At 45.8% G+C, this 288,358-nt stretch overlaps 1 long non-coding RNA gene across 1 annotated transcript; it reads right to left on the bottom strand.

The window, feature by feature from the left end:
• Positions 1 to 163,624: 163,624 nt before the first annotated feature.
• LOC138527816 (uncharacterized) lies at positions 163,625 to 260,430 on the bottom strand. The gene is made up of 5 exons (XR_011284052.1): positions 260,365 to 260,430; positions 248,215 to 248,315; positions 203,363 to 203,526; positions 202,990 to 203,057; positions 163,625 to 163,993 (listed from the first exon to the last, which is right to left on the bottom strand). It is a non-coding gene; the product is annotated as an uncharacterized lncRNA (long non-coding RNA).
• Positions 260,431 to 288,358: the final 27,928 nt, after the last annotated feature.

Below are 288,358 nucleotides of genomic sequence, written 5' to 3'. Positions count from 1 at the left end.
CCCTCAACCGGGTGATCTTGAGCAAAAGACTTTTGACCTATTGACTTTGGCCATAAGCCTTTTTTTCCTGATTCTATCACTGTAGTTCCTCTTGCTCAATTGCCCTGAGTACTTACCTGTTGGTTTGGTTCAATTTCTGCCTAACTTTGTCTTTCCCTCCCTTTTAAATTTCTGGAGTGCCATTTTGCTCCCACTTCATTTTGTGAGCTTAACTTGTCTGGAACGTATTGGGAGTAGTGTGGCCTTTACTTTAGTCAGATGTTATATAACTGATGTGTAAATAAATGTATATTCTTTTACTCAGAAACCTTGAGTCAGTGTTTGTTTGAATCATAGTAATTGCTGTCCTTTGTGTAATTATTTGATACTGCTCACTTGCTCTTGGGATAAGTCTGGCTGCTCAGTCATCGCTACCACTTTTACTGTGTAGTACAGGCTTGTACCAAAGGTGAATTTGAACTGTCACTTGTTGTCTTAATTGTGTGTGGTGTTCCCAAAGGGTACTGCATATAATTCTGCCAAACAAGGTGGAGTAGCTCTGATCTTTCCGGATTGGGTCCCTGCTTGTGTCATTCCTATGCAGGCCTACTCCTCCTTTGAATGCCTCGTCTGCAGGCTCTCTATCTCTCCTGGCCTCTCTGTAACTGTGGCCCCCATTTACAGACCACCTAGCCAGGTCCCCCTCTTCCTCTGAGAGTGGGCTGACCTCTCCTCGTCTCTCCTTGCTTCAACCTCAACTTCTCCTCCTTGGAGACCTCAACATCCACCTGCATGCTTCTAATCCCTCCTCGGGGCTCTTCCACAATCTCTGCGATACTCTCTCTCTTTTTATTCTACCCTCTGGCCCGATATACTCTACCGGGCACACATTCGATGTTCTAACAATATGGTAAAATTCTTCAAAATCTGTCAGGAGCTGGCCAATCCTTCTGCAATCTCCACCTTTCCTGTTCTATACCAGACTCTCTACAGAGCTCTTGCTTCTCACTTCACCACTAAAACTCAGGACATCCTGTCTCCTCTCTCCTCTTCCTCTCCCTCTAACTCTGTTGCCCACCCTCTCTGGCCGCCTCACCCTCTCCTACTCTTTTCTCCTATTTCTCTCCGACTACACCTTACTATATTTCTAAACAGGTCCAATCTATGAACGTTTCGTCCAAGCAGGGGCTTCGCTGCTCCTCCAGAACCATCAAGGACCAAATTGACACTGTGTCTCCAGTCTTGGCTGATTTCTGAAATCACTCTTTTGCCCATGGAATGTTCCCCACCCCCTAACGCACTCCTTTGTGCATCCCCTCCTGAAAAAGCCTTCTGACGATCCTTCCTGTCTGGCAAACTACTGCCCGATCTCTATCATTCCTTTCCTGATCAAACTCTTGGAAAAGCTGGCCATCTCCCAGCTTGCTCTCCATGACCATCAGTCTGGCTTCAGAGCAGCCAGAGGCACGGAAACTGCTCTCCTGAACATCTGTGAAGACCTGGTCTCTAACCTTGTTGCAATACCTTATGGTAACTACTGTAATTGACCGTGACATTTGGACATATCACTATTTTTTCTCTGTGTAAACGCCCATTGCATCAGGGACATTCTATCAGATAAAACTCTTTCAAAAATGGTGGTCTGCAATGAGTTTATGAATGGAAATATGGAGTGGTCTTCATCCAGATGGCAGTCGTCCAAATTCAAAGCAAGAAGCAGTCATGCTTTTCGGATGGGAGAACAACTCAGGGGCAATGCTTCAAAACCCAGCCCTGTGCTTAGAGGCTGGACTCCTGTGCACAGCACACACTCTTCTGAGATCGATAATGTTACAACCACATTTACAATGTCACTATTTAATGGGAATGAAATTCCTCTTATTCCAAAGTGTCGGACCGGGGTAAGCAAACACAGCAATAGACTTTAATTCCTACAAAACATATCGTAGTTAATTCGTCATATAAAAACAGCAAATCACACTAGCTCTAGGACGTCATGTAAACAGTGAGACATAGTAAGCATCTGAAAGTGCCAGTGATCTTCGTCTAGTTGTGTATCCCTGGGGTGGGAGTGTGCCATCTGATGATTGCACCTACACCACTATGGTCATGCGCATCATAGGTATGTTGAGTATAGTACCTGTTCCTGATCTTCATAGTAATTCCAGGAACCCTGGTGTAGTGCATTATATTAGAGGCTGAGCTGCGGCACGAGGCGTCATATGAGAACTCAATGTCACTTAATCGCAAAACTAAAACATATCTCCCACCATTTCTGAATCACAATCCTGCATCCCTGTTATCATTCACAAATTAAAATAAACTATCTGCGAATGAAAACAGATGCTAGTAATTAACAGAATATGACCATCGCGCTTGCTAACAATTTTTACACAAAGCACATATAAATATATTAACAAAAAAGCGAACTGATTTAAAAAATTAAATACCCTCACTTAAGCACAATGTAAAAATAGTTATAAATCCACCTGCATTTAGAGAATGAAGTAATGGATTTAGTAAATACTGTGCAAAACAGTGTCTTGTATTTCCATTTCAAGATGGTGGGCATTGTTTGTCATATTGTTTTTCCTTGCATATTTGGCATGGCAGCATGGCAACACAGAAAGTCCATCTGCTGCAAGTGATATGGCTAATTGCATTGGGAAGTAGGACACTTTGCATCCCAGCAGAGATTACAAATGTTGATGACAAGTGCTCTATGAACCACGATATAATGCATTTCCTTGGAATGGATGGCATTAGCAAGACATTTGAGCATCATGTACTTGGCATGAAATAACAGCACCTAAATAAGTGCAGTTATATCTTAAACTTGGTGATCACACCAGCATTATATGGGATTACGTGGCATTGGATGGATTGCTGAGGTATTTGATGGCAGCACCTACATATGTCAGGCTGTACCTTAAATATTGTGACTATACCAAGACCTTGAGGCCTTACCTGACAGATGATATTACTGAAGCATCTGAGCCTGCCTGTCGAATATGGTGGCAGGGCACGTGTATTTGTGGTTGTTCCTTACATATGATGAATGTATCTGACATAACATAGTTGGTGTAGGGTGGCAAGACACTCCATAAGGAGACACACCATAAAGTTGCCTGAACTCTAGGGGTTTGACCTGTCAAATAGGCAATTCTCACCCTTCAAGATTCTGTAAATAGTTCAGTGGTTAAGGGACATTATTGTATGAGAGTGTGCTCATGTTTTTGTGTGTGCACTAAACTAAGATTCCAACAATGATCATGGGGTGGGCGTCAATTGCCATCCTGAGCGAACAGAAAGAACCCAGTGTATTACTCCATTGGTGACTTCCTCCCTGTGACTTGATGACAGCAGATAAGTCAGCTATGTCACCATTCTATAGCTGTTTTCATGCAGAAGAGACTCAATGATATTAGGCAGACATATTAAAGGAAAGCAGAGCATTGTAAAAGGGCAGGTTGTTGTTTAGAGCCATGCCTGACATGTTTCTTGGGTAATAAATGAACCCTTTTACACAATTATTTCTCTATCTCACACCCACCCACCACTTTCTAAACATCTGGCAAAAGAAAAGTTGACCCCCACAATGTTTGTAAACCTGGTGTGTTTTAACCCCCTTTTTTTCAACCAGAGTAATATTGTATAGCCCGCCATGAAAGTGAAAAACCTAGTGTTAGGAAACATTGCTGTATTTCTGTTATGGTAAAATGTTCCTTTAGCTTTCAACTAGGCTCAGTCCTCTCTAGTTTGATACATTGTACAATATCCACGGTACAGTGGCTCGTAAAAGAGTGAATTCCTAACAAGTTCACTACATTTCTGTAGGGTACAACAGTTACTCCACAACAATGATATCTGTTACACTAAAAACACAAGCTAGTTCTTAACAAGCATTGGCAATGCCAATAGTTTTGGGATTTGATGCTGTTCTTTGCAGTTTGCATTTTGTCAGGGTGCAAGGAGGAGAGTGTAAAGTTTAAAATAATAATTTATTTAATGGGTTACAGTTTAGTTAATAAACTTTACAGATACAAAGTAATAATTAGACAAACATTAATTCTTAAGTCAAAGTTATCTGACATAAAATAATAACAACACCATAAAATAACAGTAAATGTCTACTTTTAGAAAAATAAGGTTAAGAATTAAAAATAACAATCCAGCCTTAACCTAAAACATGTCCAAAGTATAGCACCTTAGCTAACAAAGAATAGAAATTTTACATAAATTAAAAAAACACGATTCAAAATATCAAAACAAAACAAACATTATGGTACACATATGGCCACGGACCTCAATGATCCTTGGTATAGGCAGAGACTAAGGTTATAATGTGGACAACATATTCAAATCTTGATGCCTAGTTTTTCCTCGATCCTAAGCCAGATGTTGTATTGGGCAATCAAGGCTCGAATGTTCTTCGAATTTAAGCAGTGATGCCAAAATAATGGCTCAGAGATTGCTGCCAGATCATGAGTGTACTTTTCAATGTGGTGATGAATTACGTCAATCATACTTCCACATTGTGTCAAGACATGTTGTGCTGATTCCAAAACATTGTCAATTTTACACAATCGGCAGGTACGTTGTTCCGACAGAGTGCGCCCTCTCCTGCCCGTGACCAATAAGGTCGGGAGCTGGTCCAATCTTAATAGAAGTACAAAGCGTCACAGTCTTTTGGTGGACATAGGTTGAGGTAGTCTTGCGGTTTCATGAATGAATAAAGCCTAAATTGCACACATTCGTAGCTTTTCAAAGAACTAAGGTGGGCAAAGTTCTCCAGCCAGTACCACATTTCAATATGCTTGTCAAGAGCCATCTGGACCTGCTTAGAGTACCCCCCTTCTCGCCATGACCATCCTACGTCTGCAAGATATTTTAAAGTTTTGACAGCGGGTGAGAGGGGATTTTGCTTCTTGCATATTTCCTTGTTAACTTTAATCAGTAGAGGATTTGTTGTACCACTACGCATTTTCATGAATAACCCAGACCTCTTTTTCATGACAATAGCTTTCAATGATGGAATTCCCAATTCCAAACGTATAATGGCCATTGGAATTCCTGGTGCTAGTCCCAGTACCCGCCGCCAGAATTTCCCCTCTATGACCTGTAGCCAGCTGAGATCTAGATCAAAAAGAGCCTCTAGCCCAAAGGTCATCATGGGTATGAACACTTGCAGATAGAGTTGGCATGTGCCCCATAACGTAAAGCCTCCTTGTTTGTTTGTGAAGCTAGCAATTAACGCTGTGACCTGCGCTGCATGCGTGCTTTGGGAGTGTTTGCATGACACGTATTCCCCGCTAGGCTCAAAATCAATACCCAAATAGGGAAATTGCGGTGCATAAGGGATTATGATATTGCCCACCATCAGGTTAACGCGTGATACTCTTTTATTGGTAAATCGCAGGACCTTAGTTTTGTCAAGATTAATGGTAAGGCCGTTGCATTTAGCATAATCCCATAATGCTGTAGCCGATCTACGCAGGCCACTGATCGTATGATCAAAAATGACCAAGTCATCTGCGTATGCCAGTACCGAGCAAACCACCTCCCCGATTTTAGGAGGGCAATTTGAAGCGCCAGTTATAGCCACAGGTATATCATGGACATAGAGATTGTATATTAAAGGGGCAGTCGCACATCCTGGTTTCACCCCCCTGTTCTGCTGCACTTTATCAGTCAGGTGTCCCTCTTGATCTAATTTCAACCTGACTGAGGTGTTATGGTGCAGCAGTCTAAGGTAATACAGAATGCCAGCGGGGCTGCCTAGGCCAGTAAGTTTAGACCAAAGACGTTCTCTAGGGATTGTATCGAAAGCTGCTTTAAAATCAATGTATAAAGCATATAGCAGTGGTTCACCTTTACTGCGTGCCCTAGATCTCAGCAAATTCATGACCATAATATTGTGACTCGTCGAATAGCCCTTCCTGAATCCGCATTGGAAATTGGACAGAATATCGGCCCCATCAACCCATGATTGAAGCTCCTCAAGCAATAATGAGGCAAGCAGTTTACCTGTTGTATCCAACATCGAGAGGCGCCGATAATTATTGGGATCTAACCGGTTACCCTATTTGAACACAGGTATCAATACTGCTGTCTGCCATGAGCTTGGTATTGACCCCTTTGCCATTATCTTCTCAAACAGTATAGCCAACACGCTCGCCCAGAACTCGGGCTGATTTGTAATGACTATGTTGGCTAGACCGTTAGGTCCCGGTGCTCTGGAGGATTTAAGAGTCTTTATCTTATTAATTATGGCCAAGTATGAAATATCAAAGGGCATATTGGGTGCCAAGGTTATCTGAGGGCAAGACCCTTCTCTCTGTAACATAGTATTATGGCCTTGTAGGAATTTTACCCACTCCTCAGCTTTAATAGGATTAACCAAGTGGCCCTTTGCTGGCTTTCTGGCTTCCCCAAGGAGTGCTGCAACACAATGGGTATTGCTTTTTGGACCTATTAAAGGTCAGACTTGCATTCCTACCGTGGGTTTTGAATACATGTTATCACACTATCACGGTCTGCTGGAGAAGTGATTCTGCTGAACATATTATATATGTGTGCTCAATACATCATATACTCATAGCAGCACTTTTTAGCGGCCCATCCCTAACATGGGGTATAACACTGCTTGTGACGGACAGTAGAAAATAAATAATTTATTCCCATTCCTACAGATGCAAATTTTAAAATTCTGTCCCAAGTGTTTTAATAGCAACTGAAAAAAGTGGGCATTTTACATTAGACAATGCCCAGTTCTAGATTTTTCTAGAGCTATCTGTGCACAACATTGTAGACTACTTTATTGACCAACGTGGTGCCTGCTACTAGAAAAATGTAACACCTTGTACTGATGTAACACAACACACATAAGGCTCCTTAACTCTAAGGTCCTTTTAACACATAGGGTTCACAAACAAAATCTATAAAAGACCTACTACATCACTCAGGTCTAGATAAATATATTCAGTCTATGCCAGGTTGCTTTTTACATAGATCATAAAAAGGCATGAGACCAGCTCATGCTGTATCAGGGTCGACTGGTTTCATAACCATAGTTTGTTCAGGTCATCTTCATCAGGACGTAATTCACATCAGAGGGGTGTTGGCTCCCTTGTGGGAAATACCTTTCTCCCATGGGTGTGTATTCTACTCTGCCATACTTAGATTCAGGCGCAGACTCTTGATGCATGTAAATGTATACAGAAAATAGAGCTCCAGCCCATGTATGTGTTCACTGCACACTGCTCTTCTCAGATAAATGGAGCTGTAATCGCCGAAATGTCGGCTGTCACCGCGGCTTCACTTTCGCGTGTTACCTTCCCTAGGTCCTGGCATCTCTGGGGACCTGTCTGCACAGCAGTTCCTGAACGCTCTGCCGCTCTGTTTTCCCCAAGGAGTGACCAGATGCTACGCACATTTTTGGAGCAGATGGTCTGGACTAATTTCTGGTGAGCCAAGGTCTTTTCGGCAAATCTTATATTTTTGATGATAGCTCTATATTTGTTTTTAATTTTCCTTGCAGACACACCTAATTCTTCAGAAGGGCCTAGCTTTTTCTTACTAGTATGCAGTTCCCTTCTCAGGTCCCTCTTGGCATCTCTAATCTTCTTGTTAAACGGGGGGAGCCCACCCACAGGTCTGATCATACTCATAGTTGGAACCGAGGCATGTGTACGAGAAAAGACCTTTATCCAGTTTTCTATTGATTCAATGGACATGAAGTTGAAATCAGGTAAATTGGGCTATTTGTCTCGAGTGCTAATGAAGCCTGGTTTTTGTTCTTGGCCGACCACTTAATGTTTGTACCTGCTTTATTCACATATACTGTGCCCATGTTGCTCTTATCGGGTACTCTCTGTTGGATGTTTAATACGCATCGTAGTGCAGAATGGTCACTCCATTTGTTTGATGCAACAATCATATTGTCAACATCGAGGAGCATTTTGGGGCACATGAATATGTAATTGAGTGTACTACTATACGACCCATTGGACCAAGTGTGTTTCCCATGGTAGTCACTGATAGTATAACCATTCAACATTTCCATGTCCCATTCATCAAACAATTGGTGCCAACGAGGCCCCTCAGTGTCAGTTTTAGTGTGGATCAATAGACGTTTCTCTCTTAGCTTAGGATTTTGTAGGTGTTTCCCTCCCTCGGCAGGCATGCGACAATTAAAGTCGCCCACAACAATTACCGCTCGATTTCCAGGTAGGACCGACCAAGAGGCTAACAATTCATGAAGGGCTGCTTGGATTGGTTCACTTATCAGGGCATGAGGAGGATTGTATAAATGTATTAATAAGAATTTCCCCATGTTATCCTTAGGTCCATATTCAACCTCAACTGCCAGCATATTGTTGTGTATATTACATGGTATCCGCCTCGAGGACAGAGAGCTAGCCACTCCTATCAGAAGCCCTCCAAATGGTCTACCTTTTTCACCCCTTTTAGCAAAGGATTGATAGTTCGTATAGCCATCAAATAGTAAGATGTCCATTGCCCATGTCTCTTGAAGGCATATTAGACTATGTTTCACAACAAACTTTACGGATCCCTCCGGAGCCAGCTGTTAGGAAAGATTTCATAATTGTAGGTAATTTTCCTTCCATGTGGCAACCCCCAAACTTTTTGCTGTTGTTTTACACCCTGATCTAGACTTTGCCAGAGAAGCGCAGACTTCCGCCGCACTCCTCTGGGATTTCGCTCAATTCTTCTGGGGAAACTGACATGCCCTTAAGACAGTCAGTACTGGGAGACTTCGTTTCCCTTAGTCCTTTCCTCATGTTGCAGCTTTTGAGCAACATGAAACAAGAGTGTACCGTAACTTACATTACCGCGCTCTTGGGTCTCTACTCATTCCAAAGGGCCTAGAAAGTCTCGCTGGACTTATTATGAAATGTGCAAGTGTGTCACGGACGGGACTGGTGGCAGCTATCGTTTCTTTGTGTTTTGAACCCCTTTTTGCCATGTTAACCGCCCTTCCCGCGTTTGGCCCAAATGGGTGGCCTCGCCTCCAAATTGGCCTTGCCACGAGGTTCTTTGTCCTGTCCACTGACCGTCTTGCCCCTTCACCTTCACCCAGGTCGAGCCGACCCGGGGGAAGTCCATATTTGGTCATGCACTTTCCCGCGAAACACAACGCTTTCGCAGGCTTCTGCATGCCTTGTGTGTGCCTCCGAGATGTGGGCTGGGATGTCTGTTCCCAATACACATCCTGGGTGCCAGAGAGTCTAGAGCGTCCTGAATGCCTGGGACCACTGTGGTCCGTGATAGGTCCACGTATGGTGTAAGTGTTTGTGAGCGGATCTCCCATTGGGCCCTCTCCGTTTTGGCGCAAAGGGAACTTTGGATAAGAGGAGGCTGAAAACACCACTACCATGTCGATCTCCTCAGTTCTCACGAACAAAGGATCAGGAGCCAAGTATCCTGCAACTAAGAAGCTGAGTCGAGGAATCGCTGGTGACCCGCTGAAGGTTTGGCACCCTGACTGCTGTAGTCCTGCAAGACCACTCAGCCTCTGATCGTATGAGAAGGTCTGCAAAGGTGCTTCGACCCTTTAGAATAGTGGGAACAACTATTCTCGGCATCTTCACCAAATCCTATACGTAAGCCTTCGGAAGCGTCCCTGGGCCATCCAGTGGACTGACCAGCCTACACAGGAACCTTGCTCTGTCACCGCCGTCTGGCTTACTGCTAATCCCGTGTCCTCGGCACTCTCACACGATTCGTACACTTGGCGTTCCCAGGTCTGCAGTGAGATGTGTGCTTTGGGACCGGTATACACGCGGTTGCCGAGTTGCCCTGCTGTGGTAACAAACCTGTGTGTGTTCGCTGCATCTGGGACACCCTCTACCCTGACTCCTGCTGTCGCGGAATCTACACGGCATCGAGACGTCCCTCTGATCACATCTGAACCTGCCAGTACCGAAACTGAACCGGAGAAGACAGGGTCTGCCTGCATCGGGGACCGGTGAGTAGTCAATACCCTAACAGGTCCCCCTCCCGCAGGAGCAAAACGAAAGGTGATGGCTGGAAGGTTTTGAATAAATCATAACCACGGGCAAAGCTCTGGGCAACCCTCCAGACCATCGTTTTTCAGTCTGCCAAGCCATTACAGAAGGGGAAAAACCATATGCAAATCAGGCATGGTCCTACCCCAAAAGGGGCAGTCCAGCCCAAACTGCTAGGTCACATCCCTTCTGCACGAGACCACAAGCATCCCCAGACATGTTTCAGCCTTGTTGGGCGTCATCAGTGAGGAGTAGCTTGGGTCTCTAGGCCCGGCAGACTCGGGACCCACGTCTGGGCATACCCGTCCCACTCGGGGTGACTTTAGCAAAACGAAAGGTGATGGCTGGAAGGTTTTGAATAAATCATAACCACGGGCAAAGCTCTGGGCAACCCTCCAGACCATCGTTTTTCAGTCTGCCAAGCCATTACAGAAGGGGAAAAACCATATGCAAATCAGGCATGGTCCTACCCCAAAAGGGGCAGTCCAGCCCAAACTGCTAGGTCACATCCCTTCTGCACGAGACCACAAGCATCCCCAGACATGTTTCAGCCTTGTTGGGCGTCATCAGTGAGGAGTAGCTTGGGTCTCTAGGCCCGGCAGACTCGGGACCCACGTCTGGGCATACCCGTCCCACTCGGGGTGACTTTAGCAAAACGAAAGGTGATGGCTGGAAGGTTTTGAATAAATCATAACCACGGGCAAAGCTCTGGGCAACCCTCCAGACCATCGTTTTTCAGTCTGCCAAGCCATTACAGAAGGGGAAAAACCATATGCAAATCAGGCATGGTCCTACCCCAAAAGGGGCAGTCCAGCCCAAACTGCTAGGTCACATCCCTTCTGCACGAGACCACAAGCATCCCCAGACATGTTTCAGCCTTGTTGGGCGTCATCAGTGAGGAGTAGCTTGGGTCTCTAGGCCCGGCAGACTCGGGACCCACGTCTGGGCATACCCGTCCCACTCGGGGTGACTTTAGCAAAACGAAAGGTGATGGCTGGAAGGTTTTGAATAAATCATAACCACGGGCAAAGCTCTGGGCAACCCTCCAGACCATCGTTTTTCAGTCTGCCAAGCCATTACAGAAGGGGAAAAACCATATGCAAATCAGGCATGGTCCTACCCCAAAAGGGGCAGTCCAGCCCAAACTGCTAGGTCACATCCCTTCTGCACGAGACCACAAGCATCCCCAGACATGTTTCAGCCTTGTTGGGCGTCATCAGTGAGGAGTAGCTTGGGTCTCTAGGCCCGGCAGACTCGGGACCCACGTCTGGGCATACCCGTCCCACTCGGGGTGACTTTAGCAAAACGAAAGGTGATGGCTGGAAGGTTTTGAATAAATCATAACCACGGGCAAAGCTCTGGGCAACCCTCCAGACCATCGTTTTTCAGTCTGCCAAGCCATTACAGAAGGGGAAAAACCATATGCAAATCAGGCATGGTCCTACCCCAAAAGGGGCAGTCCAGCCCAAACTGCTAGGTCACATCCCTTCTGCACGAGACCACAAGCATCCCCAGACATGTTTCAGCCTTGTTGGGCGTCATCAGTGAGGAGTAGCTTGGGTCTCTAGGCCCGGCAGACTCGGGACCCACGTCTGGGCATACCCGTCCCACTCGGGGTGACTTTAGCAAAACGAAAGGTGATGGCTGGAAGGTTTTGAATAAATCATAACCACGGGCAAAGCTCTGGGCAACCCTCCAGACCATCGTTTTTCAGTCTGCCAAGCCATTACAGAAGGGGAAAAACCATATGCAAATCAGGCATGGTCCTACCCCAAAAGGGGCAGTCCAGCCCAAACTGCTAGGTCACATCCCTTCTGCACGAGACCACAAGCATCCCCAGACATGTTTCAGCCTTGTTGGGCGTCATCAGTGAGGAGTAGCTTGGGTCTCTAGGCCCGGCAGACTCGGGACCCACGTCTGGGCATACCCGTCCCACTCGGGGTGACTTTAGCAAAACGAAAGGTGATGGCTGGAAGGTTTTGAATAAATCATAACCACGGGCAAAGCTCTGGGCAACCCTCCAGACCATCGTTTTTCAGTCTGCCAAGCCATTACAGAAGGGGAAAAACCATATGCAAATCAGGCATGGTCCTACCCCAAAAGGGGCAGTCCAGCCCAAACTGCTAGGTCACATCCCTTCTGCACGAGACCACAAGCATCCCCAGACATGTTTCAGCCTTGTTGGGCGTCATCAGTGAGGAGTAGCTTGGGTCTCTAGGCCCGGCAGACTCGGGACCCACGTCTGGGCATACCCGTCCCACTCGGGGTGACTTTAGCAAAACGAAAGGTGATGGCTGGAAGGTTTTGAATAAATCATAACCACGGGCAAAGCTCTGGGCAACCCTCCAGACCATCGTTTTTCAGTCTGCCAAGCCATTACAGAAGGGGAAAAACCATATGCAAATCAGGCATGGTCCTACCCCAAAAGGGGCAGTCCAGCCCAAACTGCTAGGTCACATCCCTTCTGCACGAGCCTGTGGCTTTCCATCGCTGTTGTAAACAGCAAACCCTTTCCTGCACTCACGCCCTGCTTCTGCCCGCAAGTAGAGGCCTTGCCTGAGTCACGGGGATTTGTTCAGCATCTTTTCGTCCACCTTTCTGAAGTGCCTGATTCCACTGAAGAGACTCTCCTTTGCCTGTTGGCACCCGCGTGTGCAGGTACTTTTGAGCACAAGGCTCCACTCTTCATAGGACTCGGACTTCCTTCTAGTTAAGTGGCCTCTGATGTCAAACTGGGTCTAACGATTACTTGCACTGACTGTTTTCCTCCCCATCTATGTGGTCTGCATATTTCGTGCTTCTAACTCTTTAGACCCCTCGGTCTTGTATATATATTGTATTGATTGTGATGTGTTGGTTTACTGGAGTTTTACCGTGATTCTTTACTATGGTCGATGTTACAAAGGCCTTGTAAAAAATGTGTCTATATTTTTAATATAACACCTGTCTGGAGTAATTTGTAAGCGTTCTTGCTTTGTGTGCTCATTGCGGGCTTTCAGTCACCCTCACCCCTCTTGAGACCTAGTCTTGACCGCCGCCATCGCTACCCTGATTGGTCTGGCTTGTCCAGAGGTTACCCTGTTCCAAGAAACTAGGCTGGCCTTCTGAACCTCTATCCCTCCAGGACAGAGTTCAGAAATCCATCTTAACACCAGCAAATGTGCAAATCCTCTACAGTTCCAAGACAGCAATGTCAGATTTCAATGTTTAGGTAGCACCTCAGGGAGAGATTCCGCTAACCATTTTAGGACCAGCTGGACATCTGTGACTTCTACTTTCTTTCCTTCAGGGATCAGGGGGCACCCCACCGAAATGACCGAGCCACCTATTTCCTCATATTCAGCGATGGGTTCAACTTCCTCCAAGTCTGCATCAACCTCAACATCCACAGCCCACAACCCTTCCCAATATTTCCTAATCATCTGTGCGGTGGATAGAAATGTACAATGTAGGGCTGAAACACAGGGGCCTTTTAGTGGTTCCACAAACTGGAAGTCATCAGACTTTAGGACACGTAGTTCCGGGACAGAATGCAGACGGATTAAGAACTCTTATCGTGGTAGCCATCTGTGTTTGCCATTTTTATACAGATTCTTAATCAAGCAGATCCTATTTGCTGTAAGATCACCCCCGGTCTTGGCTGATCTAGTAGGAGGATTGCCGGCAGTGGCTGGGGCTAACTGAGACTGAGGTAATAAGTCAGGACCCCTGGTCTGTATTTCCTCCACCTCTCGGGTATCATTCTCAAGTCGTTCCCATTCGTCTGCCTGTTCTTCTAATTTATCCATGGTCGGCATTCTTCCTTCCTCTGCACTCAGGTCCACCCTCTCTGGTTGTTCCAGCTTGGCCGGTAGATCTTGGTTCTTATCTTGATCAGTGATAAGCCAACTGGAGAGGCAGCCAACACCCGAGCTGATCTTTTTCTTAGCTCTGGCTGCCCTTTTTTCAGCTTTCTTTGAGCGGCCACCAATATTCGGCGTCTCTACCCCTGTAGTACCTTGTGTCATATTTTTCTTCCACTTTAACGGTTTATTGGCCAATTTGCATTGCTTACGGGAATAGAAGACCACCTCACTCTGATCCACAATTACCGGGGTTTCTTTATCAGATGTGATATTTACCTCCTCAGCCATAACAATGGCTTCAGATAGATTGATTTCCACCTCTGCTTCTTTGTTTCCTTCATCTATTCGGGTAGTGGTTAATAAGTTTTTGTTCGTAAGAATCCGTCCCGTCATTTGGAGCAATATTTTGAGGGCAAATTGAAGAGAAGCCATGGAGGATTGAATTTCTGCCAATTCCTTAGCCCCAGGGAACAGGGTAGAGAGATCTCCTTCCTCTAAGTCAGGCGCATCCTCCATTGAAACAATGACCATGTTTGGAGAAGCTGACAGTCGGTTCATAGGTACCGAATGGCCCATAGCATTGGCTGATGATGACATAGGATTATTATCTTGTGGCAAGCATTTGTCTTCAGGCAGCCTGGGGATCTGCGGGGGGTCATCCCTCGCTGGATACTCAGACACAGATCTAATAATGAATTGTTGTCTATATCGTCAAAGTTAGTAGAACTCATTGGGTCACCATCTCCATCTCCCGGTACAACAGGATCCTCGATGATTCCAGAATTAATGTCTGGTATAGGAAGGGGGGGGAGCCAGTTATAACCCCCTGTCCCAAGGGAATAGACGTTTTGGGCTTTTTCTTGTTGTTTACTTTAGGACTTCCCATCTCTTCACTCCGCATGGCTTCTGCTTCCAATTGTTTCTTTGTCTTGCGTAAGTTGTATTTATTTTGTGCCAATTTTTTCCCCAGTGCCATTTTAGATGGATAAATATCTCTGTATTAGAGTTGAAATAAGTACACCAGATATCCTAGGCGTTCCTATTAATGGAGAATGACTCGCTCCTATACACTCCAATCTAAGCATTAGGGAGCGTTCTTGCGCTAGATGCTATAACTCTGGCCCAAAGAGTTTTAAAGGAGGATGCAATAATGGGCACGGTGTGCAAGAGAATGAGAAGAAAGGAGAATAGAGCAAGGGAGGAAATGATTGAGAGAGGGTGCCATCGATGATGAGCAAGAAGGAATACTGAATGAGAACGTTTGTGAGGGTAAGAAATAAAGCAAGTGTTTGAGAGCAAGGAGAGGGGTTTGAGACTGAAGGAGGGTGGGTGGGGATTGAGAGATTGGGGTTAGGGTGAGTGTATATGGTAGAGAGTGGAGGTAGGGTTGTGGGGATAGCGAGATTGGGGTAGGGTGGATGTTTGGGGAAATAAAGGGGGGTAGGGTGGGTAGGGGTTCGAAATGGTGGGGCTCAAGAGGGCAGGGGTAGGGTGGATGGGTGGGGGTAGAGAGAGTGCAGGTAGGGTCAGTGGGGTAAGAGAAAGTGGAGGTAGCATGGGTGGGATAGAGACAATAGGGGAGGTGGGTGGTGGTAGAGAGAATGGGGAAGGGTGGAGGTAGAGAGAATGGGCAAGGGTGGGTGGGTGGTGGTAGAGAGAATGAGGTACGGCTGGGCGGAGATAGAGAGAAATTGGTGGGATGCACACGCCGAAACTGTTGGCTTTGCCAATGCTTGTTTTAAAGAAGACATCCGTGAGGCACATGCATATTGCTTTTAAATGGAGTGGCTGAATGCAGACCTCGGTAAAACAGGTATTACACCAGTGGCGTGTTTACAGCTCCAATTAAATCATTAACTCTCAGAAGACAACTTTGAAAAAACACTGGCAGGCACTTCAAGCACACATTTTAATGATAGGACTTGATAAACTTAGATCGAAGAGATCCCAGGAGGATGTGCTATTGGCCGGCAGGGGCAGGAAGTGGGTAGGAATGGCCATAGGTATCAGCATGGCCAAGGGCAGTCAATGGGTGGGTAAATAACCAAACACCTTGCAAGCTTTGTGTCCCTCCTCATATGCCAGAATGCTCTGCTCACAAAAAAGCCTCCTGCTGAATACCTCTACAGCGATATTCACAACTAGAGATAGGTCATCAGAAGATTTCAGTGTTAGGGCCTCGGCAATAGGCTGCCTTGCACCTTCATCTTGGGAATCTTTATTTTTTTTCTATCCTCATTTCTTAACGCTTTTATGACTCATCATTTCTGCTAAATTTTCCCCTTCACTGTTTGGCTGTTTTTTCAAACCTGGACCCAGATGCGGTTTAGTCTACTCAGAACTGCGTGGTCAAACTAAATCAAATTTCTAAAAGGAGAAGGGGTTGGGGGAGGTCTGATGCCTCATTTCGGTCCAGATTGAACAGGCGTCTCGGGGCAGTTTTAGTTCTGGTCATCAGGGGTGGACTGGGAACTAAAAGAGACCCTTGGCAACACAAGAACAGGTGAGAAGCATACTAGGCAATTACAATCAGAGCAGTGCATGTGATACAGACATATAATGTAAACTCGAAGCCAGTATATACACTTCCGGGGTACAACAGAGGTGGGTATGGGGCAGAGGGGGAGCTATTCAGGTGCGGGGGGGGAGTGGCAGAGGGAGACGGCCGGAGATGCAGTGTCAGAAGGAGTGTCGTTGGGAGACATGTATGACCGAAACTTTGACCAAACGTCTCTGGGTCTTGAGTGGGCTGGCTTTAGTGTGGCCCAGGATTTTTCAGTGTCTGAGGCCCATGTGACCGCCCTGAGCCATTGTGCGTGGGTAGGTGTGGTAGGCCGAAGCCAGCAGAGTAATATAGAGCGTACTGCGAGTAGCATGCAAAGGCCAGCTAGTTTTTTGGAGTCTCAGTGGAGTTCAGGGAGTTCATGGAAGAGACATCTCATTGGAGATGATGTGATAGGGACTTCGAGAATATCTGACATGGTTGAGCATACTGCACTCCAGTATTGGGTGAGATGCGGGCAGGACCAGATCATGTGGATATAACCAGCGTTATCGCAGCCGCACCTAGGGCAGCCAGGGGAGAGGTCGTTTGAAATATGGTGCAGTCTGTTTGGGGTGTAGTGGTATCTATGAAGTACCTTGAATTGGATCAACTTGAAACGGGAATTTAAAGATACCCCATGAATGTGAGCACACATGTGGGCCCACCGCTCGTCCGTCATTTCCAGCCCGAGGTCGTCCTCCCAAGCTTGCCTTAATTTGGTGAGTGGAGGGGCAGACCTGGACTGCACTAGGGTATAGAGTCTGTAAACAATGCCCCTCATGGGAATGGGAGAGGTTAACTCCGTGACTATGAGCTCGTCTGGTGGTATTGCCGGGAAGCTGGATATTTATGTTTAAGGGTTTTCTGGAGGGAAGAGTATTGGAGCCAGACAGATGGTCTCTGCCTCAGGGACAATGGGAGGTCAGGCCACTCAATGAAGTTGCCCTGTTCAAAGACATCGCGGAGCAGTTCGAAACCAGCCTCTGCCCATCGGCGAACAATAAGGAGAGGTACATGTGGGACTCCCCGGAGGAAGTTCCAAAGTGGTAGCTTGCCATGAAACGGGTGGGCGATTCCTAGTAGTTTCCAAGTCTTTGATAGGCCCAATGACGTCCAGGTCACCGGATCTAGAGACTCCGATTCCTTTGCTGTGGGTGCGACGATCAGGGAGTGGATATCACGGCCGCTGACCGATAGCCTCTCGAGTCTGACGTGGGGCGGGGAGTCAGATGCGTTGAACCAGTATGATGTGTATTGGAGTTGCGCAACTAGCCAGTACTTGAGGAAATCGGGTGCGCCGAAGCCGCCAACCTCAATTGGGGTGGCCAAGGTTTTGAGTTTAAGACGGGCTGCACCTGAGTGCCAAAGAAAAGAGTTGAGGATACGAGTTAACGCCCGAAAGAACCCATCGCCCGGCCATTGAGGGATGTTGGTGAACCTCTAAAGCAGCTGGGGTAGGACCACCATCTTCAACATTCCTATCCTGCCCGCAAGTGAGATCGGGAGTTTGCCCCAGCCCAGAGTCTTTGTTGTAAGGCTTGTAAGGTATTTTTGGTAGTTCTCCTTGAAAACACATTCGCAGTGATGAGAAACCACTATGCCTAGGTAGGTGAAATTTGATTGGGCCCATGTGAATCCTAGGGTTTCGGGAGGGGGCATGTGCAGGCAGTGAGTGGGAATAGGGTGGATTTAGAGCAATTCACTTTGAGACTGGAAATACGCATGAAAAGGATAGTATCTTCCAGTATCGGAGCCAAGTTGGTATCAGGAGAACGAATGAAAAGAAGGGCATCGTCCGCATATAGGGACACTATGGGCCTCATTACACGGAAGGCGGTAAGGGTTAACGGTCACCGGTAATGGTACCGGTGACCGTTAACACTTACCGCCTTACTACGAGGTCCCTTTGCGGGTAGGTACTTTAACGCCTGCTGTTTAGCAGGCGTTAAAAACCAACCCGAAAAGGGACCAGGGTGCTAATTACGGTACCACAATTTGCGGCACCGTAATTAGCGCCTTCCCCATTTCCATAGAGCCCTATGGGGCAAAAATGGGAATGGGGAAGGGCAATGGGGGAAGGGGGAATTACCGCCCCACCAACCTTGGAATAGGGCGGTAATTCCCCTTTCCACCAAGGCGGTGCCGGTATTTTACCGGCATGGACCAAGGACCTAAAAGCACCTTGGTCCTCAGCCTACCGTGTAATGAGGCCCTATGTCTGACTGACCAGCAGTATGTAGGCCCCTGTGTGCGTGGGATTGGCGGAGCATGTCTGCAAATGGTTCCATAGCAATGGCGAAGACTAGGGGGGAGAAGGGACAGCCCTGCCTCATTCCCCTAGCTATTTGAAAAAGGTGGGAGCATCGGTCTTCAGTGCGGACCCTAGCTACTGGACTAGAGTACGGTAGCTTGACCCAGGAGAGGAAGCAGGGGCCGAATTTACATTTTTCAAGAACCCGCCAGAGATACTTCCACGAGACAGAGTCAAAAGCTTTTTGCATATCGAGTGTCACGGCTACTGCGTGGATGCTTGGGTTAATTCTGCTTATAATGTTAAAGAGGCGTCTCAGGTTCAGAGAGGTAGAGAGTCCCGGGATAAATCCTGCTTGATCTGGATGAATAATGTGTGGCATGTAGGGTACCAGGCGTAGGGCTAAGACGCATTGTGTGGGAGGCTTATCGGTTTAAGCAAGACGGTTATCGTGGCTTCGCGAAGCGAGGGGGGGATCTGGCCATCTAGCGAGGAAGGAGGAGAGGTTTGAAGTGTTTGTAGAATTCAACGGGGATGCGTCTGAACCAGGGGATTTGCCCAATGAGAGCGAGTCTATGGCGTTCGAAAGATCTTTGAGGATGAATGGGTTCTCGAGGGAGCCTATAGTTTCAGGGGAGAGGAACGAAAGGGGGAGATTATCCAGGAATGAATCAATCTCCGATGTCGAAACGCTGTCTGCGTTGGCATACAAGGATTCGTAGAAGGAATGATATTCGGAGTTGATTTCTTGTGGTGTCGTGGCCAGGGGGCCATCGGGTCTCTTCAATCCGGGGATAGGTGGGGTACCGAATTCTCGGCGGAGAAGCCTGGCCAGAAAGCGGCTTGGGCGTTCGCCCTCACCGTACTTCCTCGCAAGGCCCGGGTTGTACAGGAATATAAGTTCATGGTCCGCTAAAGAGCGGAATGTGTGGAGTTCTGCACCGATTGATGCTAGGAGTTCCGCAGTTTGGTGTAACGAGCATTGGGCCTCCAGTGTGGACAGCACGGCTTTGCTTTCAGCGATGTCTCTAGGGATTGTTTTAAGAATGCCGTTTTCCTTGGACAGAGCAATACCTCTAATGTATGCTTTGAAAGATTCCCAGAGGGTGGCCTGCGAGGACACTGTATTGGTGTTGATTTTGAAGAACTCCTCGATGGCAGTCTGAAGCTCAGAGCTGAAGACTGGGTCGAGGGAAGAGAGGGGTTTCATTCTCCAGTGTCTGTCCCAGTCGCGATCTGGGCTCCAGCTGAGGGTAATGGTCACTGGTGAATGGTCAGAGAGGGTTCTGGGAAGGATCATTAGGCGGCACACATTCCTTATAAGTATGTCAGATACTAGCCATCTATCGATTCGGGAGTATGAGTCATGTACCGAGGAATAGAAGGAGTAAAAACGGGAGTCGGGGTAGAGGAGTCGCCATGCATCAACCAGGGAAAGACGGGGAGAGATGACAATGTAGTGTAGGCTGCTTTGGAGAGTTGGCGAGGTCTAGAACCGGATCTATCTAGGTCTACGTCAAATATTGTGTTAAAATCACCTCCCCATATGATTGGTATTAGCGGGAAGCTGTCAAGGCGGGACGTGAGATGTAAGTAAAACTCTGGGTCGTCGATGTTGGGGCCATAGATATTTAACAGTGCCACCTCCTTATTCTGCAGGATACCAAGGAGTAGCACATATCTGCCCTGAGGGTCAATCTGTGTGGATATGGAATTGAATTTGAGGCTCCTGTGAATTAGGGTCATGACTCCACGGCTCTGGGTGGAGTAGTTGGTAAAGTACCTTTGAGGGCCCCATATTTTGGCGAACTTTTCGCAGTGTTCAGTGCAGGCGTGCGTTTCTTGCAGAAACAGGATTTTTGCCCCATGTAGTTCGGCCTCAAGCTGTAATTGTCTCATTTTCTTGTAGTTTCCCAGGCCCCGCACGTTCCAACTCATGAGTGTTAAGTTATCCTCAGTCAACAGATCAGAGATATTTGTTAGTAATTACAGGATAACAACATGGTGACCCCCAAGATCGGTGCATTGCTTGCTTAGTCCTGCACCAGCAATGGGACAGTATCGCCCCATGCTCCATCCTCCCCGTGAATACCAAGCCTTTTTTAACATACAACCCAACATTACCCACCCCCTCCCACCTCCCTCCCCCAAACAGAGGAATGATAATCCCGAACCCCAACAACCAAATCTAAACCAATGGCATCAACGCCGGGGGGGCCTGTGAACTGGCCTGGCGGTAATGCTCCGGAACGTAAGGCACATTAAGGATAAACATGGTGCCTAGTAGTGACCTCATGCGCAACCCGGGCAGGACCCTGTGTGGGTGGGGAAGGCACGGTCGAACAGAGGGAAGAAAATATTCTCAAGGTTGGGGGTAGAATCTCCCTAGTAATCAAGTAAGGCAGGTAACTGGATTCAACAACATATGGTGAAGGAACTTTATAGTTGTGAATGGGTGCCATAGAGGAGAGAAAGATCACATATCAATTTGTTACTTGCGCATTTCTCGGCCCAAAGGGTGCCCCAGGCTGTACGTAATCAGCCAGGGTGCATAGTAGTGACGAGTGGGTGAGTCAAGAAAAGGGGGGTCAGCCGGGAAAGTGTTCATCAATAAACCTAGAAGCCTCCTCAGGGATTGTGAAAAAGTACACTTGGTTGGAGTGTTCGATTCTTAGCTTGGCGGGGTACAACATTGAGTATTTGACCTCCAGGTCTCGTAATCTCCTCTTCAACGCTAGGAAAGTCTTACACTCCCGCTGAACCGCCATTGAAAAGTCCGGATATAAATGGATCCTGGCGGCCCCCAGCAGGAGTTCACCCTTTGCTCTTGCCACCCTGAGGAGGGCATCTCGATCGCGGAAATTTAGCACTCTGGCTATGATGGCTCTGGGAGGCGCGCCAGGCCTGGGTTTCGCAGTGAGGGCTCGGTGGGCTCTCTCGATCGCAAACTGAGGGGAGAGCTTTGAGGCATCAAGCAGTGTTAGTAAGGTGCGCTCGATGTAGTCCTCCATAGGTTCCCTTATGCCATCTTTGGGTATTCTTATAATGCGGAGGTTGTTGCGCCTCGAGCGCGACTCGAGGTCCTCATTCTTTTTCTCAAACTCAGTAACTCGGTTAGAGAGTGCGGAGACCTCTGCCCTGAGGGAGCCCAAATGATCCTCGGTGGTGCTCACTCGTGTCTGATCTCAACCACCCGGCCATCCGTCCTCTCCATGTGGGCTTTGATGGAGGATATGGTGCCGTTCATGTCGTCCAGTTTACTGTGGAGCGTGGTGAATCCCTCCCAAATGAATTCCATATTTTTTTGAGAATCAGAGGGGTCCAAGGTCGATGAGTTAGACGGTTCCTGTTCAGGAGCCTCCGAGACCACCCCCAACGGGGCCTTTGTGAACATATTTTTCGAACTCTGTTTTTTTCCCGCTCCCTTAGTCATGTAGCCAGTTGGATAGCAGGCCCAGGGGGCCGGGAGGGGAACAGATGAGCCAAAAACAGATCAGGAAAGAAGGGGGGGTCACTGGGGGAGAACAGGTGAGCTGATCAGGGTGTCCAGGGGGCCCACGGGCTCACAAAGTTGAAACGTAGTGCGGTTCAGTGGGTAAATGTGGGGTTGTTGAGTTGTGGTTGACTGCCTGCCAAAGGATCTGGGTGCAACCCAGAGGAGCCCGGGAGCCGGAGAACCGAGTGCTGCTTCAGTATTGAGGACAGCGGTATCTGTGTGCTCTGGTGTGCTAAGGAGGGTTGGGAGGTTCACCTCCTTCGCCAGGAAGTGGGATGGTGGAGTGCCTCAGCGCGGTGATTGTGGGCGAACAAGAATCCGGCAGGGAACCTGGGGCCAGGCTGCAGAAATGTGGTCCGGGCAGAGGCTTTGGGTCCCCGGGAACTTAGCTGCTGCAGGAGGGTCAACTGTCATGCAGCCAGGCAGGAGGGTCTGGCTCTGCCAATATCCAACCCAGGACCGTAGGGAGTCAGGGCCTCCTGTAGGTGTGTGTAAATTGGAGGTACGGCCAGTGTAGGATTGTAGAGCGGCCTCCACACGAAAGCTCCAAGGAGGTCAGTGTAGATCAGACATGGGGAGGCCCCAGTCTGGCGAACCAGTGATGGGCCTGGTGTGTCAGCGCCGCGGGGGCACGTGCGGTGTGGGGACTGCACTTCCACAGCTATGTCCACCAGAAGTGTTAGGGGGCGAGGGCCCCAGCCTCTGGGAGCGCGAGAGGGGAACAGAGTCACAGCGCCTGCCACCTTAAGTGTTAGAGAGGGGGGGTACAGGCGCTGGCAGGAATCTCAGGGTGGGAGGCAGTCCAGAGGGGATCAGGTGGCATCAGGGCCGGGCCGACTGTACAGGCAGGGGGGCCACAAGACTCACTGCAGTAGTCAGGAGGAAAGGACACCCCCGGAGCAGCTCTAGGATCAGGTAGGCACACAACAGTGTCTCCTGGGCTCCGGGTGGTGGCACGCCACCCAGGAGGGGCAGCGGAGCGGAGCGCTCTCTGCAGCAGGGAGTCCCTGGGCCCGGGCAGGTGTTTATGCTTCAGGCGCAGGGTGCCAGTGTATCACCTAGGAGGAGCGGCGGAGCGGGGCTCCAGATAGATCAAAGGTCCAGGCAGGCTTCCGGGCTCTCCAGGACCCTGAGCAACTGCGCTCAGCCCAGGGGAGGCAGCGGAGCGGGGCGCTCCGGGCTGCGATGGACCTCTGGGTCTCGGCAGGCGACCAGGTCCCACGGGAGACCAGACAACAGGGGCCACCCGGATGGGGCGGCAGAGCGGGCACACAGATATGGAGGACTTCCGGGTCGAGGGAGGCGGAAGACTCCTTCGCTCAGGCCGCCGCAGGCTACAGATGAGCGGGGGAGAGAGGACAGTGTTGCGTGGCCTCAGCGCCCCTCCCCCACTGCAGGCTCCAGATCCACGGCTCCAGGGGGCGAGCCGCGCCGGAGTGGGAGGACGGGACAGAACGGCCTCAGCTCCCGGTTCGCACTCAAAACGGCAGATCTACGCACCAGAGCTGACCCGGGACACAGGATTTAGACAGTGTCCGCCGGGGTCTAGGAAAGGTCTGCTCACTCAGTCGATGCAGGGTGTAAAAGTGCACCAAGGCAGATATTGTAGACAAAAGATGCCTTGTATAACGGAGCTCCAATTCATCTTGAACGAGCGCAACAGCGCCCCCCAGGTTTACTTTTAACAACAAATTCTATGTAGACAGATGCCTCCCCAGGGGATGCATAGTATCCTGCGCCCTATTCGAGCAATTCAGCTCCTTTTTTCAATGGGCTTTCCAAAAACAGAGACCAGGTACCAAAATAGTACACTACCTTGATGACTTCATGGTAAGGGGACCAGCAAATTCTGAACAACGCAACAGGGCTCTGGCAAAACAAGAAGGAATGGCCGCACAGTGGGGCATACCTCTAGCAAGGGAAAAAATGACCAAACCGGCCACCAACATAATTTTCCTAGGCATTGAAATTGACTCAGCACAGGGCTTATGCAAGATCCCGAAACAAAAATAGCAGAACTCCTGGAGAAAATACAAAGCCTAACAACAAAAGTCAAAGGCGCAGTAAAAGAAATTCAGCCATTTGCGGGAAGCCTCAACTTCTCAGCCAGAATTATCCCTCAGGGGAGAGTATTCTCCAGAAGTCTGGAACTAATAATCAAATCTTACACCAAACCCCACCTGCACATTCGACTAGGCAGAGAGGTGAAACAAGACCTGGAAATTTGGCGGAATTTCCCTAAAGATTTTAACGGGACATCACTTTGGCATACACCATTGAACACCTCAACAAAAAGGGTCCTTTTCACCGATGCAGCCGAGAGCAGGTGGTTTGGAGCCATACTAGACTCAGAATGGGTGGCACGACATTGGCCCATAACATGGCAAGCTGCAGGGTGGACAAAAAATATCACCCTCCTCGAAATATTTCCCATCTGGCTTACTTTACACATCTGGGACAGGCAGCTAGCGAACACGGAACTCTTGGTCTGCTGTGACAACATGGCCGTGGTAGGCTCCATAAACAGAAGATCCACTAAATGCCCTTTAGTGCTGAAAGTCCTACGAGCCATTACAACGGTCACACTACAAGAAAACATTGTGATCAAAGCAAAGCACTTCGCTGGAGCAGACAATAAAGTTGCAGATGCTTTATCTCGCTTTCAGTGGCCAAGATTCTTGGAGCTAGCGCTGCACGCCCGCGAACAGATGACGCCAATACCAGCAGAATGCTGGACAATAATGGGAATACAAAAATAACGGCATCAACGCCAGTGCCAGAGAGCTCAGGCCGGAATGCCCAACAAGATCCAGGCACCTCAAAAACGGGTGCTAACAAAACAACGGCATCAACGCCTGCGCCAGAGAGCCCAGTCCGAGATGACCAACAAGAACCAGGCACCTCAAAAACGGGTGACAACAAAATACCGACATCAAAGCCAGCGCCAGACAGCCCAGGCCTGGATGTCCAACATGATACAGGGACCTTTAAAATGGGTGCTAACAACTCGCTGCCCATCGAAAATACAAACCCTGGCTCAGGTTTCTTAATAGAGATGGCAGAGAAAGTCCTGGCAAGCACTACAGCATCTCAGTACAGTAAGTGTTTGCAAACAGTATTTAGAGCCACAGGGTTAAACCATGTCGAGTTAATAACGATTAAAGACATAGAAACATTCTTAAAAGGGGCGCATGAGCGGGGCATTAAGAGAGTCTGGGCAAAAAGACACCTAGTAGCAAACTCATATTTTTCAAAAATACGGGGTGACTCAGATCCCACTCAGAATGCCCTCATTTCCTATGCTATGAAAGGGTGGGTCAGAGTGCAAGGGCCCCAGGTAGACACCCACCGCCTTGATTTCAGCAAACTGGTAAAAATAGCAGACCAGTTAGAAGCCACAATGCTGGCACCCATATGAGATCATATTATTCAAAACAGCATTTTTTCTGCCCTACTCCGGGTGGGAGAGCTCATCGCCTCCAGCACCAAGGCCACAAACGGTTTAGGCGTTATGGAGGTCAGGGTCAAACAAGACAGCGTCAACATAGAAATCCAACAGTCAAAAAACTGGGGCCAAAAGAACCATTAACATTTGCTGTATTGATGAGGTAACAAACTGCCCAGTAGTTATTACCAACCTTTATTACGCATAAAGGCTCAAGGTAGGGGGGAGGTTTCTAATCCACAAGGACGCCTCGGCACTAAGCCGCTACCAATTCAAAGGGGTGCTGATGAAAGTAATCAGCAAAGCAGGGTGGGACCCCAAGGGCTTTGGCACCCACTCCTTTAGAATAGGTGCCGCCACCTTAGCATGGCAAGGAGGCCTAGCACCACAACAACTAAAAAACATAAGGGGATGGAAGTCTGATTGCTACAAAAGATACAACCGACCACAGCTAATATAGCCATCCTCCCCCATTTTTCTTTCTCCCCCCCTTCAGAAACAACAGGCGAAGGGAGAACCTCTCTCCAATCAGCATGGACAGTCGGCCACTCATTTATCTTCAGGATGGGCCGATGGGCATAGGAGACCAAAGAAAGGCCACCCTTCAGAAACACCATTGCTTCGGGGTGGGGATACAGAGGCCTACGATGGGCCGATATCCACGAAAAACTAGCTGAGCTGGTCGCATACAGAGACACGCCAGAATTTCTGGTCATACACCTAGGTGGCAATGATCTGGTTTCTATTGGAAGGAGAAATGTATTCGAAGACACTTGCTCCTCCCTAGCAGTCATTTCACACAATTGGAGGGAAACGGAAATGTACTTCTCGGCCATCCTAGCCAGAAGGAAATGGCAAGGGTACAACTGCTACAAATCTACAGACATTTCCAGAAGAAAACTCAACAGGGGGCTAGAGAAATTCTGTACAGCAAGAGGACTGGTCTTCAAAAGCACCCGGCCATTACACTGGGTGACCTGGACCTTTTTCTCAAAGACGGCACCCATTTATCTAACCAGGGCAAGGAACATTTCTTTCGAGAAATTACAGCAACTCTAGCCTCCAGGGGGGGGTCACTAGGAGATACTTTCGGGGGAACGCAGTCAGCTGCCAACCTGCCCACGGCCTTTTATTGCAAACACTTGACAAACACTGTGTGAGCCAAATTATTCTGGGTGAGGGTATGGGGTCTGCCAATAATTATGCATGCATATGGGTTTAGCAGTTATGGGCAATGCTGCAGGGCCGCCCAAAGCGAGGCAGAGTAACTGCTGTTACCATCAGCAGGCCAGGAGAGGGGCAGCCCAGCTTCACCCCCGTCTGCTCCTCTCCTCCCCCCAGCTAGAGAGGCACGCATTCTATGCAACACAAAGCTGAGGAAGGACGAGGTGTGAACAATCACCTCACCCTTTCCTCCAGGCACCAAGGTGCTAGGCACCTAAGGAAACCAACAGTCAGGCAGGGCTCAGTTTCAAAGACCTGCCCCCCCCTAGGGGGTCAGACAGTCAGCTATCCGGCCGGGGGCTGGAACACAGCAGCCCCCACTACTATACATATTAAAGACACAGTGCTTCCCTGGGTCTTATAAATGAGAGCAGCATGCTCTGAGAAAACACAATTAGTTTGTGGCCCTGAATGGGGACCCAAACAAACAGGAGGTGCACTGTTTACTCAGTGCCTTCCAACCTTTGCTTCTTTACCACAGAACCCTCCCACCCTACAAACAAGGGAGAAGAACAAAGGAAAAGAGGTACAAGGCACTGTATGGTGCCCACAACAAGTTGTGGGATATGAGAAGGCAGGCACGGTCCAGAGGGGGTAACCCCAGGACCTGGTGCCCAAAAGTATGTCACTATTATGATATATGATTATTGTTATCTCCATAACCATATCTGTACAATAAAAACCTACAGAATTGTATTGCCAACACTTGACAAACACTGTGTGAGCCAAATTATTCTGGGTGAGGGTATGGGGTCAGCCAATAATTATGCATGCATATGGGTTCAGCTTTCCTTTCACATTTCATTTGTGTACGCATTGGGGCTCCAAAGTGTGAGCACAAAGTACTGGAAATTGGCTGTGCTCAAACAGGCTCTCACAGCAGTAGCAGGCATTCCCAGAGCAGCAGCCTGTGCACTCACGAATTTCTGGCGGCCATTTCAAAACTAACACGCTCTTAAACCCCAAGTAACGGCAATAGATGGGGTTGCAATGTGCTCGTCTGCTCGCCTTTCCAAGGGCAGATGCTCCGCACACATGTGCATGAAACCGAACTGCTTCTGAGTGGCCAAGATCAATGGAGTCAGCTCCTCTGAGAATAAAACACAAACAGAAAGAGCGTGTTCGCATTAATTAAGGGTATTTCCAAAACACAAGTTAACTGGATTGGCCAATCCACTGAGATCAATCAGATCAAATGCCCACTCAAGTAATGATTACATCCTGGGCACGCAGCCCACAAACCCTACCTGTTACCACAACCACACTAGGAATTCATTACACGTCACAATCGTTTCTTACCTATAACATCTTTAAAGAGAACAAAAACGTAAAACTCTGGTGGGCGTTCGCCATGTGCTTCAGAAATGTGGCATTGAGTGAGAGAGTGTGTATGAAATCAAAGCACAGCCGGTGCTTTGGCTATTTCATCCCATGAGCTTGACCAGTTGCCATGCCAATGAGCGACTGTTCTCAGACTCCCCTTTCTCGCTTTCTCTATTAACCAATGTTTTGACATTAGCTGGCGCTAGTGCGCCACCAAATACACGAAAACCAAAAAGACCCAATGAGTTAATCTTTTGGACATTGGTCTCCATAGGGTATGTGCGCAGATTTCCAGTAACATCACATCTTTGAGCACTGCCATTGAGTTGCATAGATTCAATAATAGTGGTCATGCGGTAGGTGCATTACAGTACCTTTTGAAAGTCAGCTGTTTCAAACTTGGTAACAGTACATCATGAAACTGTAATGCCATCGAACAACATTGAGCCCCACTGATCCTCCCACACATTGTACAGGAACTAATTGATTGTGTTTATTTGGATAAGTCCTTCCTAAAAGAAACAGCCAGTGACTGTAAAAATAATACTATACTAACACCCTTGATTATTTATTAGGGGAACTGAAAATCAGCAGGTACATGGCGTTTGCGCTTAGGCTACAAAGCAGGTCTAAAGTCTTTTATACTTCTGGGCCAATGAAGGCTCTCCTGACATATGACTGATTATAGGATCCCTGGTTGCCGAGGACTCAGGACAAGAATACATGAATATGTGATGATTCGGAAAGAGAAATTAAAATTCTAGTGACATATTAATACACGCTAGAAATGTGGCAGGCTTCTTCACTGCCTTGTTATAGTTTTATTTTGAATTCATAAAAAGGCATGGGAGAAGCCATAAGAGCTAGGCTTGATACTCTCCACCAAGGCTCCCTTATTATTATACTGAAATATGAGCCTTCGCTGAATAAAAGTGGGTCTTCTGCCTGTGCCACAGCACTTTCAAATGGCGCAGTTTCAAACTACTGTATACACTTGATTTAATGTGATATACAGTGCACATCTTCATCACAGGGGAGTGTGGTGCAGCCTAAAAATGACACGTGATACTTTGATTAAGCAGTTTAAACACAGACTTTATTAAGGAGAATGAAGCGACAATTGAAAAGTGATGCGTGCCAAAGTGGTCAGTGATGCAGAAAGAGTTGTGCAGAGGTTTTGTGTATTTTATAGGCCAAATGAAAACATGATGGGAGGTGTGGGAGAGCTGCAAGTGTTGTGCGGTTGGCAAGGGGGGTAGATGAAGGTGGAGTTTGGGCAGTATGGGAGTGTCAGGTCTGAGGGGTGCGGGTCCAGAGGGAGACCAGGGAGATATGGAAGCAGAAAGTGCAGTAGAAGACCGATTTGTAACTGAAGGCTGTGAGGGTAGGGAGGAGAAGTGTGAGTATAAGGATGAAGGGAGCAGACTCGAGTTGCATGTGCATAATGCAGGATACAAGAAGTAGGCAAGTGAAGACAGTGGATGAAGGGAACAGCTCCAGAGGGAGAGGGTAGGTGAGCGTGCAGCAGGGGAAGGGGGCGATGACAAGACTTGCAGGGAAGGAAGTGTATTAGCTCTGAGTTGGCCCAGGTTGGGTTATATTCTACTTCATAAAGTTGCAGGCCTAAAACAGGGAAACCGTTAGTTCTTATTTCCTTAAGGAAATAACAGCTCAGCAGTTAATGGAGAGGCGCTGGGTTGAAGGATCCCTATGTGTAAAGGCAGGAGCCAGGTGATGTGCGAGCCCGAATATACACTTGTTGATGCCAGTGCAATCAAAACCGACATTTTGCTCCTTGGGTTTCTGAGTGTCTCACTTGCAACTCCATCTGTGCTCGTGTTGACTCTGGCATTCTGAACTCTTTGGTGAAAAATAGTCTGATTGTGAATGGAAATAATACAAAATGCTACTAGCAGTTGTACCTGTGCTTCGCACTGTAATTCCTATTAAAAATATAAATAGACAAAGGCATTTATATTTTATACCTTTCACATTGTCTACACCATGCAACCTACACACATGCCAAATTTCAGGTTTGTAGCATGTTAGGAAGTATGCTGGACATTTAGAACAGGCTCAAACACATATCCAAGCATTGCAGACCGCTTAAAGAAAACGCTTTAAAAAATAGAAAATGATATTTTATCATATTAGGCTTTGTGGCCTAAAATGATAAAACATGTATGTTATACCTTTTACATTGCATACACCATGGAACCTACCCACATTTCAAATTGAAGGTTTGTTTGTAGCATGTTGGGAAGTATACTGGAAATTTCAAACAGACACACACACACATATCCACGCATTTCCCTTTCATTCATAGATAGATAGATAGAGAGAGAGAGAGAGAGATAGATAGATAGATAGATACACTGGGGTGTGAGCAAGTATGGAAGAGGTTTGCAGGCAACTGAAAATTCAGGGCAGGAAGTTGCTGCGCGTCTGGGCACAGAGCTTTGAATGCATTTCATGACAAGAACTGGGACAGTTGAATAAGGAAAGGCAGAAAATAATCTTGTGAGCGGCGCATTTACAGCTCAACACCTCAGTACATTTAATTACCTTCCACTTTCTGGGTTAGTTGTCATGATCATTTATATGGCTGGATAATGAAATAAGTCAAACGGAGAAGATACTTTCAGAGAGGCCCAACAATTCCTGCTTAAGTGTGACATCTTTAATTAAGACATGCCGCTCACAAGCTCCAAGACAGCATCGTCCTAATTAGCTACATTCCCCATAATAAATACTTTCAGATTGCATCTGCCTGAATGACAATGGAATCTTTTCTAAAGCAGAATTTCATGCTGGAATCTGACAGTTCACCTCTCTGAATCCTGTCTGCACTTTACACTGCAAAGACATTTAACCTCAATGCAAATCACTTGAGAGAAGCTGTAGTAAAACATATTACATACACAATATATGCCAGCACCCTCGCATGGCACATTTGTGAAACAACTGTAGGGTTAAGGCAGTATAAAATTCACACGAGCTTAGACGTTATAATAACACAGCACATATAAATACAGATTTCATACTTGGACATCATTTCCTTTCCCAAATGCAGAATTTTAAAAGGGTGGCTATTAGACTGCCGTACAATTCCTGGGAATAGTAACTTCTCCTCAATCCATTCCGTGTTGAGGGATTTCTTTGTTCATGGAAAGAGGAAGCCAGTTGCTTGAAAGGCTGAAGAAGGGAGGGAGGTGCAACAGAAGATTACAGCAGAAAGAATGTGCCACAGTGGCTTCACTACCTGTAATAATGAAGATATGTTATATTTCCTCAGGCTTGATTAGAATGGTCCCTGGAAGGTGGGAGATGCTAGTAAGAAATGGTGCAGCCTTAAAAGTAGGCGGGCAGCTCAGGAGGTTTGATGCTGAAAGCTTGGTGGGTGCTATTCCACTGACTTTGTTCAATCCTCCTGTGAAGGGCACAACCAGCTTTAAAGTTGATGGGTGCTAGGTGCTCTGGGAGAGCTGTGTCCTTGGTTACAGCCACCCTTCAGGTGTGAGTTCTCTTTGAGGGTTATTGGGAACCTCCATTCCTCCATTCCCTCTCTTGAAGTATTCCCAAGGGGAGAGCGCCATATCTCCACCACCCCGTGAGGGTATGGTATTGAACAGGCGCAGGCTGCTTCATGATGCATGGTATAACAGTGACAAATATTTTTGGGTAGGACAACAATGATACAACTTTACCATCCCTCCATCCACAGTAGAACAGTTCCTAAATAGATGTGCAACAGAGAAGTGAAGCAGGCAGTCTCCTTTGTAACGGTTTATTGAGACGCCACCCTCAACACAGGGAGACCCTTCCCTCCCCACTCAAGTGGTTATTCAACAAACTGTTTAACAGATCCTTTTTTTAGCCCTATCTCAGACGGTATTCCCCAAATTGTTCGAACACTATTGTTCGAATGACGGAATTGACCTAATGTCAAGGGTCAGAATTGACCTTTGAACAATTGATCGTATATATATATATATATATATATATACGATCAATGAATATATATATATATATATATATATATATATATATATATATATTGGATTGGTTATATATATAATGCGTTTGGGCGGGGGGTTGTGGGGGTGTCCCCCCGCATATATGTAACAACTTCAAAATTCAGTCAATTGTTCAAAGGTGAATTGTAAATAATTCGTATAAACCATCTCAGACACATATCGTGCCCCTTGGATCCCTCTCCTCTGAGCTAACAATGAGCCAAGAACCAGGTCGCTGTATGGGAAATATATTGGTATTTATTTAAATGAAAAGTAATAGAAATTAGCACGAAAATATCAAAAACACCACGTTATCTGAGGGACAACACAATCAACTTTTCTCAGCATAAATAGGTCACAAAAGGGAGTTAAAAAGAACACAATAACAATTTTACACTTTCTGCCAATCTTTTGATTTAAAATAAACACAGGATGATGTATCACTTTGTTTTTCAGGCCCCCATCCCTTGCTTTGATCTAGGTTGGGAAGTCAGACAGAAAAATGTGAATGCTTTGGGGAATTTTAGATAGCAGTCTCCACTTACTGAAAGGCCTGTGTTGGGAAAGCTGGATAAAAAGGTTGGGCTGATTTAAGAACAAAACAACACCCCTCTTCCTTAAAGAAGTCAGGGTCAGCTGGACAAAAAAGATTATCCAATTAAATTATAGGCTATAGTTTTCAGCGCACACTGGAAAGTGTGCCTTGTTTATTTAGAATTTTAACAAAATTCACCCGTAGTGTTCTGCCCAATGGGGAATTAATTAAATTAATATTTTTGGTTACATAGGCTAAGGATCTACAAAGTTTTGCCACCCCACTCACTATAAAGGTAAAGGATTCCAGGTAAGAAGACTCCACCAGCTTATGGATTTCCAGGGCTTAGTCGTAGTTACATAGCAAGCCTATGTTTAAGATTCAGGAAAGCCAGCTGCATCTCAGAACACTCTGGAAAGATAGGGTCGGGTCTGGTCACTCCACTCTCAAAGATGGCCTCCCCCTCTCCACCACAGGACCCAGTCAGCTTTGAGGCCTTTCTAGAAAAAGACAGTCTCCTATGGCGTCTCTTTACAGGTGTCAGATGGTAAGTTTCAGCAGCCTTCCTGATGGTTTGTCTCTTCTTTCTGTCCTCCTGTCTTTCACCTGTTTCTGTCTCCCCGGTTTTTGTGTGTCCCCTGTCCTAGTGCAGTCCCCCTTACATAGCAGTAATGACATCACAAATTTTGCAATCTTGGGGAAGTACGCTGCAATAATCCCTGCCACTATGATTGGGCAGTTAGCCCTCTCTCCTCTCAAGCCCGCCTCAAGTCAGGGTTGGTTTAGGGGTCTGGAGCCTCATGGCAATTCCCATTTGTAATTGCCACTTTGTTCTCCTTTCAACTTTTTGGCAAAATCTAGTTATGTATCACAACTTCATAATTGTACTAGCAACTGCCATACTAAACATATTTCCTGATTTAGCTAATCATGGAGAATTAGATAAGCTGACCACCAAATTCGTATAATGTAGCATGGCAATGTGGCAAATTTTGACTGTTTCCATAAAAAGCACAACAGTTATGAAGATGCAAGTTATTAAGCATAACCCGAATTTCATTTTCCACCTACTCACTAACTCTCACATTCGGAACATGTTCAGATCAGCCAGAAACCTAGTCTAACTGGCCATTACAGTTCAGATGCCTTTCATATCCCCAAAGTCACCTGGAAATTATATAAAAATGGTACAAAATGAAATCAATCCACATTATGGTTGCTGAGAAAAAGGCCTAAATGATATTAGTCCTTTTAAATTAATTGGGAATGTTCATGTGGAACAAATGGCAGTTTCTGCCTTCCGGCCATTTGTTTTCACTGGGTCAGCCTGTGACCAGAGGTTTTTTTATGAGTCTCTCTGAAGTTGCTAGTTTGCTTTTTGAAGTTGCAGCACCCAGTCTTCACACCTTTTAGTCATGCTCCAGCCAAGGATTACTTCCCTTGAAGTCCCTGCTTTTCAGAGCCAGCAGGTTTGGAGAACACTGGGCTTTCGACACCCTCAGCAGGAAATTCCATTGCGGGTGGTCATTAAATGGGAGGTGTGACATCCAGGCTGGAAGTGGGAGATTTACTTTGTGAAGTTTTGACCGCAGCCAGAAACAGGGCCTGCTTTGGGCTTACTTTTTGCATGAAGACAAAGTAGCTCTTCAAATGTCAATGTAGTATTGTAAGTGAAACATAATATATATTGCTTTTGTCAACCCAAACATCATGTTTTGTTTTCCATACATCTGCAGGCCATTTTTGTTTTCATTGTTTAAAAATCCTGTTTTCCATGTCACAGGGATCTTTGATTCCTCCTTCTTTTGTACATTAAAATGCTGCTTGTCTAGTGGTAATGACAGGTAGGCCCATTCCTACATGGCTCTTTAACTTTACTTTAAAAACAAAAACGAATGCCAGGCCAGGTCGTTTTTGTTTCAGTGTTTAACATCTTACCCACTCGAGATGCTCAATTTATTGACCCCATGTGAAGGAAGTGCTCAGTCAGCCATTTCCGAGTTGTCACATGGCAAAGCCTTGTTCCAAAAGTGTGAATTGTGCACTTCAGCTATAAAGATGTTGTTAGCCCTCTTTGAGGCATTTGAAGTTGTGGACTCACTCTTTTGTTGTTCAAGGCAGTGAAGTGGGCAAGGAAGTCATTTCACCAAGACAGCAGGGGTAGCGGAAGTGGCATCACAGAATCCTTGACCTCTGATGACATCACAGGAAGTGATATCATTTGGCCCCGTGCCGACGTGATGTCATGGGAACCGATGGAATACAACCTTTCACCCCATGACAAAACAGGAAGTGGCATCACAGTGTTCCTAAGTACAGTACATAAATGGTTACAATATCACTATAATGTGATATACTTGATACAAGAATGTATCACCATATGTATCTTTAATATCATTGTCAATAGGGCCGTATTACCAAATTACTGTGAATTCAAGCAGACGTCCAAAGCCAAATGATAATGATGTATTATATAGCACTTACGCTTAAGCGTTTTATACAGAATAAATATACCTAAAATATCACCCAACCTGTGTTGGCACTCATTTATCAACCTCAGAAGGATGAAAGGCTGAGCTGAGGTGTTTTAAGAACAGACTAAATCAGTGACTCACCCCTTAAAGTGTGCCTGAAACAATCCTTTAATGAGTCTAGCAATTATTGTATAGAATTCCATAAAGACAAATTATTTGTTAATCCTATTCTTTCTTATTTAGGGTCACTGCTGAAAGTGTTACATTTGTGGATCCCCCCAGGTTTTTTTTAAGGGGCCACAGCAAGAAAGCCAGCCACTCCAGAAACAAAGTGCCATATGACACTGTCCGCAGCCTAGGAGTTTACATATTAAAAAAAAGAAAACACAACAAAAATAAATGTGTCATTTGTTTGAAGGGGTAGCAAGGGAGACCTCAGAGGTCTCAAATGTGACCCCCGGTGACCCCCAAATGACGGCGCTGGAAGTGGGTCTGGGTCTAATCTAGGATGGCGTCTTTACACAGGTGGCGGGCAGGGTGACGAGGAGGTGTGAGAGGCAGTAGAAGTTGGGACGGAGAGTTTAGTAGAAGTAGGGAAATCAGAATGAGGGTACCTATCACTCTTTTCGGTGTGACAGGAAGGAGCTGTATCAAAATTATCCCTTTCTTCTGAAGATGTTGAATCACAATGAAGCCACTCTTCAAATGTGAAACATCCCATGACAGAGGTAGTTTCTGTGACCACCCTGCAAACCACGGAGAGCCGGAGGTAGGAAGAAACAGTACTGTGACTGACGGATGATCCTGGCCCGTTTGCAGAACTCTGAGGCTGAGAACCAGCTGAATCTACCAAACCTGGTGATTACCTTTCTTTTTTACCCGTATATAGCATAGCAGAGTGCTTAGGCCAGCATTTACATTCTCCTGCATCACCCAAGGCACCTGTTGGAACCCGAAACGCTCGGCTATATGGCTGCTTTTTACATGTCATGCATCCTGTCTGAAATGACGATGTGCTTCTGTCAGCTTAGAGTTCAGAATAAAGGACACTGCCAAACTTTCTGTGCAACATTAGAAATCAACCACGAGTTAAGAGCATTCCCGAGCACCTGCAAATCCTTCCACTTGGGAGCTAGATTATGAAGACACAAATGGCGAAGACTCCGGGCAAATTGAAAGGTGGGTTCACATCTAACATCAAAGCTAGGTTCTTGTCTCAAGCGAAGAAATCAAGCGTGCAGACAATAGCTTAGGTTTATGTGCTACCACAAAAAGAGGAAATGATGCACACTCCAGCCAACAAAAGTGACCTGCATAACCTCCTACTTGAATTGATCGGAGAAATAAAAGGGAGTGATGCTGAGCTCTGTAAAACCTTTTCCGAAAAGGACAAACATGTACTGGCGATTGAAAACACTTGGGTAAGCGATTGCTTTATGCAATCAAGCACATGCACCAGATGGAATCTCACACTGATTGGAAGCACTCTGGTCCCGGGTTGATACAATCACCTTGAAGCCGGAGGTCTTGGAAACCAGATCCCGCTCTACCAACATATGACTCACCTGGGCAGGGAGAAGGTCTGGAGGGGTGTGTTTACCACTGGGGGTCTAAAAGGCTTGGGGTTGTTTCCCTCCCTCCTTACACCCGTCAAAGATGCCTGTTCATATGTAGTGCTTTGAGATAGGTTGGGCAAACAAACACTGATGATATGTAGCACGGCGGTCCAGTCCCAAGCGTGGACGGAGGCTGGAAGAAGGGGCCCATGCTGCAGCCTGCAAAAGAGGGAGAGAGGGAGGAGGTCAATGGCACATGCCCAGCGCCGGCCCTGATCGTGATGTCATTGCTGTGACTCAAGGTCAGTTTGCAGGCCCCAGAGCCCTGCACGATCTGCAAACCAGGATTCAGTGAATCAAAATGGATGCCATGTGGAAAAAGCACATTCTCAGGAGCCAATCACATAAGAGTGACATCACTAATAAACTGGACAGCCAATCAGCTACTGCTTGAATTTCAAAGCACTAGACCAACCCCCACAAATCATTAAATGGGCATTTTCAGTACCATTTTCAACTAAAACTTAATTAGTGCAGTACAGGCCGAGTCCTCTCCTGCTTCCCCTTGTGCCCGCCCTCGCTCCCTCCCACCGGCCCTGATAGGCTGCCTGATCTCTGTGTGTTCATCAACCTCAACCTGCACGCCACTTCGATCCGGGCCGTGCAGGTGAGTGGGTGAACCCCCTGAGCCTGTTTGGGCTGTGAATTTGGTATCCTTTACTCACTTAGAGCCCCAGCCCCTGCTTGCCCCCAGCGGAGGCCGCATCCTCTCCTGCTTCCCCCTGTGCCCGCCCTCACTCCCTCCCACTGGCCCTGATAGGCTGCCTGATCTCCGTGTGTTCATCCACCTCGACCTTCACGCCACTTCCATCCGGGCCGTGCAGGTGAGTGGGTGAGCCCCCTGAGCCTCTTTAGGCCGTGAATTTGGTATCCTTTACTCACTTAGAGCCCCTGCCCCCGCTTGCCCCCAGCGCAGGCCGCATCCTCTCCTGCTTCCCCTTGTGACCGCCCTCGCTCCCTCCCACCGGCCCTGATAGGCTGCCTGATCTCTGTGTGTTCATCCACCTCGACCTGCACGCCACTTCCATCCGGGCCGTGCAGGTGAGTGGGTGAGCCCCCTGAGCCTCTTTAGGCCGTGAATGTGTTATTCTTCACTCTTGATGTACTCCGCTCCCCTTCGCCTCGCCAACTTCCTTATTCACGGCTCCCTAGCCATCCCCTCCGGTGACTGGCTCCTGCTTCACTGAGCCTCGTAGGCCTACGGTTGTGTCTCTCTCCCTGCCCGCACTTTAGATCGTGCAAGGCAGGTATGAACAGGCCCCTGGGAGATCCTCTGGGCCTTTCACTTTAATTTCTGCCTCTGTGTGCCCCCCGCCCTGTGTACTCTGCGCCCCTTCCCCTCGCCATCTTCCTTATTCCCGCCTCCCTAACCCTCCCCCTCCAGTGAGTGCCTCCTCCCTTGTCCAAACTCCCCAGGGCAGCCCTCTGCCCATGCAGCCCAAGGACAAGGGCTGCTCCACCAGAGGCGGCCCCGGGAAGTGTCAGCCGGCGCCCCCCAGTGCCCAGCCGTCAACCATCAACTACAATGACCAGTAAGGTAGGAGTGGCCTGGTTTAGAGGAGAGCTACAACTCTACCCAGAATCCTAGCCACTTAGCAACCCAACATTACACAGGGTGACCAGGCCTTTCTCCTTCTATACAGGTCTCTTGAGTTTAGCATGGGTTCAGTGTCCTAATTGCATTGTGTGATATTTGGATTGCATTGATAGGCCTCTGTCCCACTATACATGTCTCTCAAATTTTTATAGGGGTTCTGGGTCCGTATTGCATGGTGATATACAGATTGCATTGATAGGCCTCTCTCCCACTATAGAGGTCTCTCAAAATGTATAAGGGTTTTGTCCCCATATTACTTTGTGACATACAGATTGCATTGATAGGCCTCTCTCCCTCTGTGCAGGTCTCTATACATGTGTATAGGAGTTCTGGGTCCATATTGCATTCTGTAATATTTGGATTGCATTGGGGGGCCTTTCTCCCAACATACAGGTCTCTCTAATTTTTATAGGGGTTCTGGGTCCATACTACATTGTGATATTTAGATTACATTGATAGAACTCTCTCCCACTATACAAGTCTCTCTAATTTTGTATAGGGGTTTAGGGTCCATATTGCAATGTGTGATGTTTAGATAGCATTGATGGGCCTCTCCCACTATACAGGTCTCACTAATCTATAGGGGTTCTGGGTCCATATTGCATTGCGTGATATTTAGATGGCATTGATAGACCTCTCTCCCACTTTATAGGTCTCTAATTTTATAGGGGTTGTGGGTCAATATTGCATTGTGATATTTAGATTGCATTGACAGGCCTCTCTCCCTCTATCCAGGTCTCTTTAATTTTATAGGGGTTCTGGGTCCATATGGCATTGTGTGATATTCAGATTACATTGATAGGCCTCTCTCCCACTATACAGGTCTCTCTAATTTTTATAGGAGCTATAGGTTCATATTGCATTGTGTGATGCTATGATTGTATTCATAGGCCTCTCTCCCACTATACAGGTCTCTGCACTTGTATAGGGGTTCCCGGTCCACATCGCATTGTGTGATGCTGTGATTGTATTGATAGGTCTCTCTCCCACTATACAGGTCCCTCGAATTCTATAGGGGTTCTGGGTCCATATTGCAGTGTGATATATAGGTTGCATTAAGGGGCCTCTCTCCCACTGTGCAAGTCTCTCAAGTTTAGTAAGGGTTCTGGTTTCGTATTGCATTGTATGATATTTAGATTGCTCTGATAGGCCTCTCTCCCACTATACAGTTCTCTCTAATTCTATAAGGGTCTGGGTTCATATTGCATTGTGTGATATTTAGATTGCTCTGATAGGTTTCTCTCCCACTATACAGGTCTGTCTAATTCTATAGGGTTTCTGGGTCCACACTGCCTTTTGTGATACTTAGATTGCATTGATAGGCCTCTCTCCCACTATACAAGTCTATCTAATTTCTTTATAGGGGTTCTGGGTCCATATTACATTGTGTGATGTTTGGATTGCATTGATAGACCTCTCTCCCACTATACAGGTCTCTCCAAGTTTATAGAGGTTCGGGGTCCACATTGCATTGTGTGATGTTGTGATTGCATTGACAGGCCTCTCTCCCACTATACAGGTCTCTCAAATTTGGTAGGGGTTCTGTTTCCGGGCTGCAGTGTGTAATATTTAATTTGCATTGATAGGCCTCTCTCCCACTACACAGGTCTTTCTAATATTTATAGGGGTGTTAGGTTTGTGTTGCATTGCATGATGTTTAGATTGCATTGATAGGCCTCTCTCCCACTATACAGGTCTCTCAAATTAGGTAGGGGTTCTATTTCCAGGCTGCATTGTGAGATATTCAGATTGCATTGATAGGCTCCTCTCCCACTGTGATGGTGTCTTAAATTAATAGGGGTTCTGTCCCCATATTGCATTTTGTGATATTTAGATCGCATTGATAGGCCCCTCTCACACTATACAGGTCTCTCAAGTTTAGTAGGGGTTCTATTTCCGGGCTGCATAGTACGATATTCAGATCTCATAAATAGACCTCTAGACAGGTCTCCCAAACCCTGCTAACCAACTCACTCCTGAAGTTAGACAGAACCCACCAGTGAATTACTGTGGAGCGACACCCTGATTAGGGACTCATGCCTCTTTAGGCTTAAGTTCTAGCTGCTCCCTCAAAATCACTCTCAACTAGTAGATACCCTTCTTAAATCCACACTGCCTGTCTACTGCAGTGAATCACGTATAGAGTGACTGACACCATATACAGCCACCGATAAAACCCAACTATATAACGCCCAACCACCTCCTCTACCCTCTCAAGATAGCGACTGAACGAGTCGGCTACATCAGCCAGAAAGACCACCCACAGACAGGACCCAACTGTTAGCGGACAGCCCTCCATTCCCTTATTACACCACAAGACAACCAGACCAAATCAGAACCAACCGGACATCAGCAAACAAATAAAGTCTAAACAACTGTCTATTTTATAATGACGTGCAAACGACCCATTCCAAGGGAAAGAAAAAGAGAGGAAAGAACAAACACACCTGAACAGCAACAAAGAACCACAACTACAGAACGCAACCCTGCAGTCAAGAACAAGATTCAAACCAACACTGAGAGAAGAGACAAATCCCACTACTTAACTCCTTACCTCGCTGACAAATGGTCACCAGAACAAACCAACCCAACACTAGAAGCAGCAACATCAAACTACCCAACACAAATGCGCAGAAGAAGGATGAACAACACAAGAAACAACAAACACACGACCGATGCAATAACATTACATCACCAAAGCAAGAAGAACTTCCAATCCACAACCACAACTCATGAAAGACGAAACCGATGAAAAAAAAACCCAAGACAGAACCTAGAAGAACGCTTTGGAGACAGTGACACCCCAAAACCTACACCTCAACAAGAGATCGACCAGGATGGAAACCCCAACACCGATCAAAAGACAACCTCAAAAAGAAAGTCCAAACCAAACAACACACCCAAACTCCACTGCAATCTTATAAACGTTAGATCCATGTCAAAACACTCAACAGAGATCTTCGACCTACTCGATGACAGCGCCATTGACATCCTGTTCATCACAGAAACATGGCTGGATGACAACTACAAAATCACACTCCAGGGCTGCCTTCCAAATGACTTCAAATGCCTTAAAATACACAGGAAAAACAAAAAAGTAGGAGGAATCGCAATAGCATTCAAAGGACACCTGAAAATAAAAAACTGACAAACCGCTCAACTTCCTCATAGAGGGCGCTAGAGGGCCAACCAAGATGGCGGCTCCTCTGTGAGCTCCCTACGAGCTCCTGAGTAAAACCTAATAAAATCGCGGCATCCTTGCTGGAATCCATTCCTGACCTGCAGGCATATCACTTACGCAGCAGTACATCAATTTCCCTGGCCAAAGGTTGGGAGGAAAAGCATTGCGGCAAATCGTCCAACCGGGCCAGGCTTCTGTATTCCATCCTGACCGAGTCCCGAGGCAGTGCACACCCGCTGGCCGCAAGACTAGAAGACACAGCATCCATAACAGCCGGCACAGGCGAACGAGTGCAAGCGAAGGAGGGAGGCGTAGGAGGGGTGGCAGCCACCGCGGCCCACGCAGTCATTTGTGGAGGCCAGGTGCTACAGCGAGAGGCTGCTCGCACACGGGCTCCCCGACAGCAATAGAGGTCCCGGGCAGGCGGCGAGTGAATCACCGCTGCCCAGAGGGGAGAGCAACAGCCCCCACGGCCTCACCGTGATTGGGGGAGAGAAGGCCATCCCTGCCCGAAAGTTGGGAGGGAAAGCCTCGCGGTACAACAAGCAGCCAGGCCACCGAAAACGAATGCGAAGCGGGCCTGGCCTCCAGACTCTATCCTGGCCGAGTCCCGCAGCACCGCACACCCGCTGGCCACGAAGCGAGATGGGCAGACCCAGCATACATACAACAGCCGGCACTGGTGATCGAGTGGAAGCGGAGGAAGGAGGCGGAGGTGCGGGGGCAGCTATCGTGGCCCATGCGGTCATTCGTGGGGGTCAGGTGCTGCAGCAAGAGGCTGCTCGCAGACGGGCTCCCCGACAGTAGCTGAGAGGCCGGGCAGCTGACGAGCGAATCACAGCGGCTCCGCGGGCAGAGCATCAGCTGCTGCGGCATCATCGTGACGGAGGGAGAGAGGGCACAAGAGCAGTCCAGACTACTGGGCGGAAGACGGCTTGGAGGAAGGTGAGCAATGCAGCGGGGGCAACCAGGGGAAGCGCATCTCAAGTAAAGACAGACCTGTAAAATAAAAGCAGCAGCCCCCCCGCACGAACAATCAGTATTTATAGGGGAGAGACACATCCGCTAATATAAGGAATGCGTACTATAGGTGCTATAGGTGTTGGGGACCGAGAGGACGGCTCCACCGGCCCGTTTCACGGTGGGCCCCTCACGAGGAATCGCAGTGGCACCAAACAAAGCCCCCTCATTGCCGGCGACAGCGGCCCAAGGCACCATAATCCCGTCTGAATCCAGCCAACACAACAGACCCCAAGCGTTACATACGCAGAGGGACAATTGTAAACACCAGAAGCAAAAAGGAAACCAATAGAGCAGAATAAACCATGCAAAGTCCCACAGGGGAATGTGGCACGCCCCGTCCGGGATCTCCAGGCCTTGACTCGTCCCTCTTCCCCCGGCCCGCTGAATGGGACATGGACAGTGAAAGATAAGAAAGGTGATATCGTGCTACACACACAAGGGGGCAAATTTAGAAACCACTGTTACAGGCATCACCAGGAGATTTCTACGCATCCCGTAGATTTGGGTAACTCACCTCATACGGAAGCCTCCTTGTGATCCACAAATGAAGTGAACCTCATAATAAGACGAGTGGAGCAGCCACAGCAGGTTCGCAATGGGTAAAACCGATACATCACAAAGAAAGCTCAATTTCGACACAGGCCCAGCGCCTAAGGTGCCTAGATCATAAAGTCGCCCAGAATCCCCATTTAATCAGGCAGGCACAGAGAAGGACCGGCTGCAACCAATAGACATCAGTGAGATATTAATGGACTTGAAGGTAGGAATAGGCAATTTGTTCCGTAAGATAGACACGTTGTCATCCAAGGTGGACCTTCTCCAACATTGTCTCGACAAACACAGTGACAGGCTTGACAACGTCGAACAAAGTGTTTCAGATCTCGAGGATGGTGTGACGGCACTGACCTCAAGAGTCGCTCTGCTAGAAGGGCAAATGAAAACAGTCTTAGCTAAAAATGAGGATCTGGAAGGACGCTCTAGGTGTAACAATATAAGAGTGGTCGGCATTAGGGAGCAACAACTGCAAACGAAAATGGAGGAACATATCAAGAAAATCAGCAAAGACCTCTTTGGAGCCACCGAACTCTCACAGCTATTTGTGGTGGAGAGAGCCCACAGGATTCCGGCTATTAGAGCAATTCCTGGGAGACCACCATGTCCAATCACAGCTAAGTTACTAAACTATAAAGACATGGACACAATCTTGAGAATCGCAAGAGAGAAAGGCAAGCTTCAATATGATGTAGATGAGATACAATTCTACCCAGACTTTTCGCCAACAGTACAAGCACAAAGAAGATCCTTCGCCCTAGTCAAGTGTAGATTAAGAAATAACCAGATTATTTACTCTATGCTCTTCCCTGCGAAACTGCGTATTCAATATGAAGGAAAGACAAAGTTCATCAGCTCTAAAGAAGAAGCCACCCGGTTCTTGGACAGAAAAGGTTGCAAAAAAGCAAGTAACGCTCCAGGGCCACCAAGAAGAGAACGAGCAGGGAGAATGCCACCATGAAGAAAGACCGCTTAGCCTGCCTGACACTTGGTCAAACTCAACCGCAGGGCAATATAAGTAAACCAGGAGTAGGGGCCATCTTTTGGGAGGACACCAGCGCCCCACGCGTAGCATGTTATTTACTTCCAAGTTGGGGGGGTTCCAAACGGAGGTTGTCCGTGAAAAGGAAAGTTTGTGTATTATTGTTGAATGGATGCGCCACTCGTCCCTCTCCCACAACTGCCTGGCCCCCATGATCCCGAAATTCACACCGAATCCCACCAGAACTGAACAAACCTCAAGTGCACATCCATCGTATTCCTCCCCGGGGTACCGACCACAAGAACTCACCCCGTCAGGGCCATAGTAGACCTCAAACGAATGAATCACCAGCCTGTTCAAGGTAGCATCATGGAATATTAGAGGTGGCAATCATACAAGTCAAACGAGGAAGATCCTTCAACTCCTCAGACACCACAGAGTGGAGGTGGTAATGATTCAGGAGACCCACCTCCTCCCTCACAACGAAAATCTCTGGGCGCAAAACTGGGGCGGCCATTGGTATTTCTCCTCCTATTCGTCATATGCAAGAGGAGTGGCGATCCTAATCCTCCCGTCGCTATGTTTCCGCCTGATAAAGACAGAAAAAGACACAGAAGGGAGAGTGCTCTCGGTGCACATTGTCATAGCGGACGAGGAGGTGGTGTTTGTGAACTCATACGCACCTAACACAGACAGTGCAAACAATTTTGATTGGGTGCTTTCCCAACCAGCAGTCTTGGATAACCCAACTACAATCTGGGGAGGAGATCTGAACACTCAACTAGACCCACAGAAGGATAAATCGCAGTCAGCAATGCTACATCCAGCCAAAGCCAGTTTACAAGTACTAGAGATCTGCAAAACATATGATCTAATAGATATATGGAGACATCAGAACTGGGAGAATCGTGACTACACCTTACACTCAAGTGTCCACAACACAAGCTCCTGCATAGACTATCTCCTCGTCTCCTCACAAAGCAGGTGGCAGTGGGGCCTCTGCCAAATTCTCCCGAAAACCATCTCAGACCACGCCACGGTGACCCTCGAATGCAACCCCCCAGATACCAGGCCAAGACCACCACAGTGGCGGCTCAAACCCAGAGCACTAGCGGACCAGGTATTTGCTATGGAGCTGCAAGAGGAAATCACCAGTTTCCTCGAAATCAATCAGGGTACAGTAGACTCAGCAGACACAATCTGGGAATCATTAAAATGTTTCATAAGAGGAGTATGTATGGCAAAAGAAAAGGGTATACTAAAACTGCTGCCCCGCAAGCTGGCCACCAGCGAGAACCGGCTGAAGTCCCTGGAAGGCCGACAACGCATTTCAGCTGGAAACAGTACCCAAGCAGAACTCAAGAAGGAACTCCTACACTTCAGATCACTAGCAGAATGTGAACTAAAGTTCCTAGGTCATCGACATAAGATCCGTCAATATGGCGAGGGTCAAAAACCCAGTGCCCTCCTGGCGCATCTGATCGCAGCAGACAGGAAACCTACAAGGGTCCAGAACATCAGATCACCACAAGGGAAAATAATGCATAGGGAGGAGCACGTAGCTGAGGTGTTCTGAGCTTTCTTCCAGGAGCTCTACAGCACCAGAACTCCCACTGACACTGAAATTATACACGATTATCTCAAAGACACCGAGCTGTACTGGGTGGAGAGGGACCTACGGGAACCCCTAAATGATCCCATCATGCTCGAGGAAATTCTGCAAGCAATAAAAAGTCTTCCCACCTCCCAAGCTCCTGGGCCTGATGGGCTAATAAGAGAATTTTATAAAAACCTATGCGGATATTGTAGCTCCCCTTCTATTAAAAGTTTATGAAGAAGCATCCGAGTCCTGCATCCTCCCTCAAACACTAAGAAAAGCCAATGTAATCCTGCTACACAAGAAAGACAAGCCTCCGAAGAATGTACGTCCTATAGACCAATTTCATTAATAAACCTCGATAATTAAATCTTATCGAAGATTCTGGCAAACAGGCTACTCCTGCTGATGCCCGCACTAGTACTCGCTGACCAGGTGGGCTTCGTACCAGGGCGCAATACAACATTTGGCATAAAGAGAATGGTTGGGATAATGGCTGCGCTTGACCCCGACCACCAGGCGATAGCAGTGCTATTGGACGCGGAGAAAGCCTTCGACTCCGTCGAATGGCCCTTTCTGTTTGCAGTATTAGGGCAACTCGGACTTGGGAACCAATTTATCAAGTTGGTCTCCCTTCTATACAACCAACCGCAATCGTCCATTGTCCTGGGAACAACAAAGTCAGCAAATATTGCACTGCAGCGTGGGACCAGGCAGGGATGTCCGCTGTCTGCCCTGATCTTTGCACTGATAATGGCGCCTCTGGCATCTGGCCTACGAGTGCGGCAAATTCGAAGAGGTCTCAATATAGGACCAAACAAACTAATAATATCCCTCTACGCTGATGACGTAGTGCTCTTCGTCAAAAACCCCAGAGAAAACCTAAATCCTATCATGCACGAAACAGTAAAATGTGGATTGGTTTCAGTACTAAATATCAACCATTCCAAGTCGATTATTTTCCCCCTCACTATCAACACTACACAGTTTGCAGACTACTACAACTTTAAATGGGAGCATGCCTCTGTTCATTACCTGGGGATTCTTATGTCACTGAATTACAACGATATCTTCAGAGACAACTACGAAAGTGCCCTGAGAGTGCTACAAGAAAGGGTGCATAGATGGAACTTGCTCCCTCTGACCCTATGGCGAAGGGTATCACTAGTGAAAATGGTAGTCCTCCCCAAGTTATTATACTTGCTCTCCAACATTCCAATCCTTCTGCCTCGTCGCTTCCTGGGGTCCATGAAGAGGCTGGTACTTGATTTGGTCTGGGCAGGTAAACCTGCAAGGGTGTCATACTCTTCCCTCACGCTACCAGTGGCTAAAGGGGGTCTTGCACTGCCTGACTTAGAGAGGTATTACTGGGCGGCTCAGGTGCAGTTCCTGAGCCACTGCTATTCGACCCAGTTCATTCGGTCATATGTCCAGGTCGAACGAGCCCTTGCCTTGCCGAACCTACTAAGAGCAGTGGTCATCAGTCAGCAAGCAGTGCCACACATAACTCTGAACATGGTACAGTTCACATATATAATTTGGAAGAAAATAGCCCAAAAATACAATGTACAGGTCAGATACTGCCCCTCCTGCCCATAAAATTCATACCTGGAATACCCCCCACTACAGAAAAAGTGTTCCTCCAATGGTCCGACAAAATTAAAATAAGCACAATGGGCGACCTATTCGTTCAAGAAATCTTCATGACCCCTCAACAGGCAAAAGAAAGAGGCAGCATCACTTCCCTCGACATATTTTTACATTTTAGATTATGCTACGCCATGCAAAACCTCATGCCCTCATTCCCACAACAGCCAGCTACGTGGCAATTGCTTCACGGGGTCATACAAGCGCAGGGGGAAGGAAAGCTGGTCTCAACCATATATAAATCCCTTCTAACTGATACATCGCCAACAAACCCAAGAACAAAGGAAAGATGAGACAAGGCCCTGCAGTCGCATATCCCAGAGGACGAATTGAACTTTAGATTACAGCAGACACAGAAGATGGCATTAAACTCACGCTTTAAACAAATACACTACTTTGTACATCAAACATACTACACACCAGTTAAGAAAAAGAGTACCGTCCAGAATCTAACTCGGCATGTTACCAATGTGGCACACTGAAAGCTGACTTCCTACACCTTGCCTGGAGCTGCCCAGTGGTGGCTCGGTTCTGGACAGAAGCAATCAACGAGATCGAAGCAATTATCGGCGAAGAACTGAGACCAGTTCCCACGGTGGCACTACTGGGAATGACGAAAAACATCTCACCATCAACAAGGAAACTGGCCAGCCTTTTACTGGTATTGTCATGCAGAAGAATAGCTATGTCCTGGGGATGGGGATCACCCCCACACTAGCGAACTGGCAGAAAGACATCCTATATTGTCAAGAGACGGAAGAGGAATTCATCAGGACGTTGCTGCTACATGCGGAACCGCCGGACATTTGGGGTCCCTATGTAGCATATCTGCTTGCTAACACAGATACAGCGACACCTTCAACGTCATCATCCCCAATAACTAACCAGGCCGTCTAGGAGGTAACCCCATAACAATGCGTGGAGGAGACATCGGACTGCACTAAATACACTGAAGAGAGGGAGGTGGGCGGGTGGGAGGGAGGTAGAGGGGAAAGTTTCTGGCGCAAGTTAATGAGCTTGTGGTTAGGGCCTTTTATGTTTTAATGTAATCTGGTAAATGCAAAAATAAAGTTTTTTAAAAAAAAATGCTCAACATCCTCAACTGGAAAACCGTAGTAATATATCTAACAGCAAGCCCAAAAACCAACATCACATTCATCCTGGTGTACAGACCACTGACATATGATGCAACCTTCGTCGACAACTTCATAGAAGCCATCACCAACAGTGCCATCAACCATGAACACCTAATCATCCTGGGGGACTTCAACATCTGGTTTGAAGACAGTGACGCCAACTCCCAAAACTTACTGATTGAACAACTCAATACCATGAAATTACGACAACTAGTCAAAGGGGCAACACACTCGGCAGGACAAACCCTTGACGCAATTGTTGCCAAAAAAAAACTTATCACCACGCCACCGCGATACAAATACTGTGGAGCGACCATCTCATCATCCCATTCGTGATCACTCTGCCTACTCAAGTCTACATCCAACCTCCCAAACTCACAACCACCACAAAAAGAAACTGGAAACATGTCAAAGAAAGCAACCTATTCGAACAACTGAAGTTAACCGAACCCTCAACTACAGAACTAGAGCTGGCTACCCTAGACAAGAAAGCGGAAGTACTACACAAATGGATGGCAGACACAATCGACAAGATCGCCCCAGAAAAATCATTCACCCCATAAACAAAAAGAGCAATGGCAAAATTGTTCAATCCACTATTAAGCACCATGAAAAAGGAAAAACTAAAAGATGGAACTGAAATGGAGGAAAGAATAAAACCCAGACAAAAAAAAATGTTCCAGAGACAAATCCGCACATACAAGAAGGAAATTCAAAAGGCGAGGAGAATGCATTATGATGACAGAATCAACAATGCCACCAACACAAAAAAAAATGTTTAACATAATTAAAGAGATGAGAAACCCACCAGGCTGTGACAACACCCCAAACCCCTCAGATAAACTATGCAATGACCTGGCAGATCACTTCAAGAAAAAAATCAATGACATCCGACAAACCATACAAAACATACCAACCGAACACAACACACTACCGAGCGATCCTATCACAGAACCTCAGCAGAAACTCAAAAACGGTCCTGGAATATCAGCAGAGGGATTCGCAATGCTGGTAAAACACAGCAAGAAAGCTGGACCATCCATGGATCCCTGTCCCCCGGACATCTACAAACCAATCCTTACACAAGGAACACCAGCAGAATTCTATAGAAACCTTTTGAACCAATCACTAGCAACAGGAAATGTACAGAGGATCTTCAAATCAGCATATATCAAACCATTCTGAAAAACACAAGTGGTGACATAGAAGACCTCTGCAACTACAGGCTGATCTCCAACATTCCCTACCCGGCAAAACTCCTGGAAACCTATGTGTATAAATGAACCCAAGAACATGTAGAAAAACACCACCTGCTAGGCCAAGCTCAAGTTGGTTTCAGACCTACAAGAGGAAAGGAAACAGCACTACTATCCATCTGGGACGACCTAAAAACTAACGCAGACTCAAACATAACCTCAGCTCTTATCCTACTCGACCTCTCTGCAGCCTTCAACACAGTTAGTCATGACACCCTAACCAAAAGACTAGCAGACATAGGCATAACAGACACAGGACTACTCTGGACTAAATCATTCCTAGCAGACAGAACAGAAACAGTTTGGATCACACCCTTCAAATCCACTCCAAGAGTTAACGACTGTGGAGTGCCACAAGGATCCTCACTTTCACCACTGTACTTCAACATCTACCAGACACTGGTTATCAGAATCTTCAAAAAATACAACATCACATGCTACAACTATGTCGATGATACTCAAATCATCTACAAAATCAAAGACACCCAAGCTGATCACGCAACCCTAATCCAATGGCCCTCATTCCGAGTTAGGACTACACCATGGAGTAAATAGCTCCATGGTTGGCAACCATGGAGCTATTTACTCCATGGAATACCGGCATGGTGAATGGAGTAATTACCGGTCCATTCCAAGGTTGGATGGACCGGTAATTCCCCATTCACCATAGCCCTTCCCCATCCCCATTTCTGCCCCCATAGGGCTCAATGGGAATGGGGAGGGAGGTAATTACGGCACCGTAAATTACGGTGCCGTAATTTACTCCAAGGTCACTTTGCGGGTCCCGTAATTTACTCCTGCTAAAAGCAGGAGGTAAAGAGGGACCCGCAAAGGGAACTCGGAATACAGAGATAAGGGATTACCTCCATTGGTGCCCTTACAGGCGCCGGTAATCCCTTACCTCCAACCTCGGAATGACCCCCAATGTCTAAAAGAAGTCTTCAAATGGATGACTGCCAACAACCTGAAAATCAACCCAGTAAAGACAGACATCATGATCATATCCAAAGACCAAGAAAACGAAACCGCCATCCCATGGCCAACTGAAATGAGAACCGCACCATCACCATCTAAGGTAGTAAAAAACTGGGAGTCCTGATGGACAACACCCTAACCTTAGAACCACAAATAAATGCAACTGTCAAGAAATGTTTTTTCCTCCTCCACACGGCAAGAAGAATCTTACCTTTCCTCTCATTCACACAGAAAGCACTCACTATCGTCGCCCTCATCATGTCAAACATCGACTATGCAAACAGCCTCTACCTCGGAATACCAGAATACCTCCTGAATAAACTACAACGGATCCAAAATACAGCAGCCAGACTACACCTCAAACTATCAAGAAGAGACCACATCACTCCTGCTCTAAAAAACACTACACTGGCTCCCAGTAAAACATTGTATCACCTTCAAAACAATGTGCATAACACACAGGGCAATCAACGGACAAGGACAGAATTCCTACAAAAGAAAATAACAATCTACAAGCCAACTAGACTCCTCAGGTCATGCAACGAAATCCGCTTGGAGCCAAAACCATACCTCAAGAAAAAACTTGGAGGCACCTCCTTCTATCACTTAGCTGCAAAAACCTGGAACAACATCCCAAAAGAAATAAGAAACACCAAAGATCACCTATGATTTAGGAAATTACTAAAAACCTGGCTCGTCAACACCACGAAATCAAACTGAAAAAAGAAACAGAAAGGAAAAGGGATGACTAAACTAGACTAGACACGGACAACTCCCAGAACCGACTGGGAAGCTCCCATGGCACCCGGACAAGTCTCACCGGGTAGAGTGCAACACCAGCGACACCCATGGAGACGGAATCAACAACCCTACCCTAATCCCACCCAACATCCACACTCGCCCCTTAGTTGCCACCAGGTACCACAGTGTTTTGGAATTGTCAGGATATTGGCTATCACCACAATAGCAGAGCTGTGGACGTTGGCAGGTGCACTGGCTGTATGAGTGAGAAGGGAAGATAGGTAGGGCTGTGAGGCAGGCTCGCGGAGGAGGGGGCTAGATGTGAAAGGGACCAGACCTTGAAGCCTGGATGGACCCAGATCAGGACAGAGGCATAAGGGTGCTACCGAAACCCATTTGGGGAGATTACAGAAACCCACTGCCTTAAGTCAGGATAGAGATGCCAACTAACCAACTACACTAACAATTGTCCCCTTTGCATACATCTTTCAAACTCCAAACCAAACACAACCATAAACCTACAGCACAACGAACCGCACAAACTTCACTACATGGCAACAACAAAACAAAAAACACACATAGACTCGCACAACAGTACACGCCGACTATCGACTGCAAAACACCCCAGGCCCAGCCAACGGACCCACCGGGCTGAGGCCGCCAACAGCACATCACTGCTCTCTTGCACTTTTCCAGCTCCTTCCCACTAAACCCCCTCTCCCTTCCTCTTTCAGAGCCGCCAAAGCGCCAGGGGACCACTTTGGTGGTGATAGTGCGCGGTACAAATGTCCTTTAACATTAACATTAACATTAACTTTTTAATAAAAAATACTGTAAAATGTGTAACATACATTTAAATCTGTAGTAAATATTTTTTAAAGCATCAATCTAGTCAAATTACCTTTTAATAACATTAACACATGGTGACCACCATGTTGAAGTAAACATGGCTGACAACTTCACCACACAGTAGAAAATCAGCCAAAGAGTGCAAAAAGGGGTGTGTTTTGCCCACAGATGGGTGGGCATAGGAGGATAATCATATTGATTTAACTTAGAGATGGCCATAAATGTGTGGGACACATAGGACCAAACAACAGATATCCATCCTCATTTGCCAACCTGCATTGAAAAGGATTACAAAAACCTGCATCCAAATCCCCTATTTCAAGCTCTCATGTTAAATCTCCTATTTTAATGACAATAGTTTCGGCTTTATAGGTAGTGCTTTCAGCACCGCTTAATAGTCAAAACTAAAAAAGAAAAATGAGCTTGAGGACCAAACATCACACACTATCTGTGCAGACCACTGGCAGTGTCAATCACTGTCTGTACTGCTTACAGTGTCTCCATATTGATTATTTGGTGATCTGGTAGGAACAGAAGAGTTGTGCTCCAAACGCATGGCAATACCTCTCTATTAAACATCTTCATTTTGTATCAAACCTGTACACCCAATCTAGTAAACAGAGGGACTGTCTCTTGCGGTCAACCTCCACAACAGATAGTTATCAAAGCCAATCCATTTTAAAGGTGACTTCAAGTGGGACCAGTGTTCCATTTCTAACTGCAGGTTCAGAGCTATGCAGAGAGCCGGTTTAATGAAATTTTAGAATGCGATCTTTGACCATGCGACCTTCTGGGCCGTTTAAAAAAGATTGCACCATTCAATCCCCCAAGGATTTAGTGGAATCCCCTAAGTGAGTCTCGTTTGGAGGGTTTAATGCTCATTGTATTGCCATGGCATGCCACGTGGTCAGGTAAATATTGAACCTTCTGCTTAGTGCTTAATTAGAAGAATTCCCACCTCTGCCCAGATCCCAGTGTGATAGCATATTACCTGTGGAGAAGTAGTAGAGGTTAAGATAGTCCAGTTGCTGCTGCTTTTTACATCTGCTTGACTGATGTGGCCAGTGTGTGGTAGCGACTACTAGCTTTTGAGGTTTAAACATGCAGTAGAGGTGCAGCAGGTGCAGCAGGCTCTCAGTCAGGAGGAGCGGTAGAAGTAAAGACTACCTTCAATGTGCCCTCTGCCCAGCCTGACCCCCCCACAGTTTCAAGGTATGGGCAGCGGCACTGTGGTCAATTGGTAACACAAGAGCAGTGGCTGACACCCCATCATGGTGGCTGTTCCAGGGATGTCAGTTAGGGGTCGCCAGGGGTCGCACTTGCTACCCCTGAGGTCTCCCTTGCTACCCCTAAAAAAAGAACACTTTTTTTTCTTTCTTTTAAAAAAAAAATGATTGAGGCTCCTGGGCTGTGGCCAGCAGCATGTGGCTCTTTGTTTCTGGAGTGGCTGATTTTCTGATAGCTCTAGCCATTAAGATAGCTCAGTTGGTTGAGCACTGGCTGCTGCAATGTGTGTGTGATCTGCAGGTTGCAAGTTTGATTCCTAGCAAGATCAATCAGCCTTTCATCTTTCATTGATAAACGAGTATCAACACAGGTTGGGTAATATTGTATGTATATTGGTTTTATATGAAACACATAGTGTTATAGTAACACATCATTATCGTTTGCCTTTGGACGACTGCTTGCATTCACAGTAATTTGGTAATATGGGCCTATACGCGCTGATATTAATGATACATAGGGTGATCCACTCTTGTATAATTGTATATCACTTGACAGTGATATCGTAAGCATATTTTCGTAGTGTACTTAGAAACAATGCTATGTGATGCCACTTCCTGTTTTGTCAAGGGGTGAAATGTTGTATTCCATTGCTTGTCATGCTGTCACTTTGGGGTGGGGTCAAATGACATCACTTCCTGTGATGTCATCAGAGGTCAAGGTTCGTGTGATGTCACTTCCACTACCCCTGGCATTTTGGTGAAATGATGTACCTATAGTGACACAAAACATTCATGTAGGTGCCAGGCTGCGCCGCCTGCCCAGTTAGCACTAATGGTAGCTTCAGTGGTGAAAGTGCCACAGGACCTCTGCCCCTCAATACATCTTTGTGTGACAAAATTTTAAGTCATTGGCTGTGACTCACTTCCGCACATCTGACTAAATATTGAGGGCACTATCTTCTTGGGGGTAGATGGTCGCGGATGGGCCGAATGGGTTTCGATTGGATCTATCTTCTCTGTGGCAGCAGCATGTCCATCAGGTTCCTCGTGGCTTGAAAGTGGCTCTTGTTAATTTCTCAGCAAGTGTGGGTGTTCAGCAGTGTTTCATCTTGGCTAGAATGGAGATATTCTTTGGGGGTGAGGTCCCTCTGTGTATCTCCTTTCAGCATCTCACGCTCAGAGGTAGGTGGCTGGGGCCATTCATGGCAGGCTTGGGCATGCACTCTTCACTTGGAACTTTGCTGAAAGTCCACCGTCTTCCTTGCAACCTTACCACCATGATTCCTCCCTGTGCTGTATCTTTTCCTACTGTTCTGGTTGCTACTGTACCTTGCTAGCTCCAAGAAGCCCCTCGGTTGAGCAGGAGTGCTCCAGCAATAAAATAAACATGTACATTTCTATGGAAATTAGCCGGACCAGTGACCTTTTCTTCGCAAACGTGTGCCATGGCTCCTCTTGGGGCCACATCCTCCAATTAAGCGCTACTTTATTGCTATTTGTGATGTAAAACGAAATAGAGACATTATTAACGCCTATACAGTAATTAGTGTTCGAAATTGTCTGCATTTAAACACAGACTCTTGTCTACAGTGCATTGCATCGAAAATGTGTAGCATTGTACAACTGAACAAGTAGCCGATGTTCGTAATGGAAAGACAATTACATTGAATGTTCTATTTTCTTCACCATAATTATACAATGCGATGCCTTCTGCTCCATTTTGAATAATATAAAAACATGCAAAGTGTAGCCAGTGCCAGAAGGTTAATTACCCGACTTAGATCTATTAGGCGCAGATGCAGAAGTTGGAGAACAGATGAGATGATAATTGGGAAGGAGTGCCGGGTACACGCGAAGAAAAACAAGCTCTAGAAGCAAGCACTGAAAGTAGACTGGAGGCAGCGGTCTATTTTTAGAGCCTCCTGGCATGGTTCAGTAACTTTAGCAGAAGTCTGTTGGCGTCTTGTGCGAGATCGCTTTTCACAGAGTTCTGCTGGGTTTACGAAACTGAAGTAAGACACTCTGTCTAGACGAGGACTCGCATCGTTCTCTACACACATTTCCAGAATTACTCTAAATTGCAACACTGGTTAAATGTTTGTCGTAGTGTTGTGACCCCTACCCCTCCAAAGCGTGCGTCAAAGGAATCACTATTAAGATTATATATGCCCAACCGGCACAATAGATGTCTGTGTCATTGTTGGGCCCTATATGCGTTATTCCATATGAGTGTCTGTATTGTGATCATATACTGTTCTATGCTTTGGTCAGTCAGATCTCAGAAACCATCAAGAGAGGTGAAGGACACTTGTTGGGGTGCATGGTCTTGCGCCCATGCCCTCCCAAATGATTTAGGCTGAGAAAAATATATTAGTGGATGGGAAAATGAACATGTGCGGCTGCAGGGGGTGAGACTAAGACGTAGGGATGGGAAATAAATTCATTTTATAGTAGTTATAGAAGCAGCAGTAAGCCCACCTGCAGGGCTTGGGTGATTGTGTATAGCAATAGTGTAATATGATGTGTAGCAACAGCAATGCAGATGTAGGCCCTAGGTGCGGGAGACACTGAAGCACCGCCATATTACAAGCAAGGCCTAGCACCTTGCATTCTCCAATTAATTTGTAGCAGCATTGCAATGAAAAGCCTGAATCAGTCTTACTTTCCCAAGCCCTAGCAGTTGAACCGAGAGCAGATGCCTTCATGCAGATGAGATAAACATGTAATTGTATTGAGCAGTAGGCCTGCAAAAACCAGATACAAAGGTGAATGGCCAAGCACGGGCAGGGCTGCACCCAACCGATGGTCAAACTCATGGGAGCTGGGGTAGAGGTTTTGAGCTTCCAAAATGCCTGGTCCAGATTTAGGGCACTGGCGCCCCCAGAATAATGGCCATGCCATTTGAACTACCAGACGACCATAAAATAGCTAAATCCATCAGATCTTGGTTGATTAGTGTGATCCTCTAGTGGCCCAGGAAAAGCACCAGTGAGGGGCAGCTGATAAGGGGGAGCAAAGAGTGAGACATCCCATGATTTGTGATACGAGGAACAAGAGGTGATACCAACAAATGTAGTACTGCAATGGGGAAGTATGGTGGAGGCACCCACATGTCTGGTATCAAGAGAAGCACACCATTATTCTAAAGGGCCAATTTGACATCAAAGCTATCCACTGAGCTCATGTTAATGACCAGGTGCACACCATGATGAGGGTAGCATTCCAGGTAGTCCAAAAATCCGGTAGCGGGAAACCAAGATGACAGGGTAGGGGGACCACGTGTTAGAGGGCAGAGGTAGCTTAGGATGTGGCCAATCAGTCAAGGGACTATATGGGACTGGTAGTATGTATATAGGTGGTAGCCAATGCGGGTGTCAGGTTAACACTGTATATTGTCTATGTCACGAGTGACGCTGCCCTCTCTTAAAACATTGTGTTTCCTTTGAACTAACAGAGAGCTACATGGCAGTTTAGTTCTACGTGACTGTCTGTCACCTTTTTCCTTTTTGTATACAAAATAAACCTTGTTTTCCTTGCAAGGAGGTGCACCAAGCCTTTTTCCTTAGATGAGTTTATTTTCTTGTCTGGTTGTCTGAAGGTCTTGCCTTACAAATTTGGTGAACCTGATGTGATCCTAGGCCCCCGTGGTGATAGGGTATTCCTGGCCGCACATCCGGAGGGACTGCACACTCCTTCAGTGACCAGCCACCTGTTCACAAGCTGTAGAGGTTTACAGGAGCTGTGTCGCCTGAATTTCTGTCTGCTCTTTGATGCAGGGCACCGCTTCCAGATTGTGCTGGCCGTTGATGGGACCCTGTGATGGAGAAACTTGGGAGAGCGCATAGATGTAAGTGCACCTGTTGCGGGAGAAAACCACACAGGTTGGGGAGTGAGAGTGTTGGAGAGTGAGGGAGCGCGTTGAGGGTGAAGTGAATGTGGAGTGGAAAGACCACGTGGCACTATATATTTAGAGTTGAATTTTATGAGATAAAAGGATAAAGGAGTAATGGGATCGTCTCCAATTGGGGGAGAAGACAGCGCTGTATGATTAAAGAAAAAAGAGGACTAATGATAGAGGACTTGTATATTGAGGGGGCCTGGGACACCTCTGCCTGAAATAAAGGGGGTGTGAAGATGAACAGTACCTTTTGGGGTTTTATTGGTGTTTTCATTGCAAAGATGTGGACCGAGGTGGGGTCCGATTTTGTTGTGTATATTGTAGTGGAGTGAGACTAAGATATGTATGGTTAGTGTGATGGTAGGTGGAGTGGAGTGGTGTGAGGTAGAAGTGAGGTGTGTGTGTCAGTCAAGAATGATGCAGGAGGAGAGTGGGGATTGGAAATGGGAAGGGGTACAGAAGGGGGCATTATGGCACCGCTGGACCAGAGCCTGGGTTAACAATTTACATCATAATTGAGTTGGGGCAGTCAAAATGGAGCCCTCGACCCCAATGGAGTATGTGTGTATAGCCCTCCCATTGTATAGGGAGAAAATAATGAAATACCATCAGGAGTGGGTGGCTGAGACGAGGAGGGGGATGTATAAACCACGGCCAGGACAGGAAACAAACAACAAGGAGGTTTTGGGTCACATGTATATGTTTCTTGTAGCAAAGTATAAGGGGAAGAATTTAAAGAACTGAAAGGAGGTATTAGAAGTATGGAGGATGGTGGTGTACAGAAGGAACTCCCCCCCCCCCCCTCAAACCGAATGCAGATAACTTGTTGGGTTGAACAATGACAATAATACAGTGAAAATCAGAAATGTATTGTCTTCCAGAAAAGCGCTTTGAAGGGCGATCTATTTTGTGGGGTCAGAATGTCTCACACAGTAGAGAATATGTCAAGTAGTACATGTTTATAATACATTATCGAACAATCTAGATTCAAAACTGAGTAGGTGTCAAGTTCTGATCAAAAACAGGTTGGTCAGGCATTTCATAATTCGGTCGGCCACTCTAAAATGGATGTGAAACATACAAAATGGTTGATTTGCACAAAGTCATGATGATGTCAGTGGATCATTTTTTTCATAGAAGTTAATGAAGAGTCCACTGGTGTAGAATGAGCTAGGTGTAACCTGTTTAAACTTGTTCTGAGTGACAGCTAAGGCAACCAACCAGGGATTGGAAAAGGGGTTGTCTTCAAGTACCAATGCCAATCAGGATGTTTTATGTTACTTACTAAATTACCTCACTTTTTAAGACTGAATATGAGGGACTGAAACCAGAAAGGAGTTGGTAGTTGCAGATTTTTCTTCTGTGTGCTGTATGCTGTATCCTGGTTTGCTGAAAAGAATAAACAGATGTATTTTGAAATCCAGCCTGAGTATCCTCATTTGTTTAAGCCTGACTTTCCTGATCTATGGGTGCCAAGGCCCAGAGAAAGGGTGTTGTGACCTTCTCTTCAGTGGAGGATTTAGAAACTACCCCCCAACCATGCAATGATGGCGAGCGGGCCACCCGCAATGTGTGATCCGTCCATAGCCACTGCCCCAAACATCCAGGGGTCTCCCACCCCTCCCGACCGTGGCCCAAGCAGCACAACCTCTGCAGCAGGGTGCTACCCCACACACGCAGAGTCAGGTTACACAAATCCTACCTATGTCCCAATGTCCAACACCGATGGTCCTCCCTCAGCGTTAGCTCAGCATGAAAATATCCCAAACCCCGTAGCATCTGCAGCCACTCAAGCTCCAGTGCGTAAAAAACCAGAATGGAGGTCACAGAAGGAGCTAGAGGAGGCATTAAAGAGGACCAAAGAAGAGTTAGTGGGATTGAAGTTAGATAGTGGCGATGGGCAGAGAGCACTTATTGGAACAGATGAGTGGAGAGTGGCGGTCATTTTGTTTAGAATTGGCAGTACAGCAATCAGGGTTGAGCATGTGGAAAAAGACAGTAATGGACAGTATTCTGAAGGACAGCATAAGGGAAAGCTGAAAAGCTGAAAGTTTGGATTATGGGTCATTTTTGATCCAACGCCAATATGGGTGCAGTTTCAGAAGAGAAAGAGTGGGATACAGAGGATGAGCTGGGTGAGGAGGAGACTGCGCCTATGTTATGCTTGAACTAAAATGGTGCGCAATGCATTCTGGGAGCGCTCGGAGCCATGATGGATATTTACTTAATGCCGCAGTGAAAAGCTGCACACATTTTGCTGAGTGTTAGATTCACGGTGCTGAGAAAAACATGCTTTCCAAACCTGGTATGCGGTCAAGGACATTTCGGCTGGGAAAGCTAACTTTGTTATGGTTTGCTACTGTTCTCCATGGAGCGTGTTTTTAGAGAAGGGAGGCACTGCGCTTCTTGGGGGGAGCTCTCGATTGACGCAGCTGGCAACCGATGGCTGTTCCTCAACTGCGCAAGTGCAATTTCCAGAAGGTTCGAGAATTGACTCCCCTTTGTGGAGTGTGTATATATGTGGAAGCCCGGAGGTGGTCAGGTGAGACTTCAGCCGGAGAAGGACGCTTACGTCCAGCCCTCCTGTGAGCTGTGGTGCTCTCGGCCTGGCTGTTCCCGGGGTCTTCCAGCCACTTCTGGGCGAGATGAGGAATTCTGTTATGCTCACGGTGATGTATTTCCTTTTGAATTCTTTACTTCTTCTGTGATTTATGTCCATATTTTTTTGTGAGTTATTTCTATGTACTTCTAAGCCTTGAATAAATAGCCGTATAAGAGCTGATTATCTTCTAAAAATGCCTGGCTGTGAGTTATTGCGTCTGTCTACGTTCAAAGTATTTGCTCTGTAATTGCATTGGTGATTTATGTTTGTTCCGTGCACTTTGGGGAGAGCAATACATGTTTGGCGTCATGAACAGGATACTTGTGATGAGTTGTGCCGAGTATTCAAGAATCTGTTGAAACGTAGATAGGATTTGGTTGTCTTGTAAGTGAAGTTTTTGAATAGTGAAGTTTTTTTTTTCCTTTTTGTCAGTGTGCGAGTGCCTGTGGGAGTGATTGCAGCATGGAGAGAAAAAAAAAATATATAGATTCAACAAGGTTTTGTTTTTTTTGCGATAATGAGTAGTTTCTTCAGGAAGAAGAGCGTTACTGCTGGCGGTGACTGTTCTGATGTTGTTATTCCAGGCTGGACTAAGAGTCCCTATGATAAATTGGCTCAGGCGTGGGCATGTGGTGCAGGTCTAAGTGAAACATGGGATCAAGGATTGGGAGATGCCAACACGGCTGATGTAATGGCTTGCTTGCAACAAGTTCCAGTAGAACGTGGTAAAGAATGTGCGGCATTAGGTAGACAAGGTTGGGTTCTTTTGCATGCTTATAGGAAAATACATCAAATGAAGGTGGAAATGAAAAATGAGGTCTTGCGATTAGAAAGAGAGCTAGCTGCAGAACGGCAGACTGCGTTAATGCAGCAGATTCAAATGAAACCGTTTAAAGATAAGACCGACATATATCAGGCGGTTGCCGAGAGGGCAGCAGTCAGAGCAGCAGTCAGAGTTGCCCGGTATAAGTATAGGAAAATATGGGAGGGGTCAACAAAAGAAAGGTGGCAACTGTAATCGCTACAGCTGGTGTAGACTGGGATCCGGATAAGTGGGATGGTGATATTTTTGATTCGACCAGTCTAGAAAGTAGTTCCGCAGATGAGTCTGACCCCAAAATGGAAGTGAAACAGAAAACCATGGCGGATAAGCCTGTTAGAAGACGGCGAGCCGGACCCCACCCGCAGAATCCTGCTGGCGGAATGGTGGATTTAACCACGCTGGAGGATTACACACAACAGGAGGTTGGGGAAATGATTACCCATTTGAAGCAAAAATCAAGGGAAGCTTTACTGACATGGATGGTGAGAGTACTATATGGAGTGCTGCAGGGTTGTTGGTAGATTCTACGGATTCACCGCGTTTTTTACCCCTGTCAATTGACACCAATGTACAGGAGGTCTTAAGAGCAGGACCACCCCCTGATGCAAATGGTCAAGATACGCAGGTGTCTTTGTTGCACCTGGTAGCCCAAGCATGTAACCGTAAATACCCTATTACCACAGATTGGCCCAGTGAAGAAACAAAGTGGTATACGTTAAGAGAAGCAATTCAAAAAGTCAGAGAGCATGCTATGAAAGAGGCTATTCACATAGATGCTCCTGATCACATGGGAGCCGTGCCGCTCTCAGTTTCAACTCAAAACATGGTGATTAGAACTGCGCCACCCACATACAAAGGTGTCATTATGACACTATTTTGTCTTGCGCACTTTCGTCTTAGGAGTAGGTCTGTATTATTAAAGTTAATTATTTATGGAATAACAAAACCCTTGAAATTCAAGGAAGAACTAGTTGCACAGACGTTAAGGTGACCAATAGATTGTAAAAAGAAACTTGAAATTCAAGGAAAAACTTTAGTTGCATGGATGTTAGGTGGTTATGGTAATTATCATACAATTTGGGAATTCAAAATTACCATTGGTTCATGGACATGTTATAAATGTTCATGCCTCCTTGAAATAGGTAGAAAGGGTACAATGAAATTCCTGGACTAAATTATGAAAGCCTGGTTATTAAGGCAGTATTTTATGTGGGGGTGACTTTAATGCTAGGTGTCCCGGGAAGTACTTGAATGGTGACTTGTATTATTACTCTGCAGATCCTCTGCCAGATTCCATTATGCTGCAGGCAAGGAGAAATTGCTCGGGTATTATTTGGTGTGATTTCTTTAGTAACTGGAATATGGTAATGTTGAATGTGGGACCTGTGGGGACATACTGGGGAAATTCACAGATTTTGATAACATCTCTGAATTGATACATTAATTCTGTATCAAAGTATTGCAATTTGAAAGTTTACTTTGCTGTCAATCCAAACACATTTATATAGTGATCAGGCTTTTTTTTATCCCTGTCCATGGAAACTTATATTCTCCATACAGACATTTTTTATGGGACCAATTTAAACACCCAGGGGGATATGATCGTCTAGTCAGAGAGAAATTTTAAAGCATTTTCTATCCATACTAATTCCATTATAACACAACACCATGTTTTTCCTTTGAGTGTCCAACAGAGGAGTCATACAAGAATACGTGAGACAAAACATCTATATGAACTCAGGAAGAAATGTCTCACAAAAGATCTGAAAATCCATTTGGACATGTTTCTTAAAGAGGACGAAAACATTGTCTAGAAAATCATAACAATTATTCCATTAGGAGGCAAAGGCCTAGTACAAATGAAGCAATATTAAAGAAAGATTCTGGTACATTTCGGAATCTTATGAATAATCTTAATAACCAAGAGAATACCAGGCAGATAATGCCTATTTAAGAAGGTGTATGGACAGAATGCAACAAAGATAATTTCTTGGCCCCAGACAGAATTTAAACAAAAAAGATCTTGAAGAAAGAATATGACAAGTCTGGTGTCATTTGATTTGTCTACATCGTAATTGGCAATATACTAAGAACTCTAAAAAAGTTTAGATCCACTAAACCTGATTGCCTGGCCAATATCACATTGGTTCATCAAGCAGAAAAGTGGGACAAGATGCTTGTCCCCTTTCCACCAAATAATCAAGAACGGAATGTTCCTGTCATCTTGGAAAGAGTCAGTTCTCTACCTATTTGTGAAAGATCTGAGCCTTCAGCTTATAACTTAATTGCATTGCTATATCCGCTAAGCAAGGCTTTTTCAAGCTTTATTATATGAAAGTTAAGGGAATGGGCCTTCACAAATTCTATTGTATGTGAGGGCCAGATAGGCTTTGGATAAAAATGTTTGACCAACTATAATATGATGATACTAAATGCTTTTGTAAGGATGCCTTTTTTAAGGATTAACTCCCTTTGTATGTGTCATTCATCGAATTTTCATAAGAATTGGACATGGTTTGCCATAGTTGTCTCCTCGGGAATCTTTGCAAGGGGGCCTGTACACATCTTTGTTGAAATGGTATAGAAGGCTTGCATAATGTCAGAATTAGATTAAACATTAAGGGAAGTTTCACTAAGAAAATATGTGCAAATGTATGCCGAAACAGTGATTCTTGTTGGCCCCTCCTTGCTATTTAACATTTATTTGGCTACCCTTCAAGGCTGCCTGTATGGAGTGCATGCATTAACACAGAAACTAGGTTTACATCATTTTTTATTGTTACACTTTAGCATCATTAACCTGTAAACACAAACAAAACAAACATTTATATTTTTTCTGTACAAAAAATCTTTGTAAAGACCAATAAAATACACCTGATTTTTTTTTATCAAAAAAGCCCCTGGAAGCTGTAACAGAGTTTAAATATTTGAGGATGGAAATATATAAGGGTAAGTACAGTAGGAAATTGCTGCTAACATGAGATAAAAAGGCATTGGGGTTCAGAGCATTTCTCCTGGGCACTGACCGTAAAATGGATGTTTTTTCTATTCTTCTAATTGTTACTCTGTTCAATCAGAAATGTATTACAAGGGTTACACATGGGCTTGAGGTTTTGACTTCCAAAAACAATGACCCTTTGATACAAATTGAAGTTACGTTTTGGCGCTATGGTGTGGGTTCGCCTAAAAATACCTCTATGCATATAGGTCCTGACTTTTGATTGTGAGTATGGGGGCAAGATTCTTTTTTGTAACACTTCCAGATTCCTTGACCCTAATACTGCAAAGGTTAGCACGATTTCCACCATCGTTGTAAACACCTTCACATCCCTGGTTAAAACGCAGGGTTCTGTTGTAAGGTGTCTAAACGAGCATAGCATATTGCTTTGCTTTTCATGCTGGAGACTAGTGCAAAGCATTCAAAATATAAAACACAGTTAATTGAAATTACCACTATTACTGGCAATCTTTCCATGCAAATTCATGTACAGTTGCCATCTGATGAACTCACCCATAATGTTCAAAAGGTGCAGCAATAATTAAATTTTTCCCCAATGACCAATAAATATAAAACCAATTATTTGTATTCATTGTAGTTATTTTTGATTTTATCTCATTTGTCGAGGTCACATATACATTTGTAAAATGACACCGTTGCTTGCACATCGACTCTGTAAGCATATATTAAAGTGTATCCAATAGTGCAGAAAACAGAATTGAACGATTTATAAATCAACAAAGACCAAAAAACAAACATAAGAGAACTACTCGGCCATCCCTATCAGGATTGCGCCTAAAGATGTGAGAACAATATATCTAGACATACACATACTAACTATGCATTAAAAAAAAATGATACTAATGCAATTTGTTTTTTCACTGTGATTCATCCCAATATTCCTGGCTTAAATCTTAGGCCAGTAATATTGGGATGTTCAGTGATTGAATCACAGTTAAAAATCTAATTGTATTAGTAACATATTATTGTTTTATGAATAGTCAGCGTTTCTATGTCTAGATACATTGTTCTCACATCTTTAGGTGTTATTAGTTTTCATTTGGGACGTCAGTTTCCAAAGTCTGCCCATAAGAGCGGAGTGAAGTAGGCCACAATGCATGTTCATTCAAGCCACAACCTCACAGCAGACACAGTAAGGAAGGAGGTTCCGTTCGGCACCAATGAGCTGTGATTTGATGTAAAACACATGCATTCCCACTGAGAATGGAAACTTGTGTCACACATTTCTGAGTTTTGATTGATACCTGCATAAAACAGAGTACAACCAGTGATCATCGGGTGCAGGGGTCGGAGGGTTAGAAGAAGTGTTAAACTGCAGGGCTATCTGAAAAGGAGTCAGGCATTTCAAAATGTTGTTTTGGGGTCCCTTTGCCTACTGCTGGGAAAAACAGCCCAAAGTGGTGAGCTGATGTCCACTGAAATGCTATGATTTGCTATTTGACAGTAGGGTGCTCAAGTAGATGAAACCAGAGTAAAAATGCAACAAGGTGATTAGAAGGTTGCTGCACACTGCAAGAGGCAAGAGGGAGGTGATGCCTGAAGGCACCCGCAAAGGCATCCTGTAGCAAGTGTGCTGCAAAGCACACATTTAATTTCACAAATTAAAGGAGCATGGTGCTGCGTCATAAGACTGCCAACATGGAGCAGCATCTCAGGGGCCTCCCAAGGCTCAGGGCTCATTTCAGCTGAAAAGATTAAAAGGCACAGGCACTGTCCTTAGGAGACTGACAAGAATCTGTGGCCACCAGAGCAGCTCCCTGGAGCTGGGATAAACATCACAATGATTGGTTGGCATTTTCTCAGCCCCGTCAGAAGGTGGGCCTCATAGGCCTTGCACTTCAGGAAACCTGATGCTCTGCTGCACAGGTTGGAGGGTGGCAAATCCCATCCTGGCTCCCTGCGGCCTCAGCAGGGTATGGATCATGTTTCTGTTTCATACCTTTCGTTTCGCATGGTTTGTGTCTGTGTGTAAAAGTCTGGGGAGGAAGTTCTGCATCATGAGGGGCCACCTCGAGCATCCTACCCTCTGCACTTACATTCCCCTCTCAACTCACTCCAGTTACCAATATCCCTCGATCCTTCCTCCACCCATCCTCTACAATCTCTCCCTCTAAATTTCCCATTTGTCTCTCTCTCTTTCCATCGCTCAAACGCTTAATTATTGTTCTCTTTGCTCCTTCTAACACCCAATTTGCACTGCTTCAGGCTCCCTCCCTCCCTCCCGTCCCTCCTTCTCTCTCTCCTTTAATCCTGATGCCTCCTTCCTTCTTTCTTCCTTACTCATCCCTTCCAAAACCCAGTTTTCCATGATCTCTCTCTCTGCCACCATGATCCTACACTCTCCACATGTCTATCTCTAGCCACTCCTTGCCTTTTTCTCCTGTCCTCTCTATCTCCATGTCTTTACCTACCTTTTCCCATCTCTTTCCTTTCTTCCCCTCCTTCTTTCCAAATGTCCCTCTTTTCCATTCCTCTCTGCCAGTTTCTTAGGCAGCATGACCTTCTGGTTGCACACAGAGTTCTAAAGCAGGTGAATGTACCTGCAGAGCTATCTTATTGGAGAAAAAAGTAAGAAATAGCTAAAAAAAGAACAATGCGCATGGCGAGTCCATTGTTCCCACAATCAAGGCTGAGGTGATGGTGAGGTGACCTCAATTTGAAGTGAGCAGCACTTGCTCATTTTGCAAGATGCATGCTAAAACATCACCCAACCTGTGCGCAGTAGGAGAGCAGCCAGATGCTGTGCTGTGTCCAGTGAGAGTATACACAGTCAGAGCAAGCTTGCCTTTTAATACTGCCTTTACTCATTTTAGTTATTTTCATTTTTTCGTTGCTCTTGCAAAGATCCCCATGCAAATACTTACATAATCACCAGCGGGGCAAAATGATACTCCTGCCCCGTTGTTCAAAGAGAACGGGTTCAGGCGCCCCATTTGCCCCTGTGCACTCGGCTCCTATGCCTCTATGTCCCTTGTACAGAATGAGCTGGGATTGTTTTTTTTAATACGATAGTTAAAACGAGAGGCTAAGGTTTTATTAAACCATGCAAGCATCTACAGGAGACAATGATATCCCCTGATAATAGCCATGAATTAACATAGCTCGAGACAGCTGCATATTTATTTTGTATATATTGGAAACATTAGAAGTGACGGCCCCCAGAAAAGGTGTGGTCACAACGAAGCAGAACTATTGCCTTTATAGGAATAAAAGTGAGGTGGAAACATTCAAGCACTTGTTGCAACATTGTCCAGCAACAGACTCGAAAAGGATTGCGTTCTTTGTGAAATTCGCAAAAAATGTTAAATCTTTGAACTCTGAGCATTTCTGGGTGTGATGCATGAATGGACCATACACTAGTTTGATGCTTGCCCTGGTTTGATTTTGATCCCCTGTACAACAGAGGTTCCATTCTTAACAATCGCTTTTATTTGTGTTCCTTTTATTTTCTTCCTTAATATTTTGCATGTTTGATGAATTGTTATGTATGTTATGCTTTCATTGTATATTTCTATATCTTGAAGAATAGATGTTTATTTATTTTATTTTATTTATTGGACATTTGTAGGGCGCCTATACACAAGTCTTCCCAAGCACAAAAAGACAAAGTGGGGGAGGGGAACATAAGAAAGAAAGTAGAACAACAGAAAAACACAGTTATATTGGCCTTGTGACCATCCTACCGTGCAAGTGCAAGAACAAGGTGGTAAGTGCAGGGGTGATAGAGGGAGAAGTGCAGGAGTGGGGTGACCAAGGAAGGGGGAGGGCAAGTGCTGGGGAGGCCAAGAAAGCAAGTGCTGGGGGGAGGGCAAGAAGGCATGTGCTCGGGGGGGGGCAAGAAGGTAAGTATGAAGGACTAAAGGGAGGGTTAAGGGAGGGTAAGTGCAGAGGACAGGGTGGACCAGGTTAGGGTTAGTCCGGGGAACGGAGCCCGAGGGCAAGTGCTGGCAAGGTATGCAGATGGACTGCTAGGGGGGAGGTGGTCTGGCCCCTGTATGACCAGGCCCCAGTGGCAGAGGGAACATTAGCGCAGGAGGGGGAGAGGGAAGGGAAAGGAGAAAAGGAAAGTCTTCAGAAGTTTCTGGAAATTAAGAAGATCTGGCTCAAGTCTGAGGGGGGGGGAAGGAGGCTGTTCCAGAGGGAGGAACCAGCTGAAGAAAGAGATCTACCTCCCACTCTCTGCTTGGAGAAATGTTTGACCTGCAGAAAGTTGGAGCCACAGGACTGAAGGACTCTGGCAGGGAGGAATTTAGGAGAGAACGCTAGATGTACAGAGGTCCCAGGCTCCACACAGCCTTGTGGATGATAACAAAGGTCTTAAATTTGAGCTACTGGAGAGATTTTAGGAATGGAGAGATGTGGTCACTGGGCTTGAGGCCAAATGTAAGTCTTGCAGACCTTTTCTGCTTAGTTCAAGGGGACAAAGGGAGGAAAGAGGCAGATCGAGGAAGAGGCTGTTGCAGTAGTCCAGCCTAGAGAGAACCAGGGCTCTGGAGACGTTGAGCTACTGGGGGAAGATGAGGAAAGGAAGAATGCCCCTGAGTAGGTAGAGCTGGAAGTTGGACTTCTTGATGAGGTCTGTGATGTGTGGAGAGAAAGAGAGAGAGGAGTCAAAGGTGACCCAAAGGTGTTTTGCCTCACATGTGGTTAAAGAGAGGGGATCCAAGGAGGCTGGTAAGAGAGAGGTGGGGAAATAAGGAGCAAGCAACCCAATGAGAAGCATTTCAGTCTTACTGGCATTAAGGCAGAGACCATTGGCAGAGCACCATGCCTGAATAGCAGTCAGGCAGTCAGGTATGAGAGAGGAGGGGGAGGAGGTAGAGGATGGCAGCTTGAAGGAGAGTTGTGTGTCGCCTGCATAACACTGGAAATGAGGGGAGAAGGTGGAGATCAAGTGGGCCAGAAGGACCAGGTAGATGTTGAAAAGCCATCGCGATAGGATAGAGCCCTCGCGAACACTACAGGTACAGAGTGAGGTGGAGGAGAGAAAAGGACCCATTTGCATTTGGGAGGGTCTGTTTGAAAAGAAGAAGGTCAGCCACACCAGTGCCCAGTGTGTGATGTCTATTGAATCACAGAGATAGTTTATGAGGGTGGAGTGGTTGACTGCCTCAAAGGCAGAAGATCGAGGAAGATCAGAACAGAGGGTTTGTTTGAGTTCAGGTCAGAGAGCAGGTCTTCAAAGATGTTCAGGAGAGCGGTTTCTGTGCCGCTGGATGCCCTGAAATCAGATTGGTGGTCATGGAGGCAACCAGCCAATTTGGTGTGGAGGGTCAGTTGGGGGATGACCAGCTTCACCATGAGTTTGCCCAAAAAAGAGGTGATAGAGATAGGGGATAGGTAGCCGACCAGAAGGGTCTGCAGACAGATTTATTAGGAGAGGGTACACAAGAGAGTGCTTAAGGGGCTGTGAGAAGGAGCGAGTGGTGAAGGAATGGTTGCAGAGGTCAGCCAACGCCGAGGTGAGAGAGGTGATATTGTCCTTAATGGTACTGGAGGATCAGTGGAGCACCTGTTCAGAGGAGACTTTCATAGAGTGAACAACTCTAGAGATCTCATTTGGCATAATACGAGAGAAGGAGGAGAGTATTAGGGAGATAGGGATGCCATGGGAGGCAAGAGAAGGGGTTGTGGGGGTAGAAGCAGTTGTTAGAGAGGACAGTGTGTCCAGAGTTTTGAAGGAGAAGTGGGAGGCCAGTGCAGTGCAGACGGCCCAGGAGGGAGGAGTGGAGGAGGAGACTGCAGTAGGATTGGCAAGTTCTTTGAAGATTTTTAAAAGTTCAGCTATGTTATTGGTGATTCCAGACATGCAGGTTTGGAAAGGAGCCCTCTTTTTGTAGCAGATGGTGAGATAGCATTGCCTTTGGAATAGGCGGCAGACCAGTTTGTCGTTTGTCAGAGGATGAGCTAGATGCCTGCCATTCCCACTCTGCAACTTTGCACTTGCATTTCAATTCTGCCAGGTCGGAGTCATACCAAGAGTTGCATTTGGAGGCAGGCTTCATGCAGAACTTCATGACAGGCGCAAGAATGTCCAGGGTGTTGGAGATAGAGAGATGGAGGTTAGCAATAACAGAGTCAGAAGGAGAGTCAAAAGAAGGGGGTGGAGGGATGAAGGCAGAGGCAAATGCCGCAACTGAAACACGCCTCGTCGGTCGAATGACAGAGAAGGAATCTGACAGTGTGGGTGTAGACATCGACAGAGGGCAGGGGAGGTCAAGGAGTGAAGAGAGGAGAGAGTGGTCAGAACAGGAGAGAGGGGTAGCAAGATGGTTGGTGAGTGGGATGTCTGATGAGATGAGAGCATCCAAGTTGTGTACAGCAGAGTGGGTTGGGTCACAGGGAAGGATAGTGAGGGAAAAAGAGATGCAGAGGTTGCAAAACGTACTCTAGCAAGATCAGGGAAGTCGAGATGGATGTTAAAGTCACCAAGGAAGATTAGTTTAGGGGAGGAAGCAAGACAAGAGGACAGGTCCGTTCATTCTGAGAGGAAGAGGGAGGTCATTCCGGGGGGCTTGCAGATGGTAGCAAGAGTAAGGGAGAAGGTGGGCGAGATGGTTGTCCATGATTTAATAGCATCAGAAATGTCTGACAGAGAAAGAAACGAAAGTCATTTGAACTAAAATTACTTTAGTTTTTTTCTCCTGTTGACATTTCTGGTAACCCACACCCTCTGACCCTCTTACTTACTGTTTGGCAGCACACTTCGATGTGTGCCGCTGACTCCTCCATCCCTCTGCAATGCCAGTTCCTTTTACTTGCATGCATGGGAATGGGAGCCGCAGGGTTCTTTTTTTAAAAACATCTTTTGTTTTGCCTTTATTTTTTATCGAGCGGGGGACACCTCCACAACCCCTGATGTGATTGAAGTGAACAAGGGTGCGGGGGACACCCCCGCTGCTCCTGCTTCCCTTGTTCACTGTAATGGCACTGAATGGGATATTTCATATTCAAAATGTTCAGTTGTTTCAAATGTTCGTTCTGCTGAAATTCAAAAAAATATTCAATTTGTTTTCTTTTCTCTTTTTTTGCCATGGATTCCAGGAAAGACAGGTAGGCAACAGACTAGGCTTTCAAAGGATGAGTAGGTTTGAGTCAGGATGATGAAGGTAGGGACCCAATTAGGCAAGATCAGAACCACTCCTCCACCAGGTCGGGAGGGCATGGGATTGGAGAGGATCTTTTATCTCTCAGGGAGAAGAGTGTCAAAAACAGCAACAGAGCTGGCCCTCAACCGTGCCTCAGTGAGAGCAAGGACAGAGGGGCGACAGATGTCAGAGGACTGTTTGATAGCAGAGTGAGAATTGAGGCTAGCTAAATGAAGTTGGTTGACCCCTTTGAATGATTTGCGAGGGTGGCACAGGGGTGGGGTGGTACCACTGGGGGGATGGGATACTGGTGGTGCAGGATGGAGGGGTGGCCGGAGATGGGGAGGAGTTGAAGAGAGTTGGAAGACACCTGTCAAAAAGGAGGAGGTTGGGATGAGAACCCTGGGCCATGATAGTGCCTTTGTGTAGACATTAATGGAGCACTTGCAAGATGCAAAGTGAGCCAATATCACTTCCCATCTGGTGACACCGGTAATGGGTAAGGAAGAAAAAGGGGAGTGGGCAGAAAGCATATGGGAAGTCTATAAGTCAGAAGAAGGAACAGCAAACAGAATGTCAGCCATAGTCTGTTTTGACGAAGCATTGATGTAGGTGTCTGCAATGGGCAGACCAGGGTTGGATTTCAAGAGTGCCTTTTTAAATGTCTTCCTTCCATACTTCATGAGAGAAGGATGATAGGTGGTGGAGAAGCAATTAGAAAAGATAAGGAAAACAGAGAGCACCATGGGGACAGAGAACAGAGAGGGGCGAACAGCAGGGGTGAGGGATAGAGGCACTTTGAATTGGAGAAACTCACCAGGTGGCAAAGCAGACAAAAGCAATGAGCACACTAGAATGTTCAGGTTCAAAGATCAATAACACTTTGGAAAAAGCACACTTAAATTCGAAATTGCCAGAGAGCACTAAAAAGCAGTACAACATGGAGAAAGCACAGTTGGAGGCACACCTAAATTCAAATCTGCCAGAAAGCACTAAAAAGCAGTACAAAATGGAAGAGGCACTGTTAGAAACACAACTGAGAATCATGGAATTTTTGATTTTTTGAAGCAGGGCATTCAAGCTAAGAGTACCAAACATTCAGTAAGTGGCGCAACTTGATGCATATTAGAAATGGTGCAGTGAATGGAGGTTATAGTTAGGTAGGTAGGAGCGGGAAGCAACCAGAAGCATTCAAAGTGTCCAAGGGAGGTGTGTGAGTCAGGATGAGATTTATTTCTATTTTCTTTTTTTTAAATATTGTACATGATGTGTGTATGTCAGGAATTGTGTGAGGAAGTGAGATCTGGCAAGGGCGTAAAGCCCTTGCTTTTTCGATTGTATTAATAAATGCAATTATGCAGGTAATTCCATCTAAGAAAGGATAATCTGCTAAACAGATTCCCACATCCGGCAACTCCATGCCAAAATCATCGTGTACTTTTGCCCTGCTGCATCAGTAGCCTGATCCACCACAGAGCCTGCTCTACCCGTAGCGTAGAGCACGCTCCAAGGAAACAAGATACCCACTTGACAGCTGCGGCAACAGGCAAGTCTGTGCAGCACAGGGGCAGCATTTAAGATATACTCCCCTGTAACAAAACTCTAATGATCTTAAGTAACCCATGGTAAACTCTATAATAAAGCTATGCCTGAGTTTAGGCATGGTGCATGGCATTACTTACTATCATGGCTACTATCATGGCTTCCACATCCTAATTGACATTGAACATGCGTTAGCTCCAGTGAGTCAGCTTTGCTGTAGAAGGTGATGTGCATTCGGGTTAGCTGGGTGGAGACTGCCAAAGGGAAGGACAGGAACCTGGAGGGCCGGGCCTCGGACAGCTGCCTGCAGTGCGGTTGTCTCATACAGAGGGTGTTACCTGCCCTTGCAAACAGATCAAAGAAAGCAATAAAGAGGACCGGATCAGGAGCGATGGCAACCAAAAGAAAACTGGGTGCAAGTTAGTTTATTTCGTTTAAAAATAGGATAACAGGTGTACATTGGGAGCGGGAGCAACTTTTATTTAATATGGGGTTTGCTGGCTCAAGGATGTGCTTGATAAAGTGTCCATGCTTTCATATTTGCAAGAAACACCTTTTGTTATGTAATCGCCTTACCCCCCAGCTGTAGAGTTCTAAAAATCAATATTGACCATGATTCAGTGGGCCTGATTCATAAAGCCTTTATCAATGGGCCCATTAATTAATGCTTTGTAAATCAGACGCAGTGTCTTTTCTAATTTATGAAAATAGTCATTGTTTTGCACCTTTGTTACTCCCTCAAGTTCATCAGACATGGATCAGCATACACACAAAGTACACTTAAAATGGTTTGCACGCTATGATGGTCCTGATCTGGAGCTTCCCCACCCAAGGAATCGAAGAATGGGGTGACATTCCTGGGATGCGTTAGGACTTAACCACATTAAAAGTCTGTTTTTTTTAAGACAACACAAGACCAAATTAAAGCAAGGGTCATGAGCAGCAGCATGCAGTGGCTGCCATCCCAATTAGATTTGGACTGCTAGAGGGAATTCTCAATCTAAATAAGAACTCCAGAAAGTAGCAAAGACCTAGGTGTTTTGGCAAATGTAATGCCAAGTTGCTCCCTCGCATCGAGGCATATAAGTGCTCCATGGAGTTTTGTTTGATTTCTTCCCTCATCTCTAGATAGATGGTGTCTACATTCCCTTAAAATCGCTTTAATAATAGCAGCCATGCATATCTTGACGAGGAGAGGGAGCCAGAGCCACAGTTCATAGAAGGCTTCCCTTTCTGGGAGCAGGTCATCACGGTGCAAAGTGATGCATATTTATAATGGCCCCACCACACGCATATGAAAACATTGCTTCCACCGAAACTAAATTGCCACCTAAAATCTCACATCTTTCTAAAGTGCACAACAAAAATTGCAAAAATATTTGGCTCCTTGGGCTGTTGTCCAGTCTACTGAGCGATAGATACCGACTCCTCCTCCTGTGTCATTATTGCTTTGTGATAAAAGTGTCAACCAAAAACTCAAAACTAACGTGAGCTGTTAGAATTGTGTTTCATTTATGTTCCACATTGTATTACCTCTTTCATTCAACAATTGTTGAAGCATCAGAGCTTACAAGACCCTAACTTGTTCTCATTGACGACCGAAAATTAGAGAAAGCTACCCGGAGCACTGAAGTAGAAAATAAGTATTCTTCATTCAATACGATTCCACACTGCATTCTGTTTCTGGAGATCCCTTTTTTTTACCAACGTACCAACGGAGAGTGTAGTTCCACCATAAACAACACACCTGGGGCCAGATTACAGAAACTTTGCACCAGTGCAAGTGCAATTTACCACGGTATTAGCACCATGGCAACGTTTGCTCCAGTGGCAGCAAAAACAATGGGGTCATATTAGATAACATTTGCAGCACGGCAATTGCAATTGTGCATGGTATTAGGAGAAAATACCCTAGTGCAACAAAACATATACTTTCTATGTATTTTTGCACTATGGAAAAGTTTGCACTAGTGCTAATACTATTCTGTATTTGCACTAGGGCAACATTTGCCCTGGTACAGAGAAAGAGAAGGTTTTTGACCAAGGGCAAACATTGCCCTGATGCTAATACCATGCAAAACTGCAGATGAAATAACGCACATGTTTTCTAATATGACCCACATGTGTTTTGCACTTCTGAAAATTGCTCTTGCACCGGGGCAAAGTTTCTGGAATGTGGCCCCTCGTTATTTTGTTGGCATATAGCATAACAGACTTAACATGAAGGTGTGTAGTTTGTGATGTCTTTGGAAATCATAACAACCCAAGAAAGGGCAGATGGATTCCAGACTTTTTCCTTGAGTCGGTTTGACCTGACATCAATCATGTGCAGGTAACACAATTGTTACTAATGCACTAGTCATGAAGAGCGATCCAATACAAGCCAAACAGTGCTTTCTTTGTGGGAATATGCACCAGCATGAGGATACAAACAATTACTCAAGGAGAAGTGATATGACCTAGAGAATGTCGCTGATAAACTGAAAGCCAGTAACATGGGCCTCAGTAGAACCCTTACCAAGACAGAAAGGGGTCTTAAAGCTCAAAACCATAAAAGGATTGGAAATATATCTTGAATGACTAAAATATGTACCGATCGAAAATGTTACAGTCTCATACAAAAATATGCATTCTATAATAATGCACATTTTGTGCCAATCTGATAGGCTGAAATAAAAAGTGATAGACAAACTAGATAGAAAGAACAGGTTCCTGTGGAGAATGCTGCAGTGCATCACATGCTGTTCTTGACCAAAGCACTTATTCAGGCATATATTTAAATGTCCAAAAGGAGTGCAAGTTTCTCATGTGTTCTGAAAATATGGAGTATGGAAATGAACTTTCTAGTATTATTGGTTCTAAATGAAAAATTGCATTTGTTATGAATGTCTAGCACTCAATGCAGCTCTGAATATCTCAACACATTGTGGTGGTGCAGGTAGGGAAGATGCAACGTCATGCATCGCCTTCCACACACCCAAAACAGGTGCAGAAATATAAAATAAGAAAACTGCTTTAGTAAAGGTTTTATGATTTTGTTGTTGTTTGAGAAGATGCCATGTTGTTTTGTGGGATATGAGCACAGGTGGAATCAAGTTAGTTTTTCACACTTCAGGGAACTAGTTTTGTTGCACTTAAGAGAGCTTTAGATTGCTGAACACACATGCATATATAGATGAACTGGGTATATAATAAGACATTCGTTTTGTTAAGTTTTGTTTGCAACATTGAGCAAGGGTATCTCCATTTTGAGACAAGGCCCCATTTAAAGCTGCATAATGTATTCTTTTTATAATAAGCTTTTCTTTTCACTTCTGGCTGAAGAACACCAGACAGCCAAGACCAGGAATGAAAGGAGGTTAGGACAGTGTTAGCTGAGCTGTGAGAATCGGCTGTTCCCTGGACTTGAAACTAGATATGCAACATTTATTTTGGTTGCAGACGATAACTAGATGAATATACAGAGCTTTCATTGCCAGCTGCACAGGGAATCAAGTAGTAACATTGCCAAATATACAAAGCTAAACTGCATACACAGTGCCCCCAACAATAGGTTTGTTCCATTGCACCCGGAGAAGAATGCATTGATGAGACACAGTTGAGAAATGATTTCCTGCACACAGGGCTTTCACCTTATTTTTTCTAAAATGGCCATTCATTCCATGTCCTAATTAGAAGACTGTGCATCTGCATTGGCAACATGTATCGCAACAGGAGTTGCAGAATAAGCCTTTCAAGGTTAGGGAACGGTCTGGGATTAGAGGGGCCCAAGCATGGGAAGTGAAATGGGAATATCTTTTTTCCTGAAGCCAAGTTCCGATCCCTTTGTTCACATTACATTCTAACTTGGCTGTCTCGGAGGGATCCAACATTCAATGCCACCCCAAGGAGTGCCAATCAATAGCATTACAACTTTTTAACACTGTCATCATGAAACCTGCCAGCCAATTAAACAGTAAGTTAATGATGCCTCAGCGATTAAGTTATAGTTGATGGGTTAAACTTGGGTGGTTCCAGAGATAGTGGATTAGTCAAAGGTAGATTCTAATGCACAGGGTTCTGTAGGGTTTTTGCTTAGAATAGCCAATGACTATGTTAGAATTGTATGAAATGTTATTTTTTGTAATTATGTTAATCCTGCTGTGTTCTGCTTTATAACCCTTGGATCGATGTGGGTGTTTTGAGTTTTTCTTGTTTGCTCCCGGGTGTTACTTTTACAAAATAAAGTAAATAAAGCTGGTTTTTCCTTGCACCTGGTGTGCTTCATTATTTTGTCTCATTTGATTGGTTTTGGGAGCACTTATACACCCTCTATAATCAGTCCATTAGTCCAGTACCAAATAATAGGTTTAAGTGCTGTCTGGTCTTTACATTGATGCTGAACGGCTCTCCTATCCCAATGAACTGATCTTCTTTCAAATTACAAATGGCCCAGGAAGCTTCATACATCAAGAATACAAAGGTGTGTGTGTGTGTGTGTGTGTGTGTGTGTGTGTGTGTGTGCGCGCCTGCGCGCCCATGTGTCAAAAGGGTAATGAATCCTTTTGACAAAGATGATACAAACTGCAAGCTGACTAAAGAAATACAAGGCTTATGGCCTGATTCACAGTGTGTTGTTCATTGAGATGTTCCCATTTATTAGGCCAAATCTCTGGTGAGGGGCTTTTATGGTCTGAGTTACTGTCCCGGGGTCTGAGTTACTGTCCCTTGGAAATGGCATGGCTTAGTTGGAGGGGTGAAACATCCCTACAACGTGCTACAGTCAAGCACTCCATTCCAGTAGGGTACCTGCTGTTTAATGACCTCCCTGAAATAGTCACGTTAACTGCCCAGACATAGTCACAGCAGTTACTGGAGTAGAAGTTCTGAGAGCACCAAAAGCAGGAGCACCTGGGGTCTGTGGCCCTGAGGTTCCTCACCAAGAGAGTGTGAGAGACCGGTCTCATCAGTAACTCCCAGTCCAGGCAAGAAGTCCAATTAGGTGTCTATTCTTGCCAGAGAGGGGTCAGTAGCCACTGGGGTAACTATGGAGATAGCCCCGGATTCAGTGATCACAAGGTGGCCTAATGGTATAGAAAATGACCCTGAGATGGCAGACAGGGAAGTTGCAGACCTGAAGGGTATGCTAAAACTGAAACAGTTGGAGTCTCAGGGCAGGCTGACCTTTGTCAGGAACCGAGGAACTGTCCACCTCTGGCAGGGCTGTGGAAGCAGAGACCCTGAACTACTATAACAAGGGGATCAGGTGCAGAGTGAAAGCCTGGACCTATTCCAAAAACAGGTGGATTCTCAGCTAGAGTGTGCAAGAGACCGGTCTTAATGGTAAATCCCAGTCCAGGCAAAAAGTCATCTGACGTGCTTATTCTTGTGAGAAAGAGCTCAGCAGCAACTGAGAAGACTAGGATTCAGTGATCTCAGCCTTGCCTACTTGCATAGAAAAGGAACCTGAGATAGCAGCTAGGGAAGGGCATACCAGAACTGAAAGAGTTGCCTTCAACTGGAGTACCAGGTCAGATTAACTTTTGTCGGATGCAAATGGACTGTCCTACTCTGGCAGGTGTATTGAGGCAGACCGAAGAGCAGAGGAAAGGTGGAGGTCCTGAACCATGATAGAAAGGGGAACAGGTGCAAAGTGAAAGCCTTGGCCTCTTCCGAAACCAGGAACAGGAGCAAGGCAAAAGCCCTGACCTGTTCAAAGACAAGAAGCCCAAGCATTCTGAGGCAGAGCATAGCAAAGAGTTGGTTGTTCTCCCAGGCCCAGACGTTGGGAGTTCCCTACCGGACCAAGCTCCTGACACACTTACTGATCACTTAGATGTGAATGGGACATCTGACAGCTTGTCAGATCATTTTTACAATCCCTGTATGGATTTAAAAATGGAAAATGTGCACTCACAAAACAGGACAGCCACATCGGACCCCCATATATCTACTACCTGTGGTTTTTGTTCCAGTGAGAGGAAAGGTAATTTCTCTCTGATGGAATCCCCGAAAGATGTGTGAGCTGACAGTGGATCCCATGTCATGGCTGTGATTGTACAGACACCACAGACAAATCAGCAGGACTCTCCTTCCTAACCCACCTTTCAGCACTGGAAAGCTGGTTTGAGCAGGGCATCGTCTGTAGAATTTTCAGATTAGGGGCATGGAATTAAAAGGCAAGCAGGTACCTGTAAAACTTAAATTTGAGTAGACACAGCAACACAGAACTCATAAATCACTGCTCAGTCCATGGCCTACTATCACAGGAGGCTGATGGGGCTAGAGTAAAACTGGACCATAGCTGAAAAGAATCCAGAGATTGAACATTGGGCCATGTCGCTAGCAATTTAAAATGGCATGCATCCTAAGTCTGGATCTCAACATGCTTTTACAGATTGCATCTGGGTATTTACCCACGTTGAAGATGCGCCTGGCCCATATAAAGGTGGTTCTTAAACTTTTTGGATAGGGACATGTGAGGAATTGTCACCTTGCAAGGGTGTAGAAGCCATGTCTTTTACATTGTATTAATTGATTACATTATGCATGTATTTACACATCAGGGATGTTAATCTGCTACCCAGATCCCTCTTTCATATGTTCCACATCTGATTTATATCATTAATGTGTCAGCACTGTGAGCAAAGGCCTGCTGTGGAAGTATTGTGTGTATTCTGATCACACAGACTGGCCCTGCCACTAGCATGGCAAGAGAATGAATGTCTGTACCTCTCCTTTGATCCTTTATGAGATGAGGTTGGGAAACACCTCTCTACAGTGGGACAGACCCTCAGCAGGAGCTGTCCTGGGAAACCTGCATCAAAGGGCAAGTTCTATACAACACACTAGTCTCACCCAAGTGTGTTACATATCAAAGGGCCCATGATGCTGTGGGTCTGAGAAAGGGGTGGGGCTAGTGTAGAAAGAGGGTGTTCAGCATAGAGGAGGTTTCAGCCATCTTGTTTCTCTCTGTACCGCTTTTTCCTCCCTGTGCCATCCACTTCCTTTTGGAAAAAGCACTTTGAGTACGATATCAGAAGGCAAAGACCACTTGGTTCAGGGACTGGGTTTGGACCCCTTAAATCAGGCTTGCTTTTGTCCAATAACGTGTATACTTCTGCAGATAAAAGAGGGTTTTCCCATTGCTTCTTTTGTTCACCGCTGAACTTTGTTTGACCCTGCTGGGAGCACAGGCATTTCCAATGTCCTACAGTTGTGAGGTGAGGGTCGATGGTCCAGGACATAGGCAAGATCTGCTCCTTAACCATCCCCAGGTCATAATGGGGTGCCCTGCTATTGGAGCAGGACCTGCCTCTCTGCAAGATACACCGGTACCCAGGACCACACTGGTGGTGCAGAACTCCTTCATGTGTTTGCCAGCCTTCCCCATGTTTGGGAGAATGAGAACAAGGGCCTATCCTGTCTATGAGACCCTGGATTGGGGCTCACAGCAACTTAAGAAAGCCAAGCAGCTGGTCCCCTGCATTTCAAGCACGTCCAAATGCTTTCAAACCAGTGAAACCTGTGGCGCTGCTTTTGGCCATTCTTCAAACTCTTCAGTGCACTGTTGCTGCATCCTCGAACCAATTAATCAATGCACCATGCCAGCTGAGTGCATTGTTTCCTGGGCTCGAACATACAGATCGCAGCCAAGGAACAATCCAAAATGCTGCGTGCCTCAATTTGAACCCGACTCGATGCCTGTTGTCCGTCTGGATTTCATGACTCGCTGCATCCAAACCTGATTGAACAGCTCACACAGTCCCAAAAAGCCTGTTTCAATGCTGTCAAAACTGCCAAGAACAGCTGGAAGGTAGTATTGACTGCTAACTTCCCCGCTGGTCCATCGTTTGGCCGTAGAGACTGGTTAGGTCACCCTTATCCATTTTCTTACCAAAGAAAATATCCTTTTACAAACATTGTGATTTTTGATTGCCTGTCACCGCTGTTTAATTACCCAGAGCGCATCTTTCTCTCTCTGGCATATTCTGAGTTCTTTCCACGGGGCTGCTGTTTTCATTAGTATTGTTGTACTTAGTTACTTTTGAGTTATGTGTATTCAATTAAAGTATATATAGTTCTATTTTATAGAACCTTGAATGGACATTCGTTTATTTTCAACTGTTGTACTTTGCCGTCTGGGTTGCTACTGTTTCACATCCACACTACTCTCAAGAGTATTGCCTGCCCCTGACCCAAGTTTCTAAAAAAGGCAAGGGATGTATATCTCTTACCTGTGACTGGTTCACCTTCATGTATTGTTTTGTAAAAGTGTGAGGGTGAGTGCTCCAAGTGGGTGGGAGCGGCTGTGAGTTTTACTGTTCCCATACTTGCATTTTTACAAGAAACCATTTCGGAATGGTTTCGTTTGAAAATAAAAGTGTAGAAAGAAGTTGAAACATGCACTTCAGTGCAGTGCGCTGAACGTTCCCTGAAACAACAGGCGCATGTGTTTGAGAGTTGGTATTGTGCGTGGAAGTGGTGTGTGATGATGGGGTTTGTGGGGAGCAGGGGCAGCCAGTAGGGAACATAGTTCCACTACTTCTGTTTGTACACTTCGACTAATGGTGATGGCTGAGTAAGCAGACTAGCCACTACTCACCCTGGCACTCCTGAAGGGCAGAAGCCATTTTGTCAAACACTTCCATTGGGATATTGCACTCCAGCCACTGCTGAGCGGTGTGGTAAGTGGGGTAAGACAGAAGGGTTGTGACATGCAGAGAGTGGGAAGCCATGGGAACATCCTCCAACAACCGAGGGGAGTTACCAGGATATGCACTCTGAAGAGCAAGAGACAATATGTATCATTAACTGTGGAGGTGAGAGGTCGACTGATGACTGAGGAGAAGACATGAATACTGAGAAGAAGGAGTGAGTAAAAAGATGACGTATGAGGTAGCTGATCATGAATGGTAATGTGAAGAGGGGAATGGTACCTCGAGATGACTCAGGGTGCAAACAAGGGCACATCCTTTAACAACCAGATAGGTTGCAAAACATTATTCGATAACGTTTTCTTAGGTCAAGGAATTCTTCGACACAATGTAAGTTATAAAAATGAATTATTATTAATGGTAGTTACAACAAAGGAATCTTATAAAAGATATCCTTCAGTCCATTCATAATAACATATGAGCAAATCTGTAAACAGATTCACATGCTTTTGTATCAAAACAATGATTAAATAAAAGTAACACAAACATAAACTTCATTTCGTTAAGACAAGTAATCAAACGTAATGAAAATACATCCAATCAATTAAATGTGCTTGTTTGTTCACAAATTGTGTCCTGATATCTAGACAGGGGATTGCTACATGATTATATTCTGTGTCTTTCCTCCTATCTCATACTACGCGTTTGGGCTTGGTGTGCCCTTCTTGAGGTATTGATATCAATTGATAATTCTTTCTGAAAAATTAATATGGCATAACATCTTGATTAGCAGTAAATATTTAGTGGATTGCTTACTCATGGAGAACTCAATTAATGGGTCAATTCACTAACCTGATGATGCAATCAATCAGATAGCCAATATTCGCAGTGCACTTGTAGGGGGTATTCAGATCCTACAATTAAAAAGTATAATCCCTATTAAAATGGTCTGTGATTTTTCAAGTAACCTGTTCAAATGCCTACCGTCGACGGCGACCTATAACAGGACCAGTCGCTCGAAAAAAAGCGATGGGTACCGCTCTAAGGTCTCCGCCATTGGTCCCTAAATACGTAGAGCATTTGCTGCGTGTTGGGAGAGCAGCTGGAGTCTGCCGTTCCGTGGTTGAGCTTGAGAGTCAGTATTTGCTCTCTATTGTGCACCAAATCCACAAAACACTGACTCCGGACGCGGAGCGTCACAGAGTGTTTGCTGAGTGTTGGGAGAGCAGCTGGAGTCTCCCGTTCCACGTTTGAGCCTTACAGTCTTTCTTTGCTCTCTATCGTGCACCAAATCTACAAAACATCCACTCATACGCAGAGCTTTGCAGAGTGTTTGCTGAGTGTTAGCTGAGGTGAGAGCCTGGGGGCGGCAAGTGGAGCAGAGCCCAAGACATGTGGAGCCTGATCAAGATCAAAGAGGTCCACAACACACCCGTCGGCAGGTACATCTAAATTCTAGAATTCTTGCCCCAGAGCCTGCTCCCACCTCGGCTGACAGCCTGAGGTCCACCTTACACAGCCCCTCCCCACACAAAAACATCTACACAGATCCTACAACTTGCACCAGCCCCCTAGTGGGATCTTCCAGAACCCCAGAGTCTGTAAAACATCTACTCAAGTCCCGCCTGACACAATGCAGGACGGACCGGCCCCCTTGAACATGTTGAGTGAAGCAGTAAGCCCACAGTTAAAGGAGCCAGGAAGCCCAGAAGACCTGCGGGCTAAAGTAACAAATGATCAAATCCCTGTGGGGCGGAAGCCCGGTAATTAATCAAAAGTCGCACAAAAACAGCACACTTACTAAGGCCCTCCCTGCCTCGAGTGTCCAGACTAATGATGAACATAAAGTGGCACCTTTGTTCAAAAAGTGAAGCCACTCGATCTCTGACTTGGGAAAACTAAAATGGCACTTCAAACAGTCCGCTCAGTATGATGTGGCCTCCCGACAGCCAACACAAAAGGAAAGGAAACCCTGCGATTTCTGGCTACCAGTTGGTGCCCACCATAAATCTGGAAGTGACTGGGGCCTCCAGTAAATCCTGAGGTGACCCCTCAGACAAAGATCTGTTGAGTAGTGTAATTTTCACAAGCCCAAGCAAACTGGTGCCTACCCTTAGTTTGGTGGATGAGACTGAAAATCACCTCAACAACACCCCTATCAACCCTCAACGAGTAGTGGTCTCACACCCTGACACGAATGGTTTGAATAACAACTTTCCTGACCAATTAAAGGACTCCTTATTGGAAGAAGTAACAACTGTGCCGCCTCCAAACTCTAAAGCTGACAAACTTCCACATGAAAGTAATCCTTAAGAGAACCACCCAAGAGCTTGCGTGATCCTAGATCCACAGCTACCCATGCTACCAGTGGTCTCGGATAGTCTAACCCTAAAACAGAGATCCCCCAAGGGATGACAATGGGTGAGGAATCCCTCCAGCAGGACCACGAGAATACAACAGGGACCGGGGAAGATCCGAACGGATTCCAGGGTGCCCACCACAATAAGCGAGTCTTGCTTAAAGGTGTAGGAGAAAACTCGTTTTAGGTGGCCCGCCTTACAAAAGACATTGCACAGTTGCAATTGCGCCTTTGTTAAGAAACAACCCCAAAGAGGGGAAGTGCCTTACATAGACTTTACAGAAGACCTAGAGGGGGTGAACAATATACCTCCAAAAAGATCAAGATTTCTGGATAGTGCGACAGGACCAGCTGGATCCCCAAAAAACAAGCCAGAGCATAGAGGGCAGTTCCTCTCTGGGATTACCCAAGCCCCAGAGGCCTTGCTTAAAAGAGAATCCTCCAACAATGATTATTCTTCAGAAACTGAGTCCTCTGATGTATCTGACTCAGAGCAGGAGCCCAGGGGGGTACCTAAAAAGAAATAACAACTAAGGGAACAAAAACAGAAGCGATCAAAAGAGGATCAAGACAGCCAGCCCTCTTGGGCCATCAATATTCAGGCTTCCATCCTCTTAGCAGTTACCATAACCCTGGCCCCTTACCTTAAATGATATGAGAACTTGAATGAAAACTACAAGGACCAAACAACTTTAATAGTATCGATGAAACTCCAAGTTGATTTATATGGAATCCTTTATAGAATCCGTCAGGGAAAAAAAGGAAGAGAAAAAGTGATGGAGGGAGTAATCCTAAAATCATTGATCGACCTGTTACAAGACGCAAAAAAAGACAAGCTTATCTTCCTAGAGGGGGTCAGGGAAATTGCCTCTTGGTCTAAAATCCAAAAGCACCTGCCGGAAAACCCACACATCCCAGTAGAGTACAATATAAATGAGGTAGACGAGGGAGTTGAAGAAGTCAGTAGCCCACCTTCTGTTATAACTGCACAACTATGGGAACCGCCAGGTGGAGGTCATTCCATTGGATCAGAGGGTAACATGCCTGAACCCAGCCCCATCATATGCGTATCCGCAAGAACACAACTGACTACAACTATGATCTTAGCAGCCGAAACAACAACAGCACAATTGCAAACTGACCTAGAAAAGACAGGTAGGGTGGAGAGGCCTAAAACAAGGGAGCATCCCGAGATCCCTGACTCAAGAAATCCTTTCTCCATCTTTCACAAAGCATGAAACAAAGGACCCGGGGTAACTATAAGTGAAAGTATACTGAAAACTGTTGAAAGACTGTCTCCGCGCTTGGCACTAGTATTCACGGTAAGTGGTTTTCAACACAATAGAATTAATCATGCAGTTACACAAAAAATAATATGGGCCACGCATTAATTCCGGAGTGGTATTTTTTTTTATTCTGGTTATACAGTTGTTCAATAGTATAGCCGACACGTGTTTCAACCAATGGGGTCGTTATCAAGGCCTCTGCGTGTGCCTGCTCTTGCTTACGTCTCATAGACCGTTCGGTCTAGCATCAAAAATTATCTCTTCTTAATTTTTCAGTACACTTTCTGGGTTAATTCCCTGCGCCCTGCGAATGAGGGATTGATCCCTATGCAGCTCATCATCTGTGATTCTGTGTAACTATAAGTGAACCTGCAAACCAAACTAAGAAATCAAAGAATGTGAAAAAAATCAATGCACTTGAAGCCTTGTGGTTCACAAAGCCTCTTGAGAAACCTGAACGTTCTGCCAACAGAAACCCATCTAACACGTTTTTCGACCGGTATGGTCGTTCTCAAGGCTCATTTGTTGCTCTGTTTGGCATCCATTTTTAATAAGTCTTCTTTTATGGGTTAGATCCCTGTTGCCTATTAAATGGGGACCAATCTCTAATACAGCATCTTCATACTCACGTTAGTGAGAATGAAGATGCTGAAGAAACACGTGTTGGCTATATTAACACTTTATGATCAGAAGATAAAGGAAATATCACCTTGAATCCATTGTGCGGACCTTTATATTTGAACGAACAGTATGATGAACTACAATACAATTGAGTACTACAGATGAGGAATACTAGTCTCAAGCGCGTTGATAGTCTCGCAATAGTTTGTTAACTATTCTTTAACATAGTTAGTGCCCACACTTGGTGCAAAAGAAAAACCTTTATTGAGTACAGAGACTTCTGCGTCCGATAATTGTCTATCTGACAAATTCAAAACCAGGTTCTGTTGTGTCACTTGACTTGTCGTTTCTTCGTTGCTGACCTGGTAGTATCCCTGGTCGGCTCTGATCCTCGTCTGAGCTTCCACTGCTGCTTCTTCTTCCCCCTCTCCTGCCCCTGGTGTGACATTTGCTGTTACTGTAGGAGCTGTGGATGGCATTGTGAATCTGACATGTTTGAGATTTGCTTCACGTGCGTTCCCTTTCCTGTGTCTGCGTATTTGGTCTGAAAAACTCTGACCTGCTTTGGGGGCAGGTTCTTGGTTAGCATTATCTATGGGATTATTATCGTTACTGGCCGCACCAGTGTCAGTGGTATCTTCCTCTGATTCCGGATCTGAACTTGCAGGTGTCGTGTTTCTTGAACTAACTTTAGTTCTAGGTGCAATATTGTCGTACTTTGGTTGAAAGGTATGAACCCGATCCTGTCTGTAATCTTTGTCGTCTCTGAAAAACGTTCTCAATTTCCTCATTTTTATTTCATCTTGATAGTCCTGTAAAATTTCGTGCATCTTTTCATAATTTTTATCTTTAGTAGTCTCTGCATTTGGCATGCCTTTGATCTCTTCCTTTAAGTCATTAATTTGTGCTATAACTCTTTTATGCTCTCTCGTAGCATGTGTAATTAGTAATTCTAACATAGTTCTAGAACTCTGGTTCAGGTTTTTTTCCCCAATCTTCTGATAAATCAGCATCATCATTATTCTCAAAATTAGGAAATATTAGGATCCGTAAACCTCTGTGAATGATATCACTTTCTAAATAGTTCACCAGGCACGCATGTTCCCAATACTTATTAATTTCTCGTTTAGAAAGTCTTTCCAATTTAATACATTTTTGTTTCAAGGTTTCTGCAGTATTGTAACTGCTTCTGAATGGACCTCTTGGAGCAAACAACGCAGCCCTATCCTCATCCCTGTTACACATACAATCTGCCATGATTGGTAAGTGGGTTTCAGCAGTCCACCATACAATTTAGTAAACTAGTAAATGTACAGTGTGAGGTCGTATATCTCTCTGTGCGCTAGTGACCACTCTCAAAATTACTTGATTGCTGGTTATAGTGATTCAAATCTGTATAAAAAAAAAGAAAAAGGAATGCTGGCTGCGGACAGAAACCTCCCCATAGAGCCTCCCACAGAGTCCTGTAAATAGTAAACAGTCTACATAGGATTGGGGGGGTTATTTTGAAATCTGCGCTCAAACTTGAAAAGCTATAATGTCCAAATAATGGCTCTAAAATGCCTTGAAATCATTCCGAAGGAGTTTTTTGATGTTCAGAAGTTCTTTAATGTGATATACAGCTGACACGTGCTTCAACCATTGGTCATTCTCAAGGCTGTGTTTCATACATGGATAAACATATTGGTTTACAAAACACCACGGTCACATAGTGAAAAATGTGATACATTCAAATTTTCAGACAGAGATACCATGGAAGAAAAGAAAAATATCCGAGATTTTTTGCATGTATATTACCAAATATATTGTGATTATCCAAAAATTGTGAAATGATAAATAAAGAATAAAAACCATACCATATAGTATCATAACACCGGATCAGGATAGACAGGTAGGTTGAGGGTAGTGGAGATAATGAAAGAAAAAGGAAAAAGAAAAGGAGCACAATGAGAAGCTATTCTGCATTTCCAAACACATGAAATTTTAGATTTCTTAAATTTCTTGGCTCGTTGATACTCTCAATGATTAGAGACACTAGTGTATCACATTCTATATTGTTAAATGTTCGTTTAGCCATTCCATTTGGTATTGGGTATAGTAGTTGAACAACTTTACTGCACGTTCTTAGTTCCCTACTTCTTAACTGTGTATAACATTTCCTCTTTTATAATATCAATAGTAGTTAAAGGATTGGAACTTACCGAATGTATTTCCTGAATTTTAGAGAAAAACTAGTAATTTGGACTTTGCTTGTCAGCTCGATGTCTTCCAATTCCTTATTGGTTAACTGTAATTAAAAACCCCCAATATTGACTATTGATATTTTTATAATTGTAAGACTTAGCCTAAAAATAAATCACAACTGGTGGTCACCTACCAGAGAAATAACCGAAAAAGCGCTCTGATGAGTAGAGCTTCTTTCCTTAGATGAAAGATTAGTATGCAGCTGCCATTAGCCAAAGCCAATAATTCCAGCTGTCAGTAGCATCTGTCACCTAGAAATACAATATCGTTTATTGATCATTGCATTAGGCCGGAATATTATAGCCCGCAAAATATTGCATGTAGATGTTTACTACTTCTATGTGGGATGGGGAGCATTTCGATTTCCCTTTTCTCACTTAGTATTTTAGAATGAGAGGGTGTTTTAGTACTAATTTTCTAAATTGTAGATGATAATTTTCACAAATTAAAACTCCTCGTGAATTATTATCAAATACATAATGGCATTCTAGAGTTAAATATCTCAATTTGAGTGGTAGTAGGAGATAGCTAGCTTCTACATCCCCATGAAGTGGCTGTACAGCATTATAATATAACAATGATTAATCCTTTCAATAACTGAGCCACAGTTTGGTGTCATAACCAACAACCAGGTGCAATAATCAGTTTGTTTACATTAACACGTCACACGCGCATCGTGCGCTAGAAACAATTTGTTGATATCAGATGGCACCCCTGACATAGCCACAAACATAAGCACATGGAACGTTATTGATGGCCATGGATAACATGCAGCAACAAACAAATAATACATACAACATAAACCTGGGTCACAACATATCTCTTGAGTTCATTTGGCATATGAATAATCTGAATTCCCCTCCTGCCATGTCAGCCAGCAGAAGGGTGCTTGGAACTTGTGCAGAAATGACTTGGTAACAAATGTTGCAAACAAAAGCAAGCAGCCACGAACAACACATCAAGCCCCCGTTTTCCATGACTAAGTTAATTCAGCGTGTGCCGTTATGGAGCCCTCAAGACTGCAGGTCGTGGCTTGCCCCGCAATGGTCTATATTTCCAGGAACCTGCACATGCACGTGCTCCTCTTGTAGCCCTGCATTAGTCTCCTTCACAGACAATATGGCACAGTTTTATGCAAATAAAGAAACGAACGGTGCGTCCGCACTCGAAATCAGAATATGCTCATAAACTTCAAATATACATGCTTCCACTTTACTGAGGCCTGGGGGGGCTTGCCAGCTCCTCCCCAGGCAACGTGATGTCCAGCGTTGGCAGCCTCGCAGCCGCATGTGCCTCTGTGCCCTTAGAGGCCGTGTGCGGAGGAAATGTCCTTCACCGCCCGGCCCCGCCCGCAGCAACGCTAGCGTACCAGTTCCGATCCCTCAAGAGGGATAGAGCAACACGCTGTCACCGCCGGTCCCGAAGTTCCAAAGTATTCCACTTTAACAGGAACGCCTGCCTCCTCCGACCGGTGCCTGCATACAAAATCACCAACAAGCAGCATGGGCCGGGGAGAGGCTTAAGTGCCCTCAGAATTGCACACACCTGCCCCAACTGAAAAGAGGCTCGTGGGAAATGTAGTTTCTTAGTCATTTTCCTGCTAGCAGCTCTCTTTAGCTCCCGTCTTACTGGCACTGGGCCCTTTTTCCTCAAGAGTAAGAGGTAACTCAGCATGGCAGTTCAAGAGGAGGAGAAAGATGGCGCAGACCGAGAGGGTGACAAGGAGAGAAGCTACCTTGTCCTTTCTAACCAAGGCCCCTGAAACCTCAGCAGAAAATATAAGACTGTGAACAATAGCCACTGTGTGTTGCTGCAGATGTCTATGGTATGAAAGACACTCCTCTGCTGATAACTACTCCTCTGCTGATAACTAAGCCAGGGAAGGACACTGGTCTCAGTGGTACCAACCTTGACTCCAAGGATAAAGAATGGCACGCGGTTCATTACAGTCGGTGAGTCGAGGGGAGAATCGATAAGAAACTGAACTGTGTTGAACGAAAAGTAGCCAACGGCATATCTGAACTTTGAAAGACTTAGTGATACATTGATAAAGAAGGGGAAAACCAGCAACAGAGGAGCACAGCACCACATGGGTGCTCAAGCAGGAAACCCTGGGTGATTACCCGAAGGTAGAAACTACTGTAACCAGAAGCCCTTGGGATGAGGTGAAGAAAGGTCAAAGTAGTCATAAAGGTGTCTTGTAAAATCCTCTGTACCGTCGAAAATATTTGACCGGCAGTTGATTGCGAAAACTAAGGGAAGTGAATTCCACATGGTGAAAATTAGCACATGAACTGTATATTGGAAAAGTCGGCGAGAATTAACCCAATAGAGGGAAACTGACAACGAGGGGCAAAGCCTGAAAAGCTGTTTAAAAAGATGTGAAGATTTGGGAAAGCAAGAAGTATTGCAAAGACAAGGGAAAGGGAAGTGTCCCCCTTGTCATTTGGGATCCGTGCCCAGCCAAGGGAGATGCAGGGGTAGACAGCTATCACCAAAAGTTCACTGAGGATGGAACTGTCTTGTGAATTTGTTGAATACAATTTTCTGAGGGATCTGCACCCAGAAGAGGGGGACACAGAGGTGAAGTCATCACGTAAAGTGTTCGTGAACAGAAGTTTTGTGTTTGTTTGTTGAGAACATCAGGCCTTGAATGCGAGAGACTTTTACTAACCATCGAAGAACGTGATACAGAACAGGGCTTGAGTGTGTGCTGTGCGCCAAAGTCCCACCTTGTCCCGTGCAAACAATTTGACGAAGGGAGACCTCAAGGCAATCACATCCTGACTTATTATTTGAACACCGTTTCCTTTGTTTTGATACCCTATCCCACACTATTTTTGTGATTAGTTGTAAGGATTTGGAAATAGGTGATCACTTGTGTATGACTTTACTTTTGCCACCATGAGTTCCTAACGTATTGTGTCAGCATGGGATGTAACTCAATTGAAACTAATTGGGGAACCCTAACACTTCAAAAACGTAGTCAGAGAGTCTCTTGGTGTTCCATCGCCACCAAGGAATTAATAGGCCTTGACATCTGTAGCTGTAGGAAAGCTACCATCCCCCCTAGCGTGGGTTTGATACCCCCTCTGGGGTGTTACATCCAATTAGCCCCAAAATATGTCCTAGCGTGGAAGTTCAGGATAGACGGCTCAGCAGGAGGTATTGATCCTGACTTTAGGGGAGATGTGAAGGATCTCTTACAAAACCATGGCGAGGTCCCTTTTAAGGTACGTCGGGAAGATCAAATTTCCCTGGGGATTTTGGAAAGAGCTCTATTTCCTCTGTTTAATGAAAGCAAACCAGATAAAACAGAAAGAGGTAGCTTAAGCTTTGAGGAAGCCGATGAATCAATTAACGTTGATGTTGAACGTTGAAGAAAGGAAGGGAGAGGAACCCACCATCTATTCAGACTTGGCATTTGCCCAGCGAAATGATCCTGTTCTCGCTGAACTATTTTTGCAAGCAAGAGAAAGGGGGTCCTTTTTTCTTTATGGAGCAAAGACTGCTTTATAGAAACAAAAAAACACCCCAGAGGGTATGGTAAAAATAGAATTGTTGATACCCTAAAGCCATCGAAAGGTTGTATTGGAAAACGCGCATTCCCACCGGGGGGGCATTTAGGACACGCTAAATCCCAGGCCTACTTTTTGTAGAAAGTTCTACTGGCCAGGCATCCATGCCAATGTAAAAACTTTCATCCACACGTGCGAAATGTGTCAAAACACCAGCACACACAATTCGGGAGAATTCTCAGAAATGTGTTAATTCCCTTCTACTTTAGAGACCTCCAGCTCTTTTGCTGGACTTTAGGACTTTTCATCTCTCACGTAATTTTAATGTGATTTAATTTCTGTGTCTGACAAACTCCATAGGCATCATCTTTACATTGTGTCACACAGCAACTTTAGTGCAGTGGCACAGGGAAGTCTCTCAGATTTCCCAAAGGTTTAAATATCTTCTCTTGATGAAACTACTGTTTCCAAGAGCAGTAAAGTGAAATTGACTTTATTTAAAATGTATAACTTTCTAGACCCAACACACACACAAATGGGTGCTGGAGGAGTAACTTAGTATCCCCTTTGTCTAGTTTCACAGGTACATTTTTTCATGTTACCCTTCCTACAATTAACGGCTTGTGGCAGTGGTTTACTTTTTACTACCATTGTGTGTTTTCACCGCGGGCTGCGTTCGCAGCCACGGTAAGGCACCCATGGCTGTCCATTTTGTCAAAATGGCCCAGTCTTCTTTTTTCACATTTCTTGTCAGGAAGGTCCTTCTTGAGATTTAGTGTGTGCGCCAAACCAGGTTTGGTCTCTTTGTTCATGTTGTCTTTGGCAGGATTCACCAGTGAAGCCTGCCTCTGGCACCAGTATGTCTGGCAGGGGCAGGAAGTGAAGGAGGTGCCCGAAACTCCCTGTGCTTAATCCCCTTGGTTACAAGAATGCACCCAAAGGTGATTGGTCGGCTGGCTGTCCGGCAAGGACAAACAACCTGCAGAGTGATTGACAGCTAGTCTGGAATAAATGGGAGAAACCTGCATAAAAGGTGAGTCTTTTTGGCTTGGAAGGCAGAGTCGACCATTGGATGAAGGAATCCAAAGAAGAACTTGGAAGAGACGCCTGCTGCAACTCCTGGAACATTGGTTTGCCCGATGAAGCCCTGCTGCTGTGCTTAAGCTCCGAATTCGCCTCACTAGAGAAACCCTGGAAGGACGACTTCTCCCTTTGAGTTGGTGGGACCAATGAACTCCAAAGTAAGCTTGTCTGCACATCCTCTCAAAGCCGGTTGCATTTCCAATGCAGTTGCTGCTGGAACCGAAGAGCCAGGGAGAGGAATACCAGATTGTTTGTGTTGCTTTTAAGTTGGACCCGAGCGATAGGAAGATCCTCCGGTGTTCCCTAATGCAGGACTGACCAAGCCAGAGCCACCTCAACAGAGTGCTGGACCCCAGAAGCAAGGAAGGTCTGAAGTGGTATCCGAGAACCGCCGTGTTGCTATTTGCTGTCAAATGCGAGGACTTTAAACACTAAAGAATCTCTGATTTGAAGTTTTCCCATTGCTGCCGCTGACCATGCCATTGCAGAGCAGGAGTCCCCAGAAGTCCTCCCTCTTGTCCCCATGACTTAGGCCCAGGAACAACAGGATCTGCAGAGCTATACAGGAACAGAAGCCAGCTGGAACCATTTTTTCTAACAAGAGGTACTGTAAAGTCTGAGAGAACTTACCTCTTGTTGTGTAGCCTTACTTGTTTGCAGTTGAGACCTGTCTTGGTTACTTTGCAGAGTTGCTAAAATGTTGCAATTCACAATCGTCTCAGCTTGTGGCCCTTCAACAAACATTTCTACAAACATTGTGCAAGATGTTTTACCTAACTGCAAAGAAGATCTTCCATTCCGCTTGACATTGTCCAATTAACATTGGCTCTCCTGGCTCCCTGAGAGACTCCTATTTACCTCTGACTTTGTGCTTGAGGTGTTGAAAAGATCTTTTCTGTTTTTGAGTTATTTTGTTAACCTTTGTTTTATTCCTCTATTCTATCTATTTTACCTTACTCAGTATTGCTCTGAATGTACCAGTGATAAATCAGTGTCCACAGTGTTCTAGCTATTTAAGTCACTTAAGGGTGTAGGAAGTGTCCGTGTGCCATCCAAAATGGGTGTCATTTGATTCAATGAAACTGAGAGTGTGTTTTGAAGTATATTTAAGTGTTACATGTTTTGCTCCCTTTCTGAAGAATCCTTATATAACTCACTGTGAAATACATTAATAATTGTTTTATCAAGAAACCATGAGTGTAAGTGTTTATTTGGATAACTGTACTGTGAAACTCTGTGGCACAACCTTACTGCTCACATTGACACCTCTTGAGATAGGCCTGACTGCTTGACCACACTACCAACCTGTGTAGCTCAGACTTATACCAAAGGTTGGGTCTCTGTTGCCAGGAGGTCAAGGTTATTGTAGTGTGCCCAAAGCGCACTGCATACAATCCTGCCTAACATGCACATTCCATCACCTGCTCCTCTGAATCTGTTGGCAATTATAGAAGTCCCCTTTTCCAGAATTGGTATGGACATAATTGGACTACTATAAACCTCCAGGTTGGGCAATAAATATGTCCTTGTGATCGTGGATTATGCAAACCGATATCCCGAGGCATTCCCAATGCGAAATAATACCACCCAGCAAATCCTTAAACATCTTCTACCATATGTCTCCACTGTCGGTTCCCCAAGGAAATACTAATGGACCAGGACTCGAATGTTATGAATTAATTTATAGCCAAGGTCAAAGAGTTACTCCACATTCCCACCTTTCTTACTTCTGTGTACGATCCCCACAACAATGGCCTGGTAGAAAGATTCAACAAGACCTTAAAACCAATTCTCTGAAAACTGTTTGACATAGGACGGGAAAGACTGGGACTGCATGATCCCATGAGCACTATTTGCACTGATTAAACCCCCCCAATCCTCCACAGGTTTCTCTCCCTTTGAATTGCTCAATGGAAGAGAACCGAGAGACGTCCTCAACATGCTCTGGGAAACCTGGGAAGAATGAGATGAGGCCCCTATTGCCATCTTGCAAACCGCCACCTGATTGAGAGAACATATGAAGTTGGTCGGAGACTTAATTTGCACTCACATGGCAAAGGCTCAAAGCCAACAAAAGGCCACTTATGATAAGAAATTGAGTTTAAGGTCATTCTCTATAGGACAGAAAGTAATAGTCCTCTTACCAACCTCAGAGAAAAACTGGTCTTCAAATGGCACAGACCTTATGAAATAGTAGAAAGAACAGGAACCTGCCTGTATCGAGTAGCCCAAATGGATAGGAAACAGAAAATGCAATTATATCACGTAAATCTCTTGAAAGAGTGGAAAGAGAACCCGTCAGCCACCCATGCCAAATTACTAGCCTTTCTCGTTCCCGAAGACATAGATAACTTTGATTTAATTCCTTCCGAGTAATCTACTCAACACCAACAAGACTTAAAAGATGTAGTAATTTCATTTCCCAATGTATTCTCGGAAAAAAACACGGAGAGTGAAGAATGCATATCACTATATCAGTACACCTAAGTGTAAAGTGGTACACTTAAAACCATATCGACTCCAAGAGGCACATAAGCAGATAGTGATTGTTGAAGTCAACAAGTGTTGAAAGCCAACATTATTGAGCAATCCTCAAGCCCATAGGCCTCTACTATCGTGCTGCTCACAAAACCTGACAGTTCCTGGAGATTCTGTATCAACTGCCTATCTCATGCCATGCATTGACAACCTAATTGATAAACTCAGAGTAGCCACCTTCCTATCTACCCTATATTTAACCAACAGATACTGGCATGTTGCCATCTATGGACCAGATAAGGAGAAGACTGTGTTTCCAATGCCGTTAGGATTTTTTCAATTTGACGTCTTACCTTTCAGTCTACCCGGTGTGCCAGCCACTTTCCAACACCTCATGAATAAAATCCTTCAACCATATTCTGATTTCTGTGGAGTTTATATTGACGATACCATCATCTATAGCAAGACTTGGGAGGACCATCTCTTCCATGTTTATACCATCATGAAAGTCCTAAGAAACACTGGTCTTACTCCAAATCCAGCTAAATGCAGATTGGCCTAATCAGCCTTAAAATATCTTGGCTTCTTCGTAGGGAACGGAAATGTACAACCACAACATGAGAAGGTAAAAGCTGTATTGGATACACCAGCCACCAAAACTAAAAGAGATCTTAGAGCTTTTCTCAGGTTAATAGGGTACTACCGAAGATTTCTCCCTAACTTTTTGGTCAAAACAGCCCGGCTGACGGATAAACTTAAGTATGCTGATCCCCAGAAACTTTATTAGAATGACAAGGATGAGATATGTTATAACACCTTGAAGCAAATGCTGTGTCAGAACCGAATCCTAAAGGTAGTCGACTTCTCTAAAGAGTTTGTCTTACAGATAGATGACTCCCATCCTATCCCAGGTTTGCAATGGATTAGAACATCCCATCTTGTTCAGCAGCTGCAAGTTGTTCCCACGTGAAACAAATTACTCTGTGTTGGAATTAGAGGCCCTAGCCATCAAGTGGGCCATTATCCATCTTAGGTATTACCTATTAGGATGAAAGTTCACACTCGTTACAGACCACGCATCCCTTGTTTGGATTAGCCAACGCAAAGAATCCAGCACTAGGGTCATGCAATGGTTTCTAGATCTACAACCCTATTGTTTCACTGTGGAACATCGAAAAGGAGAAGACCAGGGAAATGTAGATTTTCTTTCCTGATTCCTATGTGAAACAAATGTGGCTATATCGTATGGAGGAAGGGTATGTGAGAAACCTGAAGGTGTCTCCCTAGCTAATCCCTGGGGATCTGTGATCGAGGTGGCCAGGACACAGCCATCGTTATTGGATCCAGTTCCTGGGGGTGGACCAGTGGGGGCGGATCACCTGGATGGGGTGTCCATGGGGATTGTCAGAGGGACACTGATGGGCGAGACGCGGTATCCCCCTTCTTCTTTCAATACTTTTTCCCCAGCCAACCGCGTAGGATATTCCAAAACACTGACCACCCCCCCTATTTTTCACACAAACACTTTTGCACAACATAAAAGACAACAGACTAACTGATGTGTCCCAATCCCAGGATCAGGCTAGGTCAGACAATTGAACAGAATCACACACACCTGACAGCCTTTTCCCCCACAGAGATAAAGGTGGAGCACCCGAGCATACAGAGAGCAAGGCAGACCGCATGATGTAAGAGCTAACTCAGCATGGAAGCTGAAGAGAAGGAGAAAGACGGCGCAGACCGAGAAGGTGACAAGGCAAGAAGCGACCTTGCCCTTTCCAGCCAAGGCCTGTGAAACCTTAGTAGAAAGTATAAGACTGCAAACAATAGCCAGCTTGTGTTGCAGCAGATGTCTATGGTACGCAAGACCCTCCTCCACTGATAACCAGGCCGGGGAAGGACACTAGTCTCGGTGGCACCAACCTTGACTCCAAAAATAAGGAAAGGAACACGGTTCATCACAGTCGGTGAGTCGAGGGGAGAACCGATAAGAAACTGAACTGTGTTGAACGAAAAGTAGCCAACAGCTAATTTGAACTTTGAAAGGCTTAATGATACATTGATAAAGAAGGAGAAAATGAGCAACAGAGGAGTACGGCACCACGTGGGTGCTCAAGCAGGAAACTCTGGGTGATTACCCGAAGGTAGAAACTACTGCAACCAGAAGCCATTGGGAAGAGGCAAAGAAATGTCAAAGTGGTCATACACGTTCTTGGTATAATTTTCTGTACCATTGAAAGTCTTTGACCGGCAGATGGTTTGTGAAAGCTAAGGGATGGTGAAATTTTGTACATGAACTGTATATCGGAAAAGTCAGCAAGAGTGAACCTGGCAGAGGGAAACCAACAGAGGTGGGGGAAAGCCTGAAAACCTGTTTAAAAATACATTAAGATTTGGGAAAGCAAGAATTATTGTAAGACAAGGGGAAGGGAAGTGCCCCCCTTTTCATTTTGGATTCGAGCCCGGCCGAGGGAGATCCAGGGGTGTAAAGCTATCTCCTAAAGTTCACTGAGAAGGGAACTGTCTTGTGAATTTGTTGAATCCAATTTATGAGGGGTCTTTGCACAGAAGAGGGGGACCCAGAGGTGAAGCCAGCACCTAAAGTGTTCGTAGACAGAACCTTTGTGTTTGTTTGTTGAGGGCAGCAGGCCTCTAAGGCGACAGACTTCTATCAAAAGCGACTTAACCATTGAAGAATCTGATACAGAACTTTTAGCTTGTGCAGGGAACGCTTGAGTGTGTGCTGTGCTACAAAGTCTCACCTTGTCCTGTGCTAAAAATGTGGGCAAGGAGACCTCAAAGCAATCACATCCTGACTTATTATTTGAACACTGTTTCCTTTGTTTTGATACCCTATCCCTCACACTTTCTGTGATTAGTTGTAAGGATTTGGAGATAGGTTTTTTTCTTAGTGTAGGCCATTTTATTTTGACACAAAGCCACTAAGACTGCCTTATTTTTCATTTGATGGTCGACGCTTGCTGCCATCTTAGATTTAGGTTTAGTTTAGGCATTTTTACACTATGCATTTATTGTTCAATAAACACCCTTGAACTGTGATCACTTGTGTATGTCGTTACTGTTGCCACCATGAGTTCCTTACAGTGTATACTGGTGGGAGTTGTAGATGTGTTCAGGAGGGCAGGACAAGGGTGTGGGGAGAGAAGTGACACATGCTGGGTGTCCTGAGCCATGTTTGGACTATTATGCTGCAACATTTGGTGCTGTGGGTTTAGGAAATCCAAGAGGGCGGAAAAGACCACATTTGCGCCAGAATCCTGGAGAACCGTGCAGTTTTGAACACAGCAAAATAGTCCCCTGACCTGCCACCCACCAGTGCAAAAAAAGATGGTTCTGTTCAAAACCCATTTTTATTAATGTCAAAAATTGCTAAGATCATGGGCCCGGAACCACCAAACAAAAATCCAACTATGGTTGAGTGTTTTACTTTACTCTACTACAGATCCACATCAATGCCATGTCAAGCAAGGATCATATACTATCAAGTAAAATCCTTTCCTTTTGAAATGTATTAATTCAAGACAGCTGTCAAAAATAGGTGCAGTACCGGCACTGGACACTGACCGGCGCTGGCGCTCTATAAATCCTGACAGGAGAGCTGTCTTGCCGAACTGTGCAGTGAACAGAAGGGGGTCTTATGTAATTAAAAGTTCAAAAGACATGCCTTTCCTGAGAACTCTTAGCACCCTAGAGACCCACAACAGGAGGCAGGATATCACATGGCCCTGTTAATTGAGAGGGAGGGGTTTCTCCTCCAGCCTGCAGGACCCAACACAATAGTCTCTTTCAATTGAATGGGATATGCTGATTTGGCTGTGGACTGTAAACAGAGCTCTGCCTCGAAGAAGATACATGTGATCCCTGACTCACCCAGTTCCTAGGGGTGGGCCAGACACTTTTTGTGAATTGAATTGAAGGCAAATATATGTTTTATAAAAACACTGATAACTAATTGTAACCAGATGACAGGAATGTACAATTTGGAGATCCTTAAAATGGAATATGTACCTACAATTTGAGTCTAAACTCAATTCCGTACGATGTTCTGGGACCGAACTCCGCAATTTATTCATGTTGCAGACACTGAGTTTACGCTAGAAAAATGAAAATTTACTGAAATATGTGTAGAAAGGCGGTGTACATTTGTGCCATTTTTGGTAAACGTCCGATATTGGTAAAGTAACCAAAAAGCGCAAAATGTTGTCATTTCTTAATCCAAGCTCTTAGAAACATCAGAGTTGGAACAGAAACTACCTTATGTGATATATGATGTGTATATGTAATGACAACCACTTGTGTATCTGGAAAATATGTATTTGGATCAGAAATAGATTTGTGTGCAATTTGACAAGGGGAGGATCCTCTGACCATAAACCTACCTCATCACTCTGACTCACTGCTCCCTTCTCAAATCAGGTCAAAGAGAAATCCTTGACCTATCAAATCGTGAGTGGGTTGGGCAAAGAAACTTAGCATCCACACCCATTTTCAAAGTACATAAAAAGAGACACTGGAAGCCAGACAGGGACATTCACTTTCCACTTTCTTGCGGGACGCTTTGCCGGGAGACTCCAGACTTCAAATCGATCAATCTCCAGAGACCAGAACTTTGAATCCAGACTCCGAAACTTGTAGCAGAGAGGCCTGAATCCACAAGCTGAATCCTTTTTCAGCAGACCTCAAAATCATTTGCAAATTATTCAAACAGCCGGGCTGACCTGTCGGATTCTGGCCTAGAACCCTGTGCCAGAAACACCCAGAAAGCAGAGCTGTATCCAGAACCGCAGACCGGACCCAGACCAGATCGCTGTGAGCAGAACCAGAGATCCCGACCAGACCAGAACCAGAGATCCAGAACCAGAGAACCAGTACCAGAAACCGCCCAGAAGTCCAGTCCAACCTGTTGACCAGGTCCGTGACAAGGCCCATACCGTCCAAAATTAGGAGTGAGTACCCAGCTAGAACTGTGCAAAACCAATCTCTTAGCTTAAATTAATCTGATTCAAAACATTTGAACCTGTCCAGAACTGCATCATAGAATCGTGTGTCCCTTCTCTGATTTTAAACCTGTAAAAGTTTAATTTTGCCGTTTTGAATCATTGTTTCATTTCTGAAAAACTACCTTCACAAAATCGTCCGTGTCTATTGAACCGATTCTAAGCTTTCCAACAAGATCTAAAACGACTTGCTACTCCTTATTGTTCCTCCGTAATTGCGATCGACGCACTCGGAAAAAGTGCCGTGATTTGCGATTTGGCTCAAATTTCTTCACTTGTCAAAATAGCAGCTTCTTGCTTTCCTTTGCTGAAATTCGTTTGCAACCTGACAATCATTCATAGAGCATTGCTAAAGTGATCCTGAACCAATTTAAAGTAGCTATCACCTATCCTGAATCTCTTATAGGGAATTAAAATCATTTTTAGCATATTTTTCCCTTCTTTGCATACCACATTTAAAGTACTTTGCCTGCGTTTAAAATCATCCCTGTTTCTCTAAGCTTGCTGGTGGGGAATTGGAACTTTGTATTGCATTTTTGTTGGTATTCTTGAAGACTGTGTGCTCTCCTTCCATTTCCTTATATTGCATAAAGGGGGGGAGTGAATTGTCAAAAGGAAAAGTGATCACATTATCTCTTGTTGAAATCATATCAAATTATTTCTGTGTTGCATTCTGTCCCACCTTGCATTTCCTTGAACCATATAAAGCATTCTCTGCTACCTTAGTCCTCTGTTCTTATTCATAAGTAACCAAGAACTGTGCTACTGTAGGATTACCTATTGCTGATTACTGCTCATATTCACAAGTGTGCTATCAAATATCCATTTATTTATAAAAGTGTGATATATATCTATTGTTTAATTGTTCAAATAAACCTTTTTAATTTGCAAAACAAACCTACTTCTTGGCTCAGTGGGGTCAGGGGGATTCTAAGAGAGGGGCGTTATACAAGGGTTCATCATCCAGATTATAACTTGTCATAAAAATATATAAATTAGGGCTTCCCTTGAGCAATCCCAGACAAGGCACTGACTTAGTGGGAATGCTTGATTGGAGTCATTAACAGAGTGGGGGCTCGTAGCCGGGGATTCTGGATTAGAGCTATCACTTGTGCAGATTAATACAGTGTGCTAACTGACAGGATATATAAATTCTATAGGATCACCACGCCGTGTTACACTGTAAAAACACCGCTCAAAGGAACGCTCTAAGGAAACGGTCTGTTTTGCAAAATAAAATACAAACTTCTGTATGTCAGGAAGGAAATAAAGTTCCAGAATGACGACCTTGGTAGATATCAAAATAGCCAGAGAACACCTCTTACATACGCTATTTGTGAGAGGTGAGTGGGCTCATCAGGACCAGGCGGTCTGGTGGAAGGCAATCGCACCCCAGATCACTGAAACAGGGTCAGATACATGGAGAGATCAGGGTCCCTTACATGTGGCCCTGAGTGAACTATATATGGCCCCTAAGGCTAAGGATGAGCACAACAAGATTGCCAGGGTAGCAGCATTTTTATATCTATATATGGGAGCCATGCAGGACAAATGTGCTGAAGGCCAAGATCCGGCGAGTAGGCAACTGCTGGCATTACAGAAGGCCCAATCTGATCTGGACTCTTCTGAGCAGAGGCTGCACAGAAGCCAGGAGTCCGAAAATGAGAGTAGACAGTACATCATTAAAATAAAGGAGGATATGGATATCCTGCAACAGGAAAAGGCTGACCAGGATACCAGAATTCTGGCTTTGCAGAAGGAGCACCAAAACAGTTTAGACTCCGTACTGCAGTGCCAGAAAAAGCTGGAGCAACAGATCAATTTCAACAGGGCATGCACAGAGCAGGTAGCCACCCTGCAAATCCAACTAGACAGAGAGAAAGAGGAAAGCAATACATTGATTTTGAAAGACCTGGATACCCAGGCAGAGTTTGATGAAGAGCGCCAGGAAGCTGGTGCCCTTCAACGGCAGAGGGACGACCTGGCGGCACAGATGCAGGCTCTTACTCAGGAAAGGGATACCTTAGGCTAGGAAGTCTGCCACTTAAAAAGAAAAATTCAAGAAAATCACTTGGCCCTCCAGGGACTGGGTGACCTCCAAAAAGAGCATCAGAACTTGTTAAAGCAGACCATGAGGGTGGAAGATGCTCTGGCAAGAAAGGAACAGGACAGTAGGGATGGGACTCAGGAGGTAACCCTCCTGCAGCAAAGACTGGCCCAGTATTCCAGGACCAACCAGGAAGCGCAGAGAGAAAATTAGGCTCTCTGTCAGCACAATGATAGGCTCCAGCAACAGGTAGCCACGCAAGAGAGACTGATAGAGTCGAGTAAGGCCTTAACTGAGGAACTGAAAGTGCTCGCTCTTGCATTGCAACAGGGAGCAGGGGCTGACAGAGATGAAGTTCGCTGGGAAAGGGAAACACCTGAGCATAACCTCAGGAGCCCTAGTACCAGAGGCCTTCATCTCTCCCAGTCCTTGGACTCTGCCACCCCCATGTCCCCTGGCGCACATGAGCACAGGGCCACAGGGAGGGCAGATTACTATCCAGCCAAAAATATGGGGTTCATAGGCCAGTACCTCCCAGGAATGGATGGGCGGTCATCCGGGTATGGGCACCTAAGCACAGTGCAATTTAGTGGGGAACCCCAGGAGAGTAGGCCCACTAAGGGCATCCTGAAAACCTCCGCCCAGTTAGGTCAGTGGGGGAGGTACCCATCAAATCCTGGCAGCAAGGAGGGATCTGAAGACTCCTCTGAGCGGCCCAGGACACAGGAGACTAGGTCCCCACATTCTGCCAGCCATTCCCAGGCTCGCAGAATCCGGGAAAACCTGGCAGATTAGACGGGCACCTCTGGGAGGAGGGCCTCTGAGTCAGAGGATGAGTGGACCAGGGTTACCCGAACCAAAAAGGCTAATAAGGCAAAAAGGGCCTTGCTTAAGGACCCCTTAAAGCAGATCAAGGCAATAAGGAGTGTCATCACCCCTTATCACAAGAACGCCAAGTATTCTGTTTGGGAACACTTGGAGCTTTATGAGCAAATGATGGAGACTTTCCATTTGAAAGACATCAGTAGCTGCATTCAGTATGTAAAATGGACATTCTCCCCAGAATACTCCAGTTTCTTTGTGGGGCTGGAGGACCAAAATCATTCAAGATGGTCCACCTACAGGGCGGCCATCTTGAAACATTTTTCTGTTCACAGAAATCCCCAAGAGGCTCGCAAGGCAGCCTACAATTTGCAATGTGGGGAGGATCAGGCCCCACAAGAATTCGCGCAAGAATTGAAGCGTGCCTTTGATATGATATGATATTGCATTTGTAACGCGCCTATACACAAGTGTTTCAAGGCGCGACGAGGGAGGGAGGGGGGAACAAGGGGAAGACAGACAACGATCCTACTAGGCCAGGTGTCATTCAGACCGCACAAGTGCAGGGGTAGGGGGAAGGGAAAAGTGCAAGGGGAAGGGGAGGGGGGAAGTGCAATACAAGTACGTAGAGTAAGTAAATAAATAGGGCCAGATGGTGGCAAGTGCAAGGTAAGTTCAGACAAGTGCTGGGAAAGGGGGGGCTGTAGGGATACAGAGACAGTCCCTCAGTGCAGGGGTTGCCAGGGAGGCAGTGCAAGAGGAGAGTGGCTGGGCCCAGGACCGAGGTCGGTAAGAGTGGCCCAGTTGCAGATTCGGTGCAGATTCAGTCGAGAATTTAGCAGGGGAGAGGGAGAGAGAAAGCAGAAGCAAAGAGGAAGGTTTTGAGGTGCTTCCGGAACCGGAGATGGTTCTCCTCAAGTTTCAGGGAGGCAGGAAGGCTGTTCCAGAGGGAGGCCCCTGCCATGGCGAGAGATCGACCCCCTGCTTGTTGCTTCGAGAAGTGGCTGACCCTGAGGGAGTTGGAGATGGATGAGCGAAGGGCTCGGGAAGGAAGATATTTAGGAAGAGAGAGTTGAAGGTATTTAGGCCCCAGGCCCCAGAAGGCCTTGTGGACAATGCAGAGGGTTTTGAACTTAATCCTCGCAGCCACTGGGAGCCAGTGTAGAAATTTCAGTCCTGGAGAGATACGGTCCCTGGGCTTGAGGCCAAGGACAAGTCTCGCAGTTCTGTTCTGGATGAGTTGCAGGGGGCGGAGAGTGGAGGCAGGCAGATTAAGATAGAGGCTGTTACAGTAGTCCAGCTTCGAGAGAACCAGGGCTCGGGAGACAGTGAGCTTCTGGGGGAAGGAGAGGAAGGGAAGAATACCTCTGAGGAGGTGCAGCTGGCAGTGTGACTTCTTAGAGACATCAGATATATGAAGAGAGAAGGAGAGTGTGGAGTCGAAGATGACCTGGAGGTTTTTTGCCTTGCAGTTAGGAGCAGGAGGAGGGCCAAGTGAGGCTGGCCAGAGAGCTACAGGGAAGGAGGGAGTGGGTGTGCCGATGAGTAGAATCTCAGTCTTACTGGCATTAAGGCAGAGGTCATTGGCGGCACACCATTCCTGGATGGCAGACAGACAGTCAGAGATGAGGGAAGGAAAGGAGGAGGCCGAGGGTAGCCTGAAAATGAGCTGGGTGTCGTCCGCATAGCACTGAAAGTAGGGGCAGAGAGCGGCGATGCGGTGGGCGAGAAGTGCCAGATACTGGTTGAACAGCCAGGGAGACAGATTAGATACATGGGGAACACCACAGGTGGAGAAAAAGATGTCAGAGAAGAAGGACCCAAGTTGGACCTGGGAGGGTCGATTGAAAAGGAAAGAGGTCAGCCACGCCAGAGCCTGACCAGTGATACCCAGGTCATCACGGAGACGGTTGAGCAGGATGGCATGGTTGACAGTGTCGAAGGCAGAGGAGAGATCGAGCAGAATGAGAACACACGGAGTGTTGGAGTCGAGGTTCCATAGCAGGTCCTCACGGATGTTCAGGAGAACAGTTTCCGTGCTTCTGGCTGCTCTGAAGCCAGATTGATGGTCATGGAGACTACCAACAGTTTCAGCATGGAGGTTTAGCTGGGAGATGGCCAGTTTCTCCAGGAGCTTGCCCAGGAAGGGAGTGATGGAGATTGGGCGATAGTTAGCCGGGCAGGAGGGGTCGGAGGAGGGTTTCTTAAGAAGAGGGTGCACAAGGGAGTGCTTGAGGGGGGGTGGGAAGACTCCAGAGGCAAAGGAGTGGTTGCAAAAGTCAGCCAGGGCAGGAGCCAGGGAGTCGATGTGGTCCTTGATAGTTTTGGAGGAACAGGGGTGAACCTGTTTAGACAAGACTTTCATAGATCGGACTTGTCTGGAAACCTCGTCAGCAGAAAAAAGTGGAAAGGCAGAGAAGGAGGGAGGAGGGGTGGCTGCAGAAGGGCCAGAGGAGGAGCCGGGAAGAGAGGGAGGGAGGTGATAGGAGGAGAGTGAGGACAGGATGTCCTGAGTTTTTGAGATGAAGTGAGAGGCCAGTGCAGTGCAGAGGGCCTGGGAGGGGACAGGAGAGGTAGAGACTGCAGCAGGGTTGGCAAGCTCCTTGCAGATTTTAAAGAGTTCAGCCGAGTTGTTGGATGCCGTAGAGATGCTGGCTTGGATAAGGGCTCTCTTTTTGGTGAGAACGGAGAGACGGTATTGCCTTCGGAGCAGGCGGCAGGCCAGTTTATCAGAGGATGAACATGAAGCACGCCATTTCCTCTCAGCCACCCTGCACTTGCATTTTAGGGTGACGAGATCCGAGTCATACCAGGAGTTACATTTGGCTTTGGGCTTCAGGCGGATTCCCATGACAGGGGCAAGGATATCAAGAGTATCAGATATAGCAAAGTGGAGCATGGAGAGGGCTGTGTCAGGGTGGGAGTCAGCCGAAGGGGGAGGGGGGCCGAGAAGGTGGCAGCGAAAGCCTCAACTGACACGCGCTTCATGGGTCGGATGACCGAGAAGGTGGGTGGCAATGATGAGGGTGGCTTTGCCTGTGGGGTAGGGAGGGTGAGGTGGGAGGTTAGGAGAAAGTGATCACTCCAGGAGAGAGGAGTGGAGAGAGGGACAGAGAGGGGAAGGTCAGAAGAGATCAGAGCATCAAGAGTGTGCCCTGCAGAATGAGTAGGCCCAGACGGGAGAATAGAGAGTGAGAGAGAGTCGCAGAGGTCACAAAAGAGTCCAGTGGGGGGACAGGAGGCATCAAGGTGGATGTTGAAGTCACCAAGAAAGAGGAGTTGAGTGGTTGAGGACAGGAGTGAGGAGGAGAGGTCAGCCCACTCAGAGAGGAAGGAGGAAATTTGACCAGGTGGCCGATAGATAGTAGCCACAGTAAGGGAATGGCTAGGAGAGAGAGAGAGTCGGCAGACAAGACATTCAAAAGAGGAGTAGGTCTGCGTAGGAGTGACAGTGGCAGGAATCCACTCAGGGAAGATTTGCGCAGACCACCAGAAGGGTGCGCACGGCGAGCAGAGAATACATCAACACATTTTTCCATGCTCTCCCCAAATACATAATGACCCAGCTCGTGAGAGATTTTCACGAGAAAAGATCTTTAGACTGGGTCATTGAGCAAGCCGTCCGCATCTATGAGGTGCAGAAACCAGTGGAAAATAAGAATCAGCCAAAAAACCCCAAAACCAACAGCACCCCTGCTGCTGCCAAGGTGACAGAGATAAAGGTTGCCCCCATTTTAGATTTGGAGATGGGGGGACCTAAAAAGCTGCCGGCAACAAATAATTCTAAGCCCAGAAGGCCCTCGGGCCAGTCACAGACAGGGAGTCAAGGAGGTAGTCCCACAAATGGGGTCCCTCGCTCCCCTGACTATGTAAGTCCCTGCTATAAGAGAAACAGTCCAATCCTGGGTTATGTGTGAACTCCTCCGGCCCAAGGGGTGGATCCAACCAAGCGCCCAACCCAGAGAACTTCCCTCCGCACTTCTCCCAGGAGGGCAGAAATTCGCCAAATCCTGGGCAGAACTTATTCCCCAGGTATCCACCCAACTTCCAGCCCCAAAATCATCCATCCTTCTTTCCCCACTTCCCTGAGCTCAGACAACCTAATCCGGGAGAGGGGAGGCCAAGGGTGGAGGGGTACCCAAATCTTCCCAACCCGGGGCACTACCAGAGAAGGGATAGCTACCCTTCCTGGGATCAGCCCAGGGGAGAAAACAGAACCCTGTATCAGCCTGAGCGGGTTTCCCAACTTGAGCGCCAGGTCCAAAATATGGCACGGGATCTGGGTCACATACTGAGGGCTCAACAGAACCCTCAGATGAGTATGCCACCGCAGAATGCCCCAAACTCTGGGCCTGGTGCTCCAGAACAATGATGGGGGCAGCACCCCGATAACCCACCAGTTCCCAGGGAGGAGGCACAAGGGGAAGGGGGGTGTAAAGCCTTGGAGGAAGCTTCCTTCCCAACTTGTAAACAGCCCATGGAAAACCAGGAACCGGAAACAAAATCTCCTACCCCTGGAAGTCTGCCACCCAAGGAGCAGAGAGGGGGTAGGAGAAACAAAGGACCCAAACAGACCCATTTTATAGAGGAGGTACAGGTCTTCCAATTTGAGGGAGAGGGATCCTCAGAGGATCCTGGGAAAAGGATCTTCTCCTTCAGAGATGGGGGAACTCCTCCCAAGGAAAAATGGGTCCCAAGGGATTCCAACCTAGACTGGGTAGATGTTGGGATTGAGCTGTCGCCGCCCATCATTCTATCCCAGAACCAACAAGACCGAAAACCCCTGGTTCAAACCCATCCTGGTGACTGCCTCCAAAAAGGGGGGAAGGGGGGCGGCCCAGAACCAGAACCAGGGGAACCCAAAACCGCATCAATAGACTGGGTAGATGTGGGGATTGAGCTGTTGCCGCCCATCATCCTATCCCAGAACCAACAGCACCAAAATCCCCGGGTTCAAACCCATTCTGGTGACTGCCTCCAAAAAGGGGGGGGGGGGCAGCCCAGGACCGGAACCAAGGGAACTCGAATATCCTCTTTCAAGTTGCCAACTTTTTCTTGCAGATTCCCATGACTGTCATGATCCCTGCTTCCAAGGGGTCAGGACTTGCCCCACGACCTTGGAAGCAGGCCCATAACTCTGATCCCCGGAACCAGCCAGTCCCTATTGGGACCTTTTGGACCTTGTCCTGGCGCTTTACCGTTCTTATTGCCTGGTCGGTAGGTGATTATAAAATCAAATTCGGCAAAAAATAATGCCCAGCGAAGTTGTCTGGAGGATTGGGCTTTGGCTGATTTAAGATACTGTAGGTTACGATGGTCAGTAATGACGGTGACAGTGTGTCGGGCTCCTAGGAGATAAGTCGTCTGTAACGCGAAGCCTGGTTGCCCTCTCTCGAATTGGAGTAGATGAACACATGGTTAACCCTGAGCCCGTACCTATTATTCCTGAACAAAGAATCCTGGGTCTGATCGGCATGCAATCCATTGAAGAAATTGAAGCCCAGGTTAAACAACTTGTAACTCCAGCAGACATACAAAAATGGCATCTTCAGGGGGAAGACTTCACAGTAAAGAACGACTTATTGTACTTCAAGGAACGACTTTATCTACCCTGTACTAGCTTACAAAATCAAGTCATCTCTTGTTATCACGACTCCTTAATGGAAGGACACCCGGGTATGGCCAAGACCTCGGAAAAGGTCAAGCGTCACTTCTGGTGGCCATCTTGGAGAAAGGACATCAGAAACTTTGTCATGTCCTGTGGAGTGTGCGCCCAAAACAAGAGTCCTAAGGAGAAACCAGCAGGCCTCTTACGACCAATTGACATCCCACCTCGTCCCTGGCATACCCTCTCCATGGACTTTATCACCGACTTAACTCACTGTTCCGGATACAATACAATCCTGGTAATCGTAGACTTATTCTCAAAAATGGCACATTTCATCCCACTAAAGGGTTTACCGTCAGCAGCAATCCTGGCTCGAGAATTTCTTGAAAACATCGTTCGGTTGCACGGCTTTCCTTCAATTTTAATCTCGGATAGAGGAAGTCAATTCATCTCCCACTTCTGGCGGAGTTGCTGTCGGTTGGCTCAAATTGATGTGAGACTTTCAACCAGTCGCCACCCACAAACCGACGGTCAGACCGAAAGGACCAATCAGACTTTGGAACAGTACCTACGCTGCATGCTGCAACAGACAGAAGGAACTTGGAAAGACATCCTTTGGATAGCCGAGTACGCTTACAATAACTCAGTCCACTCTGGAACCGGAAAGACCCCGTTTTTTCTTTTGTATGGTAACCATCCTCGAACCTCTAACCTGGATCCACCTCAGGATCTTGGAACACCAGCAGTTGACCACCTACATTCAACCATCACCCAAGCCTTCAAGGAAGCTACTACCCACCTTCAAAGGGCCAAGGAACAATACAAGAAAGGAGCAGATCAACATCGGAAGGAAGCCCCTCAATACCAAATAGGAGATCAAGTCTGGTTATCCACCAAACATTTACCCCTAAGGGGACCACTCACCTTTAACCCAAGATACCTGGGACCCTACTCTATCACTGCCATAATAAATCGAGTAGCGGTCAAGTTGGTTTTACCCCCTCGTATGAAAATGCACCCAGTCTTTCATGTTTCACTACTAAAACCTGTTCAACCAGAAACCCGATTGACTAAATCTCCTGAACCTATCCTAGTCGACGGAGAACTCGAGTTTGAAATCAAAAATATCCTGGATTCCAAGATCTCCAAATCAAAACTACACTACCTGATTGACTGGAAAGGCTACGGCCCCCAAGAAAGATCTTGGGAACCTGCAGAACATGTACATGCACCTCGACTAATCAAGAAATTACATCGGACAGTTCCTAACAAACCAAGACCTCCGGAGAAGTCACCCTTGGGAGGGGCCTTAAGGGGGGGTGCTGTCATGATCCCTGCTTCCAAGGGGTCAGGACTTGCCCCACGACCTTGGAAGCAGGCCCATAACTCTGATCCCAGGAACCAGCCAGTCCCTATTGGGACCTTTTGGACCTTGTCCTTGTGCCAGTGGCGCCAGGCTCATGAAGGTGACTGGTCCCGGCACAGGAAGCGCCGGGCTCATATTAGATAAGAGTGCTTGGTGGACCTACCTGTAGCAGACCATGCTGCTTACTTACCAGCTAGCTGGTCTCCTGATCCTTCTCTGCCTGGGACTACTTTTTCTGTCTGGGTGGAGCAGGAACCACTCCCTGGAAGCAGAACACAGGAACTCTTCTAGAAATCTGGAACTCTTTTTCTTACCTGGGTGAGGCCGTGGAAGAAGACGCCTAAGCACTACAGGAGGCTATTTAAACCACACCCGATTGTTTTCACGTGCTTCGCGTTATTCGGCATCTGCAGCAGGACGCTCACCGTGTCAGCTCCAGGAAACCTCCAGCTCCAGATCCTGTGAACACGAAATCACCTGCTGGGATCCAACCTTCGGTCTTCAGCAGCTCCTGCAAAACAAAGGCACAGGTTAGGCAAAAGCAAAGGCAGCGCTTCTACTTACCTAATCCAACGGCAGCATCCAAGGCGCCTTTTTCAGCCTTTCTCTTCCGGCATCCGACATCTGCAAAGAGAAAGAACATCGGTCAGTAATATTTAACTACAAAGTCTGCTTATCTGTGTTACGCCCGTTCCAACTCAGCTCGCGCTGCATTCCGGCACCTGCAAGACAAGATACATCGTTAGTAACGCTTAGTTACAAGACTGCTTACCTGTGTTACGTTCGCTTCCAATCTGTTCGCGCTGCACCTCGGCACCTGCAAAGACAAAAGAGACATTACGGTGCATTCTACAGCGCTAGTGCAGTCTTTCTACTTACGTGCCATTAGAAGAATAATCTTCACCGCCACAGCATCTGAAAAGGAAAAGACATAGACTTTAAAGACTTAAGACTTTTGAAAGAGAAGAGAACAATCTAAAAGGAACTTAAATACTTACAAGGCACGCTTGTGCAATAACGGCGTCTTCGCTCTCAGCTAACCCTCTGCTATCAAGAGGCAGAGTTCGCATCCAGTGAAGCAACTGGACCCAGCGCCCCTGCACAAGACGCAGGATGGAGAGCCCGGCATTTACCTATCTAAGGTAAGTGCAATTATCAACCCAGTTCCACGGGGAAAGAAAGGGCGAGAGGGGCTAGGAACTTTCCCAACCTTCCAATCACTAATACCTTGGTATTCACTAATCTCCCTTGCAGACACCTCACTCTTCAGCTTAAACTTTCGGTGAAAAGGGGGGCCCTGTCCGGGAGCAAAACAAACCCTGCGCCTAACACTGAAGACGGTATCCTTACCAGATCAAGGCCTGCGCCTCCGAGGGAACCAGGTGAGCGTTACAATGACTCTCCACAGAATTCTGCCAAAATCTCTTCTCTCGCAATGTCCAAAACCAGAAATTTAGCCCACCAGGTGTCCAAAAATGTGCATTATCTGTGCCCCCTTGAGGAGAAGGAGGGAAGATACTTTGCCCCGGTACAAGTACAGGGGCAGGGTACAATTTTGGCACTGGTGGACACTGGATCCCAAGCTACCCTTCTGTCCAAAAGGGCCTTTGATGAACTAAATGCAGGAAGGGGGGAGAATTACCGTATTCCTCTCACCTGTCTTCCTGGACAACTTCAGAACTTTGACGGGAAGGAAATTCCCGACGAGGGGACTGCTGATTTGGACATCAAAATTGGGCGACACAAGGTGAAACACCCGGTCATAGTAGTGACTCCAGAGGGCACCCCTTGTTTACTAGGGAATGACCTCCTGAGAAGGTTTTCACCCCTAATTGATTGTGTAAACAAGGTCCTATGGACCCAGGCTAGCCGACCAATAAAATTAAAGCAGAGTGTCAACCATATTAGTTTAAAGGCACATGCCACATGGTTGAACAACAATCTGACCAAGTAGAATTTCACTTCCAGAACAACCAAATTCCAGACGTGACAGTAATAGCAGTAGGACAACAGACTGGTGATGGGGGGTCCTCTCTATTTCTGAAAATCAACCTTCCCTCCAGTTTAAGGTGGTACTCCACACTTGAAGGAAATACTCTGAAATTCTTTACTAATCCACCATCAGAAACTCCCACTCCTATAATCCAGAAGATGAGAAATCAGCTCAGAGCTTGGCTGATGTTCAGCAAATTGGAGAGCAGTTGTTCATCCCTGTTCATTTAAATGATGGGAAGGACTCTGATCTCGCCCGAGTGTGTGTGAACAACGGTAAGAGCTTCATCAGCGAAGCCATGTTTTGCCAACTCCAAAAAGATCCAGCCATTCCCACATTCAAACTGATAGACAGATGGGATATGGACCTGGAAGCACCCAATTCCAAACATCTCCTGCCAAGCATTTGTATGCTCAAAATCTCCATTGGCAACAAGAGCATAGTCCATAATTGTTGGGTCGTGCGAGATGTCACTGCCGCCTTTTACTTAGGCAGTGACATTCTCAATTGATTTGCCATTAGTTTGGACCTAATAAACTTCAAAGCTTGGTCCCGATTAGTGGATAATCCCATGGGCTTTGATGATCCAGAAAAAGCATTTAGGTCAGCTCAATTGCTACCTTATGCAGTTGAAATTCAGGTTAAAGAGGAAGTCACCATCCCAGAAAGGACCCAACAATTCTCCCTGCAAGTGAAAGTTAAAAGAGGACAAAAATGGAAAAACCATGATGCTTATATTCATCTAAATGCTTCTCTCCAACAGCAAGGGTTGGGGGTAAACCCAACACCATTAGTCAACATAGAACATGACACCATTCCAATAGAGGTGGATAACAGCGATTTACAGAGTATTACTCTAGCCGCAGGCACCATTATTGGAATGGTGGTTGATGACCGACATTTCTCCATTGATTTAGGAAATGAACTGTTAGGACCAATCCCCAAGGACTGTCTTGACAGTGACAGTGATGACAATACACCACCAGACAGGATCTTTACCCGGCATGGGGGGAACTTCCTGATGTACACTTCCTGCCCTTATGGTAAGGAAGATGTGACTTGTGACTTCAGAAGGGATGAGGTGATTTTCCTGGTCCGTGAGGGCTGCCTTTTCCAACTGAAGCCTCCAGTCCAAATCAGCACTCTGACCAGGGACTTTTCCACCCAGCTGGAGGAGGCCGCTGAGATAGCAAAACCAGAAGTCTTTCCAGGCTTCAGGCAGATGGTGGAAGAGAGAGTCAACCTAGCTGATGCCTGTGTGAATATGCAACAGAAGCAAAAGTTGAAACAAGTTGTTCTTGGATTTCCAAGATCTCTTTGCCGTAGACTCATATGACTGTGGTTGCACCAACATCCACACAACAACAATTCCCATGGACCCTGGCATGACTCCAGTGTTTGTGAAGCAATATCGTTTGCCTCTCGCATCCATGGAGTCCCTTACTGAAATAATTAAGAACCTTGAGTCCCGGGGAATAATCCGTCCAGTACACAGCACCTTCAATAATCCGGTGCTGGGAATATTGAAGCCAAATGGCCAGTGGAGACTCTGCGCCGACCTTAGGGAGCTCAACAAATGGGTCCATACTTCCCGATGGCCTCTGCCCTACATTGACCAAGGGCTGGCCCAGATTCAGGGGTCACAGGTATTCACTGCAATAGACCTGACCAATGGATACTGGACCGTGCCTGTCAGTAGTGAGGACCAATACAAACTGGCTTTTAGCTTTGGGGGCCAGCAGTACACATGGACCCGGACTCCCTTCGGATACCTCAACTCCGGCAATGAGTTCAACATTTTCTTACACAAGGCCATGCCCGACCTGGGTGCAAGGGGTAACTTGGCTTATGTAGATGATGTCCTCATCAAAAATTCATCTGTGGAGGAACATATAGCGGAGATCCGTTATGCTCTGACACAGTTGAGGGCCGCCGGAGCCAAACTTTCCTTTAAGAAAGCACAGTGGTGTAGAACCTGTGTTAATTTCTTGGGGCATGAGATTACTGCTCAGGTTCTCTGTCCCCAAGAAAAGACAGTGGAAGCACTTCAGAAACTGAAAAGCCCCACAACTCTGCGGGAACTAAGGAGCCTCCTTGGACTGACTAATTACAGCAGAAAGTTCATTGAGGGCTGCGCAGAGATCACCAGACCCCTGATTCATCTCTTGAAGTGGGGGGTCAAGTGGGAATGGGGTCCAGCACATGCCGAGGCAGTAAGACAGCTCAAAAGAAGCCTCTCACAAGCGCCTTGCCTAGCTTACGCTGTCAGAAACAAGAAGTTCTTCCTGGAGACAGGGTTCTCTAATACGTGCTTGATGGCAGTATTATACCAAAAGCATGACAAGGTCAATAAAGTAATCTCCTATGCGAGCAAAACTTTATCCTCTGTGGAGGAAAAAATCAACGATTGTGAGAAGGCACTCCTGGCAATGGTGTGGGCATTGAAGAATTACCGCCCGTTCATCCAGGGGGAACACATCATAGTGGAGACTCCACACCAGCCTCTGCAATATCTCCAAAGTGACAGAATCCGAGCCGGAAATGTGAGTAATTAATGAATTACTTACTGGATTCTGTCAATGCAAGGCTTTCCTGTGGAGGTCAGATATGGCCAAAACAAGAAGAGTCCCCTCGCGCAAGGTCTGGCTGACTTGCATGATTGTGCCAGAGAAAACTGTCTCGAGGACAAAAGTCTAAAAATCAAGGACAACATGGAGGCATACCTTAATTCCCCACACAAAGTCTTTGAAGAGGACAAGTGTGAGGGAATGCCCACTGTCTATGTGGATGGATGCTCTTACCATGTTGACAACAACGGGGAAAAAGAACTGGTGGCCGGCATAGGGAATGCATGGGTGAATGAGTCTCCAGAACCCTCCGCTGGGTACAAAATTGGTCCCCGAAGTAGTCAGGTGGCAGAATTGATGGTTGTGTATCAAGCCATCCTCACTGCTGTCCAACATCAACTCCACGAACTGGTCATAATCACAGATTCAGATTATGTACGGAACAGGTTCGTGGAGCACCTGGTCAATTGGAAAACCAGAGGCATGCTATGTGCTAACAACAAACCCTTGAAACATGGGAAGTTGATCCAAAACATTGATGATCTGGGCACATCGAATGGGATGACCATCTACTGGAAAAAGATCAAGGGTCTTTCCAAAGTAGAGGGACCAGACAAAACTGGAAATGATTTAGCTGATCAGCTGGCCAAAACCAGGGCCATCCAAGGGAATCTAATAGAGATTGAGTCCCTTTTGGGGGAAATACAGGTCACTGCTATCACTAGGTCCCAGACAAATGCTCACAATGATCTTTCAACTGCAGAATGGAGTAAGGAGACCCCAGATGCCGATTTCATTACGGCTCAAAAAGGGGATCCAATAATTGGTAAGTTTTACCAACACATTGAGGACCCTGAGAACTTTCCCCTGACGGATACCGATTACATTGGGAAAGAGGACCTTAGAGTGTTGATGAAATGTCCAAAGATGTTCCGAATCCAAGACGGTTTGTTGGTAAGGAAATCCCAAACTGGCCATGATCAGTGGGTGGTTCCTACCTCATTCCGAAGCCTGATGTTAAGTCACGCCCATGATGCGGCCACCGCCGGTCATAGGGGGTTTCATACAACACTTGAGATCTTAAGAGAGGTTGCATACTGGCCACACATGGGGCAGGACCTTGACCAATACTTGAAGGGGTGTCTGGTGTGTGCACAATTTCAGCCATCATCCCTCACACACCGTGCACCTCTCCAAAAGAGGGGTATGACATGCCATGGTCAGATTTGCAAATCGACTTCATAGGCCCTGTGATTCGCTCGTCTAGAGGAAACAAGTACATGTTGACGGTCACATGCTTGTTTACCAAGTGGGTGGAATGTCTCCTGGCCCCAAACTGCAAGGCAGAAACAGCAGCTGCCCTGATGATTAACCACATCTTTTCCTGTTTTGGTGTACCTCAAAGGATTGAGAAAGACAGAGGTAGCCATTTCACCAGCGAGGTTATGACAAAGATGTGGGAGATACTGGGGGTCAAAAGGAAGCTACATATGCTTACCGACCAGCCTCTTCTGGTGCAGTTGACAGATACAACAGAACCATTGTGAGCATATTAAAAAAGTTTTTGGCAGATTCTGGGCCAAGTTGGGATATCCGATTACCTCTGGTCCTAATGGCCATCAGATCTACCCCTTCATCTGCAACTAAAATGTCACCATTTGAGCTGATGACTGGATGCAAGATGGTGCTTCCACAGCATTTGCTCTACAGGACCCAAGAGCAGACGTTGATCAATGCCTCTACAACTCATGAGTATGTGGAGAATTTAAGGAAACACCTCCAACATGCTTTTGCCTATGCTCAGCAGAATATAGAAAGATCAGCTGATAGCATGAAAACCCATTACGACCTGAAGACAACCAGGAAGGAATATAATGTGGCAGACTGGGTCTATCTATACAATTTCCAAAGGAACCAGGCCAAACAGCGAAAATGTTTGCCTACATGGAAGGGACCCTTTGGAATTATAGACAAGATCTTTCCCGTTGCATACAAGATCCGCCTCCCCAAAGGCAGTTTGGCAGAGGGGGAAGACAAGTGGGTCCACATTAATCAGCTAAAGTGTTGCCATCCCAGGCACACTCTGCAGCAACTGGAGGAGTCCTCTGCAATCCCAGAGGGGGCCGCTCCAGAGTAATTCAGTTCCAACCCTAAAATATCCCGCATATAGTCTCTAAAATATCATGATTCTGATATGAAAATGTTTCCTGTTATATCTTGTTTTTTAAAATAAGACTGCAAAATGTATCTGGATGTATAAAATGTATATGTTCGCCACACCATTAATAGTGGTGGAAAAATGTCTAGGAATGTGTATTGCCGCTTTGCTTTATCATCCTAGGAGAGATGAAACCATGGAGACTGACCAAGGAGAACGACCCGGGGACCGGGAGCAAAGATCGGAGGGGCCCGGGGTACCGCCCAATATTCCCATCAGGAAAGGCGAGGAGAACTGATCGATCCAACCGGATGGAGGAAAAGATGCTGAACTGTGCCATCTGCAGAATTGGAAGAAGTTGATGCGGACATACCAGCGCGTGAATCAAAACATCCTTTGCACCCAACTCCCCCTCGACTCCAAATCAAAGCGCAGTCCGGCGGAGGGGCTTGTTGGGTGTCCTGACCCACGTTTGGACTATTATGCTGCAACATTTGGTGCTGTGGGTTTAGGAAATCCAAGAGGGCGGAAAAGCCCACATTTGCGCCAGAATCCTGGAGAACCGTGCAATTTTGCAGACATCAAAATAGTCCCCTGTCTTGCCACCCACCAGTTTAAAGAAAGATGGTTCTGTTCAAAACCCGTTTTTATTAATGTCAAAAATTGCTAAGATCATGGGCCCGGAACCACCAAACAAAAATCCAACTATGATTGAGTGTTTTAATTTACTCTACTACAGATCCACATCAATGCCATGTCAAGCAAGGATCATATACTTTCAAGTAAAATCATTTCCTTTTGAAATGTATTAGTTCAAGACAGCTGTCAAAAATAGGTGCAGTACCAGCACTGGACACTGACCGGTGCTGGCGCTCTATAAATCCTGACAGGAGAGCTGTCTTGCCGAACTGTGTAGTGAACAGAAGGGGGTCTTATTTAATTAAAAGTTCAAAAGACATGCCTTTCCTGAGAACTCTTAACACCCCAGAGACCCACACCAGGAGGCAGGATATCACATGGCCCTGTTAATTGAGAGGGAGGGGTTTCTCCGCCAGCCTGCAGGACCCAACACAATAGTCTCTTTCAATTGAATGGGATATGCTGATTTGGCTGTGGATTGTAAACAGAGCTCTGCCTGGAAGAAGAGACATGTGATCTCTGACTCACTCAGTTCCTAGGGGCGGGTCAGACACTTTTTGTGAATTGAATTGAAGGCAAAGATATGTTTTATAAAAACACTGATAACTAATTGTAACCAGATGACAGGAATGTACAATTTGGAGATCCTTAAAATGGAAAATGTACCTACAATTTGAGTCTAAACTCAATTCAGTACGATGTTCTTGGACCGAACCCCGCAATTTATTCATGTTGCGAACACTGGGTTTACGCTAGAAAAATGAAAATTTACTGGAATATGTGTAGAAAGGCGGTGTACATTTGTGCCATTTTTGGTAAACGCCCGATATTGGTAAACCAACCAAAAAGCGCAAAATGTTGACATTTCTTAATCCAAGATCTTAGACACATCAGAGTTGGAAGAGAAACTACCTTATGTGATATATGATGTGTATATGTAATGTCAACCACTTGTGTATCTGGGAAATATGTATTTGGATCAGAAATAGATTTGTGTGCAATGTGACAAGGGGAGGATCCTCTGACCATAAACCTACCTCATCACTCTGACTCACTGCTCCCTTCTCAAATCAGGTCAAAGAGAAATCCTTGACCTATCAAATCGTGAGTGGGTTGGGCAAAGAAAGTTAGCATCCACACCCATTTCCAAAAGACATAAAAAGAGCCACTGGAAGCCAGACTGGGACATTCACTTTCCACTTTCTTGCGGGACGCTTTGCCGGGAGACTCCAGACTTCAAATCCATCAATCTCCAGAGACCAGAACTTTGAATCCAGACTCCAGAACTTGTAGCAGAGAGGCCTGAATCCACAAGCTGAATCCTTTTTCAGCAGGCCTCAAAATCATTTGCAAATTATTCAAACAGCCGGGCTGAGCTGTCGGATTCTGGCCTAGAACCCTGTGCCAGAAACACCCAGCAAGCAGAGCTGTATCCAGAACCGCAGACCGGACCCTGACCAGATCGCTGTGAGCAGAACCAGAGATCCTGACCAGACCAGAACCAGAGATCCAGAACCAGAGAACCAGTACCAGAAACCGCCCAGAAGTCCAGTCCAACCTGTTGACCAGATCTGTGACGAGGCCCATTCCTTCCAAAATTAGGCGTGAGTACCCAGCTAGAACTGTGCAAAGCCAATCTCTTAGCTTACATTAATCTGATTCAAAACATTTGAACCTGTCCAGAACTCCATCATAGAATCGTGTGTCCCTTCTCCGATTTTAAACCTGTAAAAGTGTAATTTTGCCGTTTTGAATCATTGTTTCATTTCTGAAAAACTACCTTCACAAAATTATCTGTATCTCTTGAACCGTTTGTGCTAGGAGCGAGTTTTAACTTTCCGACTTGCTACTCCTTATAGTTCCTCCGTAATTGCGATCGACACACTCGGAAAAATTGCCGCGATTTGCGATTTGGCTCAAATTTCTTCACTTATAAAAATAGCAGCTTCTTGCTTTCCTTTGCTGAAATTCGTTTGCAAACTGGCAATCATTCATAGAGCATTGCTAAAGTGATCCTGAACTAATTTAAAGTAGCTATCACCCACCCTGAATCTCTTATAGGGAATTAAATTCATTTTTAGCATATTTTTCCCTTCTTTGCATACCACATTTAAAGTACTTTGCCTGCGTTTAAAATCATCCCTGTTTCTCTAAGCTTGCTGGGGGGAATTGGAACTTTGTATTGCATTTTTGTTGGTATTCTTGAAGACTGTGTGCTCTCTTTCCATTTCCTTATGTTGTAATGCACATCCAACCAGCAGAGAAGGAAGGGCATCCAAGGAACATCACACAACATGTCAGACCAGGACATCCCATCTATGGTACCAGTCACTCAACAACCACACGGCCATCAGAGGGTGTCAGAATTCCTGGCAGTGCAGTTGCGAGGCGTAATTGATGTAATGGATACCAGCAACATGGGACCCAGATGGGCCAGGTGGGTCTGTGACTTTGATCTGTACGTAGGGGCAATAGGCCCAGTGGAAGATGCATGCCAACAATGCCTGTTGAAGCTGGCAGCGGCCCAGCCACAAGGGACATCATTGATGAATTCCCTGTCAACTCCGTCCATACGATCCAGGGCCTCAGGACCGCACTAGTCACATAATTTACACCCCATACCAACGTTGATTAGGAGAGACATCTGTTTCACACCACAAAGCAGGCAAAAGGGGGGACGATGAATGCCTTTGTAATGAGACTACACAGTAAAATGAAGCATTGCGACTTCGCAAATTATTCCAAGACTTCGGCACTACGGTCGCAGATCATTGCTGGGTGGGAGTCCCAATCATTCAGGAGAAAACGGTTACAAAAGGCACGATCATCGGAGGAGATTTTCATGCTGGCAGGGGCGTAAATGGTGATTGATTCGCAAGTGGAATCATTTGGAAGCCAAAAAGTACACATGTCACAACCATAAAGCGTGCACAAACTGTCAGGAGCCTCCAGGGCGGCAGGAGGACCTTTCTGCTATCATTGTGGATATGAGTACCTACATGAGGGCGCATGCCAAGCAATTGGACAACGATGCTCAGACTATGGAGAAGAAAACCATTTTGCCGCCTGGCAAGGGGGCTCGAGTGTGAAACCAATGGGGGCACATCCAGCAGGACGCACAGGAGACCCACCACCACGGCAACAGAAGCCTCTCATGCGGCTACACAAACCTTTCAGCAGGAAAATGAAGGGGAGAGTAGAGATCACAGGTCGGGAGAGGAGAGACAAATAAGAGAATGGAAGGAAGAAAGATCGGGAAAGGAAAGCAGATGTTACCGGACGTACACGACACGACTGGAACGCTGTTCACGATGCGTTACCTAGTTGAACAATCCCCAAAGACACAGAACAGAGTTCCTCAGAGGATGGGCAAAGAAGGAAAGAATACCTCTACATGCTAGGATATCAAAATGCATCCAAACACAGCCCCACTCTCGTAATACAACTAAATGAAACACAAACAGAATTTCGAATAGATACGGTTGCCACTGTCAATGTCATTAGTGAACAGGTCGACACCACAATGTTCAAGTCAGATTTTCACAGTAGTATTTGTTCAGTACAAATGTTCTACTGGCAGATTCACTTAATTGCGAGCAAGGCTTGCCTGGGAATTTAAAGCATTTCTGTTTTTCTTGGAAACGGCTGGTTTACTGGATGAAGGTCAAGCATATTTCAGTCCAGGCAGACACACTGAATCAGTGGTACTATCAGAATTAGACATTCTAAAATCCTGGGTCAATAACTCAAACACCTCTCAGCCACGTTTGACACGGCGGACCATGAAATACTTACGGTCTCTGTTTTTAATCTGGGACTCTGTGGTAAACTGTGGGGATGGATGAAACCTTTTCTGAGCAACCAGGCACAGACAAGAGCTTTATTACTTTTCACTCCTCTCAAAAGGCCATCACTTGTGGGGTACCTCAACTTTCGACCTTAAGTCCATTGTTGCTCAAACTATGCCTGAAACTTGTGGCAAACCTTTTCCATGGCTTTTGAAATTACTTTTGCATGCACGTGGATTTCACCCACATTATCCTCTGTCTCATAGATCCTAACCACAACGCAGCATATCTGTTTAAACTCTGCATAGAGCATGTAAAAGAGTGTATGACCGTCAACAGTCTTCAACTAAATGCTCAGAAAAGAGAAATACAGATCTGTAAGAAGAATCAGAATGCCCTTTCAGACATCCTGATAAGCTCTGCAATTAGGCAGACATGGGATGATACATTTTGTCCTTCATCACTGTCTGTAGCCATAAAAAATGGTATGAAAAACAGGCCTCCGATTTGATCCAGCATTACAATTAGACCCCAATTAACAAACTGACGAGTAGCTGTTTTCTTCACGTTATTCATTAATTCATTTTGCCATTTGGTATAGCGCCTTTCACCATAATTATGGTCACAATGCGCTTTTGGTTTACACGCACAAAGGAACCAGAGTCCAAAAATGTGTGAGAATTTGGGAGGTGGTATTATGCATGTGTGCATTTCAGCCAGTAAAGTTATGCAAGGGTGGCCAATACCCTGCTAGTCACCCATGTCTAAGTGGAGTGAGTATTGGCGCAGCGGAGGTATACTATGGACTGAAGAAGGGGGTTGTGTTTGAGGAGCTAGAGCCTTCTGTGGGAAGCTACAGTTCAAATCCTTGCTATTCAAAGTAGCTTCATTCTTATGGCCGAGGTGATGTGCAATAGTGCAGTGTGTGTGGAGTGAGACTGTATCTTCCGCTAAGTTGCAAAGGTGCGGTGTGTGTGAGGAGAAATGGATTAGCTGTACAAACAACAATGTCTACTACCTGGGTTCCATCTATGTAAAAGGAGCAGTGCTACCTTTCACAGGTGATCCAAGTGCTAAATGCATAATACTCACCCTCAGATAGATTCTTAGAGCGAAAGATTGCCATCCCTAGTTCCTTCTGGTGTGAACACGAGGTCCCCATTTCATGATTACAGGCGATGGCATGGCCTACTCTCATATGCTTTAGAGAACATGCAGTGCCAACCACGAGCGAGATGTCCGAGGAGCCTGATTGTCCTCCAAGGTGCATTTTAAGTGCAATGCATTGTCCACCCCCCCAAGCCCATATGAGTGCAATACCTGGCCCATTGTCAGGATGCGTTCCAGGTTCAAGTTGCTGGAGTGACTACATGAGTCCTCCATGTGTGCTAGGTATCCCACAAAGAAAGTTTGGTGGCAGAGCAAAGTGGTTGAAAGGAAAGAAGAGGCTAGTAGCTGACAGAAGGGCAGGTTGGGGGGGGGTGTGCAGGGAGAACTCTACAAAGATTCTTGGACTAACTGTTTTTGTAGCTACCTGGTTGGATTACTGTTATGCCATCAATCTGGGTCTCCAAATAGGCACTTAATAAAGTTACAGTATACTGAAAAGGTGACTGCTCGGCTTATGCCCTACCTGATGGAATGGTATCTCATCAGCTCTCTGGGAACTGCATTGGCTGCCCGTGAATACGCATATCTAATTTAGAGCCTTGTGCCTGGTTCACAAAGTCTTGAATAGCAAGGGCCTCCATTTCTACACTAAGTGCCTAAGTGCCGAAGTACACTAAGTAAGTGGCAGTCATCTGAGATCAGAAATGGCAGGCCTGGTGGTGATTCCATGAATCAGATACCGCAAATGGGGAGTTTGCTTCTTCGTAGTCCAGAGCTCCAAGATGTTAACTTAACTCCCACTGACGGAAGATCACCTTGTTGTCAGGTGTTAGCACAAAACCGTTTTTTTTTTGTTAGAAAAAGCCTGGACCATCCAACAAACGTCCTCAGAACATTGTGTGATCTTGGGACATATGAATGAAATGGTACATGTTCCAGATGGGTTTTTGTCGCGATCTTTTCATGTTTCCCACCCCTCTCCTATAAGCCCCCCGTGCCCACTGCTGCCCTTCTCGTTGGGAATGGGCTCTGCGGGGTGTATATTGCACTGTGTATATATAAATAAGGGCAAAGGTTGATGGCTGTAATGTTTCTGAAAACTATAAGTGTTTTGCAATGTTGTTGTCACTGCCAATATCCATATGTGGTTTGGCTGTTCTTCATCCTTAACCTCAATGAAATGTGTTTGCCAAAATAAGATATACCTTTATGAGCTAAAGTGTGTAGCATTATGGGTTAACCAGGTTTGTTTAATTTCTTCCATAGACTAAAAGGCAGCTAAAGCAGGATTGACCAATATCGAGAGTTGCATACAGCACACAATGCCTGACGTCATACACTTCTAAGCTCTATGTGTATGCATGCTTCTATTACGCAGGTTAATGATATTCAGTTGGTGGACCGCAGTTGGACCTAGCAGGACGCTGAACTTGCGAATTGCTATGCGTCCAGATAGAGTATTGCCAGTCTCTTCCTCAAGCGCATTTTCGCTGCTCCCACACCAGTATCCCAACATTCTAATCACACACGAGTCCTGACCCGGGCTGAGGCTGGTCCATTGTTTGTAATCCTGGACTACATATTTAAACGGCACTATTTCTCACGTCCCAGCCACCTGTGAGCAGATTAAAAGATGCCTTTGAACACTTTGGGAAGTCTAGGGGATTAGAAAGGATGAGCCTGAACTATCTGCCAAGTAGCCAGGCCTTAACTTCCTTAAAGTAACAGGATGCAATATCCATAACACTCTTAATGCAGCTAAGAGGCTCTGACTGGTTATCGCTACCGAACGGCATATTCCTATTAGTTTCATGTGGGAACAATAACTCTCAACGTCCATCACTGTTAAGCCATTGTCATAATAATACATTGTACATGTGTAATACGCGACCCTCCGAGACACCTGCAACATATTGTGATGCAAACCTATGCATTAACCCCGAAAATTACATTTCCAAGCATAACCAGAGTGGCGTGGATTGAAAGAATAGGCCAACATTGGAAGACGCATGATAGAGGCCTGCAGTCAGGCAATGCATCACTCGTGGACACCTGTCACTGGAAACACCTTGCTGCTCGGACTGCCTGATTAAGAGAATATATTCTGTATGCACCTGAAGTATGTGTGCGCGACATGTTAATCTTGCCACAGAAAGAAAGCCTCCAGCCGCTGTGGCTGTGAGTGTGCACCGAGTACATTATGTTATTGTGTGCAATATCAAACATGGCTATCAAGACTTTGCAGACTGGTCTGCTGTAAGTTTGATCAATCAGAAGGCTTCCAGGAAAGGAAGCAGTGCTCAGAAGGTGTGTATGTGTCGGCAGTGTAAGGGTGCAGAAGTATGTGTCAGCCACAGTGGTGGCATGTTGACGAAGACTTTTATTTTTATATAAAAGTCAAGAAAAGAAAAATCTATCAGGCCCTATTTCTACGAGAGCTTGCCCTACCTCAACAAAAAGACTAAAGACTCTGTCAGGATGTCCAGTAGTGTAAAATGTCTACCTGTGTCCAAAGCTATTTCGGTCCCTTACACTCTAGACTAAGGAAAAACAGGGTGTCTTCTTGATCTCTCATTCTGGATGCCAATTCAATTGTTCCATTCTGGATGAAAAACACAAAGAGTGGTCCCCTAACTAAGTTCTTGATGTAAGATGCTCTTTCAAATGTATCCAAAAACACAACAGGGTTAACTGGGAAATGCCTCCCCTCTTCTTTTCTCCAACAGTCTGTCTTCTTTCAGATAAACAGAGTTCTCAAGAATGAGGGGCGAGTGTCTTCACAAATGTAACCTCAAGTCTGGTTCACTATCCTACCAGACTTGACTGAAGCTACTCCAAAAAATGTCCCTTCTTTTGACAGTGGGTCCTCAACCCTTTCTCTTCACTTCTCACATCTCTCCCTTGTGTGGGTCCCAGACCCCTCTGGGTTGTCTTGGGATCTTCTTGACTTCCTGTGGATCCCAAACCCTGGTGTGTTGCTCTTGCATGGCTTCCCTGACTCTGTGTGGGTCCCAGACCCTGGTGTGCTGCTCTTGCTGGGCTTCCCAACTCTGTCTGGGTTCCAGACCCTAGTGTGTTGCTCTTCCAGAGCTTCCCTGTCTCTGTGTGGGTCCCAAACCCTAGTGTGCTGCTTTTGCGGGGCTTCCCTGTCACTGTGTTGGTCCCATACCCTTCTCTCAGGTTTATCACATGTTGCACCCAGGCCTGGTTCACTAACCTGCCAGGCACTGTTTCTTATATGTCCAATACTTCCTTTTCCCCAAGTACTGGTACATCGGAGATGGGGTTCTTCAGTTTTCCCCAACCGCCTCCTTCATTCTCTGTTATCTTTACCACTGGCTACAGTACCACAGGTATCTTTTGTAGCATTAAGGGTTTGCCCAGGCGGCATCCTAAAACTGCTGCTTCCTGCTACAGGCTTCTGCACACCTTCAAGCAGTCTCCGCGTCTCCTTACAGAGTTCTGAGGTCTGCCCCCTCTCGATGTGTGCCTCTTGGACCAACTCTAGGTTGCTCCCAGACCTCTGATTCTCCAGCCTGGACAGCATGGAACACAGTGTGTGTTCGGCGAGGCTGCTCCAGCCTTTCCTGTTCTCTGAGATGATCCTCCAGCCAGCTCTCAGTTCTTCTTCCATGTTTATGTTTGTATTTGTCTCTAGTTGACTGTACCATGTATGTTGGTTCTGCGGTGGGCTAGTTCCTCCTTGCCTGATCTTCTCCCGTCAGCAGGTAAAGGCACTCCATCTGGGTGGGTTCTCATACTTCCTTATCCCATTATAGTCTCTGTGGTTGTGGTCTTCTAACATACATAAATACATAGACATGTGGAGGAGGACAGATGATTGAGTGGGGTGAGAAGATAGAGGGGATAGAGATGGAGGAGGTGCATACCACATTCTCCCAAAATAGTTTTCACCAGTCCGATGGAGGGTTTCCCTCCCCATGTGATCCACCCGCTGAGTACCACCCCTAGGGGGATTATTTGGTTCCAGACTCACCTCCGTGGCCTCAAGGGAAGGGTGTTCCCCCCAATTGGTGCAGTGACAATATGCTGGGATTTGTCAGAGTATCCGTTAGTATTTAAATGGCAGGAACCTAGCTAGAAAGCAGCACGATGCTGTACAACGGTCGGGTAATATGATAGATTACTTTAGCAATAATCCCGCGTTCTGCAGGCTACACCAGCCGGTAATGGCCTGGGTTCAAGCTACAGAGTCGAGCAAAGCGAGCGCTTTAACGCCGGGCACCAGAGCCATTACCGGGCCATTTTAGTCCACAGAATGCGGGATTATTGCTATTACCACACCTGGGAAAACCCTTGAGGTGCTAATAGCAATTTATTTTAAATGCCTACACTGCTTCGTTCACAGCAGCGGCTGGGGAGAGTCAGGCAGGATTGCTATGGAAATGAAAGGTGGGTCTCCACTCAGAGCTCCTCTTCCATTTCCATGGTTTCATTAGGAAGCCGTGTGGCCCAAGCAGAGGAGCCCTGAAGAATGTATTCTTGCTCAAAGACTTTAGTGCACAGACCTGATTCAAGCAGCTAGATGACTCCCCCTAGCAAGGGGACTACAGGCGTACTGTTTGGAGCGGCCACAGAGTGAGATGGCATGTCAGATGAAGGACAGATTCACAGATCAAGATATACAGTGATTGACATCTCTAGCATGCCCTGAGTGCATTAGAAACACATCATTTTAATTTCCATTATTATGTTATGATTTATGCTGTATTCAGTGTCTTGTGTCTGGTGTATTGTGTTACATCATTAAAGCATAATATCAATTGCAAAACAGAAAACTGTGAACATTTTTAATTTGCCCTAAAATGCCACTTCGCATAAAGCTTCTCTTCAATGAATTTCCTGTTCTATGGCTAGATTACCAACATGTTTTAACATTATTTTTAGGGTATCACAAGGCCACATTTTACGCAGCTGTCATCCCTGCCTCCATAGTCTAGACCCTTCCTACTTAAGCGCTCCTCACTTACCTCACTTAGCATCTACAAACACTTGTGTACAGGCATGTTATAAATGACTTATCATATCATATCATACCTGACAATCATCAACAGCTCCCTATCTCAGGACACCTTCTCCTAGACCCTCAAGACTGAAAAGATCCTCCCACTTCTCTAGAAACCAACACTGACCCCTGGCGACCTCAGCAACTACACATCATGCATGCTTCTTTCTTAGGTAAAGTCCGAAAGAAAGCACAAGCCATGCAACTCCTCCAATACATCGAAGCCAACAGCCTCCTTCAATCCTACCAATCTGGCTTGAGATCCAGAAACAGCACAGAAATGGTTACAATCAAGGTAATGGACAATTCCCTTAACATCCTCGATGATGGCCATCCTTGCCTCCGGTTCTCCTTGACCTCTCAACAGCATTTGGAACAACAGACCACCAGACACACACCAACAATCTACATCCCTGCATGGGGATCAGCAAAATCACTGATAGCTGGTTCAAAACATACCTTGCTAATTGCCAACAGTTTGTACACATGGATTCCTACAGATCACCAACTCTACCCATCTCTTGTGGAGACCTGCAAGGATCTATGCTATCCCCTGTGATCTTCAATCTTTACATGGAACTGCTTAGAACCCTCCTCATTCCACACAACATCCACGTCCACCAATACGCAGATGGCACGCAGCGCTACCTCAAGATATCCTCCATCAAAGACATCCACATGCTGAAGGCCTGAAGCTCATTGAACCATGCCCCGTGCTTACCTGAAGCTCAACCCCTCCAAGACGGAATTCCTACTCCTGACCAATACCAAACACCCTGACATCCAGAGCTGGCTCTCTGCTATGCACCTCAAGGGCTTCACACCCCAGCTCGCCACCTGCGCCAAGTCCCTTGGGATTGACATCAACATACATCTCTACTTCAAACAACTCATAGCAGGGAAGACACAAACAGCTTGGCACCAACTCTCTCTCCTGTGGAAAATCAAGCCCTTCATCCCAGAAAACAACTTCAGGTCTGCTGTCCAGAGTTGGTCCTTTCCTACCTGTGTGCTGGCATTGCCCTTTTGGAAGGCCCCCTGGCATCTACCCTGGCACCCTATGATGTGCCCTGTATGCTACAGCACGACTCATCTAAGGACTCTGTAAATTCCAATCAGATCACCCCAATCCTCATCAAACTTTGTTGTCTCCCGCTGCATTCCGGTTTCATCTTCAAATTCTGCTGCATCATCTACAAGGCTCTCAACCTGAAATCCCCAAGCTACTTGATTTAGAAAATCAGCATCTCTAGAGGCCTACGATCCACCAGAACTAAAGACATGTGCAGACTTGCACCCCAGCAGTTCAGGAAGGAAAGAACCCAAAGACAGCCCTTCTCTGTCTATGCCCCAAAACTCTGGAACCTCCGTCCATCAACATCAGACTCAATTCTACTCTTCAGGAAGGAGCTCAAGACCCTCCTCTTCAAGGAATGGCTCCTCCCTAAGACCTGAGACTGGATGATCTCATCCCCACTGCTTCCTCCCCTGGTTGCTTGTAGATCCCTTTCTGACAAATTGCCCCATGGCCCTCCCCTGTTGTTAGTGGCCCACTCCCTTGCTTCTCTCCTCCCCTCACCATGTCTCTTCCCCTATGATTGAAAAGTGTTCTGTTTTGGTCTCAAAGCAAGGTCTGTGCTCAATAAATACTCTAATAATAATCAATAATAAAAAACTTTGATAAGCAACAGAGTGCTTTACAGGTGATGGGGGAAGTATACAGCGAGGAAATCTGAAATACAAGGGAGTGGGGGGCTAACATTGGCTGAGAGCGAGGGGGTGGGGTATTTGGCATTGAAGTATAAAATGACTGCTCCTTTTAGAGAAAAAATATTTAAAGCATATAGGCTTTCTTGTCACTATTACTTTTGGGAATGTGACAGAAGAGGTTGCATTGGCAGCAACATAAGGATAAGTTAGATGAAGAAAGTGCATGGTTCATTTTACTAGTAATCAGACCTTTATGCCCGCGTTCTACCTTTTTTAAAAACCCAGTCCATATGCAAAGTACAAATAATTATTTTTGCCCTTTCAGAATTGAGGTGCAAAGCATCAGGGTCTTGTGTAGTGTAATGTATGGCAGTTTGCTGTCCTCTTTTCTCTTGCACTTAAAGAATCACATTACAAGAAAACACTAAAACCCTGAGCCAGTCCAGTCTTGCACACAGAGCAAAGGCCTAATTCTCAAAAAGGAAAGTGTGTCTGCAAGTTAAACAAGCATTGGCGATGCCAACAGTTTTGACTTTTGCGCAGATATAGGGAAGGTATTTGCAAGGCATTGCCATAAAGGAACTAACTGTGACAATAATGATAGCAGCTGGAAAACATTGAGAGTACATGGGCATATGATAGCAGTGTCTGGCAAATGCCCAACTAATATCTATACACAAGCCTAAACTGTTTGCTTTGGCAATTCTTGATCTTAACAGGACTTCAGTGAAAGATACGCATACTGCTGAGAAATAAAGTGGCTAATGAATGAGGTGGTTGAGACACTTTGGTTACACCAGTAGCATGTTTACAGCACCAAGTGAACCGTTAGCTCTCAGAAGACTGCTTTGAAAAAAAAAAACTGACAGGCACTTCAAGTGCAAAGTTTGACTTTAAGGCTTGAAAAAGGTACCACAAAGAGATCCATCTCAGGAAGGTGTGTTTTGGGAAGGGTGAGGCAGGAAGTGGGTAGTAATTTCCATAGGGATTAGCCTTGCCTTGAGCAGTCAATGGGTGGATAAATAACAGAACAACACCTACAAGATTGGTGTCCCTCCTCAAATGCCATCACTTACTAGCAGTACCCCAATGCATTAGTCTAGGGTTACAGTGTGCTGATACATGAAAAATATATAATACTCATATATATATATATATATATATATATATATATATATATATATATATATATATATATATATATATATATATATATATATATATACTTTATTGATCACTTAACAATATTCTCAAATGATTCTTTTTATTTACATTTTTTATTGAGATCAATAAGCATTAAAGGCTCCCACTTCATATACAAGTACAAAAAGCAGGTGATTGGACAAGTAACTCATCTAAAGTAGATTAAACAATATCAGAACATAGTTCCAACATATTTTAACATGTAAACGCTTAAGATCTTTCTAATTAGAAGTTATAGCTTGAATTGCTATTGCCATTAAGAGGTCAAACAGATAACATTTATTTTTGCCAATTTCTGGCTGAATAACTGTACTGCCAAGATAAAGAAATATAAGGAAGAAATCTTGTTGCAAAAGAAAAATACGCCTAAGAGTTTTCCAAACCTTTTCCCAGAATACTAACATCAGCACATTCAAAAATGATATGTTTGAAAGAGCCTTGAGTGTCAAGGCAACTCCAGCAATTGTCATTTTGTAAGATTCCACCCTTAAAGAGAATTAGTGGGGTATTAAAGGCTTTATGATGGAAGAAGTACAAGGTTTGGAGTAGGTTTGCTGAAATGATAGCTTTGGATATATTTTTGCACAACGATGGCCATAGTAGTTGGGAGTTCGTTAAAGAGCAGTCTTGTTTCCATGCCACTAGATAGTTCCACTTATTTTTCATTTGTTGACATTGATAACAATATCTCATAAAACATGGAAGAAGTAAAATTTGAGTTAGACAAATGTATTCTTTCAACTTGATATACAGTAGCTTTGCATAATATTAATTCATAATTTTCCTTAATAGCATCAATCAACCTTAAATATTGCTCCATAAATAACATAGGCATATGAAATCTATTTGTAATCTCATTAAAGTTGAGTGGAGTACCTTGAATAAACAGTTGTCCAACATATTTAATACCCAGACAGAGCCATGGTTTCCAACAGATAATTATTTTGTTGACCTTTATCAAGGGATTCATCCACATGTACTGTGAGATAAACTGGGATGTTTTTCTAATAGATGGGAATAAATAGGATCGAAGATATAGGACAGAATATTAATGCTAGCACTGGTAAAACATCTATTGTTTCCCTTAATGTTAGGGCAGTCAGCAAGAGTATGGGGGAAGACCATTGTTCTCTCTAAAAGAAGGCAATTAGGTGCATTATAATTAGTAGGAATAAACCACAGTTTTGCTTGTCTTAACACAGATGACATATGATATTCTTTTTAATCTGGGAAGTTAACTCCACCATTAGCTCGAGGCTTTTTAAATTTACATAGCAAAATTCTTCCGTTCTTTTTCCCCCGAGAAACTTGAGAATACAGGAATCCAGTGATTTAAAGAAAGAAGGGGGGAAGGAGATTGGGAGCGTGCATAGACAGTTAGTATGATTGGGGAATCATCATTTTGACAGATTCTAGCCTACCCCACCATGATAGAAAAAAGGGAAGACAATGAATTAGGAAGCTCCTAACTATGAATGCCTAGATATTTAATACCTGCGGGCACCATTTCATTCCAGAGAGTAGAGTGTTATGTTTGGTACAATGTAAATTGCGTGATAGGATTTTTGACTTGTCAGTATTGAACTTACATCCTGATGCTAGGGAGAATTGGGTGATAATATTAAGTAAATGATATAAACACGTGATGTAAACACGTATCTGTTGTATTCAGAAGTAGTATGATGTAAACACGTATCTGTTGTATTCAGAAGTAGTAATACATCATCAGCATAGGCAGATGACTTAATCTTAATACCACCATAATAAATACCTGTTATATTGTCTTCCTGTCATATCGCTTCTAGGAAAGGTTCCAGCGCAAGAATAAAGAGAAGGGGGGAGAGGGAACAGCCTTGACGTGTGCCTCTATATACTGGGAAGAATGAGGACATTTGTCTGTTTATAAAAACGGAGGTTTTAGGGTTAGAGTATTGTGCTTTGACGATAGATATAATCCCATGCCATTTTAGTGCCTCAAACATGTAATTCCACACAACCCTGTCAAAGTCTTTTTCTGCATTTAGTGCTATTGCTGCACATCAGTCAGTAGATTTCTGAATGATGTTAAGGATATCAATGAAGAGTCTGATATTGGCTGATGATAATTGCCCCTTAACATACCCTATCTGGTCACTTTTAATTAGATCTGGAAGAATAGGGAGAAGTTTCTTAGCTAGAATCTTGCCCAAAACTTTGCAATCAGTGTTGATTAAGGAGATTGGTCTGTAATTTTGGGTCATTTCAGGATCTTTGTTAGGTTTAGGAAATACAATTAGCATTGCTTCCGAAAAGGTTCCCATTGCTTTTACGTTAGCGATGAAGGAACTGTATAATTCATTAAGTTTAGGAACTGAGAGATCATTGAAGTGGGCAAAGAATTCAATTGGAAAACCATCTGTGCCAGGAGCTTTACCTTTTTTGAGGTCTTTAATAGCTTTCAATATTTCAGTGGGGATATGAGAGCATTTAATGTTGTTTGGAAGTCTATATTTGAATATGAGTTGTGGTGTACATGCCTAAGAAAGTCATGAGTATGAGTGTTGTTAGGCGAGGCTTCAGAAGAATATAATTTTTGGTAACAATTTGAAAATGCTCTTAAGATTCCTTTATCTGAGAAGACGCTATTACCATTATGGTCTTTAATGACTACAATCTTGGCTTTATCCCTATAAATTTGAGAAAGGATACTAGAGATTTTCTAGATTTATTGGAAAAGTGATATGTGTTAGATTTGTATTTTAAAAGATTGGCACATGAGTATTGTATAGCCACATTATTGTACTTTATTCTAGGTCTAGAAATTTTTAGAAAAATATAAGCAGAGCTAGTATGTTTATATTTAGATTCTAGAGATTTAATTGTTTTCAGAATGTTACCCACTTCTTATTTAAGTTTTCTCCTTTTAATAGCAGTGTAAGAGATGATATGCCCTCTGAGTAAGACTTTATAGCAATCCCAGTTGTTTACAATGGAGGTGTCTGTACTCAGATTTTCTGAGAAAAAATGTGTATGATGCTTCTCAATAAACTGAGTAAATTGTTCATCTTTCTGGAGTGCTGAATTAAATGTCTATATGCTAGGTTTATATACATTTTGTGGATCAGATAATTGAATATGAACAGGTGCATGGTCTGACAAGATTATACATTCTATCTTGGCATCTAGCAAGCAATTAGTAATGGATTTAGAAATAAAGACATAATCAATTCCTGGGAAGGAATTATAAGTAGTACAATAAAATTTGTATTCCAAATCAGAAGGATGAGTCATGCGCCACGCATCAATAAGACCTCATTCAGACATAAAGTTGGCAAATTGCAAGTGGGATCTCATTTTTTTTAAACATACATTAGATTTCCTGTCAAGATACAGATCTATGATCTCATTATTGTCACCACACACAATGGGGTTGTTAGGGCTGGAATTGAGAATATAATTTCTTAACTGAATCCAGAATGCAGGGTTGGCATTGTTTGGACCATAAACATTTAAAATAGAGTATTCAGCAGAATCAATAAGTAGCTGAACAAGAACCCATTTCCCCATGTCCTCTGATTCTGTGGATATGACCTTACATTTGAAATGCTTATTGATAAGGGTGGTGATTCATTATTTTCTCCGTTCGCCGCACTCGAGAACACTTGGCCCACCCATAAATGTATCAATTTAGTAGCTTCTGCTAGTGATAGGTGAGAATCCTGTAAACATACAATGAATGGTTTAGCTCTATTAAGATGGGAATTGATTTTCTGTCTTTTAATAGGATTGTGCAATCATTTAACGTTCCAAGAAGTTATATTAAACGACATTGAATGTGATAGGATTGGTGTACACAAATGTATGGCTCACAATAAGAGAATATAAAATACATGAGCATGTCATAACCTTTTAGGAAAAGTAAAATAATGATAGCCATTTAGAGAGTAATGCTAAGATAACCGGCATTTGCATTCATAAATTAGAGGGAGAGACACGTAAGGGAAAGGGATATGCAAACGAAAACAACATGGATTTCTGTAACTTCCAAGTAAACCAGATAACATTGAAAAGAGTAGTGGCTAACAGGAAACAGCCACTCCAAAACATGTTGGGATTGAAACAGTAAAGATTAGGGGTGGAGAGCCACACCTAGAAGGGGTCGCCCAGTGCCCCACTCTGGTGAGAACATCACGTGTTGATAATGGCTTCATACCACACAATTAAATTCACGTAGGTGGTCTGGATATATCCATCTCCTCTCTTCTGTGACTCTGGATAAAGTTTTGCAGACCAGTTGGATTTTGGAAGGTGAACGTATGACCAGTAACCTTTAGAATGGCTGGATGAATGACTCTGTATATGGCTTTTACTTGCCTAAGAGCAGGTCTAAACGTCAGTAGTTCTTTTCTTCTTGCTGCAGTGGCATTAGATACATCTTGAGACATAAAGATGTTGGTGCCTTCCCACATGAGTTGCCTTTTTTGATTTGATTTGTCCATGATGAGTAGGCTGTGAGTGTTATCAAGTAAGTCAAAGATTAGAGTTCTGGGAGCATTTTGAGTCGAGATTATGGGTCCTAGACGATGGGCCCTTTGAATATTAAGCTGCAAGGGCGTTGCAAGCTCCAGGAATAGAGGAAGCATGTAGTATAGGAATTGAATGGGGTTATCCGTTTCAATATTTTCCGGAAGGCCTACAATCCATAGATTATTCCTCCTATTACTATTATCCGAATTTTCAGTTTGCTTCTGCAGAGAGTTAACAACATTTTCGAATGTCACTGCTCTGCCTGTAACATCTTCAGCATCATTTACCCTCCTTTCTACTTCATTTATTATTGATTCAAATGTGGTACATTTATCGTCTAACATTTGCAATTTTGCAGTCGTAGCTTCCATAAATGGTTTAAGGGCTTTTATCTCTGTTAAGATGGCTTGCATGACCAGGGGCGTTGTTAGCTGAAATTAAAGGCAAATCCCTGGGTAGCCCTTTTTTAGAATCCATACTGTGGCAGGTTAGTTGGCAATACATTTACACAGTATTTATGCCCCTAATTCAGTTAATAGTAAAGGAGCTGCATAAATTGTAAGCCTTATTGTAGAGTTAATAGCTCAATATATGCCTGCAGCCAAATAACGTATTGTAAAAAGTACTGACTGCTTTATTTCTATTTTCACTTAATGTTGAAGGCAACCGTGTGCCAAAAGGATCTTGTTTCCATGTAGCTGTGCCTGAATCCCATTAACCAGCCTGAAGAAACGGCACCTCTCTGAAGTCAGAGATGTATCTCCTTCGCGTCAGCTGTACCAGTTGACAGGAAACATTGTCTTTCTCATTACGCAATCTCGCTGCTGTAGGCCATGTTCACGGATAGTTTTGGTTTGTCTCCACCTCACTTCACAGCGGGGACCTGAGTTGAGCAAACCGCACCAACTCCACTGTGTTCGCCAAGGTTTATGCAGGCAAGTTTAACAGCCTTTAATTATAGTGGAAGCTGTTTATAAAAGTTACATTTGCTCATTGGAGAGGGAGCACAGAATTAAGCAGCCATTCGAGTCATTGCTTAGCCACTCCCCCCTCAAATTATTCTAAATCAGTGCAAAAAAAGAAATTGCTTGAAACACATTGTGCACTTTTTGTTTACTGATAATACAAATTCAATTCCTCTCAAGGCTTCAATTCACTCATGAAAGCAATCAGAGCAAAAACAAAGAAACACCTCCAACTCTCGGATCTACATAATTCCCAAAGTTACGATTTAGCATAAATCTCCAGAAATACCTGGCATTACAGATTCGTATGAAACATGTTTTCACCAAATTACAGAATAGATTCTAGCAATAGCTTTTAATTAAGGGCCTTGTATGTGACATCAGTTACTTTTGTCCATTTATCTCTAGCATTTGAAACACACTGCACTTTTTGAGTTTAAAAATATTTGAGTCGTAAACCAACAAGTGTTTCACACTATGTGGATTAAATATTCACACAATGCTTACTTCATCAGAGTCATTCTCTCCATGAATAACTGTATTTCATGTTTTTAAACTTTTCCAAAGTGTGTAGCATTTTTTCATAATTCTAATTTCGTTCCTTGAAATTGATTGTTTTTCTCAGCCAACTAAATAAATGGTTTGTGCTCTTCCCTCAAATGTTTTCACGAAAATAAGTTGATTGTTCAATGCATTCACTCAAAGTTTTTCAAATGAGTATAATTACTAGAGCCACACGGTGCGATGGTCACATGTTGCTGGCATTTTCAGTCTCTCACCCCAAAAACTATTAGTTATTTGGTCTTTTTGTAAATGCGTTTTTATTTTGATATTTAAATGAGTTGGTACCTCTTAGGTGACCCCTGACGCCATATTGCCTGATCCTTTAATGGTTGCTTGATTTTTGTTCAGCTTTATTTCACCATCACTCACTTTTGCTATTGGCGCTTTGGCAGTTTCCGACTTTTATTTTCCAACTTTCCTTTTTCAAACATGCAGTTTCTAACTTAACAGCAGATACAGAGAGAGCAACACTTAAGAACAAACACAGATGGACTCAAAATATTGAGATTTACACAGCCACGGCACTTGTAATCTGGTGTTAATAGCGCTGGACCAAGTGGTGGTAGCAGGTAATACAGGTAAATACAGTTTGGTTATATCTGGGAACATTTACCGCTCCTATACCACCAAACTCGTAATGAAGCCCACAGTCTTTAGGTTTGGCTGACTAAGCTGTAGGAGCAGTCCATAACTAATCTCACTGCTGCCCACCAATGTGACAAAATGACTACTGCTCTGCAGGAGTAAAATAATGAGTAGTGACTAATCTACCTATAAAGACCATCACTACAAGTAAACCAGAAGCAGTGGCAATCATAAAGGCTACACAGGCACAGCAAAACAGTTGTACCTACTTTGCCTCTTTTTATAACGTGGGCTGAGGGAAGGCTATACTTTTCAGGAGAGGTGTGAGCTGGTACAGAGGCAGAAACAAACACAAGCAGTACATTGGTACCACAATAAAAGAATGTCTGACCAATGTTCTAGAAAAATAAGCATCTTAATAAAAAATAACAATACACACAACTAATCAAAAATACTTAAGACTCACCCCTCTAAAGGAATCACATGGAAGGTAGACTTTGTAATAAAGGGGCACTTTGGGTGAACACAGGGGGGGTGTATGCAATTGGTTAAAGCAGCACGTTTCAAAGTTTATGAACATGTCTTTAAAATAAGGTAGCCAGAGGCTTAAAACTAATTAGGTTTCTTTAAGTTGGACTGGTGGACCACGCCTCTTCGAATACTTATGTTCTTGTCATTGGGGATCAAGAGCATTGAGCCAGGCTTTTCAGTGTCAAACGGGAGTCTTGGCACTTTTGGTGCTGGACCAGGGTCAAGGTGCAGTGGCAACATATTCCAAGGATGCAGTGCTCTTCAGAAGCAGCAATGGTTTGTGAGTGAAAGATGCTGAGAATTACATGTGATGTCTGACCATGTCATTGGAAGACTTGGTGGCCTCACGTGCATAGACGCGTAGAGTATTGGCAATCAGTCTCAGCTAGCTGAACATAGCATGAGGGTTATGCAGCATCAAATGACTTGGAGCTTGAAGAATCTGGTGACGCAGAGGGGGTGGTGAGTTGGGGATGCTAGACTCAGATGCAGAGATGGCCAACATGGGCATCAGCGTCGATCAAAGCATGGAGATGCAGAGGAAGTCAAGCATCAAGTTTGGAAATTACTCCGGTGAATCCCATGCAGCAGCTTGGAAGACATCATAGGTGCCCAAACTGGTATCAAGGTGTCTTGGAGATGTAGAAATAGCAAGGGGTTACTTCCTTGATTCTGTGACAGCTGGAAGACCCAGTCAAGAATATTAGAGGCAAGGTCCTTTTCTGCACTGCCCAGCCTGCAAGGGTTGTCGAGCACACTTGCATGGATCTGCCACCTCCAGTAAGCATGTTCCTGGGCAGCAGTGTGCCCTTGATGTGGGTAGACAGATGAGCTTTCCTCTACCTTGGAACGTTTCAGCTTCACCTTTATGGCAGAGGACTTGGGGATAGATGGTATCCCCAACAGAGTTCCAGGTGAATCCTTCTTGACCTAAAGTCCAAATATGTATAAACTAAAGGAATGTCCCCACTCCCTTATAAAGCCAAAATGCTAAATCAGATTGGTCTACCGCAAGCCTGTTGTGGAGTGCTTTGTCTGCATAAAGTGGGAAGGAGGCAGGAGTTTATAAAGCCCTAGCAATCTTAGATAGTGGAACCCCTCTCTGGGCAAAACCTCTCCTCTGCGCTACTCTACCTCCACCCCTTTCCTATGTCTGCCTACTTCAAAAGCGATCCAGTGATCAGCACCCTAGTGTGAAAAGGCCATTGTCATGTGAGGATTGCCTTTGAAGCGTCTGATCCTAGGGAACCTCCCAGTTGGCATTCCGGCACAGTGGGGAATCAACAGGGACAATAAAATGAAGAAATCACAGGTGGCACTCTTCAAATAATTTAAGAAGGTGGCTCATGTCTCTGGGTCTCCGTTGACCTCTTAGGTGTTTTGACACAGTTGACCATCTCACAAGGACTAGTCTTCACATGAACAAAATGGGTTTCTTGGGCACAGTTTACAACTTGTTCGCAACTTACCTCTTGGAAAGGCAGCAAACCATGCAAATGAGCATCCTCAGGTCAGTCCACTGTTTGACCATCTGCCAACGTCCCACATGGCTCAATAAAGTCTAAAGTGATATTTGATCTATACAATGAACTATTGGAATAATGTACCGATCAATGACCCAGACAGTTTACTCCACCAATATGCTGATGATTCCCGATTATACTTAAAAGCCATTTGTGCCCAGTACATCTTGGACCTCATGAATTTCCTGGATGACAAGCACATACCTGAAGTTCGATAAAGCAAAGACAACATTTGTTATACCTGGTAATCCATCCAGGCAGCATTCCACTCAAGTTTAATGTGGCTAAATAATAGGCACCTTGATGGCTTCACACCTCCCTGACTGCAGCAGCCAAATATCTCTAGTTCATTATAGACAGCACTCTATATGACAAAATATCATCAAAAAGTCCCAAACTGCATGGTGCCAACTTATCCTCCTATAGAATATATAACCCGCTCTTCCACCAGAGGACTTCAGAACCACAGTTGAGGCCCTCATCATCGACATCCCAGCAACACAATTGGCCTACCTTAAGGATGCCCAACACACTGCAGCATTACTCATAATATGAAACCGAAAATTCAACATTTCTCATATCCTAATTGAGATCCATTGGCTTCCCATTCATGCCAGAATTATCCTTAAGATTGTCTGCATCTCCTATAAGGCAGCCGCTGCTGCACAACAGGTGCAGGTGGATCAGGCTCCTCCAGGAGCCAGGCAATTGCAATTCTCGAGACCAAACTGGCACAAAAGCAAAATAACAGGAAACAGGCCTTCCCTTGCCACCCCATGCCTATTGGCATACCATCCTTGGTGGCAATCCGGACTGCTCCAATGCTCTTGCAGTTCAGGAAGAAAGTGAATACTTAGGTGCTACCTAGTCTCCTTGCATTTCTGCATCACATCCTAGCCCTATTGCAGGAACATTCCATGCCGCAAATCTCACCCCCCTCCCTACTTCATACGTCACCCTCAATGACAGATAAAGCATTCTGTTGCTTCCTACCAAGTACTGTGTTATATGAAACCCAAATACATACATAGATACAAAAATACATACATGCATACATTCAAATTTACATACAAACAGGCAAAGAGGGCCTACAGAATCTTAAGAGTCTGCTAGACGATTCAAGGGTTTTTATTGACAGCTCTTTAACATGGACTGAGTTTCTAAGACTGCAGATGTCTTTAACTAATGGGAATTTCTGACTGGTCCCTCAACCTCCGGTGTCCTCCTTCCGCCCGAACCAGACCTTCTCTAGCACCCAAGGTCAGTGTAAACTCTAGAGATCAATGATCTCTATTGGCTAATCTAGTCTATTTGCAATTGGAGGGCCTACAGGTTAAGGACTTATCTAGCTTACTCTGTCTAGGGGTTCCTAAAATTTCCACAAGGATGGTATCAATGAAGTTCAAAATGATGCTTGTATTTTCTCAGACACCTTTCCTCTCACACCCTTTCACTCGTTTCCCTCATCTTATGCATGCTCACTCATTAATCTCCTTTCTCCTCCTACTCACTCTCTTGTCTCTCTTTTCTTCTGTTCTACAACCTCCTCTCACCTCTTGCTTTCTCTGATCTCCTTTCTCCCTCTTCTCTCTCTTTCTCTCTCTCTTCCCTCTTCTCCTCTATTCCCCCTCTCCTTCCACCTCTATTCTCTTCTGTCCCTCTAGTCTTCTCACACTGATCTCTTTTCTATCTCTACCGCTTACCTCCTCCACAGACTACTTCTTTCTACCTCCAACTTCCCTTCTATAACTCCTTCCTCTCTTTCTCACACTCCCCATCTCTCTCTCACTCTCTGTTAAACTCTCACCCTACACTGTCTCATTCACCCTCTACACTCTCGCCATACACTGTCTCAATCACCATCTACACTCTCATTTGCCCTTCTACTTTTGCATCTTTCGCCATTACCACTCACTCTCACAAATACTTTCAGAATCACAGCTTTGCTCTTTTCACTTGGTACCACCCCCTCTTACACGCAATACCTCTCACACACTCTTTAGCCAACTCCTCCACAGACTTTTCAGCACATTATCTTTCATCCTACGCCTGGTTGATCGGTCCAGCTCCTGGACTCAACTGAACAACTTTCACTCTAGCTGGCGCCTGTAGGTCTTTCTTACCTGTAAAATCCTGTTTCTGTCCTTACCTCCTCTCTCCATTAGGTCTGCATTACACTTGATTCTGGGGCTCAATGTAAACCTGTTCTTTTGCCTTGGTTTGGGTCATTACACAGAGCTCCACTGCATAAGCCTCTATTAGCCCCATCTCCTTTCTGTGCGCAGCATTTGGAAAAGTCTCTGTTGTTTGTCCCACTGGATGATGGTTCAGCGTTCTGCTCGTTCAGAGCTACGCGTTATGACTCTCACCTTGATTTGGGAGGTGCTGGAGTGTCAGAATATGTATTGGGGCCATTGGCTTTCACCAGCAGTACGCTAGGCAATCCTGTCACCACTGTGGTAAAAATGCAAGTTCAGTGCAGTAAAAAGGCAGAAACGTATTAGCTGTGGGAGTAGCACTCTGAACGGGAAGGGGACTTCCATGATAGCGGTAAAAGCGGAAAATAAATGAGTGCAGAAAAAATGGGCTAAAATAAGCATAGAAAGAGCAGGACTCAAAGGACCAGTTGTTGTCCCAACCGCCCAACAAGGGGGGCTACCAGTAGCAGTGGTCAAACAGCAAGGAGGATACATGCAAGCACCATATAATCAGCAGTGGGTGACGGTGCAGATGCAACAACAACCTGCATTTACAAACACACAACAGCTTGGGTTTTCATATGCGGAGGAGTAAACAATTACATTGGACAGTTCCGGACAGGAAGAGGATATTATCCAAGGGGAAGGGGATTTGGGTACAGGGGTATGAGGCTATGGTTTGGAGGACAATGTTTTGCATGTGGCAACTTTGGTCATTTTGTCTGAGCATGCCCACAAATTGCGCAAACAGGTCATCAAGGAGTGCAGCAACAGTAGGCATAGCTGCAGATGTAGACCCCTCAACAGATGCAAGTGATAACACAGCAGCAACTGCAATTGCTGCCCACAAAGACGCAGGTTATACCAGCCCAGGGACAAGCACTAGTGCAAGGTGTGGAGATGGTGGGAACGCATAATGAGGATACTTCAAACACCAGCATAGACAGTGCCCCAATACGCAGGAGTGACAGCGGTGGGTGGCAATCCAGTTGGGTCTTCTGGAAACACATTTTCCCAATAGGGAAGTGCGTTTGTGTCCTGTCTTAGCAATTAGACCCCGAAGAGGAGCCTGAGGTAGCAGTTCAAATAGGACAGTGGGGATTTTTCTTTTTCATAGATTCTGGGATGACAAGATCATGTATAAAAGAAAAGAGATTCCCATTATCAAACAAATAATTTGACTTGCAAGGCTTTTCGAGACAATTTTGAAGGTTCCTCTGACAAGATGTCCTATTAACAATAGGGACTCAGCATATTGTAGCGCTATTATTGTATTCGAAAGACACACGCATCAACAATTTAGGAAGATACTTACTAAGCAAACTGAACACCACAGTTTCATTTTCAGAGAAGGGGATGGTGAGCACCACACCTGGGATGCACCCAGCCAGGGTGGCAGTGTTGATACAGGCATGCTGTGCACACAGCACAACGAGGAGAGGGATACCCCCCCACACACTAAGGTGTTTTTGTATGGGGTGCAGGTACTGCTGGGATGGATCCCAGGAATTGGTGTTTCGATTATCCACTGAATTGCTGTTCAGACCATGATCCCCCTCCACTGTTACTTCAGGCAAAAACACCCTTCACCCTTCCTCTAGAGGTAGGGTGCCTAATCTCCCACGAGCTGCGTCAGTATGTTGCTGACCAGAACATTTTGGACCCCTTTAAGCTGGCTAGATTGGCTGACAAGTGGGTCTCCCACCGGGTGTCCCCTAAGGACTCCAGTGGGAAGGACAAGGACAAAGAAAAGCGGACCTCTCGGAAAGCTGAGGAGTCCCAGAAGCAATCACAGTCGGGTAAACCAAAACCTTACTCTCCTTAGATACAAAAAACTAGTGGGGATAAGTCTGTTGTGGGTAGGAGTAAGAGTAGTGATCCGCCTGCTGCAAAGCAGGATCCCAGTGGTTCTAGTACCGTACCCCGCACTCCCGGAACTTGTTGGGATTGTGGGGCTCTGGATCACCGAAGGGGTGACCCCAAGTGTAAGGGTAAGGCACTTGGATTCCATGCTGTCAGCCTGACCTACCCCTACTCCGTACCTGAGGTGGAGGCCACTGTCCTCCCTTCCTCTACCGGGATCACCTTCGGTGCTCCCGTAGAGATTTCCTTAGTGTCCCTTGGGGCCTGGGACCAGTACGCAGAAGTACTGGCGACTATCCCACAGAACACTCGTAGGTTTTTGAGAAGTGTCCTCTTGAATGGCCAGCCTTCTACTGGTTTGAGAGACACTGGGGCAAGCATGACAGTGGTGGACAGGACCCTGCTCAAGCCAGAGGCCTATGTAGGTGCTCCTCTGAGAACCATCAGGTTAGCTGGTGGGCCACCCAAATTATCGCGTGTAGCCTTAGTCAACATTATCCAACTTCATGTCTAGTTACCTGAAAACCATGTGGAAAGAGTGCGGGTAACCTACAAGTTCTCCACCTCTTACCATCCCAAGACCAATGGTCTGGTTGAGAGATTTAATAAAACTCTCAAGGGCATGCCAGGCACATTGGAAGAGCCCCTAAGGAGGAAATGGGTTCTCCTCCTGACATGCCTGCTGTTTGCTTGCAGATCAGTCCCTCAAGAGGGTGTTGGTTTCAGCCCCTTACCGTTTCTCTTAGGACATCCCTTGAGGGGGTCCCTTGCCTTGATCAGAGAAGGTTTGGAGGCCACCCCTGCAGGTCCCGCCAAGCAAGTGGAGGACTATGTATTAGATGATGGGTCAGGCGACAGCAAATCTCAAGGCCAGCCAGGAATTGAACAAGTACTGGCATGACCTTAAAGCCTTGCATGTGGATTGGACTCTGGGACAGGAAATCCTTGTGATGGAGCCTACCAAGCCTAGAGCTTTGGCAGACAAGTGGACTTGACCCTTCAGGATCATCTCCAAGATGGGCGAAGTCAATTATCTGGTTGACATGGGGGTCCCTGGGGTAGCTCCTCAGGTATTCCATGTTAACAGGCTCAAGCCTTTCCACAGGCGAGCAGACGTCTCTTGTCTCTTGCTAGCTTCGGAGCAAGAAGGGGATGAGAGTGAGCCCCTTCCTGATTTGCTGCATAGCAACCCTCAGGATGGCTCAGTGGAGGGAGTGCATCTCTCTCCCGATCTGACGACAGAGCAGCAGAGGGCCTGCAGGGCTTTGCTCCGGCAGTATGCCTCTCTGTTTTCACTGATACCAGGCCTTACACCATGGTGTAGGCACAAAATTGACACTGGTGACAGTGTGCCTGTCAAAAGCAGGTTCTACCATATGTCAGATACTGTTAAGAACCACATCCAGGCTGGGTCGCCAAGATGTTGGATGTGGGTGTTATTGAGCCCTCAACCAGTCTTCTAGAGGAAGTAGTAGTGAAAAATGACATGATTATATTAGTTGCTACTGATGACGACAACATGGAGTGGCGATCAATATTATGCATCAATCTCACCCTGATACCGACAGCAATAACAAACACAGAGTTGTTCACCACAAAAGACGGTGAGGAGGGAGAGGTAGTGTTTGAAATGAGCATGCCATGTCCAGTGCACATGAAAGAAATAGCAGTGTCTTAGATGGAACAATTGGTGTAGAAAGAAATTAAATACTTGCAGGAGGATCTGGAAAAGGTTCCAAAAATCCTGTGGACAAAAGGACCCCATGATGTGGGCATACTAAAAGGGGCAGGGCAGTACACAACATACTAAAAGGAGATCTGTTACCATGAGTAAAGCAATACACCCTCTCCCAAGAAGCAGTCAAGGGTGTATATATAAGAAATTGCATGTCCCATTGCAGCAAGATATAATACAATAATCCACATCACCTAGCAATATGGTTATCTACTCGATTAAAAAATCAAAGGAATGGGCGTGGTGTTTCATACAGGATTTACACCCCCTTAACAACATTTTCAAGGCAGAACCAAACCCTGCAACAATGTTTTGCATCGTTCCAGAAGAGGCACACTACTTCACTATGGTAAATTTGAAAAATGCTTTTTTCTCCATTGCCCTGTATCCAGACTCCAGGTATCTCACCACCTTTACCTATTGTTGTAAAGACTGGAGGGGGATGTCTGAACTTCTGCTCTCTATATGGTAGAGGAGAGGCACAGAGGACCCCAGCCAAGATTCTCTATTGTGGTAGCAATGGACGAGCAATCAAGGCCTAGCTTCTCAGGAGGTGATGCAGGCTGGTTCTTAAGTACAGTGTAGTCCTCAAGCACCCACAAAGAAATGTCTGCACACTGTATTAGTTAAAACACAGTCTTTATATAATTAATATTCAAGGTTATGTACAAAATCACGATAATTCACTTTGTACTCGGTTATCTATAATGGGAAATATAGAGTTTATACGTGGTACCACAATTACTAGTAGATCTCTTTAAAGTGCATCAACTGTACGGTTAAATGGCACATAAATCAGTTTGTAACGGAAACCAACAATAGATATAAGAGGCAAGCAGTTGGTTAGAACAATTGGCAGAATACTGGCCCTGATACCTAGACACAGTTTTGTGTGGAGAACCCCCCACCTGGGCAATCTGTAGAATAAAGATATATCACAAGCCCAGTCCATATATTGTTCACAAGAGGCTTTCCAATAGTTCAGCAACCCCAAAGTACCTGATGTTGTAGCGTTCCTCGACGGGGAATCGACGGCCCTTCTTGAGTGCCCTTCCTTTAAGGCAGGAGTTACGGGTCGTCAAACCTCCGACGGAGAACAGGGTGAACTACGACAGTGAAGTGGCAGCTTCTTTCCTAGCGGTGCTCGTCAACGGGGAAGCGTAAACGTCCTGCAAGGAAGAGGCGTGCAGGGCATCTCGGTGTCGATAGTTCAGGACCGCAAAGAGTTTGAAGAACTGTGGCCCAGCAAGGGCGTCGAGTCGTCGGCGTCTCTGTGGTCTTTGGGTGGCGGGAAACCAATTGGCAGATGCTCCTTGGCGCGTCGATGGCCTGGCCTTCTCTGGCGGGATAAGGCGGGCAGCGATGCAGACGAGCGGGTCCGTGAATTGAAAGTTCTTAGGCAACGGGAGCACGGCGGCTCCGGTCGGCTACGGCGGTCGTCGACAGTGGTGGACAACAGTCCGGACGCTTCTTTTTGGGATTTCGCGGAAGTCCCCATCTCCGGTCGGCAGCCTGTCCTAGGTCTGTCTTCCAGGGAGCTTTGGCAAAGATCAGCTGGTGCACGATGGTCCGTCGTAGCTCAGGAAGTGGGCGCCTTACCAGGTCCTCTCTGGGTCAGTCCTTGGAGACACAGCAGCTTTCAGTTTGAGGAAGAAGGGCATCAGCAATTCTTCTCTTCCAGCAGGGCTTCAAGGTCAAGCTTCAGTTTCACTCCAGTTACTCTTTGTAGTTTGGACTTCAGGTTCTGAACACGATTCCTAGCAGTGAGTGATCCCCAGATATACTGTTGATCTCCCATTCCTTCCGCTGGGTCATACTCAAGCATCCAATCACTGCAAAGGGCATTCATGCAGGCAGGCAGCCAATCAGGTTCATAGTGCATTCAGGCCATTCACTTCTCTCCAGACACTCACAACAAGTTATGTGTATTGGGACAAGTACCCAGCCATTCAACACTCCACACTGCATTAATACCAGTTTCGGGCAGGGCTGTCTCAGTCATTGTGTTAAACACCAAAAACTAGACATCCACAACAAGAAGTGCATATTCATCACACACTCCATTCACCCAGGTCCCACCCACAGGGCGTACCCAAAACATACAGTCGTTGGGAAGGCTCCAGCCAGTCTGGTCGGTTGAACTTCCACCCAACAGCCAGTCAGGGGAAAGGGACAGAGTCAGGGCTTCCCGGGATTTCCGGAAGATAAAGGTAACAGGCGATGGACAGCAAGAGGCCACGGGGGCCATCTTGTCTCCATCAGGAATCTATTGATTCCAATGACAGGGCCTGAGCATCCCAAAATGGAGGACGCTCAGGGCACCAGTCAGTTCAGCACGGAGCTGCCACCAGCCCGTACCCTGCTCTGTGGGCCACACACATGTGCCCAAAAATATACACAGGGGCACAGGGTTGTACCCCCACCCATGGGTGCCATAAGGGTATCCCATGGGTCTGTTCACCAAACCAAAAGAGGGAGCTGCAGCGGCAGGAGAACACCCGCGCAGAAAACACGACAGAACACACGATAAAAAGCAGTAAAGGACGAGGATACGGAGGCCCTGTCCCTCTGATGCGTTTCCAGCATCACAATCGTGGAATGAGATTTGAATACACAATAATACCCCAAGGGTACTGTGAGGGACCCAGCATATTCAACAGAGTAAACCAAATGGATTTCAACAATTTACAGGTTGCAAGCACAGTGAAACAATATATGGATGACTTTTTAGTGTGTAGCGTAACAGAAGAGGAATGCAGAAGGGGCACAGTGATACTACTGACATTGCTAGCTGACAAAGGGTACAACGTGGACAAAGACACACTGCAGTAGTTTATGCCTGGCCAGATTGAGTCAGCAGATGGGAGAAAAATATCATCTGAGAGAGTTGAAGCAATACAGAAAACACCCAGGCCAAAGACAGTGAAAGAAATGCAACAGTTTCTAGGGCTGTGCAATGATTGCAGGGCATGGGTTTTTGATTACTCCACTTATACCAGGCCATTACTGCAAGCACTAAAAGAAACTCAGAAAAACAAAAGCAACATAAAATGGACAGCTGAAATGGGTGAACATTTTGATGAACTCAAACACGAGTTAGCACATGCACAGTATTAACTACACCCAATTACAAAGGGAAGTTCCCATTAAGACAGTCAGGCAATGACAGCTGTACTAACACAAAAGAAGAAGCAGGGACACAAGCCACTGGCTTAATACAGTGGATCACTAGATGCAGAAAAGCAGGGGCACTTGCCATGTGAGCAAGCACTTGCTACTGTTGCATTTGAAATTGAGAAAGCTTCCCCAATTACAATGGGCCCTGTAATTTTGTACATGGAAAATGCACTATTCGCAAAATTAGAAAGGACCAAATAAACATTGACAACCCAGAGATCTTCAGGGTACGAAGTAATATTGACAAACCCTGCAATCGAGGTGGTAAGGTACAGAGCAATACACCCAACAACATTAATTGCAGAAAGAATTGAGGAGGGAGATTACATGCATGATTGTGTGGCATGCATAGACACGAGTGATGGTAACCCCCTGGTGAAAGAGGAAGTGATTGAAGGAGGGACATGATTTTTATTGATGGAAGCTCAAGTATCGACCATAATTCAGGACAAAGACATTCTGGTTCAGCAGTAGTGGGACACAAACACAGAATTAACAAGGAAGAGGAGTTGAAAGTGTACTCACAAACATTATTGGCAGCACACTACTCTGCGCAAGCAGCAGAATTAGTGGCATTAATTGAGGCACTGAATATATCAGAGAGTCAAGTGGTTAACTTATTTTCCAACTCTGCATATGTAACTTCCACAGTGCATTCAAGACTGGCAAGGTGGAAAAGGAGAGGGTTCAAAAGAAGTGATGCTACACTAGTGCAGCATGCAACACTTTTGAATACATCATTATAAGTGTTACCACTGCCAGTAGAATTGGCCTTAATAAAGTGCAAGGCCCACAGAGGAGGGCAAGATTTAATTTCAATAGGTAACGAAAAAGCAGACAAAGCAGCAAAATGTTTCGTGAGTATAGGTCAGGGCAATGTGCTCGCCTTGAAAGCAAGACGACATGGAGCAATACAGATTCGATCCCCGGGTCCGCACTTTGAAACCTCTGGGTATTAAGCACGTTATAAATAACCTATCATACATAAAAGATGCAGCATATCTACCAGAAGAGACTGGTGCAGTTCCCTGATAAAAGGAGAACAATACTCATTATGGCAGTGATAAAAACTAGCAAGGAAAAAGATGCATTGCCAGAAAAATGTTATGCAACTCCGATAGCACAAATAATAGAATTGCAGAGAGAAGCACCAGATAATGAAAAAGAATTGGGGAAGAAAAGAGGATGTTCTTTTTCCCCAACAATCTAATTTGGTGGTATGATAGCACAGGCAAGGTGTTAATGCTGAATAAGTTGTTGAAAGTAGCACTAGAACAACTCCACTACTCTGCCCATGTATCGAAAGACCATGTGGCTGCGGGGATGAGTGAAGACTGGTTTGTGCCAAACCTATGCACACATTTTTCTGAATTTGTGTACAACTGTAGGATTTGCCAAAAATTCCAGCCGGGCCACACTTTAAGAGTAGTCACGACTGGAGGGACACTTCAGCACTTGCAAATCAACCATGTCGATATGCAAGATAGATGTACCTCTTACAGATACATGCTTATTGTGGTGTGTCCATTTTCACGTTGGCTTGAGGCAGGTCCCTGTGCCCAAAATGACGCCCGTTCAGCAGCAATATTCTTGATGAGGGAAGTGTTCCCATGCTGGGAGATCCCAGATGAAATTCACCATGACAGTGGTCAGCATTTTGCGAATGATTTGATGAAAGAAACAATGATCCTCCTGGGGATCACGAAGACATTGGTGGTACGGGGATGCACACACGATGGTCCCTGGAAGTTTAACACTGCTCAGTTGAGGAATCCATCTGAGGAGCTCACTCACGAGGCCCCGACACTGCAGGAGCAGCGGGCCTGGCCAGGAATCCATCCGGAATCAGATGCCGAATTCCGGTAAGCGCTACCACATTGCGCATTTTTTGTGCTCGAATTTCGGAATTCGTTGCACAATCTCCTACATGCGCACCTTGATGCCCCACTAAGAGGCCAAGTAGCCCTGCACTAGCCCTGCACTGAGAAGTGCACTTTTCTGCCCTAATCACAGCTTCTGGTACACGAGGTACCCCTTTCAAAGATGGCCGCCGCACTCTAGGCGAATTCAAGTGGTGCCTTACCAGGCACACAGCAGCACTCCTGGCCCTGCCTGATTGGCCAGCTGCACTACATCTCCAGCCATTGGATGCCGGCAGGCGAAGCCGGCCCTCTCTGTCCAAGGCCCTCGAGACTAAGGCTGGAGCCTGTTCTCTGCCTGTTACCTGCCGATCCTGCCACCTGCCAGTCCCCTGGCCACCCAACACCAGCCTCCCAAGGTAACATCCACCCGCGACACCTATGCCCTTCAGGGTGACTTGAGCGCTCCATGCCTAAATGCAAGGCAAAATCCTCTCAAAGTCACACGCCTACTTAAACCCTCCTTCATCGTGTCTGACCACACTCTATTTTGACTGGCTCACAGCCCATTTACAACATTTCGAATCTAGACGCTATGACAAGATCCTACGCCAAACTACTTTATGACTCTCCGATTTATATATATAAAACTCTCTGCCTTTGCTCTGCTGATCTGTCCATTCGCTTTTCTGAATTTAGTGGTTAATAAAACTGCACTGTGCCTCATTTATGCTCTGTCAGCCTAATGCAATTCTAGTTACCACTTCTAACTGCATTGTGATCATTTGCCTTTGTTCTGCTGATCTGCTCACCAACTACCCCTAGATCTGTTGACCTGTAGCCCAATGTGTCCTTGTGCAACTTATCACCATAGCCTCCAAACTCAATACTGTACTTAAACTCCAAACGCATGTCACGCTTATTCTAAGTGCTATTCGGAATGTAGGTGCTAGGCTGAATCTAGGTGTTATTTTGAACTAAGTGTTACCCTGAACATAGATGTTATTCCCAATCCAGGCGCTATCCCGAATCTTTGTGCCACTCTGAACTCATGCGCCACTCCGATCCACTGCTGTGCTAACTTCAAACGCTTGCTATTTTTGATCCTAATTGCTAATCTGCACATCTGCGCTACTCTAAATCTAGGGGCCATTTTGCATGCCTGTATCTGACGATTTTCTGGCAATTTTCATACAACCTGTACCTGACATTTCTAGGTGCCCTCTGGCACATATGCATTTTAGTGTGTTCTGGGACTGACAACCCTAGGTGCATTTAAGAACAGTCTACTTGCTAGCCATTGTGCCTTAATCTATTGTGTCACTGTGCCTGCCCATTACCCCGCTACTCCGACTACTAGGTGGCTCCCTATCCACCGCAACCCACTCTATTGCCATCTAGTCGACCTCACCACACCATATCCAGGTCGCACACTGACCATCCATGGCAAACCTCCTCTTAACCACTCTCACCCTAACGGCCATACTCGCCCTGCTCTACCACAACAACATCACCCGCCACAAACCTCGACCACAATCACACCCAACCCAACATCCTCCATACACCTCGACTATGGGTTTCTTCAAGACCCAACACACTGACCAGCCTAACGGCAACCTCAGCCCCATAGAATGGATCCGCCGATTTGCTGCTCCACCCTCTTCCTGGAACCCATGCACATTGAAAGACAGAAACCTGAGACTCGGCTCTCGGTTCATAACCCCTACGACACTCACTAAAAAACACTCCCCTCATCCCGCGCACAATCTAGCTAACGCCGCCCAAATCTTGAACATCACCCAAACAGCCCCCCTGAGCACATCCAAACAGCTGCTGATCAAGGGCGCCCTCATCAATGCCCGCTCCCTGGTCGCCCATGCGCTAGATATCGCAGACTTCATCTCTGCTAACAACCTGCACTTCCTGGCTATCACTGAATCCTGGCTGCACCAAGCAGCAGGCCCAGCGCTTTCCCTCGCCATCCCAGAAGGCTACTCAATACTGAGGAAAAACCGGGACATAGGCAAAGGAGGAGGAGTAGCCTTCATCGCCAAAACATCCCTTGGCCTCAGATTAACCCCACCGCCTAGCTTCCGGTCTGCAGAACTTCTGTCAGCCAAGCTTCAACTCTCAGCTACTCAAACCGTACTATTACACCTCCTCTACAGACCCCCAGGCCCCATCACCACATTCGAGGAAGAGATATCTGACCTCCTGACCACCAACACCAAAACAGGATCGCAAATCATCCTCCTTGGCGACCTCAACCTCGGCCTCGGTGACCCAAACGATGCCAATGCACTCTCCCTGGAAAGCACCATCTCCCAACTAAGGTTCAAGCTCAGAATCACAGACCCCACCCACAACAAAGGCAGGACCCTGGACTGGCTAGCGGATCTCAACTGCTCTACGACCATCACAAAAAACGAGCAAACTGCATAGTCTGACCACCACGCCATCTCCTTCTCCATCCAAGGGAAACCACAACCAAACACTCCTACCCCCATCATCCCCCAAGCCCTCAGCAGAAATAACCGCAACATTACCTTACAAAACCTCAGCCCACTCTTAGACAGCATCCTTACCCCCACAAACTATGTCAACCTAGACGCGGAGAAACTTGCTGACTTATACAACAAAACACTTGAATCAGCAGTTGACACCATCGCCCCACTCAAACTCACCAAAGCCAAACCAGCAGCCCACATGAACAAATGGTTCACACCAGAGCTAAAAATCCTCCGAAACTCCAAACGAGCCGCAGAAGCCACCTGGAGAAAAACGCCCAACCCCTCCAACAAAACACAACTCTCAATAGCAGCCACCACCTACAAAACTGCCATCCTCAAGGCCAAAAAAGAGACATATGACTACAGAATTGAGAGCGCCAAATCCAAAACAAAAGAGCTTTTCAATATCCTCAGAGAACTCGAATCCCCCCCCCCACTCTGGCAGAAACCTGCGTGAAAGATGCAGACTGGTGTGAGAGGATTCAAAAAGCACTAGCAGACAAAATCACCATGTTACAATCCAAAATCGAACAGAAAAAGCTTAACCTAACCAAAAAAACAAACCACCATCTACCGTCCACTACTCCCAAAACACCTACCTGCCCCCCCTTCTCCTTATCACCAGTATCCACTAAAGAAGTAGAAAGCATCATTAAGGGCCTCAAACCCTCTAGATGCCAAGGGGACTCATGCCCAGCTCCCATCATCCAGGAAGGCGCCAACATGCTGGCCCCCTTCATAACAGCCCTTATCAACGCATCCTTCAAATCAAGCTCAGTGCCGAGCACCCTCAAGGAGGCCTGGGTCATGCCACTGCTAAAAAAAACTATTCTAGACCCCAATAACCCAACCAACTACAGGCCAATCACCACCGTTCCCTACATCCTAAAGATCTTAGACAGAGTGGCCTACCTGCAAATACAGAAGCACCTGGAAGACAACAACCTCCTGGGTCTCAGACAATCTGGTTTCAGGCCAAGGCACGGAACAGAGTCAGCCCTACTGGACCTAAAAATCCAGATGGACGAGGCAAAGGACAAGGGTAATATAGCCATTCTCTTGTTACTAGATCTATCAGCAGCCTTCGACCTCGTCGACCATCAGATCCTCACGGAACATCTGATGACGTCAGCGGCCTTCTCTAATCAGGCGACTGCCTGGATCCAGTCCTTCCTAACCAACCGAACCACCCGGGTCTTCTCCCTGGGGGCCTCAGCACTCCCTGTCCCCATCACATGCGGCATCCCTCAAGGCTCGTGCGTCTCGCCGACCCTACACAATATCTTCACGAAGCTATTGTTTGACCGCCTAGACAACCTGGGTGTCACATACACAAACTATGCTGACGACACCCAGGTTCTCATCACCCTATCAGGGTGCTATGACGAGGACTCCACCAGAATCAACAATCTATACTTGGAGATCCAAGCCTGGATGGCAGAGCACGGGCTATGCCTCAACGATGAGAACACTGAGCTCCTTCTTGTCGGCTCCCAACCACGGCTAAACAAACTAGACCCCCGTTACGCGTCCATCAACATAGACGGTAACCAAATCACAGTTGCCAAAGAAATTGAAACCCTTGGGTTTATCTAGACTCCACTCTCTCGCTCAAAAGACAGGTAAATGCCACAGCCTCATCCACAGCTTACACAAATAAGCTTATCAACTCCTGCAAACCCTTCCTTTCTGCCGCCAGCTGCATTACGCTAGCCAAAGCACTAGTGCTCTCAAAAATTGACTACTGCAATACACTCTTTCTCGGCACGTCAGAACGCAACCTGAACAAACTACAGGTGCTTCAAAATAATGCCCTCAGAGCCGCCCTCAGTATTCCACGACACGCCCACATCTCCAGCATCAGGCAAGATGCTCACTGGCTTCCGGTACGAGACAGAATCACCCTCAGATCCCTCGTCATTGTCCATAAATGCCGCTCCAATGATGCACCCAAATACCTGGCAGACAAGTTCCACAACTACACCTCAACTAGACCAACCAGAACGCCATACTCACACTGCCTCTCCGTTCCCAAATTTGCCCTAAAAAAAAGGCGGCGCCAGCTTCCCGGTCCTAGCTGCCAAACTATGGAACGCTATGCCGCTAACCCTCAGAACAGAACCCTCCTTTTGGACTTTTAGAGCCAAAACTAAAACTTGGCTTTCCAACAGAAACTCTCCCAAATGTACTTCCTCTCTGCATGCCCCTGTCGACCAGCCTGTAACCTGGTCTTCCATATCCTGGTCTCCCACACTTATTGCTGTTATTTCTCAGTCTTGTATTATTGTATATTGTATATTCCTGTCATGTTGTAACTGCATCTAAGTCTTGCCATGTTGTAATTGCATCTAAGTGTCCGGCGCCCAGTTACCCCAGGGTTCGGCGCGCGGTATAAATAAAGAAACTAAACTAAACTAAACTAAACTGCACTCCAACACACAGGAAACTGATACAATGTTTGTTTTTTATTATCAAGACTCTGACACTGGTATTTTCTGGAATTGAATTTGTGCCCTGTCCCGAACATGCGCCAGTAACAAATGTATTTGGATCAAATTACTTCTCCATGATTCTTAATACAAGCTATGAGCTTGCAACAACACACACTATTGTAATTCTGAAATGTATGTCCTGAAGATGGCTGGTGTATGTGATACAGACAGATTACCAAGCAGAAACTTATTTTGGACAATAAATGCTTGACAGCTTTTGCAAAAATTCAATAAGGCAAATTATTGTATTATAAATCTATTCTTGATACATGCCAGTATTTCAAAATAATAGGGCATTCATGGTCACTATAGCACTTTGCATTTTAGGGCGATTTCTTCAACCTATTATTTTTAATATAAATTGTTTTTCATCAATTTGCACAGTATGAATGAAATAGTATGTGAATGGTTGTTGGCTAGGTTGAGTGATTGAAGTTGAAGTTACATATGTATATGTGCACTCATGTTTAAGTAACAGTGGAGCTACTGATAAAAAAATGCTAGGAATGTTTTTTGATTATTCACTGTGTCTTCTTACGTATGAATAAAATTGTAAAATAAATTAAGTTGACATAACAATTAGGATTTGTTATTACGTGTAGGAGTTTGTAGAATTAGAATATTTGGTCAGTGCTGTGAGGGGTGGTACATACCCTTAGGCATATGCATTTTTTGTATTCAGGTTAATCAGCCTCACACCTTCAGCCAAACAAATAAAGATAGACTTTACCACATTTTGTTGTATGCATTCTCCTGTGGATCAAGCACAAATTGTGCATGGTTTATCACCCACAAGCCAATGGTTTAGTTCAGAAGATGAACAGCCTATTAAGGTAGCGCAAACTTAATCTTGGTTGCATTGCTTACTTCTTGCACTTTTCGATTTGCGCAATTTACCTGGAGGAGATCATCATCTTACTCCACATGAGATTGTTACAGGTTGGAGAATGCATGCGCCTACACCTCCTTCATAGACAATCTCTGAAGCTCAGTTATTTTTCGAAGATTCTGGAGGGAGAGTTTGATACGTATCTCACAGAACTTACAAAATCGCTTCAATATGTATCACTGTGGACTAGGACGAGAGCTCAGGCAGAACAAACCCGGGATCAAGGAGGAAAGTTTCCACAAGCAGCACTTCTCTATCCAAGTGACAGTGTGTACATACAAAACCATGTCAGGAAGTGGAAAGAGGAGTGCTTCACTGGTCCTCATACAGTGACTTATGTAACATCGACAGCTGTGATGATTGAGAGTCGCTGAGAATGGGTTCACATCACCGACATGCGCAAAGACAAGAGCACCGCCTCCCATTGAGAAGAGGAGCAGAGCTTTTTACCTTAATGTAAGTATTTGCGAACTTTCATTAACTTTCCTTTCAGCAATAAGACTTTATAAAAAGCCAGCAAAGGAGGGAGGAGAGAGTAGTTTTAAAGACAATGGGCCTCATTACAAGTGTGGCGGTCCGGAATTATGGGTGCCGGTCACACCGTACCAGCACCCATTTCCAGACTGCCACACTACAACCCTGCAGGTGGGGGCCATTGCACCCAGCAGGTCTGACCTGCCGGGCGTAATGGCCCACGCCTGCAGAGTTTTTATGGAAGCACTGGCACTGTTTGCAACGGTGCCAGTGCTTCAATGTCCCCATTCCCATGGAGTCCTATAGGGCTCCATGGGAATGGGGACTAACATTTTCTAGTGCCTGACTTCCCAATCTGTCAGGACTTGTAATGTCCCAGCGGCACTGGGAAATCAGGCGTCGGAAAAGTGTTATGAGTCTGGCAGCAACCCGCTTGAAGCACCAGCAGGGTTACCGCGGTACTTGTAATGAGGCCCAATGTTTTTATGAGGAGACGCCAAAAACTTACATTTTTGTAGTGTGATAATATTAACATGTATTAACATTTTTGTATTATTTGGTTTTGAAAGAAAAAAGTTGTACACAGTTAAATGTCAGTGTGAATAGAGGAAAACATAATGTAATGGATGTAGAAGGTTTTCATCACAACACTGAAAAAGGGCAAAGTTTATCATCTGTCGACGTCTGGTATGATGAAATGTTACGGGTGGGAAGAGAAAGGGCGAATGGCACATGCTACATCTGCTCACTCAGCCCACGAGTGATATGGACGCCCAAACTCTTCTTGCGTCCGGGTTTGTCTTATGAGGAAGTAGGATGCCTAATGCACCTATCCCTCTGCAAAACTAGGGGTTTATTCCAAGGAGCAAATGTCATGGTCCAGTGGGTGCATGAAGGGGAAAATGCTGATAATTAAGTGAAACTAAACAAAATGGTAAAATAATAGGGACACAAGATATGATAGTAGAATATATAACAGAAGGTCCTAAAAGGGGGTAGCTAAAAAATAGGTCAACACAAAAAATGTAGTGAATAAATAAGGAGGGGCAAACCATTCCCTGTTGTCACACAAGACCATTCATGAGAATAAAAGCGGCATTGTGGTATGGTGGCAAATGGGAGGGGTTAATAATGCAATGTCATGCTGAAGGGTTGGTAGGATATGAACAAAGTGTGGCAGCCAAAGTGAATGGATGTTGTAAGGCATTTTGGGGAAAATATGTACATGCATTGACTGGTTAAATGAAAGACACCAACCAGTTGACATAAAGATCTTTACACAATTCCCTCTGTTTTTCAGGTCCAGTAGGTATATCCATAGGGGGACTAATACTGGCTGTGCCAGGGTAATGAGGAGTGTGACGCTGATGCAGGGGAGACCAGCTATAATGGACTTGTGGTGGGCCTGTGTGTCGAAGGCCTAGGCCCATTTTAGAGTGGGATCTGTGCAATCGTCACTCTGCACAGCCCTGCCCTGGTGGTACCTTGAAACAGCACTGCCGTGGAACAGGAGAGTGTGGCACAGAAAAGTAAGAAGCAGAAATTGTGAAGCAGAAAGAGAAGAGAGAACAATTACTGGTCAGAAAAGAGTGCTAAAAATGTGGCCGCAATCCCTGACACATTTCTGTTGTTTTCCAGGGCTACCACTTTCTTTACATCCCTGTTGCTTCCTGGTATGCAGGCTGCAGCCAATGCGAAGTGGCTTCCAGTTACACTTTATGAGCTTCTGCAATTGGCCAATTCAACAGAAAAAGGCCTAAATGCAATAAACGAAGAGTTGAGCGGACTATGTTTGTTGGCTCTCCAATATCGTTATGTTCTGGACCTTCTAACTGCTATAGCAGGAGTGTGTGCCAAGTTTGAGAGAGCAACTGTTGCACTGTACCACCCAAAGAAGAGGCTTCAAATGGAACATTGAAAGCAGCTTTCAGGGAAATACAGACACTCCACGAAAAAAATACAAGTGAAGCTAGTGGCGTGCAGTCAAGTAACTGACTGGACAGCATTTTCACATGGGATCCCACCTGGATTTCTGGAGTATTTCGAGTGACTGTCCCTGTGTTGGTCCTCATGCTTGTCACCTTCTGCATTGGGAAACATATTTTTAGACTTTACACAAACAAAGATAGAGGAAGATTTATGCTGCCCCTGAATGTTGATAGGGTTAATAAAAAAGAGAAAGGATACTAATGAACTAATTGGGGAAAATGCAGATGATGATATTGATAGTTGGGTCACAACACAGACTAGGGATTTAGAAAACTACAAAGAAGCTGGGGGTGACATGACGAGATTAAAACAGATATGGGTTCACAATAATAGAGTAGCAGAAGAGGGACTGTGGAAGGAAAAAGAGTTAGTTATTGATAGATCAATAAAAGGGGGGAATAATGAGGTAAAAATGCAAATTCAGCATTTTAAAAAGGCACACACTTATCAGCTGTGGGTGTGGTACTTTGAACGGGGAGGGGGCTTCTTGATAGCCGCACAGTAATTTGAACTAGGCTGGAGAATGGCCTAAAAAACTGTATTTCATGTTTAAGAAACATAGATAATAAAGATCGGTCACAGGTAAGTATATAAGGTTTAGCATTAGGCTGAAGCTCTGTAAACAGGCCTCAACGCATGCTTTTTAGAAATGAGTGCTCATTTCATTAATTTTCTTAGAAGCCACAAGGGCTGGTAGCGCATCCCAAATCCCATGATCCCTGGATTGTGCAGTAGGAAGCGAACGATCTTTGTTATTTTCTAGGTCATAAAACAGAGCTCATGGGTGTGGCGGAATTGCAATGAATGCACAATCATTTTATATTTTAGCCATATTATTTACAAATCCTGATTGACTGACATTTTCAGAAAACCCATGGTGGTTTCAAATTGCCTCTGAGTACATCTCTGCCTGGGAAGAAAGTCGAAAGGTTCCTAATGTGCAACATTAATACGGGAACTTGTTCTTGATTCAAGGCTCTGACAGTGTCATAGTAGAAGACTTTCACATGAGAATGTAGATGAGGTGACCGAGGCAGTTGAATAAAGTTCCGCTGGACATCTCAAATGTGTCAATGAATTGGCACTATGATGTGGGAATTGGGGGTTGTATTGTGACATCATAAGGGGAATCTAGGGATGCTGTGGTAAGGTCTGCAGGACCCACTAATGTATGCCCTTGTTTACGAGTAAGATATGATTTCACCAATCAGCTTCTTGTGGGAAGTCATTTTAATGTTGCAAAGTGATTGCTGCTAAATAGATATTAATGTTACATAAGCTTTTGTCTTTGAGACGTATCTTTGACAGTGCATTTCATGCAGTTCTCATCCACATTCTTTTTGAATTTCGCATTCCCAGCTGCGACTGGGCCCAGATTAAAGTTGTGTTACTTCTTGAGTGGCGTAGACTCCTTTTTGACTACTTTTGTAATTTTTTACTGGCGAATTCCAAGGTAACTGCATTGTTGTTCTTGTAGTTCTGAAATAAAGCAGAGAGAACTTGGGCCAGATTTGAGATTGAGGATGCAAGGCATTGGCTGATTGATTGTGGTACCATAGTCAACATTCAAGGCACATTTAGGGGGTTCAGGGAGGGGGGCCCTCCCAACTCCCTTACCATTTTTATGGGGTAATATCAGCTTTGGCATATGCACTGGAAGGCTGCCTACTCCAGATCAGGAGGTGTACCTCTCCCCCTCTGACAGGGTAAATCCCCTGACCACGTCACAGTGCATACATAGAAAAGAGTAATCAGAGGGTTATGGATCATAAGACCAGATGCAGAATTGAGAGAGGAAAAGAGGAAAATATGATTGAGTGAGTTTCCAGAACTGTGTGTTGTCAGTTTATGGAGTGTGTTGTCTGTTTATGAAGTATCAGCACTGATGGCTCAGCTTGAACCCACCAACGATTGCTCATTTCCACTGCAAGCTTGTGCAGAAAAAGGTCTAGCATTGGAGATCGCCCTCTTAATGACAGATTTTATTAACAAATCATTCGAGCAAGAAAGACTCTGTGCCTGGGGAACTTAAGAAAACCATTATCAAGCTGCTTTTAAAAAAGTCCAATCTGGATACATCTGTTCTGCAGAACTACCACCGATTGTTGGCATTCCGTGGCCAGGCAAACTACTGGAGAAGGTTGTTGTAAAACGACTACAGAGCTTTGTTGAAATGGAGTTCTTTTTGGACCCATTTCAGTCGGGATTCAGACCAAGTTTTGGGACTGAACTAGCCCTCTTGGCAGTGCAGGATGACTTGTTGGAGGTCGCAGATAATGTTGGATCTCTCTGCAGCTTTTGACACAGTGGATCATTCCATATTGCTTAGCCACCTGAAAGAGATTGGTAAAGTCTCAGACCATGCCTTGAAATAGTTTTCCTCTTTTTTTGTCCGATCGATATCAGCAGGTGAAAATGGGGGGTTTTCTTTCAGGCCCCATTGAGATTACCTGTGGAGTTCCACATGGTCCCTCCTTTTCCCTTTTATTGTTTAATCTTTACCAGTGGCCATTGGATTGATTTACATTCTTATGCTGATGACACCTAGGTCTTCATCAAAATAGAAGATGCTGAACATTCCTTTCTTTGGGTTAATCAACGTTTAGAAGAAGTCAACCTTTGGATGGGCAGATCAGTTGCAATTAAATCCAATTAAGACTGAGGTTGCCCTGCTTGGGCTAAAACATCTTTGCATGGCATGAAAAATTCCTCAGGATTTCCAACTTCTGGGGACTGATCTTATATTTGCCACCAAGGCAAAAATTCTTGTCTGTATTTGGCAAAATAATCTCAGCAGTGAAAGCCAGGTTAATGATAAGATGAAGGCAGTCTTTTACTCTCCGTTTATGTTGCGGTATGTATTGCCAAATGTTCCAAGTAGTGACCATGCTGTAGTAGTGGGGTCACTGGGGAATTCACATTTAGACTACTGCAATAGCCTCTTTGCTGGAATTCCTGCAAAACAACTGCAGAAACTGCAAAAGGCTCAGAAGGCAGCAGTCAGACTAATTTGTGGTCTGAATAGATATGACCATGTTTGAACTGCACACCGTTGGTTGGCAGTCGAAGATAGATCAATTTCAAGATTGCCTGTTTTACATATAAGTGCTTGAAGGGACTTATTCCAGCTTATTTAGCAGACAAGCTTAGTCAATATCATCCATCTAGGCAGTTATGATCAAGAGATCAACTGCTGTTAAATATCTCCCGATCTCGGTGTGTAACGAGGGGTGACAGACGGTTTGCTGTCTATAGTCCGGAGCTATGGAACAGCATCCCCCAAGAAATTAGGTCCTTAGAATCTTTCCAGCAGTTTCACAGAGCCCTGAAAAACGTTCTCTTTAAATAATGGGTGCATCAGACGCCTTTTTCTGCTAGAATTGACCTTAGGCTTTTCACGATTAATTGCTCCTTTTGACTATTGTTTGGTAGTTATCAAATCAAATATAGAGGGCAACCAGGGAATTTAAGAGAAATTGGAGTGCAGCTGCAATTTGAGGGACCTGGTGTCAGGATCCAAGATTGGAAACATTGGAATCTCTGGTGGTTCCGGCGGTGAGCAGTCTAGTCCTCACCCAACATGGCGCCAGATCTTATATAATCTGGCTCCGCCCACTTCTCGGCGCGTTGTATCTGTTGTTTCACTTTCTCAATGCTCCGACTTTTGGATTATTGCCATCCCGTGTATTACTCTTCCAGTCCTTATTCACCTTGTTCCTTCCCTTTATCTCTTTTCCTCTACCTTTACTGGTGTCTTCGTGCTCGCTAACGTTCTACTTTTTGTTCAAGGTTGCCGCCGCTAAATCTGGTGCGGTGCCTCTCCGCTTCCCTGTTCTTCCCTCGCTCTAACTTTCTATCTACCTTTTTTCTGCCTGGTCTACATCCTAACTCCGGCCGCGAGGGTGCTTCTCGCACTGTGTTCCGCGTCCGTGAACAGGAGCTTCCCAGCTGGTCTCGCTATCGGCTGTTCTCTCAGCCCTTCTGTCTGGTATTTTCTTTCTTTAACGGGCGCGGAGGCGCTGCGCTTCGCCGCTTCTGCGTTTTCTTGAGCCCCGGTTGCTTATCCTACTTTCCTGCCTTCTCGGCGTACTGCCTTCCGGCGGGGTAGTTCCTTTCCGCTCCGCCGTGGTGGTTCAGCGCTGCTTCTGACTACTTGGGGCATTCCTGCTTCCTTCTCCCTGACTTGGCACAGTAGTCCCTTCCTGTTGCATCTAACTCCTGTGTATCTTTTCTTTACTATACCTTCCCTTACCTACCTTTCTCCCAGGGTCTGATACCCTTCCATTCCGTATCTTGGCATTAGCTTCTTGGATTCCTGCCTTCAGCTACACTGAGTACGTCATCATACCTGGTATCTTGGAACTGCAAACTAAAGATCTGTACCATCTAAAGGACCTATCTTCTGAACCCATCTACGGACTAGGGTTTTTTCTGCCTTTGGGCTTTTTCCCTAGAGCTGAGGCTGGCCCCCTGGGGTTCCCTGGTGACAGGTCCACTCCTCTGTCAAGGTGGCCTCCGGAGGGACCAGACCTTACCTTCATGAAAAGAAGACCAGAACACAGAAAGGCAAGGTGCCAAGGGCTAAGGAGAAGCCCGGCAAGATTGAGACGGACCTTTGTGAACTTACCTCGGAGGAGTCAGGTGAGGAGAAAGGGGAGGTGGACTCGGATCTTGACACCTGGAGGGCAGACAGTATTTCAGACAGAGGAATATGGGCATGGGTAATGAGAAAAGAGAGAAGTCAGCATGCCAAACTGCTAGAGGGGCAGTGTTTTTTAGGTTGATTCATGTCTCAATGAAAGCCCTCGAGGTAAGAGGGGATAATGATCAGTACGAAAGGCTGTTTTAATACAATGTAATTAGTCATCCCAGAGTCTCGGAGTGAATGGGAGAGGAGGGGTAGGTGGAGGTAATAGAGGACAGTCCTTGTAGGAGATGATTTAAGGTGTAAAAGAGAATGGCATGGATGTAGGTTGAGTACCCAGAGTGTCATTGAGGTGATGGGAAGAGGATCAGGACAGGGTGGGAAGAGGGAGAAGAAAGGAATAGTGAAGGACCATATGGGGGATGCATGGACTCACCAGGTCAAAGATAGGAAGAGTGCAGTTTGGATGAACTTTAGGATATGACTATGCATAGTAGCAGAAGAATAAGAGAGGATAAGCAATGTCTTGTCTTTGGTAGACAAAGGCAGAGAGGTAGTGCCTACCAGTGCTGAAGATGAATAGATCAGCAAGTAGAAGATGATGCACCCTTTTTCTACAGCCTCTCTTCTCCGAGGTAAGAAGTAGGCCTCACCATTTTCTGGGAGACAATTAGAATTTCCTGAGATGGCCTGCAGGTCCAGGAATCTGTATCAGGGGAGGCTTGTCTTTGCTCCAGGACTCTAAAGTAGTGGTCAGGATCCTGTGGAATTAAAATATGTGGCAAAAATAAATATCATAAAATTGGTATGTCCACATGAAATCTTCACATTGCACTCTGGGAGCCAATCAGAAGGCCCAATATTGCTTTCATCGGATCTATGTCCATAGGCCTCGTACACAAGGCTGCACCTGAGGATTCCAGCACAAAAGGCTGCAGTTGCACAGGTGCATCCTTTCGTAACATGCCCTCTCCCGGTCCCTATCGAGGGGTCTCCAGTAGAACACCCGATCGCTACATGGCACCCTCCACCCATCCACCCTTCCCTCTCCCTCACTTACCTTCTGCCTGCTCCGGCCTCCTGCATCCTGTTTCATGTGTGCCCTGGATGCTGCATTCCCAGAAGCGCAATGCACAGCACTCCACCTTTTGTTCTCTGGTCTTGAGCGAATGTGACATCTAACCCGCAAATGCTTTCATCAGACGGAGGAAGCTCTTGCAAACCCTTGTCTTGCAGGGAGAGGATGAATTGTTATTTGTTGCAGGACTCTTGGGTAGTGGTTGGGGGCCTCTGAAATGGCAGGATGTGACAAAAATAAAAATGCGAGTTGTGATTTTATTCTGAAGACTTTATTGTGAGATCACAGTATGACAATGTGGTAGAGGTGGGAAGGCCAATGGGGCGGGATCCTGGCTGACATTAAGTGTGATGATGCTGCCAAAGGTGAGAGAGGGAGGATGACACAAGAGGCAGACAGGAGAAAAACAAGGAGTAATAACAGATAGGGGAGAGACAAAAGGGTGAGAAACAGAGACGGACAAGAACATTAGGAAATTGAGGGAAATGTACTTATTTGATGAAACACAAGATGTGGCGGTGAGTGGTCTTCGAGATCCCTCAGTGTGGCTTGAGTCAGATTGTTCTGAGATGACACTAGTGTCACAATTTCTCATAGCAGCGATCACCGAATATTTCTGCAGTGGAAGAAAAAGATATGTGGGTGACATCCTCCTTTTGAAGCATAAGCCTACTAAATGTGAACTAAAGTGCAGCAAAAGCTGTCAACTCAAAATACAGCAACAACTCTAATCTTGCTGTGAAAAACATTAAACTTTTTTGGCTGCTTTAGTCTTTATGAGAACTCATCAAGTGTGAATATTTAATCTCAGCACTCAGCACTATCTAAATTAAACATGCCCCTGTATTGTACTCCGTACAGACACCTTTCTTTTCAATACAGACTGCCATTTATTGCAGATAATCCACTCTAATGTCCGTTTTTATATATTCATGAAATAGGAAAAAAAGAGCACAGGGAAACTGGGAAGGAATATCCCAGACAGCCATGTGCAAGACTGCATATCTGAAAACATTTGCTAAATATTCGCCATCTACCACTTCTCTTCGAAAGACACTTTAAGCATAATCTGCAGTGTCAGTCTAGACAGAGCTATTGAAACTGTGTGCTGCACCCCGCAGCCCCCCAAGGTTGCATTCCTGGGGGGGCGCAAGACCCCAGACTTCATTGTTTAAAAAAATTATGTTTTTTTAAAATTGGAGGAAAAAAAATGCAGGGCAGGAGGGAGCCTTTTCGAGGGGTGGCTCGTCCACAAAGGGCGTGGGGACATCGACCTTGTGGCCCCCTAACCCATTATGAAAAAGCCGAGGAGCCAGCCAAGTGAAACACTAAGCGTTCCCTCAGTTGCTTTTTCCAGCTGACGGAGTGCTCCTGGACTGGCTGACCTGTGAAAGGGAAACAGTCCTTTGACAGTTCAGTTCCCCAGCCGCACATGCTCAATGAGCCATGCAAGGCTGGCGGAATTTTGCTTCGCCAACCTTGCATAGTTCATTGGAAATGCTGGCTGGTTAACTGCATGTCTGTATGTGCAAGGGGGAGCTACTGCGCCGCCTTGCACATACAGACAGAGCAGGCTGGAGTGGGGTGTTTCAGCACCCGTGCTAGTCCCCTGCAAGCATGTGCAGGAACCAGGACGCTCTTACTTCACCATTCCTGTTCATGATGCTGGAGAGCTGGGGAGGAAACTTCAGGACCGACATAAGGTACATTTATGTTCATTTATTTTTTTATTTAAATATGTGTATGGATGTGTGTTTGCTGGTGTTATAAGTGAGTGAATGGTGATGGGTGCTCATGTGAATGATAGAGTGCTTACTGTGTTTGTGTTGGTCCGTTGAGCTGATTTTGGTGAGTGGGAGGGTGGGGGGTAAGAGGGTTGTACAACAAAGGCATTTTTAAAATGCCTTTGTTGTACAATCCACCTCTTTACCCAACTGCCACAATCAGCTCTCCTTCTGAGGCACTATGGAGCCCAGGGGACAGGGACAGGGATTTTTTTACAGGCCATTTGTCATAGATATCCAGTAAAAAATACCATGCATGCTTCCTGGGCCCTTAAGGGCCTTCAGTGTCTTAGACGCTGTGGGACCTCGGGGCCTCGGGACAGGGATGTTATATTTTTACTGGACATCTATTATAGATGTCCAGTCAAAAGTACCATGACTGCCCCATGGACTGCCCCACCCCCGTACCAATTGCAAACTGTTTGGCTTTTTTACACAATTTCCTTCAAATGTATGCTCTAAAATGCAACATGTTAACCCATTATTTTAAAAGATTTCCCGGGGGCAGAACCCCCCCTGAACCTCCCTTCATTGTTTTCGGGCTCCTTCGCTACGCTCGGTCCCTATGGCATAACTGGGAGAAATATTTATGCCCCTACACTTAAAAAAGTCAGCAGCCGCCACTGGCCCTAGGACTATGATGGGAACAGGGTGGGGGGAAAACAGGGACACTCGTTGGAGCGGGATAGGTGGGTGCCATGGGATAGTGGTGGCAGCAGGGTGGGGAGAGCCCAGGGACTGGGTAGGAGTGGGATGAGGGAGCCCAGAGACTGTGATGGGAGCAGGTGGGGGAGCCCAGGGACTATACTTGGTGCAATGACGGCGCGCAACAGCTTATAGCCATTTATGCTTACTGCCATTTGGCAAATTTGGGGGAGGGTGGCCTGAACACATTTTGCTCAGGAGGGGCCAAGGCCAAAAAGTTTGAAGACCACTGGTCTATAAGGGCCATACTTTCCATAGTGAGTTTTCGCATGTGTAAGGATGCAGGAATAGCATAACATGTCAAGCACTTGCCTCAAATACCTGCAACCCCTAGGGACAGGTTGAAATCCTGCAGGATATTCAGTCCCTCATCATTCTGAGGTTGATACAAGTCAGTGCCATTCAATTGGAGAGCAAAACACTTATTATTGCAAAGAGTAGCAGTGTGATGAATCAGGCATAAGGTGTTAATTTAAAAAAGTTATAGTATTCTATAGCCAAGCATGTGTGGTAGCTGTACAGTTCTGTGTAAATGCCTTATTTAAGCATCTTTGTTCCAATGGATCAGCTGCCTCCAGTTTCTACATATGCTGTCAAAGTCGAATTGAGGTTCCTCTGCCCCATAGTATTGTGGAGGGTCCAATGAGTTTGCCTGGTTCATTTTTTTATTTTTTTTTTATTTTAATTTTTATTGGGTTATGTTGCAACCCTTTAAAAAAGAACAAACACAAGCCAAGCCTTAACATTCATCTCGAATCAGTGCCAGCCCTCATCTCACCATCTATTTCCCATAACATGGGCTCGGGTATGGATCTCAGAGCAACCCAATGATCGAATCCACCGAGACATCGTGTAGATGATCTTTTATAATACGAAGGAAAGAAACCAGTGCATATAGCATCGCTCTGTTTGATCCATCAAACAGGGCTCTCCACCAATCATCTCGGGGGAGGAACTGAAAATTCATTGTTATTGGGCTGAAGATGTTAACTCTTTTAGACTCAAACTCGGGGCACATTAGGATTAGATGTTTCAGAGTTTCTTTGGAGGTGGCGCAGAAACGACAAGTAAGGTCCAAGTCCGGGGATTGTGACCAGTAGCAGAGGCATTCTTTAGTTGTCATAGCATTCAGTCTAAAGTGGAGATAAAAGGCCCGAGCCCACTGGTCCGGAAAACAAGCCAAATACGGAGGTACACATCCATATGCCCTTGCCTCGGCCGGCGCTTCGAGCATGGACCTCGATTTGGCTCGTTTATCACAGGTGTGAATCCAGTCGTTTCTCCAGATCTTTAGTTTTGCAGCATCTGGATTTTCGAGCAGCAGTTGCATTGTGGTATCGTACGTGTTAAGCACATCATGGCATAGCTTGTTCCATTGGAATGCAATTGTGGGGGCCTTAGCAGACTGTAAATTGTGTAAAATATCGATCTGGGGCAATGTGCTCTTCATGTTTAATTTCCTGAAAACGCTTAGAAGGTTCCAAGCAACTCTCGCTTGCATAGATATGTATCCAAGTTCATATCTAATGCACACTGTGGCGATGCCTTTGGGAAGATGGAGAACCCTAGACCAAAAGATGTTTTCTAAGGAATTCCACACTTCAGACCCACACCCAAAGGCATTTTCGCCAGCGTATATCAGAGCCGGTACCACCTTCTGCTGGAAGAAAGTTAGCGTTGGTCTTAAACTAAATTTTCCAAACTTTTTGTTGATTAAGACTGCTTGGCATGCCAATTGACGGCATTTTTTCTTGGCTGAATCAACCCAGGGTGCGTCATTTATGCTAGCACTTAGCTGCATGCCAAGGTATCTGGTGTTAAACACACGCCCAATGGATTCTTTGTTCACATACCATTTGAATTTCTGCCGAATCATGTTAGATCCTTGGAGTCTTTCAAGGACCATAGCTTCGCATTTCCCTCTATTGATAACCAGCCCGTTCTCTGTTAGATATTTTTCCACGGCATTCAGTTTCCGCTGTAGACCTATAGGAGTTGAGTCTATCAGAATGATGTCGTCTGCATAGACTAAATAGTCCACATGGGAGCCATGGAGTTTTGGCGGGAAAGTGCGGAGACCACAGAATGCATTCTTGATATCGGATATGAACAAGTTAAATAGGATTGCCGCAAGCGGGCATCCTTGCTTGACACCTCGAAAGGTGTCAATTGGTGAAGAAAGATTGCCCTTTTGGTCTAGTCGAACTCTGATGGTCGTGTCCGTGTGGAGTTCATAAATGGCGGCTAACAGACTTGCAGGGCAGTTCCATTTGGTCAGTTTGGACCAGAGCAGTTCTCTATTAATGGTGTCGAATGCCTGGGACAAGTCCACAAAGGTGAGATAAATCTTGGAATTAGATCGTAAGGCTTCCATTTTCAATAGGTTTAGTATTAAGAGGTTAATACCGCAGCCCAAACCTTTGACGAAACCAGTTTGTCTAGGGTCCATCTGGTTGCAATTTGTTAACCATTCCGTCAGTTTTTGTTGAAGGAGAGTAGCATAGACCTTGCCCAATACGTCAAGTAGAGCAATTGGTCTATAATTCTTTGGATTGTGGCGGTCGCCTTTTTTGAAAATGGGTATAATCACTGCCGATTTCCAGGACATGGGAGTCTTGCAGTTATTAACAATCCTTTTGAACAATAGCTCGCAGAAGGTGGACCATATTTCAGATTGGAGCTTGAGCGTAAAGTTCGTTAGGCCATCAGGACCAGGGGCTCTTGAGTTGTGCAAGTTCTTAATGACTCTCAGTATATGCTCATGGTCGAAGACCAAGTCCCAATGTGACAGTGCAGGAGGCCTCCAAGCAGCAACCTCATTGTTATTGCAGTAGAGGTTTGCATAAAAGGATACCCACTCGGCCTCAGAGACCAAGTTAGCCTGGAGAGCATGTTGAGGAGCAAGATTGTCATTTATCAGTCTCCAGTATTCAGCGGCATTTGAGCTCTTCATTTTTGTTAACATTAGCTCTGCATCATTCTGCAACATGATACCTTTGTGGGACTTAAGCCAGTTCTTATAGCGTTGTTTAAATTTTTTGACAATTCCGTTGGCAACACTGGGTGTTTGTTTGCGGGCCGATCTTATCTGCCAGCGTAAGAGGCGTTTCTGTTTTTGCACCTCAAGATCAAATTTGTGCTTCGATGAGAACAGACTGTTGCCCATATGGGTCCTGTTTTCACAGTATTGGGTTAAAAGATAGTCATATTCCGTGAATTCAGAGGTCTGGAAACCCCTCAGGATGTTGCTTGTCTCAGTACAATCTAGATTTAAACGAATCCTACCAGTTCCTGTTCTAATAGGAAAGGCCCAAGGATCTCGAGGGTTTTCAACCGTTTCCATGAATGTCAAGACCACCATGTCATGGTCGCTGTGCTGCATTGTTTGGACAGACAGACTAGTCGTTCTCATATGGATCCTACTGGATACAAAGATGTGGTCCAAGGTTGAATTGAGATCGCCTCGACGCCAAGTAGGAGCAGCAGGAATATCGCCCAACGTTTGACCATTCAGCATCATCAGGTCACGTGTCTTCATTTCCAGACACCATTGGGTTACCGGAAGAAATTCTAAGTTATTTGCAGTCTTCTTGTAACCTGATTCATTCGAATGATCAAAGCAGTCAATATTAAGGTCTCCACAGACTATCAACTCATATGGGGGGCCAGCTTCCATATACTCGTCCAAGGACTTCGTAACTTCATCTATGAAGTTTATAGTTCCACTAACTGCATGGTTCCAATAAAGATTAAAAATACAGATGTTAGTTGTAGCTCCAGCGGGTGTACTTCCCACCCCGACCGTAGTCACCTGTATATATGGAGAGATGTTAATTGAATTCAGAATTCGAAGACCTGAGTTGATCCTGGCAGCTACAAGAAGACCTGCCATCGGTCTCCCCCTAGTCTGTTTGAGCGCCGGTGTATGGGCAATTTCAAATCCTTCCAAAATGGGTTTTTCACAGAGCCATGTCTCCTGTAGGCAGATAATATCCAAGTCATCGGCCCAGATGGTGTTGAACAGGTGACTGAAGCCTCTTGTGTTCCAGGAGCCCAAGGTGAGGGTTTTTTTGTTGTTATGGTGCTTGGGGGCCTGGCGTTAACAAGACATGGTATTGTTTAGGGTTTCAGCAACCCAAGCCCAGTCATTCCCTTGCATCATAGATGATATGTCAGACACTGGCCGGTCTTCAGATTGGTGTGTTTGGCTGACTCCTTGGATTGTAACCTTGATGTTGTTTTGGCTAGGTAACTCATTCATAGGCTTCCAAGTCTTCTGTACCGGGGAGACGGGTCTTGAATGAAAATCCGCAGTAACCCGCTCACTTGAGCACGTTGGAGGAATTTTATCATCTCTACCGGCTTCCATCTGGTTCGCGGCTTCATTCAAGGTCTCTGTTGAGGCCCTTGTTGAAGCTAGTGAGATATCAAACCCTAGCGACATTAACACTGGTCCGGCTTGGAGCAAAGTGTCAGCTATGATTTTTGACTGAACATGTAAAATGACTGCATCGTTTTTGGTTTCCTCGAGGAATTCTACAATTTTCAAGTCACCTGATTCAATTGCCCGAAGGCTTGGGACCAGGTGACATAGCCACAGAACATTGTGGCGATTCAGTATCAAATCATCATCCGAATCAATCCGTTCTAAGAGTACCTGATGGTAAGAGGACTCACTCTTCCAATGTTTGCTCTTAGGCTGTTCATTTGTTATTTGCTTTTTCAGAGTGGGATTTCCTTGCGGCACTCTCAAGGCCTTAGAATGCAATGGTTTAGTCTGGGTCAGGTCCTGTAATTTAGAACCTGAAGGATCAGTCTTAAAGGCTTTGGGTAGTTGCCGGTTAGTGCAGGCGATTAAAGAAGCTTGAGTTTCTGGATCTTTCGTTTTAAAAAGGCCCTTATTAAACTGGCTGCAGGTGTTACGGCGTTTCTCCTCGAGCGTCATGAAGGATTTAGAGCAAATGTTCATATCATCTATGGAAGTGATGATTGGCCCAGTTACTTCACATATAGATATGATTCTAGATGTTTTCCGGGCCGGCACTTTTGACGGAGAAGAATTACTGTCAGACAAATTTAATCCAGTGTCGGGCCGGTTAATTATTGGGGGACAGACTGCATTCGAGAGCACAGCGGTGTTATCACTCTGCCTGGATACATCAAGGGGGGTAACTGACAACAAATTGTGCTCCGCAGTCCCATCCACTATGTCGGCTACTTCATCGTCATGTACCGACATGTTTAACAGCTCCTCCGGTATGCTACATAAATCAATTATAGGCTCAGTGGCCGGGTCTAGCTCAGTGGCAATAGCATTTGGCTGAGGTGCACCCACATCTTTTTTCTCTTTTGGAGTTGTTTTGTTGACAATTACATTCAGAGTTTTTAAATTACGCAAGAATTTCCTGGGATCATTACCTCGGTTCTTTTTTTTCATTGGCATGTTTTTTGATTTTTTGTATTCGTTGCCTCTGTGATTTCCGGTTTTCAGACCAGTGATGGGCCCTCTTGTTGGGTGTTTAAATATGTCGAAGGCTGCAACAGCAGCGTCATTTCCAGGTTTTAGTGTATCGACCGGCACCTCTTTAGCAGGAACAGGACCAAAATTTAGGTTTGAAGAGGCAGCCACTTAAGTATCATGAAGAGCCAAATTCTCTGCAGCTTGAGTTTCCAGGCAGATAGCCTGAAAATTGGTCAACACAAGTGTAGTCAGATCAGTGGCGGCGGAGGCAAGCTCGACCGTTTGCGAGCCTGTAGCACATGGATCGAGTATCAACAAGGATTGTTCTTGACCATCTTCGGGTGTCGCCTTTTCAGTACAAGCTGCCTTGTCTGCACTTCTCTCGCACTCAAGAGCAGTGGCTTCTGCAATCTAGGCGCACGTGGCTATTGGTATCCGAGGAGGTGAACATGCTACATGATTATTTGGAGTTCGAGAGGTCTGTGCATCTCTGTCTTCAGGAACCTCAATATAGCCAGGATTATCGGCTTTTTGTTGAAAAAGGTGTAAAGCCTGTTTAGCCACTTCAGCCAGTAATTTTCTGTCTAAGAGTGCATTTTTGTTACTATCTATTAGAGCAACTAGTGCCAATTCCACCTGTTTGTTGGTATGTAAGGATGTATTCATTAGAGTCGTTTGAGAGTTCTCCAGTTTAGCAATCTTCGCATTTAACCCACTAATTGAAGCTGTTAGATCTTTCATGGTGTCATTTATATGTTCATACATTTTTAAAAAAGGAGCCAAAGCAATTATGGTTGATGACATAATGAGAGTTTGAAGCTCTTGCATGCTTGATGTATTGCATGCATTGCCAATGCTGTCCATTGTATGGCCTTTAGATCGCCTTTTGCCCACTGGAAGGCGTCTAATTTTGGGAAAGGGGCGCTCCATTAGAGATGAGTCCGATGAAGATGAATCTGACTTATCGTCAGATTGAGAACTCACGCTTGAGGGTCCATGCATATGTTGATGAAAGTTATACCATGCACCATTTTGCAATATAGTGGGGTCAGCCCCTTTCGCAAAAGCAGATTTCTTCTGTGAGCATAAAATGCTCAGTGAGAGACTCGAGCGTTCACTTCTACTTTCGTTCAGATTGGCCGTAGCAGATTTCTTCTGTGAGCATGAAATGCTAGGTGAAAGACTCGAGCGTCCGCTTCAACTTTCGATCAGGTTGGTCATAGGAAGGCTCAGCGGGGGGCTTTTAGCCAGCGACGCCGATAGGGGCACACCAGCCACAGAGTTAGTGGGCGCTCTCGTTGGGGCTGTATCACCCGGCGTGAAGTTTTTTATGGCCGAGATATTTGATCTACTTTTATTCAAATGCTTAAGGTCCATCAAGAGCTTGTTAACAACTTCTAAGGAATTTCTGCGGTTAATTGGATCTTTTTCTTGCAGAGTCGGCATCATCTCTCCCTCAGCATTTACAAGGGAATCACGGGGAAAGGGTTGTAAATCCGGGTTTTGAACCGGTTTAATCACTTCATTAAATGTGAACGCTGTGTCAGGAGAACTACCTTCGTGCAGCGTATTTAGTGGCGACGCCGGCGAAGGTAGCAACTTCTCATGTGCACTGTAGAATCGTGTGCGTGGAGAACCATTAGTTGATTCTTTTTGTGTTAAGACACCTACTGCATCACAATCACCAGGGCTCATTTGGAGCACCTGGACACCGGACGTCACACTATTGAGTTGACAAAGAGGCGTTTGCATGACAGCGAGATCATTTAGCATTGGGCTACTGTCATATGATGAAGTACTAGCTGGGGATTCAGAAGGGCCATATGCTAGGGCCGAATTATGCATGTCCATCGGAATAGTTTGTGTTTCCTGAGAACTAGCACACTTATCAGGTGGCCCGTCACGTTTACTTGGACACGGGGAGCGGGATGAAAAAGCATGGGGAGGGACCATTTTAGATGGACTGGGCTGGGCAATAGCGATGTCAATAGAAGACTGTAAAGCAATTGCCTCAGCCACTCTCTCAGCCCCCAGCCCCTCTGCCGCTCCTCCCATTAGCCGGTAATGAGAAAGAGAGTCTGGGTCCGCACATGAAGTGGCAGCCACACAAACACTTACTGTTTCTCCATCGTTATATGTGTGTATGTGTCGATGTTAGCTGCATCAGACGCTCACCTTCGTTCTTAAATTGCACACCGTCGGGGTCAGCAGCGACAGCAAGGGTAGGTGTATGAAGTGCCACCGGAGACTCTGCCGAAATCCATGAGTGTTCGGAGTCAAGGCACGCTGGCTCGCGCACACGCTTCCTTTGGGCTCGAGTCTTTATAGCATCGCTCGCAGTATTCCCTTTCACCAGAGCCGTGTAAGCGTTGGTTCGCATTATAGCTGCGACTGAAGCGGAAGTGAATACAGTGTGCAGGGAGCCAGGGGAGTCCAGAGGAAAGTCCCGGTTTCCACGGACTTCCTCAGACTCCTCAGACTCTGCCAGACTCCGCGCCCGCTCCGCGGAGAGAGGCAGATTTTAAGCAAAAGTCACTCCTACAGCAATAAAAAGCAAAGAGTTACTGGTCACTCCTCAGACTCTGCCAGACTCCGCGCCCGCTCCGCGGGGAGAGGCAGATTTTAAGCAAAAGTCACTCCCACAGCAATAGAAAGCAAAGAGTTACTGGTCACTCCTCAGACTCTGCCAGACTCCGCGCCCGCTCCGCGGTGAGAGGCAGATTTTAAGCAAAAGTCACTCCCACAGCAATAGAAAGCAAAGAGTTACTGGTCACTCCTCAGACTCTGCCAGACTCTGCTCCCCGCTCCGCGGGGAGAGGCAGATTTTAAGCAAAAGTCACTCCCACAGCAATAGAAAGCAAAGAGTTACTGGTCACTCCTCAGACTCTGCCAGACTCCGCCATTTTTAGTTAAATTTCCTTTAGAGCACCCTTTTCTTGCTGTGACCCTCCAAAATAATCCTTCTGCACGATGGCCATTACTGGGAACCTTTGGATGTACCTGTCTCTGGGGCTTGCCAGTAAGTGAGTGATTTCATAGTCATGAAAAGGGGCAGTCGGGGCTGAGAGTCGCAAGATATCCATTATCCATTATACTGCCAAAGATATACAGTTTATTAAAAAAAGATGCAGTTTCCACAGTCTCGGACAGGATTACAAAACTGCAAGGATGCACTAAGGGTAGACATTCAGTAATGTGAAGGTGCGTTTTTATGACGTTTAGGTAACTCCAAAAAAACTTGCATCTGTCCCAGTAAACCTTCAATGTGGCTAAAATCCCTGCGATTCAATTCGATCCCAAGCCGAGTACAGAAAAGAGGTCTGTAAGTGTACTTCATGATGCTTTTGCAATATAATTGCATTCGGCCACACCACAGTACGTGCAAAAATGTTTGCGTAAAATGCAAGCATGGAGCCAGAGTTCATGAAGGCAGGGTCCGCTAGGCTGCAATGCTATTTCATTGGAAGTGGATAATAGTCATGATATGAATTAATCAGTCTTGTGAGACCAGCTAGTCCATTCTTTCGTGTAAATAAGGGCAATATAACGTTTTATTGGTATGTTATGGCGATGATAAATACATGATTATTGTGTCACTTCGGTAAAACCCATCGGCAGATATGGTTAGGGGGTTAATGGGTTAAAAGGATTGTGGGGAGAGGGTTGGTTAAGGGTTAATAATATAGGGAAGGGAAATAAATTACTTCGTAAAAAACCTCTTGTCGATTAAACGACATACAAACACCGAAGTGACACAATAATCAGTTGTAAGTCGTTTAATCGACAGAAGATTTTTCAAAGTAATTTATTTCGATGAAATTACTTCAAAAAAACTCATGGTTTCATTTTCTATTTGGGGGCCGCCTTCCCTATATTATTAACCCTAACCCAACCCTCTCCCCAATCCTTTTATTTTATTTTATTTATTTATTCGCATTTGTATAGCGCACTTGCAGCCCATGGACATCGAGGCGCTGTTACAAGTAAGTGTTGGATTCTTAATTCAGCAGATATGCATGAGACCAGAGGTCTTATGGATACACAATTACAAGCATAGTTGCAGGTGAGGCATGATATTCGTAATACAGTAACAGAATGCAGTCAGGTACGTTTCATACAAAGAGCTTGGTTTTAACAGCTTTGCGGAAGGCTTGGTGGGCTTCAATTATTCTGATGTGAGGTGGCAGTGCGTTCCAGTGGGTGGCGGCCCGTGTGGGAAAGCTGGCACCACCGGCGCGCACCTTGCGTGATTTGGGCGTGACAATCGTGTTGGAATAGCACAATCTTAATGGTCTGGTGGCAGAGTGCTTGGTGATTCTTTGGGTCAAGTAGGGTGGAGCAAGTTCATGGAGGCATTTGTGGGTTAGGGCGAGTGTTTTTAACCGATTAACCCCCACCCCATATATGCCGGTGAGTTGTTTCAGAGTAATTTCTTAGAAAAATAAAACAAAAAAAAACACCTGTCGGTGAAAGGACGCGATACCTGTATATATGTCATGTAGCAGGGATATTTGTAGAATAATTCTATGAGATAGGCACAGGAGCCATAGGCATGGGACACAAGTCCATCTCATAGCAAACATTGATTGCGCTCGGGCAGACCCCGGCAACCTTCATAGCAAAAGTTCGACACGTAGCTCTCCCCACGCAAGTAGTGAGCTTCAAGATGCGGCGCAATGCTCGAAGCTTCTTTTATTTGGGAATATATGGTCCCTGTCATAATGACATGATTCATTTAACTTTTCCCATGTCCCTGCAGAAGAAGGCACAGTAAATGAATTAGTGAGAACTGAGAAGAAGCACAAGAAGTCCACTTTTCTGAATTTAATTAGTGTGCTGGGCATCGGTGCAGATTGATCGGGCCTTTACAAAAGACTCTGGAGAGAAGTGATGCAGGGACAGAGAACAATGACTCTCAGAGGAGAGGACACTGCCCTTTTTGGACGAATATAATACAGGAAACCCAAACCCTTAAAGCACCCCATTTTGCTGTATTCTAAAAGTTGAAACAGAGCATATGGACCTACAGTCAAGAAATATAAAACAATGCTGGATTTAGCTACAATATGCCATTATCAGTGTATGGCAATGAGGGGCAAATGAACAATAATATAATTCAGGCAAATGCCACTCACTGCACACACATATCTCATACCTATACACCACATATATATGGGTACAACTGTGAAAAATGCCCCAAAGTATCTTTTCTAAGCGGTGCAATATGCTAATTTTTTATTTTTTTTATTTTTATAGTGTAATTGTTTTAGTTTACATTTAAACTTTTATCACACTTTCCATTTCATTTCATTTCGTTTCTTTTCCTTTCATTTCACTTTTATATCCTGTCTCACTGTGAGTCCTTCACCTCCTAAGGTATATGTTTGTTTATTCACTTAATTTATCCAGTCTTTGGCTTGTTTTCCTCGACTAATTCATCATCTTTTTCTTTGAGGATTTTATCCAAAAAGTTTACACCCGCACATGAGAATCTGGGATTGTGTCCTTGAATAAAATAGTCCCATCGTTCCTCGTCATTGCATTGGGTCATTTTTAACATATACCTTGATAGCATTCGCTTTCTTTCCTTTGAAACGGCAGTGCAGTTCGTTATGAGATGCATCGGTGTCTCTAGTTGCCACTTGTTTTGACAGAATCTGCAGCGCCCTTCATTTGTGCCTCTTCCTCCAGTTCTGTTTTTATAGTCATTAGTTGGGTAGACTCCCAACCGGATTTTTAAAAGTGTTGCTCTATGTGTGTAAAATGGAAATTTTGCTAGATACTCTGGAAGCACGTTTCTTTTTCTATGTTCAACTGCCATGTTTTTTATGTTCTTTAGCTTCATCTTGGCCTCTCTTGTTGCAATCCAGTCCTGTCTCATGAGCTTTTCTTTGACTTTTTTGGGGTTTGTGACCAGTTCTTCTTTAGATGAGTCCATTTTTGATAGAACCTGCAACCATTCTCTTTTCCAATGGTTGAGGTAAATTGAACTTTTATCTAGTCCTTTGGTTGCCAGTAGTTTGTAGCTCTATATGCTAATTAGCTGCAGTGGAAGAGCTTACTCCACTTCAGTGCATGTGATGGACATGGCTATATTATTCTGGCATCAGCATAAAACATGTCTATATTTGATTAGCCTTAGTAGCCCTCCAGTGGATGAAAAACATTTGTATCTACCTTCAAAGTGCCCTTCCCGTGGGAAAGGCCACTTCAGTCAATGAAGATGTCCTATACTTTTGTTTACACTAGTTGTCCCCCATCGGTTCTGTGAGATCAGTGGCCCCGGTGCCATTTCTGCTTCTGCAGACTGTCTAGTAGGCTAGGGCAGTCACATTTGTTAAGGGAAGGTAAATACACATGCACTCTTCTCCGTGCCTTTTGCCTGCTCCTTTGTGTGCTCTATAAACATTGCTTTATTTGGGTGCTTATTAAAATTCATGGCAGGACACCCTACATCTGAGAATGTGTGTGATGCAATGCAGACAGTATTGCACTGAATATCTACAGTGACCTGCTATTTTGTGAACCATGCTATTTGAAAAGTAGGGTGTACAGTACCATACTGCAGTGTGTTCAATAGTACATTAATTGTAAGTAGTTATTTTCTGCACATGCTCATTCACAAAAAGTGCTACTCAGCTACAACACAGGTTTCTCTGATTGCATGCCTCTCAATGGTCAATCATAGTGGCACCCTTCAAGCTAGCCTGCAGTTCAAAACCTCATGTAGCTCCCATTAGACCACAGAATAAACCTGAAGGGTCATGCTGACACCCACCTCTAAGGCATCTCTGGTCCTCCAGTGCAATCATATTTTGAAATAAGTCCACTATGAATAGAACAATGTGAGCCTGATTCCTCTCAACTGAAGGATCCGGGCTATTGGGTGATGTCCCAAAAAAAAGGAAAGTACAAGACAAATTCGAGTTTAGAAAGTCATCAAAAACAGAATAGTGAAAACAAGACTTCCACTGAGTCAAGATTTTACTATTCCTTTGCCCAGACCAGACCTTTCCAGATGCATCCCTTCTAAACAGCTGAGCCCCACAGTGCCATTGAGCAATTTGTCAGCTCCAGACCTGGGTCTGTTTTTTTCTTGTTATCTGTATTGCTGTTTACCTTTGTAAACAAGTCTATGTACGTGTCTGAGACCCAGTCCATCTCTTTATGGGCCCTGGTTACTCCCTGTCCTTCCAGTAACCACCTGTCTTTTCCCCAGCATCTCCGTGCCGCTTTGCTTCATTTAACTATTGCAACCCATTTGGAAGAGGCATCAAACAAATCACAATAAAATACACATTATGCCACAAATGTATCCTCGTGTCAGCAAATCACTTCCTCGAATGAGATATCCCACCCACAGCATATCTCTCCACTCGACTGGGAGTCTCAGCAGTCAGATAGGTACTGGATTGTTGCAGTAGGGGTTCCACGCACTTTGATGACTGTGCGCAGCCGCTGTAATAAATGAGACACACAGTCAGCAGTGAGGAATGAACCCGTCCCTGGAAGGTCGGTTCCACTTCATTCAACGTCCTCCCTTTTCAACTATGACAGGGGACGGTGCATACATGGAGCATCGCACATCCCTCTTAACGTACAGAAAAAAGTGAACCAAACAACAAACAACTACCACAACTACCAACTAGTACAACACTTAGGGCCTCATTACAAGTCAGGTGGTAAACCTGCCGGTGCTACCGGCGGGGTGCTGCCAGACTGTTAACATTTTACAGGCGCCTGACTTCCCAGTGCCAACGGGAGATTACAAGTCCGGTTGCCCGAGAAGTCAGGCGCCAGTAAAATGTAAGTGCAAATTCGCATAGAGTCCAAAAGGACTCTATGGGAGTGGGGACTCTGAAACGTTGGCACCGTTCTTAACCGTGACAGTAATCCTCTGGTCCCTCTTTTGTAAATTATGACATAACTCATTAGGAACGCCTCAAATTCCTTTTCAGACCTTATGGAGTCTGGAAGTCCATGTGCTGCGACTATACTCTCCAGAACTAGCACTACTACCTCCACAGACAGGAACAGTATGAATCTAACTTCAGGGTACCAGGAAAACTCGATCAATGCCATGAGAAAGTGTTGTGAGTTCAATGTTGCACCAACATCTATGCTTACAGCCTACCAAGGACTTGTGCTCTTCTGCTGCAACTCTATTGGATGAGGCTGGGGTGCATGTGTAGAGCCCTGAGACCATGTGCAACTAGCAAGGAATGCATCTGCCACCTTCTCCAAGTCCAGGAACCAGATCTTTTTCTTAATCCTCACCTTGGTCTTACATGCACCTTGGTGTCCAGTGTGTGCCAATTGAACTACCCTTTGTATGAGGTCTGGAGGTGTATCTAGCCATGAGTCGCAGAGTATGACACCCTCAGGGGCTTCCCAACATCTCTGTTATCATCCTCCAAAGGCCTTGTAAGAATGATTGGGCCACTGTTGTGGGATAATTATATACCCCAAAGAATTTCTGCCACATTCCAAACTGTATCCTTTGCACGCCTTCATGACGTCCTGTGCATTAAGCAATTTCCTGTAGTGACATAGATTCAGGGATGGATGCCCTATTGGCCATGCAGACGTATTCTACTGGACCCACATCTGTGGCCCTGTCCGTTGGAATTTACTTGGGCAGATGCCATGAGAAAAACTAGGCTGGATCATTTGTGCCAGCTCTGAATTGGAGCGTCACTCCCTAATCCTGGAGTTGGAGCTACCATCTCTCTAACCTGATGGGGAGTCATGCTGCTGAGCCATGCATGATGGGAAGGAAAGGCTTGTGGTCGGTGATCAAGTTGACCAGATGGCCAAATATGTAGAGGTTGAAGTGCTGACAGCACCATAGGACTGTCAGCATTTCTTGTTATATTTGGGAATAATGTTGCTTAATGGGTATCAGGGTTTTGTTTGCAAAGGCTATCGGCAACCTCACACCTTCCTAATGGAGATGCACAAGCACTGGCCCTAGACACACAGGGCTTGCATTGACAATGGTCTTGGACTGCCTGTTAGGATAAACAAACATCATGTTATCTTCTACTAGGGTATTTCTGGTGCAATTGAATGTCAACTGTTCATTTGGGCCCCATGACCATGCACATACCTTCCTACTTAGGGCCCAAAGAGGCTCTGTCAGTGTTGCCAAGTTAAGAATTAAAAAGCCACAGAAAATCACCTTGCTGAGGAAGCTGCAAACATGTATGGTTACATTGGTAGCTCAACCGTCCTGATATCTCAAACTTTCCATGGACCTGCAGAGATTCTGAAACACAAATCCAAACCCTGGACCCTTTTCTGGAGACATCTGCCTTTATTTGTGTTCAGCATTGACCCATTCTTATCGAGCTATGGGAAAACAGCATATAGACTTAGTAGATGTACCCTCTCTGAGGAAGAATAGATGAACATGTTGCCGCTGACGTTTATCACTTAAAGGAAACCCACCTGCACACTCTGTATGGTGAACTGGAACACTGCTGCGTCCGACAAGACTCCAGAAGTTAAGCCGATTGTACCTAAAGAGGTCCACCTGAGAGCAAAACATGGTGAGTTGCAGAGAGACTCTGTGGAGAGGTACCTGAGATACCTTGATTTCAAGTCAATTGTGGAAAATACTGCCAGGATGTGATCTAGTGTTGGGGTGAGATGCCTTTCCAGTTCCTACGGCTTGGTTCAGCATTCTCATGTCGACACAGATCCTTAGTTGACCAGACTGCTTGGGTATTGAGCCACAATGATCATGGACATGCATGGCGTTGGACCATTTACTTTTCAAATTATGTCTGCCAACCTCCTCCAGCTGTTGCACCTCTGCCTCCACTTTGTGTCTCGTGTAGAAGGGATCCTCCTGTGCCGTAGAGGGACTGTACTGTAGGGTCTATGTGTAGGCGAATCATCTGCCCTTTTAGGCAGCCTATTCTTTCAAGCAAGGCTTTGTACGTGTGCCTGAATGTATTCATGGTAGATACAATGAGGGAAGTGGACCAGCCCCAGGTCTTCTGCTATATCACAGCATTGAAGTGTCCACTTGACTTCTGGGATAACATAGAATGTTTCTGGCACTGACAGTCCATCATCTGCTAATCGTGTATGAAATGCACCATCCAACACAAGTGGGCATTTGCCCCCATATGTGAACATACATATTTTGGGATTGCGAGATTTGGTAGCGTACTAAAAAGTCTGAATTTGGCAATGGGCATTAGATTTACTGACTCACTTTCGTACACAAGCATAGCTACCTGTTGCGACAATATTTCCATGGAGCACCTTGGCTGACGATGCTTCCTGTGTCTTCCTTGACAAATTGCAGAAAAGAAGAATACTTCTTCAATGTCTTCCCCATTCTAAACATTCTGAATGCATGCTTTGATCCTCGCTGACAACTACCGCCACTCTGAGCGTCATCAGCCAGTTTAACAGTTCCCTGCCTGTAGAAAACTACTAAAAACAAGGCTTTTCAACAACTCACAACCAGACGGAAACAACTGAAACATGAAAACCGAAAATGCAAAGAGAACCAGTTGACAGAACCTCTGACGACACATATAACACCCAGAACAGACAGAGAGGGAGAGAGAGACCACTGGCAAAAATAAAAGACAATTCTATGACGAAGCGACCACAAGCAACTACTGAATCAGGACAGACCTGGCTAAAAGAAAAACAGGCACAACCGTCAACCTCACCCACTGCCAAGCATCCCCCTGACAAGACATGACTACAAGAACGTTGTGTAAACACCCACCCAACCCAATTGTGCATCCACACGATAAATCTACTACCTCACACTCACAAGACAACCTTCCTCAAACTAACCCTCCATTTAAGCCAAAACCCACCACCCAAATTAGACCACTATCACCGTACTAGAGTCCCACACCCAAGCTAACACACAAAATAATCATCTGAGACATAGGCATGGTGATTCACTTGCGTCAATCCAAACATTCGGGTAAGTACTAAACTATACCGCGTCGCACTCAGACAGAGCTAGGGTTATGGGCACAGGTCACAACTAGATAGATCCACGGGGACCAATTTATGTAATGCGCAGAATGGGATGCAGGGGCTGGCCTGAGTAAGAGCAAAGATAGAATTGTAGAGACTAACTAACGCAACATATAGACAGAGAGATGAGAGACAGCCAGGTCAAGCTGAAACTAGATTACTGCAAGAAAGAAATCTAGTTTAAATCTCAAAAGACACACAAAAGGAGTGTATGTCTCTCCAGACAACAATGCTAATAACCAACCCTACTGAAACCTACCTTCCTCACACACCTCTCAAACCCTAACTAAACACAACCATACCTCTTAAACCACAAAAATCCACATGCAGTTCACCACACCACACCAACAAACACATCACACAGAGCCTTACACAACAGCACACAACATACTCTGACAACATACCACACCAAAAGCTCAGCGAACGGTGTTAGCCAAACTGAAGCTGCCAACAGCACATCATAGCTCCCTTGCTCTTTCTCCAAACTTTGTTCTACTAACGGGCCCTAACCCACCCCCCTTTCTTCTAGATCCACCAGAGCGCCAGGGGACCACTACAGTTGTGATAGTGCATGGTATAAATATCCTTTAACATAAACATTAACAGAAGGGCAGCTCCTCTTTATCCACTTCTTCAATTGCTATGAGTCGGATCCATGCATGGTGCGTCCTGTGCTATAACATGGATGTGGCTTGAAGTTACAGCATGGTATCTGCATTTTGGTTTAATATGAAAAAAGGCTACACCTGTCCAGTGATTGTGCAGCTCTGTAGCGCAGGGCGCTCTCTTCTGCGCAACAAATACATCGTATATAACATTATGGAAGAAAATATGACTACCAACTTGTTTGGTTCAGACCTTTGGGCAATCATGGTGGACAAAACAGAAAATAACCAACTTTGAACATGTACTTTCAAATCAATGACTTTAATGTCTCTACAAAGGGTGTATTGCACCCTCTTCTTGTACACTTGGCTTTGAGCTGACTGCACCCATGCACATGCAGCCAAGGACACCTGGTAGAAAGCAAAGACGACCATACTGAAACATATGTTAGGACAAAGCACGTGTTTTGAAGTATACTGCACCACCATTTCTCAATAATGTGCAACGTTAGTGCAGATGGCCTTTACTAAAGAGTGGGCATGGATGCAATCTAGGATAGCAGAATTGGAGGAGGAAGCCATAATGCACTTAAAGCAATTTGGGGTAAACGAGAATCACAGAGGGTTCCTATTACCTAAGGTTGGGGATGTGCTCAAAGGATACCCTATTTCAGGATTTACTAAAAATGCTTTATTTACCCATGACCACGAAGGAGATATTTTCCATAGAAGTTAAGTCTTAACCATTTTAATACCCATTGTGATCCAACTCGTACACAGACATTCATGTTTCAGATAAACGGAAGGTTCATTACAAATTATTCATTTTTTGGAGGAACAAAGTGTTCTATTAACAAATGTATTAATTTGTACCAAAATCTAGTAGCACACTTTCAAACATTCTTTGAGCTGGGCAGGGGGATTTACCTATTGTGCGCTTACAGTACCAACATCCATTAGTGTTTTCCTGGAAAAGCTTGGCTAATTTTAATAGAGTTAAAATGTAATTCATTAACAACATGTGCAGAGGATGCATTTTCTTATTTGCATAATTTTGAGAACTGTGCAGGTCACCTTATTCACAAAGGTGACCTGAACATTTCCAGGGGCTGTGCCAGTCCCCTTGCCAGTCCCCTTGCTTGCCAGTCCCCTTGCGTCCATTAGTGTTGGGAGCATGTACGCTTCAGTCTGCGCCCACGTAGTAGCTGGCAGTGCATTTCATCGTGATAGGCCCTTAAAGGGCCTGCCATTGTGAAACGTGTAAAAAGAAAAGAAAGTAAAGTGTTTCTATCCCTGCTTGGGGATAGCATTGTAGCGGGAAAGCAGTGGTTCATGCATGAATGTGTCAGAATAGCACTGCGTCATGCACTGCATTTCCATAGAGCTGCAGGGGTAAATGTTTAGTTTTCTGCTTATTTTCAAGGGCATCCCATATTTGACTTCTGGATGTACACTAGAATGTGCAGAAATGCCTCCTCAGTTTTTGCAAATGTGCAAAGGGTATGAAAAAGAGAATCTGAATGTGAGCATTAATGATGCAAACATTCAAAGGAACTTTGCGAATAGGGAACATCTTTTTTGGACACAACTGATGGCCTGCACAAGTGCATCCTATCACTTATATCAACATACGTTTTGAGAATAGGCCTCTTACTCTAGATATGCTGTGCATCATTTTCCAGTTTCAGAGCTCATTGCATTGCATTCTACCTGACTAAATGGTATTCATTTAAGAAACATCAGAGTGTCCATCTTGAATGCTTGACATGTACTGACCGATCTGCGTCCATGGATTCTGCCCTATACCTGCAATAGTCCTCATGGAAGCAAACTAAGCAGGATGAAACTTCATTCACCCTTAATGCACGACTGGCTCTTTCCCAGCCCTATAGCAGTTTCAAAGCTCCAAGTCTGTTAAGAATTCTTTACATTGAGGGGGCGCTGTTGGGCGCCGAGCAAGATGGCCGCCTGATACGTGTGCTCCGAGGCGGGCGGACCTCCAGATCCTGATTTAGGAGGTTTCCACGGATTACAGCCGGGCGCGGAGCACACGACTTTTCCCCCGCTGCTTCTGGGATCCTGGGGATCTGATCCCGCTTTGAATCGGAGCCGGGAAGTGCATCCCCGACTCCACGCTGCCCATCCCCCTTCCTGCGGCGCTCCTCCGCGCCTGAAATCCAGCCCCGGCGGAGGGTGGTCGTTCCCGCCGGGGGCCTGCTGCGCTCCTCCTCGCGCTCCTCCTCGCATTCGCCGGGCATCGGTGGGAGCTGGCGCGCCTCGACCGTCCTGGCGGCGGGGTCGTCGGAGTCCTGGGACCGTGACCCGCCGGCCAGGCCGCTGGTCCTGCTGAGTCGCTGCTCCCGGGTCCCTGGAGGGACGTCGGCCCAGCGGTGCATCCACCCTGCCTGCATCCGCTGCCTGCCTGCGCTACATCGGGGCCTCCCTGCCGCCCCCGCGGCTCCGCAGCCCGTGGTGAAGACCCAGGGCCCCCTCTTCCCCCCGACAGCACACGCCGCGCTGCTGGAGCGGCGCGGCTCTCAGGTACGTGCTGCTGGGGAACTTCGCTCTTTGCTGGCCGCTCCTCCTTCCTGTGGCGACCCCGCGGAAGGCGCACAAACTCTCCCTGCATCTGTGCTCGGCTGGGGGGGCCGTGCTTTTATTCTCGCTGTTCCTGGCCTGCCTCTCCCCCCCCAGCCTGGTGAATCGCCGTGGGATCTCCGTTCTTCTCCTGTGGAATCCGGCGGGGGGGTTGTGGAGACCCTTCCCCCCCAGCTTGCACGCGCCTCGCTGCCGGAGCGCTGCGGCCTCCTGGGGTGCGCAGGGGGGGCTTCGTGGACTGTTGGGCCTGGATACCTGCCTCCCTGCCTTGTGACTCCGGGGTCGCCCCTCTCTGGTGGGACGTCCCTGCGGCGTTGTTGGAGGCCCACGGTCGGTGACGTCTGGATCCGCCTGGGGGGCCCTGACTCTCGTGGCTCCTTGTCTTGTGGCCCAGCGGCCCTCTCCCCCCGCTGGGAAGCCACTGGGCCCTCACTGCCCTCGCACGTCTGGAATCCCACGCCCTGAGCGACCCTACCGTTCACTGGGGGCTTGTTTCTCCTCGCCTCGCCGCCTTGAAGCTGCTGTCCCTACACCCGGATTGTTACTTGGCGAAAGGGTGCCGCTAACATCGCTGCTTCCTACCCTCCATCTTTAGGCACCCCCGCCCTCAAGGCCCCCTGCCGCCGCTTTCAGCGCCCTCCCAGTCGGGCTGTAGCCTTGCGGTCTACACTTCGGGACCGCTCCCCGCTCCCCTTTCGCTTACGCACCCTACCTGGAGTATCGGCTCTCGCGGCCTGGGATCTCCCCGTCTCCTACTAGGGGCTGCTAGCGATCCCCCCCTTCTTTACCCCACACTACCATCACCCTTGTCAAAATGACTAAGGGAGGCGCGAGGAAGCAAAGCTCCATTAACATGTTTGCGAGGGCGGCTGTGAGAGCTCCGGAGGACCCTACTGAGCAGCCACCTGTTGCGTCATCGTCCGCGGTGACACCTGAACCCCAAAACATGATGGACTTCATCAGGGATGGCTTCACCGCCCTACACTCAAAACTGGATGACATGAACGGTACAATATCCTCGATCAAGGCCCACATGGAGAGGACTGATGGTCGCGTGTCTGAGGTCGAGACACGGGTCGGCTCTGCCGAGGAGGCATTGGGAGCACTGCGCTCTGAGTTTGTCGCTCTCTCCGGCCGAGTCCTCGAGGTGGAGAAGAAGAACGAAGACTTGGAATCCCGCTCGAGGCGCAATAACCTGCGTATAATTGGGGTCCCTGAGGACGAAGTCCATGAGCCAATGGAGGACTTTGTTGAGCACACGTTAATGACGCTTCTGGACTCACCCAAGCTCTCCCCTCATTTTGCTATTGAGCGTGCACACCGTGCCCTTTCCGCCAAACCCAAGCCTGGGGCTCCACCCCGCCCCATCATCGCTCGAGTCCTGAACTACCGGGACCGGGACACCCTACTCAGAGCCGCGAGGGTCAAGGGCGACTGGGGGGAGCGAGAATTCATCTTTACCCTGACTACTCGACTACCGTCCAACGGGAACGTAAGACTTTCCAAGCTGTGAAGCGCAGGCTACGAGATCATTCCATCAAATATGCCATGCTCTACCCAGCTAAACTGCGCATAGAACATGCTAACCAGGTGTTCTTTTTCACGATCCCGGAGGAGGCTTCCAAATTTATGGATGAACACTTCCCAGGTTGACTTCCCCCTTCTATCTACAGTCTTGCAGCTTCCCCCTCTGGGCCGTTTGGGGGGCGGCCGGACCCGGCCTTCCCCCTGTACTGATGCCGCATTGATCCTCTTTCCCGGATTCGACTTGTTCAAGATTCTCCTCTTATCTCAACTATGTGCTATACTGCTAAATGCAAAATGCCTTTCCTAAGTTGTATAAGTTATTGCAGTTGCACCTCGAGCTATACTGGTTCCGCTGCAGCCCGGAGCGCTGCGGTCAGCACGGCCTGCAGGCCCCCAGGCGATGATGCCGCTAGTTTGGTTTTGGCTGAAGGGGTTTGGGATTGTCATTCCTCTGTTTGGGAGGGGGATGTGGGTGGGGGTGGGACATGTTAGGGGTGTTATTGTTAGAAAATTGGCACTGGCAGCGAAGGCGGACCGTGGCGCAGCACACACCCACTGGTCCTGGTCACCTTTTTCGACTCTACCACTACCACATCTATGGCTGAGGGGGACTTAACCTTTATGAGTTGGAATGTACGGGGGTTGGGGAATTATAGAAAGATGAGACAACTCCAGCTGCAGGCCGAGCGCCATGGGTCCAAGATCCTCTTTTTGCAGGAGACACACGCTAGATCAGCCCAATGCGTCCGATTTGCCAGGACCTGGGGCTCTCATAGATTCTTCACCGACTACTCGACTCAAAGTCGTGGGGTCATGACTCTCATTCATAAGAGTCTCCGGTTCACTCTCTTCTCCTCACACATTGACCCCCTGGGCAGGTATGTTCTGTTACACGCTACGCTTCAAGGGAGGGAGGTGGTCTTGTTGAATATTTATGGCCCCAATCTCGATGACCCGGAGTTCTACAGACAGATCACGTCTCTCCTAGATGGCTTCCCCCTTGTACCAATTCTCTGGGGGGGTGACTTCAATACTATCTTCGATGTAGCCCTTGATAGATCTGGGTCCAAGCCCCGTCATCTTTCCAGGGCAGCCTATGCTGCATTATCATCCCTGCCCCGGTTGGCCATGGTGGATGCATGGAGATTCTTCTACCCCGATTCCCGCATCTACTCATTCTATTCCTCAGTCCACGACTCATACTCCCGTATTGACCGCTGGGTGATCTCCAATGTCTTGGTCAAGGACGTGAAACAACTAATGATTTTACCCAGAACCTTCTCCGACCACTCTCCAGTGACCATCACCGTGAGTTGGGCCCCTGATCCTGGCCGGTCCCGCTGCTGGAGATTGAAACCCCTAGCCCTGCTCGATCCAGAGTTCCACTCCGAGCTCGAGGACTCAATCGTGGAGTTCTTTGAGCTGAACACGGGCTCGGTATCATCGCTTGCCACACTGTGGGAATCTTTTAAGGCCTATGTCAGGGGGATTGCACTCTCCAAGGAAAACGGGGTTCTTAAGTCAATTCGGAGAGATATAGCCTTGAGTGAAGCTAGGTTGTTGTCACTGGAGGCTGCATGTTCACTCGATTCTACCACGGGTAACCTAGCTGCCATCGGGGAGGAGCTGGACACGTTTCGCTCCCTAGCCGACCGTGAACAGAAGTTTCTGGATAACCCAGGCATCGCACGGAAATACGGTGAGGGCGAACGCCCTGGCCGCTTCCTCGCGAGGTTGATCCGACACGAGACAGGTTCCCCACACATTCCCGGGATTGAGAGACCGGACGGCTCTTTGGCTGTCTCCTCCCGGGACGTCAACACGGAATTTTTCAACTTTTACGAGTCCCTATACTCCAACTCAGACGAGGTGTCAGTGGAGAAGATTGACTCTTTTCTCGACTCCCTTCCGTTGGCAACATTATCCCCTGAGGCCTCGGGCTCTCTCGACTCTCCGCTTATACAGGAGGAGCTCTCCGACGCTATCGATTCCCTATCCTCCGGGAAGGCTCCCGGGTCGGACGGTATCCCAGTTGAATTTTATAAGTCCTATAAGGCACTTCTCCTTCCCCACTTGTTGGCAGTGTGGGAGGAGTCGGTGGAGACAGGCGTGTTCCCCCCCTCACTGCGTGAGGCCACGATCACTGTATTGTTAAAGGCTGGTAACCCCCCTTCACGTTGTGGTTCGTACCGCCCACTCTCCCTCATAAATTGCGACGCCAAAATATACGCAAAAGCCCTGGCCCTAAGGTTAGCTCCCATCCTTCCATCCATCATTCACCCCGATCAAGCGGGCTTTGTTCCGGGGCGGTCTACCTCCTTGAACCTGAGGCGTATATTCAACATAATTGACAGAATTAGCCCGGAGACTTCGGCTGTGGCGGCCACGTTGGATATGCAAAAGGCCTTCGATTCGGTATCATGGCAATTCCTCTGGCGGGTTCTCGAAAACTGTAAATTTGGTCCCTCCTTTCTCTCTTGGGTCAGGCTACTCTATTCGCTTCCTGTGGCTAGAGTCCGCACGGGCGACCACTGTTCTCCTCTCTTTGGGATCGCCAGGGGAACAAGGCAGGGGTGTCCATTTTCTCCCTTGGTTTTTGCGGTTGCCATGGAGCCGTTTGCGGACATGCTTCGTCACCGCCATGCTCACAGAGGCCTCCGTTCTGCCGGGAAGGCAGACATAGTTTCCCTATACGCGGACGACGCGTTGCTGTTCATCCGCTCCCCATCTCTTAACTTGTCTCCGGTCCTTGAGGATATCATCTACTTTGGTCGGGTCTCGGGCCTCAGGGTGAACTGCTCGAAATCCACCCTCTTCCCACTCACGGAGTGCACTCTTCCCCCTCCTGACACTCTGGGATTCACTTGGGCTCAATCTGCATTCACCTACCTGGGAGTAGAGGTGACGCGTCAACAGACACTGGGCCTCATTACGACCCTGGCGGAAAGTGACTGACCGGACCGCAACAGCGTAAATAGCGTTTCCGCCATTGCACGAAGGAGCAAAGTGCGGCTAATCACGACCCATCGGGCACGAGCATTACGCCATGGCGGAATCCGAAAGGCTGCGATGGCGGAAATGACCCCAAAACGGCCCTTACCGCCGCCGTACGCTGCACCAGGTGCAATACCGCCACCCATCTTAGCGGTCACCGTAATGAGCGGTCACCGTAACGAGCGGGCACCGCAAATTACGGCCACCGTAAATATACGGAAACGGAAGTAAAAGCATGTGGCCGGAACGGGAAACAGCACGCCGCACAACTATAAAATCCGAATCCCAACACAACCATTAAAAATCCGACCCTGACACACATCCCAACCCGTTAGCAACCCCAGTTAAAAAAATAAATATGGGAAAGGTAGCCAAGAAAGCGTGTGACCGCAAGCGGCAGGTACACTTCTCCCGAGAGGAACTGACCGTGCTCACCGAGACCCTCCAGGAAAATGCCGCCGTCGTCTTCTCCAGTCAAATGACCAGGACGGCCCTTGCCAACAAGAAGGCCATATGGGCCCTGGTGGCACAGCGCGTAAGTGCGGTGGGGACAACACCCCGCACGCCACAGCAATGCCGCAAGCGGTGGGACGACCTGCGGATCCGCGTACGCAGCATACTTTCTGCGAACAGGAACATCGCCACAGCTACCGGGGGGGGTTCAGAGTCGCCCATCAAGTTGACCCCCTGGGAGGAAATCTGCGCCTCCACCATAGGAATGGAGAGCATAGAGGGAGTCGGAGGGATGGAGAAAGGAGTGCCGACATCCGGAGAATCAGGTAGGTTGGCCAAGAGAAACAATGCGAAATCCACAAACCACGAACATGTGCAGTACCATGTGACCCCATAGTGCAATACATACTTTGCCCTGACAACGCCCTCTAAAAGTCAGAATGAACAAACAAATCAATCAAGAAGCCATAAACAACCCCTACATGTGCAGCATGCACCCCCTAACTGCAGGCAGCCAAATGAATGCATCCTCAATCCACACGAAAATGAGACCACCTCCAAGGCCCAGTCCCAAATCAGCCTCATGTACCACCCCAATGCATTTGATACGTTGCCATTCCAAATCCGACAGACCCATAACTAACGCTCGCCCCTCTTTACTCCACCACAGGGTCCGATACCAACGACGAGCTGCAGGACACCCCTACCAGCACGCCTGCAAAGAGGGCCAGGACCAACGTCCCAAGAGCCTCCACCTCAGGTGCAAGGATCAAGACACGGCAGCAGCAGGAATCAAGTGGCAGCACACTGGAGGGGACTGCAACAGGCACCCCAGCAGCCAGCAAGTCCACAACCCCAGCACCACAGGTCCCCCCAAAGAACGTATCTGATGGCACTGCCTCTGGTGGTAGCAGCACCATAGGTGACACAGCTGTCATGCCAGCATGCTCCGACACGGAAAACAGTGCTGGCGACGTAGGTACCATCCATGACCTTTCCCAATCCCCCTGCATGTCCCATCCCCTACACCATGACGAAACCACGCAGGGGCACCCTGAAGACGACGACTGGCCAACCCCCACAAGTCCTGTGCCAAGGCAACATGTGTTGAGCAGCCCCCCTGTCACACCACCGCAAATGTCCATGGCCCAGCAGAGGCAACAGTCCCTCGACCTGCTGATCGAGCAACAGCAGGAAGTGTCCACGCTACTCAAGGACCATGCAAATGAATGCGGGGGTTCCAGGGCAGCCATGGAAACATCCACCGAGACACTCAGGGCACAAATAGAGAAAAGCACCGAGAGCCTCAGGGGAGAAATGGAGAGAAGCACCGAGAGCCTGAGAGCACAAATGGAGAAAAGCACCGAGAGCCTGAGAGCACAAATGGAGAAAAGCACCGAGAGCCTGAGGGGGGAACTGCATGCGACGTCCAAAGACGTTTGTGCTGAACTTGCTGCTGTGCGCCGTGTGCTCTCGGAGCTCTCACAAACCCTCAGAGACATGCATGGACGCGAGCAGGCAGAGACATCATCCGTGGCAAGTTCTGTCCAGGGCAGCCCCCAACGCAGATCTGGCAGGAACCTGCGCTCCACGGGCAGGGGTGCCCCTGATACCCGTAGAGGGGGCTTGCAATAGCGTCCAACCACGGACAGCATGCATATTTGGACACTGGTGTTGGGGGGGGAGGTAGTAGGGTGGAGGGGGTGTGTTGGGCTTCACTGGGTGGCGGGTCCATAGGGTGTATAAATCAAATCACATTAACAATACAGCATCTCATAATCATCCAATGACATGTGTGGACATTGATATTTGCGTACGAGGCCTTCATAGGCGTACAGTCCACAATGTGCCTGTACTACACACACACAGTGCCACAGGTCCCCTTTCCGTGTAATAGGCACCATGCGTGGTTGCTAGAAGCATGCATCTATGATGCTCTGTCGGATTGCACGTGCATCCTGTGCCTCATGGACTCCTTGAGGTGCCTCCACATCCCCACCCTCATCATCATCATCATCTTCAGGTGCATGCAGTACAGCGTCAGGGGGCATGGGCACATTCCTACGTATGCACATGTTGTGCAGCATGACACATGCCATGACCATCTTAGAAACCTTCTCATGGCTGTACATGAGTGCCCCGCCAGACCTGCTGAGGCTGCGGAAACGAGCCTTCAGTAGGCCGAATGCCTGTTCAATGACCACACGGGTACGTGAGTGGGCATGGTTGTAGTCCTCCTCATGCTCGTTCTGTGGGTTCCGGATTGGTGTAAGGAGCCATCTCTTCAGTGGATACCCGGCATCACCTGTATGAGACGAATAAAGGGTGTCAGTGGAATGATAGTGCTAAGTAGCCCCCCCCCCCCCAGCAAGGTCATTGACGCATCAAATGGGCCACGATGTCATGCATGGAATGAGACTCACCGAGTAGCCAGGATCTGTGCCCTGCGTGTCGCTCCATGTAGCGTGGTATTCTTGTGTTCCTCAGGACCATAGAATCATGGGTAGATCCTGGAAATCTGGCACAACAATGCGTAAATATCTTGTTGGAGTCACACACCATTTGCACATTGATTGAATGAAATTGTTTCCGGTTGCGGTACTGGACCTCCATGGCATGTGGGACAACCAATTCAACATGGGTGCAGTCGATGGCACCAATGCAACCCGGGATGCCGCCAAGTGCATGGAATCCCACTTTAGCGTTGGTAATCTCCTGGTACGTGCGTGGTAGTGTGATGTGGTCGTCGGCGTGCTTCAGGAGGGCATCGTGCACTTGGAAGAGTGTCCGTGAGAACAGTGGCTGTGAAATGCCATGCAACTGTCCCACTGTGTGCTGGTAGGTGCCTGTGGCCAGGAAGTGGAGTGCAGACACCACCTTCAGTAGGGGTGGGATGGCGGTTGGGCTATCTATCATGCTCACGAGGTCAGCATGTGTCATGTCCACAATGGCGATTATGGTGTCCCGGTCCAAACGGTAGAGGGTGTGGATCTGCTCAGCAGTGAGGTTGAACGGATCGGCTCGGAGGCGTGGGATTGCGGGCCGCCTGCGTGGTGGTAGTGGCAGTGCTTGTGGGCCTTGCTGACCCTGCCTTGCCCTCCTCCTCCTCCTTCTCCTCCGTCTCCCCTGTGCGCCCGGTTGTTGTACCTGTTGTTGTTCGTCGTCTTCTTGTAGTTGTAGCACTTGCAGTGCTATCTGGTCCCCCAGGCCCAACATCGCTAGTCCTGCCGGTAGCATTTTGGAGTGGGAGTGGTTGTGGGAGGGGTTTGGGTCTGCAATATATGTGCTGTCGGCCTGTATGGCCTCCACCTGTGCTGATTGAATGAATCTGTGGCAGATGCAATCCCTTCTGGCCGAGCACGTCCCGCACGTAAGGCTGCATTTGGCCGCATGGCATCTTGGGATTGGAATCATGTATCTAATCCCGATGGCAGTGTGATGTACTTTGACTGATCTTCATGCTATGCTCCCATTGTTACACATGCTATGATTGCAGCCGCTTACATACCTGTGAAGAGTCAGTGGTATGTAGGGCTCGATCGATGGCCGACCCTCATGCAGCACAGTAACGTACTTCACCGACGGGCGTGGCGTCCCATTTGTGATTGCAGCCAGTTAGCATCATGACACACAGCCGCACTACATTGATGTAATTGTGAATGCAAGCGTTCACAGAAGCCTTTTCGACGTAATGTTGCAAGTGAGGAATTCGAAGGCCAGCATTTTGGGTTTTGAAGTAGCGGCGAGGATACGCCCACAGGTCTGGCTGGAAATGTAACGTTCTATTGTAGAATGTCCTTGGGACATGGCCCATAACGAGCAGGCAATGAATGATATGAATTGAATGGGATGCGCAATAGCGTAGTGGACGATAAGGCAGGACGTTCCCAAATCCATCTTGCTTCACAACACTACAGATCCGGCCAGGGGCACAGTGGTTTTTGCGGACTGCATTACGCACAGACGCGATGGAAGTTTCACATATTATGTGAGTGAATATTCATGCGTTTTCATTGCGGGATGAGGGAATGATGTGTGGATGCATGGACTGATGATTCCGTTTAGGGTCTGCCATGTACATGGGTTTTTTGATTCACTCCCCTTCCCCTGCGTTATGTGATGCAAGGCTGCCATAGTGGGACATACGTCTATCTGCCCTTGTCGGATCCTCCCTGTCTCGACGCGCCTTCATACACTTGTGTCTAGGCACGTTACTAATCCCATGTCATGGGTTCTATCTTGACGGACGCATGCACAGTAACCGACGTTGCCAATGGTGTATTTAGCTCGATTGGTTTCGTTATGATTCGATACTGATTTAGGGGTGTGTATATTCCTTTGGAGTGGGCTAGCATGCATATGGGTGTGGATTTGGTGTGTTGAATGAAGATTGTAATGCATCATGAGTCCCGTAATGCAATCGGTTGATTTGTGTTTCTTTTGGGTGACAGGTATCTCCTGCCCTATTGCAGATGCCATCTCTACGCCACTCCTCCAGATGGTTTTTACTCTCGACTCCTGCAGCTTCGGGTGAATCAGTGGAGCACCATTTCGATCATATGGGACGATCGCCAATGGGCCACATGCCCTTACGCTGTACTGGTGGCTAGGTGCAACATTTCGGCCTTTCAGCTCGACTAGTGCCTGCCTCATGGGACGGACCTGCGGTTCTTGCCGCTTCCATGTTGCCTTTTGGAACGTTGATGTAGGCCCTGTGTGCCATGATGGTACAGGGCGTCACACAAGTGGAAGCCGGTCAATTATTGCAGATGCAGCCCTCGGTGATGATGGTTGTTTTGGTGGTATTTTGCAAATTGCTGTGGGGCCTTTGTCATTTGGATGTGCATTTAAATTGTATTCCGATATTTGTCGTGTTGCGTTGTTCTTTGCAGGTGATGTGGCGATTTTCGCTTTGTGGCGGTATGTATTGCGAGATGATCTGCATTGTGTTCCGCCTTCTGAGTTGAGTTGTGTGGTACAGTACTGGCCGCGTTTGCCTACGTAGCACAGTATGGTCACGGATAGGGGCTGCCATTGTGTCTGTTTACATGATGTGCTGTTCAGGGGCGGGGGATTGGCTTTTGGCCGACTGGTGCCTGTCAGCCAGGTCGATTGGTGGAATGATGGGTTGTTCAGAATGTGGCTGGTCACAGGTGACTGTGTTTGCGTGCGTTTGTTGGAGGGGGACTGGGGTCATGTCCATTGGAATAGCTTCTGTATTGATGCCATCTGTGCCCTGCAGCTCCCATCGGCCCCTCTTGGGATGAGCCTGGCTGCTCAGTCACTCTGCCGACTTGTGTGGTACATGCTTCTGCTGATGGTTGGTTTGTTTACTGGCATGAGTACAGGGCTGGTGCAATCCCCCTCAGGATGCTGTTTTGGATGTTGCCTTGCGCTGGTGGCAAGCGATGGGGGACTACTGTTGTTTTGTGTCATGTGTTCTTGATTTTCATTTTGATGTATTGTACCTTCACATGCCTGTGCTGCGTCAGTACGGCTATGGTGACATGCCGTACATGGATGCCCACTCACGGGGCGCTTTGAGCCCCTGCATGCTTTTCTACGTTGGCATGCATGGGTGAATTGTGGATTTCACTGGTTGCATAGTGTGAGTACATTGCGCCTGCCAGGAGTTGTGCAATGAGGCCAGGGAGTGGAGTACAGGCACTCAGTGGGCCATTTACGGTTGGTTCACGTTGCCGTATTTCTCGCCATGGCGGAATGGTACTTTACGACGTGCTTGATGGCGTTCAGTACATGTCCGCTAGGGTCAGAATTCGCGTACCGTTGCGCCATGGCGGTGATTCCGGTTTTGCAAGGCGCGCGTGCGCGTACTTGGTGCAGTTAGCGTTGCCGTTCACTGCGGTGTCGCTAATGGCATCGTACTTTACGGTGACGGGTCATGATCGCAACGAGCGGTGTTCGATGGCGGTATTGCATTTCCGCCATCATTTTTCCATTTCCGCCAGGGTCGTAATGAGGCCCACTGACCCTCGAAGAGAACTTTCGGAAGTACCTTTCACATCTGTCCGTTAAGGTTGCAGCCTGGGACAAGCTCCCGATTTCTCTTGCGGGCAGAATGGGTCTACTGAAAATGGTGGTGCTACCTCAGTTGCTCTACAGGTTTGCCAACGTACCCTTGTGGCCAGGCGCAGACTTTTTCCGAGACTTGACTCGCACAATTACCTCCTTCCTCTGGCACTCGGGGGCGGTTCGACTTAAATATGAGACCTTGTCCACCTCCATGGCTAGGGGGGGCTTCGGGGCTCCGGATTTTCTCAGATATTGGTTGGTATCTCAAATTCAATATGTCTCTTATTGGTTCGACACAACTGACCCTCCCCCTCATGTCCGGCTCGAGAAGTTGGCGGTCTGTGACCGCGAAATCCGCTCCTTACTTATTCAACCCGCTTCTCAGGTACTGGACTCACAGAGTCCGGTCACCTGCACATCCCTGGCATTGGCCAAAACATGGAAACAGCTCGGAATAACCCAGGCTTTCCACGGCAACCTTCCCCTCTGGAACTTCCTCCCGGGGGTTCCTCAGGTTGCACCATCTACCGTTCGTCGCTGGGCCGAGGCAGGCTACGAGCTGTTGCGGGACGTGTTTGACCAGGGCACATTCATTGAGTGGGCTGATCTCCCCCTACCCTGAGAAGTGACCGGAGCGTCTGGTTTCAATACGCGTCTCTCCGAAGGACCCTTAAGCGCAACTATCAAACATTCCCTGCGTTACCACCAGACGACCCGGCCATTGAGGAGCTCACTTCCCCTTCACCCATGAAAGGCAAAATCTCCAGGTTGTACTCCATGCTACAGTCCAGATCCTTTCCAGGATTTGCTAAACTTAGGGGGTCTTGGGAGGAAGACTTGGGGGTAGAGATATCGGACGATCGCTGGGCACATTTATGCGACCGCACTCACCGGGTGTCCTTTAACTCCCGATTTAAACTCATTCAGTTTAAAGTGTTGCACAGGTTCCACTACACCCCGGCCAGACTGCATCGCATGTCCAGCGGGCGTTCGTCTAGCTGCCCCCGCTGCGGGCATGTTGATGCGGACTACATCCACATGATCTGGTCCTGCCCCCGCCTCTCACAGTTTTGGGGTATGGTTTGTTCAACGGTTTCCGCTGTGCTCGATCACCCCATCGATCCTTCCCCTGCATTGTGCCTTTTTCACGACCTCCCGGGCCTTCCTCGAAACTCCAGGAAGCTGGCCGGCCTCTGCATGCTCTTAGCGGTTCGGTCCATCTTGCTCTGCTGGCTTCGCCCCTCTCCCCCCACGCATGCCCAATGGCTGAGGGCGGTCACTTGGGCCTCTGACACCGAGGAAACTTGGGCACACATGCAACCCACTCACTCCAGGCCTAGGGACGTCTGGCTTAGGTTCCGTTCCTACATGTCCGACTTCGTCACCTCTCCGGTGGCTTCCCCGCCTGCTCCTTCTCACTAGTCTGGCATATTCCCGGTGGATCCCCCACCACCCCCCCCCTTCTCACTGGTCTGAGAGCTCCTCCCGTATCGTTTGGTTTAACTACTTTCCCTCATATGTGGATTGAATCTCTGTGCCCGTATCATATTGTATGTAATCTTTATGTGACCATATCATGAACTGTAATGCTAATCTATATTTGCTGGGCGCTGTTCGCCTGTTGTTATGCTGCCATGCTGCCTAATAATAAAAAGAAGTTTAAAAAAAAAAGAATTCTTTACATTGTAATATTGTAAAACACAGTAGTACTGAAATTGTTGATCTCTGAATGCTGAAATGCAGATCCAGGCATGCCTTGCATGTGATGGACTCTGCTGGTCTGACATGCAATCTTACAGTTCCCTATTTCAATGTTACTAATTTGATCAACATCAGACGGATGAAAGACTAAGTTCTTCTTTCCCAGATCGAATGATGGGCCTGCAGTTTCCATAGATTAGGAATTATCCCGAACATGCACAGCTTCTCCCAAACTTTCCTGAAGATGTATGCCTCTTAATGGAGATTCAGGCACATTCTGCCAGATTCCTGCTGGGAGAAAAATCTACAGGAACACACAAACCTACTCAAGTCTCGCTAGGAGATTTGCTGTAGTCTGCAGATGACATTTGAGATGGTTCACCCATGCTTAGTCACTGAAAAGGCATTCATCAATCAGGATGGGCTTTCAGATAAACTTATACAAATAATGCTTCCATGGATTTGTGGTTTTGGAAGGAAAATATCTTTCATTTAAATGTAATTTAGGATTCAGGATTTAGGAACAAGGGTATTTGTCCTCGGTAACCACAGATGTGGCATTAACTTGGATCAACGTGATTTATAATGGATCCTTGGCTTCCTGGTTCACCAAACAGCTGGAACTTAAAAAAAAGCATAAAATTCAGGTGAACCAACGTTTGCAGCTTATGTTTACATAATGTTAAAGCTATTGCCCCGTGTAATGGAAATGTACTATTTACAATGGCCCTCATTACAACACCAGAGCTAAACCATGGCGCTATTAGCACCATGGTTGCTGCCAGTATTGTAACGAGTCCGCCATGGTGAAATGGGGAAGTACCACCCCATTCCAAGGTTGGCGGAGCGGTACTTCCCCATTTCACCATGGCCCTTTCCCATTCCCATTTTTGCCCCATAGGGCATAATGGGAATGGGGAAGGCGGTAATTACGGTACCGCAAATTGCGGTACCGTAATTAGCACCAAGGGCCCTTTGCGGGTCCATTCGTTAACGGCTAGTAAAACCAGCCATTAAGGTGGGAACCCGCAAAGGGACCTCGTAATCAGGCGCTAAGGGAATACCGGTACCGGTAGTCGCACAGGATGTCAAGAAATCTGGTCTCATGGAGGAGAACGGCCTTGTATTGAGTTTATTGCTGGGGGTGGCAGATTTCTCTCTTCATATCTTCATAATAACTGTGCATGATTAGGTCATCTACAGGGGGATGCAGATCTAAATGTAGCGTGTTATTGTACTAACCAATCAGAATAGGGAAATGTACTAACCAATCAGAACAGGGCAATTTCTGCTGACTTAGTTTTTACCTAGGCAGGCTCCACTAGGATGCTTAGAATGTAGTTACAAATAATGTTTAGTTTGTACACAAATGTATTCTAATTCCTTGAGGGTCTACAAAGTGGTGACCCCTATGTGAGCTCCAGAACCCCCCCACGAGGGTTCAGAGGGTCTCCCACTGCATATAGCGGGCCATGACACCTACCTCCTGAAATCAGTTTTTGCGCACACCAAATGGAGAGGCAAGCAGACGCTGTGTTTCTCTAAATGTCTGCCTGGTTTCTGGCTTGGGGGCGCCTGGAGTGAACTGTGCAGGCTGTTGATGGGGGATTGTCATCGGGTGGATTCAGAGAACACATAGTAAGTTGTGTGCACGTTTTGCATAAAATAGTGTTCTTGACATTTTGTTGTTGCTTGGGAGTTACTATTGCTTTTGAATTGATGAAGTACTGTGGGGAAACTCCTCTTAACGAGTAAAGACAATGTTGTGTAATATTGCACGTGTATTGACAAATTATTGAGGAGTAGCTCCCCTTTCAAAGGGAAAGACAATGTTGTGTAGTGACAAAGTAGTGTGGAGGATCTCCCCTTTACCAGGGAAGGACAGAGTTGTGTAGTCATGAGTTATTGTGGTTAAGCTTTTCCAAAGTTGGTAAGGACAATATCATGTAGGATAATCCTCAGTCCCAGAGAAGGGAAAGTGAGGGGGTTTGTCTCCAGGAAAAGGGACAGAGGAGGGATCTACATCATTGTGTAAAAGAATGTGCTTTATTGCAGGCATTATTGAACATTGTGTAAATAAGGTGTTTGTTGTTAGGTATTGATAGCAATTGGATACATAAAAGGTGCCTGTTAGTACGTATTGTGAGACACTGTGTAGATGAAGTTGTTTGGAATCAGATATGTTCTGGCAATTGTGTTTATAACTATTTTATTTTGTTAAATGATGCCAGTAGTTGTGTGAATAGGCAGGTCTGCTATTAAGATTATGAATGGCTGGCATTTTTTGTTAAGGGAGTGGCCATCAGGCTGGTGTCAACACACTTTCTTTTGAGCTTGATCAGACCATTGTGACAATATGGATAGGCCATTGGAGCATATGTGTAAAGCACATCCGCAATAAGGAAAAGATTTTGAAGTACCAAATGGAATGGGTTCAGCCTGGCCGAATGCCCCCAACCAAAATTAAAAAGTGATTGAGGACCTTCAAGCATAACCAGTGGGAAACCCAGTCCCCATTGTTACAGAAGGGACCGGGAGACCTCATTATGTGCATTGGCCCCACATGGATTGGGTCAACTTGATTCACACCCTCTCCTCCCTTACTGTGGGAGCTGGCAAGTGGATGTATGCCCTTTAGAAACATACATCAGGCATCACCTTAGCTGTGGGGGACATAAAGAGTTGTTCACCTCCCTGCTAGGGGAGCAGGCAGATGATAATATTATGGCATTTAATAACTGTCAAGTGCAGGTATGGAATGTTTTGAGGAACATGTACCCTTACAACACAATATGAATTCTCTGATGGCCCACACAATGAGAGCAGAAGAGGACCCCTCCCTTTACATACAGCAGATGTATGAAATGTGGTGGTTAGAGACAGTGGAGGCTTGGGACAAAAACATTGTCGTTTTTATCACATGTTACACAAGGGGCTCCCTTTGGAAATGCTGGCAGATTTAAATAAGGTGGTTGGGATGGAAGCACCATCATGGCCCGAGATACAAGTGCACATTACACATTATTGCTGGCAGAGACAGGAGAAGGAGTGGACCAAACAAACACAGAGGGCAGAGGCAAAGTTGGTACAGTAGAAATTAGCAAAGCTGTGCACGGAAGGTGCGGTAATAACTAACACCACAGAAGGGCAGCCTGAACACAGCCTCGCACAGGGGTGGGTAGAAGGGCCTAGAGATTTTTTCGATGGGAGTGGGAGGTTTTCAAAGAGGAAGGGGAAGTTTCTATAGTGGCTGAGGGGAAGGTATGGGACACATGTGTCCCCGATCGGGCCAAAATGTTGGTCTTGCAGGAAGATCGGTAATTTCGCACTGGACTGCAGGAGCAGGCTGGCCATGCCTTTCAACTATAACATCCCAGCATACCACCTGTCTTTAATCTACAGCCTCAGTTTGCCCCATATGTCCCAGGTCCTGTTTGACAGCAACAGAAGCAAGTGCAGGAATTATATTTTACACAGCCACCTGCTCAACCATGGGATAAGAATTCCCTGCCACAGGGCACAGTCACACACTACACGGAGGCAAGCGTGTTGGGGGAAAATGTTGGGGGAAAATCTTTTCCTGGTCCCCGGAACAAACACTCACTCTCATTAGGACAGCCAACAGGGAGCCTTGGGAGGGGACGGGGCAGTATTATCAGTAACTACCTATCCAGAACAGGAACCCCGAGTAGGATTGAAGATAGGGAATTGAACATTTTCATTTTTGGTCGACAAGGGAGCTACCAAAAAGGAAGGGACGTTCCCCATGTTGGACAAAAGAATTGGCATGCAAGGGTTTCCTGGGGCTGTCAAATCGGTTCCTTTTACTGAAGTTCTACCTGTCACCATAGGCACACATGAATTATCAGTCCCCTTATTATATTCACGGGACACCCTAGTCAATCTTCTCGGTACGGACATCATGAGCAAGCAGTAATCACCAAGGCAGACATTGTAATCCTGTTCAGCTTGGACAAGGAGGATCTTGAATGACACACGGTTTTATACATTGACTTAACACAATGATTGAGGGATTTGTCTGATGAACAGCTGTTTGAAGACATAGAAGATGAGGAGGAGATGATATTTGAAAACTCCATACACTGCCAGGTAGTAGTGGAACACAGAGAAGTACCACACACCCAGCTTCTTGCCAACATAGTATCGTCACACTTACAGGAAGATTTAGAATGTGGGCCTCATTAAGATTCCAGCGGTAACCCTGTCAGTGCTACCAGCGGGTTGCTGCCAGACTCGTAAAGTTTTACCGGCACCTGACTTCCCGGTGGCACCAGGGGATTCCAAGTCTGATGGGCCAGGAAGTCAGGCACCGGTAAAATGTAAGTCCCCATTACCATAGAGTCCGATGTGGGGACACGGAAGCACCGGCACCATTGCTAACGGTGCCGGTGCTTCCGTGACAGATCTGCCTACCGTGACCGCTGCATCCGGCAGGGTCAGACCTGCCAGGCACAGCCGCTCTGGCAGGCATACTTATAGTTTGCCAGTCTGGAAACAAGGGTGCCTGTGAGCTTACCGGCAGCCTTGTTTCTGGACCGGCAAACTTATAATGAGTCCCAGTGTGCCCAGTCAGCTGTGGACCAGTGGCCCACATGATGTAGGCCTGCTAAAAAAGCATAGGTGCGGTTCGCAGTAAATGAAACCAGGGTCAGTTTTGCTTCAAGTAAAACAATACCCAATGTCAAAAGGAAGCAGAGGAAGGCATGTACTCTACCTTAGAGGACGTATGGTAGCAGGGCATAATACAGCCATCATAATCCCCATGGAACATGGCTATTTATCCTACAAAAAAAGCAAAAGGGTTACCTTGGAGAATGGTACAGGATTTACGTCCTTTAAAGAATATTGTTGAAGCAGAATTCCCAGTGGTTCCTAACCCCACCACCATCCTGGGTAATATCCCCATGGAAATGACCTATTTACTGTGATAGATCTCAAGAATGCATTTTCCCATTACATCCTGAGTCCCAGTCCCTTACAGCATTTGCTTTCAGAGGTCAGAGGTTCCAACACACTTGTTTGCCCCAAAGGTACTGAGTCTCCCAGTATTTTTAGCAGAGTATTGAACATTGAGCTAGGGTACTTACAAACACAGACCACAGTGATTCAGTATGTAGAAGACCTCCTGGTCTGTAGCATGACAGAAGAGATATGTAGGAATGTCTCAGTAACATTCCTGACTTTATTGGCATAGAAGGGTTACACAGCGGACAGGAATACACTTCAGTATTGGCAGCAAGAAGTTGTATACCTAGGGCAGATAATATCATCAGCAGGCAGAAAAATAACTCCAGAAAAGGCCAGCGCAGTGCAGAACACAACCCAGCCTACGACAGAAAAGCAGATGCAGCAGTTTTTAGATTTATGTAAGTATTGTCGAGCATAGATATTTGACTATTCAACATATACCAAATCCCTACTGCAAGGATTAAAGGAAGCACATAAAGCAAAAGGGCCCATTATCTGAACACACCATATGATTGAATCGCATCAGGAGCTTAAGAAAGCAATCAGCAGTGCCTCAGTACTGGCTACAGGAGATTATGAAAAAAAATGATCTTTGTTCTCCCATTCAACTGTTCAGGTGATGACAAAAGTCCTGACACAAAATGCCTCACTTGGACCCATGCCTCTGGCTTACAACAGTGGGTGTTTAGATCCGGTAATGCAGGGAAACTACCCATGTGAGCAGGCTCTAGCGACAGCTACACTTGGCTAACAGAAATCATCCACCATCACCATGGGATGCCCTGTCCCCCTTTACGTAGAAGATGCAATTTTTGCAATCCTACAAAAATCAGAATCCACTCTCACCACCTAATGAGCATCAGGGCATGAAGTGATTTTGTCAAACTCCTCCATTCACACTGTCAGGTGCCACACTGTTAATCCAGCAACATTTATCACAGTACCAGTACAGCCAAATGGCACAGTACATGATTGCACTACATATAGGGACACAACTGATGACACTGTCCGTGCTAAGGAAGATGTGCTCGAAGAAGGGAAGGTGCTTTTCATTGATGGTTCATCAATGATTGATCAGAACACGAGAATAAGGCAAATGGAAGAAGCAGTGGTGCCACTCCCCTTGCACTACTCGGCACAAGCAGTAGAGCTGCATTAGAATTGTCTGAAGGGTGGTCCACTTACTCAGATTCAGCTTATGTCACATCTACTGTGCATTCAGTCCTGTCCAGATGACACACAAATGGATTTAATAGATCAGACGTTACACCAGTGCAGCATGTCGCCTTACTCTTTAGGTTATAGATGCATTAGTGTTACCTAAATCAGTCGCCATAGTGAAACGTGCAGCTCACATGAACAATGTAGACCCAAATGCTTATGTTAACAGCGCAGAAGACTAGTCAGCAAAGAAAGCAGCTTGTTTAGAAAACCCCACTGCCACAGTATTCTCCGAGTTATCCTTGCAACAAGTAGAAATGATGGCCCCTTACAATGCACTTCCCCTGACCCAGATTATTGAACTACAAGCACAAGCTCCCCAGCAAGAGAAAGAATTAGAGACAAAAAGGGAATGCTCTGTGTCTCCCACAGACCTCATATGGAGGCAAACATTTCAGGGAAACCAATTATGCCGCAAGAGCTGCTCACCATCGACACTCAAACAGTTGCACTTTCTTTCCCTCACTCACATCCAAGCAATACATTGCTGCCAATTTGCAGCAGTAATGGTTTTTCCAAACCTCCTAAAGCTCATTAGTGATTTTGCATCAAATTGCATTACTTGCCAAAGCTGCACTACTGGTCGCGTCCTTAGGACACTGAAAACGACATTACCCCAACCTCAGGGCCTTTTAGACACCTGCCCACGACTACATGTACATGGTTAACAGGCGCAGTAACTTTCGGTACCTAATTGTTGTGGGTTGCCCATTATCCTGATGGCTTGAAGCAGGTCCCTTTGCCCATCTAATGCTAAATCAGCAGCCAAATTGCAAGAGCAGGAAGTTTTTCCCCAGATGGGAAATATATGACTTCATCAGATCAGATAATGGAATGCGCTTTTTCAATGAGATTTTCAAGGAAATGTGTTCTTTATTAGATATAAAACACAAATCGTGCTCCATTTATCACCCACAAGCCGATTTGATAGTGGAGAGCCTCAGTGGGTTGTTGAAACAAAGGCTTGCAAGACTGTTTGACACGCTGCATAAGAACTGGCTGCACTGTTTTCCACTTGCTCTTTTATTCATCTCACCCCACATGACATAATCACAGGCAGGGTACTGCACACTCCTTTTGCACCTTCATGCACAACCTCTTATGCACACACCTCTGCTTAAATTTGCAGGGAAGGATTCTAGGGGTAACTTAGTGAACAAACAAAATCTGTCAGATTTATATCTCGCCAGATTTTGCCCCATCACAACAGTTATGACTCAATGGTAGAAGATTCACTACCAGCACCACAAGAGCCATCACAGTGTCAGCAACTACAGATCTTTCCAGGTGATAATGTGTTTGTTCGGAGCTTTGTGCACAAGTGAAAGAACCTACATTTGTTGGACCTTACACAGTGATCTACTCTACTTCCACAGCCGTCAAAGTCTCTGGATGCAAAACATTAATACAACTCAGTGATATCCGGAAGGACAGGAGTTCCATCACCCCCCTCCAACAGCAGGATGAACAGGAGGGAGGAATTAGAAAGGGAGTAACATTTTAACTTCCATACGTCCATTTGGTCGACTAGGCATTTCACCACGAGATCGGGGAAACCAAGATGAAATTAGACAGTATATGCATTATTTTGTTGTTATTTTTTGCATTTTTAGTTTCCTCATGCTATATGTGCTTTGTTCCTCGAACGGGTGGGTCTTATAAAGTTACTAATAGTGAAAAGGCATTAACAAAAATTAATATTTCTATGACACGAATGAAGAGGGATATTTCTAACCAAAGTGGTATCTAATATAACGATGTGCATCACCACTCAGAGGAAAACATGTGGTTTTGCCACATGCAGACAGTGGGAAAGAGACAATGAGTGACCCTTGTTTTCCTTGTTCATTGATTCTGTATGCAGCAGCCACACCTAGGTTATTTGTGCCTCAAGAGATGCCACCAGAGATAGCAACTTGTTTAGTTCACCTAGCCTTATGTAAGGGACAGGAACAATGCAGGGAAACAAGCTCCAAGTACAGTGGGTGGAAGTTAATGCACCAGTGCATAATGACAATTATGTAGAACTGACAACAGAGGCCAAAGAGTTGAATGATCTTATGCATCCGTATCAAAGAAGAGCACAGGCACAAATGGCTGACTTTTTTCAGGACAGGTCAGTTAGGAAAAATGTGTTGATTTTCACAGCATCATCTGCATTACCTCAACCTAATCATCAGAGCACTGTCTTCACTCCACTACAGCTCTCCTCTCCCGCTGACAGGTCTGAGCACCTAGCTGTGCCTTTCAACATCCTGCATACCACCCCAGTCAAGCACTCCCAGCAGAAACCCATCAGACAAACCTTCAGGTCCTTCAAAAACAGAACACCCCCAACTGAAATACGACCGTTTATTTTACTTTGAAATATGTATATAGCACTATCCGTGGACTTGAGGACATTAGGGCACTAACAAAAATGAAGTGCAAAGGTGAGGGAGAACTAGAAGAGCAAGGGGCGAAGAGTCATACTTTAAACAAACAACCAGGTTTTCAATTTCTTTTTAAAACAAGCCAGATTAGGCTGACACCTGAGATCCAGGGGGTGGCCATTCTAAGCCTGAAATGTAGAATACATCCCTTTCTGCCTTTCTGGTTCTACATCTGGGAATAGAAAGGAGTTTCTGCTTGCTTGCTCTGAGGGATCTACTTTGGGTTATCTCAACCATAAGGTGTTGTGGATAGCTGGGCATAGTGCCCTGGATGCACTTAAAGGTGGTAACTAGAAGACGATAGCGTCCCGGGCCTCCACCGGGAGCCAATGAAGCCCTCTTCTAGCGGCGGGCATGTGGTCACGGCTGGATAGCCACATCACAAACCTTACAGCACCATTCTGGATAACCTGGAGTCTTTTTTCCTCTGTTTTACTGATGCCAGTAGGCTGCAACAATAATCGGTTTTATATACCGATAATTGCTCTGACTATATTCTCGGATTTGCCTGGCTAATGAAGGGCCTAAGGTGAGTTAAGAGTTTAATATACTAAACTGCTGATAACACAATACTGCCCACATGGGCCTTCATAGTCATTTGCTGGTCGAGAACTACACCCAATGTTTTTACCCTCTTTAAGGTTATTTTGACATCCCCGAGAAGCAAGCTCTCATAAAAAGGGACACCTGTGGAGCAGGTCCACTGGGTGCCCACAATCAGGAGTTCCGTCTTGCCCTTATTCAGGGCCAGGTTGTTCTCAAACATCCAATTCTCAAAAACAATGTATACTCCGTTCAATTCTGCTTTGTCACTAGAATGAGTACCCGTCATGGGGACGACACACTGAGTGTCGCCTGCATAATTGGTGAACATGATGCCCTCCTGATCCAACAGAGTAAAGAAAGGCACCATGAAAATATTGTAGAGGCAGGGGGAGATACAAGCCCCATGTGCTACGCCAAAATCAATGGCAACTGGAGATGCCTCTATGTCCCCTGAGAAAACTCTACTTTGTCTGTTGTTGAGAAAGGAGGCAGTCCAGCAGACTGCTGCCAGAGAGAAGTTAGCAATCGCCTCCAACTTGGCAACCAGTAAAGAATGGTCAACCAGGTCGAAGGCGGCCGAAAGATCCAAAAGCATAAGCATGGAGGCAAGGCCCTTATCCATGCATTCCACTCTCTACTTGAAGCACTCAATGCCACTGTCTTAGCCTCCATCGACCGACATGCACCTCTGAAATAACGCACCTGCAAACCAAAATGGTAAGGACCCAGGTACATGCAAGAACTCAACCCCAGCAAAAGAGTCATTTGAAACAAGAGAAAATCTGGTGCAACTCCAGGACAGCATTGAATCTGCCACTCCTCAAGGAACTCCAAGCAAACCGCTGACAACTAATGAACACAGCCGAGGCCTCCTAATATCAGAATATCATAGCAGAATCCAACAACAACAGCAGAGCCCTCTTCAAATTGGTCAAGCACTGTATCAACCCCCTAACCATTCCTGCAATGCCACACTCCATTAAAGTCCACTGCCATCAACACCTTCTTCATCAACAAAATCAGCTAGATTCACCACATAGACACCAGCTCTACATCCACAGACCCACCTCATGTCCCTGCTCGCCAAATCTCCACACAGTGGACAACAATGAAGACACTATCGACAGAGGACTTAGTAGAAATCATGGCTGCCCTTAAAGGCCCTCATCGTATACAAACGACATCCTCCAAGTGTACATCCTCAAGACCCTCCCCACAAAAACTCTCCTTCCCTACCTAGAGATAATCAACAGCTCCCTAACTCAAGGCACCTTCCCATTGACCCAAAAAACAGGACAAATCTTCCATTTTCTAAAAAACCCACTCTGGATCGCGACAACCTAGGTAACTATCGTCCCATCACCCATCATCCCTTCCTAGGTAAGATCATCAAAAAAATGGTAGCCCCACAACTGCAGTAACACATTGACACCAACAATCACCTCCAAACCTACAAATCCCGGTTCAAACCCAGATGCACCACAGAGACAGCAACCATACAGGTGGTCAACAATGCCCTTAACATCCTTGATGACGGCCACCCCTGCCTCCTGGCTCTACTCAACCTCCCAGCTGCTTTCGATACAGTAGACCACCAGGTGCTTACAGACACCCTACATCGGTGCATGGGGATCAGCAACATTTTGCTATGCAGGTTCAAGACCTACCTCGCCAACCACCAGCAGTTTGTTCAGATGGACTCCTCTAAATCACCAATGCTACCCACCACCTGGGATGGCCTGTAGGGTTCCATTTTCTCCTCAGTGCTCTTCAATCTATATATGGAGCCACTGGGAGCCACACAAAACATCTACATCTACCAATACGCTGATGACACACAGCTATACCTCAAGATCGACTCCATCAAGGATAGCCATAGACTAAAAACCTGACTTTCGCAGATCCAGTCTTGGATGTCCAGTGCATACTTGAGGCTCAACCCCTCCATGACCAAATTCTTATTCCTCATCGACAATGCTGAACACCCAGACAGACCTGTCTATCAGCCATGAACTCTGAGGGCTTCACACCCGAGCTCACCTCCTGCGCCAAGAGACTCTGGTTCCACATTGACAAACACCTCTCCTTCAAGACAAACATAGCTAAGAAAACTCAGCCAGCTTAGTATCAGCTCCCCTTCCTGTGGAAAGTCAAGCCCTTCCTCCCTCTGGGCAGCTTTAGATCCACCGATCAAGCACTGGTCCTATCCCACCTAGATGGGAGCAATGCACTCCTCAAAGGCCTCCTGTCATCCTCCTTTGTGGCCCTAAGAAGTGTCCTGCACATGGCCGCACATCTCAGCCAGGGTCTACGCAGATACGACCATATCACCCCAGCCCTCATCAACCTTCACTGGCTCCCAATGCATGCAACAATCACCTTTGAGTCTTGCTGCATCATCTATAAGGGAGTTGCCCAGAAGTCATCCAGCTACCTCGCAGAGAAACTCAGCATCTCCGATGGACAGTGCACCACCAGAAGCCAGGACACATTCAGACTTGAAATCCACTGCTGCAAAAAGGAAAGGGCCAGAAAACAAGCTTTCTCTGCCTCTGCCCCAAGACTATGGAACCTCCTGCCCGTTGTCATCAGACCCGGCACGACGCTCCTACAATTCAGAAAAGAACTCAAGACCCTCCTCTTCAAGGAGTCTCTCCTCCTCAACACCTATGCCATCATGTCTCTCTCCCACCACCTGACTCGCTAGACACCGTCTGCCCCTCTTCTCCCCACCACCTGGTACAGCTGTACCCCTCCTCTGAGCCCCTCTGTATCCTGCCCCACGCTTTGTATCTGTTCTGTTCTTACATTTGAAAAGCGCTCTGTTATGCATCTGTAATGTTGTATACCTCTGTAAAGCACTTGTGTATATATCCGTATTATTGTATACCTCTGCAAAGTGCTTCTTTGCTTCTCAAAGCTATGTCTGCTCTCAATAAATACCATAATAATAATAATTATAATAGTAGTAATAATAATAATAATAATAATAATAATAATAATAATAATAATAATAATAATAATAATTACGTTGTCTCAATAGAGCAGGGCAGTGCCAGTCTTCTTTTTTTACAAAGACAACTGTGTTGACGGCTGGTTGGGTGCAGGACAGGAGGAATGTTTGGTCTACCCAAGGGTGTTATCCTCAAAATGAATGAAATGTGCTCTACCATATGGCCAAGTGCGTCAACAGTTTGACGTGGATAAATGAGCATGAACCTCTGATAAGAATTATGAAGCTCACACGGTTTTCCTTGTGTTTCAGAAGCAATGGCTGTATTTTTGTGGGAGCGAACATCAACTTCAATATGACTGCCCACTTTTCTGACATTCGAGGGGGTACCTTTGCTCTCATACACATATATTGGGTGTGCGGAGGACTGGCTTATACGCAACTGCTGCCATTGTGGGGAGGCATTTGATCCATGGCTATGCAGCAAGCTCCTGTGCGCGTGGTACCTGATGTCAACCTTATCACCATTCATAACCATCCCATGTACCTACTGCGCTAACAGGTTTGCCGATCTCTGGGCCTGCATCGTAAATACTGCAGCAATTATATCTGTCTCAAGAGTCAAGTGATAAGCTAAATGCGATACCACAAAATGATATGCACCTTAGCCAAGCTGAAATGTTTTTTGCCTCAATCATCAGTCCTGAGGTGCAAGCAGGAGCAAATGCAAAGTGGCTATAAATAAAAAGGTGGGAGCTCATTCAATTGGCCAATGATACAGAGAATGGATCGAATACGGTCAATGAAGAACTTAGAGCTATAAGAATACCGAATTTGCAGAACCGTTGTGTCTTCGATCTTCTGATGGCCATGGAGGGTGACTTCTGTGCAAAATTAGGCACTTTTTGCTGCACTTAAATACTCTCTAATGATGCAGAAAATGGAAGCAATAAACACACTGCACATTCTGTGCACCACCATGGAGAAAGAAGGTGGGGTGCAGGACAATGACTGGTTCACATCAATATTTTCATGGATGCCCTCATAGATGAGTACATTTCTTAAAGTCTTACTTCTTTTTATCATTATGTTGTTGGTTCTTTTTTGCACTTATCAATTCGTTTTGGGATGCTGAAATAACATGATTGTTAAAGCAATGCCCATTATGTCTCTCACATTAAAACCTATTGACGACACTCCCCTTCTGAAATATGCCCACACCCAGTCAGAGAAATTGACTTGTGAGGACAAGCCTCATATGGTGGAAATATGTCACCCAATTGTTCCACCAGAAACTGCCCTAATGACCCTGGGAACTATTTTGAAACATATGTTGACCCCACTAGGGACGGAGGTTGTTGTGTTTTGCCTTGCAGCCCAGAAGAACACAAAGGGGATTTGAGAAAAGTAATAAAAGTGTGGGCACCAAAGACTCCTTCTGACTACACCGAAGACTCATTTTGATAAGATGAAACATAAATATGTTGTATTTGATAAATTATCTAGAAGTGGGAATGTTAATATGGGGGTGTAACGTCCTAAACATAAAAGAAAATACAGGCTGCACGACGAGTGTTTTTGCCATTTTACTGAAATTTACCTAATTTCTTCATCACTCTAGAGAGTCCATGGACTGCCAAGCACGCGACAGAGTTAGCTAGCAGCACAAATATTAATAATTTTATCAAGAAGTAGGCCTCAGACTTTTCCACCATGTTATATGAGTGTCTCTGCCAAGTTGAATTAGATTCTGTTTCTACTGTATCCTAGAGAGCCTCCAGGCTGCCAAGTACTGTAACGCTTACCTTCAGATGTCCTGCAGGGGCGTCTGTATTCGGCGGTTGACTATGTGTGTGTGGCTCCCCTCCCATGATGAGGCATGATGATAGTCCAAAACCCTCCATCTTCACTGAGTTCGCTGATTGGCACCTTGGGCCGGCACACGGGTTAGGCAGGAGTGTTTTGCGATTGGTTTTCACCCTGGCTGATGTGATGAGGATGGTCACTGAATGGACTGGTGACTGGGTCGCTGTGTGACGTAAGAGCAACAAGTGGATACTCTTAAGTATGGATTTGGTACTTGTCCTCCCTCCCAACCTCCCTAAACCCCCCATCCCCTATGACTGCTGGCTGGCAGGTGCACAGGCTCACCGCTTATCTGTGGCAGAAGATCCCAGTATGCAAGCGCCAACACAAGGTCCAATTGCTTCACTGGGCTACTGTGGTCCAGACCGACTGTGACACATGAGTCTCAGGTGAGTAGAGATGCTTCAGGTGAGTAGACAGTCTCAGGGTGGATGGATGGTGATAGCGCTGCAAGGTGCAAGTCTTTTAGTTCAGTTTGCAGCTTGTTAATTGTGTATGTGCAAAGTGCAAGCTGCTTTAAGGAAATGAAGAGCGTTGGTAAGGGCAGTGCAGCGTTGCAAGAATGTTCATCCTGTGTGGTGTTACAATAATGTCTTGTTTTCCCTTGTATTCCCTTCTGTAGTTATAGCGATGCATCCGGAGTGCTGTAGGAAGACCCGCCTTATTAGGACTTTGGCCAAAAGAAATGAAGGTAAGCAGTCTTCTGAAGCGGGGGCACGCCGTGAGCCAAAACCAAGTCCTGACCTGTGTTTTCTCTTCTTCAGGTATCCAATGTCGGCGGAGAGCAGATCAGAGTGAGCTGAAGCCAAGACTGGGAAGTAAATGAAGACCGGAGCTCCTATGGGTGTTCCCGGTGCTGTAGCAACGCCGCGCTGGAACAGATGGTAAGCGTTGCACTGCTCGCGATGAAGCAGGAGAAACGCAAAGCATGGGGTGTGGCCCAGGGCATGGTTTTATAGCCCTGGGCTGCACCCTTGAACACTAGACCACCTGGGATGGTTCCAACACGTGCTGATTGGGGGCCATCTTGGGTGCCAATTAATGGTATGACCTGGTGGCCATCTTGGTGTAGGCCTTCATCATTAATGCACTGCTGCCCATGCCAGCCAGCTACTCCGAACAGCCATATCCTGCCAATACTACAGGTGTGGGGTAGCAGACCCAATACCCTGGTTGGTTTGGCAGGGCTGCCATAATGAGGAGACTTGCCCAGCCTTCCACTGGGGATCATGACAAGTATGTGGCAGGATAGCCCGGCAGCACACATATTAGCTATTATTCTAAGAGTCAGGCCTCTGTTAAATATTCTCATTAAATCTTTGATAAGGGAGCAGAACACACTATGAAATCATGGTTTTCATTTGTGGCAAATCCAGGCAAATATGTGATAGTAATGAGGAAAGGCTTTAACACGGGAGAGGTGTGGGGAGTAGCACAGGATGCTAAGATATCTGGTCTCAAGGAGGAGAATGGTCTTGTATTCAGTTTATTGCTGGGATGGCGGACTTTGCTCTTTGTACGGACTGTGAATGATTAGGTGAACTGTGGGGGGATACACATCTAAATGTAACCTGTTATTGTACCAGCCATTCCGAATAGGGAACTGTACTAACCAATTAGAACAAGGCAATTTCTGCTGACTTCGTTTTTATATAGCATGAATAGGATGCTTACGATGTAGTTACAAATAATGTTTAGATTGTGCAAAAATGTATTCTAATGTAGTTTTATGACGTCTGATGTGGGTTGGGTGAGTTCTCAGCTTTTCGATCTCACAAGAATGGCTGACTCTCCAAGCTGTTATTTTGCATTTGCAATAAAATTGTGTTTTCTACAATTCGGGCCCTCTCAACATTGTGGATTTTCTTGACGGTCTATACAAGCCAACTATTAGAAACTGATAAACGTTGTGTTTGAAACAAAAACTATGTTTGTAAGACCATTATCTAACCTCTTCAATGTAAACTTTGAGAATGTTTTCAAATCATCCCACACATGTCTTAATGCATTTCTGCATGTCAGTTTAGATATGCTTCACCATTCTCTGGTCAAATATAGTCTCAAATAGCAGAGGTTTATTGTTTTGGAGTGATCTTCAATTAGCATATTTCATTTAAGAAACAACTTCTTTGCCTGATGGATCTCATAACCTTAAACCTTTGAAAATCCTAAACCACTTCCAGCTTTCTGACTCAAACAGATCATCTGCTTATAATATCTAACTTTGATATCTCTGGTTCTAACATCCATTTGTTGTTTCTCCATACATTTTCACCTAATGGTTCTATAACAATGAAAAAGTAAGGGGCATCCCTTCTTGTTCCTTTGGTAGAAAAACAATTATTTGATATGTTGCTATTAACAATAGTTCTATATTTGGCAACATAAAAATCCCATTGATGATGGAAACACACATATCTGAGAACTAACATTTGCAAGCACTAGCCCAAAAAATGTCATCCTGTCAAATTGCTCTTTTGGATGTACAGTTATTGCCTTTACCGGCAACAATTTAATAATGGAAAACTCTTTCAGTACCATCACTGTAACAGTTTTCTGGATAAGTCTCTTCCTCTGTCAAACCCCTGTGGCTCTTTTTGAACAGTATGCGAGTCAAGGGAGCCAGTGTATTAGCTAAAATTTAAGAAAATATTTCCTAGTCCACAAATTTTTTCAAAAACTTGTCTTTATTGAGGGAGCAGTTTCACATCAAGACAATTGACAGAAACAGTGCAATACGACATGAGCATAGTCCCAGTATTGATATACATATGATAGTCAGGCATACATCACAGTTTAAGGTGATGGGGTAGGCGTTACATCTGTGTCAGGCATCAAATCACATAGGTATAGGCGTAATAGCGACCATATATGTTTGGGGCGGCAGGGTGTCGGGACTGACAATACAAAGAGTTCCTCATCATCGTTTACCATGCATAAGTATTTCAGGAAATTGGTTCGGGTTGGTCCAGCGGAAGATTTCCAGCATTTAAGGATACATCGTTTGGCAATTATGCATGAGATATTAAATAATCTTCTCGTGATTTCCATCACTTTTCCAATGTCACCAAATAAATACTTCAAGGGGGACAGAGTGGCCAGGATCGCTGTTATCTCCTCCTGGAGACCTGCCACCTCCCGCCAGAATTCCACAATAACAGGGCACGATGAGTACATATGATATGCCCCAGCATCGGGGGCACCACATTTTGGACATGACCCTGTGCAACCCTCCACAAATTTAACTAGCTTAACCGGGGAATAATGTAGCTGATTCAAGATTTTAAATTGAATCAATCGGAGCCCCGAATTCATTGAGACTGATTTGGTGAGTTGTCAATACCGGGCCCATCTAATGTCATCGATCTGGGCGCCCACGCCCCTCTCCCAGGTTTCTTTGATTGTGTTACATGAAGGGGAGTGAGTCTGCACCAAAGTGTATAGCATCGAGACCCCCTTGCCACGGCCATCCGTGGACACTACGGCTCTAATACATTCGTGTGTGTGGGGTTCCAATGGGAAGGTTGGCCATCTGGCAGCAAAAGTCGCTCTCATACGATGGAATTGAAAGCGTTTAAGCTGGCCTCCCCCTACCGCACCTATGAAATCTGTGAGTTCGCAAAAAGTGCCATTTGGGAACATGTCCTGCATCATAAAGAGTTTGTTTGGATCCCAGGACCATTGGAGGGCCTTGTCGAACGTCGGGGAGATACTAGAGAAGTTCCATAGGGGGATTTCTGGGTCATAGGGGGTCTCCAGGCCAATCCTTTTGTAGTTTCTGGACCAGGCACGTGTGGTAGTATATTCCGGGTCGAATGGACAGACGTTTCCGTAAGTAGGGTTAAGGATGACAGACCGTATGTCATTAGGACGAACTGCATGTTTTTCAAGGAGAATATGTGGGGCCATGTCCTCAGGGTCAAACCAATGTTTCGCTAATTGTGCCTGTGCAGTTATGTAATATAATTCAAAATCAGGTGCAGCAATACCGCCCTGCGAGTATGGTTCCACCATCTTAGCCCATCCCAGTCTGGCAGTCTTCCCATTCCAGATAAAAGAGGACGCAAGTGATTTCAGTTTCGCGAAAAAGGGTTTACGAGGCCAGATCAGAATGTTGTTGAAGTAATATAAGAGTTTGGGGAGAACCACCATTTTGAGTAGTGCCACTCGGCCATACAGGGATAGTGGAAGATTAGCCCACAGCTGGAGCTAATGGCTAGCTGAAGCAGTAAAACCTTATATAAGGAATCTGCTGCTCCGTGACAATTTTCCTGTATAAGGTCAATGCTCTTCATTGGACCGTATCTAACATGGGTAGCAGACTTAATTTTTACCTTAAGATTACAACCGGTACACAATTAGGAAAATGATGTGCTTTCCGTCAGATTTTCTCTTCCAGCCTGTCAAAATTAAAAACTGCAGAAAATGAATTTGTTTCCAAGCGGTATTGAATTGCCAGAAGTACTTTTAATTTGTACAAATGTATGAGTAGGACCAGGGTAGATCTACAATAGTTCTGCGTAATATGCTGCATTTGTGCACCAAACTGCTCACCCCTTTCATGCAGTTTGGCACTCAAATCAGCATGGTGGGTAACCTTAGAAAGAGTAAATCCCAAATACCTTAAAGTCTGAGCCACCAACAATTTAGTATCCCTAATCTTCCAGTAAAATCCAGCCGGTTTAGCCGTAGAAGCTTTAAAACACATTGCGTGTTTTGGAAGGGTTACTTTTTAGTTAATTGTCAGTTGTGCATGAAAAAAAACTGGTGATGAGCCATTGCCGACCCAATTGTGTCCGATCTAAAAGAAGGATACTGTCTGCATAACTTAGCCATATTAACGGCTCTGCACCTTTAGTGGATAGTACTAAAGCAGCAGGAATCAAGTGCTCAGCTAGATCAGAGAGGTACACATTAAACAAGCAGGGGGCCAGCACGCACCCCTGTCTGAGCCCCCTACTAGTCAGTGTTTCCTTTGAGAGTGCCTCAACCATATCCGACCTAACTCGAATAGTTGAGTTAGTGTGCAAGTGGATTAGGATGGACGATAATGAGGCCGGAAAGCCTAACTTTTTCAATTTACTCCACAACTGAGATCTATCAACCATGTTGAATGTCTGGGTCGAATCGACACAGGAAACATACAAAGGGGGTGCATCTTTTTTACAGGCAGTCTCTATACGCGAATTAATGATGAGGCCATTTATCCCAGTAGCCGTATCCCTCCGGAAGTCTGTTTCAAGTTCCAAAAGGTGATTTGTTTTAATCAGCCATTCTTCAATCTCTTTAAGAACAAGGGCAGAAAAGATTTTGCTATCCGCATGCAGGAGGGCTATGGGCGGAAGCTGGCTGGATTTGACTGATCTCCCTTTTTGAATACGGGAAGAATTAAAGAAGTTTTGAATGTCAGGGGAAGAACTCTTGTTTCCACGATTTTTAAAAAAGACTACTGAGAACTGAACGTGACAAATCAGGAGCTGCATTCATCTCTGTATTACTTAGACCACTGTGACCCGGATCCCGGAAATGTGATATTTCTTATATTGTTTCCAATACTGTGTTTTCAGAGAATGTCAAAACCCAACTTTCTTCACTAACAACCCCACCTGGGCTCTTCACGTTTCCTTTGTAAAGTTCTAAAATGAAAGATACCCAACAGTCTTCAGAGACAGATTAGATTGTACATCAATTTTAGGATGTCCCTTACCTTGTACAAGAAACCAATAGCTATTTGCATAGTTTTTTTATGATGGCCTCCAACATGCATTCTCCATCCTTTTGAAGGAGGAGATGTTTAAATGCTTTAACCCAGTTTCTATAGCTTTGCTTCTGCGTATCTAATTCTCTCCTCTGAATCCCTGGGATCAGAAAACCTATTGTTGGCTATTCTAATCTCTTGACACAATTTATTTTTCTTTTTTTGTAGTATTTCATCGAATTGATGATATGATATGATATTTTATTTGTATCATGCTCATACACAAGTGTTTCAGAGTGCGACAAGGCAAGGAAGGGGAACAAGGGAGGACAAAACAATGATCTTACTAGGCCCAGTGACATTGAGAATGCACAAGTGCAGGCGAGAGGGAAGGGGGAAAGTGCAAGGGAGAGGTGGAAAGTGCTGAGCAAGGGATAAAACAAAACTGGTAGTGCAGCCAGCAAGGTGGCAAGTGCAGGTTTAAAGGGCATACAAGGGATATCTGGTAAGTGCAAGGAAGGGGACTGTAGGGTTACAGATACATACCCAAGTGTAGGGGTTGTCAGGAGGCAGTGCAGGTGTGTGACTGGGTGCGCAGGGACATAGGCCCGAAATCAAAGGGTAACCAGGTGCACGGTGCCAGAGCAGACAGATCAGCAGGAGAGAGGAACAAAATGTTCAAAAAATATACCAGGGTTAAATCCCAACTGCCAGTTCAAATGCACCGTAGTTCTACTCCTCAAAGTACTTTTGAGTCTCCAACTCTCTTCAGGGAGGCTGTGTTTCTCTTCAGCTCTTCCTGCTCTCACCTGCAGGGCCAAGAACCTCAGTGTCATCTTCGACTTCACACCTTTTCTCCTCACATCTCTGATGTCTCTAAGAAATGAAACTGCCAACTGCACCTCCTTAGAGGTATTCTTCCTTTCCTCTCCTTCCTACAGAAGCTTACTGTCTCTAGAGCTCTCTCTTTGACAGAAGCAAACAGGAAGGTCTTGAAGTGCTTCCAGAATCGAAGATGGTTCTTCTCAAGTTTCAGAGTGGCAGGAAGGCTGTTCCAGAGGGGAGCCTGAGCCTAGGAAAGAGATCTACCCCCAAATCGTTGCTTGGAGAAGTGACTGACCCTGAGGGAGTTGGAGGTGGAGGAGCAAAGAGATTGAGTGGGAAGGTATTTACGGAGGGAGAGTTGAAGGTATTTTGGACCCATGTCCCAGAAAGCCTTGTGGACAATGCAAAGGATCTTGAATGTAATACTTGCAGCCACCGGGAGCCAATTAAGAGATTTCAGGGCTCCAGAGATATGATCCCAGGGCTTGAGGTGAAGGACAAGTCTCACAGTCCTGTTCTGGATGAGTTGCAGAAGGCAGAGAGTAGAAACAGGCATATTTAGAAAGAGGCTGTTACAATATTCCAGCCTGGAGAGAATCAGAGCTCTAGAGACAGTAAGCTTCTGTAGGAAGGAGAGGAAAGGAAGAATACCTCTAAGGAGGTGCAGTTGGCAGTTTCATTTCTTAGAGACATCAGAGATGTGAGGAGAAAAGGTGTGAAGTCGAAGATGACATTGAGGTTCTTAGCCCTGCAGGTGAGAGCAGGAAGAGCTGAAGAGAAACACAGCCTCCCTGAAGAGAGTTGGAGACTCAAAAGTACTTGGAGGAGTAGAACTACGGTGCATTTGAACTGGCAGTTGGGATTTAACCCTGGTATATTTTTTGAACATTTTGTGGCTGTTGGGATTTAACCCTGGTATATTTTTTGAACAGTTTGTGGGATCCAACCCTGTTACCACTTACATTTGGGATGTAACCCTGTTATTTTTTAACATTGCTGGGATCAAACCCTGTTATTACTAGTTTAAGGCTTCGAAAGACTGGGAACTAGAGTGCCCACCTGACCTTTTGTTTTTTACTTAATGTTGCAGGAAGCCGGGTTCCTGGAGGCAGCAGCACCGGGGGTTGGCATGCCCTCACTCTGGAGAGCCATAATCATGTTTTTCCCCCTCCCCCAATTTTGGGTAAATTGTGTGTGTTTGGAGAGGAGTTAGTTCCTGGTCTCCTGAACAAAACATTGTGCCATCACTACAAAGACCTGAATTCCTTGAGACTGTAATTAAAAAAGCAATTGGCAACAGCTGAAAAGAAACACAGCCTCCCTGAAGAGAGTTGGAGACTCGAAAGTACTTGGAGGAGTACAACTACTGTGTATTTGAACTGGCAGTTGGGATTTAACCCTGGTATATTTTTTGAACATGTTGTGGCAGTTGGGATTTAACCCTGGTATATTTTTTGAACATTTTGTCGGATCCAACCCTGTTACCACTTACATTTGGGATTTAACCCTGTTATTTTTTAACATTGCTGGAATCAAACCCTGTTATTACTAGTTTAAGGATTAAAAAGACTGGAAACTAGAGTGCGCACCTGACCTTTTCTTTTTAACTTAATGAGAGCAGGAAGAGGGCCAAGGGAGGCAGGCCAGAGAGTGACAGGAAAGGAGGGTGCAGGTGTGCCGATGAGGAGAATCTCAGTCTATCATCAACTATCATTGAGGCAGAGATCATTGGCGGCACACCACTCCTGGATAGCAGACAGACAATCAGAGATGAGAGAAGGTGAATAGGTGAAGAGGTGGCAGAGGGAAGCCTGAAAACGAGCTGAGTGTCATTCGCATAGCACTGAAAATTGGAGCAGAGAGCGGCAATGAAGTGGGCGAGAGGTGCCAGGTATTGGCTGAAAAGCTGGGAGGGACGCTAGACCCTTGGGGAACACCACAGGTTGAGAGTGAGATAGATGAAAGGAAGGACCCAAGTTGGACCTGGGAGGGTCGAACAGAGAGGAAAGAGGTCAGCCAGGACAGCTACTGCCATTATAGCCCGGGAACCGCTGGGAAGTTGCCTTAATTTCATTAAGGATAAAAGCAGGAAAAACATCTGGTACAAAAACTGCACATTTTTGTGACAGTGTGCAAGAATACATGAACCTAGTGATGTTCCTATTGAAGTCATCAATTAACCTAGGGCTCTAAATAACCGAAGCCTTCCTGCCATCCATCACGAAACTCCTGCAAGTGCCATAGCTAAAATTCAGAGTGACCAGCATGATGATCACTGCCCGCATACAGTGATCATTTTCACTATTACTTATAATTTGAAATTCTTTTCACCAATGAAAAATATATTCTGAAAAACAGATGTAGCCGGAAGTGGTGAGAAAGTGGTGTTTGCGGTGGATGTCAGTGTTTTCTTGCTGCCAGTCCATGCGGAGAAACCTGTTGCTGGAACCCGAAAGCACTTCCTTAAATTGTCCACACACGTGCAGAGCGTGGCACGGAAGTGCTGGGTAAGTGGTGGTTTGCCGTGGATGTCATTCTTTTTTTGCTGCCAGTAAATGAGGAGGAGCCCGCTGCTGGAACCTAAAAGTACTTCCCTAAATTGACCGCACATGCATGTAGCAAGGCGTGGAAATGGTGCGAAAGTGTGGATTGTGGGTATTTCAGTCTTTTCTTGCTGAACATTCCATGAGGAGGAGCCTGCTGCTGGAACCTGAAAGCACTTTCTTAAATTGTCCAAACACGCGTGGAGCGTGGCACAGAAGTGGTGGTAAAGTGGTGGTTTGCAGTGGTTCAGGAGTGGGCGCAAGAAGTGGTAGCAGATTATTGAGACACAATACAGTTTATACACCTTGTACTACTGTTATGCCAGCAACCACAAAATGATATCACCTGCGACGTGGGGAATGTGCTACCAACAAAAGCCAGGTGGCTATTCATAAAGCCGACGGAAAAACTGCATAAAAACTCAGAGGGAAATTTGGAGTGGTTGAGCTGAATGAGTCGGTGGGAAAAATGCAAGACAACAGTAATAATGCACAGAATAAAATCACCAACTATCTTAAACCCACGACTAATCGCTCTATGATGCCCTGCACTATTCCTCCCTCATTGGAGGATTGGAGGACTTGGGTGCAGGAGACCTTGCAAACTCATCTGGATTACCCCATTGATAATAATTAATTGCTTAAGCTAGTACTTGGCTTACAGGGGGGGACTCCAAATCATGCAGAGCTAGTGCTGAGTAGCGAAGTTAATCAAGACGTTGCGTTCCTTGCAGATACCAGTTTGTGTCCGCCTACTAACTTGTCATCCACGCTGAACTTGGAGGGAATACCGGCAGATATATACAACTCTCTGTGATCTAGCCTTAATGATTCTTCATCCTCCTCGGTATCATCAGAGGAGGAGTGGCGTAGAGACCCGGAACATATAATAATATTGAAAACTCTCTACATTATTGGTGTGAAACTGACTATAGAACAGTTAAAGATAAAGGAAGGTTTAGTAATACTGTTGGATGCAATACTGGTCCACAGTACTGTGGTGGGAAAGCTAGGAGACATTGGCCACTTGCAGGAGAAACCGACTCTCTGCTCCTCTGTTATAAGTGTTGCAGACACACTGGCTATCCAGGGGGCACAAGCAGTGAACACCGCTGTAACAACAGCAACAGATAGGTCAGAAAACCACCCAACGGGAAATGCCTCTGCTTACCAAAGGATAGCCATATCTAAAAGAAATAGGTCAGAGCCCCTAATACTGTGGTAGTGAAAAAGAGTACAAAGAAAAAGGTGGCAGTATCAACTGAAGCATTAGCACAGTCACCTACTGAAGACCTGGAACCTATTGAGATGGAAACGAGCATCAAACTCCTTTCTGTATGATCACAAAGAGTGGCCTGGAGAGACCCAGAATCCTGAACTTGCAGGGGCCCCTGGACCGATGGGCAGAGATTGGCTTTGATAATGGGTGTTTCTTGAAGGTACCACTATAACTTCCCCCGGAACTAAAAGCACAACGGAAGGGTTCACTAAACAAGATGGTATTAACCTGAGACCCGTATATTAAGAGCCTCTATGTAAACCCTGCCACATAAATGCAAAAGCATGGATCAGCTTTTGGAATGTATAGACATTAAGAATTGCGCGGTCAGGAAGATTACAGTAGTGGACATTTACGCAACAGTCCTTTTTTGAACCTGGCAAATATTTGGGAGCTTATACATTAACTGCTGCAGCTTAGAGATGTTTCCTCTGATGATTTGGAGCTGGTGGAAATCCTGATGACTGCTACTGAGGCCAATTGGACTTGGATACATATTGCATCATGGATTGCTTATGAACTTATTATGCATTATGCCACCCAGTTTCTGGAGCTTGATTATGAATTTGAGAAATATCAGGTTCTCCTGGTCCGAAGAAGAAATGACAAGACAAGACAGAAAAACTTGAAAAAGGGAATTTACTAACAGAGTTGGATATATAATAAATTGCAAGAAGGGTTGCGGGGGCAATTAATGAAGGGTACACTAATACCAACGATAACGCATTTGATCATTAACGGGGAGAAAACCTAGAGGAGGTTGATTAACCGCAACCCCAGAGCCTTCACTTGTGTTTTCTTTTCTGGAATACCAGGGGCCATAATTCCCTTTTGAACGCCGGGGACGGGTTAAGCACAGAAATATTCGCACTACAAGAAACAGGGCTGTTAGAAGGAGTCACTTTTGATGGTTACAATGTGATCTACAGTCCAGCTAGAAGGAATGGAATGGGGAGACCGCACAGAGGTTTAATGATGGGAGCCAGAAATCCTATAGGTTAACAGAAATATCTGATATGTCAAACCATCATATCCTTGCTAGACATATAAAAATGAAGAGGACGGTGTCAGATCTCAAGGATTTGCTACTAAACAAATACAGCCCTCCTGGTAATGTAGGAACATTGGATATCATTGAACTCTGTGATAATATTATAAACAATTGGTTAAAAGCTTACAAAAAAACAAGTGATTTAATGCACGAAATACAGTAATAGGGACAAATCCCAAAGGCAGACAGTTCTGCCGCTCTGGTTTCTCTCGCGTCGGCTGCACAATAGGTGAAGGACTCCTTCTACTGTATTTCGGACAACAGTCATATGGATTATTTTGCAATAATGTTGGCCCTGATTTGACAAAGGCTCGTGGAAGCCGAAACGCGTTATTAAGTAGAGGGCTACTGTTTTCATATATAGCCACGACTTATACAGTTTATGCTATTAAACAACTTTTTCCATTGGCGCCGAGTCCTGGAGTCATCTGTGTTTTTTCTGGCATTTTATATGGACGTTATGGGCTTAATATCCATCCGAATCCAGTGACCAGCGACAACTGATTTAAATTAGTGAACCCATTATTGTCAATACGTGGCAATTAACAGGGATTGTAAGGAGTCGCCTGCTTGAGCAACTTTAAAAATAAGCCCCACTTTATTTAAGACTCCTCTTGGTATTTGGAGGAAAGAGGTTTTATAGTTTCTAATTTACATTGGCTATGTAATAAATATTTCGACCCATATCGCACTTGCACTACAGGAAATCAAAGAGAAGGCCTATACGTGGGACAGGGACTAGCTAATGACAAAATTTGAGTTGTAAACACGCTACTGGTGTAATGAAAATGTCTTATTTATTTATTTGTATTTATTTATTCATTTATAAAATGCGCTAAACACAGAGGTATCAAGGCGCTGTTACAAGCAGTTACTCTAGTACTTAGGAGGGAGGTAAAAGACAGGTGGGGGCGAAGCAGGTGTTTAATTTCCAGATTAGGCAAAGAGTGAAGTCTTCAGTGCTCTCCTGAACACCCAGTAAAATTGTGCTGCTCTTAAGGCTGGCAGAATTGAGTTCCATTGTCTGGTCGCGAAGGTGAGAAAACTTGCGGCTCCAACTTTGGATCAGTTGAATTTCAGCAGCCGAAGTGGGTTAGTGTAGGCGGATGTGAGCATGGGCTATGGCGAACTTCTGTGAGAGAAAAGGAGGGGCTACGTTGGAGAGGCATCTGTGCATGATCGATAGGATCTTGAAGATAATTCTTTCACTAATCAGAAGTCAGTGAATGCTTCTCCTATCACCAGAGATGTGATCTCTTTTGGGAATGTCGAGGGCAGCTCTGATAGCATTGTTCTGGATCACCTGCGTCTTACCAATGTTATGTTTTGAGGTGTCTGCAGAAAGTGCATTGCAGTAGTCTAACCTTGCACCGATAACGGCTTGCGCTATGGTGAGGCAGCAGTCTAGCGATAGGAATGCTCTGGAGGCTACATTGGAGAGGCATCTGTGCGTGATCGATAGGATCTTGAAGATCATTCTTTCACTAATCAGAAGTCAGTGAATGCATCTCCTATCACCAGAGATGTGATCTCTTTTGGGAATGTCGAGGGCAGCTCTGATAGCATTGTTCTGGATCACCTGCATCTTACCAATGTTATGTTTCGAGGTGTCTGCAGAAAGTGCATTGCAGTAGTCTAACCTTGCACCGATAACGGCTTGCGCGATGGTGAGGTAGCAGTCTTGCGATAGGAATGCTCTGGAGGCATTCATCACATTTGTCGTGTGCTCAGCGGATGAGGCAATGGTGTTCACCTGTTGTGAGAGTGAGAGGGTGGAGTCCAGGTACACTCCTAGGGTCTTTACTGAGGGACATGCCGAGATTAGTGCACCATCAATGTTGAAGGAACCATATTTCAGGTCAAGCTTCTTTATAGTTGTCAGGTATCCTACCACCAGGATCTCAGTCATGAGACTGATGATAATCATTCAGACAAAGGCCGTGCTTGGTCATCCAGGCTTGGATCGCGGGGTAAACTTTTTTTAAGGCAGCAGGGTTATGTGAGTAGGTGCCGGACAAGTTAGTGTCTGAACTAGGTATGACTTCAACCACTGTATTTATAAGCACTATGCATGTCCTTCACTTAAGTCCTGTTAAAAACAGGCACTGGTAAAGCCAACAGTTTTGGTTTGTGTATTATTAATAGGCATTGGACAGGCACTGCCATTAGATGCTATGTACATGCACCATTTTGCATCTGCTACCATCAATAGCCAGTTAATACCACTATGGCAGTGCCTGGTAAATGTCTTTCCCATGCCTACACAAAAGCCCAAACCGTTGGCATGGACAATGATTGTTGTTACTTTTTCTTGGCGTGATTGCACACTCCCCAACATTACAATTGAATTCTGCTGCAGTCCAATCATAACTCCCTTTTTTAGTTTAGATTCTTCATGACTATATTCCTCAAACCTTGCTTATTCCCATCATCTACTTGCCTCTGTCCTGTCCCTCATCTTTCTTACTCTGACCCCCTATACTCCCACTTTTTTCCCTAGCTCAATCCATTTCCTGTATTTCGATCTGGTGGGATTTCTAAATGGTCATATTGGCATTGGCACAATATTTGTTTTGAGACAGGTGGTATTGGAAACCTGTGAGAGGGTTCTGTGAGATTCATTAAGATGCCATCCTAAAGTTCTACATCTCATTCAGTACACTGTGTTGTTAGAGGCACTTGTTTTCTCCCTCCTGCTGCATTGCTGCTAAAGACTCATGATTCTCACAAAACTGCATTTTTGTGGCACAGTAAGTGGTGTGCCCACACTTGTCAGAATTCAGTTAATGGTCATATCAGTTCTGTTTACCAATGTCTTACTTTATTTCTCTGTATGATGGAAGCAATCTTTTCATTTTCTATGTTGATACTTAAGACCACAGGTGTTTAATGCTATTCTTATTCATCTGTGGGCCTGTGTATGATTTCTTACAGGTACAGTGAGTTGTTCATTGTTAAAGTTGTGTAACTATCATGCATGAATGCAAGAATGGTGTGAACTGGGTTCTCCCAGCTCTTTAGAATGAGTAGCAATACCCTGGAGATGGACAGGGATGCAGATTTGTATTCATACATCAATAATCAAAATGACTCAGGTAGTTTGGCAAAAGGAGAGTCCGTTTTAATAACAAGCATATAAAACAGGGAGTACAACGAACATCAGCAGTCGTTCGATCCTCTTACTCAATGCATTTCAGTCGAAACTTAGGTTATATTGCATAAAATCGTCATCATTGATGTTGACCTGCGTCACTACCCACGTGGAAAACTACAAAAACCTATCGGATTGGTTCTAAGTAAATGTCTAAGCATATGTTCCATATCAGTATAAAACCGTGAAGAAAAGTGATAGGGTGTTTAACATCAGGTGGGGCAACGAAGCCCTCCCTAAAACATGGTCACTATGAACGTCACTAAGTACACAACCTTCCATTGGCTACACAAACTATAGGACTCTTGATTACACGGTCCTCTATAATTGGTTGGCTTCTAACCCCTATCAGTACTTTTCCACCTACGTTTAGCAGCACGCAGACTGAACATCCAGTTGTTAGTGGGCTCATCAAGAAAACAAACTTCCCACCAATTAGTATATCAATCCATCATCACCTCAATGGTCCAGTGTCAATTAGTGCTTTGAAGTTTGGCCTCAAGTTTGTACTGTGCGCTTGAGAATTTTAAGGAGTGTATGCACAGCCAGCCCTCATGCATAGGTGTGACCACCTCATCCTTCCAATGTCTTCTTCACACATGACTGGACACCATGAAATCAAGCTTTTTATGTATTTAATATTCTTTTTTTTGGTCCTCTGATGTATTTTGTTTTGCTCATGCTTCCTGAACAGGAGCCCCTTGTTCCTTCACACAATTTTTATCCAATGTCAGCCAAGTCCTGGTTGATAAGACTTTTGGCTTCCTGGCTCCTCCTATCTCTGTCTGCTGAGATTCATTTTTGCAATTAAAACTTGCTTCTAATTGTAACACACTGGAGTGAGGCCTTCTTATTCATGTTCAATACTGCTTTATAACGTACAATGGAAACACCCATTTTTTATTTGTCCATATGCATCTATAGAGGTATATTTAAATTGCCGCTTGCCGCAGTCTATCTATTACAAGCTTCATGATCATTTTGCTGCTTGCGTTTCCATTGCATCTGTACATGTGTAAACTAACTTGATATTTTCATCCGTTTCTGTGGCATAAGCTTCTTTACCCTGAGCCCAAGATGTCACTTGTCCTTGTTGCTTTCTTGATGCTTTATAGAATATCTGCATTCTCCGATCTCTGCATCGCTTCCGTGTGCATCATCTCTTTCTGTGTGACGTCACCATTCATTCTTGCCTTTCAACTGCTTTACTTCTTCAGGAATCTCATTCAAATGATCATCATATTGTCTTGCATGCAGGTACGGTTTTCACAATGGATACATAGTCTTCCAGATTTTCTTAGGTACTGGGACTCTTATGGGTACTACACAGAGTCCACACTCTGCTCTTTGCTGATTCAATTGTTCTGCATACGTTACATACTTTGGTTCCCATTCTATAGGTAATATGAGCGCAGCTGTTGGAGGGGGAGAACTTGACTCCTCCTCTACACTCCCCCCTCGGAGCGATTTATTGACCACTCTCCCATCATCCTTCATATCTAGACATCCTTGTCTGAAGAACTGCTTCTTAGGGATGCATATTTTTTATAACTCCTTTTAGACATCCTGCTGATTTCACATGCTCATCCTTGTTCCATGTCATGAGCATGCATTGTCCACTTGGACTGAAATAGATGCATCTTCCCACATATTTCTTGTAGTTCTTTGGGTACAGGAACTTTGTTCCCTCAGGTGCATGGATACTGGCTTTCACAAAGTCTCTGATCTCTTCATTTGTTAGATACTTAGGCTTCCATCCTGGTTCAATCATAATCTTCATCCCTATGGCTTTCTTTGCTGTTTTCCTGCACTGTGAGATTATCTTGATCACACAAAATCCAAGCATAATCAACACGATCAGGGCGCCAAGAAATTTGAACATATCTGCCATCCATTGTGGAACCCAAGAAAAAAGTGATTGAAACCAACTGTTATCAGCAATGTCTTCTACTTCATCCATCATCTGGCCATGGAGTTTTGTCAGCATGTCGATGGCCTCTCTCAAGGTTCCATTCTCGTCATCATGAGAAGGTATCAACGTGCAACAGGATTATCCAATGTTTGCACAAACACCTCCATCCTTAGCTTTGATCATGTCCAAGACGCATCTACTCTGGCGAGTCATTAGTCTTATGGCACTCATCTCTTCTCTGATTGCATTGAATCCCTTTATGGTAGTGTTTATTGTCTGCAGCAATTTCCATCTGGTTATCTGTAGCCACTTGGTATTTGCTCCAACTTGAATTCTTGGCACGAAGATCAATGTGAACATTGAAGAAGTTTGGCTGAATAGTCTGTGTTGAAATGGGATAGAATCAAAAGCTTCTATTGATTTGGCTGAAAAGTAGTTCTCTCTCTTTATCAGCTCCATAGATCTCTTCTTCCTCTGGTGAGCATCTGCTTTTGGGAAGCTGTCAAGATTCAGAACACTTTTTGGAATCACTAATGCTGGAACATGGACATTTACCAATGTGCATATTCCTCCCCAGTCTTTAGGTAGCCTTATGTAGGCCTTGGATCCACAAGCCCAATAATGATCCATGATTATTACTGTTCCATGCACCATTCCTGATGTATCAAAGATACAATCACATTTCAGATTTTCTCCAACTTTTCTTGTACCATTCCCTCTGAAGCACAACATTGAGCTCTCCAAAGGTACTATTTGCAGGGGTCCTCCTCTGTCTTCGACCCATGTTGATAATTTAGAAGTCTTGGGCAGAATGATTTGCATACCTCTTGTACATTCAGGATGATTAGTTACCATACAGGCTCTGCAGATCACTCTCCTTTTTCCCAGCCATCTGGTGATAACACTGATCCCCAGATCTGCATCTGGCCTCTGTTCTTCCAAATTCGAATCTCATCTACAGTTATTCCGGCGATCTCCAGTTTCTTGTTCACTTCTCTTCTGATTTCTGCTCCTTTTACTCCAGGTGTCTCATATCTGATCACAAGCATTCTTGTTTTTGCATTGTTTCTTGTCTTTATATCTTGGATGTAGTCATCTTCATCTGGACCTGTCTTTTCAGTTACCTATTTGATAGAGGCATCTTGACCCATGAACTGGCCTCTTGTTTTGCAAAGTGCCAGGCGTGAAAGACAATGTGCTGTTTGGACATCTATTTCAACAGCTATGAAGATCTTTGACTTCCCCATGCTGTATGGCAAGAGTCCACATACAAAGCATTACCTCTTTGAAGTTCTTCTCCTGACTTCCTTCATGTGTTGGGACCATATGTTATTTCCCAGGTGTGCTGTGCTGTCCAGGTAATCATTTAATTCATAATGATCTCCCTGTGTGTTTCTTTTAGATCTCATTATTATCATATGAGCTTCCATAATCATATCATGAAATGTACCCATGTAATTTCTTCTCACTGAATTAATCACATGAACATCCGTCCGGGTTCCCTATGTAGGAGAAAGTTCAGAACGTCTCATCTGCTCAGCAGCCCATTTAGACATGACAATGTCTCTGATAATCTCCATCTGGGATCTTCCCTTTGAAACTGATGTTGAATCAATTGCCACTGGACCGGGTATATTCGCATGTATTACCTGTGTAGGCTCATCTTTTATCAACCCATGCCTTGCCTGGTTTTCCCAGCCTGTTTTGGCATCTAGAAATGGTCTTTATGTGAATTATTACTACAACATCCATCTCAAGCTCAGGCAATTTGCCATCTTTCTTTAGGACAGGAATCACTACATATGGTCTAGGCCATTTAGTAGTTGCCACAGGTACAATTTCCTTCTGCTCAGAAATGTGCACAGGAGTGTTAGCTCCATGTGCACCAATGTAAAATGCCATTCTCACAGTCAAGGAAAGCAGTACAATTATGAACACAATACAGGTGTAGATTGTACAGTGGTACGTTAACCTGCGACATATACTTCTTGGACAATGTGAGCGCCTTTCTTCATGTGGTAGAATGATATTGCTATTTAGATTACCCGAAGGAAAACTAAATTTTTGTTATGTTTCAGCATGGTGAACTGCTTCTGGAAACTGCTGTCTTGATTCAGCAAGTCGTCCTTGATCAACTGCCCGCTTACTGGATGATGAAAACACTGTCTCTGTGCCTCTGGAATCAGTCTTTCACTAGTCGAACTGTTAACGCCTCTTTGGTATGAAGAATAACAACCTCAGTAAGTCTACAAAATCTGTATGATATAGATTATCTCCCAATCTATGCCTCAAATCTGCCTCATCCCAAAAGACATGTCGAATTTCTTTCAGCAGGAACCAAAAGTATTTCTTTTCAGCAACCTCTCGATCTATCATTTGAAGAAAAGTTTCTATACTGATCTGTGATTTCTTTCAGAATAGATGCTCACCTGGATAATGATGCCTTCCAGGATCACATTCAGATTGGCAGTGTTTCTCAGGTCTCTGAGAAAGGAGCGCACGCACATCAGTATGCCTCCCAACAAGGTGCAGATATTCTTCAACTAGACGAAAGAACACCACACTGACTAGTCTATGAGCTGCTTCATTTGATAGGGGCATTTGTACTCTCCTCACTGTATTCAGTTTATTGCAAGAACTGTTCCGTGATGACTATGAGCAATCTTTTTATAACTTCTTCATTCTTAGGATTTTGTAAAAAGGCTGGAATGTGGGTGGTTCTCCCCACCAGCAAAGGATAATTGCACAGTACTAACTCAAAATAGGTGAGAATGTTTCTAGTAAGGACATCACTGGGTAACACCATAAGTAAATCCAAACAGGAACTATGTGTTATGCGTATCTGGGTATTGTACCCTTTTCCAATTGCTGTGTCCACGATTAAAATCTGGCATACTCCGCTTCTTATCAAGGCTTAAGCATGCCTCAGTCCAAAGTCAATAAGCTACTGTGGCCTTAAGAACAAACAGATCTTCTTTCACTCTGAAATGACAGCACAGAGTGTTCAAACTAGTTTTCCTTGACCCTTTTATAAATGACTTAAAAGGAGTGTCCCAAACCAAGCCACAGTCCACTGGGTTCTTGTCAGCTTCTGCGTCCTTCTTCCTCGTCATCGATCTTGTCTGCAAGTGCTGTGGTTCTTCCCCGATGCTTGTACTTGCCTCATCGTGTAGGGATGCAGGCAGAGGAGTCTTTCCAGCAAAATTTTCACGTCTCCCAGGAAAATCCAGGCACGCCTACCCTGCACTTTGACAGCAGACAGCGTGATGTCCTCCACAATTAAAGGGCCACAAAAGCGGAGCTCGTCCCACTTTTTTCTCACGTGATTGTGGATTAAAACTGTATCTCCTGGGAATAGTTTGGGAACAGAAAGTTCCCTCCTTCTGTGTTCTGTACTGATCTACACCCTTGTCTCTGCAGCTGTCCTGAAATGACAGAGATACTGGAAGTCATACAGTTCAAATACTCACGTAATTCCAATACTAGCAATTCTGACGTTGGCTGAGCATCACTTCTAACTCTGGCTGGAGGCATTAGGGGTGTTCTCATTCACCTCCCAGTCAAAATTTCATGTGGTCTGAGATGGTGGTCAGAACCTGGTTGGTTCCTCAATGCGTATAATGCTAGTGGTAGACAATGCAACCTCCTCTTTTTCAAGGTAAGCTTCAACTTGGCTATTCTCTCTTTAAGCAAGCCATTGAGCCCTCGCAGATGATAAGCCAACTAACTATTTTGCTGCACAGGTGGAATCTGGGTGTGTAAAGGGGCCTGCTTCTATCCACCTTGAGAACGGACATACTACTAGGATCAGGTATCTATATCCATTACATACTTGTATCATATCGACATTGTCAATATGCAAGTGGTGGAAAGGGCCATTAGGTCTCAGAATGACTCCCCTAACTGTGGACAGTATATGCTTAGCCGTGAATTGTTGACACACCATACAGTTCACTATATAAAATACAACATGCTCCATCAAATTCAGTACAAACCAATCCTCAAAAATAGTTGCAGCAAGATTCACCCTAGTTGTATTCACGGGGTAGTGTAGCTGTTCTAAAGCCACCCTTAAGGCTACCGGCATCACCGGTTTACCAGTGCTGTCCTGTCGCCATAATGTTTCAGGTGGGTTTAAAGAACACCCTCTTCGCGTCCACAAATTGTTTTCCTCTTGGGGTGCTTCCCCCTGGATTTCCACCAACTGCGTTTTAGACAAATGGTTATACCCTTCAGATACAATCATCATTACAGTCATTTGTTAATTTACATGACAAGTTTCAACATTCATCAACCCTATATCTGTAGTTGCTATGCACTTAGCCTCAGTGACCGCTACCTGATTTCCACGTGGAATTAAATCTGCCCCTTTAGTATGGGCTGCGCATTTAACGACTGTAATGCCTACTGGGAGCTGTAGTGCATTTATGAGCCTATCCAATAAGGTGGCATGTTGCACTGGCGTGCCGTCCGCTCGGTGGTAGCTCCTCCTCTACCAACGTGATAGCCCTGCGTGCTACGTTGACGTCACATAGGCAGAGTCGCTGTACACTGTTACTTCCTGGTATGCGTGACTCTCGATTGCGAGTATCAACGCCAATAATTTTGCAGCTTGTGCAGAATTACGAGACAGCAATCGAGTACTAATAAGCACCCGAAATTCCCCATCAGCCATGTGCTTTAGCACAGCGGCACCTGTATACCTCTGTCCATCATCTTGATCAATCCTTGAAGAACTGTCAAGGAAAACAATCTCTCCACCTGCTAATGCATTCTCCTTCATTCTGGGGAGCTCATCACAGAACTCTTCATAGTTCGCGCAATTGTGTACAGGCTTTCCCTCTGTCATTGGCTCAGCTATAAACATGGGTGGATTCACCATTTTACATCAAACTATTTTGATCGCTGCATTTGACATGACTACCTCATAGGTCGAATCCCTTTGAGAAGTCAACGTTCCTTTTGGTTTTTCTAAGATGGCAAATAGTGCGTGCTGAACAAATAACGTCATGGAACATCCCATTACTATTCTTGCAGCTTTCTCTATGGCGAACGCAGCAGCTGCTAAAGTTTTTTTGCATGGAACATGACCCCTCATCACTGGGTCTAAGATTCCACTGTAATATGCAAGGGGCTTGTACCCCAATGTGGTTCTCTGAGAAAGGACTGCTGTCATAACAGTGCCATCTGAATGTGAAAACAAGAAGAAGAATTCCTCAGCATAATTGGGAATCCGCAAAACTGGAGCCGTGCAAATTGCTTTTTTCAATTTGTCAAACCCGTTTTCATCTCCTCTGTCCATATGATTTTTTCCTGCATTGCCTGTGCTTACTTTAAAGCCTGTAAAAGGGGCCTTATATACGAGCTGTAGTCAAAGACCCATGCTCTGACATAGTTACATAATCCCAAAACTCTCTGCATGTGTTTCATTGTGTGTGGCTTGGCTGTTTTCAGAATAGTCTCAGCTCTTTCAGGAGTAACCTTTTTCCCTTCATGCAAAATCAATTGGCCTATGTACAACACTTCTTGTTGACAATACTGTAACTTTTCCTTGTCAACCTTGTATCCGTTGTCAGCGAGTATAATCATCATCTGGACAAAATCGTGTATGCACTCTTCCTCTGAGGTGCTGCAGACTAGAATGTTGTCTACGTATTGCAACACAATGCTTTTGTCTGAACGTAAATGATGTCAGATCTTGCGAGTCTTTATGCAATGGGATTGAGAAAAATGCGTTTTTAAAGTAAATCACTGTGAAGTATCGTGCATCAACAGGTATATTACATAGAATTGTAGACGGGTTCAGGACTAGAGGGACCTCGGCCTCTACAATTTGGTTTATTGGCCTAAGGACTTGTATTAAACGCCACAACCCCCCCTTAGATTTTTTGATAGGGTACACAGCAGTATTTCAGGGTGACTCTGATGTCACGAGGATGCCCTGTTCCATCTTGGCGGATATGGTCTTAAAAATACCTTCATCTGCCTCTCGAGACATGGGATATTGTCGGGCTCGAGGTAAAATCGCTCCTGGTTTCAATTTAATCTTCAGTTCTCCAACCCCCTTTAGTAAACCTACGTAATAGGGCCCTGTGGTCCATAATGAAACTGGCACTTTTGCCATATCTTTGTCAAAATATTCAGGACACCTTTGTGCTAACATCATTTTTTGAGGATCTTCTCTTTTATTCGCTCTTACCCAATAAGTTATGCTCATCTCGAATATCACCTCACCGTCAGATGGGTGATCCCCAAACAAGTCTTCATCAGTGACGTCAGTCAATCTGTAACCTTCTCCAATGGTGATTACTGCGCGCCATTGTCTACCCTCATCATCATTGCCATCATGCAAAGCCATTTCTCCACGAACTATGGCTGCTTGTATCTCCAAGGGAAAGACTTGTCCCTTTTCCTCGAGCATAGGTATCCTTGGCCTATCAAAAATTAATTGGGAGTTCTGATCGTTCGACCTGCCAGTCCTGGCAACCATGACATTAGAATGCAAACCCCATACTGAAAAACCTCTGGTTCTAATGGAATCGCCCTCATAGCTATTTGTCCTGCAAATGCAATGATCATTTTGCACACATTTACATTATGCATTCCTCGCGTTGAACACACTATACCTTCATCAGTAAACAAGATTGTCATATTCAATTTCGTCATTAAATCTCGTCCCAGTTTATCAACAGTGGCACCTTAATGTCACATTCTCCTATAGAAACTGGTAATTCTTCTGTAAAAGGAACTCGACTTGTAGCTCCTTTGAATCACTGAGTATTCATGGCATTGTCAGACATTGAACATTTTCCCTCCCGTATACATGAGCGTGTTGCACCTGTGTCTACTAAAAATTAAATAATGTTGCCTCCTATACTGAGATACACCCTTGGTTCCTCTTGGGGGTTTGGCGTCACAGATAGTATTGAACACATCAGGTCTCCAACTGAGCTGTCCCATTGCGGGTACAGCCTTGTCCCATCGTTTGTGAAAGGATTCCCTCCATTGGCAGTGACATCCCCTATCTAACAGTCATTACCTGACCAGTGTTCGTGGTTTGCTGAAGCTGCATAGGTCGATTGCTGCGACTGTCTTTGTGGCAGGTTAACTGCTACCTGCTGTGGTTGCAAGCCTTGCTGCATTCTTCACACTTGCTGCTGCACTGTTTGGTTATGCGTAAATCCATCTCCATTCTGCTGTGAATATACAGGTGGATTTGACATCCCTCCTCTTGAAAAGTGGCCATTTTGCATGAACCCTTGACTTCTACATGTGCGAAACAAGTGCCCTGTCATTCCACACGTCCAACATATATGCGGTGGGCTCCCAACCTGCCCATTTTGCATATTCGGATTGCAATTTTGCATATTTTGGAACCCATCTTGGTTGTTCTGAAACCTTCCCTGATTGCTCTGCCAATTCGCTTGGTAACCTTGCCACCCTCATCCTCGGAATCCCCTTCCTCATAGAGTATAACCACTATTGTTTTGATAGAACTGTCTTTGATTATTCACCTGCGCCATGTTTACTGCCTGCTGTGAGCTCGACGCATCTACACTGGTCAACATTGCACCTTCAATGGCGTACTTGGATAGTTTTTTCTGCACACATTTTTCCTCCTCGCCTTTGCGAGCATCGTCTTTTTTGCGATTCTTTGCTTGCAGTAGTGTGCAGTAATGCACAATGGTCAGCTGAATTTCCGACCATGGTTTAGCCTCTATCCCCAGTAAAGTTTTGAGCTGCTTCGGTATTGGCTGTGGCAGCCCTTGACATAATACATGATAGAACACTGGTATAGATTTCCTCCAAGATTCATGCGTTTCCAACACACAAGATACCTGAAAATGTTGAATGTAAACCAATGTATCATCTCCTTCTTTCATCTTTTTTGTCAGTATAGCTCCCATATCAGCCATGTCCGGATATATTTCTCAAAGCACTTTCCAAACTACTGCTCTACAGTTATTGAATGGTGCTCCATTGTGAGCAGTGTTGACTGTAGTCACACCAGGGTATCCTGCCCTCGTCCACACATCATCAGCTCTCTCACCAATTATGGCGATTAAAAGACCTTTTATCTCCCATATAGCCAACGTCTTTCCCCCGGTCATTTTCTCTAATTCATGTATCCATTTCCCAGTACCAGAAGTTAAAATTGTGAGTTTACACCTTAAATTATCCTTATCCATCTGGGGTCATGGTTTATAAAGTGGTCTGGCCCCTCCTTTTTCTAACAAAAAAAACTGTGACGCCCCAAACTCATTCTCATCTCTCATCATTTGTCTGTCCAATGCAAGGACAATATTGCCTCATCGCCGTCTACCTGGCAATGATCTTAACTTGCTTACATAAGGTGGTGACTCCCCCCTCTGACCGTGGAGTTGCCCCCTAGGTCGGTCTGACAGTGTTAATGGCTCTGTCGCCTTAGACACGGGCACATTTAAATCCAACCATCTTACTTCCTTATCCATAGAAAAGAATCCCTCAGACCCACATACGTCATCTTTCTCTTCCTCATGGAAGGCTTCCCTTTCTTCGTCTGACATTTACTGTGCAACTTCTCTCCTCTTCATTTCTATTTAGAGTCAGTCTGTCTAAAGACAGCTCCTTATGTCTCACACTACATGAGCCTACCCCTGTGTCATACAACTGAGTGCTCTCGAGATGGTAATTTCTTCCCTTTCCCATTGGCTTTGTCTGAGCCATCATCTCACGGTACTTTATCGATCTCTTTCTCAATGCTCCTCGAGTCAAACTCGTCTTCTAGATTTGCTCTAGCCGGGCCTGGTAAGGACTCATATTCTGGGAAGAATTCCTCTATATCCTCCCATGCAACTTTTGGATTAGGATCTCTTACTTCCTTCTCCAAGTACTTGAGAGTGCGTGCTCTCTGCCTTCTTCTACGCTCCATATCAACGTCAACTTCTCTTCGCTTTCTAGTTTCCTTTCTCACTCTGTCTTGCTTTTTCTTTTTCATATTCCATCTTTCATTTGCCCTTCGTATCTCCTCATCCCTTAATCATTGCATCCTGTTACCCCTCAATTGTTATTCCTCTTCTTCTATTATTTTTCTTTCTAACCTCTACTGTTCATCAACTGTTCTTTGTTTATTGTCACGTTTTCTTTGCTCTTCTGCTCTCTCTTGTTTTTTAGCCTGTTCGTCTTGAAGGAACTGCTCTCATCTCTGTCTATCTTCCCTTCTCGTTCCTTTGTCCTTTAATTGTTCTTCTCTTTCTTTGTCTCTTTTATCTTGCTCGTCTTGATCCCCCCTTGGTCTTGCATCCTCAATGCCTTTACCATTGAGTTTAAGCAAAATGGGAACTCCCATCCATTCGTTCTGTAAAAGCGCTACCTCATCAGTTTTATCTCTTGCTCCCTTACATCTCTTTATTTCTCTTCCTATTTCTAGAGATGTGCTTGCTCGATCACTTCTCTCTTTATCGCGTCTCTCCTTGTCCCTCAGGACCTTGGAGCTTACATCTTTCTCACTGTTTTTCTCCGGACTCTCATCACTACTTGGTGTAGGTGACTCATAAGCCGGGTTGCTGTACCCTGTCGCTGCTTTAAGTTCCCTTAATGGGTATAACCCATGTTGTTTCTTATTCTCGTCTTTTATTTCAGACGGGGCCAGCAGAGCAGAGGGCTCTTCACCCCCTCTCTGCATACATTAAGTATCCAATCTAAAGGAGACTCTCCTCATTTTTTTCTTGTTGGTACATTTTACAAAGCTCTAAGCTCGCTAGGCACTTTTCTAGCTTTTTCCCAGTATATGCAGAATGCAGATATGTCGTCATATGCTGTAAGACTGCCTTTGACAGTGATCCGCCTTGTGGCCACGGCATAAACATTTTGTCAGCGGTTCCTTTAACCCATTCTGCACTGTACTGTCTAAGTTTAGGTGCAGGTTTTGGCAACTGTTTGCAGAGATGCACTAATGGAGTAACATCCTCCATTCTTACTTTGTCTATTCTTAACTTATTTACCACTCATTTGCTGTTGATCATAGGTTTAAAGCACGTTTCAAAAGAACAATACCCTATGAGCGAGCACCATCGTCGCAAGCACCAATCCTGTTTGTCTACAATTTTACTTTAATCTCGCTAAAAAACAACCATCAAATACAATAAAAACAGTCACTTTATTTTCCTCAACTTCACACTTCTCTCATTTATCATACATTTTTCCTTTGACTATGACGTCATCGTGCTTTCAAAACTACACAAAACAAACAGACAAACTTGACTGGTTACATGAAGTTTTCTTCTTTCTTAAGACTCGTTTTAGCCTCGAAAAAATCCTCCTCGCGGAACTTAAATCTATCTCCTTAGAACCGCCTTTAATCGGACCCAAATTCTATGTCATTCACAAATGGGATTTTAGATAAGATTTCTTCTAACGTTCTTTAAAACTTAAGTATAGGGTGTATCCTCTTTATTGTGGCCTCTCATACAATTTTACTTATTATATTGCTCGGCCACCTCAAGTCAATATCTTATTCCCCACATATATATATATATATATATATTTTTGCACTCTTACCATTTCGTTAGGTTTATCCCGCCTCCCTCTGTTACTGTCCTTAATTTTATTACGCATGTATCAATTTGCCACACTCCTCATTTTCTACTCACCATTCGCATATTTTTCTTCTTCGGACACTCAGGATCGCCACCTTCGTTACCGCCTCTTTAAACCATGGTCCGTTCCGCTCACCATAGAAGTGGGAGGGGATTCTTATAGAAACTAAAGGGACCCGTCACACCTTCCTTGCAAGGATTTTTCTGTCTTTTACACTAACCACTATCTACAGGGAGCTTCACGTCCTGTCAGCTGAATGGCAAAGGTCGTGCGATATTACTGAGATTCTAAAGTTTATTTATATCGATGGTCGATGGGCTTTTTAAAGTACCATCTTCTCTCTGCTACCAAGTGAATTGGGTTCTCCCACCTCTTTAAGATGAGTAGCAATACCCTGGAGATGGATGGGGACGGAGATTTTTATTCATACACAAATAATCAAAATGACTCAGGTAGTTTGGCAAAGGGCGAGTCTGTTTTAATAAAAAGTATATAAAACAGGGAGTACAACGAAAATCAGCAGTCGTTTGACCCTCTTACTCTTCCATTTTAGTAGAAACTGAGGTTATATTGCATAAAATCATCATCATTGACGTTGACCTGCGTCACTACCTACGTGGTGATCTACAAAAACCTATCAGAGGGAGTGATTGGTTCTAAGTGAATGTCTAAGCATATGTTCCATATCAGTATAGAACCGTGAAGAAAGGTGATAGGGTGTTTAACATCAGGTGGGGCAACTAAGCCCTCCCTAAAACATGGCCACTATGAATGTCACTAAATACACGATGTTCCATTGGCTACACAAACAACAGGACTCTTGATTACACAGTCCTCTATAATTGGTTGGCTTCTAACCCCCATCAGTACTTTTCCACCTACGTTTAGCAGCACACAGACTGAACATCCAGGTGTTAGTGGGCTCATCTAGAAATTAACTTTCCACCAATTATTATGTACATCCATCATCACCTCAATGGTCCAGTGTCAATTAGTGCTTTGAAGTTTGTAAGTTTGCCTCGAGTTTGTACTGCGCTCTTGAGAATTTTAAGGAGTGTAGGCACAGCCGGCCCTCGTGCGTAGATGTGACCACCTCGTCCTTCCAATTCCTTCTTTTCACATGACTGGACACCATGAAATTTAGCTTTTTGTGTATTTAATATTCTTTATATTAGTCCTCTGACATATTTTGTTTTGCTCATGCTTCCTGAACAGGAGTCCCTTGTTGCTTCACACAATTTGTATCCAATGTCAGCCAAGTCCTGGTTGATAAGTCTTTTGGCTTCCTGGCTCATCCTATCTCTGTCTGCTGAGATTCATTTTTGCAATTAAAACTTTCTTCTAACTGTAACACACTGGAGTGAGGCCTTCTTATTCATGTTCAGTACTGCTTTATAATGTACAATCGAAAAATCCATCTTTTATTTGTCCATATGCATCTACAGAGGTATATATAAATTGGCGCTTGCCGCAGTCTATCTATTATAAGCTTAGAGCTTGCTTCACGATCATTTTGCTGCTTGCATTTCAATTGCATCTGTACACGTGTAAATGGACTTGATATCTTCATCTGTTTCTGTGGCATAAGCTTCTTCACCCTGAGCCCAAGATGTCACTTATCCTTGTTGCTTTCTTGATGCCTTATCTGCATTCTCTGATCTCTGCATCGCTTCCATGTGGGTCATCTCGTTCTGTGTGACGTCACCATTCATTCTTGCCTTTCATCTGCTCTGCTTCTTCGGGAATCTCATTCAAATGACCATCAAATTGTCTTGCATGCAGGTACGGTTTTCTCAATGGGTACCTTGACTCACAGATTCTCTTAGGTACTGGGACTCTTATGGGTACTGCACAGAGTCCACCCTCTGCTCTTTGCTGATTCAATAATTTTGCATACGTTACATACTTTGGTTCCCATTCCATAGGTAATATGGGCGGGTCAGTTGGAGGGGGAGTACTTGGCTCCTCCTCTGCAGGTGTATATCACTTGATCCAGACCTCTGAACTGTTGACATTAAGGGCCTGATTCATGGGACGTTTTCCTATGGGATTGTGCCATTACAAAACACTTCCATGAATCAGGCCCTAAGTTGTCTAGCCCAATTTCACTTAATACATTTTAGCCGAATGCATTTTTGCAAATTTCTTTTGCACATTTTTCAGCTGCAAAATGCAGATGGTAAGTGGGGTCAGGGTATATGTGGGGTTGGGCGTTGAGGTACGCAAGAGGGGTGCACGAGGTCTCCCCCTGCATTTTACCACCAAAAAAGCAACACTCAGCAAAAATGTATTTGGGAAAAAATGCATTTGGAGAAAAAAATGGGGCCAAAGGTTCATAGAACCCATTAAGTACATCAGTGTATGCCGATAGTGGCAAGCTAGTACCCCAGCCCAGCAGCTTACTAACAACAATTCAACAGAGGTACATAAGCTATCAGTAAACACAGAAAAAAAGTGCCGTAGCCACCCAACTGCCCAAATGTTTCACTTCATCTTTCACCTACTTTAATAATGGTACTCCTGGGGAGGGGCACTCATATGTAGCTTTATCGGAGGTGAGAAGTAAATGTGTTTTATTCTTTGGAGATGTAACTTTTTGCTGTTGGTCTGGGCAAATGTGCAAAGACATTTTGCTAATTGAAACTTTGTATGTATGTAAACTATAGTCAAACACTGCACTTTGCACTTATGTTTGAAACGTTGAGAGTGCAGCTTTGCAGGTACATCAGGCAGGGTGCACATAGACATAAAGGATGGTCCAATGGCACATTCATATTTTGCTCTCCCCAATTAATGCCACTCTGATGTGTTGGACTTCTAAATGCTCGTATATCCAGTGGCAACGTGTGAGTGTTGTGACTAATGCATTAGAAAACCACAAAAGGGCTATTTTAGATGTATGCAGATGTCATCATAACACCCCCACCCACATAATAAACTGTATTTCCAATGGTATATTGTTTTCTCACTTTGCTTTGCATTTCTACTGAAGGGTCCCCTTTATGCCCTCTGAAATAAGGGAATTGGCTGTCCCTGTTCTGCCAACAGTGGTTTATATCTGTTCTGGGAAAAGGCACTCATCTGTGGCTTTAATGGAGGAGAGAGGCATGTGTGTCTTGCTCTTGTTCGTGTATATTTTGTTGAATGCATGGGAGAATGTCCAGAGTGAAACTACATTTCTGGGAGTAATGTCAATGCTCACAATGTCTTCTTACAATGTTGCCAATTGTAGTTGTTTGTTTAAGGCTTATGGCTACTTTTCAACCACAACCCAATATCATGAACATTTGGTATGACGTGCAATAGGAGATAACATAATGGGTCATCCGTCCTTAGTCCATGTTTAGTAAGGTTCAAAGTGAACCCCTGGTTGGTCCTCTTTTTCTATATGCTTATCGATCGTTCCCTGACCCTTGGTTGACAGCGACACCTGCTTTTTCAGTTTAATAATTCCTAAATGAACCATTGATTCATAACCATGTAGATATTCAATGATCAGAATCCTGAGCCAGCTATATAGACTCTGCATGAGCCTCAATGGGTTACTAATAAGATCCTCCTCCATCATCCCCCTCTGACTCAACTGACTTGTGCAATATTATGCAAATTCACCTAAAACCCCCACTTTTTTGTTTGAGCTAAACTATACAAATCAGAATATAGAGAATTCTCCAATGGGCAAATAATATTCTGATAAAATGATACAATTCTCCAAATGGTTCTAGAAATAAGAAAGTTAATACCCAGTTCATATTGGATCTCTGCCTTAGCAACTGAATTCGGAAACCATAAAATGATACCTTCCAAAAGAGATAACAATTCTAACACCCATAAAAATTGCACTTCTATTCCATAAAGCAATTTCAGAATAATCCTCCCTTCATAAAATATTAAATTAGGGAGTAGTGAAAACATGCCATATTTAGCACCCACCCACCTCATTTGATTCAACAAAGTTATCGCCAGAGTTCTCAATCACTCCCGCACCGACGACTTATGGGGCTTACCGAGGATACCACGTAAATGAAGTCATCCACCCTCTCCAACGACTCAGTTAAGACGCACCAAAGAAATGTGGAAGCTCTTTTTTTCATAGTACATTGCATTACCGTTGTTGAAAATTGATATCCACAGTATGTGTGTTTTTGAGTTCTTGTGCTTCAATTAGCCACTCCTCGCGAAGGAAAAGAAAAACAGTGAATTTAGTCCAACGATCCTGCTGGAAACTTGGCATCTCCTGTCAAAGTGCTTTCACACACTACCCCTACCTCCTCTGCGTATCAACAGATTGGCTGGCTATCTATGAAACAAAGCTAAGTATAAACGTATTTTTATCATCTTCAAAACTGTTCGTGTTTCCCCCCCCACCCTGCCTACCTGCACATCTCACTCTCTACTCCCCCCTTGCTCGTTAAGATCATCCTCAGTTCACCTCCTTGTGCCCCGTGACACCCTCTCGTTTCCACTCTGTCTCGCCTCGCTCCCTTACTCTGAAATGCTCTTCCTCCCTCTGTCCGTACTACTTCAACACTACCACTATTTAAATCCAACCTCAAAACTCTCCTTCTTTCTGAAGAACCTGTTTCTTAGAACTCTACACCACTGCATCACCTTTTTTCCTCTCTCCCTACCCTTCATAGACAAACCTAAAACAATTTTATGTCACCGGTCCATCCTTAATTCAGCACTTCCTCCACCATCCTGTTCCTATGTCATTCTGCCCTGTCCTCATACCCTGATTTATGTTTCTACCTCCCCTACAACATCTGGTCTTTAAGTCACATTCTCTCACCCCATTGTAAAGGACCACTCCATTATCAATGGACAATTCTGTATGCGGTTTGGTGCCAAACATGCATTGCTTTCCTTGTGATTGTTATAAATAAATAAAGAGGAAGACGTATTGATTGCTGTTTTTTCGTTCTTGGAACCTCTGTGTAAATGCATTCCTCAGTTGGGCTGCTTGCTAGTAGGAACCGTTTCTGTTGTGGAATAAAAGAAAGACTGTTGCAGAACATGTCGGTACTTTGGGAAAAACATCTAACAGCGTATATCTATTTTTTAAAACAGATAAAGTTGAACTGTTGTTAATGTCCCTTGTTCAACTTCAGAGGTGAAATGCAGTGGTCCGTTGGGCTCTTATCTAAAGGTATTACCGAATTAAAGTAATTCACATCTATTTTACAATCTGACATAGCAGCACTCTGGGAGGGATCAAAGAGCATCTTTCAGTCACTATTTCGCCGTCTGTTACTGCAGTTCTAAGCGATGTAGCTGCTCTTTTCAATGTATAAATTATTTACGAGCAGTGTAAAGTGGAGATTACATCCCGCCTCCTTTGGTGGGTTGTCTGGCATAAGGGAATCACGCCCCGCTCTATCTGCAGAACAGTTGTAGTTCCAGTTCCAATTAAATATTTATTTGGCCGTAGGAAGACTTCTGTTTCTTAATGTTATGTAAGAAACCCACAGCCTCTGTGAGGCTTCTGAAATCTCAGTTGTTATGTGTAACTTACTCTAAAATTGTCTTTTGAGTTTTTTATTTTTTATTTTTATACCATGGTTGCCCTTATTCTACCAGTGCTCGGATTTCCCAATCCCTCCACATTCATGGAGAACGGAGACTGACATTTGTAGCCAGATTTCTCATACATTTTTGGGCCTTGTACCTTTGGCTCTGTTTCAAGAACTGGCAAGACCTTGGTGCGGTTCTGTAGGGGTGTCCAATCTTCCCAAAACATACCCATGGGAAGGTCAAGCTGGAGGGGTTCGACCCTTCCATCTGGACTCCAACAGTTTTTACCGAGAATCAAGCCCAATGTCTGGTCTCAAGTCTTGGATAGAATTGTCCTGTCTACTCCTGAGGCAAACCACTGGAGAGGAGAGTTCCATCAGACAATCTCTTCCTCTGAGCCATTCTAAAAACTGAATAACTGTCAATTGTTGCTGGAAGATTTCGACAGACAAAAGCTTAGCTGACAGGAGCTGTATGCATGAGACAAAGACGCATCGAAATGTGTATAGCAGAGGAGGGTAAGGACCAGCAGTGCTAGATTTGGATAATGCAGTCCATCTTCTAATAAGTCCGTCCTGATGTCGTGGATCAAAAAAGTGGGAACCAACATGACTCAGTTAAATGTTCAGCAGAAGCACTTTAAACCTCCACTCGACTGGTTTGGTGCCTATCACCCGCCCCACGCATACCCCTACTCACACGCACTCATCGCTGTTAATTGGTAAGCTACCTCAAAACATCTATGAGGCATTTGAATCCCCCTTTTTGAAATGTAGGAAAAATATACACATTTTATCTCATCATGAAGTGGCAATTCGTGGGCTTATCCGTGGCTATGCTAGTGCCAGGTACAAGAACTGTCAGAAAGCTAAAGCTATCATTGCATCACTAAATGGTAATGAAGCTCAGAACATTCACAGTATTATCATCTGCCAAAGTAAAGCATGGGCAATTGTGAGCTCAGGAGCATACGTGGAGGGCATGGTGTCCTGTCAGTTGGAACAAGGGGAAGTGGAAACTCTTCCTTTAAAATGTGCCAAACATATTTAAAACTGAAATATTAACAGGAGGGGTGCATGTAAAGCAGCAAAAGAAATTCAGCTGCAGAAGTCAAAACAGTCTGCTTGATCTTGGTATCCCTAAAGCTTGGGGTCAAAAAGAAATGCAGACAGTTTAATAAGACCAGTTGTCTTCTGGTGGAGTTCTTAAATGCAGAAGAAGATTGGGGCTAATACTCCATTGAGCTCTGGACTAGTATCTAGAGAAGAAACTATATTTTTTATTTCTGGGGACTGGGGGGGTGTTGCATGGCACCCCTGCAAGGGGCCATGGTATTGTCCAGTGTGTGGTGGCATGGTCACATGGTTACCCATGTGACCATCTTAATAAAAAGGTCCGAGCCGCTTCCGGCTCGGCAGTCCTACCAACGAGACTCCGTGGTGTGTGTGTTCTTGTGTCGGCGCCATGGTGGCGCCCCACCACGTGTGCTGGGCCCACGGACGGGGCCCAGCCCCAGGACGGTGCCCCTGCCGGGCAACGCCGTCCGGACGGTGCCCCTGCCGGGCAACGCCGTCCATGTGTGTTTCCCTGGCCCTGTGAGTCGGGCCAGGGTGGCGACCCCGGCCTGGGTGCCCTCAGAGCCGGGGCCGCGATGAGCCGGTTGCCAGCCGGCCATGTGGGGAGCTCCGGTGTCCCGGAGCGGGTGGGATGAGCCCCCACCCCTGAGTATGCGGCATGGGTGCTGCCGAAGTGTGTATGTTGTCGGGTGCCACCCGACCCGAGCACGGGGCTGCCCGGTGATCCGGAGCAGCCCCCAACAGGGGGGTTCAGCCTGCAGTGGTCAAAACACGGACACTCGGTCAAAGTCACCAAGGAAAAACAGTCTAATAAGTGTTATGGAACCAGAGCGCTGCACCCTAAAATGTTACATGTCCTTTTTGCATAATTAATAGTCAAAATCAACGGAGTCTCATGAATTTTAAGTCCACTTGTGTTTTTAATTGTTAGCCAACACGTGTTTTGTCCCGTAACCACTCAGATCTTCCTCATGGCTTTCTCTGTTGTGTAATGCGTGGGCAATTTTTTGTCCACTTGTGAAACCTAAACTTTCAAAACCATGAATGTGTAAGACTGTTTTCGAGTGCTCAGTACCTACAAAATTCTTGGGTGCCCAGAACTGCCTTTCCACTCACCCCAGCTTACAAAAAGCATGTGTGAGTGAGGCTGCTTTTGCATACGGCAATGACTACAAAATGTACCTGTGCCTAACATTGCTTTAGTGTTCTCCTCTACCTACATAATTTGTGTGTGCCTAACACAGCCCTTGATCACTCTCCTTGCATACAAGCATACACAAAACATGTGTGCCTCAGACTTCTTTGGCATACTGCCCCTCATACAGAATGCATTTGTGCCTCACATTGCTTTGTTGTACTGCACTCCTACAAAATTCAAGTGTGGCTCACACTAGTTTGTGGTACTCCGTCTACAAAATGTGCACGTGCCTCAGACTACTTTGGTTCAATCCCAGGCCTACACAATGCATGTGTGCCTAAAAATGCTTTGGTATCCTTAATCACCTACAAACTCCAAACGTGACTAATACTGTGTTGGTGCACACCTACAAATCCACATGTTTTTAATAGTGTTTTAGTGTACCCACACCAATACACAATGCATGCGTGATTAAATACTGTTTTGCTGTCTTCCCATACAACAAAAACATGTGTGTGAAAGCATTCTTCTGCCGACTCCTCTGCTTACAAAATCCGCATGTGCCAAACACTTCTTTAGCGTCCTGCCACACATACAAAATTCACATGTGCTTAATACTTCATTCAAGCTCTCCCATTCTAAAAAGAATGTGCTGTTCGTCTAATACTACTATTGCATACTTCCTCACCTACAAAAATGTCTGTGTGCCTAACAGGGTTTTGGTGTACTCTCATACCTACAAAATGCTTGTGTAACAAACTCCTTTCGAGCTCTAACACAGCCTACAAAACATATCTGGGGTCGACTCCTTTTGCTTCTCCTCTTTAATATCCTGCCCCTCGTCTTTGTGATGCTCCTCTTCTACCCACAAATCATATGCCTCCAAACGCTCAGAAATTCTAACCTTATTCCCTAACTCTACATAGGTTCTATTATCAATTAAGCCTCATTCTAACCAACACTACAATTAATCCTAACTGTCCCCTAACTACAGAAATTCCCTTCCTTTACGAGCGGCAGCAGTCCAAAGTATTGCTCCTGCTGCCTCCAACAGCAACCACCATAGGTCACGAGTGGTTTCACTTTCTAGTTTCTATAACTGTGAAGCAAAATACAAGTACATTTGAAAAAAAAACAGAGACATTGAATATTGTTCATGTATATTTGTAAAATGGACCGCTCACTCACGTTAGGTCCTTCGAGAAGACTGGGACTTTCCAAACTCATTCATTATCCATTGTAGCTTTCGATTCCCCACAGTGCGACTGGGGCTATTCTGGCAACAGGACCTAAGAACACATAGAAAGTTTCCAATTACAAATGTCACACACTTTCGAATTCCAGTACAATATAGTAACTACAGCGGTGCCCACTCAAACAGAAATCAAATCACTAACATTGCCACGCAACAGGGTGCTACAAAGTCACAGCGCACCTCTCCAATCTGCCTGCACCCCATGTACCTTTCACTCAGTCGATTCTAATGCTATCTGCCTCGGTTATTTGAATTGAGTCCCCAGGCCGACCATACGCTGCACAATCCAGCAGCCTCTAGTACGATTTTACACTCTTATGCAAGGAATTCTAGTAGCACCATAACACGGAATCCATCCTTAGAAGTAACATCCCTCTGTCAAGGTGACAGGCTGTCGATATTATATTTACTCAGTCAGACCGTGCTAATCCCTCCCTAAACTTTGTTATCCACCAACATTCACGTTTTTACAAAATATATTATGGACTAGGCCACACTCGACTCACAGAAAGTAAAGCACCATCATTCATATTCTGGCATTTGCTCTGCAGTAATATTTGAATGTATGTAAACCACCCAATTTGAAGGGTTGGCCCAAGCAGACCTCAAGACCTAGAAGCAATAGCATGCATCCATGATATCACAAAGCATTATTCTCCCTCCCCCGCCCAGTGCATCCCTTCTATCCTTTTGTCTATGGCACCTTTCCTCTGAGCCTTATCCTCCCAAAGGCTTCCTGAAGGGTCTCCTTGCGTATCAGGGAAGCAACATTGAGGCCAGGCCCTGGTAAGGGTGCTGTTTGGGGTAGGCCCAGCCAGTGTGAGGTCCTGTCAGTGTGAGACTAAGCCCTGTCAGTTTGAGAGCCCTAAAGGGAGGGCCCATGTGATAGGGAGGGAAACTGGCAGAGAGAGCAAACCCCAGTAGAGATGCCTTAGAAGGTAGGCCCTGTAAAAGAGAGTTGACATGGTGGTTCCCTGTTGCGACAATATCCTTTCTGAGGAAGCAAGGGACACGATGATTTATCATAGAATACAGGAGGCATGGGAAAGTAAAGGGGGGCTAAGCAAGTCATGCACATTGGCAGTGTGCACTGTGTCCTATTGAATAGAGAAAGTATGTAAACTCACTTTGAGGGCCAGTTCACCATGTCACCATAATGACATCTGTTCATGCAAGAGCTGCTGCCTGCCCAAACTGCCTTGCCCGCCAAGGTACAATGCAGAACGGGAACCCGGGAGCATTTTAGATGGCCTTGGATACTCTCCTCAATAGCTGTCACAGCCCATGAAGTGTTGGACTCCATTCTTCTTGAGAGAGGGAGGTCTCTGCAGTGCATAAAAGCATTACTAATGATATGATATGGCTTTTATAACGCGCCTATACACAAGTGTTTCAAGGCGCGACGAGGCAAGGGAGGGGAACAAAGGGAGGACAGACAGTGATCCTACTAGGCCAGGTGTCATTCAGATCATGCAAGTGCGTGGGAAGGGGGCGGGGACAGTGTAGTACATGGGAATAGATAAACAAAAGTAAGTAACAGCCATCATGTGGCAAGTGCATGGGTAAGTGCAGGCGTCAGGTGTCAAGGGCTGGTGGGGGACTGTAGGGATACAGAAACAGTTCCCAAGTGTGGGGGTTGCCAGGTGGGCAGTGCAGGTGTGTGGTGCTGGCGGGGGAGGCACCAGGGTCTGTGATCAGAGGGTGTCCAGGTAGCAGGTGCAGTTCCGGTAATACCCGGGAGGACAGCAGAGGAGAGGAGGAGAAAAAGCAGAGGCAAAGAGAAAGGTTTTGAGGTGTTTACGGAACCGGAGATTGTTCTCCTCAAGTTTAAGGGAGGAGGGGAGGCTATTCCAGAGGGAGGCCCCAGCCAAAGATAGAGATCTACCACCAACTCGTTGCTTAGAGAAGCGACTGACTCTGAGGGAGTTGTAGGCGGGTGAGTGTAGAACTCGAGATGGAAGATATTTAGGGAGAGAGAGTTGAATGTATTCAGGCCCCAGGCCCCAGAAAGCCTTGTGGACGATGCAGATGGTTTTGAACTTAATCCTTGCAGCCGCTGGGAGCCAGTGCAGAGATTTCAGTCCTGGAGAGATACGATCCTTGGGCTTGAGGCCAAGGACAAGTCTCGCAGTCCTGTTTCGAAAAGGGCAGAGAGTAGAAGCAGGCAGATTAAGAAAGAGGCTGTTGCAATAGTCCAGCTTAGAGAGAACCAGAGCTCTGGAGACAGTGAGCTTCTGGGGGAAGGAGAGGAAAGGAAGAATACCTCTGAGGAGGTGCAGCTGGTAATGTGACTTCTTAGAGACGTCGGAGATGTGAGGGGAGAAGGAGAATGTGGAAACGAAGATGACCCTGAGGTTTTTTGCCTTGCAGGTGGGAGCAGGAAGAGGGCCAAGGGAGGACAGCCAGAGAGCTACAGGAAAGGAGGGAGCTAGAGTTCCGATGAGCAGAATCTCAGTCTTACTGTCATTAAGGCAGAGGTCATTGGTGGCACATCACTCCTGGATATCAGACAGACAGTCAGAGAGGAGGGAAGCAGAGGAGGAGACCGAGGGTAGCCTGAAAATGAGCTGGGTGTCATCCGCATAGCACTAAAAGTTGGGGCAGAGAGCGGCGATGTGGTGGGCAAGGAGTGCCAGGTATTGATTGAACAGCCAGGGAGAGAGGTTAGACCCCTGGGGGACACCACAAGTAGAGAAAAAGATATCGGAGAGGAAGGACCCAAGTTGGACTGGGAGGGTCGGTCAGAGAGGAAAGAAGTCAGCCATGCCAGAGCCTGACCAGTGATACCCAGGTTATCACGGAGACGGTTGAGCAGGATGCATGGTTGACAGTGTCAAAGGCAGAAGAGAGATCAAGCAGGATGAGGATGCAGGGGGTGTTAGCGTAAAGGTTGGAGAACCAGTCTTTACGGATGTTCAGGAGAGCAGTTTCCATGCTTCTGGCAGCTCGGAAGCAGACTGATGGTCATGAAGACAACAAACAGATTCAGAGTGGAGATTAAGCTGGGAGATGGCCAGTTTCTCCCTGAGCTTGCCCAGGAAGGGAGTGATGGAGACTGGGCGATAGTTAGCCGGGCACAAGGGGACGGCAGAGGGTTTCTTAAGAAGAGGGTGCACAAGGAAGTGCTTCAGGGGGGATGGGAAGACTCCAGTGGAGAAGGAGTGATTGCAGAAATCAGCCAGGTTAGGAGCCAGATAGTTGATGTGGTCCTTGATAGTTTTGGAGGATCAGGGGTGAAGCTGTTTCCAAGAGACTTTCATAGATTGGACTTGTCTAGAAAACTCGTCTGTGGAGAACAGGGGAAAGGCAGAGAAGGAGGGAGGAGAGGTGGCTTCAGAAGGGCCAGAGGAAGAGCAGGGAGTAGACGGAGGGGGCAAAGGAGGAGAGTGAGGGCAGGATGTCCTGAGTTTTAGAGATGAAGTGAGAGGCCAGTGCTGTGCAGTGGGCCTGGGAAGGGACAAGAGAGGTAGATACTGCAGCAGGATTGGCCAGTTCCTTGCAGATTTTAAAGAGTTCAGCCGAGTTGTTGGATGCCGCAGAGAAGCGGGCTTGGATATGAGCTCTCTTCTTGGTTAGGACAGAGAGCCAGTATTGCCTTTGGAGCAGGGGCAGGCCAGTTTGTCAGAGGATGTACATGAAGCAAGCAGTTTCCTTTCGGCCACCCTGCACTTGCGTTTTAGAGTGGCGAGGTCTGAGTCGTACCAGGAGTTGCACTTGGCTTTGGGTATCAGGCGGATTCTCATGACAGGGGCAAGTATATCAAGAGTATCAGATATAGTAGAGTGGAGCGTGGAGAGGGCTGTGTCAGGGTGAGAGCCAGCCAAATGGGAGGAGGGGGAGAGAATGTGCCAGCGAAAGCCTCAAATGACACACGCTTCATGGGTCGGATGACCGAGAAGGTGGGTGGCAGTGATGGAGGTGGCTTGGCCTGAGGGGTAGGGAGGGTGAGGTGGGAGGAGAGGTGAAAGTGATCACTCCAGAGAGAGAGAGGAGTGGGGAGAAGGACAGAGAGGGGAAGGTCTGAGGAGAGCTGAACATCCAGCGTGTGCCCTGCAGAGAGAGTTGGGCCAGAGGGGAGAATGGTGAGTGAGAAAGATTCACAGAGGTCACCAAAGAGCCAAGAGGGAGGACAGGAGGCATCCATGAGGATGTTGAAATCTCCAAGAAGGAGGAGTTGAATGGTTGAGGCCAGGAGTGAGGAGGAGAGGTACGCCGACTCAGAGAGGACTGAGGAGATTTCACCAGGTGGCCGATAGATACTAGCCACAGTGAGGGAATGGCTGGGGGAGAGAGAGCCTGCAGATAAGGCATTTGAAAGAGGAGTAGGACTGCGTAGGAGTGACAGAGGTGGGAATCCACTAGGGGGAAATCAGGGCTACACCCCCTCCAGAATGGTTGGACATGGGCGCAGAGAGGATGTTGTAGCCATCAGGTAGGAGTGTGCCAAAGCAAGTGACAGAGCTGACCATGAACCATGTCTCAGTCAGACCGAGGACATCGAAGTCAAGTTCCTCCAGGAGACGGCAGATATCAGAGGAGTGTTTGACAGCAGAGCGAGAGTTTAGAGCGGCAATATGGAGAAGGCTGGGGGGCGTGGCCAGCTACCGAACGATGCAGACGTAAGCCTTCGAGCTCCCGGCCCCGCTACATACATCCTGCTTAAATCGCCTGCCATCCGTGTCGAACGACAACTATTAATCACACCCTCGGCGACGGGAACCGCTGCTGCAAATTTTCGTGAGAAAATCGTAGTGAAAAGTGCGACGGTGAGGCATCTGGAGGACAGAGATCTCCCCGAAGTGTTCAGAGGGAGCGATTCCAATATGGCGCCGGGCTACGTGCCGATGTAAACCTGCCTACGCAGCAAAGATACAAGATTGTGAACGGACGCTGGCTAAAGGAGACATGAGGTGCGGAGAGCGGACCTGGAGCGTCCCCCGACGCGGAGGGGGTGTGGGTGGACAGTAACAGATGGTGAGGCATGGAGCGGGGCTACATGGGGGTTGCCCGCGAGAGGAAGGCCGCCTCGCCTCCACCCCGACGCCCGTCCCGCTGAGGGGGGTGGCAAGCTTCCCGCTCGTCCTCCGGATGGTCCGGGAGAGAGAAAGTGTTACGCCTGAAGAGGACACACACAAGGACAGGCCCGGTCGAAGGGGCAATGATCACGGACGAGACTCCCTAGAGCACCCCGCGCGCGGCACACGGCTGCGACACCGCATGAGTGTAAGTGAGAAGCCTGCAAAAGAAGAGCCTGAGGTGCCTCAAACCAAGACTTGTCCCCTTGCCAAGCCCTAACTGGCCCCCAGCACACAGCGTCCATATCGAAAGGTGTTCATCGGACATCAGACTCACTGGCAGCACATGTTATGCAGAAACTCCTGTGTAAAGACCTCTGACATGGGAAAGGAAAAATCCAGGAAAACCGGTACTCAAAGCAAAATTGATCATTTCACCACTGCCGCAGCGAATGCACCGGTAGAGCAAGACTGCAGTGAAACAATGGAGGAGGAAACAGGAGCAATCTCTCTGAAGGACATCATGGCAGCGATCGCCGATTCCCGTGCCTCCATGGAACAGAAAATTGATGGAATAAGCGTGGATGTCTCGCTGTTACGCAATGATCTCCAAAAATTGAGGTCCCGCACCGGTGAGGCCGAGCAGCGTATATCTGAGACGGAGGATGGACTAAGGAGCCTGGAGCAGCAACTCCACAGAACCACAGCCTGCCTGAAGGTACTGGAAGCGAGAGTAGACAAAGGAGAGGGCAGGTCGAGACGGAACAATGTACGCATCCTAGGCTTGCCTGAGCAGGGAGAAGGTGACTGCATGGAACTGTTCCTGGAACAATGGCTCATCGACCTGTTCGACAAAAAGAGCTTCTCCAAATTCTTCTCGATAGAACAAGCTCACCGAGTGCCCACGGGGCATTCCCCACCTGGATCCCCGCCATGCACAGTGGTGGCATGGTTCCTGAATTACAGAGATCGGGACGCATTGTTGCAAATGGCACGCACGAGGGGCTCGATCACCCATAATGGCTCCAGAATTGCCTAATTTCCGGACTATACAAGAGAAGTACAAAAGGCGAAGCAATCATTTGAGCAAATCAAAAGACAGCTGCACTCTCTAAACGTCAAATATGGCCTAATCTTTCCGGCCCAACTGAGAATTTTCCATAAAAGGACGACAGTCCACTTCACTGACCCTAAAGAGGCATGGAGATGGGCAAAACTACACATAGATGGCGACTAGAGACCGAATTGAAGAAGCAGACCCGTGCATCCTGGAAATCCTCCGGCCAGAGACTCCCCCCGGACCAGCCACCGAACCGTGATGACATTATGCCACCACTGGTGGGGGAGGGCTGAGGCGGGAGACAAGGTACAAGTGATCACCCAAAATGGCGGGACCCACGACGGAGGATCGGCATCGGATGGAAACAATGCAACAAGGTATTTGACACGGATGAGGAAACATATAGCGGCCGTTTCAGACACACGCACCCCCCCCTAGTTACGTGGGAACACTTGTAAAAGTTGTAGGGGTTGTTAACTGTTGTACGAGCAAACCATTGGCAAGCTCGGACTGATGTTCGGGCGACAGATACTTCATGTTGGGGCGGAGTATGGGGAGTGGGTAGGGGAGTTTGAAATTGCATCAGAATTTATTTGTTTAGTTCCTTATTCTAAAATGGCCTGTGGCTTCACTCGGGCCCAGACATTACAGCACACTATAGGTCGGGATCTGGCTCCCACCGGAGAGATAAAGTTCACTACCACACGACACACACAGCACAACCCGCCACGGCCAATGCCTATCTGATATGATGGAATCCAACAACAGGAATAACACCAAGTCCATTAAGATTATGACCTGGAATGTGAACGGGCTGGGAAGTAGCATTAAGAGGCGCCTTGTTTTACAACAACTAAATCGGCATGCGCCAGACGCAGCCTTCCTAACGGAAACCCACTTAGTGGGCACGAACTGAAACCTTTTCAAGCGATCAAATTACCGCATAGCATTGAACTCAGGCTTTTCCATGGGGGCCCGGAGAGTCCTGATCCTAATACACAGGCGATTGCCCTTCAAACTATTAACCGTTGCACAGGACACGGGAGGCAGATATGTACATATGACCGGGACTCTCTAGGGACGCACCATATCCATGTTATCCATTTATGCCCCACCAACCTTATTTACCTCCCTAATCAACGACTTAACACCTGTAATCACTGCAGATCCCTCGAGCTTGGTGATAGTGGGGGGAGACTTCGATGAGGTAATGAACCTGGAGCTTGATCGCACACATGCCCGCGCAAGAAACCCTTCCTCGCGCACTAAATTAGCCTCATTTACGGATGCCATGGGACTGAAAGATGTGTGGAGGCACCTACACCCTGACACGAGGGAATACTCGTTCCTATCTGGGGCACATGCCTCTTTATCAAGGCTTGACTACTTTTTTCTGCCAACATCTGAAATACACCTAGTAATTGCAGCGCAATTCCTACCCAGGGGCATATCAGACCACTCCCCACTCATGATAGAAATCAACACCGATAGACCGCCCCCCCACCTACCTGGTGGCTGAACAGTTACTACCTGGGTTTCCCAGAACTGTTGGAGCATGTACAAAAAACTACAGAATTGTACTTTGAAGTGAACAAACACTCTGTAGGCAGCCCAACAACTGTGTGGGAAGCATAAAAACCAGTATTAAGGGGGGAACTTATCTCCTGGATTGCGGCCCATAAGAAAAAACAAGCTAAATCAATCCAGGAAGCGGAATTGCGAGTGCAGAGGGCAGAGGCAACCCATATATCCCAAGGCCAACTGGAATCTCTCCGGGCATTGCAACTAGCACAAAAACAACTGCAGAACATCGCCCTCGACAACAACAAACAGGCGCACACAGCAATGCGGGCTAGAGTGTACAAAACTGGGGATAAAGCGGGCAAAATGCTGGCATGGCTGGAGAAGCGAGATGAAGGGCTCAGACATGTCAGGACGATTAGGGCACAGGGGGACACACTCTTAACAGCAGACCGGGACATCGCGGAGGGGTTCGCCTCCTATTATAGGGAGCTTTACAAAGCACCGACCTCCCCCATTGATACCACAATCCTAGCGGAAGTTACCCTTCCCTCTCTAACACCCAAACAAACTGCCCTCCTAGACACAAATATCATGGAGAACGAATTGTCCGCAGCCATAGCGGACCTCCAACCTGGGAAAACCCCAGGGCCCAACGGCTTCCCGGTAGAGGTGTGGAAAAAAATTGGCACAAACATAATTACACCACATCTATTAAAAATGTATGAAACTTCCCACAGCGAGGGATTCCTCCCACGAGACCTGAGACAAGCCACTATAGTGGTAATACCCAAAGCAGACAAACCCCCGGATAGATGCAGTTCTTACAGACCGTTTTCTCTCATCAACACCGAAACCAAAATCCTAGCGAAAACACTAGCTAACTGACTCCAGCCAATTATATCCTCCTTGATTCACCCGGATCAATGTGGATTCATGCCACAAAGATCCACGCGCATGAACATACATCGATTACATACAGCGATAGAAAACGCGCCCACCATTCAGGGCCCACTAGCCCTGTTGGCGGTAGATTTTGAAAAGGCGTTTGATTCGGTACACTGGGAAGCGATCTGGGAGATAATGCAAAGAATGGGATTTGGGCCCCAATTCATGAGCTGGGTCAAACTACTGTATAAAGCACCAACAGCAGTCACAAAGGTGAACGGTTATACATCGAACCTCTTTAAAATAATAAAGGGAACCAGGCAAGGATGCCCTCTGTCAGGCATGATATTCGTGATAGCAATCGAGCCACTCGCGATACTATTGAGAGGCAATGAGACATGGAAGGGCTTCCGCTGGTCGGAACGCTGGGAAGACCGGGTGTCCCTGTATGCTGATGACTTGCTTGTATATCTGTACGATCCAGTAAAATCCTGTCCCATAGTTACCGGAGTGCTACAAAAATACGGTGCCTTCAGCGGCCTACAGGTCAACTGGGTTAAGTTCATCCTGGTCCCGCTGGGGCAGGTAGAACTAGCGATACCCCCACAATGCCCCTATCAGGTTGAAAGGGAGCAATTCAAGTATCTGGGTATACTCGTCACAAATAATCTCAATGACTATGTCCCCAGAAATGTACACCCAGTGATGACGAGACTCGCAGAAGATTCCCAACACTGGGCATCCCTCCCCCTGGCGCTACTAGGCAGAGCAGCACTCTTTAAAATGATGTCCATGCCCCGACTCCTATACATATTACAAAATGCCCCACTTCACGTCCCCCCGAACGTATTCGGGAAAATAGATCAATCAATCCGAAAGTTGCTGTGGAATGATGGCCCCCCCGCATAGCACTTGCCACGCTCCAAAGATCCATTTGGGAGGGCGGAATAGGGCTTCCCCGGATACAGACATACTATTGGGCCAGCCAACTGACAATCATAAATGACCAACTGCACGGGGACAAATCCGCGCTGCATAACCGCACATTAGAAATTGACACTCCTGAAAACCCTGTCATGCAATATCTTTATAGGAAAAGGGCCCGTCCAAACATCTCCAATATGTGGACACACCTAACCCAAATCTGGGCGGACGCACACAAATTTGTGGGATGGGGCAACAAGCTGTCGCTAGCCCAACCACTGTGGAACAACAGAAATCTCTCAGGTGTATACAATCTCCCCAAATGGCTGCTCTGGTCCCAACATGGAACACTAACAATGGGTGATGTTGTGAGAGAGGGCATCGTAATTCCATTCTCGGAGCTGGCGCTCAACCTCACACTTCCCCAAACTGAACAATATCATTATACTCAGTTGCAAAACGTACTACAAGGCAATCTCCCTGATATGACCGCATTGCCGGAATTCACCCTAATAGAAAGGAACCTCATCCCGGAACGAATCACTCAGAAAGTGACGTCAGTACTGTATAGTGCCATAACTTACTTTGGCACGACAGAATTGCGAGCTCTACAGACCAAATGGGAGACTTATGTGAGTACAATACTGCCGGAAGAATGGGTTATAGCTCTGATGTTTCCTAGGGAGGTAGCCATATCGTCAAGGCTCAGGCTGATACAGTTAAAGATACTACATAGAGTATACTATCCTAGAGTGGCTCTCTACAAATGGGGAAGGGTAAATGACCCAAGCTGCCTGCGATGCAAGACAGAGGAAGGTACCTTCTTTCACATACTCTGGACATCCACACACATTCAGCAGTTCTGGGACGCATATTGCAACGAGCTATCCAGAGTCCTAGGTAAAGAGATCCCCAGAGATCCTAAGCTGCTACTGTTGGGAATAGACGATGAAGTCGACCTGTCAAAATATGAAAAACTTTTTGTGTTCACCACTACCGCACTTATCAAAAGAAACATTCCTCAGAAATAGGGGTCGGAGGTGACTCTGAGTTATGTACAATGGACAACAGACGTAGACATCTGTGTTGCAATGGAGCACAGGGTATACACGGCCAGGATGTCCGGCCAAGGCGCAAAAGTTATGGCAAAAATGGGAAGATGCCCACTGAAAGGTGACTCTGTATGAGCGAATAAGAAAAGAGAATGTGGCGCCCCTCGACATCCAGGGTACCAATAAAGTGGGGAAATCAAATGTAGCTCCTGTGAAGAGGCAGTGAACTCAATTTTGAAATGTTGTCTGTAATAACGGTGGGAAACAATCAATGACCTGTATCGACAGTGTGCTTATGTTGTTTGTTTGTCTCAAATCAATAAAATGTTTTATCAAAAAAAAATATCGAGAAGGTTGCCATTCTTGAAAGACTTCCGGGGAGGGGTACAGGTCAGAGGTATGCCCTTCGGAGGTGTAGGAGGAGCCCGAGAGGGAAGGAGAAGGCAAGGTAGCCAAGGAGGAGGCAGAGGGGGGAGGCGAGGTCGCTACGGAAAGGGGAAAGGTGACAGCAGGAGAAGAAAGGAAATTGATGAGGCACAGGAAGCGTCTATCAAAGAGGAGAAGGTTGGCCTGAGGGCCTTGGACCAAGACTGTCCCAATTGAGTAAACATGAATTATGATCTTAGAGGAATGGAAGAGTCCAGGAGGGCGTCCCAACGGGTGCCACCATTAATGGGAGAAGAGAAGAAAGGCGAGAGCACAGAGATCATATGAAGGGTCCATAGGTCTGGCGAAGGAACAACAAAGAGGATGTCGGTGAGAGTTTCCTTAGAGGAGGCACTGGTGTAGGTGTCAGCGATAAGGAGGCCTGGGTTGGAGACCAGGATGTCCTTTTTAAACTTCTTCCTACCAGATTTAGTGAGGAGAGCAGGATAGTCGATGGTGAAGCAGTTGGAGATGATAGAAGAGACAGAGAACACCATAGAGTCGATGGGAGAGGAGAGAGGTGGAGGTACTAGAGCAGGACACTAGAGTAGGCAGGCGAGACAGCGAGAGTCAAGCAGGTTGCGCAATAGGACAAGATGACGAAAATCAGGATTAAAGGAGCTTACAGAATACACATTTTAAGACAGGAGAGAAAACACACCTACATTTGAGAATCCGGCATAGAGGGAGGAAGGCCTAGGTTTCACATGTAATTTTAAATACTGAGACAGTGCATATTATAACATGAGAAAAACACAGCAAAATTTAAGAATCATGAATAGAGGGAGGAAGGCTTAGGTTTCATAATGCAAATTGTATAACGGTACTGATACGGTCCAATTTCAAAACATCAGGTGGCAAACCATCTATAGGAACAGGGTAGACAGAAGGGAGGTGTCAGACAGCAGGCGTCCCCTGCGCACACCTGCAGACACAGGGAGCCGCCAAGTAGGAGCCATCCTTTGCCTAGGGGCCCTTAGCCGCAGGGCTGCCCTGGGGAGGTCAGGATAAAGGAGGGAGAAGCGAATTAGGAGCGGGTGGGCTGGATGGGAGGCGGGTGGGAAGGAGGGGGGAGAGAGAGGGAGAGAAGGAACACGGAAGGGGAACTGGAAGCAGGCAAAAAGGGCTGCACACGGACGAGGGGCACCCGCGGCAAAAGCAGTAGTTTAAATTGAACAACAAACAAGATTACAGTACCTCTGGGGAGCTCACCAGATGGAAGATGACGGTGCTGCACTCACCCGCTCTGCCAGCATGTAAATGATTGGTTTGGGCATGCTCATTGCATGGGGGCATGCCAGTCCTTTTATGTCTGACACAAGACAGCCAACTGGCAACTTAGCGTAAGGCACCTGGAGCTCATGGCTGAGGTTTGCACTGTTAATGAAAGGGTTTTGCAGGACTCTCAGGTCTCTAGCCTGGTGCGCAGGAAGATCCAGTAGGTGGTGGTGCACTGAGATGAGCAGGGCAAGATACATGAAGAAGAAGTTACAAGGTGGGTGCCCCAGTCTCCAGAGGAAGGGTGTGCTGGGTGAGTGTACAATTTGTGGAAGACACAGTATCAATCAGGGAGGAACAGTTCACAAGGCTACCCTACACGAAAGGTCGATTGGGCATGGCTAGGCTGCAGAAGGCAATGGGAAGGGGCGGAGGGATGCAGAGGTGCATTACTGACAAGTGATTCCATAGGCACGCAATTGCCAGTTTCTCACCATCAGGTAAGAGGTGCCTTTGGAGAGTTGCTATTAATGGCAGGCGGCTAAGCAGCTGTGAACATGTGATGACCACAGGCGCCTCTCCGGTTTGCTTTGGTAGATCAGTCAATTGATGGAGTTGTGAGGGTCACTGAGAGGTGGTTTGCCTTATGGATTGAAGTAGATGACCTCTGGAGGCCCTAGAAAGCAGCTGTACGGGGGGGGGGGAGGAGGCATGATGTCTAAATTAGTTTTAGATGGGTAGTGGATATGGTCGGCTGCCCTCTCACACAGTGCTGTCTTGTTGCAGTGGGTCCTTTTGCATTGGGTCCTTTTTAAAGTTAACCATCATTGAAGGAGGATGAAGATGAGGTCTGGGCAGATGCAGGAGACATGCTGCAGGTGGAGACAAGAAGGTGTATTCCAAGTAAGGGTGGTACACGTTTCTTGGTTCAGGTTTTAGACATAACATTCTATGTGAGATCAACCAGCTACCCATGCATATAGCATCACCCTGACATTCTCTTACAAGCATAGAGGATGAATGGAACTCTAAGGTCTGGCTCCCGAAGCAGGAATATGCCAATGTATGGCAAGCCAAGCTTCTTCCCTCGACTGCTACAGTAGCGTATTCATGAAGTATAAAAGCCTCATAAGATAATTGTGTTAGACAATCATACAGTAGTTGCCTGGCTGGATTATTGGTTAACTGATGTTAGTAAATGAAAGGGAGTTTCAGGGCCACATGTAGCAAACAATGAGAAATCCGTTCAGCTAGTAAGTCACATTTCTTTGACGTGAAGGTAATTTAATTAATTTACCATTACGATATTAACTATTCACGTAAGATTAAAACGTAAAGCAAAATAACACGTTTAGCAAATATATCAGTGCCTATGGAATAGTCCAACAAAGGTGCCTGTGTGAGGGCATAAAGGCACAGCTTCTATCAGCCTTAGACAGAGCCTCGTGCAAGAGCACATGGTAACCAAGAACTGCAGGAGGGAAACAACTTGGAAACAGGTTTTATCATGCTACACTCCCTGTCTCTGGAAATAATGCACGATACAGATCACACTGTCCCCTCCAAGCTACATTTTCGGGAGGGCCCTTCAAAGAACATCTCCCAAATTGATGAATGCTCCTCTCAACCCTACCTCTCTTCCACCCACAGATTTACTGAAAAACACATAAGTATTGCACATAAAACATAAATGGGCTTTAAAAGGATTCTCCTTGCCGCCCTTAAGCCAGAATCAGTATAATAACCTGGTGCCAAAATACCCTGCACCTTATAATGTATAATGCGAATGAAGAGGGGGGGGGGCAGGGATTACTAGATACAGGTAAGATACATACACATAGTCATGAAAGCGTTGCCAAACTATGGAAAGAACACTGTGTTTTTCATGTCTCACTCCTAGTGTATGGGACCAATCCTAACAAGGAACTATTACTAGACAGAACTGGTAGATACGGGAGAAAGGAGGGTTACAACGCCTGGCTGGCACATGATAGTCAGTCAGTGAGCTTAACATAAACAAGGTAACAGCACTGGACCAAAACAGCCTGTTAAGTATTAGGGTTGGGCTCAATCCATACATGCACAGGCCAGCTGTGGAGCCACGTAGTTTAGTCCAGGAAGGCTTTATTGTACATATACACATTTGTATAGGTTCCAGTTCCTTGCAGCATGTACATCACAGGTTCAGGTAGACACAAGTGGACATTATGAGAACAGACCCACACTCCCAGCTCAGGCCCCCCAACTGACATACATACAACAGCCACACACACATTCACTCAGCATTCTCCTGAGCTGTCTATCATGCATACATCAACATTCCATCAAAATGCACTCCTGGCCAGTGATACAATACAAGACTGACTTAAATTACAACATCTGCCTTCCATAACCAATCACACACCACAACATCTCCCATCCATACAGAACCGCACACACAACATTCTTAACCACAAACAACAACCTTCCATCCAGATCTGCCACTCCCGAGACACAGACTCTGCCACACTCTGGCACAAACACCCAAGGTTATCCACAAGAAACTAATCACAACAAAGAGGCGAGGAAAAAAAACGGGGGGGGGGGACAACGGATTGCCCAACACCAGACCCTGATGCATCGTAAAACGCTGATGCAGACCCAAAGCGAAACATTGCCACAGAAGTCCACAAACTAATACACTGGGAATGTGGTGTCCATAACAGAAACAACAAACACAGAAGGGGCACATCATCCACCAACTTCCACCCTCACATTGAAGACACAAACAGCTGCAATCGGCTCCCACTTATCGCCCAATTTCTACCATCCCACCAGAATATCAACCACCAATGTACTAGTCAAACGCTCAAGCAAAACTTCAAACAACTGTGTATGCAACTATCACCAGCATCACCAAAAATCAAACACTAACACCTCACTAACATTGCATGCACTCAACACTACACTGAAACATACCAAAAGGATGGTGGAATGAGGCAGCAAAGCAACGCGTGCAAGCAAACCTCTCACAACAGGTGGTGGTACGCCACTTCCAACATGACCACTGGGAAGCAAACCATGTTCATCATCCATACTCACCCACACCACATACATCCAGTGCAATCATACACACATGCATGCACCATACACACTGCACACACCCTCATCATCACAAAACATATAACAAATTCAACAAATAAGGTGCCTCTGGCAGCACCAGTAACCAACTATAACTATCTTATTTAAATAACAAAGAAAGAAACTAAATTAGAAAAGTTGGACAACATGTATACAATCTAGCTAGCTTTTCTATACATGTGCAATTATACACAACTCTATACCCAGCATAGTGCACTGCAACTGCTTTTCCTTTTAAATCCCTATGGACCTTTTAACTGCTCTAGTCCATGCATTTTTACTTTCCCATTTCATGCATTTCAACTCTTCACAGTTCATGCACTTTTAAGGTTCCTATTTAATACATTTTTATTCAATGACTTATCCTGGCCTATTCATGCCAACTCTTTGAATATTTCCCAGTAAATGCACCATTTACAAATTACTTTTCCTGGCCTGTGCTCGGCCAACTCTATGCACAATCTCCAACTTTTTCCAGACATGCGCCATTTACCACTTTACCTTTTCCTGGCATGCGCACAATTTACAAATTCACCTTTCACTTGTACCTACTTTTCCCTTTTTTACTGCTGATGCACACACCTGTATGGCATCAGCTCAACTTTAATTCATCTCTGGATGCAAATGCTACACTGTGAGGCCGTACTACAAATAGCCTACATGCACAGTACTAGACACACTTCGTCTAACAAATAATCACTGCTGGATAGCGATAACGCAACATGATAGAACATTTGGGACCACAACACTTAACACCAGGTCACATGACAACGACCCAACATCAAGCATTTCAAATTCTGGGTATCACCAGAACCCTAAAACTGCAACAATCAATAGAATTTCCAAAATCGAAAACACGTTTTTTTCCACTTCCCAAATCTTTTAAATTAATTCACACATGCATTCTGCGTTATATAATTTCCAAACATTTTCAAATAACGTAAATCCCAATCAACACCCATATTCATATTTGAAATAACTTAATGTCTCTTGATTGAAATGGTGCTGCAACCGTCCACTATGGTACAAGCATGTTTTTAAACATAACACGATTCAATTACTGTTGAAATGTCTTGCAAGCTGCACATATCGTTGTGCGTAATCCACAAAATACATTCATTTCCAAAAGCTAAACTTGTCTTTCAACAATGAAACCACAATATTCACAGCATAGCGTTCTTCCTTGCAGCAGAATTAAATAAGTGCCTCACAGCAGTGTTTTTACAATCTACTCGCCTAAATTAAAATAAAAACAACCAGCACACCTTGAAATGATTTCCAAGAAGAAAGAAAAGAACAGTTACTGTGGCTCCTGGTCGCTGCTCATGTCATTAAACCAAGTCGTAATTGCCCACATTACATGTCAGCCAAAATCAGTATCTCGGCGTAGCTGCGAAACCTGTATTGTACCTTTGGAAGTTTACTGATGCACCCCTTTGTATTTCAGCGATGCGCATGGCGGGGTGCAGGCGCTTTCATTTCTTTTGCTGCTACAACATTTTTTGTTCTGTTTATCAAAGGCTTAACAATCTGCAAACAGCGCAATAATAAAAATTCCATGTTCCATTCTTCCAATGTACACACAAATCAACGTGTGTCCTCACTCAGAGAATGTTGATAAATTCTCTTTTCCAATGACCAATCTTCTGGATAAGAGCAATGGCTGATGGCCCGGGCCCTGATTCATGCGTTCCAGCCCAATGGCATGGTTGGAACGCAGGGCCACTGTTGGGTGCCTGCTGCCCAACAGCCCCCATGGACTAGCACCAGGCCCAAACCCACTTCTACTGGCCCCTGCTTCCACATTCCAGCATAGGCCTGAGGGGCTGCAATACTCCGCAAATCGGTGCTAGTGCTGTTGATCTCCAAGCAATCCCAATACATCAGCAGAATGCACGTTGCGGTCGCCACAACACAAGTGAAATGATTTTCACCCTTGTTTTTTTTTCTCTTGCTCTCCTCATGACTGTCGGAGCGCTGAAGCTGGTAGCCCGCATATGGTATCCAGTTAAAAAAGTCGAAAACATTTGGTTGAATGCAAAAATGTCGGGAAAAAAAATGTCGAAAATAATGTTGAATGTTTTTTTTTATTTGTATGTTTTTTTGGGGTTTAGCTAGTAGAAATAAATTGTAAATAAAATAAAAAAAATGGGGGGTTAGGGGGGAACCCCCATTAAAAAAAAAACAAATTTTAAATATTTTTTTTGACATTTATTTTTTCAACATTTTTGCATTCAACATATTCACTATAAACCCCTGCATGCACTACCACCCTTTGCTTTGTGCCACACTATGCTCCCATGGGGGAAATGTTCTGGGTGGGAACTGCTGCTGGGGGCCTGGTGCGGGTTCTTGGATATCCTTGTCACCAATGTTAAGTATTAAGGTTGGACTCAATCCATACATACACAGACCAGCTGTGGAGCCATGTAGTTTACTCCAGGAAGGCTTTATTGTACATCTATACAAGTGTAGAGGTTGCAGTTACGTGCAGTATCACAGGTTCATTTAGACACAAGTGAACATTAGAGGAACAGGCCCACCGGCCATCCTTTTACTCCCAGCTCATGCCCCCCAACTGACATTCATAGAACACTCACAAACACATTCACTCAACATTCTCCTGAGCTGTCTATCATGCATACATCAACATTCCATCAGCATGCACTCCTGGCCAGTGAAACAATACAAGACTGACTTACATTACAACACAGCCCCCACTGAACTCAGAATCCCATTCAGAAACAAGTGATACAATGTTTAATTTGTTATAATGTTGCTTAAAGGCAAAGAGGGAGCGTCAGTGATTTATTATTTACAAATAAATATTAAGAATCACTGGTTCCTTCTAAAAATCCCATCCAATTAATATTATGGTACAGGAAGACCTCAGTGCCCCACTATTCCCTTACAAAGGGGACAACAAATGAAGAATACAAAGAACATAACAGGAACCTAGGACCCAGTGACAAGTTGCCACAGCACTGGATGTGCTATATTCTGCTCAGGAACAGTGGGAGAACAGTGAGTTTAGGTTCAAAATATAGGTTGGGCTATTCACTGTTGGGACCTCTGTAGAGAAGGAACCCACACCAATAATCCAGCAGAGGTCCTGCTGAACCAAAAGAGCAACAAACAGGAGACCTGAGTGTGCTACTTTTAAGGCTGAAGCACCAATATCCACAAAGAAGGTGAAAGGAGCACAGAGCACCTGACCAAGGTTCTGGGACAGCTCAGGGCAGAAGGAAAGGGCAGCTAGCCAGCACAAAATGGTCCCACAATGGGTAAATAAGAGGACATGACCCAGGCCATCCCACAGCAGCATACCACCTGACTTGTAAGAGGATTCAATTCAACACTACAGCTAAGTCAACGCCTAGTCTATAATACTGAATGAAAACCCTTATTGATATAACTTTATGTCCAGTTCATGCGTTCTGGATGACTACCCCTATATAACACCCCTCTCTTGGAATCCTCCTGACCCCACTGAGCCAAGAAGTAGTTCTGTTTTGCAAGTTAAAAGGTTTAATTGATCATTTAAACAATATATATATATTACACTTTAGAATAAATTAATAATTGAATAGCACACTTAATCTGATATGATAAAGATTAACAACAAAGAATCTGGCACTAGCACACTTCTTTATAATCACTAAGGAGTTGACATGAAATGGATAAGATAGCAACAATACTTTTATGGTTTCAAATGGATGCAATGTGGAATGAAATGCAGTAAAGAAAATAACTTGATAGGATTGCAGCAAAAGACAATGTAATCACTTTCTTGGACAATTCACCCCCCCTTTTATGCAATGCAGGGAAATGGAAGGAAGGCACACAATTCTCAGAAATGCAATTCAAATGTAATTCAGTTCACCCCAGCAACTTAGACTACGGAAGTTGAAAACACAGGCCCAAATGCTTTTAAATGTGCTGGAAATGAAGAAAAAAAATATGCTAAAATGCTTTTAATTCCCTCTAGAGGTTCAGGGTGAGTGAAATCAAGTTAATATTAGTCCAGGCTCACTTTAGCAAGGATCTAGGGTGTAACTAGCAGGTTAAACAAATTTTTGGCAAGTGAAAGGCAAGCAGCAGCAGATTTTTACACGTGAAGAAATTTGCAAATCGCGGCAAAATGTCAAATCGCGGCTAAATTTGCGAATGCGCCGAGCGCGATTACAGAGGAACTACAAGGACTATCACTATCGTTTTGGGGTCCTAAGACAGCCTAGGATCTCAGCTTTCAGAGGAAAGTTACTGCAAGTCTCTAGCACAAACGGTCGCGGAGATATGAGCGATTGAATAAAGGTCGTTTTTCAGATTGAAATTTTAAAGTTCAAAAAGACAAGTGCAGCTTGCAACTAGAAAATGACAAGTGACAGCTTTGCAAATGACAGGTGACAGTTAGGAGGCAGTTCTACTTAGATTAAAATAGCTTGGATTATATTATTTTAACTAAGAGATTGGTTCTGCACAGTTTTCTAGGTACTCACACTATATTCTTGAGTGAAATGGACCTCGCCACGGATCTGGTCAGGTTTTAAACTGGACTCTGGTCTCTGCACTTCACAGTGATCTGGGTCTGCTCTCTCTGGTTCTGCTAACAGTGGTCTGGATCAGCTCTCTCTCTGGATTCTGAAGATTGAGGGATTTAAAGTCTGGATCTTTCTGCACAGCTTTCTCTAAAGGTTGATGGAGGTAAAGTATGGATTTTCCAGCAGAGCGTCCCGCAGCAAATGGATTTGAAGGTCTCTATCTGTCCTGTCTCTCTGCTTTTATGTGTTTTTAAAATGGGTGTGTGTGAGCAGCATCGCTAGCCAGCCCCTCTCCACTTATCATTGGCCAAGCTTTCATTTCTCCCCTGATTGGGGGAGCTAAGTTGTGTCAGAGTGATGTCATTTTACAGCCTGCAGAAAGTCCACTCCTCCTGTCAACTTACACACAAATCTAGATTTGAACCAAATACATATTTGCAGAGGTACATATTGTTTTAAAATTACACGCACCCCTCACATATCACAGGAGGTATCCGCTGTTCAAACTCTGCTCTTCCTGGGAGCTTGCATTCAGAAATGGCAATATTTTGCACTTTTTTAACTGGTTTGCGATACCGTACATTACCCCAAATTTACACACATGTGCGCAAGGAGTATGGACATTAGTTGATGAAGTGTCAGATTTTTCACATGCACACATTTTGAGTAATATCCTCTTTTCCGCTAAAACCCCCCTGAACATGCCACCAGTTCGAAAAACCTCTTAAAATGTGGGCAGAAAAATCACAAGAATTATGGTATCATTTAAATAATTTTCACAAGTCCGTACTATGAGTTATTCATCTTTTTCTAAAACCATATTCTGGCTATAGAGGTGTGTCTTTTCAGGTCACATGGTACAGAAACCAGTCTTTCCAGTTTCTGCCAAGCTCAGAGACCCTGCCACTCCCAGCTTCTGCCAAGAGGAAGCTGTTTTACGACATCTGCAATAAAACATTTGCCTGAGTCAGGACAGGGCTTTGTTCGGAGCTCCTGTATTCTGTGGGGCTCCCCTTAATTCAATTATCAGAGAGATGGCATATCCTTAGTGTGGCCAGCAAAAGGCAGATAGGCCTGGGAACACAGCTATGACTCAAGTTTCACTCCTAATGGGGGTGGCTGGTGGGCAGAATCCAGTTCCTTAAGCCAAGTTTCAGATAAAATGTCACTTTTTGTTCCCCAGTTTCTGCATTCAAATAAAACTAAACATTTTTACATATGCAGCTAGAATGCTGATTCTAAGTTTAAAACTATGACATTTAAACAATTTCAACCTATGTGACACTCAAAAGTAGGTCACTCAATCAATTTGAACATTTAGATTTGTAGTGTCTTTCAGTCCAAATTTACTTAAACTGCTGAAATCCACAGCTCAGCCAGTCTTGTTATACACCTTCAAGTCACTTCAGAATATAACTTTACATTGGATCCACCTCTCAGTAAGTCTTTCTTTGGCATGTTTTGGGTTCATTTATTCAGTTTTCTACAAAATCTGGTGGTTTTAAAACGCCGGCTTTTGGATAGTGGTGAGTACTGGTACTGCACCCCTTTTTGGGATTTAAGAAAATGAATTCCCAACAGTTGTGGGTTTGCTTTTGGCAATCAGCATTGCCACTCCCAATGGTTTCAGACTACTGTGTGGGTAGTCCAATGGTGGTTTTAGGCAGCGTCCTTCTGTGCCCATAACATCGGCAAAAATGAGTGGCAGCCTATTCTTCATGCATTTCCCTGTGCATTTTCTGGGAAGCTCTGGCCATCATGATGTTTTCCATGTCAGTACTGCACAGTTTTGAGGAAGGGCTCGGATGCATGGGTAAATACATCCCACAAGCCCCCCTTCTTGCGATGGCCATCTGATCCTTCACTGGTGGGACCCGCAAGATCTGGGATGTAGTTCTCATCTTCTTCCGGTAGATGGCACAGTTCAGCATCTTTTCCTCCATCCGGTACTGGTCGATCGGTTCTCCTCGCCGGTCCTGATGGGAATATTGGGCGGTACACTGGGCCCGTTGCGTCTCTGCTCCCGGTCTCCGGATCGTCCTCCTTGGTCATTCTCCATGGTTTCATCTCTCCTAGGACGACAAAGGAAGAGCGGCAATACCTATTCATAGACATTTTTCCACCACTGTTGAGATAGTGGGGCAGCATATGCATTTCATCATAACGAAACATTACATTCTTATTTTGAAAAAAAAAACAGTATAACTAAGATACAGTTTCATGCAAATCACAATATTTAGAGACTAGATGTGGTATGTTTTATGATTGGAACTGAATTAATCTGAGACAGTACTCGCTAGGATTCCAGAGGATTCCTCCAGTTGTTGCAGAGTGTGCCTGGGATGGCAACATTTCAACTGGTTTATGTGGACCCACTTGTCTTCCCCCGCTGCCAAAGGACCTTTGGGGATGTGGATTTTGTAGGCCACAGGGGAGATCTTGTCGATGATCTCAAAGGGTCCCTTCCACGTAGGCAAGAATTTCCGCTGTTTTGCCTGGTTTCTTTGGAAGTTGTATAGATAGACCCGGTCTCCCACCTGATATTCCTTCCTGGAAGTTTTCAGGTCATAATGGGTCTTCATGCTATCAGACGATCTTTCTAGATTCCGCTGAGCATAAGCAAAAGCATGTTGAAGGTGTTTCCTTAAATTCTCCACATACTCATGAGTAGTGGAGGCATTTATCAGTGTCTGCTCTTGGGTCCTATAGAGCAAATGCTGAGGAAGTACCATCTTGCGCCCAGTCATCAACTCAAATGGTGACATTTTGGTTGCAGATGAAGGGGTAGATCTGATGGCCATTAGGACCAGAGGTAATCGGATAGCCCAACTTGGCCCAGAATCTGCCACAAACTTTTTTAAGATGCTCACAATTGTCCGGTTGTAGCGTTCCACTGCTCCAGAAGAAGCTGGTCTATAAGCAATATGCAGCTTTCTCTTGACCCCCAGTATCTCCCACATCTTTGTCATCACTTCACTGGTGAAGTGGCTACCTCTGTCTGACTCAATCCTTTGAGGTAGACCAAAACGGGAAAAGATGTGGTTAATCATCAAGGCAGCTGCGGTTTCTGCCTTGCAATTTGGGGCTGGGAGACATTCCACCCACTTGGTAAACAAGCATGTCACAGTCAACATGTACTTATTCCCCCTAGCAGAGCGAATCACAGGGCCTACAAAGTCGATTTGTAAATCTGACCATGGCAGTGTCATCCCCCTCTTTTGGAGAGGCGCACGGTGCGTGAGGGATGATGGCTGAAATTGTGCACACACAAGACACCCCTTCAAGTATTGGTCGAGGTCCTGCCCCATGTGTGGCCAGTATGCAACCTCTCTTAAGATTTCCAATGTTGTGTGAAACCCCCTATGACCGGCAGTGGCCGCATCATGGGCGTGACTTAACATCAGGCTTCGGAATGAGGTAGGAACCACCCACTGATCGTGGCCAGCTTTGGATTTCCTTACCAGCAAACCGTCTTGGATTCGGAACATTTTTGGACATTTCATCAACACTCTTAGGTCCTCTTTCCCAATGTAATCGGTATCCGTCAGGGGAAAGTTCTCAGGGTCCTCAAGGTGCTGGTAACATTTTCCAATAATTGGATCCCCCTTCTGAGCTGTAATCAAATCAGCATCAGGGGTCTCCTTACTCCATTGTGCAATTGAAAGGTCGTTGTGAGCATTTGTCTGGGACCTAGTGATAGCAGTGACCTGGATTTCCCCCCACAGGGACTCAATCTCAATTAGATCCCCTTGGATGGCCCCGGTTTTGGCCAGCTGATCAGCTAAGTCATTTCCGGTTTTGTCTGGTCCCTCTACTTTGGAATGACCCTTGATCTTTTTCCAATAGATGGTCATCTCATTCGAGGTGACCAGATCATCAATGTTTTGGATCAACATCCCATGTTTCAAGGGTTTGTTGTTAGCACATAACATGCCTCTGGTTTTCCAATTAACCAGGTGCTCCACGAACCCGTACCGTACATAATCCGAATCTGTGATTATGACCAGTTTGCGGAGTTGATGCTGGACAGCAGTGAGGATGGCTAGATGCACAGCCATCAATTCTGCCACCTGACTACTTCGGGGACCAATTTTGTATCCAGCAGAGGGTTCTGGGGACTCATTCACCCATGCATTCCCTACGCCGGCCACCAGTTCTTTCTCCCCGTTGTTGTCAACATGGTAAGAGCATCCATCCACATACACAGTGGGCATTCCCTCACACTTGTCCTCTTCAAAGACTTTGTGGGGGGAATTAAGGTATGCCTCCATGTTGTCCTTGATTTTCAGACTTTCGTCCTCGAGACAGTTTTCTCTGGCACAATCATGCAAGTCAGCCAGACCCTGCGCGAGGGGACTCTTCTTGTTTTGGCCATATCTGACCTCCACAGGAAAGCCTTGCATTGACAGAATCCAGGAAGTAATTCGGGAATTACTCACATTTCCGGTCCGGATTCTATCACTTTGGAGATATTGCAGAGGCTGGTGTGGAGTCTCCACTATGATGTGTTCCCCCTGGATAAACGGGCGGTAATTCTTCAATGCCCACACCGTTGCCAGGAGTGCCTTCTCACAATCGTTGAATTTTTCCTCCACAGAGGATAAAGTTTTGCTCGCATAGGAGATTACTTTATTGACCTTGTCATGCTTTTGGTATAATACTGCCGTCAAGCACGTATTAGAGAACCCCGTCTCCAGGAAGAACTCCTTGTTTCTGACAGGGTAAGCTAGGCAAGGCGCTTGTGAGAGGCTTCTCTTGAGTTGTCTTACTGCCTCGGCTTGTTCTGGACCCCATTCCCACTTGACCCCCCCCTTCAGGAGATGAATCAGGGGTCTGGTGATCTCTGCGTAGCCCTCAATGAACTTTCTGCTGTAATTAGTCAGTCCAAGGAGGCTCCTTAGTTCCCGCAGAGTTGTGGGGTCTTTCAGTTTCTGAAGTGCTTCCACTTTCTTTTCCTGGGGACAGAGACCCTGAGGAGTAATCTCATGCCCCAAGAAATTAACACGGGTTCTACACCACTGTGCTTTCTGAAAGGAAAGTTTTGCTCCGGCGGCCCTCAACTGCGTCAGAACATAACGGATCTCCGCTATGTGTTCCTCCACAGATGAACTTTTGATGAGGACATCATCTACATAAGCCAGGTTACCCCTCGCACCCAGGTCGGGCATGGCCTTATGTAGGAAAATGTTGAATTCATTGCCGGAGTTGAGGTATCCGAAGGGAGTCCGGGTCCAGGTGTACTGCTGGCCCCCAAAGGTAAAAGCCAGTTTGTATTGTTTCTCCCTACTGACAGGCACGGTCCAGTACCCATTGGTCAGGTCTATTGCAGTGAATACCTGTGACCCCTGGATCTGGGCCAGCCCTTGGTCAATGTAGGGCAGAGGCCATCGGGAAGTATGGACCCGTTTGTTGAGCTCCCTGAGGTCAGCACAGAGTCTCCACTGGCCGTTTGGCTTCAATATTCCCAGCACCGGATTATTGAAGGTGCTGTGGACTGGACGGATTATTCCCCGGGACTCAAGGTTCTTAATTATTTCAGTAAGGGACTCCATTGATGCGAGAGGCAAGCGATATTGCTTCACAAACACTGGAGTCATGCCAGGGTCCGTGGGGATTGTTGTTGTGTGGATGTCAGTGCGACCACAGTCATATGAGTCTACCGCAAAGAGATCTTGGAAATCTTTCAACTTTTGCTTTTGTTCCAGAGTCACACAGGCATCAGCTAGGTTGACTCTCTCTTCCACCATCTGCCTGAAGCCTGGAAAGACTTCTGGTTTGGCTATCTCCGCGGCCTCCTCCAGCTGGGTGGAGAAGTCCCTGGTCAGAGTGCTGATTTGGACTGGAGGCTTCAGGTGGGAAAGGCAGCCCGCATGGACTTGGAAAATCACCTCATCCCTCCTGAAGTCACAAGTCACATCTTCCTTACCATAGGGGCAGGAAGTGTACACCAGGAAGTTCCCCCCATGCCGGGTAAAAATCCTGTCTGGTGTTGTATTGTCATCACTGTCACTGTCAAAACAGTCCTTGGGGATTGGTCCTAACAGTTCATTTACTAAGTCGATGGAGAAATGTCGCTCATCAACCGCCATTCCAATACTGGTGCCTGCGGCTAGAGTAATACTCTTTAAGTCGCTGTTATCCACCTCTATTAGAATGGTGTCATGTTCTATGTTGACTAATGGAGTTGGGTTTACCCCTAACCCTTGCAGTTGGAGAGAAGCATTTAGATGTATGTAAGCATCAGGGTTTTGCAAATATTGTCCTCTTTTAACTTTCACTTCCAGGGAGAATTGTCGGGTCCTTTCTGGGATGGTGACTTCCTCTTTGATCTGAATTTCAACTGCATAAGGTAGCAATTGAGCTGACCTAAATGCTTTTTCTGGATCATCAAAGGCCATGGGATTATCCGCTAATCGGGACCAAGCTTTGAAGTTTATTAGGTCCAAACTAATGGCAAAGAGATTGAGAATGTCACTGCCTAAGTAAAAGGCGGCAGGGACGTCTCGCACGACCCAACAATTGTGGACTATGCTCTTGTTGCCAATGGAGATTTTGAGCATACACCTGCTTGGCAGGAGCTGTTTGGAATTAGGTGCTTCCAGGTCCATTTCCCATTTGTCTATCAGTTTGAATGTGGGAATGGCTGGATCTTTTGGGAGTTGGCGGAACATGGCTTCGCTGATGAAGCTCTTACCGTTGTTCACACACACTCGAGCGAGAACAGAGTCCTTCCCATCATTTAATTGGACAGGGATGAACAACTGCTCTCCAATTTGCTGAATATCAGCCAGGCTCTGAGCTGATTTCGCATCTTTCTGGACTATAGGAGTGGGAGTTTCAGATTGTGGATTAGTATAGAATCTCAGAGTGTTTCCTTCCAGCGTGGAGTACCACTTTAGACTGGAAGGAAGGTTGATTTTCAGAAATAGAGAGGACCCTGCATCACCAGTCTGTTGTCCTACTGCTATTACTGTCACGTCTGGAATTTGGCTATTCTGGAAGTGAAATTCTACTTGGTCAGATTTTTGTTCAACCATGTGGCAGGTGCCGTTTAAACTAACATGGTTGACACTCTGTTTTAATTTTATTGGTCGGCTAGTCTGGGTCCAGAGGACCCTGTTTACGCAATCTATTAGGGGTGACAACCTTCTCAGGAGGTCATTCCCTTGTAAACAAGGGGTGCCCTCTGGGGTCACAACTATGACCGGGTGTTTCAACTTGTGTCGCCCAATTTTAATGTCCAAATCTGCCGTCCCCTCGACGGGAATTTCCTTCCCGTCAAAGTTCTGGAGTTGCCCAGGAAGAGAGGTGAGAGGAATTTGGTAATTCCCTCCCCTTCCTGCATTCAGTTCGTCAAAGGCCCTTCTGGACAGAAGGGTAGCTTGAGATCCAGTGTCCACCAGTGCCAAAATTGTACCCTGCCCCTGTACTTGTACCGGGGCATAATATCTTCCCTCCTTCTCCTCAAGGGGGCACAGATAATGTACATTTTTGGACAACTGGTGGGCTAATTTTCTGGTTTTGGACATCGCTAGCGAAGAGATTTGGGCAGAATTCTGTGGAGAGCCTTGGGAATCTGAAAGAAAAATTTGGCAACTGGAGATCAGAGCCATTGTGGGTTCCCCTGGCTCCAGTTCCGGGCCGCCCCCCCCTTTTTGGAGGCAGTCACCAGGATGGGTTTGAACCAGGGGATTTTCTTGCGGTTGGTTCTGGGATGAGATGGTGGGCGGCGGTAGCTCAGTCTCCACATCTCCCCAGTCTGGATTTGCATCACTAGGGACCCATTTTTCTTTGGGAGGAGTTCCCCCCTCTCTGAAGGAGAAGATCCTTTTTCCCAGGATCCTCTGAGGATCCCTCTCCCTCAAATTGGAAGACCTGTACCTCCTCCTCAAACTGTGTCTGTTTGGGTCTTTTGTTTCTCCTACCACCCCTCTGCTCCTTAGGAGGCAGACTTTCAGGGGCAAGAGATTTTGTTTCCGGTTCCTGGGTTTCCAGGGGCTGTTTACAAGTGAGGAAGGAAGCTTCCTCCAAGGCTTTACACCCCCCTTCCCCTTGTGCCTCCTCCCTGGGAACCGGTGAGTTATCGGGGTGCTGCCCCCGTCATTGTTCTGGGGCACCAGGTCCAGAGTTGGGTGCGTTCTGCGCCGGCATGCCGATCTGAGGGTTCTGCTGAGCCCTCAGTATGTGACCCAGATCCCGCGCCATGTTTTGAACCTGGCGCTCTAACTGGGAAACCCGCTCAGGCTGATACGGGGCCCTGTTTTCTCCCCTGGGTTGATCCCGGGAAGGGTAGCTGTCCCTCCTCTGGTAATACCCCGGGTTGGGAAGATTTGGGTACCCCTCCACCCTTGGCCTCCCCTCTCCCGGATTCAGTGGTCTGGGCTCAGGGAATTGGGGAAAGAAGGGTGGATGATTTTAGGGTTGGAAATTGGGTGGATACCTGGGGAAAAAGTTCTGCCCAGGATTCGGAGAATTTCTGCCCTCCGGTGGGAAGTTAGGAGGAAAGTTCCCTGGGTTCGGTGCTCGGTTGGATCCCCCCCCTTGGGCTGGGGGAGTCCACACATAACCCAGGATGGGTCGATTTCCCTTGTAACGGGGACTTACATAATCAGGAGAGCGAGGGACCCCATTTGTGGGGCTGCCTCCCTGGCTCCCTGTCTGTGACTGGCCCGAGGACCTTCTGGGCCTAGCATTATTAGGTGCAGGTAGGTTTTTAGGACCCCCAACTCCAAATCCAAAACGGGGGTGACCTTTACCTCTGCCACCTTGGCAGCAGCAGGGGTGCTGTTGGCTTTGGGGTTTTTCTGGGCATTATTTTTGCTATCTACCGGTTTCTGCACCTCATAGATCCGGGTAGCCTGTTCAAGGACCCAGTCTAAAGATCTTTTCTCGTGAAAATCCCTCACGAGCTGGGTCATTATGTATTTGGGCAAGGCATGAAAAAATGTATTTATGAATTCTCTACTGTCTGTGCGCACCCTTCTGGTGGTCTGCGCAAAAGCACGTTTCAGTTCTTGCACAAATTCTTGTGGGGCCTGATCCTCCCCACATTGCAAATTGTAGGCTGCCTTGCGAGCCTCTTGAGGATTTCTATGAATGGAAAAATGTTTCAAGATGGCCGCCTTATAGGTGGACCATCTTAAATGATTTTGGTCCTCCAGCCCCGCAAAGAAACTGGAGTATTCCGGGGAGAAGGTCCACTTTACATATTGAATACAGCTTTGGCTGTCCTTCAAATGGAAAGTCTCCATCATTTGCTCAAACAACTCTAAGTGCTCCCAAACAGAATACTTAGCGTTCTTATGGTAAGGCGTGATGACGCTCCTGATCGCCTTAATCTGCTTTAAGGGGTCCTTAAGCAAGGCACTTTTTGCCTTATTGGCCTTTTTGGTTCGGGTAACCCTTGTCCATTCATCCTCTGACTCAGAGGCACTGCTCCCAGAGGTTCCTGTCTGCTCTTACAGGTTTTCCCGGATTCTGCGAGCCTGGGAATGGCTGGCAGAATGTGGGGACCTGGTCTCCTGTGTCCTGCGCAGTTCAGAGGAGTCTTCAGATTCCTCCTTGCTGCCAGGATTTGATGGGTACCCCCTCCACTGACCTAACTGGGCAGAGGTTTTCAGGATGCCCTTAATGGGCCTACTCTCCTGGGGTTCCCCACTGAACTGTACTGTACTTGGGTGCCCATACCCGGATGCCCACCCCTCCATTCCTGAGTGGTACTGGCCTATGAGCCCCATACTTTTAGCTGGATAGTAATCTGCCATCCCTGTGGCCCTGTGCTCATGTGCGCCAGGGGACATGGGGGTGGTAGAGTCCAGGGACTGGGAGAGATGAAGGCCCCTGGTGTTAGGGCTCCTGAGGTTATGGTCAGGAGTCTCTCTTTCCCAGCGGACCTCATCTCTATCCGCCCCTGCTCCCTGTTGCAATGCAAGAGCCTGCATTTGTGCTTTCAGTTCCTCAGTCAAGGCCTTACTAGACTCTATCAGTCTCTCCTGCATCGCTACCTGTTGTTGGAGCCTATCATTGTGTTGACAGAGGGCCTCATTTTCCCTCTGTGCTTCCTGGTTGGTCCTGGAGAACTGGGCCAGTCTTTGCTGCAGGAGGTTTACCTCCTGAGTCCCATCCCTACCGGCCTGCTCCTTTCTTGCCAGAGCATCTTCCACCCTTCTGGTGTGCTCTACCAAGTTCTGGTTTTCTTTTTGGAGGTCACCCAGCCCCTGGAGGGCCAGGTGATTTTCTTCAATTTCCTTTTTTAAGTGGCAGACTTCCTGGCCTAAAGTGTCTCTTTCCTGACTGAGAGCCTGCATCTGTGCTGCCAGGTCGTCCCTCTGCCTTTGAAGGGCACCAGCTTTCCGGCGCTCTTCATCAAACTCTGCCTGGGTATCCAGGTCTTTCAGAATCAGTTTATTGCTTTCTGCCTTTTCCCTATCTAGGTGGCCTTGCAGGGTGACTACCTGCTCAGCACATACCCTGTTGAAGTCCAGTTGTTGCTCCAGCTTTTTCTGGCTTTGCAGTAGGGAGTCCAAACCTTCTTGGTGTTCCTTCTGCAAGGCCCGAAATCTGGTATCCTGTTCTGACTTTTCCTTTTGCAGCACATCCATATCCTCCTTTATTTTAGTGATGTACTGTCTGGTCTCATTTTCTGACTCCTGGCTTCTGTGCAGCCTTTGCTCAGAAGAGTCCAGATCAGATTGGGCCTTCTCTAACGCCATCTGTTGCCTTTTTGCCAGATCATGGCCTTCAGCACATTTATTCTGTATGGCTCCCATATATAAATATAAATATGCCGCTATCCTAACAATCTTGTCGTGTTGATCTTTGGCCTTAGGAGCCATATATAGTTCACTCAGGGCCACATGTAATGGACCCTGATCTCTCCATAAGTCTAACCCTGTTTCAGTGGCCTGTCGCGTGATGGCCTGCAACCAGGCATCCTGGCCCTGCTCAGCCCATTCACCTCTCACAAATAGTTTATGTAAGAAGTGCTCTCTGGCTATTTTCATATCTACCAAGGTCGTCATTCTAGAGATTGGTCTCTGTCCTGACTTACAGAAGATAGTATTTTATTTTTGCAGAACAGAACTTTTCTTGGAGTGTCCCTTTTGAGGAATGCTTCACAGCGTAATGCAGCGTGGTGATCCGACTGGATGTATGTATCCCGTCAGTTAGCACACTGTATTAAGCTGCACAAGTGGTATTCTAACCCAGAAACCCGGCTACGAGCCCCCAATTTGTAAGAGGATTCAATTCAACACTACAGCTAAGTCAACGCCTAGTCTATAATACTGAATGAAAACCCTTATTGATATAACTTTATGTCCAGTTCATGCGTTCTGGATGACTACCCTTATATAACACCCCTCTCTTGGAATCCTCCTGACCCCACTGAGCCAAGAAGTAGTTCTGTTTTGCAAGTTAAAAGGTTTAATTGATCATTTAAACAATATATATATATTACACTTTAGAATAAATTAATAATTGAATAGCACACTTAATCTGATATGATAAAGATTAACAACAGAGAATCTGGCACTAGCACACTTCTTTATAATCACTAAGGAGTTGACATGAAATGGATAAGATAGCAACAATACTTTTATGGTTTCAAATGGATGCAATGTGGAATGAAATGCAGTAAAGAAAATAACTTGATAGGATTGCAGCAAAAGACAATGTAATCACTTTCTTGGACAATTCACCCCCCCTTTTATGCAATGCAGGGAAATGGAAGGAAGGCACACAATTCTCAGAAATGCAATTCAAATGTAATTCAGTTCACCCCAGCAACTTAGACTACGGAAGTTGAAAACACAGGCCCAAATGCTTTTAAATGTGCTGGAAATGAAGAAAAAAAATATGCTAAAATGCTTTTAATTCCCTCTAGAGGTTCAGGGTGAGTGAAATCAAGTTAATATTAGTCCAGGCTCACTTTAGCAAGGATCTAGGGTGTAACTAGCAAGTCTCTAGCACAAACGGTCGCGGAGATATGAGCGATTGAATAAAGGTCGTTTTTCAGATTGAAATTTTAAAGTTCAAAAAGACAAGTGCAGCTTGCAACTAGAAAATGACAAGTGACAGCTTTGCAAATGACAGGTGACAGTTAGGAGGCAGTTCTACTTAGATTAGAATAGCTTGGATTATATTATTTTAACTAAGAGATTGGTTCTGCGCAGTTTTCTAGGTACTCACACTATATTCTTGAGTGAAATGGACCTCGCCACGGATCTGGTCAGGTTTTAAACTGGACTCTGGTCTCTGCACTTCACAGTGATCTGGGTCTGCTCTCTCTGGTTCTGCTAACAGTGGTCTGGATCAGCTCTCTCTCTGGATTCTGAAGATTGAGGGATTTAAAGTCTGGATCTTTCTGCACAGCTTTCTCTAAAGGTTGATGGAGGTAAAGTATGGATTTTCCAGCAGAGCGTCCCGCAGCAAATGGATTTGAAGGTCTCTATCTGTCCTGTCTCTCTGCTTTTATGTGTTTTTAAAATGGGTGTGTGTGAGCAGCATCGCTAGCCAGCCCCTCTCCACTTATCATTGGCCAAGCTTTCATTTCTCCCCTGATTGGGGGAGCTAAATTGTGTCAGAGTGATGTCATTTTACAGCCTGCAGAAAGTCCACTCCTCCTGTCAACTTACACACAAATCTAGATTTGAACCAAATACATATTTGCAGAGGTACATATTGTTTTAAAATTACACGCACCCCTCACATATCACAGGAGGTATCCGCTGTTCAAACTCTGCTCTTCCTGGGAGCTTGCATTCAGAAATGGCAATATTTTGCACTTTTTTAACTGGTTTGCGATACCGTACATTACCCCAAATTTACACACATGTGCGCAAGGAGTATGGACATTAGTTGATGAAGTGTCAGATTTTTCACATGCACACATTTTGAGTAATATCCTCTTTTCCGCTAAAACCCCCCTGAACATGCCACCAGTTCGAAAAACCTCTTAAAATGTGGGCAGAAAAATCACAAGAATTATGGTATCATTTAAATAATTTTCACAAGTCCGTACTATGAGTTATTCATCTTTTTCTAAAACCATATTCTGGCTATAGAGGTGTGTCTTTTCAGGTCACATGGCACAGAAACCAGTCTTTCCAGTTTCTGCCAAGCTCAGAGACCCTGCCACTCCCAGCTTCTGCCAAGAGGAAGCTGTTTTACGACATCTGCAATAAAACATTTGCCTGAGTCAGGACAGGGCTTTGTTCGGAGCTCCTGTATTCTGTGGGGCTCCCCTTAATTCAATTATCAGAGAGATGGCATATCCTTAGTGTGGCCAGCAAAAGGCAGATAGGCCTGGGAACACAGCTGTGACTCAAGTTTCACTCCTAATGGGGGTGGCTGGTGGGCAGAATCCAGTTCCTTAAGCCAAGTTTCAGATAAAATGTCACTTTTTGTTCCCCAGTTTCTGCATTCAAATAAAACTAAACATTTTTACATATGCAGCTAGAATGCTGATTCTAAGTTTAAAACTATGACATTTAAACAATTTCAACCTATGTGACACTCAAAAGTAGGTCACTCAATCAATTTGAACATTTAGATTTGTAGTGTCTTTCAGTCCAAATTTACTTAAACTGCTGAAATCCACAGCTCAGCCAGTCTTGTTATACACCTTCAAGTCACTTCAGAATATAACTTTACATTGGATCCACCTCTCAGTACGTCTTTCTTTGGCATGTTTTGGGTTCATTTATTCAGTTTTCTACAAAATCTGGTGGTTTTAAAACACCGGCTTTTGGATAGTGGTGAGTACTGGTACTGCACCCCTTTTTGGGATTTAAGAAAATGAATTCCCAACAGTTATGGGTTTGCTTTTGGCAATCAGCATTGCCACTCCCAATGGTTTCAGACTACTGTGTGGGTAGTCCAATGGTGGTTTTAGGCAGCGTCCTTCTGTGCCCATAACATCGGCAAAAATGAGTGGCAGCCTATTCTTCATGCATTTCCCTGTGCATTTTCTGGGAAGCTCTGGCCATCATGATGTTTTCCATGTCAGTACTGCACAGTTTTGAGGTAGGGCTCGGATGCATGGGTAAATACATCCCACAAGCCCCCCTTCTTGCGGTGGCCATCTGATCCTTCACTGGTGGGACCCGCAAGATCTGGGATGTAGTTCTCATCTTCTTCCGGTAGATGGCACAGTTCAGCATCTTTTCCTCCATCCGGTACTGGTCGATCGGTTCTCCTCGCCGGTCCTGATGGGAATATTGGGCGGTACACTGGGCCCGTTGCGTCTCTGCTCCCGGTCTCCGGATCGTCCTCCTTGGTCATTCTCCATGGTTTCATCTCTCCTAGGACGACAAAGGAAGAGCGGCAATACCTATTCATAGACATTTTTCCACCACTGTTGAGATAGTGGGGCAGCATATGCATTTCATCATAACGAAACATTACATTCTTATTTTGAAAAAAAAAACAGTATAACTAAGATACAGTTTCATGCAAATCACAATATTTAGAGACTAGATGTGGTATGTTTTATGATTGGAACTGAATTAATCTGAGACAGTACTCGCTAGGATTCCAGAGGATTCCTCCAGTTGTTGCAGAGTGTGCCTGGGATGGCAACATTTCAACTGGTTTATGTGGACCCACTTGTCTTCCCCCGCTGCCAAAGGACCTTTGGGGATGTGGATTTTGTAGGCCACAGGGGAGATCTTGTCGATGATCTCAAAGGGTCCCTTCCACGTAGGCAAGAATTTCCGCTGTTTTGCCTGGTTTCTTTGGAAGTTGTATAGATAGACCCGGTCTCCCACCTGATATTCCTTCCTGGAAGTTTTCAGGTCATAATGGGTCTTCATGCTATCAGACGATCTTTCTAGATTCCGCTGAGCATAAGCAAAAGCATGTTGAAGGTGTTTCCTTAAATTCTCCACATACTCATGAGTAGTGGAGGCATTTATCAGTGTCTGCTCTTGGGTCCTATAGAGCAAATGCTGAGGAAGTACCATCTTGCGCCCAGTCATCAACTCAAATGGTGACATTTTGGTTGCAGATGAAGGGGTAGATCTGATGGCCATTAGGACCAGAGGTAATCGGATAGCCCAACTTGGCCCAGAATCTGCCACAAACTTTTTTAAGATGCTCACAATTGTCCGGTTGTAGCGTTCCACTGCTCCAGAAGAAGCTGGTCTATAAGCAATATGCAGCTTTCTCTTGACCCCCAGTATCTCCCACATCTTTGTCATCACTTCACTGGTGAAGTGGCTACCTCTGTCTGACTCAATCCTTTGAGGTAGACCAAAACGGGAAAAGATGTGGTTAATCATCAAGGCAGCTGCGGTTTCTGCCTTGCAATTTGGGGCTGGGAGACATTCCACCCACTTGGTAAACAAGCATGTCACAGTCAACATGTACTTATTCCCCCTAGCAGAGCGAATCACAGGGCCTACAAAGTCGATTTGTAAATCTGACCATGGCAGTGTCATCCCCCTCTTTTGGAGAGGCGCACGGTGCGTGAGGGATGATGGCTGAAATTGTGCACACACAAGACACCCCTTCAAGTATTGGTCGAGGTCCTGCCCCATGTGTGGCCAGTATGCAACCTCTCTTAAGATTTCCAATGTTGTGTGAAACCCCCTATGACCGGCAGTGGCCGCATCATGGGCGTGACTTAACATCAGGCTTCGGAATGAGGTAGGAACCACCCACTGATCGTGGCCAGCTTTGGATTTCCTTACCAGCAAACCGTCTTGGATTCGGAACATTTTTGGACATTTCATCAACACTCTTAGGTCCTCTTTCCCAATGTAATCGGTATCCGTCAGGGGAAAGTTCTCAGGGTCCTCAAGGTGCTGGTAAAATTTTCCAATAATTGGATCCCCCTTCTGAGCTGTAATCAAATCAGCATCAGGGGTCTCCTTACTCCATTGTGCAATTGAAAGGTCGTTGTGAGCATTTGTCTGGGACCTAGTGATAGCAGTGACCTGGATTTCCCCCAACAGGGACTCAATCTCAATTAGATCCCCTTGGATGGCCCCGGTTTTGGCCAGCTGATCAGCTAAGTCATTTCCAGTTTTGTCTGGTCCCTCTACTTTGGAATGACCCTTGATCTTTTTCCAATAGATGGTCATCTCATTCGAGGTGACCAGATCATCAATGTTTTGGATCAACTTCCCATGTTTCAAGGGTTTGTTGTTAGCACATAACATGCCTCTGGTTTTCCAATTAACCAGGTGCTCCACGAACCCGTACCGTACATAATCCGAATCTGTGATTATGACCAGTTTGCGGAGTTGATGCTGGACAGCAGTGAGGATGGCTTGATGCACAGCCATCAATTCTGCCACCTGACTACTTTGGGGACCAATTTTGTATCCAGCAGAGGGTTCTGGGGACTCATTCACCCATGCATTCCCTACGCCGGCCACCAGTTCTTTCTCCCCGTTGTTGTCAACATGGTAAGAGCATCCATCCACATACACAGTGGGCATTCCCTCACACTTGTCCTCTTCAAAGACTTTGGGGGGGGTTATTAAGGTATGCCTCCATGTTGTCCTTGATTTTCAGACTTTCGTCCTCGAGACAGTTTTCTCTGGCACAATCATGCAAGTCAGCCAGACCCTGCGCGAGGGGACTCTTCTTGTTTTGGCCATATCTGACCTCCACAGGAAAGCCTTGCATTGACAGAATCCAGGAAGTAATTCGGGAATTACTCACATTTCCGGTCCGGATTCTATCACTTTGGAGATATTGCAGAGGCTGGTGTGGAGTCTCCACTATGATGTGTTCCCCCTGGATAAACGGGCGGTAATTCTTCAATGCCCACACCGTTGCCAGGAGTGCCTTCTCACAATCGTTGAATTTTTCCTCCACAGAGGATAAAGTTTTGCTCGCATAGGAGATTACTTTATTGACCTTGTCATGCTTTTGGTATAATACTGCCGTCAAGCACGTATTAGAGAACCCCGTCTCGAGGAAGAACTCCTTGTTTCTGACAGGGTAAGCTAGGCAAGGCGCTTGTGAGAGGCTTCTCTTGAGTTGTCTTACTGCCTCGGCTTGTTCTGGACCCCATTCCCACTTGACCCCCCCCTTCAGGAGATGAATCAGGGGTCTAGTGATCTCTGCGTAGCCCTCAATGAACTTTCTGCTGTAATTAGTCAGTCCAAGGAGGCTCCTTAGTTCCCGCAGAGTTGTGGGGTCTTTCAGTTTCTGAAGTGCTTCCACTTTCTTTTCCTGGGGACAGACACCCTGAGGAGTAATCTCATGCCCCAAGAAATTAACACGGGTTCTACACCACTGTGCTTTCTGAAAGGAAAGTTTTGCTCCGGCGGCCCTCAACTGCGTCAGAACATAACGGATCTCCGCTATGTGTTCCTCCACAGATGAACTTTTGATGAGGACATCATCTACATAAGCCAGGTTACCCCTCGCACCCAGGTCGGGCATGGCCTTATGTAGGAAAATGTTGAATTCATTGCCGGAGTTGAGGTATCCGAAGGGAGTCCGGGTCCAGGTGTACTGCTGGCCCCCAAAGGTAAAAGCCAGTTTGTATTGTTTCTCCCTACTGACAGGCACGGTCCAGTACCCATTGGTCAGGTCTATTGCAGTGAATACCTGTGACCCCTGGATCTGGGCCAGCCCTTGGTCAATGTAGGGCAGAGGCCATCGGGAAGTATGGACCCGTTTGTTGAGCTCCCTGAGGTCAGCACAGAGTCTCCACTGGCCGTTTGGCTTCAATATTCCCAGCACCGGATTATTGAAGGTGCTGTGGACTGGACGGATTATTCCCCGGGACTCAAGGTTCTTAATTATTTCAGTAAGGGACTCCATTGATGCGAGAGGCAAGCGATATTGCTTCACAAACACTGGAGTCATGCCATTGTCCGTGGGGATTGTTGTTGTGTGGATGTCAGTGCGACCACAGTCATATGAGTCTACCGCAAAGAGATCTTGGAAATCTTTCAACTTTTGCTTTTGTTCCAGAGTCACACAGGCATCAGCTAGGTTGACTCTCTCTTCCACCATCTGCCTGAAGCCTGGAAAGACTTCTGGTTTGGCTATCTCCGCGGCCTCCTCCAGCTGGGTGGAGAAGTCCCTGGTCAGAGTGCTGATTTGGACTAGAGGCTTCAGGTGGGAAAGGCAGCCCTCATGGACTTGGAAAATCAACTCATCCCTCCTGAAGTCACAAGTCACATCTTCCTTACCATAGGGGCAGGAAGTGTACACCAGGAAGTTCCCCCCATGCCGGGTAAAAATCCTGTCTGGTGTTGTATTGTCATCACTGTCACTGTCAAAACAGTCCTTGGGGATTGGTCCTAACAGTTCATTTACTAAGTCGATGGAGAAATGTCGCTCATCAACCGCCATTCCAATACTGGTGCCTGCGGCTAGAGTAATACTCTTTAAGTCGCTGTTATCCACCTCTATTAGAATGGTGTCATGTTCTATGTTGACTAATGGAGTTGGGTTTACCCCTAACCCTTGCAGTTGGAGAGAAGCATTTAGATGTATGTAAGCATCAGGGTTTTGCAAATATTGTCCTCTTTTAACTTTCACTTCCAGGGAGAATTGTCGGGTCCTTTCTGGGATGGTGACTTCCTCTTTGATCTGAATTTCAACTGCATAAGGTAGCAATTGAGCTGACCTAAATGCTTTTTCTGGATCATCAAAGCCCATGGGATTATCCGCTAATCGGGACCAAGCTTTGAAGTTTATTAGGTCCAAACTAATGGCAAAGAGATTGAGAATGTCACTGCCTAAGTAAAAGGCGGCAGGGACGTCTCGCACGACCCAACAATTGTGGACTATGCTCTTGTTGCCAATGGAGATTTTGAGCATACACCTGCTTGGCAGGAGGTGTTTGGAATTAGGTGCTTCCAGGTCCATTTCCCATTTGTCTATCAGTTTGAATGTGGGAATGGCTGGATCTTTTGGGAGTTGGCGGAACATGGCTTCGCTGATGAAGCTCTTACCGTTGTTCACACACACTCGAGCGAGAACAGAGTCCTTCCCATCATTTAATTGGACAGGGATGAACAACTGCTCTCCAATTTGCTGAATATCAGCCAGGCTCTGAGCTGATTTCGCATCTTTCTGGACTATAGGAGTGGGAGTTTCAGATTGTGGATTAGTATAGAATCTCAGAGTGTTTCCTTCCAGCGTGGAGTACCACTTTAGACTGGAAGGAAGGTTGATTTTCAGAAATAGAGAGGACCCTGCATCACCAGTCTGTTGTCCTACTGCTATTACTGTCACGTCTGGAATTTGGCTATTCTGGAAGTGAAATTCTACTTGGTCAGATTTTTGTTCAACCATGTGGCAGGTGCCGTTTAAACTAACATGGTTGACACTCTGTTTTAATTTTATTGGTCGGCTAGTCTGGGTCCAGAGGACCCTGTTTACGCAATCTATTAGGGGTGACAACCTTCTCAGGAGGTCATTCCCTTGTAAACAAGGGGTGCCCTCTGGGGTCACAACTATGACCGGGTGTTTCAACTTGTGTCGCCCAATTTTAATGTCCAAATCTGCCGTCCCCTCGACGGGAATTTCCTTCCCGTCAAAGTTCCGGAGTTGCCCAGGAAGAGAGGTGAGAGGAATTTGGTAATTCTCTCCCCTTCCTGCATTCAGTTCGTCAAAGGCCCTTCTGGATAGAAGGGTAGCTTGAGATCCAGTGTCCACCAGTGCCAAAATTGTACCCTGCCCCTGTACTTGTACCGGGGCATAATATCTTCCCTCCTTCTCCTCAAGGGGGCACAGATAATGTACATTTTTGGACAACTGGTGGGCTAATTTTCTGGTTTTGGACATCGCTAGCGAAGAGATTTGGGCAGAATTCTGTGGAGAGCCTTGGGAATCTGAAAGAAAAATTTGGCAACTGGAGATCAGAGCCATTGCGGGTTCCCCTGGCTCCAGTTCCGGGCCGCCCCCCCCTTTTTGGAGGCAGTCACCAGGATGGGTTTGAACCAGGGGATTTTCTTGCGGTTGGTTCTGGGATGAGATGGTGGGCGGCGGTAGCTCAGTCTCCACATCTCCCCAGTCTGGATTTGCATCCCTAGGGACCCATTTTTCTTTGGGAGGATTTCCCCCCTCTCTGAAGGAGAAGATCCTTTTCCCAGGATCCTCTGAGGATCCCTCTCCCTCAAATTGGAAGACCTGTACCTCCTCCTCAAACTGTGTCTGTTTGGGTCTTTTGTTTCTCCTACCACCCCTCTGCTCCTTAGGAGGCAGACTTTCAGGGGCAAGAGATTTTGTTTCCGGTTCCTGGGTTTCCAGGGGCTGTTTACAAGTGAGGAAGGAAGCTTCCTCCAAGGCTTTACACCCCCCTTCCCCTTGTGCCTCCTCCCTGGGAACCGGTGAGT

The sequence above is a fragment of the Ambystoma mexicanum genome, chromosome 7q (genome assembly GCF_040938575.1).
Source record: "Ambystoma mexicanum isolate Mex_15411 chromosome 7q, UKY_AmexF1_1, whole genome shotgun sequence".
Taxonomy (NCBI): Eukaryota; Metazoa; Chordata; class Amphibia; order Caudata; family Ambystomatidae; genus Ambystoma; species Ambystoma mexicanum.
Note: the sequence above shows the minus strand (reverse complement) of the source record. Positions and strands in the feature narration are given on the sequence as shown.